The 288,358-nt window shown below is 44.4% G+C and overlaps 1 protein-coding gene and 2 pseudogenes across 4 annotated transcripts; 2 read left to right on the top strand and 1 right to left on the bottom strand.

Annotated features, from left to right (window-relative positions):
* Positions 1-85,843: 85,843 nt before the first annotated feature.
* On the top strand, positions 85,844-262,132 carry MAPK4 (mitogen-activated protein kinase 4). Of its 2 annotated transcripts, XM_033177713.1 has the most exons (6): positions 85,844-86,019; positions 192,209-193,617; positions 247,685-247,829; positions 252,271-252,432; positions 256,253-256,466; positions 259,459-262,132. In XM_033177713.1, exons 2-6 carry the CDS (start codon positions 193,072-193,074, stop codon positions 260,150-260,152), a joined length of 1,761 nt encoding a protein of 586 aa, XP_033033604.1. In that variant the 5' UTR covers positions 85,844-86,019; positions 192,209-193,071; the 3' UTR covers positions 260,153-262,132. The 2 variants fall into 2 exon arrangements, with proteins under 2 accessions (XP_033033604.1, XP_033033605.1); XM_033177714.1 differs by lacking the exon at positions 256,253-256,466 and having other exon boundaries at positions 259,459-259,600.
* Positions 128,163-144,028, top strand: LOC117063899 (annotated as a pseudogene). The gene is made up of 2 exons (XR_004429156.1): positions 128,163-128,354; positions 141,486-144,028. The product of XR_004429156.1 is annotated as a 26S proteasome regulatory subunit 6A-like (transcript).
* Positions 148,746-149,491, bottom strand: LOC117064235 (annotated as a pseudogene). Its single transcript, XR_004429336.1, has 2 exons — positions 149,485-149,491; positions 148,746-149,203 (listed from the first exon to the last, which is right to left on the bottom strand). The product of XR_004429336.1 is annotated as a 40S ribosomal protein S25-like (transcript).
* Positions 262,133-288,358: the final 26,226 nt, after the last annotated feature.

The following is a 288,358-nucleotide window of genomic DNA, read 5'->3' as shown; positions in this document are numbered from 1 at the left end:
TCCCCTGCTGGACAGTACTTTGCACGTGTTGTCCCCCATCATTGCTGGGAGAATTAAGCCTATCTCCATGGAACTCCACTGCAAGGGGAAACCTGAAAGTCTGCACCAGATTTTCCCTGGACATTGCCCACACACTTTTTCCCCTTCCTGATTGTAATCAGTATCCTTTCACTATAATAAACAAAGTAATGAGTGTAACAGCTTTTCTGAGTTCTATTAGTCTTTCCAACAAACCATCGTGCCTACAGGTGGTCTTGGTGACTCCTGACACAAGTGCCCTGACATTTCCCTTTAGACTGCACCTCTCTTAGCCCCATGATGTCAGCCTGTAATTCTATCAAGTCCACCGGCTATGGTTTGAATGTTTGTGTCCCCCCCAAAATTTGAATGTTGGAACTTCAACCCCAAGGTGATGGTACTAATTGGTGGGGCCTCTTGGGAGGTGATTAAGTTATCAGGGTCCCATCCTCGTGAATGGGTTAGCACTCTCTGATGGGAGAGGTAGAAAGGAGTGCCCTAGTGCCCCTTTGCCCTTCTGCCTTCCACCATGTAAGGACACAACATTCATTCCCTCTGGAGAACACATAAATGAGGCACCATCTTAGAAGCAGAGACCAGGCCCTCCCCAGACATGCAACCTGCTGGCGCCTGATCTTGGACTTCACAGTTTCTAGAACTGTGAGAAATAAAGTTCTGTTCTTTAAAATTACCTAGTCTCAAGAATTTTGTTATAGCAGCATGAATGGTTTAAGACAACAGGCTACCATTTGAAGAAGGCATTCATCAGGCCAGCTAATGTATGAACTAAAGTTTTATTTACTCTCCCAAGATCTCTCTGTGATGAGTGCGCTCCCATGGAAGAAGCGTGCTGCCTGGAACATCTGGCTGAACCTGATGCTTGCACCTTCCCTGAAGCCATAAATCTTAGGGGTGGACCCACTAGTCTGTCACATGAACACATCTGGAGGTTTCTTGAAGATTCTGAGATTTGGAGAGGGAGAACATGTGAGGCTAAAGTCTAAAGACATCAATTTTCAGGAAAATCAGATTCCAAAGTATTATCCATGTAAATATTCAATGTCATAATCAAATATCCCACCAGAGAATGTGGCCAGTCTGGGTTGAATACAGAATTTTGTAACATATGTGGTTTGGGGGATAATTTTTTTAAGTTAATGAAATTGTTCTTTGGACAGAAAGAAGATTTAAGGCAATGAAGGAGTAAAACAAAATTAAAATGGGACAGGAAGGGTTAAAAAAGAGGTAATTCCCCAAAACATTAAAAGATCCTGAAATAGACTCAAGTGTGAGTTTTAGTAAATGACAAAGTTGGCATTTCCAACTAGAGGAGAGGATTAATTACTCAGGCCATGGTATCAGGACATATGGTTTTATATTTAGGAAAACATAAAGGTTAGAGTTAGGAAAAAAAAGAGTTTTTTTTTTTTTTTTCTTATTTGACACATTGAATAAAAAATCTAAATGGATTAAAGAGTTAAATGATAAAAATGGAGTTGGGAAAAAATTGTTTCATTTGGAGTATGGAAGATCTTTCAAAGGATAAAATAAAAGAAGAGATGAAGAGATTTACTAGATAAAACTGAAAGCCTCTGTATACCAAGCCTTACAAACAAAATTAAAAGGTAAATGAAGCACTGGAAAAATTTTTGTACTATATAAGACATGCAAAAAAGGTTGAGTCCCAATACGGGAAGAGAACTTAATAAGAATAGATGAATGTCAATAAGAAATAGAAATATAGGCAAAGGACATAAACAAGCAATTCACAAACAAGACAAAAGGTAAATACACAGGAAAGAGATTCAACCTCAAGAATAGAAAACAGGCCGGGCGCAGTGGCTCAAGCCTGTAATCCCAGCCCTTTGGGAGGCCGAGACGGGCTGATCACGAGGTCAGGAGATCGAGATCATCCTGGCTAACACGGTGAAACCCCGTCTGTACTAAATAATACAAAAAACTAGCCAGGCGAGGTGGCGGGCGCCTGTAGTCCCAGCTACTCAGGAGGCTGAGGCAGGAGAATGGCGTAAACCCGGGAGGCCGAGCTTGCAGTGAGCTGAGATCCGGCCACTGCACTCCAGCCTGGGTGACAGAGCCAGACTCCGTCTCAAAAAAAAAAAAAAGAATGGAAAACAAAAAACAAACAATCAAAAGGATAACACGCTATTTTTCACTATGAAACTGGCCACATCAGTTGCAGTACAACCAGGAAACAGGAACAACTTCACATATTTACCAAGAGGGGATTTTAATTCAGAGGCTTGGTTACACAGGTGATGGAAAAGCCAAGAGTGTAAACAGAGGACCATGAAGTAACTTAGAGAAAATTAGCAGTGACAGGAGAAGATGATCACCTTTAGGCTGAAAGGACAGGATGAGGAAGTGATGTTGCCAGAGCCAGGGGCTGGGGACACTCCTCACTCAACCCTGCAGGGAACACAGCAACTACCAGAGATGTCTTCTCCAGTAGAGAGGGAGGGAGAGAAATACTTTGGCTTCCCCCTTCCTTTTATATTCCAGTCTCCCGTTTACACTGCCCGTTGGCCACACCTAGATGGATAAAGCTGGATAAATGCAGCCTGCTGTGGTCAGCCCTCCTCTGTAACACACAGCAGAGAAAGCAAAGGGTGAGAAAGAGGTCTGAGGACAAACTGGCCAGGACCACACACTGATAAAGGCTAAAGCCATGACAATGTTTTAAGGATGCAATGAAATGCTACTTTTATACAAGGCTGCTGCTGTACCAATTTACAATTTACAACTCTTCAGGTGAAGAAACCTGGTAATGTCTGCCAAAGCTTTAAGAAGATGCCCTTTGACCTAGCAATTGTAGTTCTAAGAATTTATCCTAAGAAATATTAGTGATAGAGGAAAAGCAGCATGCAGCTTAAGCCAGGGTCCCCTCGTCCTCAGCCCCTACTCCTGCAATTGATCTGCTCCCACCCCATGTCAACCTGGAGGTAACTCAGTAGCTCTTCAAGTTCCCCCAAAGATTCTACCGAAACACAAGTCAATGAACAATGTAGTCCAAGCTTGTCCAGCCCATGGCCTGTGAGCCGCTTGAAGCCCGGGACAACTTTGAATGCAGCCCAACACAAATTCATAAATTTTCTTAAGACATTATCAGATTTTTTGCTATTTTTAAATTTTTTTTAGTTCGTCAGCTGTTGTTAGTGTTAGTGTATTTTATGTGTGGCTCAAGACAATTCTTCTTCTTCCAATATGGCCCAGGGAAGCCAAAAGTGGACACCCCCAAGACTTTACTGAGGATTTTGTAGGGGAGATAAAAGAGGGAATTTACAGCACATCAATAGAAAATTATGAGTCTACATCCGATGTTTCTGTTACCCCAAATCCCTTTTGTGCCCCACCACTCCTATGCTTCTCTTTCAGAGCATGCAGCCCTGGTTCCTGCTCACTCTTCTCTGCCCTTTCATTCTTTTGTTTTGCTGCCTATTCTCACTCCTGCTCCAGTCATTACACCCAAACCCATCCTGGAATTCAGAAAAATACAGAACTCTCCTGCTATCAGATATCACTCTCCATAGAAGGAAACAGAAGCTTAAATTACAAATTCTTTCTTCTGTCACATGTATGAGGATATCCCTCACATCATTAATTATAATAAAAGGTTTAAAATCTACATGTTCAAGAGTAGGGGATTGGTGACTCTCTTTTGAGGAAATACAATGTAGTTATAAAACATCACCCTGCAGAAAATCAGCTGACATCAAAAACAAACAAACAAACAAACAAAAAAACCATTTCAACTATTGAAACCAGATTGGGTTTATTTTATTTAAACAAGTAAAAAACAAATAAAATGATACTTTCAGAACAAAAGCTTTGTTGGTGGCCGAATAGAGAAAGCAGGAAAGATCTCAGCTGGATTTTAGTTGTAATCAACGTATAAAGGCCAGAGAAGGTGGGAAGCAGTTCCATATTGGCCCCAGCTGGTAGTAGTTGATGGGCGTGATATTGGTAATTTTTTCTGTCAACAGCCACATAGTAAATATTGTCAGATTTGTGGTCCATTTGGTTTCTCTTGCAATGGCACAAATCTGTTACTTAGCACCAAAGCCTCCACATACAATAAACAGATGAATGAGCATCACTGTGTTCCCATAAAATCTTAAAGACTCTGTAAATTGGAATGTCATAATCTTTTCGTGGGTCATGAAATATTCTGTTTTTCCAACCACTTAAAAATGTGAAAACCAACTGAGCATGGTGGCATGTATCTGTAGTCCCAGCTACTCAGGAGGCTGAGTTGGGAGGATCACTTGAGCCCAGGAGTCTGAGGTTACAGGGCGCTATGATTGTACCACTGTACTTCAGCCTGGGCAACAGAGCAAGACTCTGTCACTTAAAAAGAAAAAGAAAAAAATTAAAATAATTAAAAAATGTGAAAACTATTCTTACTTTGGGAACCAGAAAAATAAACAACAACAACAACAACAAAAAAAAGAGGCCACAGGCCAAATCATGGGCCATATTTTGCTGATCCCTGAATTAGGAAATCATGATTTTGATCCCATTGAGTCAAAGCACTTAGCAAAATGTTGAAACTGTAGGGAGAAAAATACCTTTTCTCACTCAACACTTAGTTTAAGGCTGGGGCACCTATAACAAAAGAGAAATTAACAAGAAAAAAGCATACAAACTTATTTAATATTAAGTTTGACATGTTATGAAAGAATTCAGAAATAGAGACCCAAAGAAACAGGGAAAACTGTGTATTTTTATGCTAAGTTTAAATGAAGAAGTGGATAGGTATAGAGAAATAAGATTGGACAAAATGGGTACAATCTCATGGTAATAAATGGGAAAATTTAGCAAAGCCTGTTTATTCAGATTCTTCTCTGTGTTCCTGCGTCTTCAGGGATGAGGATATCACTTTCCTCCAGGTTTAGGGAAGGAACCTTTGGAATGACAGTTTTATGACCTCCCTCAGGGGAGAAGGCTGAGGAGAAAGTGAAAGTAACCTTCCTGCCTCTGCTATTTTCTCAAATGCCAAAGTGCCATATTTTGGGGTAGCATGTCCTGAATCCTATGAAAACAAAAACAGGCAAAACAAATCTCCAGTGAATGGGTCCTTTTGTGTTTTCTAAGTGCAGTAGAGAGAATGGCCTTAAAGATGTTTAAATATGTTACATTACATGTGTCAAATGGTCTCTTTTCAATTGAAATGACCAGAGCTAAAAGAAATGTGTAGCCATGAGGACACTGTAACCTATGAATGACATGCTGAGACCAGAAACCCAAAATCATGGTAACTGAGAGTGGTGCTAAGGCCCTAAGTTTTGGTCACACTGTCATCTAAGTAAGAACCTGACCAAAAAAGGGGAATTTTTAAAACACAATTATGGAAGGTCATTGTTTTGAACTGAGCTGATGCATTAGGCCCCAACAGATCAAACCAAACCAAGACAGAGTCATTCATGCTAAATGTGACATAATCAACTAAGACTAAGGAAACATATAGATCCTAGACCAGACCAGGTTTTGTTTTTCTCCTGTAAACAGGATGTTCCAGCATAAGGAGGTACCCTCTACAAATGTCCTCGTTCCTACCTTTGCAAAACTGACCGTTCTACTGTTTTCCTGTGGGTTTCAAGACCAAATAAGTACATTTATGATGGTGATAGTGACATCAATAACTAAAGTTTTGCTTGGTCAATCTCTCAAAATTGAGAAAATGACCAAAAGGGGGGAATTGTTAAAGCAAACTAAATAGAGCCTGAGAAGGACTCCATACTTCAGTATCTGAGTCCTTATGGATGAACTGCAACCTAACTTAATAGGTAGATAAGATTGAAAACCTAACTTGGGAGTATGCGCCTGTAACAATAGCTGAGTCTTAGCCAATCCAGCAGCCACACTTCAACCACTCATAGACTGCTGAGTGTTCAGACTCGGCAAACACCAAGCTGTGACCAATCCAGTTGTTTCTGTACCTCACTTTCGATTTCTGTATGTTACTTCCCTTTTTTTTCTATAAACTTTTTCTGCCCACGAGCCATCCTTCGAGTCTTTCCAAATCTGCTGTGATTCTGGGGGCTGCCCAATTCGTGAATCATTCATTGCTCAATTAAACTCCTTTAAATTTAATCCAGCTGAAGTTTTTCTTTTAATACATGGCAAAGGGACTTTGCAGACACAATTAAGTTATGGACGTTAAAATAAGGAGAGTATCTGGGTGAGCCCAATATAATCATATGAGCCTTCAAAAACAGACAACTTTCTTCACCTGGAGTTAGAAAGATGCAGCAGAAGGAAAGTCAGAAAGATTCTAAGAGTGAAAGGGATTCTGGTCACTGTAGCTGGAGGAGGCATATGGAAAACATAAGTAGGAAAGAGGGCAGCCTTTAGGAGCAAAGGCTGGTCCCTGCTGACAGCCAGCAAGCAACCAGGGACCTCAATCCTACAACCTCAAGGAACTGAATTCAGCCAAAAACCAGAATGAGCATGGAAATGGATCATTCTCCAGAGCCTCCAGTAAGGACTACAGCTCTACCTACACCTCCAGGCCCTGGAGACTCTAAGCAGAGAAGCCAGTTGAGCCCACTGGACTTCTGACCTGCAGAAACTGTGATATGATAAATTTATGCTGTTTCAAGCTGCTAAATTTAAGGTAATTTGTTCCAGCAGCAATAGGAAATGAATACACTGATAGTTCATTCTTGAAAATGGGAGTGTATACTTCTGCTTTTCTCTTGGAAAACACAAGATTCTTATACACAGATGTCTGAGTGGCTGAGGGCCAATCAAAACTCAGCAGACTTGTGGTGAGATTACAAAATTGACAAGTACACAGTATAGAATGGAGGTAGTCCTAGAGAAAGAATATGAGATTGGGAATGAAAAGACCTGGTTTCAAACATTGGTTCCATAGTTCCGTAACTGTATTTGTGGTCTAATTATTTAATCTTCCTGATCTCAATTTTCTCATCTGTAAAAGGAGATAAGAATTTTCACTAATCGTGATGGTTAATATTGAGTGTCAACTTGATCGGATTGAAACATGCAAAGTGTTGTTCCTGGGTGTGTCTGTGAGGGTGTTGCCAAAGAAGATTAACATTTGAGTCAGTGGACTGGGAGAGGCAGACCCACCCTCAATCTGGGTGGGCATCATCTAATCAGCTGCCAGCACAGCTAGAATAAAGCGGGCAGAAGAACGTGGAAGGGCTAGACTTGCTGAGTCTTCTGACCTTCATATCTTTCTCCCATGCTGGATGCTTCCTGCCCTCGAACATCAGACTCCAAGTTCTTCAGCTTGTGGACTATTGGACTTACACCAGTGATCTGCCAGGGAATCTCAGGCCTTCAGCAACAGACTGAAGGCTGCACTGTCTGCTTTCCTACTTTTGAGGTATTTAGGACTCAGACTGGCTTCCTCACTCTACAGCTTGCAGATGGCCCATTGTGGGACTTCACCTTATGGTCGTGAGTCAATACCCCTTAATAAACTCCCTTTGATACATACATCTGTCCTATTAGTTCTGTCCATCTAGAGAACCCTGACTAATACACCAACTGAGCTGCCTGGCTCTTTTATTATTGTTAACAGTTAATTTGGCTTGCACAAAGCCTAGGTTTCAGGCAGGTCTGGGAGGCCAGCTCATCACTGCTCCCACTTCAACTCAAACAGCAGTGCCTGAAAGTTTATTTGAAGATAAGTTTTCCTGCTGGGAAACAAACAGAATAGCCACCACCTCTGAAACTCAGACCTAGGTGCCTCCTTTTCACTGGCTCCCACATCCAATTGTTCTCCCCATCCTCAGCAACTCTGCCTCCTTTGCCATAAAGTCCCTGCCTTGTTCAAGCCTGAGTCATTTCTTTCCTGGACCACCATGGTGGTTTCTAACCATTCTCTTCCTTCAACCATGGAAACTGCCGGAGACTCAGTTTTCTTATCTGTAAATTTCAAATGCCACCCTCCTCAGGTTGCAGAATGAAATGATAATGATATTCTTTGTGAACCATAGAATACTGATAAAATATGGTATAACAAGATTCAGTCAACAGAGACCCACTTGCCCTAGTTTAAATGTGATATATGAAGGTTTTATGAAACTCAAAGTCTGCCAGGATCTCATCTTGGCTCCTATTTTCACTGCTTTCCCTTCCCATTCTCTTTCCCCCTCCTTTGCTCCCCAGTTCACAGGGCAGAACCTGGCCACATACAATGGATCCTGAGTTGTTTACATCTCTCCCATCCTAACAGATCAGACACTGTTATTAGATTATACATTTTTAAAAGTCTGCTTAAACCCATTGAGTGCCATTGTGCAATTTCAAAGCTTAGTCCATTTTCTGCTGCTGTAACAGAATACCACAGAGTGGGTAATTTATATTTTATAAAGTGTATTTGGTTCATGAATCTGGAGACTGGGAAATTCAAGGGCATGGCAGCATCTCCTGGTAAGGGCTTTCATACTGTGTAATAACATGGTGGGAAAGCTGAAGGGCAAGTTGGTGCATGTGGAAGAGACTGCAAGAAGGAAGCAAACTTAATTTTATAAGAATCCGATCTCATGAAAACAAATTTACTCTTGAGAGACCCAACTCCCTACTAAGATAATGACATTAATCTCTTCTTGGGGGTTTAGCCCTCATGACTCAATAACCCCTTTAAGATCCTACTTCTTAATATTGTTCCATTGGCAATTAAGTTTCCAATACATGAACTTTTGGGGATACATTCAAACTATAGTGGAAGCTAATCCCAAACACCTTTTCCTGCACCCAGGGTCCTTTATGACTTAGCTCCCATCTCTCATCTGCCTCAGCCTCCATTTTGCATCCTGCCTTCTGCCCACTGAAACCTCTTTTAGTCCCCAAACATCTCTAACTCTGTAGTGTCTCACCACTGTGGTAGCTTATGCTCCCTCCTTATGGAGTACCTAAACCTCACCTGTCTGCCCACTGCTGAAGACTAAGCTGAAATGTTACCTGCTCCATTCTTACTCCTTTGGGCTCCTAAAGCACTGCGTATGTATAATACATGTACACACATATATATCAGTGTGTACATTCTAAATGTTAGCATGTGTACACATTAGAACAATTTTTTAAAAGGTAAAATCATGACTCCTACAGATGAAAAATGAACATGTGTTAAGGATTTTATCAATTAATGAATCAATGAGAGAACCAGATGTCATAATCATTTCAAAAGAGAAATTTTTAAAATGCAAATTTATAGGAGTTAAGGAACGTTGAAATGAATGTGCAAATGGAGTCAAAGGTAGCATTTTCCACAGCAGAGGAGAAAAATCAGTTGAACTTCTACCAGTTAGGGCAGAATTTGCATGTCTAAAGGTGAGAAGTATTTTTCATTGCTATCAGTTATCTATAATTTATCAAGAAGTAAAATAGCTTCCATAGAATCAGAATCAGATAATCCCTGGGGTGTCCTTTAGAGTCTAAATAATACACAGTTTTCCACTTAAGCACATTTTGTTTCCTACAGTACCCACCAAATGCTTAACAAACCCTAGCAGCCTTTCTTAGAAGGTAGCTACTAGAACTGGGCCACAAGAAAGTCAGAGAATATCAAAGGGCAAGGTTGATTTCATATTCCCCTAGAGGAGAGCTGCCTTCAATTCTTCCTAAAAGCAGGGTTGGTATCAGAGGTGTGAGGATTAGGAGGGTGGTTGGGGGTGCTGGGGAGGGGAGGAGTTTTGCAAACACTCCTTTTGTACATGGCTGTAATAGATTTCCATTCGTACCTATTTGGATTTCATGAAGCAAATTTGATGTCCTGTCAGATTTGTTAAAATTAGGTTTTAACCAATGCTTTGATTTTAATATTTGTCCCCTCCAAAACTCATGTTGAAATTTGATTGCCAATGTAATGGTATGGGAGTTGGGGCCTTTAAGAGGTTATTAGGCCATGAGGCGTCTACCCTCACAGGTGGGTTTAATGCCTTAATAAAAGAACTTGCAGAAGCAGGCTCTCTGGGTGCTTCTGCACCTTTGCCATGTGAGGAACAGTGCTCCTCTCTGGAGGATGTAGCACTCAAGGCGTCATCTTGGGCATAGACACAAGGCCCTTATCAGCCACCAAAGCTGCCAACACCTTGATATTGGACTTCCCAACCTCCAGAACTGTGAGTCAATACATTTCTGTTCATTATAAATTACCCAGTCTGTGATATTCTGTTATAGCACCACAAAAGAACTAAGACAACCAATAAATGAAAACTTAAAATGGGCAGAACATAAAAGCAACACATATTTTTTGGGTAAGGGGACCAGGAATAGCTATATTCTCCCTTTTATTGTGTCTCACAGTTTTACTTCCAGACACACATCTTCTTTGTGAAAGTACCCACACCTTAGAGGTCTGAGACTTACTATGAATCTTTTTTTAGTGCCTTTTCATAGTAAAAAAAAAAAAAAAAGTTCACTCATTTCCCTCAGACTGGCCTAAAAGGAGCCTTCCCCTTGTGGCCAGTGGAGGCTCTTTCTCCTTCTCCAGAGCTGCATTTTAATGAGACCCCAAGGGAGACTTTGGGATGCAGGGAGCCAGCACTTTAGTTTAATTTAAGTGTCCAGCTCTTTTTATTTTATTTTTCTTCTTTCTGTGTCTTGGGCAGCTCCACTAGCTCCAGCTGAGGAGTTTTACTCATTTAACACTTCCAGGTGCTCCCTGTTCTGAAGCACCAATGCTTGTGGCTTGTTGAAAAGTCCTTAGGAGACTCAGGGACATGAGAATAATGTATCCAGTGACCATAAGGCTGTCTTTAAAAGAAGAACATCTTGTCGGTGAGGAAAATTCCACCTTTGTCACTTGCTTTGCATCATCTTCAAGGCCCAATTGAAGTATTTCCTCAGCATTCATTTGGCACCATTTATCAAGCACCTGTTTTAGGTTCTAGCACTTCGAAGATGAGGAAGCACAGAACCTACTTCTAATGAGGCTGCTGTCTAGTATATGATAAACACCAAAACAGACTACTATAAACAGCCTGAAGGTGGCCAGAGGCACATGATTAGAAGAAAAAAGCAAGGAGCAGAACAGCCTGAGTGATACAATCCCATCTGAGTAACGAGTTATTTATACATATATATGGAGAGAAGATACATATGCTTACATATGAGCAGAACATTTCTGAAAGCATACTGGATGACTGGTTATCTCTGAAGCCTTGGCTTTGGGGACTCTGGAATACAGGGCAATTTTTAATTTCACTTTATATCCCTCTATATGTTCAAAAACCATTCTTTTTACAGTGAGCATACATTACATATAGAATAAAACAACAGCAACCAGCATGGCAGTACTACCAGAGAGGTACGTACAGTGAGTTATGGAAGCAATGAAACAAATCATAAAATCCAAATTCAAGAATTTACCTAATTATCTTAGATGGAACAATTTCTAGATTGTCATAGCTTTTTGCTTACACATTTATGATATGTGACACTTATTCTCTACCACAGCCTGCCTTCCTGCCTTCCTTCTTTCCTTCCCTTCTTACTTCCATGGATGTTTACTGAGATTCTACTATGCACAAGCTAGATGAGTCAATATTGTATTAATTATCAAGCTTGACAGCATGTGACAGAAAGAAAAAACTAAAATGGCGGCTTAAAGAATCTAATTTTATTTTTCTCACACATGACGAGGTCTAGAGGTAGGCACTTATCCAAGGATGAGTGTCATGGGGTGGTCAAGGACCCGGGCTTTATCTAGCTTTCTATTCTCCCATCCTTGGCATGGCCTCTCAGGGTCTAAGTTGGCTGCTCCAGATTCAGCTCCAGTATTCAAATTCTAACAAGCAGAAAGAAATAAAGAGGGACTCCTGCCCTTCCTTTTAAAGGAGACTTCCTAGAACTACCACACTACAATCTGCTTAAATCTAATTGGCCAGAACCTAGCCATATGATCGCATCTCACTGCAAGGGAAGCTGGGATGTGTAGAACAGCTGGGACATGTAGTATTTTAGCTGGGTGCATCACTGCCCTCAATAAATCTGGAATTCTATTTTGTTTTGTTTTGTTTTTTTTTTTTTGGAGACAAGGTCTCACCCTGCTGTCCAGGCTGGAGTACAGTGGCATGATCATGGCTCACTGCAGCCTTGACCACCCAGACTCAGATGATTCACCTCAGCCTCCTGAGTAGCTGAAACTACAGGTGCATGCCACAATGCTCATCTGATTTTTTGCATTTTTTGTAAAGATGAGGTTTTGCCATGTTGCCTAGGCTGATATTGAACTCCTGGGCTCAAGTGATCTACTCGCCTCAGCCTCCCAAAGTCCTGGGATTACAGGCATAAGCCACCACACCCAGCCTGGGATTATGTTTCTAATGAAAAACTGGAAACTAGATATTGGGAGTTCATTAGCAATCAATGTCTGCTGCAAATGGGAGCCAAAACAGAAAGTTCCTGTCTTTATAGTGCTTATACTCTAGGAGAGAAATCTGACATTAATCAAACAATCACAAAAATAACTTTAAAATTGCACTCTATAGAAAGTGAGGTCAAGAAACACTTCACTGGGTCTTGGAAGTATATTATTAAGGACCTAATCTACTGTTGGGGGAAACTTTTTCTAAGGAAGTATGAAATGGGACTGAAAAAAAAAAAAAGTAGGCAGAGGTCAGCCATGCAGGGCTTTGTCTACCTTAAGGTTTTGATCTTTATTGTAAAACAAAGGCCAGTGATTAAAGGGTTTTGAACAGGTTATGAGGTAACTTTTTACCCTGCTATGATTATGCTTTGAAAATATTTTATTGACAGTTTAGTGCAGAATGCACTAAAGAAGAGGAAAACTGGATGTGATGGGGGAACCTACACACTGGTAGAAGGATAACAATTGACGTCCAGCCCATTTCGGAGTGGCCAGAGAAACAGTGCCAGCCCTTTTTGGAAATTGACAGTGGTCAGTGGTGGGGCTGCACAACAGTGTGCTATATGTCTTGTTCTTTCCTGCCCAACTGGGGGTTGGCAGTGGAGCTACCACCACAGGAGAGGAATGTCTGTGTTGAGTCATGTGGACCCATGTGTTACTCATCTTTTCTCCCCAAGGATAGCACAGCCTGCTGAACATGGCTGTCTACCCAACCAACCTTCTACCCACCTTCCTCCCGATAACAGAACCTTGGTTCACTCAATTGCATGATGAAAACCCTTTGATCTCAGGAAGGTAGAGATCCTCCAGCCTCACAGGATGGACTTATTATTGGTCTAAAGCAGATATAATAATATAATAATCCCATACCTCTTTCCAGATACTTTCCCAGCCTTTATCTAGCAAGAGATGAACTTGTGACTCATTGAGATTAAAGAGGGGTTTCTGGGAATGTTTTCTTCATAATAAGAGAAGGTGTTAGAGGATTGTTGTAAGTTACCATGCTTTCTCCCCTTTTCTTGCTTGGGGCATTGAAGTGAAAATATCATATTTGAAGCTGAGCGGCACCTTTCAGTTATGAGGCTGAAAGCTCAAGGACCAAAATCCAACATCCTCATGGCAGATCAGAAAGATAGGATCTATCTAGGCTTCTGATGACATTGTGGAACCACTGCACTCAGCTTGGAGATACCTCCCAACAGATTGCTTAGAATGCAAGGTGATTATATGTATCTATTGCTTAAGTAAACATTAATGTAGTATTCTTTTACTTGCAGCCATAGGCATCCTGACTAATACATTTGGTAAATATTGAATTGAATCAAATGAACCAACTTCATCTCAGCTGTGGTTAAACTTGAGTAACCTTAGGCAAATTATTTTACCTCTCAGATTTCAGTTTTTCCTCCTCCAAATTGACTGGTAATGATAACCATCTCTTAAGGTATGTTCTGAGAAATAAACAAGGTAATACATATAAACACATTTAGTGATCTCTAAACTATAGTCCAAATGCAAGTATAAAAGATTAAAATACTGTTGTCTGTTATACTTCTTAAATGCACACAGATATTACTATTTTAGTAGCTAGAAACAGAGCCAATTTTCTTATTGGCATTCTTCTATTCAGTAAAGTAGGTAATATAAATTGTATGAATACACATTTCACCCCTCACCATTGAGATTCAATAAAGCCATTTTTAGTTTGCTTGGTGAAAAAAATATAGTAACCATGTTAATCTTTCCTAAATTAGCTCTCAAACCAAGAAAAAAAAGGGTTGCTTAGCATTAATGTATGAGAACTAAAATGTTCTTTGAAATCAGAAAGACTTATATTTGAATGTTGATACTTCCACTTCTGAGCTTTGAGACACTGGTATATTTAATTTCTGTATATTACCTGAGGATGATAATGCCTACCTTATCATGTATAAAAATTCAAAGGAGATGATGAAGGGTGGTCCAATACTACTCACAACTCTGGCCCTCACCATATCCCACTCAACTATTTACTGCTTCTTAGCTAACCCCTCCACTGAAGGAAAAGTTGTTCATTCTTATTAGGGCCCTTGATTGATCAGGGCCCAGGATATCACTGGGCCATATTTTATTAGTGGATAAAGACACAACATACCAAAATATCAGTGGCTTGCATGATAACCCTTTTGCTCTTCTGCACCCATGAGAGGAAGATTCACTTCTACCTCTTCTTTTTCATGCATGTGGTAGGCAGAACTCTAAGATGGTCCCCAGTGATCTCCTCCTGATACTCATACCTACACATAATCTCATCCCCTTAAGTGTAGGCTGGACCTGGGGAGTTTCTTCTTTTTCTTTTTTTTTAAGTGGCTTTATTGAGATATCATTCACATATGATTCATTCATTTAAAGTGTATAATTCAGTGGTTTTATTCAAAAAATTCAGTATTAAATAAAGTATACTCAAAGATATATGAAACCATCACCAACAACAATATCTGAACATTTTCATCATCTGAAAAGGAAACTGTATACACTTTAGTTATCAACTCCCTATTCCCTTAAGCCTCAGCAAGGACTAATCTACTTTCTGTCTCTAAATATTTGCCTATTTGGACATTTTATATAAATGAAATCATATAATATGTGGTCCTTTTGTGACTGGTTTCTTTCACTTAGCATAATGGTTTCAAAGTTCATCCATCTTGTGGCATGTAACAGTATTTCATTCCTTTTTATGACTGAATAATATTCCATTGTATGGATATATCACATTTAGTTTATCCATTCATCAGTTATGAACATTCGAGGTGTTTCCACCTTTTGGCTATTATGAATAATGCTGCTACAAACCTTCATGTACAAGTTTTTGTGTAGACATGTTTTCATTTCTCTTGCATCCATACCTTGGAGTGGAATTGTTGGAAATGCTCAATCATTTGAGGAACTTTCAGACTGTTTTCCAAATGGTTTCAACATTTTACATTTCCTCCAGCAGTGTATGAGTGTCTTGAATTCTCCACATCCTCACCAACAAGTTATTTTCTTTTTTTAAAATTAAATTAGCAATGTTAGCATGAAGTGGTATCTCCTTGTGGTTTTTATGGATGTTGAGCATCATTTCATGTGCTTTTTAGCCATTTGTATATCTTCTTTGGAGACATTTCCATTTTTAAATTGGATTATTTGTACTTTTATTGTTGAGTTGTAAGAGTTCTGTGTATTCTGGATACAATCCCTTATCAGATATACAATCTGTAAATATTATCTTCCATTCCATAAGCTATATTTTTACTCTCTCGATAGTGTCTTTCGATGCACAAAATTTTCAATTTTGATAAAATCCAATCCGTTTTTTTTCATTGCTCACGTTTGGTGTCAGATCTAAGACTCCATTGCCAAATCCATGTTCATGAAGATTTATCTCTGTGTTTTATTCCAATAATTGCATAGTTTTAGTTTTGACATTTTGATCTTGATCCATTTAGAGTTAATTATTTGTATATGTTATGCAGTAAGTGTCCAAATTAATTATTTTCCCTGTGACTACACAGTTGTTCCAGTGCCTTCGTTGAAAAGACTATCTTTCCCCATTGAATGGTCTTGGCACCCTTCCTGAAAATCAGATTATCACAAACACATGTGTTTATTTCTGGACTCTCAATTCTCTTCCATTGAGCTATGTCTATCCTTATGCCAATATCACACTTCCTTGGTTACTGTTACTTCAGAGTAACTTTCAAAATCTGGAAGTGTGGGTCCTCCTACTTTGTTCTTCTTTTTCAAGATTTTTTTGGCTTTTCTGGATTTCTTGCAATTCCATTTGGATTTTAGAATCAGCTTATCAATTTCTACAAAGCAGTTAGCTAGGATTCTGATAGGGATTACATTGAATTTGTAGATCAATTTGGAAAGTATTGCCATCTTAGCAATATCAAGGCTTCCAATCTAAGAACATGAGATTTCAAAAATTTACTAAGATTTCTCTTTAATTTCTTGCAACAGTGTTTTGTAGTTTTCTGAGTACAAGTTTTATTCTTCTTTTAAGTTTATTCCTAAGTATTTTATTCTTTTTGATGCTATTGTAATAGGATTAATTTCATAATTTTATTTTAGATTTGTTCATTATAAGTGTATAGAAATACAATCTTTTTAATATATACTTTAAGTTCTAGGGTACATGTGCACAATGTGCAGGTTTGATACATAGGTATTTATGTGCCATGTTGGTTTGCTGCACCCATCAACTCATCATTTACATTAGGTATTTCTCCTAATGCTAGCCCTCCCCTAGCCCCCACCCCCAGACAGGCCCCAGTGTGTGATGTTCCTTGCTCTGTGTCCAGGTGATCTCATTGTTCACTTCCCACCTATGAGTGAGAACATGCGGTGTTTGGTTTTCTGTCCTTGTGATAGTTTGCTGAGAATGATGATTTCCAGCTTCATCCATGTCCCTGCAAAGGACATGAACTCATCCTGTTTGATGGCTGCATAGTATTCCATGGTGTATATGTGCCACATTTTCTTAATCCAGTCTATCATTGATGGACATTTGGGTTGGTTCCAAGTCTTTGCTATTGTGAATGGTGCCACAATAAACATACCTGTGCATGTATCTTTATAGTAGCATGATTTATAATCTTTTGGGTACATACCCAGTAATGGGATTGCTAGGTTAAATGGTAATTCTAGTTCTAGATCCTTGAGGAATCACCACATTGTCTTCCACAATGGTTGAACTAATTTACACTCACACCAACAGTGTAAAAGTGTTCCTATTTCTCCACATCCTCTCCAGCATCTGTTGTTTCCTGACTTTTTAATGATTGCCACTCTAACTGATGCGAGGTAGTATCTGATTGTGGTTTTGATTTGCATTTCTCTGATGACCAGTGATGATGAGCATTTTTTCATGGGTCTGTTGACTGATAGATGTCTTCTTTTGTGAAGTGTCTGTTCATACCCTTTGTCCACTTTTTGATGGGGTTGTTTGCTTTTTTCTTGTAAATTTGTTTGAGTTCTTTGTAGATTCTGGATATTAACCCTTTGTCAGATGGGTAGATTGCAAAAATTTTCTCCCATTCTGTAGGTTGCCTGTTCACTCTGATGGTAGTTTTTTTTTGCTGTGCAGAAGCTCTTTAGTTTAATTAGATCCCATCTGTCAATTTTGGCTTTTGTTGCCATTGCTTTTGGTGTTTTAGACATGAAGTCCTTGCCCATGCCTATGTCCTGAATGGTATTGCCTAGGTATTCTTCTAGGGTTTTTATGGATTTAGGTCTAACATTTAAGTCTCTAATCCATCTTGAATTAATTTTTGTATAAGGTGTAAGGAAGGGATCCAGTTTCAGCTTGCTACTTATGGCTAGCCAGTTTTCCCAGCACCATCTATGAAATAGGGAATCCTTTCCCCATTTCTTGTTTTTGTCATGTTTGTCAAAGATCAGATGGTTGTAGATGTGTGGTGTTATTTCTGAGGCTTCTGTTCTGTTTCACTGGTCTATATGTCTGTTTTGGTACCAGTACCATGCAGTTTTGCTTACTGTAGCCTTGTAGTATAGTTTGAAGTCAGGTAGCGTGATACCTTTAGCTTTGTTCTTTTTGCTTAGGATTGTGTTGGCAATGTGGGTTCTTTTTTGATTCCATATGAACTTTAAAGTAGTTTTTTCCAATTCTGTGAAGAAAGTCATTGGTAGCTTGATGGGGATGGCATTTAATCTATCAATTACCTTGGACAGTATGACCATTTTCATGGTATTGATTCTTCCTACCCATGAGCATGGAATATCCTTCCATTTGTTTGTGTCCTCTTTTATTTCACTGAGCAGTGGTTTGTAGTTCTCCTTGAAGAGGTCCTTCATATCCCTTGTAAGCTGTATTCCTAGGTATTTTATTCTCTTTGAAGCAATTGTGAATGGGAGTACACTCATGATTTGGCTCTCTGTCTGTTAATGGTGTATAGGAATGCTTGTGATTTTTGCACATTGATTTTGTATCCTGAGACTTTGCTGAAGCTGCTTATTAGCTTAAGAAGATTTTGGGCTGAGACGATGGGGTTCTCTAAATACACAATCATGTCATCTGCAAATAGATACAATTTGACTTCCTTATTTCCTAATTGAATACCCTTTATTTCTTTCTCTTGCCTGATTGCCCTGGCCAGAAATTCCAACACTATGTTGAATAGGAGTGGTGAGAGAGGGCATCATTATCTTGTGCCAGTTTTCAAACGGAATGCTTCCAGTTTTTGCCCATTCAGTATGATATTGGCTGTGGGTTTGTCATAAATAGCTCTTAGTATTTTGAGATACATTCTATCAATATCTGGTTTATTGAGAGTTTTAGCATGAAGGGCTGTTGAATTTTGTCAAAAGCCTTTTCTGCATCTATTGAGATGATCATGTATTTTTTGTCATTGGTTCTGTTTATGTGATAGATTGCATTTATTGATTTGCGTATGTTGAACCAGCCTTGCATCTCAGGAATGAAGCCCACTTGATCATGGTGGATAAGCTTTTTGATGTGCTGCTGGATTCGGTTTGCCAGTATTTTATTGAGGATTTTCACATTGATGTTCATCAGGGATATTGGTCTAAAATTCTCTTTTTTTGTTGTTGTGTCTCTGCCAGGCTTTGGTATCAGGATGATTTTGGCCTCATAAAATGAGTTAGGGAGGATTCCCTCTTTTTCTATTGATTAGAATAGTTTCAGAAGGAATACTACCAGCTCATCTTTGTACGTCTGGTAGAATTTGGCTGTGAATCTGTCTGGTCCTGGACTTTTTTTGGTCAGTAGGCTATTAATTATTGCCTCAATTTCAGAGCCTGCTATTGGTCTATTCAGAGGTTCAACTTCTTCCTCGTTTAGTCTTGGGAGGGTATATGTGTCCAGGAATTTATCCATTTCTTCTAGATTTTCTAGTTTATTTGCATAGAGGTGTTTATAGTATTCTCTGATGGTAGTTTGTATTTCTGTGGGATCGGTGGTGATATCCCCTTTATCATTTTTTATTGTATCCATTTGATTCTTCTCTCTTTTCTTCGTTATTAGTCTTGCTAGCAGTCTATCAATTTTGTTGATCTTTTTAGAAAACCAGCTCCTAGATTCACTGATTTTTTTTTGAAGGGTTTTTTGTGTCTCTATCTCTTGCAGTTCTGCCCTGATCTTATTTCTTGCCTTCTGCTAGCTTTTGAATGTGTTTGCTCTTGCTTCTCTAGTTCTTTTAATTGTGATGTTAGGGTGTCAATTTTAGATATTTCCTGCTTTCTCTTGTGGGTATTTAGTGCTATAAATTTCCCTCCACACACTGCTTTAAATGTGTCCCAGAGATTCTGGTATATTGTGTTTTTGTTCTCATTAGTTTCAAAGAACATCTTTATTTCTGCCTTCATTTCATTATTTAACCAGTAGTCATTCGGGAGCCATGTGTTCAGTTTCCATGTAGTTGTGCAGTTTTGAGTGAGTTTCTTAATCCTGAGTTCTAATTTGATTGCACTGTGGTCTGAGAGAGAGTTTGTTGTGATTTCTGTTCTTTTACATTTGCTGAGGAGTGCTTTACTTCCAATTATATGGTTAATTTTAGAATAAGAGCGATGTGGTACTGAGAAGAATGTATATTCTGTTGATTTGGGGTAGAGAGTTCTGTAGAAGTCTATTAGGTCTGCTTGTTGCAGAGCTGAGTTCAGGTCCTGGATATCCTTGTTAACCTTCTGTCTCATTGATCTAATATTGACAGTGGGGTATTAAAGTCTCCCATTATTATCGTGTGGGAGTCTAAGTCTCTTTGTAATTCTCTAAGGACTTGTTTTATGAATCTGGGTGCTCCTGTATTGGGTGCATATATATTTAGGATAGTTAGCTTTCCTTGTTGACTTGATCCCTTTACCATTAGGTAATGGCCTTCTTTGTCTCTTTTGAGCTTTGATGGTTTAAAGTCTGTTTCATCAGAGACTAGGATTGCAGCCCCTGCTTTATTTTGCTTTCCATTTGCTTGGTAGATCTTCCTCCATCCCTTTATTTTGAGCCTATATGTATCTTTGCACATGAGATTGGTCTCCTGAATACAGCACACTGATGGGTCTTGACTCTTTGTCCAGTTTGCCAGTCTGTGTCTTTTAATTGGGGCATTTAGCCCATTTTCATTTAAGGTTAATATTGTTATGTGTGAATTTGATCCTGTCATTATGATGTTCACTGATTATTTTGCCCATTAATTGATGCAATTTCTTCATAGCATCGATGGTCTTTACAATTTGGCCTGTTTTTGCAGTGGCTGGTACTGGTTGTTTCTTTCCATGTTTAGTGCTTCCTTCAGGGTCTCTTGTAAGGCAGGCCTGGTGGTGACAAAATCTCTAAGCATTTGCTTATCTGTAAAGGATTTTATTTCTCCTTCACTTATGAAGCTTAGTTTGGCTGGATATGAAATTCTGGGTTGAAAATTCTTTTCTTCAAGAATGTTGAATATTGGCCCCCACTCTCTTCTGGCTTGTAGGGTTTCTGCCATGAGATCCACTGTTAGTCTGATGGGCTTCCCTTTGTGGGTAACCTGACCTTTCTCTCTGGCTGTCCTTAACACTTTTTCCTTCACTTCAGCCTTGGTGCATCTGACAATTACGTGTCTTGGGTTTGTTCTTCCCAAGGAGTATCTTTGTGGCATTCTCTGTATTTCCTGAATTTGAATGTTGGCCTGCCTTGCTATGTTGGGGAAGTTCTGGATAATATCCTGAAGAGTGTTTTCCGACTTGGTTCCATTCTCCCCATCACTTTCAGTTTCACCAATCAAATGTAGATTTGGTCTTTTCACATAGTCCCATATTTCTTGGAGGCTTTGTTCATTTCTTTTTACTCTTCTTTCTCTAACCTTGTCTTCTTGCTTTATTTCATTAGTTTGATCTTCAGTCACGGATACTCTTTCTTCCACTTGATTGAATCAGTTATTGAAACTTGTGCATGCATCATGAAGTTCTTGTGCCATGGTTTTCAGCTCCATCAGGTCATTTAAGATCTTCTCTACATGTTTATTCTAGTTAGCCATGCGTCTAATCTTTTTTCAGGGTTTTTAACTTCATTGCAATGGGTTTGAACATCCTCCTTTAACTAGGAGAAGTTTGTTATTACCGACCTTCTGAAGCCTACTTCTGTCAACTCGTCAAAGTCATTCTCCATCCCACTTTGTTCCATTGCTGGCAAGGAGCAGCAATCCTTTGGAGGAGAAGAGGTGCTCTGATTTTTATAATTTTCAGCTTTTCTGCTCTGGTTTCTCCCTATCTTTGTGGTTTTATCTACCTTTGGTCTTTGATGTTGGTGACCTACAGATGGGGTTTTGGTGTAGATGACCTTTATGTTGATGTTGATGCTATTCCTTTCTGTTTGTTAGTTTTCCTTCTAACAGTCAGGTACCTCAGCTGCAGGTCTGTTGGAGTTTGCTGGACGTCCACTCCAGAACCTGTTTGCCTAAGTATCACCAGCAGAGCCTGCAGAACAGCAAATATTGCTGCCTGATGCTTCCTCTGGAAGCTTCGCTCCAGAGGGGCAGCCACCTATATGAGGTGTCTGTTGGCCCCTACTGGGAGGTGTCTCCCATTTAGGCTACACGGGGTTCAGGGACCCACTTGAGGAGGCAGTCTGTCCATTCTCAGAGCTCTAACGCTGTGCTGGGAAAACCACTGCTCTCTTCAGAGCTATCAGACTGGGACGTTTAAGTCTGCAGAAATTGTCTGCTGCCTTTTGTTCAGCTATGCCCTGCCCACAGAGGTGGAGTCTAGAGGCAGTAGGCCTTTTTGAGCTGCAGTGGGCTCCGCCCAGTTCGAGCTTCCAGGCTGCTTTGTTTACCTACCCAAACCTCAGCAATGGTGGATGCCCCTCCCCCAATCAGGCTGCCATCTCACAGATCGATCTCAGACTGCTGTGCTAGCAGTGAGCAAGGCTCCATGGGCGTGGGACCCACTGAGGCAGGCACAGGAGAGAATCATCTTGCCTGTCGGTTGCTAAGACCTTGGGAAAAGCACAGTATTTGGGCAGGAGTGTCCTGTTTTTCCAGGTAGTCTGTCATGGTTTCCTTGCCTAGGAAAGGGAAATTCCCCAACCCCTTGCGCTTCCTGGGTGAGGCGATGCCCCGCCCTGCTTCGGCTCACTCTCTGTGGGCTGCATCCACTGTCCAACCAGTCCCAATGAGATGAACCAGGTACCTCAACTGGAAATACAGAAATCACCCATCTTCTGCGTCAATCATGCTGGGAGCTGCAGACTGGAGCTGTTTCTATTCGACCTCTTGGAATGCCCTCCTAGGTCAGTCTAGAAATACAATGTTTTTATATTGATCTTGTATTCTGCAATCTGTTGAACTTGTTTATTAGTTTTGATAGATTTTTTTACTAGATTCTTTAGAATTTTCTATATATAAGATTATGTCATTTGTGAATAGAGATAGTTTTACTCCTTCCTGTCCAAAATGGATGGCTTTTATCTTATTTTTCTTGCCTAATTGTCCTGGATAGAACCTCCAGTACCATATTGAATAAATGTGCTGAGAATGGGCATCTTGTCTTGTTACAGATCTTAAGGGAAAAGCATTCAGTCTTTCACCATTAAGTATGATGTTAGCTGTGGGTTTCCATACATGCCCTTTATCAAGTTAAGGAAATTCCTTTCTATTCCCAGTTTGTTTGATGTTTTTATCATGAAATAATGTTAGATTTTGTCAGATGCTTTCTCTGCATTAATTGAGATGATCATGTGATTTTTTTCCCCTGCATTCTATTAATGCAGTGTATTATATTGATTGGTTTTCTTGTGTTGAACCACCTTTGCACTCCTGGGATAAATCATACTTTGTTATGTGTATAATTATTTTTGCATATTGCCAGATTTTGTTTGTTAGTATTTTGTTGACAATTTTTGCATACATATTCATAAGAGACAATGGATCTGCAGTCTTTCTGTGATGCATTTGTCTTCTTTTGGTATCAGGGTAATTTCCGGTCAGTTTCTGGGGAACAGACCATCTCATATTCTAATTTCATGGAATGAATTAGGAAGTGTTCCTTCTTCTATTTTTTGAATTTGAGTTTGCGAAATATTGGTATAAATTATACATTTGGTGGAATGTCTGCAGTGACGCCATCTGTTCCTGCTTTTCTCTTTGAGTAATCTGATTTTTTATTACTAATTCATGTTCCCTGTTGTTACAGTTTTGTTCAGAGTGTCTATTTCTTCTTGGATCAGTTTTATTAGTTTATGTCTTTCTAGGAATTTGTTCATTTCATCCAGGTTATCTAGGTTTTTGCATATAATTTCATATATTTTGCATGTATTCCCTTTATAATCTTTTTTTTGGTCAATCTAGCTAAAGGTTTGTTAATTTTATTGATCTTTTCAAAGAACCTGCTTTTGGTATTGATTTTAATATATTGTTTTTCTCTTCCTTGTTTTATTAATTTCCATTCTAATCTTTATTATTTTCTATCTTCTCCTTGCTTTAGATCTTTCTTCAGCGTCATCAGGTGGAGGTCGGGTTGATTTGAGATCTTTCTTCTTTTTAATATAGGCATTTATAGCTATACTTGTCCTAATAAGCAACTTCAGTTGCATCCCGTAAGTTTTGGTATGTTGTGTTTTTATTTCATTCATCTTAAAGTATTTTTGGATTTCGCTTTTTATTTCTTCTTTACACAACAGTTATTTAGGACTGTGTTATTGTTCCACATATTTTCAAATTTTCTAAATGACATTTATATTTTAATGAATAGAATATGACAAAGGTGAGGAGACATCACTTTTGAGATTAGGTTTCAAAAGACTGTGACTTCCATCTCGTTTGCACATCCTCTGTTTGACTTTTCCCGCTTGCTTATTCTGATAAAGCAAGTTGTCATGTTATGCACCACCATATAGAGAGGCTCATGTGTCAGGAACAGAGGGAAGCCTTTGGCCAAGAGGTCAATAAGGCACTGAAACTCTCAGTCCAACAGCTCACAAGGAGCTGAATCCTATCAACAACCACGTAAATGAGCTTGGAAGTGGGTCCTCCCATAGTGAGCCTTGGTTGACAGCCTGATTTTAGTGGTATAACAGTCTGAGCCCAAGGACCCAGTGAAGGCATGCCCAGATTTCTGACTCATAGAACCTATGAGATAATAAATGTTGTTTTAAAACCACCAAGTATTGAGGTAATTTGTTACATAGCAGTAGATAAATAATACTATGTAGTTGCTTCAGAAAGAGGGCCTGGGTCCTTTGGGTGGGCCAGATACTTCTCTCTTTTTATTTCCTGTCTCCATGATGTAAGAGGCCTAGAAAGGACCCTACCTCATATATTGTCTCTGAGCCCCAGCTTCTGTGCTGGAAACTGAGTGTGATAAATCAGGTTGGATGTTTTCTGGGGAACTGACCATCTTAGATTCAGGTGAGGTAGAACCAAAAGGCCTCTCCTTAAGTTCAGTTATTCAACTCAGAGTCTGTATTGGGTGGTGCAAAAGTAATTGTGGTTATTGCAGTTACTTTTAATTGCAAAAGCCGCTATTACTTTTGTACCAACCTAAATACTAGGGTAGAGTGGGGCTACTACGTCTAAAGTGTTCCTTTGTTTCCCAGTTGGTTCCCAATAGAGATAATGAAAGCAGAGCATTCAGTACACAGTAGGTGCTCAACAAACGTTAACTTTTTGACTGGGTGCGGTGGCTCCTGCCTGTAATCCAAGTACTTTGGGAGGCTGAAGCGAGCGGATAACCTGAGGTCAGGAGTTCAAGATCAGCCTGGGCAACATGGTGCAACCCCATCTCTACTAAAAATACAAAAATTAGCTGGGCATGGTGGCACACGCCTATAATCCCAGCCACTCGGGAGGCTGAGGCACAAGAATCGCTTGAACCCAGGAGGTAGAGGTTGCAGTGAGCCGAGATTGTGCCACTGCACTCCAGCCTGGGTGACAGAGCAAGACTCTGTATCAAAACAAGACAAAAAACAAATGTTAACTTTTTTTCCTATTGTGTTTCTCTCCCCCACCCAGTCCTCCAAACTCACTCAAGTTGTGACATAGAGGAAAGTCTCAAACTGTCTACATTATACCCTGGTGTCACTTGTATTTGGTGGTAGCAAAGGTCCTAATTTGTTTGCTATTGGTGTAGTTATTGATAGACCTTATTGAAAGAGGAATTGAACAAAATTCAACTCAACAAACACCTTGGTGATGGGCATTATGCCGAGATTGCACAAAGAGAGGGGAATAGAACACAGTTTCTGTCCTTAGACCTGAGTTCAGAACTAGTGCCTGGAGAAGGGAAGTTTATTTTTATAGATCATCTCATGATTTGAAGGCCTATCACTAAGAGTCCACTCATTTTTTCCCCATATTTCCCCCAACCCAAATCACTCAGGAACAATGTCAGAAAGTCTAACACTTCTTCCATTTTGACTTCAGTCCCAGTGATGGGTCTTCTCTGAGGCCATCCATGTGGATATCTCCTGGGATACCACCATATCTGGAACACAGACCTGCCCTAATGGAAGTCCCCCCATTACCCAATAAGAAAAATTGTGGAAAAACCCTGAACTTCAAGTCATTTCACAGCCACTTGTCACAAAATATTCACAATAAAGGTACAACTCTACAATGACTGCAGATGAATGGCTTCCTGCATCTATGTAATATACACTTGCACAATGGTCAGGACGTAGGACTGCTGTGAGGAAATGCTCTTGATCTGTGAAGCTGGAATCCAAGGATTCTGGAGGAAGATGGAGCACAGGTATAGGAGGAGGAAGAAGAGGATGACCTCTTCCCAGGCCTCCTGATTATGTGGGCACATCATGCTAGCATTAACATATGAATGTGTGGGCTCACAGTTGCCACCAATTTGACAGCATTGACAGCAGGATGTTCAGTGTACCCCACTTAATCCTGCTATGTCTCTGGTGAGTTCTGGACCACTGAGGTCCCCAGCCCACAACCCACTTGAGGGCAGTGTCTCCCCACTGCAGCTGCTGCTGGGCTGCTCTCCAAAAGCAATGATTCTCCTTGCCTAGGCTACTGTTTCCTGGACTCCTAAAGCTGCAAAGCCCTTCTGAGGCCAGCACTGCTGTCTGTTATTTCATCTTTTCTTGGTCCATGCACTGATAGAACCACACTGTGTTCTAGGTAGAAATTACCAGCCCAGACCTACCCTGTCTGGCTCTTAGGCCCTTCAGCAACAATACATGTGCCCCAAGCCTCTTGCTTTCCTTTGTGAAAACAACCCCCTAAGGTCCTTTCCTCTAGTCTCTCCCCCGGAACTTAAACTTACAACTTCTGTCCCACAGACTGGCCATTCCCTGCAAGCACATCAGCTGGTACCAAGAGGTTTGGGAGGAACGGCCCCACCAGTTTGTTAGATTCTGAATACATATCACTGGGTGTCAGAGATACTTGTAACATCCTATTACAGTAGTTCCGGGAAATGGACTTTTTCTTCAGGGCAAGAAGAAAATGAAAGTTTTTAAATGAGTTGGAATGGCACGTTTTTTCCTCTGTGGCCACATTATAGGTACAACAGGTAGATATGAGTGAAGAAGACTAAATTCCTTGAGCAGCTTGTGTTGTATGTGACTGTGGGTGTGTGATATTGACCCACATGTACCTTAGTGCAAGATTAGAAGATCAGAATGGAAGCCTCCCCCAGCTTCACTCTTGTCCTTCTGGAAATCCCATCCTGAGGGAAGGATGTGATGGGTCATGGCATGATGGCTAAGAACATTAACCAGTTTCCAGAGCAATGAAGGGAGCTTCGGAATCTGCCTTTAAGGAGTTTCTGTGCTAGAACCCAGAAGAAAACTTAGTGTTCAGTTTTCAGGTACAACGGCTATGTCTGGACAAATAACTGTGTCAGATGCTTGACTGAAAGTATATCCTGGGTTTTTTTCTTAGTCTTTGAAATACATCCAAACATTTCTGTTGTACTTTTCAAGGAGGCAGTTGTTTTGTTCTCACAATGAATCAATCCAATTAAAAATTGCATGTTCTGAAAGATTGGATAAGGAAAATGTGGTATATGTATTGCCATGGAATACTATGCAGACATAAAAAAGAATGAGATTGTGTCTTTGGGGGAACACGGATGGAGCTGGAGGCCAATATCCCTAGCAAACTAACACAGGAACAGAAAACCAAATACTGCTTGTTCTCACTTATAAGTGAGAGCTAAATGATATGAAGTTACGAACACAAAGAAAGGAACAGCAGACACCAGAGTCTACTTGAGGATGAAGGGTGAGAGGAGAGAGAGAAGCAGAAAAGATAACTATTGGGTAGTGAGCTTACTACCTGGGCGATGAAATAATCTGTACAACAAATTCTTGTGACACGAGTTTACCTATGTAACAAACCTTCACATGTACCTCTGGACCTAAAATAAAAGTTTTAAAAAACAATACAATTTTTAATTCCATATTAAACAAATTAATGTATGAGCCTGCCTGAGGGGTAAGGAGTAGAAGAAAAAAGAATGAACACAGGTAGGGAGATATGGCTACAGGCTTTGTTATTAACCGGCTGCTACTGTGCAAATTAGGCTTTCTGTGCCTCAATATCCAAACCATTAATGTAAGGGTTGTTAAGTTAAATTAGTTCTTTCAGGCAACTTTCAATGCAAGTATTCTCTGACTATAGATATTCTCTCCCTCCCCCCTTTTCCCTCCTCTCCTATTTCTCCTCTCTTGACCTCTTTCTCCTTTCTATTTCCCTGCACGCTCCTGTTTCCTTTTTCTTATGTGTGTTGTTTTTATTCCCAGACTTTTACACAGGCTCTTTTATTTTCATCACCAGGCAATTTGTGCCAGCGAGTGTGATGCAAATAAAGTTAGACAGGATTTTGGTTCTGACTGAATAAGAATTGTTCCACTTGAATTTATAAAAAAAAAAAAAAAAAACCCAAAACCAAAAAACAACCACCCAGTCCCTCTAAACTGATTCTATTGAAAGTTTCTTGGCTTCTGATTTTAAAGAACAAGTTGTTCTTGTAGGAGGTTCATTATAAAATGTTTGGTTCACCTCCTTCACCATTAGTGACTAACACACAAAATGAACACCCAGAGGAGTGTGCAAATCTGAACTGTGCTCCACAGTGAGGACTCTCCCTTCCGCCGCTAAATCAGTGAGCCCATGTTTACAGTCTAAAAATTATCCTGAAGCCAAGTCTATCTAAGGACGTGAATTAAGGACTCTCAGAAACTGAGTGTTTTCACATACACACACATACACATGCACATGGCTTAGACAGTTCATGTCAAAACAGACTGAAATTAGCAACTTGGACTTTTAAAATAGTTTCTCTTGCTTACGGAAACAAGTGGCAGTGATGGGCTGCTGAAACTGGGAATAAGAAAAGCCACAAAAATAAGAAGCATCTTAAACTTCCTTCTATCAGTCAGTGACAGAATAGCATTCAGTTGCTTGACGTGGCTAACATATTATGGCCAAGTGATGGGAATCAGATGTAGCTTCCCTTTTCTTGCCACTTTTATCAATGAGATAGAAAATAAAATTGGAGCAAGTGGAATAAACAATGCTTTAGTCGCTAAAGCCCAAGATAGGTGAGCAATTAAGAACTCCTACTTCCCAGCTGAGTTACTCCCCAGGCAGTTAATATTGTCAGGCCATAGCAGACACTGCAGAAGTCAGGGACGTATTATGCTAATACAGGGAGTAAGGGTGTTAGTAACAATAATTCAGTCTGCCATAGAGAGTCAATTCTGGAAAATATAGGTGGGTAAGCTTCATGCTGATCCCAGGATTATTTAATGGATGGTTCACGGGTACTTAGAAAACAAGGTCTATAGGAAGCCAGTACAAATTATTATTATTTTGAGACAGGGTCTCATGCTGTAGCCCAGACTGGAGTGCAATGGTGCAGTCACAGCTTGCTGCAGCCTCAACTTCCCAGGTCCAAGCGATTATCCTGCTTCAGCTTCCCTGAGTAGCTGGGATTACAGGCATGCTCCACCATGCCCAGCTAACTTTTAGATTTTTTTTTTTTTTTTTTTTTTTCATAGAGATGGGGTTTTGCCATCTTGCCAAGGCTGGTCTCAAACTCCTGGCCTCAAGTGATTCTCCCACCCTGGCCTCCCAAAGTGCTGGCCTTACAGATGTGAACCACTGTGCCTGGCCTAGGATTCTTTAAGAATAAGTTAAGTCAAGGTACTTCCAGATCTTTCTTACCCTGCTAGGTTTACTTAACAATGAAATAAAGGAAATGTACTTTATTTGGATTTTAGAAAGGGACTTTAAATTGTTTCCGTGAATACTACTCAGCCATAAAAAGGAATTAAATAATGGCATTCGCAGCAATCTGGATGGAAGTGGAGGCCATTATTCTAAGTGAAGTAACTGAGGAATGGAAAATCAAACATCATATGTTCTCACTTGTGTGTGTGTGTGTGTGTGTGTGTGTGTGCAGTGGCACGATCTCAGCTCACTGCAAGCTCTGCCTCCCAGTTTCACACCACTTTCCTGCCTCAGCCTCCCAAGTAGCTGGGACTACAGACATGTGCCACCATGTCCGGCTAATTTTTTGTATTTTTTTTTTTTTTTTTAGTAGAGACAGGGTTTCACCGTGTTAGCCAAGATGGTCTCGATCTCCTGACCTTGTGATCTGCCCACCTCGGCCTCCCAAAGTGCTGGGATTACAGGCATGAGCTGCTGTGCCCGGCCATGTATTCTCACTTATAAGCGGGAGCTAAGCTATAAGGACGCAAAAGCATGAGAATGATATAAGGACCCTGGGGACTTGGGGAAAAGGGTGGGAGGCTGGTGAGGGATAAAATACTACACATTGGATGCCATGTACAATGCTTGGGTGATGGGTGGGCCAAAATCTCAGAAATCAAATAACTTACCCATGTAAGCAAACACCACCTGTTCCCCAAAAACTATTGAAAAATATATTTTAAAATATAGATATATATATACTTATATATATACACACACAATTCAAAAATAGTTTCCATTAAATTCTTGACGACAAGATGAAGAAATAACAGATCCTGAATAGTGTGGTTAAGGTGTTTATAAAACTATTCTTAAATACTCCTGATGAATAGGTCGTGTGTTTGTCTAGAAGGGGATCTTTCCAGCGTGCTGCAGAGCTCTGCTTTTGGCTCTGTCTGAGCCATCATTTAATATCAGAGATTTGTTGTGTGCAGATAGAGATATGAGAGAAGCAGCACAGACAGGAGTCACAGATGAAAACCAAAAGCTTAACGTTCACCAGGAATAAATGGCAACTACTCTCCTTAGGCATGTGGAAAAACAACATACCAAACAAACAGAAATCAAGTGCAAGATGAAGAACCCATGGGAGTGACTTGGGAGAATGAAGAAAACTTTAGAATTCTCCTAGAAATCATAAGGACTTGATTAAAGGGAAAATACTGCTAGTTCTTACACGGGAAGACTCAGTGTTATAAAGACATCGAGTCTCCTTCAATTGGTATGTATTTTAATAAATGAGTTTAACTCATTCTTACTTGGGGAAATTACTGATGTATTTGGAAATCTTTCTTGAGGCTCTTTTGGTTAGGAACAAATACGTAGGGGCTTCCAGGTCACTGGCAATGTTCTACCTGTGGGTCTGGATTATGGTGTCGGGGCATTTGCTTTATAATAATGTGTTACATTTCACATGGGTTTTATACCTTCCCAATCACAACCTCTTTCCTCTCTGCAGAGGCAGCCGCCATCCACATTTTTCTAGTAAGCAATTTCTAGCACTTTGCAGCATGGTTTAAGATTCATTCAGGCTGCAGGCATGTTGCTGAAGTTTACCTTTACTACCATTTAGCATTTTTTTTGTTGTCGAAACGTAATGCAATATGTTTTCTGTTTTTCTGTTGGTGATTATTTTGGTTGTTTCTGGTTTTGTTGTTGTTGTTGTTGTTGTTCTGTTTTTGGCTTTTTTGTTTTTGCCACAGGGTATTGCTCTGTTACCCAGGCTGGAGTGCAGTGGCACGATCTCAGCTCTGCAACTTCCACTTCCCAGGGTCAAGCAACCCTCTGTCCTCAGCCTCTCAAGTAACTGGGACTATAGGCACATGCCAACATATTCAGCTAATTTTTTTTTTTTTAATTTTTTGTAGACATGGCATCTCACCATGTTGCCCAGGCTGGTCTTGAACTCCTGAGTTCAAGCAATCCTAAAAGTTCTGGGATTATATGAGTTAGCCACTGTGCCCAACTATTTCTAATTTTTGAATATGAAGAACATTGCTACTATGAACCTTCTTGTATATGTGTCTTGTTGCATGGGTACTCAGGTTTCCCTTGGAGATATATTAATATACACATACACACACACACACCTAGGAGTAAAAGTGCTCAGTTACAGGATATGAGAATCTTCAACTTTAACAGATAACATCCAAACTGTTTTTCAAGGTGGACATAATATATACTTCCCCCAACAAATGTCTGAGCATTCCTTTTTTTAAATTTATTTTTTAGTGACAGGGTCTTGCTCTGTCATCCAGGCTGGAGTGCCAGAGCATTCTTGTTCTTCCACATCATTGTCAACTCTTGGTATTGTCAGACTTCTAAATTTTAGCCACTGTAGTAAGCATAATTATCTTTAAAGTTGTCATGTGCATACTTAAGTTTATTCTCTCAGAAACCCTGAAACTAATCACCACATATTTTCCCTGAGACATGACAAGAACATTATATGATTTTATTTTCCACTGCTCCTGAAAACTTACACACACTTACCCATGTTATTATCCAGAGTTTTAGACCTAATTATTTTTTAAAATAATATTTTATAAGCAATGCTTATTATATGTTTTACTTTTTGTTTGTGTAGCATTACTTCTTTCATCCCTTTACTGTGTTCTGGGTTCATTTTCCTTCTTGATGGAGAATATTCTTTGGTAATTCTTTCAGAGAGGATCTGTGGGTGGTAAACTTTCTGAGTCTGGAAATGTCTTTATTTCATGAAAATAAGGTGTCATTTCATATCACAGGAGTGATATGATGAATTACTTAAACAACTATATTTTAAAATTAGATCCCCACTTCATACATATTTTTAGATGGGTCCAGGATTAAAGTGTATACAATGAAATTACAAAACTTGACAGAATAAAATATGGATGATTATTTATATATAATCTTGGAATAGGAATTCCTCCTCTATTATGACATAAAACCTCAAACTTCACCTTTTCAAAAAAAAACATGAAGTTAAAATACTATTGCAAATGCATATAGAAAAAACAATTGCAATGCATATAAAAAGCAAATACTTTATTTTCTTTCTTTTTTTTTTAAATGTTATTGGCTTCTTTATTATATTTTTCAAAAATAACTTTTAAAATGAGTTTTATTTTTTTTTTTTTAATTTTTTGTAGACATGGCATCTCACCATGTTGCCCAGGCTGGTCTTGAACTCCTGAGTTCAAGCAATCCTAAAAGTTCTGGGATTATATGAGTTAGCCACTGTGCCCAACTATTTCTAATTTTTGAATATGAAGAACATTGCTACTATGAACCTTCTTGTATATGTGTCTTGTTGCATGGGTACTCAGGTTTCCCTTGGAGATATATTAATATACACATACACACACACACACCTAGGAGTAAAAGTGCTCAGTTACAGGATATGAGAATCTTCAACTTTAACAGATAACATCCAAACTGTTTTTCAAGGTGGACATAATATATACTTCCCCCAACAAATGTCTGAGCATTCCTTTTTTTAATTTATTTTTTAGTGACAGGGTCTTGCTCTGTCATCCAGGCTGGAGTGCCAGAGCATTCTTGTTCTTCCACATCATTGTCAACTCTTGGTATTGTCAGACTTCTAAATTTTAGCCACTGTAGTAAGCATAATTATCTTTAAAGTTGTCATGTGCATATTTAAGTTTATTCTCTCAGAAACCCTGAAACTAATCACCACATATTTTCCCTGAGACATGACAAGAACATTATATGATTTTATTTTCCACTGCTCCTGAAAACTTACACACACTTACCCATGTTATTATCCAGAGTTTTAGACCTAATTATTTTTTAAAATAATATTTTATAAGCAATGCTTATTATATGTTTTACTTTTTGTTTGTGTAGCATTACTTCTTTCATCCCTTTACTGTGTTCTGGGTTCATTTTCCTTCTTGATGGAGAATATTCTTTGGTAATTCTTTCAGAGAGGATCTGTGGGTGGTAAACTTTCTGAGTCTGGAAATGTCTTTATTTCATGAAAATAAGGTGTCATTTCATATCACAGGAGTGATATGATGAATTACTTAAACAACTATATTTTAAAATTAGATCCCCACTTCATACATATTTTTAGATGGGTCCAGGATTAAAGTGTATACAATGAAATTACAAAACTTGACAGAATAAAATATGGATGATTATTTATATATAATCTTGGAATAGGAATTCCTCCTCTATTATGACATAAAACCTCAAACTTCACCTTTTCAAAAAAAAACATGAAGTTAAAATACTATTGCAAATGCATATAGAAAAAACAATTGCAATGCATATAAAAAGCAAATACTTTATTTTCTTTCTTTTTTTTTTAAATGTTATTGGCTTCTTTATTATATTTTTCAAAAATAACTTTTAAAATGAGTTTTATTTTTTTATTTTTATTTTTTTTCCTTTTTTTAATTATACTTTAAGTTCTAGGGTACATGTGCATAACGTGCAGGTTTGTTACATATGTATACTTGTGACATGTTGGTGTGCTGCACCCATCAACTCGTCAGCACCCATCAATTCATCATTTATATCATGTATAACTCCCAATGCAATCCCTCCCCCCTCCCTCCTCCCCATAATAGGCCCCGTGTGTGATGTTCCCCTTCCCGAGTCCAAGTGATCTCATTGTTCAGTTCCCACCTATAAGTGAGAACATGCGGTGTTTGGTTTTCTGTTCTTGTGATAGTTTGCTAAGAATGATGGTTTCCAGCTGCATCCATGTCCCTACAAAGGACGCAAACTCATCCTTTTTTATGGCTGCATAGTATTCCATGGTGTATATGTGCCACATTTTCTTAATCCAGTCTGTCACAGATGGACATTTGAGTTGATTCCAAGTCTTTGCTATTGTGAATAGTGCCACAATAAACATACGTGTGCATGTGTCTTTGTAGTAGAATAATTTATAATCCTTTGGGTATATACCCAGTAGTGGGATGGCTGGGTCATATGGTACATCTAGTTCTAGATCCTTGAGGAATTGCCATACTGTTTTCCATAATGGTTGAACTAGTTTACAATCCCACCAACAGTGTAAAAGTGTTCCTATTTCTCCACATTCTCTCCAACATCTGTTGTTTCCTGACTTTTTAATGATTGCGGTTCTAACTGGTGTGAGATGGTATCTCATTGTGGTTTTGATTTGCATTTCTCTGATGGTGAGTGATAATGAGCATTTTTTCATGTGTCTGTTGGCTGTATGAATGTCTTCTTTTGAGAAATGTCTGTTCATATCCTTTCCCCACTTTTTGATGGGGTTGTTTGTTTTTTTCTTGTATATTTGTTTGAGTTCTTTGTAGATTCTGGATATTAGCCCTTTGTCAGATGAGTAGATTGCAAAAATTTTCTCCCATTCTGTAGGTTGCCTGTTCACTCTGGTGGTAGTTTCTTTTGCTGTGCAGAAGCTCTTTAGTTTAATTAGATCCCATTTGTCAATTTTGGCTTTTGCTGCTGTTGCTTTTGGTGTTTTAGACATGAAGTCCTTGCCCATGCCTATGTCCTGAATGGTACTACCTAGATTTTCTTCTAGGGTTTTTATGGTATTAGGTCTAACATTTAAGTCTCTAATCCACCTTGAATTAATCTTCGTATAAGGAGTAAGGAAAGGATCCAGTTTCAGCTTTCTACTTATGGCTAGCCAATTTTCCCAGCACCATTTATTAAATAGGGAATCCTTTCCCCATTTCTTGTTTCTCTCAGGTTTGTCAAAGATCAGATGGCTGTAGATGTGTGGTATTATTTCTGAGGACTCTGTTCTGTTTCATTGGTCTATATCTCTGTTTTGGTACCAGTACCGTGCTGTTTTGGTTACTGTAGCCTTGTAGTATAGTTTGAAGTCAGGGACCATGGCACCTCCAGCTTTGTCCTTTTGACTTAGGATTGTCTTGGCAATGCGGGCTCTTTTTTGGTTCCATATGAACTTTCAAGCAGTTTTTTCCAATTCTGTGAAGAAACTCATTGGTAGCTTGATGGGGATGGCATTGAATCTATAAATAACCTTGGGCAGTATGGCCATTTTCACAATATTGATTCTTCCTATCCATGAGCATGGTATGTTCTTCCATTTGTTTGTGTCCTCTTTGATTTTACTGAGCAGTGGTTTGTAGTTCTCCTTGAAGAGGTCCTTTACAGCCCTTGTAAGTTGGATTCCTAGGTATTTTATTCTCTTTGAAGCAGTTGTGAATGGAAGTTCATTCCTGATTTGGCTCTCTGTTTGTCTGTTACTGGTGTATAAGAATGCTTATGATTTTTGCACATTGATTTTGTATCCTGAGACTTTGCTGAAGTTGCTTATCAGCTTAAGGAGATTTTGGGCTGAGACAATGGGGTTTTCTAAATATACAATCATGTCATCTGCAAACAGGGACAATTTGACTTCTTCTTTTCCTAACTGAATACCCTTGATTTCTTTCTCTTGCCTGATTGCCCTAGCCAGAACTTCCAACACTATGTTGAATAGGAGTGGTGAGAGAGGGCATCCCTGTCTTGTGCCAGTTTTCAAAGGGAATTTTTCCAGTTTTTGCCCATTCAGTATGATATTGGCTGTGGGTTTGTCATAAATAGCTCTTATTATTTTGAGGTACGTTCCATCAATACCGAATTTATTGAGCGTTTTTAGCATGAGGGGCTGTTGAATTTTGTCAAAAGCCTTTTCTGCATCTATTGAGATAATCATGTGGTTCTTGTCTTTGGTTGTGTTTATATGCTGGATTACGTTTATTGATTTGCGAATGTTGAACCAGCCTTGCATCCCAGGGATGAAGCCCACTTGATCATGGTGGATAAGCTTTTTGATGTGCTGCTGAATCTGGTTGCCAGTATTTTATTGAGGATTTTTGCATCGATGTTCATCAGGGATACTGGTCTAAAATTCTCTTTTTTTGTTGTGTCTCTGCCAGGCTTTGGTATCAGGATGATGTTGGCCTCATAAAATGAGTTAGGGAGGATTCCCTCTTTTTCTATTGATTGGAATAGTTTCAGAAGGACTGGTACCAGCTCCTCCTTGTACCTCTGGTAGAATTCAGCTGTGAATCCATCTGGTCCTGGACTTTTTTTGGTGGGTAGGCTATTAATTATGGCCTCAATTTCAGAGCCTGCTATTGGTCTATTCAGGGATTCAACTTCTTCCTGATTTAGTCTTGGGAGAGTGTAAGTGTCCAGGAAATTATCAATTTCTTCTAGATTTTCTAGTTGATTTGCGTAGAGGTGTTTATAGTATTCTCTGATGGTAGTTCGTATTTCTGTGGGGTCGGTGGTGATATCCCCTTTATCATTTTTTATTGTGTCTATTTGATTCTTCTCTCTTTTCTTCTTTATTAGTCTTGCTAGCGGTCTGTCAATTTTGTTGATCTTTTCAAAAAGCCAACTCCTGGATTCATTGATTTTTTTGGAGGGTTTTTTGTGTTTCTATCTCCTTCAGTTCTGCTCTGATCTTAGTTATTTCTTGCCTTCTGCTAGCTTTTGAATGTGTTTGCTCTTGCCTCTCTAGTTCTTTTAATTGTGATGTTAGAGTGTCAATTTTAGATCTTTCCTGCTTTCTCTTGTGGGCATTTAGTGCTGTAAATTTCCCTCTACACACTGCTTTAAATGTGTCCCAGAGATTCTGGTATGTTGTATCCTTGTTCTCATTGGTTTCAAAGAACATCTTTATTTCTGCTTTCATTTCGTTATGTACCCAGTAGTCATTCAGGAGCAGGTTGTTCAGTTTCCATGTAGTTGAGTGGTTTTGATTGAGTTTCTTAGTCCTGAGTTCTAGTTTGATTGCACTGTGGTCTGAGAGACAGTTTGTTATAATTTCTGTTCTTTTACATTTGCTGAGGAGTGCTTTACTACCATTATGTGATCAATTTTGGAATAAGTGCGATGTGGTGCTGAGAAGAATGTATATTCTGTTGATTTGGGGTGGAGAGTTCTATAGATGTCTATTAGGTCCGCTTGGTGCAGAGATGAGTTCAATTCCTGGATATCCTTGTTAACTTTCTGTCTTGTTGATCTGTCTAATGTTGACAGTGGGGTGTTGAAGTCTCCCATTATTATTGTATGGGAGTCTAAGTCTCTTTGTAAGTCTCTAAGGACTTGCTTTATGAATCTGGGTGCTCCTGTATTGGGTGCATATATATTTAGGATAGTTAGCTCTTCCTGTTGAACTGATCCCTTTACCATTATGTAATGGCCTTCTTTGCCTCTTTTGATCTTTGATGGTTTAAAGTCTGTTTTATCAGAGACTAGGATTGCAACCCCTGCTTTTTTTTGTTCTCCATTTGCTTGTAGATCTTCCTCCATCCCTTTATTTTGAGCCTATGTATGTCTCTGCATGTGAGATGGGTCTCCTGAATACAGCAGACTGATGGGTCTTGACTCTTGATCCAGTTTGCCAGTCTTTGTCTTTTAATTGGGGCATTTAGTCCATTTACATTTCAGGTTAATATTGTTATGTGTGAACTTGATCCTGCCATTATGATATTAACTGGTTATTTTGCTCGTTAGTTGATGCAGTTTCTTCCTAGCCTCGATGGTCTTTACATTTTGGCATGTTTTTGCAATGGCTGGTACTGGTTGTTCCTTTCCATGTTTAGGGCTTCCTTCAGGTCTCTTGTAAGGCAGGCCTGGTGGTGACAAAATCTCTAAGCATTTGCTTATCTGTAAAAGATTTTATTTCTCCTTCACTGATGAAACTTAGTTTGGGTGGATATGAAATTCTGGGTTGAAAATTCTTTTCTTTAAGAACGTTGAATATTGGCCCCCACTCTCTTCTGGCTTGTAGAGTTTCTGCCGAGAGATCTGCTGTTAGTCTGATGGGCTTCACTTTGTGGGTAACCCGACCTTTCTCTCTGGCTGCCCTTAAGATTTTTTCCTTCATTTCAACTTTGGTGAATCTGGCAATTATGTGTCTTGGAGTTGCTCTTCTGGAGGAGTATCTTTGTGGCGTTCTCTGTATTTCCTGAATTTGAATGTTGGCCTGCCCTACTAGGTTGGGGAAGTTCTCCTGGATGATATCCTGAAGAGTGTTTTCCAACTTGGTTCCATTTTCCCCCTCACTTTCAGGCACCCCAATCAGACATAGATTTGGTCTTTTTACATAATCCCATACTTCTTGCAGGCTTTGTTCATTTCTTTTTCTTCTTTTTTCTTTTGGTTTCTCGTCTCGCTTCATTTCATTCATTTGATCCTCAATCGCTGATACTCTTTCTTCCAGTTGATCGAGTCGGTTACTGAAGCTTGTGCATTTGTCATGTATTTCTCGTGTCATGGTTTTCATCTCTGTCATTTCGTTTATGACCTTCTCTGTATTAATTAGTCTAGCTGTCAATTCTTCCACTCTTTTTTCAAGATTTTTAGTTTCTTTGCGCTGGGTATGTAATTCCTCCTTTAGCTCTGAGAAGTTTGATGGACTGAAGCCTTCTTCTCTCATCTCGTCAAAGTCATTCTCTGACCAGCTTTGATCCGTTGCTGGCGATGGGCTGCGCTCCTTTGCAGGGGGAGATGCGCTCTTATTTTTTGAATTTCCAGCTTTTCTGCCCTGCTTTTTCCCCATCTTTGTGGTTTTATCTGCCTCTGGTCTTTGATGATGGTGACGTACTGATGGGGTTTTGGTATAGGTGTCCTTCCTGTTTGACAGTTTTCCTTCTGACAGTCAGGACCCTCAGCTGTAGGTCTGTTGGAGATTGCTTGAGGTCCACTCCAGACCCTGTTTGCCTGGGTATCAGCAGCAGGGGTTGCAGAAGATAGAATATTGCTGAACAGCGAGTGTACCTGTCTGATTCTTCCTTTGGAAGCTTCCTCTCAGGGGTGTACTCCACCCTGTGAGGTGTGGGGTGTCAGACTGCCCCTAGTGGGCGATGTCTCCCAGTTAGGCTACTCAGGGGTCAGGGACCCACTTGAGCAGGCAGTCTGTCCCTTCTCAGATCTCAACCTCCGTGTTGGGAGATCCACTGCTCTCTTCAAAGCTGTCAGACAGAGTCGTTTGCGTCTGCAGAGGTTCTGCTGCCTTTTTGTTGTTGTTGTTGTTGTTTTTACCTGTGCCCTGTCCCCAGAGGTGGAGTCTACAGAGACAGGCAGGTTTCCTTGAGCTGCTATGAGCTCCACCCAGTTCGAGCTTCCCAGCGGCTTTGTTTACCTACTTAAGCCTCAGCAATGGCGGGCACCCCTCCCCCAGCCTGGCTGCTGCCTTGCGGTTAGATCGCAGACTGCTGTGTTAGCAATGAGGGAGGCTCCGTGGGCGTGGGACCCTCCCGGCCAGGTGTGGGATATATTCTCCTGGTGTGCCCGTTTGCTTAAAGCGCAATATTGGGGTGGGAGTTACCCGATTTTCCAGGTGTTGTGTGTCTCAGTTCCCCTGGCTAGGAAAAGGGATTCCCTTCCCCCTTGCGCTTCCCAGGTGAGGCGATGCCTCGCCCTGCTTCAGCTCTCGCTGGTCAGGCTGCAGCAGCTGACCAGCACCGATTGTCCGGCACTCCCTAGTGAGATGACCCCAGTACCTCAGTTGAAAATGCAGAAATCACTGGTCTTCTGTGTCACTCGCGCTGGGAGTTGGAGACTGGAGCTGTTCCTATTCGGCCATCTTGCTCCCTATTTTCTTAAAGTACAAACAGGATTAAAAGTCGATAGCTAAAACAAACAAAAAACCTACTAGAAAAATTTGAATACAAAATTTACAGAAAAAGAAATATAGCTTTATTTCAAGATAAAAATGCAAAATAATATGAGATGTCATTTTCACCTACAGATTGGCAAACATTAAAAGGTTTTATAGTTTCCAGTGTTAACAGCAGAGGAAGCATGATGTAAAGACACATTTTGTAACCTTTCTGAGAGATAATTTGGTAATACCTACCAATCTAAAACATGAACTTTTACTAAGTAATCAGACTTCCAGGAATTTATCCTAAGGATGTACTAACAAAACTACACAAAGATGTATACAAGTAAATCAATAAGATTTTGGTTAAGTCAATTAAGAAACATCTTCACAGATAGAATACCTTTGCAGCCGTTGGGAACATTATGGTGGATCTATATATCCTAATATGAAAAGATATCCAAGTTACTAAGTTAAAAAGAAAAAGTGCAGTTAAAAAAATAGAGTGGATCCTGTTTGTTTTAAAAAATGCTATATATGCTTATGTATACAGAAACCTTCTGGAAAGATAAAAAATAACTAACAATGATAACTTCTGGAAAGTAGGCCTGGTGATGGAGGTGGAAACCTAACGTTCATTTTACATTCTACTCTACTGTTTGAACTATTTCACCATATACACTCATTTTGTAAAGAGGGTTTTAGTTAAATGGCAGCTTGGTTTGGTCCCACCATGTAACCTGATTTCCCCAAAACTTAATGTTGTTTCCACCTACATTATTAGATTACAGCATCCACAAAATAAAATAATTACATCCTTTCTGGTGGGAGTCGGAAGCAGACTGAATATCCTTCCTGACAACCGGAATATCCCATAGATGGCAGACCCTGCCTCGTAAGCTAGGGAGTTTCTGTTATTTTCACAGGCTCCACAACCTTAAGACAAGGATAACAGAGAAAGGACTTTTTATTTATGTAGGAGACTAAACAATCCTTAAGATTTTTTCAACTCTATGACGCTGTAATTCTAAAATTTGCAAAAATGTGTTTAACATTCAGGATTTTGGAAATATATCTACTCTATAAGACTTCTAGGGTCATTCAAAACGACATAGGAGTCCATTTCAAAGGGCTCTCACTAGTCAAAGGTGGAGTATATATTCATCAAAAAGAAAAATAAATGCAATGGTTTCAAACATATAAAACCTATGCAATTCCACAGGCTTATAATAATAAAAAGTAAAAGCATCACTGGTCATCTTTTGAGATTGCTCGGGTACCAACTCATTGTACTGAGAATGGATAAATATGAAGAGAATCAAGCATTTATTCTGTCTTTCAGGATTTATCCTGATTTTCAGGAAAAGCAAAGAGTTTACGAGGAAAATTCTCCTTTATAAATGAATCATAGCTAATCATTGCAGGAACAACAGAACTAGAAAAATCTAAATTTTCAACCTTAAGAAAATGGTAGATATAGGCACTGCTCATCAGTGGTTGCTAAAATCATTCAGGTGAAAGGCAGACAGGGAACTCCAGAATGGATGAGGACCTAGCTTCACCTGAACCCACTGATCAACCTCAGCATCACTAGGTAGGACATCCAGTCATTAAGTGCATTCCAGATATGATGTGATGGGGAATACAGACCACTTCCCAGGAAGTATTCTTGCCCCTCCCCCAGATTGAGCCTAAAAATTGGAATTGAGCCTAATTCCAATCAAGTTTTAGATCCACCCGAGAAATACAGGAGGTAGTAGCACACGGTCAGCAGTACCACAAAGATGCAGTCAGTCAAGGCTTTAACGTGGGAAATTCTAACCTGCACAATAAATTATCCAGTTTACTTAAAAAATAAGTGGCATACACAAAAAGAGGGAACTGCTGTGAGTTAAAAGAGACATGATAGCAAAAGGCAATGTACAGACCTTATTTGGATCCTGAGTTGAACATACCAACTATGAAAGACATTTTTTTCAACAATCAGGAATACTTGAACATGGACTTTTAGATGATGTTGAGGAATTATTATAAATGTTGTTGGTTGTGACATAGTTTCAGGGTTAAGTTTTTTTAAGTTCTTATCTCTTAGAGATACATATTGTATTTATAGATGAAAGTATAGATGAAATATGATGTTTGAGATCTACTTTAAAATAATTCATTAAACATGTTGAAAGGAATGCATAAAAAGAATAGGAGGCTGATGTTTTTGTACAGGGGATGGGGGGCTCTGCTGTCATGTGTTTTTGAAATTTTTCTTAATAAAAATTTTAAAGATAAAAAGATAGCCTATAAGCATCTAACATGCACCTAGAAGGCACTCAACATATTAGCTATAATCTTAGTAACAGCACAGAAAAATATTCTACTAATTTTTACTGACAAAGTTAATAAAAGACATTGAAATTGATCATTATGCTATGATTTTGTTAGTATAGACCTGAACTGGGGAGACAGACTGGATCAAGTAAAGGCTCTGACTCTCACCTTAATGTATTTACTCAATGTCTCAAATACTGCATATAAATAAGTTCCTGGACTATGAACAATAAACTTTGAAAAATAAAATTCTCAAGCTAGCAGCTTAAGTTTTTGGTTTAATAGTTCCAGATGACAGTGCATTTGGGGCATTTCCAGCTTAAATAACTTTTTTCTTATTAATATTCTCACACTTTCAGAACTCAGCTACAAAGAAAATTAAAAACTAGGATTTTCAAATTACCTTTATAAGATAAAAAGTGAAGTATCTCATGTGATAAATGGATATGATGTCTAATTTTTTTCACTCTTTTGGGCTTGTTTCACACATACTCTCTCACTGTATAATTACCCTAATTAACTTCTGATTAGTCCCTAACAGGTTAGGAGGGTTCGTTGCATGTCGAGAACCATTTTCCTGAAGAACATAAAATTCCCTATATTCTCCACCTCCGCCACACAGTTACCCCTTCATCCTCAGGTGTAGTTCCTGTAACAAGTTAAGAATAGAGAATCCCTGTGGAGACAACCCTGTGGTCCACTGAGCCCTGAAGCAGTGCGTGGAAATACCACTAACAGGCCATGCCTGGGGCCATATATGAGCCTGACCACCTTAGGGATGCTCAAGGTAATCACTAACTCCCAACTTCCTGAGTCTAAAACCTTCTGGGATTCCTTGATATTTTGAGAATATAATATTGTAAGAAAGGGAGAAAATGCTTTTTAAAATCATAACTGCCTTCAAGGAGTATGGACGCTATGACAGTTAGAGGGGCCAGGGTCTTCCATGCTGATATGGTAATGAACCCTATTTTTCATCTGAGCACAGTAATGGCTTTTGATTTGGGCCTGATGCTGGGTGAAGGAGCATGGGCAGAAGAGAGTTGCGGTGTAGGTCTCCATAAATAACAAGAAGAATTTGGAATTCCTGGGGGCAATCTCATGGGGACAGGGGAGGGGAAAGGAAAAGAGACTGAAGGACAGAGAGGGATCTAGTTACTTGACACAGGTTGGGACACCATATATGTAGGGAATCTGGCCAGTGAGACATCTACTGGCGCACTGGCCAAAATGACTTTTACGAAGAGGGAGGTGTACTTATGCAATTTAACATTGTGTTTCTGCAATTTAAATACTTTTGGTTTTCCTGAAAATTGCTATACAAACAAAGGCCTTGATATGGTTTGGCTGTCTGTCCCCACCCAAATCTTATCTCGAATTGATTCCCACGTGTGGAGGGATTACAGGAGGGAGAGACCTGTAATCCCCATGTATTGAGGGAGGGAGGTGATTGGATCATGGGGGTGGTTTCCTCCATGCTGTTCTCGTGATAGTGAGTGAGCTCTCACGAGATCTGATCGTTTTATAAGTGTTTAACGGTTCCTGTTTCACACACTCTCTTTCCCCCTGCCTTGTGAAGAAGGTGTCTGCTTCCCCTTCCACCACAATTGTAAGTTTTCTGAGGTCTCCCCAGCCATGAGGAACTGTGAGTCAGGTAAAGCTCTTTCCTTTATTAATTACCCAGTCTCAGAAAGTTCTTGATAGCAGTGTGAAAATGGACTAATACAGGCCTTTATGATCAAATTTTTGTTTATGTTTTGTTGCTATCTTGGTAGCAGTGGGGTGAAGGAAATCAAAGAAATTCACTACATTCTCTATCAGGGTGGGTGGATCCAGTGTGGAAGAGTATAAAGTTCATAAACTCAAGTAACTCACCGAAAGAAAGGAATGAGATCCAGAGGTGACCATGAGGACATGAACATCTGGGAATTTGCAAAAATCGGCAAAGAGCTTAGACTCTCTACCAGCTGTGGAGTGTTTGAGCAAAATCTTCTCCAGCTCTTAAGAGGCAGGGCTACCTCAGTTGATAATGAATCTCATGACCCTGTTTATGCTTGTGCTAAAACATCACCTAACCTTCAAAGAGGTCTCATCTAGTTTCTCTCTTTCTTCTTCTTTTTTTTTTAAGAGACAAGGTCTCACTCTGTTGCCCAAGCTGGAGTGCAGTGGCATGATGATGGCTCACTGTAGCCTTGAACTCCTAGGCTCAAGTAATCCTCCTGCTTCAGCCTGCCAAGTAGTTGGAACTACAGACATGTACCACCACAACCAGGCTAATTTTTTATTTGTAGAGATGGGGCCTCACTTCATTGCCTAGGCTCATCTTGAATTCCTGGCTTCAGTGGTCCTCCCACGTCGGCCTCCAAAGTGCTGGGATTACAGGTTTGAGCCACTGTGCCTAGCCCACATCTGGTTTCTAATGTTGAAATGAAAGCCAAGTTTCCTTCATTAATCCCTTTCAATCTGTTCCCATTGAGCCTAAATTGTTATAATCATTTCAGCCTATCTTCCTATGAAAGTGATTCAGTCTCCATTAGTGTTTTCACTGAACTTCTTGGACTCATCTTCATAATGACTTATTGCTTGTGTAAGGTTGTGTTTAAAACAAATGTTATCTAAGTTCAGTACTTTTTTTTTTTTTTTTTTTTTTTGAGATGGAGTCTCGCTGTGTCGCCCAGGCTGGAGTGCAGTGTCGCGATCTCGGCTCACTGCAAGCTCCACCTCCCGGGTTCCCGCCATTCTCCCGCCTCAGCCTCCTAGTAGCTGGGACTACAGGTGCCCGCCACCGCACCCGGCTAGTTTTTTTGTATTTTTAGTAGAGACGGGATTTCACCGTGTTAGCCAGGAGGGTCTCGATCTCCTGACCTCGTGATCCACCCGCCTCGGCCTCCCAAAGTGCTGGGATTACAGGCTTGAGCCACCACGCCCGGCTAAGTTCAGTACTTCTAACCATTACCACTGACATCAAGGAAGTTGAGTGTGTGTGTGTGATTTTGGTCATCCCCACTAATCCAGGAGGACCCTGTTCTGGGAGTCTGAGGTCCCAACTTTTGATCTCAGCTTTACCACTTAACTTGACTGTGAGCCCTCAATTTCCTTATCTGCAAAACTGCAAAAGCCCTCAATTTCCTTATCTGCAAAACTGCAAAAGCCCTCAATTTCCTTATCTGTACTGCTCACCTCATAGAACTGTTGAAAAGACTAAAAGAGATAACATATCAATGATCTTACCCAGAACACAAAATTATGCAAAGAAGGATTAATATTTGGGCTGAAAATAGTTCAACAATGTAAAAAATGTATTTTCTTTGTTAAGGACTATTTGATTCAGCAGTGTGCCTGAGAAAAGAATTACTCAACCCTGACTGTTCTTTATTTCTCAATGGGTTATCTGGCAACAGTCTAAACAAACACAAAATTTAGAACCCCTTTAAACCTTCCTAGTAGTTCATTTTCCTTCAAGCATTTAAGCAAGCCAACAACCCAACAAACTTCCAATTTCTCTCCTACGAACAAACTCTGCACAGAGAACTCAGCCAAACTTACTTTAGCGGTTACTACCCTGAGGCTTTTGACAGTTCAAAAAGTACTTCCTTTGTAAGCCAAAAATCAAATCATTAGAAAGGGCCAATCTCAGTGAAATAACCTCGGGACTGTAGCACTTGAGTTGAGTAGGAGAAACACTTTCCAGAATAGAGTCTCCCAGCATCCTACTGGTTCAAGCCTGCAATTGCCTTTGTCTGCTGTCATCCCTCTGCTGAATTCTCTTCCTGTTCCAGGGAACAAGGCTGAAGAGCCTCCAGGGCTCAATCATGCAAATGTTGATCAGATTTAGATAACTAGGGCAGAGAATTTTACAGAGGGGTGGAGAAATTCACTAGAGTGACACAATAAAAATGCACATTAATTTCAGAGCAAGTGCTTTATCCACCTTCCAGGGCACTTAATGATTTCGGATGAATGGCTCTGAGTCTGAGGGCCAACATGATGGCTCTTGGCTAGACTTTAGTTTCCCAGTCTCTTCTCCCTGAGCATCTAAAAGTTATTGCACGAAAGGGACATACACTCCCTGAGAAGAGAGCCCCACTCTCTGTTCCTTATTTTTTTTCTTAAATGCCTTCTCTCCTCAGGCTTTTCTCCTTTTCATTCCATTTCTAACAAGACCAAGTACAACCTGTTTACACATTTGAAAATCTTTATTGTCTAAATACCATCCATTATTAATCATATACCTGATCCAATACACAAAGCAAGTCAGTCAGGGAGCAACGGCTTGTATTCTGGTTCCTCTAAAAATGTAGAGTTGGGGGAAATTATCAGTTGGCAGTAATTATAGGGCTTTTTTTTAATGAATAACTTTTTTCTTTTTATAAAATAATAAATGCTCATTATAGAACCAGGCAAAAATTATAAGTAGCCTTAAATCTCTTTTGTTGGAGATTGAGCATTTGGCTATGAGATGTAGACAACTGGTGTTTTAGCCCAGAACACTTTCCTCTCCATGTATCACCCACAGGGAAGAAATGCACAAAGGAAGCAAAGTGAGGAAAAGCAATTCGTTGCTATTAGGAGAGGCTTTGGCTCCAAAGCTGAGATTCGAACTCCAGGACCTATGCTGGACCACATGGAGTGCTCCTTTCCAGGAGAATAATTAGGCCTATATAGCCTTGAACCCATGCAGGATATAAGCTGCTCCATGGGGGACCTCTAATCCGGAACCCAAGGAGAATGACAGCTGCCCCTATTGAAGAGAGGAGCCAGAATAGGGACCACTTAGGCTCTAGACCTATGATGGGCAGTAGCCCTGGGTCCAGTTGCAGGTGGAAAGAGCAGCTCCAGAGAAAGAAAGAGAGGGAGATGGGACTGCATAGCAATTCACCCCAGCCATGTGTGCTGACCGGGAAAACAAGGCCTGTTAGTGATCTAGGATATGACAGTGCAGATCCCCCTTGACCTCCTTGGGGTAGGCTAAAAGGAGTATGGAGGGAGGAGTGGAGAGATAAGGGGAGAGGTTTCCCCTAGAGATTTTCACCTTTGACCCTATACCCCATTTTCAGGAAATCTATCTTAGGAAATAATCAGGTATTTATGGAAAGCTCTGCTTATAAGAATGGTCAATACGGCATTATTCATTCCATCTAAAATTTGGATATTGATGTTAAATTATGATAATTAAAATGATGAGGCTTTCAAAGGCAGGCACTACATATCAAAGTTAGGAGCTATCGCTCTACCAAAACCATTTTCTGATATCAGCGCCATTTTCAAGGGGTTCAGCTCAAAGCTCCAAAATATTTATTTTTCTAACTTTCACATGACTAATCCATTTTTCTAACAAGTAAAACAATAGAAAAAAGACAGTGAAATGCCTTTCACAGACCCAAAGAGTGGTGAAAAAGCCAAACATAATACTCAAAGACATTTGCAGATGGGCAGGACTTTGAAGATAATTTAGTCCAGTACCCCTCATTGTACACTTAATAAAACTGAGTCCTAGTGAGAGGACATGACTTACCCAAGGTTAGGTCAGAAGCAGAACCCTGCATCTCTGACCGCCGCCATCTGGGGCTCCCTCTGTGGCCCCTCCCTGCAGCTGCAGGGTCCTTTGCATTCTGGGAGAGATTTGGATCAGGCCCTTGCTATTGACACAATCTCTGATTAAAATTGGCATTCAAATAGAGATGCCCCACTTAACAAATACATGTGCAAGACACCTGGTAACATTTGAATGTCAGTAAACAATGAATAACTTCTTCTTTTTTTTTTTAATCTTTTTGAGACAGGGTCTCACTCTGTTGCCCAGTCTAGAGTGCAGTGGCATGATCCTGCTCACTGCAGCCCGGACCACCTGGGCTCAAGCAATCCTCCCACTTTAACCTCCCAAATAGCAGAGACTGTGGGAACACACCACACTCAGCAAATTTTTAAATTTTTTGTAGAGACAGGATCTCCCTATTTTGCCCAGGCTGGTCTCGAACTCCTGGGCTGAAATGATCCTCTCACCTTGGCCTTCCAAAGTGCTGGGATTACAGACATGAGCCACACACCTGACCAATGATGAATTTTTTCTTTGTATTAGTATATCCCATGTCCATATATATTATTTGTGTATGTGTGTGTATATATATATAGATAGATAGATGCATAAACACACTAAAAATTGTTTATCTGACATTCAATTTGAAAGTTGAAATTTGGGCATACTTTTAAAAAATTTGGGCATTTTTTATTTGCTAAAACTGGCAACTCTATATTCAAAAAGAGACATGTCAAAGATTGTCAGAAAAAGAAAAGATCATCCATTCCAATTTTCTGATTTTTTACCGGTGAGAAAACTGATAAGCAGAGCGAAGCTACTACCTGGTAGGGTTCCCAGGTTGCTTGGTGACCAAGTTGAGACGACAACTCAGAGGAGATGGTTCCCAGGGCACCTTCTAACACACCACTCTGGATGTGCCTTCCTTCCTGACATTAAAAAAGTTCAACTTGTAAATCTTTTAGGAATGAAATCCTAAGAGATCTCGTGTGCAGTCAATTTCCCTTCCACACCTCTCTTAGGTTGCAGTCATACACTAAGGGCTTTCCCTGATGCCAAGACAATATAAAGCAATAGAAGATTCTTGGAAGATCTTTCAGAACGGTGGATCTCAGACTCCAGCGTGTGTCAGAATCACCTGGAGGTGATCACTTGTTAAAATGCGCATTGCTGAGTCCACCTCCGGAGTTTCTGATGCTGGAAGTCTGGGACAGAGACCTACAACTTCCATTTTTCACAAGCTCCCAAGTGATGCTGTTGTTGCTGGTCCAGGAACAACACTAGAGAACCACTGGGTTAGTGGATGCGACCTTGCCTATTCGACAAGAGTTCCGTGATTAAACCAGAAAAAAAGTGTGTTTGGGAATGTTGTGTCTCAGTTATAGAAAATCATATTCTGGGTCGGGCGCAGTGGCTCATGCCTGTAATTCCAGCACTTTGGGAGGCTGAGGCGGGTGGATCTCCTGAGGTCAGGAGTTTAAGACCAGCCTACCCAACATGGTGAAACCCCATCTCTACTAAAAACACAAAAAAATTAGCCGGGTGTGGTGGTGTGCACGTGTAATCCCAGCTACTCGGGAGGCTGAGGCATGAGAATTGCTTGAACCTGGGAGGTGGAGGTTACAGTGAGCCGAGATCACGCCACTGCACTCCAACCTGGGCGACAGAGAGAGACTGTCTCAAAAAAAAAAAAAAAAAAGGAAAAGAAAATCATATTCTGTGCTGTATGTTATTAGAGATACTGTTTTTTAAGGGCAAAACCAGCCTAAATAAGTTTGCTGAGCTGAGATCAATAAGATTGGACAAGAGCAATGAATTAAAGGATTATGAGGCAAATTTAGTTGCGAAAGCAAAGAAGGAATAGGGACAATGATTAGTTTCAGGAAAGAGGAACCACGTGAATGATCTGAGAAGCAATGTGGTCAGAATGTTCTGTGACTATTTCATACCTTTTATTTTTTTCCCCTAAACTTAGCTATCTAATTATGTGGCTAATTGCAGCTGAATGAAACATTTTGTTGAGATTATTAAGGCCAATATGAGAAATTCTGAGGCCTTTGTTCAATCACTTTTGTGAGAACTCAGCGCCCTATTTCTACTGTTAGAGCTGGAGGCCGCAATGCAGTTTCCCACCCCTCAGCCCCTCCTTCCTGCCCCATCCCTCCTCCTCCCAGTCACCGCCACCTCCCTTACTGCTCCCTAAACAATGACCAGATTGTTACACCTCTTCTTGGCTTCTGAAAGAAACCACCCAGCTGAAGTTTTCAAATCTACCCTTTTCGTCCTTGTCCTCCTTCAACTGGCCGCTCGGCAGTCCTGAGCTCCAAGGCCAGGGAGTCCTCTCACATGTCTGCATCTCGCCTCACATTTTGCCTGTAACAATGCATATATGTTGTAATTATTTGCTCTTCCACCAAATGGCATAGCTCATTTCTAAAAGCACTGGGGGAAAAATGCTCTAAAACGTCAAATTACATCTCCAACATGAGGGGACCGAGAGAGACATTCCCAGAGAAAGAGCAGTCTTTTCTGAGAGACTTGGGTGGCCATGGTGTAATTCCATGGACAGAGCTTAATTGGAAAATATCCATGGCAGTAAATAAAGAGCAAAGGAGAAAAACATTCCCCGCAGCCAGCAGCTGAGGCAGAGAGAGTCGGCCCTGCTTGGTACTTATGGATCCCCAGGAACTCATTTCCAGCTTGCCTGAAGGCAGTCACTGGCCCCATGAAGTCAGGAGCTAAAAGCAAAGGGTAATAGTTCCCTAAATGTAACTTCATAGTCCAGCAGCCCTCCCAGGGAACTCTGAGGGGCACCTCACCTCTGAGGCAAGTGCAATGAAAGCAGACTTCAAATCTCAGCTGGGAATTCAGGGGACAAAAATTAGAGTTAACTCCTTCAAGGATGCCAGTGTGGTATCCTTGCAGTTTAATACCGGGTTCTGGTTTCCTCGCTACCTCTCAAATAACATGCCTATGCTTCCCTGCAGAGAGGCTGGGAGCCCAGTGTGGGCCAGGAATAAAGAATTGTGATACATCCCAAATAACTGAGGCCATGATGAGAAGCAGCATGGCTTGCAGGATTAAAGCAGTGGAATGGAAGGGTGGCTAGTCGCCCAGACCCCCCTCACCGCCATATCTCAGAGTCTTCATGGAGGCAGGCAGACACATTCTTGGGGAGGGGTTGAACTGAGTCACACAGTTCAGGAGGTCACTGTTAATTGCTGGTCAAACCAGTCTGCAAAAATGAACTGGCATGGAACAGAGAGGATGAGTGACCCAGCAAATGTGGCTCAGACGGGGCACTTCAAGGGCTGGCTGCCTGGACCTCAGCGACAGCCACCAGAGGATTGAAAGGACCCAGCTGTGGCTTGTGAGGTCGAGATGGCTTTATCGGTGGGCCAGGAGCCAGCTAGGTACAAGGCATGATTTGGGGGCCCTATGAAGGTTTCTACTGCCAAGCCCTTTCATTCATTTGGAAACTCAACCATACAGCCTTTAAAACACACATCCCCTTGAAGAACAGTGGCTTACTCTCTCCAATGGGCATTTATCATATTTTGATCTTCCAGATAGCTCCCTCAACAGCTTTGGGAGGATCATACTCCTACTGCTTCTGTATGGTGTCTTGGAACCAACATCCCACACAGGGGCCCGATCTTCACTCTTCCCACCCCTGGTATAGTCAGGGGCTAAGCTCAGTGACCAAGGCACAGCCAGGGTGATGCCTTCTCCTGGAACTCTAGATCTTGCATGAGTAATTCTAGATGCAAGGACAAACTTTTCATCACAGCAGCAGGAAGCGCAGACCCTGCCTGCTTCATGGCCACTGCCTGTTCCTGATGCCCCTCTTCTAGGCCTGGTCCTCCAGCCTCTTGTGATGTGACTTCACCCTCAGGAGGTAGGGACTCCATCAGTCAGGGTGCTTGCTGCAAGGGACAGAAACCAATTTGGGTTAATTTGATCCTCACAACTACCTTGTAAGTTAGATAGAAGGATAATTATAACAATCTTTAGAGTGAGGAAAGAGGCTCAGGGTGGTAAATATCTTATGAAGACCCAGCAGCTCTACGTGGCAGAGCCCAGACCTGAACCAAGGTCTTCTGTCTCTTCCTCCCTCCCATCTATGGCCCAGGCCAGCCTCCTCTGATATAGCAGAGAGTATTTTGATGCCTCAAAAATAATCAAGAGAAGGGAGCTGAACCCTGAGTTCACAATTAATGAAGATGATCAAAATCAGGTCCTTCTAAGAGTAATTGGGCTGAAGGTGTAATGGACAGAGCAGGTGAATAAGAGAGCACCAGAAGGAGGAAATGGAATAGCCTAGAACAGAAGAGAGGGCACAAAGGGTATGAACGCAAGGAGGAGAAATTATTAATAAAAATAATAGCAAATATAAATAGACATATACCCATATATGTGTGAATGTGTTTGTTATGTATAGGCACTATTTTAAACTTTACCTATTTACATTTCATAGCCCGGCAAGGTAGGTAAGTATTATTTCAAAGAGAGGTAGGGGCCAGGCACGGTAACTCACTCCTGAAATCCCAGCACTTCAGGGGGCCAAGGTGGGAGGATCGCTTGAGCCCAGGAGTCTGAGACCAGCCTGGGCAACATAGTGAGACTCTGTCTCTACAAAGAAAAAAAAAAAGAAAGAAAAAAGAAAAAAGAAAAAATTAGCCGGGTATGGTGGCATGAGCCTGTAGTCCCAACTACTCAGGTGGCTGCGGTAGGAGGATTGCTTGAGACTAGGAGTTCGAGGCTGAGGCTACATGGAGCAGTGATCACACCACTGCACTCCAGCTTGGGCAACAGCAAGATCTTGTCTTAAAAAAAAAAAAAAAAAAAAAAGATAGGTATTACTATTGTCATCATTTTACAAATGCAGAAACCAAAACACAGAGAAGACAGGGTCACATTGCTTGGTCACATTGCTAGTAAATAGTACAGCCTGGATGTGAACCTATGTAGTTTGGTTCCATTCAAGTACACTTAGCCTTTATGCTACCCTGGCTCTCCCAATGAGTAAGTCAGCCCTGAGAATACCATGGAAGTAGAAAGAATGCTGAGGTTCATGAGGTCCAAGAAAAAGTTGTCCAAGTAGAAGGGGCATCAGTTTGGATCCTGTTCTGCCTCAGAAGAGCTGGGTCATCTTGAACAAATCATATAACATCTTCAGTCTTGGATTCTACATCTAAAGGATAGAGCCAAAAATACACCTTTGTGAGGAATTCAACACAACTCTTACAATATTAGGCAAATAGTAACTAAATAATATTGCCCTGTTGCTACACTGGAGGATATTTAATGGTGTTTCATAGGAAATATGAAGGAATTGAGTAATGGTGGATCAAACTTTGGATCCCTCTCCAGCCCAGGAAATTATTCTCTCCCCAAGAGAGATTTAAAGCATTCATCCCTTTGCCACCCACTGCAGAAAACTGCTGGCCCTGCAGAGAGGAAGCCACCCACAAAGAACACAGAGACACAAATCATCCATATTAGACAACCCAAGAGGCACACTTGGTTTATTGTCAGAGCAGGCAGCCAGCAGAAGGTATTGGTGGGAACAGACTTTGTAAAAACCACTAGATAAAGACTGAGCTTAGAGGAGAGCTTGCTCACATGTTTTGGTGGAAAACTTACTACTGAGGGCTCAGTCTAAAGCATGGAACAGGAGTCTCAATATTGCAATAGAGTGAGACGCACAAAGTGTGAGACATGGCAGAAGGCCTCCAGACTGCACCCAACATAACATTGTCTTCACCACACTTATCAAGGCTTATCAACAGCTCCCTGTGAGAAAGGGCTGGGGTGGTATTAGAACTCATGGTTCTCTTCGTAGTTGTTCTGTATGTAGCCATATCAAAATCTATCTGTCAACCTATCTTTCCATAAATACATGATCTTTGCAGAGTATGAGCTCAGTCTTTTTGATATCAAACCTCAAGTTAAAGAAACCAGCCAAGAAGGTTATGGGGCGCTATCTAGACTTGGGAAATCCTATGATAGTCAAACGTCTGTGCCTGGAGGAGATAAAACAGGCAAGTGGCACCTCATAGGATTCTACATTGGTAAAACTTATTAACTTAATGTTTTATGTAACATTAAAATATTATATGCAAAGCACTTACAATAGTGTTTTGCCCAGAATGGGTCATTTCTACAAGTAAATCTCTCCAGCAGCATCATTTTTTAAGTGCTCAAGGTCTAAAGATGACTGTATTTGATTTGATAGGGATTACCAAGGAAGACTGGACAGACTAACCATAGCTGGTCACATACACATAATTATCAACAGCTTGCTAGGGTGATTGGAGCAGGAGAGTCCAGGGAAATCCATCAAAGAGGACATTTTGTCAAAGAAGTACAGGCAGAAGGTTTTGAGCCGATGGAAATGGAGAGTTTCACGTTAGAGAACGGGATATGTGGATGCCTCAATTCTGGCAGAGGCTGGAGGTAGAATGGAACATGAACACAGAGTGAGCTAGGTAAGAACAGGATGTCATTGGAGAAGTGGCTGGAACGCAGAGTTGGGGAGTGTGGTCAGAGCACTCAGGCAGTACACTGAGAAGAGGTATCCAGCAGGCTCCTGTCAAGGCTGTGACAGGCAGGAGAATGACAAGCTTGTTTCTGGAGGGGGAAGGGAGGACAAGTCAGAGGAGAAGCAGAGCAAGGACTTCCAGTAAATTCTGCAGTAGGACAGCAGTGTAAGTTGGGGGCAGATGGTGTACCCCTGGTTATGGGGAAGCCCAGCATGCACAAATGACCAGATGACATTCCAGGAAAAGAGAGCTTGTGTGTGTGTGTGTGTGTGTGTGTGATGCGTGCTTCTACTGCATGTTCTGGGGCAGAGATGGACATCAGGTTTTCATACAAGTACCAGTGCCTGGCCAGGTAGCTTTGGTCATAAGAGCCAAGACAAACAAACCTCTAGATAAGGGAGAAAAGGTGACATAGAGCAGGATAGTGTCCAGTGAGTGGTGCAGGTAGATGAGGCCAGAGGAAGCAGGCAGGACAAGCCACAATGGGGAGGCAGCCTGTGGCCTGGCTTTTGAAGGAGGAGCAGGAAATTGGGCAAACGAAGAAACATTCTGCTCCACTTTCCAGTTCTTTTTTTTCTTTCTTTCTTTCTTTTTTTTTTTTTTGAGACAGAGTCTCGCTCTGTCGCCAAGGCTAGAGTGGTACAGTGGCGCGATCTTGGCTTACTACAACCTCTGACTCCTGGGTTCAAGTGATTCTCATGCCTCAGCCTCCCCAGTAGCTGGGATTATAGGCACCCACCACCACGCCTTGCCAATATTTGTATTTTTAGTAAGACGGGGTTTTACTATGTTGGCCAGGCTGGTCTCAAACTCCTGACCTCAAGTGATCCACCCACCTTGGCCTCCCAAAGTGCTGGGATTACAGGTGTGAGCCACCGCGCCTGGCCTCCATGTTCTAGTTCTCTGCATGTGGGTCTCACACTTGAGCATACATCAGGATCACTCGAAGACTTGTTAAGACAATTTCTGGGCTCTAACTCCAGAATTTCTGATTCAGTAGGTCGGGGATGGGGCCTGAGAATGTGCATTTCCTACATGTTCCCAGATGAAAATGGCGCTGCTGGCCTGGGGACTTTGAGAACCACTGATCTAAAACAGTGGCCTCAGAAGCAAGGTGTCTCTGACCTTCTCTGGCCCTCTTATTTCTCGCCTCTTTTTCTCCCCTGAAGTGAATCATAAAAACCAGAATTCCTCTTTCCCAAAATGGGATCATAGAAACTAGAATTCCTCTCCCCCAAAGCAAGCCATCAAACCTAGAAAGGTCATTCTATCCCTTTTTTCTTGAGTATCTTCATTCCAGAGGGGTCCTTGTGCCATATCCAGGAGGAAGGAATGCTGTACAAAGAGGCCAAGAAGAATCTGAACGGACAGGCCTTGCTGGGTTTCTGCCTTCTGCTGTCAGCATTCAGTCACTTGCCCTTTTTCCAATCATATTTCTACACCACTGTCCATTCTTCATCAAATCTAGGCAGAAAAATAGATCCTTGGGTCTTTATTTCTGAAGGCTCCTATGTCACGTAAAACCCTGATTAAATAAATATGTCATGCTTTTCTTCTGTGAACATGTCCCTTATGATGGGTGAGGACCTTTCCATGCCTACAAAACCATGGAAATTCTAATTTAGGAGCACAGAAATAACTACACCCCTTGCCTAGTCAAGAAAAAGAAAAACAAAACAAAACCAGTGAAAAGAAGAATGAGTTGAAAGTTCCATTTTGCAAACTTGGCACATTAATGCCCTTCAGAAAGATCAGAATTTGTGTTGGTCAGGGACAGGAAAAAAGGTCACAAACCAGGATGGTGTTGTGGGGAGGAAGAGTTCAATGGTTCCAAACCCCAAACTAAAAAGCAAAGTGAGAAGATCTGGAGGGACTGGCCTCAGGTCAGCAAGGAAGACCAGTCAGACATTGGGGCAGGGCAAGGAGGTGGGAGGGGCTACTTAGGCCTTTGGAGTTGAGGAACACTCAAGAAAGCGTTCCTGAAACCAAAGAGACATCTTCTATTGCATTCCTGAAACCAAAGAGACATCTTCTATTGTTTGTCACAGGTGTTTGAAATACCAGTATTAAGGTTCCATTGAAAACAACAACACAAAAACAAAACCTCTGGGCACCTCCCTCTGAACTTGTGAAGGATTCAACCAGAGCAGATAGTCAGAGCCTACTTTTCATCCAGCCCCAATCCTACCTTGCCCTGGCAGATTCTGTCCTCCTCCAGTTTACGCCCTTAGCTTATGACCCTGCACTGTCATTGTCTGAGCTCCTGACTTATGTGAAGGGCTTTGAGGAGGAGATTGCTTCTACTTCTACTTCTACTTCTACTTCTACTTCTACTTCTTGCCCCACTCCCTCTATGGGAGCAGTGATTTACACATAATATGCGCTTTTAAATAGTTAACAGTTGGCTAGGCAAGGTGGCTCAAGCCTGTAGTACCAGCACTTTGGGAGCCCAGGATCGGTGGATTGCATGAGCTCAGGAATTGAGACCATCCTAGGCAACATGGTGAGACCCCTGTCTCTACTAAAAACACAAAAAATTAGCCAGGCATGGTAGCACTTGCCTGTAGTCTCAGCTACTTGGGAGCCTGCAGCAGGACAATCACTTGAACCCGGGAGGCGGAGGTTGTAGTGAGTCAGGATTGCACCACAGCACTCCAGCCTGGACAACAGAGCAAGACTCTGCCTCCAAAAAAAAAAAAAAGTTAACAGTTGTTAACTATTAATAGCTAATAGTTTTTGAATTAAACAAATACACAGGGAATTCTTTTCCATAAGATTACCTGATTTTAAACTATATTTTATGCACACATACATGCAGGACAGTTTCATGTGTAGAGAGCTGAACTTGAAGTTGCAAGTTGGTTCTGGACCCTGCCCTGTCACTTAGAAGCTGGGGAACCTTTGCATCTCTCAGGTTATTTGATTTCCCATGCATTAAGTGGACACCTGTCTGGGTTATCTCAAAGGCTTGTGCAGAAGAGGATCAAATGAGATTAGTGAAAAGTGCTTTTAAACTCAGGAATGGTATGAACATCAGAATGCTTCTTTAGAAATGATTTCTCTCCATGGATCCCTTTCATGTATATTCTTGGCTGTTTAACTTTGACCTAGCCATTGGATGACAAATGGGTAAGATAGAGATACTCCTGCCCTGTCCTTGAGAAAGGAAATAAACTCTCTTTAAAGCTCTTTAGGGAAATAGTTTGTATGTAATGATGATCTAGTCACAGAGCTCTGGATGTCTGATAATAAAAACAGACTCATGTAAAAGTGGGAGCAGAGGTCCTGCAGCGCAGACATCATCCAACAGTAGCCCTTCCTATGTGGACCCTTTCAGAATGAGGCAAATAATTGTTAAGTCTTAAGAGGTTTAAAGTGCCACTCTTGCTAAACCACATCTTTCTTGCACTCTAGATGTGCAGCTGATTTTTCAGACTAAGGTACAGGACCTTACATTTATCACAGTTTAACTTTACTAAATCTCACCCTTTGGGATCTATGGAAAAGTATGGGCTAGATGCAATGACAGCTAAATTTAGTGATGAAAGTTTTGGGACAAGAGCAGGTTAAAACCAGAACCCACAGGAATGCCTCTAGAACTCCATCTCCAGGTGGTGATGTTTCCATTAATCAAGTTATTTTGCACAAATGCTCTTATGTGTTCATAGTGTCCACTACTTTGCAGAAACTCAGTTGTACCATCTACTGTGTAATCCTATTTCCCACCCCAAAAACTCTACTAAGGAAGGAAATAGGGGTAGGGTTTCCGTGCAGGGTCTATGACCACTTCTTCCTTTACACTCGATGTCTACAAACCATGATCTTAATAATCTGAATTGACATGAAGCTCAGACTGTTTCTATTCTTTGGACACTGTCCCCTTCTCCAAGACCCTCAGAAGTGATGGTTTGGGCTGACTCGTCTTGTTCCGCTCATTTTCCCAGGATATGGCCAGATTATCCAGGCTAAGAGATTTGAGGCACTGGGACCAGCTCATCACTTTCAGACACACTCTTCTCTCATCTTGACTGACTAGCCTCACACAAGTTTGCTCTGCCTTTGCAGTCTGAGGCTTGTTCTCCTTGATGGAGAAAATGGAAGCACACCAGGAAGGAGTCAGGGAGTCTGTTTACTTAGTGTCATTCCCAGCTTATTATTTTTAGCTTCAAACACCTTGTGGCAATAATTCTGCAGTATCCCTCACTGATACTTGTTTTCTGCAAGAAATACAAAATATGTACTCTCAGATAACCTGTGAGGGGGATAAAGACTGCCTTTAGCCTCCTTTCACCGCCTGTGTTAGGAGTGGTACCTTTCCTTCTGAGTGCATTGTCTCTGTAGGGTTTTCTATCCCAACTTTCAGGGTCCTGCCTAAAACACACTGATGCTTTTTTAGCAGTGGGACCTTGGTAATAAAGCTAAAGGTGGAGTAGGAGGAAACAGACATTCTCTTTAGCATTGTAATGTCCAGGAAATAAGTTAGCAGGGGATTCACACTGGCAGGATGAAATCTCTGTTTATCCATCTCTGTCCTTGAGGTTAGATCATGATGAAGGTCTGTTACCTGTCTCCTCTCCTCTTCACCCCTCCCCACTGCTGAAGAGTCCAGGACCTGACGTTTCTCTACCCCTGCAAGGGGGCAACCATTTGGAGCCCCTGAAAGTCCAGAAAAAACACCCTGAATTTATCAGTTTGGGAGGTCAAATTGAACAGAATGGATAATCCACTCCCTAAATTCCACTGTCCTGGGAATGCTGTGTGTGTTGTAATATGACATTCAAAGGAGGAGTGAAGGACTGCTCACATGTACTTTCTTCTGTGATTCCATTTCAACAATAAGGAGCCTAGAGCTAGCAACCCACCTGGGCTGCATTCTTTCTCTGGCAGCATGCAAACTCATTTTTACCAAGGTGCCAACTGATTGCTAAGGTGATACCTCTGAGACCCAAGTGCATTTTATAATATAAATATCCACAAATATGTATTAGCTTTCTGCCATATTCACAACATTTTCATTGACATTGGGGCGACAGCATTGAACAAGATTGTACCTGCCTTCATGGGTCTCAGATTTTAGTGGAAGTCAGATATTGAGCAATTAATCACATAAATTTAAAATAATAAGAGTAATATGTACTATAAAAGAGGAGCCCTAGGTGCTTAGGAAGCCCACATAGGGGAACTTAACTGAGCCTAGAAGGGTCACTTTAAGAAGTGACATTTCATCTGAGCTCTGAAAATGAGTGGATCTGGGTAAGTGCAGAGGAGGCAAAATGTTCCAGAAAGAGATGAGCATGTATATGACTGTCCTGAGGTAGGAAGAACAGAGAGACTCTTCCATGACTGGAGTGAAGTGAGTCAGATGGGGTGGCTGGAGAGGTGGGCAGGAGCCAGGCCACACACAGTCTCTATCTCCTGGACCAGTTCAACCATTGAGGATTTTATTCTAAGAGCAATGGGAAGTCAATTATAGGCTTTAAACAGGGGAGCAAAATAATTAGATGTTCATTTAAAAAATGCAAATAGATGGAATATGGAAAATCAACTGAAAAGGATTAAGATGAGAAAGCAGGTGGTCAGGCCAATTTATTATAGTAGTTCAGATAAAGATGATGGCATATTGAACTAAGGTGGTGACAGTGGTGATGAAGAGAAGTTAATGGACTTGAAGGCCATTTAGGAAGTCAAACATTCAGACATGGGGATTAATTGGATATGGTGTAAGGGAACTGTTCACAGTGGCATGCAGAAATGCCCTTTGCTGTTGTAAGGATGGTGGAGGGGGTAAAGTGGAAAAAAATCAGGGTTGTGTTTTGGAGATGTTGCATTTGAGGGATGTTGGAAACAACCATGTACTTCATGTGACAATCTAAACATGCCATCAGGACCCATGGCAAATTCCATCCAGAAATAGGCCTGCAATTATAGACCAAGTTATATAATCACCCTGGCAGAACTGGAATTGTTGAGGTGTGTGTCTAAAGGCAAAAAATGATTTACTGGGAAAAGTTGCAAAATGACTTCACTAAACTGTATTAAAGTAAAGCTCCATATTACTGCTTAAAAATCCATTTCGCCATGCTTTTTTTTATTTTTTATTTTTTGCTGGATATAGACTTTTTTGTTGACAGGTTTTGTTTTGTTTTTTCCTCTCAGCACTTTGAATATTATCCCACTGTCTTTTGGCCCATATAGATTCTGATGAGAAATCAGTTGTTGATCTTATTGAGGATTCCTTGTATGTGTCAAGTTGCTTTTCTCTTAGTACTTTCAGAATTCCCTTTTTTTCTTTGTCTTTCAACAGTTTGATAATATATCTCAGCGTGATTCTCTTTATTTATTTGGGGTTTACTTAGCTTCTTCAATGTATGGATCCATGTCTTTCATCAAATATAGGGCTTGCTAACCATTATTTCTCTCTCTCTCTCTCTTTTTTTTTTTTTTTTTTTTTTTGAGACAGTCTTACTCTGTCACCCAGGCTGGAGTGCAGTGGTGTGATCTCAGCTCACTGCAACCTCTGCCTCCTGGGTTCAAGCGATTCTCATGCCTCAGCTTCCCAAGTAGCTGGGACTACAGGTGTGCACTACCACACCCAGCCAATTTTTGTATTTTTACTAGTGACAGGATTTCACCATGTTAGCCAGGCAGGTCTCGAACTCCTGACCTCAAGTGATGCACTTGCTTTGACCTCCCAAAGTGCTGGGATTACAGGCCTGAGCCACCACTCCTGGCCAATTTCTTCAAATATTCTTTCTCTTTTCTATTCTCTTTTTCCGCATCTCCCATTATACATTCATTGGAACTCTTGATGGTTTCCCACAGGTCTCTTAGATTTTGTTCATTTTCCTTCCTTCTTTTTTTTTTTCTGTCTTGCTGCTCAGATTGGGCAATCTCACTTGATCGATCTTCAAATTCACTGATTCTTTCTTTTGTCAACTCACATCTGCTGTTGAACACATCTAGTAAATTTTTTCATTTCAATTATTGTGTTTTCAACTCTGGACCTTGTATTTGGTTTCTTCTTTGTTGATATTCTCTATTTAGTGAGACATCATTCTCATAATGCCCTTTAATTCTGTATACATGGCTACCTTTACCTCTTTGAGCATATTTAAAGTAGTTGACTTTTGTTTGATAGGTCCAATATCTGGGCTTTCTTGGGCACAGTTTCTATTAATTTCTTTTTTTACTATGTGTTCTATACTTCATTGTGGGTATTTTTTTACATGCTTCATAATTTTTTGTTGAAAACTGGACATTTCGAATATTACAATATGGCAACTTTGGAAATCAGATTCTCCTCCCTCTTCAGAGTTTGTTGTTGATGTTAATGCTGGTGGTTTCCGTTTGTTTGGTGACTTTTCTGAACTAATTTTGTAACATTTGTGTTCTTTGTCACATGTGGCCACTGAAGTCTCTCTGTTTATCTTAATCAGATAGTGGTTTGACAGAGAGTTCATGAAATGCCTGCAGCCAAAACCAGAAAAAATCTCCCAGCCTTTGCAGATGGGCTGTGTGTTTCTCTCTCTCTCTCCGTGTGTGTGTGTATGTGTGTGTATGTGTGTGGTGTGGTGTGTGTGTGTGTGTGTGTGCTGGGGCATATATTCAACACTCTGCTGGGCATTTTACAACTTTGTTTTAGTCTTTACTTCCTGCTTGTGCAGAACCTGAAGGTTGGCCAGAGGTGAAAGCTCAGAGCCTTTCAGGTTTCTCCTGAGCATACGCACTGCCCTGGACATATGTATGACCTCTAGATTCTCAGGAATAGGTGGTAGCTTTTCACAGCCCCATTATCACTCCCTACCCTTTTCTCCCAAGCTTTCTGGTATGTCTATTATTTGCCCCAACTGTTATCCCTTGTCCTGGCAGCAGTGGTGAACACATTTGCCTTTAACTGTTTCTGACAAATGCTCCCCCAGGTAGCTACCTCTCTGCTCTTTGAAACTTCTGAATTAAGAAAAAGAAGGAAAGTCCTTTCCACCAGTTCTTCAAGAACCCACCAGATAGGTCACACCAAGCACCCACGATTCTTTGAGAACAAAGTAGACTCTATTTTGTCTGGTACCAGGAACCCATACTGAGAATGCAGGCTGCCATCTTTAAGACTGCTGCTGCTTCAGGGAGGAGGGGATGGGGAAAGGTTAAGTTAAAATGCCGAAAGTTGCTTTACCAAGATTCAGCCTCCTTTTTCTTGATTAAGCATGAATCTGGTTGTTGTAAACCTTTGACTAGTTTCAGAGTTCCAATAAAATTGATTCTGACAGTTTTTAAAGGGTGGGTATGGTGGCTCCTGCCTGTAATCCCAGTACTTTGGGAGGCCAAGACAGGCAAATTGCTTGAGCTCAGGAGTTTGAGACAAGCCTAAGCATCACAGCAAAACTTTGTCTCTATAAAAAACTACAAAAAAAAAATTAGCTGGGAGTGGTGGCATGCACCTGTGGTCCCAGCTACTCAGGAGGCTGAGGTGGGAGGATTGCTTGAGCCCGGGAGGTTAAGGCTGCAGTGAGCTGTGATCATGCCACTGCACTTCAGCCTCAGTGACAGAGTGAGACCCTGTCTAAAAAAAATCGATTCTGACAGTTTTTGCCAGTTTATTCACTGTTTTGTGAAGAGTTCATCTCTTGTAGTTCTCTACTCCACCATTTTCACAGTCATCTTGCAGTGTGTGTGTGCCTAAAAGAATTACAGGCTTTGAGTGCTGGCAGAATTCGTGATGGTTGGTGACAGAGTCAGAGAAGCTAGATACTGTCATTAGCTTGCTTAAGGTCTGGCAATGCCCGTGTGGTGAGAGTAGGAGAGAGAGGTGGGTAGATCCACTGAATGCAGACACAATGAATGGTGTGAAGAAGGTGAAGACAGGAAGATCCAACTTTGATCAATATTTCCCCTCATTTCTTCCTCACGTTATCTACTTCACTAAATAACTGTTAAATGTTATGTGGCTAACTCCATGCCACATATTTAGGCACTACTTAGGCAACAAAAGAAAGAGCAAGCCACATATGTGCCCACAAGAGAGGTTTAATTTTGCTCATGAGATGGCATTTGCCTTAAACAGTCCCAGAATTAATGCAGGGGAGGTAGACACAGGTTGCTGTAATGTGGTTACAAATTAGGATTTGTAAGCACTTCTTTAGGATTTGTAAGGACTAGACCTGTGCTGTCCAATATGGGAACTACTAGTCACATGTGCCATTTTTTTTTTTTTTTTTTTTTGAGACGGAGTCTCGCTCTGTGGCCCAGGCTGGAGTGCAGTGGCGCGATCTCGGCTCACTGCAAGCTCCGCCTCCCGAGTTCACGCCATTCTCCTGCCTCAGCCTCCCGAGTAGCTGGGACTACAGGCGCCCGCCAACTCGCCCGGCTAGTTTTTTGTATTTTTTAGTAGAGACGGGGTTTCACCGTGTAGACCAGGATGGTCTCGATCTCCTGACCTCGTGATCCACCCGTCTCGGCCTCCCAAAGTGCTGGGATTACAGGCTTGAGCCACCGCGCCCGGCCAGATGTGCCATTTTAAATGGAAATTTAGATTAGTTAAAATGAAGTAAAATTTAAAATTCAGTTTCCAAGTCACATTAGCCACATTTCAAGTGTTCAAATGCTTCTTGTGTTAATGGCTGCTGAACTGAATAACACAGCTATCATTGCAGAAAGTTGTCTTGGACAGCGCCAGGCTAGAAAGTGGAAAACCAACTCAGAATGCAATTTACTCATTTTGAGAAATTCTCGAACTCCTTGAAAATAATCGCATATTGTAGCCATGAACAATGAGAGGCTAGTATTAAAGGTATGTTCCTTTGGGTCAGAGACTATGTCTTCATACCTTTCTGAAGTGGACTCCTTCAAGCTCTTTCTCAAAATGTGCATGAGAAATAGAAAGAGACATGTTAATCGGGAAAGAGCTCCTGAGGGTGAGTGATGGCCAGGCCCACATGCTAGCTCAGTAACAGTGCCTCAGCTATCAAAGGGGAAAGGTGATTCTGAGTTTTTCAGGATGTTCATCAGATTTTTCCTCTCAAAACCCATACATTCATAACTAAGTCTTAGAGAAGAAGGCTTACATGGGTAAAATGGAGAGAAATCTTCTCGCTTGCCATATCTCTGTGGTATGCTGGAATACATGACATAGTACTTTGGTTCCCACACATCAGCGTGAACTCCATTTGGGATTCAGTCTCTCCCTTTGGCTTGAATTCAGCAAGGCTTCCATTTAGCTCCAGAATCAGGGGTAGGTGAAGCACAACTGCTGGCTCTGGCGGTGCCCATTCAGTGATAGCTCCCGTACAGGCATCATCCCTGTGCATAAGCTTGGAGCTCTGTATGAATGGAGGCCATGGGGCTGGGCAGGTGGCAGCAGCAAGGGCAGCCCTCTAAGACAGGTGCAGGCACCCAGTGATGCCACCTCACTGAAGCTCTCTGAAGCCACAACCAATCACTGATGAATAGGCCCATTGTGTTCTTATTTTCAATGACTATATTTCATTTCTGAAAGTTTGATGGTCTCAAATCTGCCTATACATTTTCTAAATTGAGGTGTATGTTACTTTTAAAAATACACAGTTTTTAAAATGTGCAGTTTGATGAGTTGGTACACCTATGTAATCACCGCCTCAATTAAGATACACAACATTTCTATCACCCAAGTAGGTTTCCTCCTGTCTTCTCACAGTCAGTCCTTCACACTGTCAACCCAGACAAAAAGCCATTGGTCTTATTTCTATCCTAATAGTTTGGTTTTGCCTCTTCAAGGACTTCATATAAATGGAAACACAGTATGTACACTTTTGTGTCTGGATTGTTTTGCTCAGCATAAGTTTTTGAAATTTCTTAATGCTCTTTCATTGTAGTATTTCTGTTGAGTTGTTTTCCGTGGTTTGAATATACAACAATATGCTTATTCACTTGATGGTGAACAGTTGAGTTACTTCCAGTTTTTGTCTATTATGAATAACACCACTATGAACATTTTCCTACACCTCTTTTTGTGGACACATGTTTTTATTTCTCTTAGGCAAATATCTAGGAGTGAAATTGCTGAATCATAGGGTAGGAGAATGTTTAACTCTTTGAGAAACTACTAAATATTTTCCCAAAGTGCTTGCATCATATTCTACCCCCTGTACCATATGTGAGCATCCCAGCTGCTACATGTCCTCGCTAACACTTGATATTGTCCAGCTTTTTAGTTTTTGCAATTCTAGTGGGTATGTAATGCTATTTTTTTTTTTTTTTTGACACAGTCTCACTCTGTTGCCCAAGCTGGAGTGCAATAGTGCGATCTTGGCTCACTGTAACCTCTGCCTCCCGGGTTCAAGCGATTCTTATGCCTCAGCCTCCCAAGTAGCTGGGATTACAGGCACCGGCTATCACGCCCAGCTAATTTTTGTATTTTTAGGAGAGACAGAGTTTCACCATGTTAGTCAGGCTGGTCTTAAACTCCTGACCTTGTGATCCACCCGCCTCGGCCTCCCAAAGTGCTGGGAATACAGGCGTGGGCCACCAGTCCCGTCCTCATTTTGGTTTTAACTTGCGTTTTCCTAATGACAAATGATATTGAGCATCTTTTCATATGCTTATTCATATACTACTTTTATCAAGTTTCTCATCAAGTCTTCTGTCCATTTTTTATTAGATTGTCTTTTTATTAATGAGTTATGAGAGTTCTCTACTCTCTAGACAAGTCTTTTTCAGGCATAAATGACAAATATTTTCTCTCAGTTTGTGGTTTGAATACTTATTTCTTAATCATGCAATCAGTGAGCAGAAATATTTGATTTTGCTGAAGTCCAATTTACCTGCTTTTCTTTTATAGTTAGTGTGGGTTTTTTTTGTCTTAAAAACTTTTTGCCTAACCTAAGATGATGAAAGAGGCTCTTATTTTTTTTCTAGAAGCTTTAAAGTTTTAGCTTTTACAATCCTTCTCATATTAATGTTTGTATATGGTATAAGGTATGAATCAAGATTAATTTTTAAATACAAATATTAAGTGATTCTAGCACCAACTATTAAAAAACACTTTATTCCCCCCTATTGAATTACCCTGGGACCTTTGTCAAAAATCAGGCTGGGCGCGGTGGCTCACGCCTGTAATCCCAACATTTTGGGAGGCCAAGGCAGGTGGATCACATGAAATCAGGAGTTCAAGACCAGCCTGGCCAACATGGCAAAACCCTGCCTTTACAAGAAATACAAAAATTATCCAGGTGTGATGGTGCATGTCTGTAATCCCTGCTACTCGGGAGGCTGAGGTACGAGAATTGCTTGAACCTGGAAGGCAGAAATTGCAGTGAGCCAAGCTCATGTCACTGCACTCCAGCCTGGGTGACAGACAAGAAACCTTGTCCCCCCAAAAAAAGAGAGAGAGAAAAAAAAAAGACTGTTTATATATGGGTCTATATTTAGACTCTCTTTTCTGTTACATTGATCTATTTTATTTTCCTTATGCCAATATCACATTATCTGGATTACTAAGGCTTTATAATAAGTCTTGAAAGATGGTAGTATAAATCCTCCAACTTTGTTCTTTTTTTTTAGAATTGTTTTGGTTGTTGTAGGTCATTTGCATTTCCATATAAACTTTATGACCAACATTTCGATTCCTGGTTGGGATTATATGAATCTGCAGATCAATCTGGTGAGAATTGACATCTTAACGATATCAAGTCTTCCAGTCAACAGTCATGGTATATCTCTCTATTTATTTATCAGTACTTTAAAGTTTTTAATGTTAGGTATTTATTGGGCCAACATCTAGGAGTGAAATTGCTTTATCTTTAGTATAAAGGTCATGCACATTTTTTGTTAAGCTAATTCCTAAGTATTTTGTGCTTTTTGATGATATTGTAAATGCTACTTTTGAGACATTATATTCTCCAATTGCTTGTTATTACTACATAGAAATACAGCTGAGTTTTTATATTGATCTTGTATTCTATAAAAGTAACTTTTACTATGTCTTGAAGGTTTCGTAGATGGCTTTGGATTCTCTATCTACACTGTCATGAGGGTTGATTGAAAAATGCCTCTTCTTTTAGTTGTGTCTCTGCTTCTAAAATGGAGAGTTACCTTTCCAGACATATATTTCTTTTTTTTTTTTTTTTTTTTTTTTTTTTTGGAGACGGAGTCTTGCTCTGTCACCCAGGCTGGAGCACAGTGGCTGGATCTCAGCTCACTGCAAGCTCCACCTCCCGGGTTCACGCCATTCTCCTGCCTCAGCCTCCCAAGTAGCTGGGACTACAGGCACCCACCACCTCGCCCGGCTAGTTTTTTGTATTTTTTAGTAGAGACAGGGTTTCACCATGTTAGCCAGGATGGTCTCGATCTCCTGACCTCGTGATCCGCCCATCTCGGCCTCCCAAAGTGCTGGGATTACAGGCTTGAGCCACCGTGCCCGGCCCCAGACATATATTTCTATAAAGTTATTCTTGGAAATGGAGAAGCCTTACCCTGTTCTGCTCCTAGTTCTTTAATTTTACACATCTTGGAAATAGTTCCATGTTGGCACAGAAAATTGCTCCTCATTACTTTTTTTTTAAAGTTATGTTCTCCATTGGGCAGATGTATCCATTTATTTACCCGGTGCATTTTGAATGGACATGGATCATATCCAATCTTTTGCTATCACAAACTAGGCTGCAAGGAGCCCCTTTGATAAACATTATATCATATGTGTGCAGGATTAACTTTATATAATTTCTGAGAAGTGAAATAACTAGGGCAAAACATACAGGCATATGTAATTTTGGCATATATTGCCACACTTTCTTTCACAGACTTGTACTACTTTGCACTCCCTCAGTAATATGGGAGTACCTTTTCCCACAGCCTTCTTGATAAGGGCTTGTCAAACATTTGGCTATCTCTCACATCAACAGGTGAGAAATGGTGTCTTGGCATCAACTGCTGAGGAGTTACTTGGAAACTGGGCCCACAGCTGAAGAATAATGGATGTCCTTTTGAAAGGGTCCAGTACCGCCTGGGCCAGAAGTGTCTGTCTTCCCAGTTGCTTTCCAGAAAGGCCTCCCTTCCACAGCCAGTGCAGCCACTCTGACCATCCAGTGGGAATGCTGTCTGCCATCTGATCCCTGAGACTGCAGAGGCCTGATTTGACTTAGCTCACACCAGCACCAACCCCACACCCTTTTTTAACCAGGTGCCAAGATGGAGGTGTGGAGTCAAAGGGAAAAGCAGCTCCCTGCTGCACTGACACCTACGCTTGTGTGGGACTCATTAGAACCAGCTGGAAATCTCCTTTTAGCCCAGGAGAATAATAAACACCCCTAGTATTGCCTAGAAGTAGACAGATTAAGGGGTGAACAGAGGGTTGAAGACCTGCATCAAACGCAAGTGTATTAAACCCTCTCCAAAAAATTGAGAGTATGATACCCAGCCTGGGCAACATGGTGAAACCTCGTCACTGCAAAAATGAAAAAAATTAGCCAGGCATGGTGGTGTGTGCCTGTAGTCCCAGCTCCTTGGGAGGTTAAGGTGGGAGGATCACTTGGGCCTGGGAGGTAGAGGCTGCAGTGAGCCATGATCACACCACTGCACTTCAGCCTGAGGGACAAAGCAAGACCTTGTCTCAAACTTAAATCAACATCTGTCCACACTGAGTATTCCCATTTCCTAACTATTAGAAGCTGTGGAGGAGGATGTCCAGGGGAAAAAGAGGACAAAGATATTGCCATCACTTACTTTCGCCTTGCAGTTATTTTTCCAGTGTGCTGAACTTGCAAATGCAGGGGCTATGAAGGAATTTCCTCAACTTTCTTATTTCAAATGCCCCTCACCCAACTCCCTCCCAGAAAGCACTGTTAGGTGTTTTTAAGTCCCTTGCATTGTAAGTCCCCTTTTTCAGGTTCCTGCCTGCTGTTCCCACTGTTTATAGCTACACAACACACTCTCGAGATGCTCTGGGACTGCTTCAGGATGCTTTTTACCTGTGGTTTGTAGAGTTGATACAGTGGCCCAAAGACAACACACTGTCTGACCCTCCCCTGCATGAGCACACAGGCTTAGCCTTGGAGGCATTTCAAACCCCTTTCCAGGTTGCAGTCAAGAGCTAAGTTTTTCTCTAACCTTGATTTCCATCATCCCCCTACACAAAGCCTTTCCTAGAGTAAGGCTATCCCTTTGCTGCCAGCACACACCACATTCACCACATCCATTCCTGCCTCCTGGTCGTCGCTCATACTGCTCCCAACTCCCTCTCTGCTGACTGTTCAATGTATGTGCATCCTTCAAGATCGAGGTCAGCTTGCATCTCCTCCATGAAAGCTTCCCTGACCCTCTAGGCCCCAAATCATCTCTCCCTCTTCCAACTCCTAGCACTTTTGTTAGGGCCTTCACCTGTCACTTGTCTCCTGCTTGTGACATCATTTGGCTCTGTCAGACGATTTAACTTCTCTTCCCTACTGACTTGTAGGTAACTTCAGGGCAAAACCTACAGATGATAGTTCACTGGATTATTTTCACCGCTGTGTCTAGAATTTACTATGTGCATAGCAAGTGTCCGGTAAACATGTGTTCAATGAATGAGCAACTAACTCTTGCTCTTCTCCAGACTTGGTAACCATTGTAGTGAACACAGAAGTTCATTGCTTTGCACATTAGTTTTAACTCCAAGCAGGGCTTTTATCCCCATTTTCTCACCCATGAGGCCTCAGAATATGCTCACTTCATTCATGTTCAACCAGCATCTGGGCCCATTTGCTCCTTTTCATTAACCCACTAGCCTATCACCCTTTTGATAATCCGGACTCAAGGACTGCTGTTTCACCGGCCCCTCTGGAAAGCCCACCTGCTCTCAGCAGCAGTGTTCCAGGGTCCAGGCTCACTCTCCCTGGTTTCTCCTCTCAGAGGAGCTGAATATCAAGCTTCCAAGTGGGGCAGCCTTGGTCCCCAAGCATACCTGCCCTTCTCAGATGGGGCCTACTGCCTCTTCCCTAAAGGTTCACACAATTTAAGTTGCCATTTCAACAGATAACCATGTCAAGAAAGACTCCCTTTGAACATTCCCATTTTTCTTTTCTCTTTTCCTTTATACAGAAACCATCACTTACTCTTCCTTTAGGCCAAATTTTTCAGGAATCAAATTTTCAGGGTGGCTGGGCATGGTGGCTCATGGCTGTAATCCCAGAAGTTTGGGAAACTGAGGCAGGCAGATCACTTGAGGCCAGGAGTTCGAGACCAGCCTGGGCAACATGGTGAAACCCTGTCTCTACTAAAAATACAAAAATTAGCCAGGCATAGTGGTATGTGCCTATAATCTCAGCTGCTAGAGAGGCTGAGACACGAGAATCACTTGAACCTGGGAGGTGGAGTTTGCAGTGAGCCAAAATTGTGCCACTGTACTCCAGCCTAGGACACAGAGTCTATCTGAAAACACATTTTTTTTTGTCTCAAAAACAAATATTTTTCAGGGGTTTAGGAACTTTGGAGCCATCCATTTGCTGAAATAAATGGAAAGCAGTACCCTAAGTAAAGAAAATCACTTTCTGACAGGCCCAGGAGCCCCAGGTTATCTAGGGACCTCAAGAGGAGACACATTTACCCAACTCATAGGCATTTGAGGGTACAAACCCATGGCTGGGATCAGCTTTTTAAAAAGTCTTATCTGAGATTCCTTATGAAACAGAGTTCCATCAAAGTCAATTTTAAAAGCCTGTGTGAAAAATAATTATTCTTGTTGCACTTTACACAAATAATCAGGCCAACTATAATAAAGCAAATTGGTCTTGCCATGATTTGTCTTTAGTAAAAATGGAAGACTGGGGAGAGAAAACGTGTGTTTCAAAAACTATGGTTCACCTGTTATTAGATTCTAGTCTTATCAGCTGTTTTTGAGGGTTTTTTTCCTGCAATTTAGACTCACCTTGCTTATTCCTGTGAACCTCAGTGATCTCTGACTGCTGCTCAGAAAAAACAAGAGGGATGGGTAATGTAAAAATCTATATCAATATTCTAATTCTGGGCACGTAGTGGAATCAGGTAGCAACCCCGTATAAGCTTGGTTCCAACAGTTGCCCAGTTCATGGAAAGCCTTCTTATTTAGTTTACTTGGGATAGTTTTACTTATTTTACTTTACTGTTGTGAAATATATTTGCTATTCTACTCTTTGTGTAGGAGTGCAGGATAAGATTACTCAATGTTTTCTTAAATTGAATACTTATTGATCTTCCAGATATCACCTTTTGTTAGGACTCAAAGTTATAAATGGCCCTCACCATATAGATGCTTTCTGACTGAGCTCCTCTCTACCCTGAATACAAGAGACCCTAATAGTTAGGCAGGAATATCATTGCCCCTATTCAGCCTGAAGAAGTTACAGAATATGGATCTTTGTTCCTCTACAATCCTTGTTAAAGGGAGGGGGAAAATGTCAGAGGCATTTAAACCAGAGCGACTCCATCTTGAATAGAGGCTGGGTAAAATAAGGCTGAGACCTACTGGGCTGAATTCCCAGGAGGCTGGGCATTCTCAGTCATAGCATGACATAAGAGGCCGGCACATGATACAGGTCATAAAGACATTACTGATAAAATGTTGCAGCAAAGAAGTTGGCCAAAACCCACCAAAACCAAGACAGCAATGAGAGCGAGCTCTGGTCTTCCTCACTGTTCATTATATGCTAATTATAATGTATTAGCATGCTAAAAGGCACTCCTACCAGTGCCATGACAGTTTACAAATGCCATGGCAACATCAGGAAGTTGCCCTATATGGTCTAAAAAGGGAAGAAACCCTCAGTTCTGGGAATTGAGCACCCCTTTCCCAGAAAACTCATGAATAATCCACTCCTTGTTTAGCATGTAATCAAGAAGTAACAATAAGTGTAAGCATCAGAGTGGTCCATGCAGCTGCTCTGCCTATGGAGTAGCCATTCTTTAGTCCTTTACTTTCTTAATAAACTTGCTTTTACTTTGAAAAAATAAAAGAAAGCAATAACCAGTTTCTAGAATTAATTCTTTATTTGAATGTTGATACAATTTATTTATTTATTATTATTATTTTAAGATTTGTTTCCATTTTTATTGTGGCAGGATACACGTTGTAAATTTACCTTCTTAACATTTTAACTGTATAGTTTAGCATTATTAAGTACGTTCAGAACATTGTGCAACAATCACCATATGATTAATTCTTTGCATGAAGATTTCCTCAATGACTTGGAGGCTAGAAAAGTGAAACAGGCCGAGTATCCATCTTAGAGTTGGGCTTCTGCCTAGAGTAGTAGTCATAATGATAGCAACATGGGGAAGAGAAATTCTAGGCAGAAAAGTGCAGGTCCCTGGTGAAACACCACCGTCAAGCTCAAAGCCTGAAACCGCAGCCCAAAGTGAGAACTTATATTACTGTTTTCCCCCTTGAATGTTGCATTTTCCTAAACCACCCATGGCACCGTCCTGCCCCATCCTGTGCCTATAAAAACTCAGACTCAGCCGGTAGATGGGACTACGGCTGGACATCAGAGAGAATCGGCTTGACTTCAGAGGGACAGCATATCTTTGGAGAAGAATCCAGCTGGAGACGGCTGCACTTCACGGGTAGACTACCTACCCGCCCCAACCCCTTTTCAACTCCCTTTCCTGTTGAGAGTTACTTTCATTGGCAATAAAATTGCCTGTATTTACCTTACTTCAATTTGTTCGTGCGACCTCATTTTTCCTGGACGCCGGACAAGAGCTTGGGAGCCATGAGTGTGGATACAAAAGGCTGTCACGCTGGCCCTTTGCCCTCACTGGCTGAGGGCAGCCGCCTCATGCGAAAAGGCAAAGGGCCCACTGAGATGCTAACACTTAAGCCATCCACGGATGGTAAAGCTAAAAGAGCACTGTGGCATGCCCTCTGGGGCTCTGGGAGTTGCAGGCACCACCGCCTGGATGCTGCCGCGGGGCCTGCATGGAAATTCACTCCTGCCGGTGCCAAAGCGGCTGGGTGGTTCCACCGCTCGTTCCCTCCAGTTGTTGGACTAATTCACTCATGTGCTTCCTCCCGTGAGGAGTTTGGAGCAGCGGGCTGAGAAAACCAGGCACCCCTGTTGCTAATCCTGTGAAGGGGTCAGGGAAATACCTGCCTCGACAACAAGGACTTACATTCATACAGCTTTCCCCAGTTTGCCAGATATTTCCATACTCATTATCGCATTTGACCCTCCCTCATCATCACCCTGGGACATACAGAAGGTTCTGTCATGGGAGGAGGAGGAACCTCCAGGCTTGGCCACTGCCTCCCTCCCATGCCGAGTCCTCCCCCTGCGTGGGAGGCCGCGACACAGCCCATGTGTGTGCCTGTAGCAGAATGAACTTTCAACGTGGAATGACTGACAGCCTGACAACCATGTACCTTACTTCTTCTGAAGGAAAGGCAGAGAATTAAATCTGTCCAGAGGAAAAGGACTGTTTTATCACTGGTCATGAGCCTCGATGGCCTCATAAGACTCAAATAACCTAAGCTGAGGCCAAGAACCTGGGCCTGTGAGGGGAGTGCTGGAAGGTGGGCAGGGAATTTGGACTGCATGTGCGTGGGATAGGCAGCTTCTCCGTGGCTTCATCTGTAGCACTACCTCCTGCCCGTCTGCCCTGGAGAGACCAGCCTCCTCCATGGCCAAGTTGTTGTGATGCTGCCACAGATATAACAAGATCCTTTGCCTAGGTACCATGAATGAGAGTCTCTTTGCCTTTCCCAACCTGATATCATGCGATGTCCTCTGAGTAGAAAGGGATTAATTGTCCATCTGCTATCTATTGGTTTCAGTCCACATAAATGTCTCTGACCTGGATCTTGCCATAACGGTTATTTGCTGTCTTTTACCTCTGTCTCTTGGCAATAGGGGTTTGGGCTATAGGGATGGGCTCTGACACATCCTCCTGCACTAAATTATTCAACATTCCTCTTCTTATCTTTGCAGAGAAGGAAGCTGGGGCCCAAGAAAGGAAATAAACCAAATATACAAAGAAAAGGAAATGATATATACTTGTGACTAAACATCAAATTTGCTTCCAAGGTTCCCCGCTGCTCGATATCAGAGAGCAACATGATGCACTGTATAGACTTCATTTTGGAGAATTTAATACACCTGCTAGTTTTTCAGGTGTATGTCCTTCCAGTGCCAACTGCATAGCCTCTATTCCACTTCTTTTCCTTCATAGCAAATTTCATTATTTTTTAGAAACAAAATTTTCTGATTACAAAAATAATAAATGCTAATTTATTATTAACACAGGAAAATGCAAATTTTAAGAGGTTCTTCTGTAACTTTTGATATTTTTATGTATTTCTTTCCTGCTTTTCTCTTTGCATATAAATAATATACATTATACATAACAACTTTACAATCACATTTATAGCCTGCTGATTTTTATTGGATTCATTATAAATATTCCTGTCATTAAAAATTTCTTTCAAAATATCATGTACATTGGCTGGAACAATATTCCACCATGAAGACATACCATAATTTATTTAACAATTCCCCTGTTGCTTGATATTTACACTGTTGCCAGCATTTCTCTATTATAAATAAAACTGCAATTATCATACTTGTACCTAAATCTTTGTCAGTATCGCTAATTATTTCCTTTGGATAGATACCTAGAAGTGAAAAATCTGGGTCAAAGCTTAGCAACATTGTAACACATTTGATTGTGTGTGATACATGCTTGGTCAAAACTTCTCGAAATAAATGTCTGTATTTTATGTCACCATGCCTTTCCCCTTTTCTCCGGAGCCGTCTAGAGCCTGGCTTTTGCCCACTCTGTGTCTCTGAAATGGCTCTCCTGAAAAATCTCATTTGTGTTTTTCAGTCTCATAACACTTGACTCCCTCACAGCATTTGTGCTGTCAGCTACCCACACTTCCTCACAACTCTATTTCTTTGACTTCTAGAATTCCTTTCTTTCTTATTTGTCTTACCAGTTTTCTGATATACCTGCCTAGACTCAGGAAATATTTTGGCTGCCGGTAACAGAAAACCCTGCTAACAGTGGCTGAAGTGAACAAGGACTTATTTTTCTTGCACAACAGAAGACGACATACAGCTGCCAAAGTTGGCTTAGTTGCTCACAGATGCTAGGTCCAGCATCTCTGAGATTCTCTTGGTATTCCCTTCATGCTTGTTGCCTCAGAGATCACAATGTGGCTGCTGCAGCACTAGGCATCACGTCCACATTCAAGAAAGAAAAAATGAGGCAACCTCTCCCTTTTTGCAATCATTTTATTCAGGAAGCATGTTCTCTTTAGCAGGCCTCCTGCTGTGTTTCATCAGCCAGAACTGGGTCACATATCAGGCTGTAAGCCAATTTTGATTCATCCTCTGGAGGTCTGGGATGGTGTTATCCTCCTGAGATCAAGAGACTCAACCTGAACAAGTCAATGTTGTTTTGGTAGGAAAAGGGGATGGTAGAGTGTGGAGAATGGCTTTGCATGGACATTGAAGAGAGTTGGTGATTTTAGATTCCTTCCTTAACCCTCTTCCTATTTGACTTCTTCCTAGGAATATCAGCCATAAACACAGATTCCCCTCTTACCCACATCGTGATGATAGTTCAAAACCTGAATCTCCAGCTCAGGGTCCAGCACCCTCACAGTATTTCTCTTGAGATTCTTCAGGCATCAGAAACCCACTTTCTCTGTTATGAATTTTCCCAAACTGGTACCAATATTACCTACTCCAGGAGCTTTCAAATGTGTTTTCATATCAGAATTTTTTTTTGTTTTAAATGGACATTACATGGAAAGACATTACATAAAGCAGATACTTTTATTTCTATCTTGCAGTCCTCCTCCTCATGGGGTGGGTGGGAGAAGGGTTGTGCATCTCTCAGAATCTTTTTTTTTCTATTTAGAGTCCAGTTCTTGCTCTGTTGCCTAAGTTGGAATGGAGTGGCATGATTGTGGCTCACTGCAGCCTCAAACCCCTGGGCTCAAGTGATCCTCCCATTTCAGTCTCCTGAGTAGCTAGGACTACAGGCGTGCACCACCATGTCCAGCTGATTTTTTGAAAAATTTTTGGTAGAGATGGGGTCTCACTGTGTTGCCCAGGCTGGTCTAGAACCCCTAGCCTCAAGAAATCCCATCTCAGCCTCTCAAATTCCTGGGATTACAGGCATTAGTCACCATACCTGGTTTCAATCTCTTGCAATCTTTAGGACATTGACAAACAGAATTTATCCTGATGTCTGGGCTCGGAATGCCCCAAAGCAGATCCTAAGACAAATGCTTATCTGATACTACTCTATTAGGCAGTGTGGTCAGTGCTAGGGAAATAGGAGTGAGGAGAAAGGTGAGTCTTTCCAGTCTTCCAGGACAGGGAAGGAGGGAGAGAAAATATGCAAGCACACTAAGGAGCCAGTCAGCACTTGGCATCCAGCTCAACTGATTGCCTAATCTTGCCAGACCCTCTTCTGCGTGTCCATGTGAGCTGTTGCATCTGAGGACAATCCATCTCTGGGGAGAATATTAGAAGAGTATATCTGCTGGCTCCTGAACCCATTGGTCAAAACGTCACCTTCCCATTATACGCAGGGGTGCCGAAGGGTCTTGGTAGCATCTCACACTTCAGGGGCAGCAGGTGAGCCTCAGAGCAGGAGGTTAGAAGTGCACAGCATGAATAAGAGGTGAGCTAATGTTGGGGCTACCTGAGCAAGGACAGTCCCTGAGGTGGCCAGCCAAAATAATGTGAGGCCATAAAGATCTGAGGTGATACACAGAAGAAGTCTGATACAGTTGATGAACATCCCTATTACACAGGTGAGAAAAGTACAACCCAGAGAGGGGAAGTGCCTTCTCCAGTCTTACACAGTTAGTTAGTGGCAGAATGCTGTACACTAGACTCTCAGTCTAGTGTTCCTTTATCATGCTAAGCTGTCATTGAATGAATTTTTTTTTACCTTTTTTTCTCTTGAAGACTCAAGAAAACATCATCAAAACCCTGACCTTTCTCAACCGAATATTCTAAGTGACTTTGGTATCAACTTCATCCATCACAGACTGTGTGCACATTTTCATTGGCACAGTTTTTGTTTGTTTGTTAACCAGGTTCCTTTAGAGTTAGGCAAAGGAAGTCTCCACTTCCACAGTGAAGGGGAAGTCTATTATTATCAGCCACATCTGCCAATATTAGGTAGAGGCTTTCTTTGTCTTTGCCAGAATTGGGCAGCAGCCATCCTTATGTAATAAAATACTGAGGATAATTCTAAACTGAGAGTGATGTACCAAACTTAGATGAATACTTTATAGTTTCATATTCTTTTTAATATTGAAAATTGCCATTTACAGTTCCCCTTCTTTTACAAAATCCTTTTCTGTGAATGACATGGTATACATCAGGCATAACTATAATAAGTATAGACTTTCTTCCAGCAAACAAAACCAAACTGGGGAATAGGTATTAACAATGCATAAAGAAGTCGTATTTGTACTACAGAGAAAGGTGGGAATTAGTTACCTTGTTTTAGACCCTGGACCTTTCTAAGAATTGTTATTCTGTGAAATGATTTCCTGAGGCTGGCCACCTCCTAGGAGATGACACTGAAGTACAGAAGGCCCTTAAACAATATGGGTTTGAACTGTGTGCGTCTACTTGTATGTGGATTTTCTTCTACTTCTGCCACCCCAGAGACAGAAGAAATACCCCTCCTCTTCTTCCTCCTCCTGAGCCTACCCAACGTGAAGATGACAAGGATGGGGATCTTTATAATGATCCATTTCCACTTAATGAATAGTGAATATATTTTCTTCTCCTTATGATTTTTTTTTAATTTTTGTGGATGCATAGTATATGTATATTTTTATGGGGTACATGAGATATTTTGATAGAGGCATGCTATGTATAATAATCACTACTCTTTTAGTTTTTGTTTTTGTTTTGTTTTGTTTTGTTTTTGAGACAGAGTCTCTCTCTGTCACCCAGGCTGGAGTACAGTGGCACAATCTCAGCTCACTGCAACCTCAGCGTCCCAGGTTCAAGCAATTCTCCTGTCTCAGCCTCCCGAGTAGCTGGGACTACAGGTGTCCACCACCATGCCTGGCTAAATTTTGTATTTTAGTAGAGACAGGGTTTCTAGTATTCTAGTATAGAATACTAGAGTGTTCTATAAAAACAAATGACACTGACTGACATGCAAGTATACACTCCTAATAAATTCACCAATCCTTGCTTTCCCTCTGGGTACACACATTTCCTGGCCACCAGATAGCTTTTATGAGGACTCAGGTTTGTTCAAATTATTTTTCCAAAGAAATGGAACTTCCTAAAAGATTTTAGGTTGTTATATTCTTGAATTGGTTGAGCAAAATGTCTTTTCTGATCTTTTATAGTTGACTGAACGTGCTGGTGAAATAACTGAATTCATTGTGCTTTCACTAAAGACTTGTGTGTGTGTGTTATTTATATTAAAAGTATTAAAAAACACATTGGTATTTAATCTACCCAGTAATAATTTTTAATGTTTTCCCATGAAAATTACACAAGCAAGACTAACCATAAGAAATGCCGTTACTAGTAAAATTTCTGATGCATAGACAGAGGCTTCCTTGGATGTGTGCTAAGGCAGACGACACAGTAATTTTAAGATGATGGTCTTCATAGAGCCAGAAACAATTTCTTTTCAATTTTTGAAGCAAAAATTATTTCATCACTTAGAAACACGTTTTTAAATGTCCCTTGAGGTTTCTTAGTTCATGTAAACAACAACAACAACAAAAACCATGTGTTGTTCATTTGCAATTATAACAGTGTATTTCTCATCTGGCATTGGAAGAGTGAGGGATTGGAGATAGTGATCCAATTCCACATTTACTGAGTGCTGATGGAGATGGTATAAGACTGCTTTCCATTTCTGTACAACCCACATCCACACTGAGAAAAGCTGGGGCCATGAACATGCTGACTTAGGGGTAGGGAGGGGAGGCAGGATAGGAAGAGAACAAATAGACTAAGTTTAAAAGTTAGAACTGCGAGTCTTTGTCCAGCGGGTTATAACCATCAGGGTGTAAATATATAACACTGTTCTAATCATGTAGTAAGCACTCAATAATTAAGTGACTAGGACAAATATTAGATTAATTGTCTTCTAGGCTCCTGGATGTCAGGGACCATACTAGCTTGGCATGATGGTTGTTTGGGAATCTAAAACAATAATGTATACTCAAAGATTTGGGAATTGAAGGATGAAGTTCATAGACCACTCTGAGGCTGGTTAGCTCAATTAGGTACCAACAAGACACAGGCAGTAAGTTTTATGTCCATAAAAATATGGGCTATTCATCAAACCATGGGGTAATTTTATAAGCATGAGCCACTATTGGTGATGAAGAAAAACTCAAGCAACAGGATTGGGGGAAAACTCGGAATATATTCTAATAACAGGAGATCGTATGAGAGGAACAGGACATTTTAGCATGCCAGGTGATGAATTAAAACAACCTGGAGAAATGAACAAAAGAATCATTGGACTCTTTGGGCTCTCATGGAGAAATGACAAAAGAAACCAAAGTAAGTTCAAGTTTCCACACAGAGCAGATGAAGGGAGGAAGTAGGGTTCTGAATCTCACATTGTTTTTGATCATGGGTCATGATTTAAAAACCATTTAATGGTGTGACCTATGGTGTATATACACACAAACATGTATATCTGAAATTGTAATGTCACAAGTGATACGCTTATCATTTACAATGAATTCTGCTATTTTCTATTCTATTCTATTCCATCATTTTAAGAATACCAGCACAATCTACCTAATTGATTTCACAGCCCATAATGGGTTATGATCTATAGTTTGAAAAACACAGGACTGGGTAAGCACTAAGGGTAGGAAAATGTACTTAAAACTCTGGTGAGGACTTACCTATCATGGATTGAAAGAAGAGACTGCTGGGATGGGCTAAGCCAGTCAAGAAACTTGTGGGAAGTAAGCAGGCTAGAGAGGTCTGCACTGCCTGTGGGAATCAGGTGAGAGTCAAGATCTGCCCCAGGTGACCACTGGTCACCTGTGTTAACTTGCTTTGAAGACATGCCAGAATTTCTACCAAAACCTTTAAGGCATTGAGCATTTTGAGGGCTACAGAGGAAGACAGGCAGGGTTGGTGGCTGGTATCACTGAGTGATGCTAGTTACAAAGGATCCTGGACAATGCTACTTTGATGCATGGTTACAATCTTTGCAGATCTTACAGAGGAAGTAATTTACACAGTAGGGATTCAACTCTTCCCTGCTCAAAATGTTGAAAGAGCTTCTCAAGATACTTAGGATAAGGTCAAAATCTTTGTGATGGCCTACAAACCCCTCGCATGGCCTGTGCCCTGCCTCTCTCTCCATCTGCTCTCCCCACCATCTGTCCCACCCTATAGCCTATGAGATACTTTCCAACTTTCCAAACTTTTCCTTAGTGTCCCTCATACTGTTCCCTCTACTTCAGCCACTCTTCCTCTGTTCTTCATCCAATTTCATTTTTACTCCCACACGAAACGTTTCCTGATTCTCCAGATGAGATTAGGTCTCCTTGTTAGACCCTTCACACACACAGGAAAATCACTTATCTGTGTAAGCATGTATTTAATATCTCTCTCTCATTAGACTATGAGCTCTGTGAAAGCAGGGACTATGTCTGATACAAGATAAACACAACTACTTTAAATATCTTACCAGGAAACTGCATTTCATTTTCTTTGATAATATTTAGAATATCTTCTGAATCTATGCTGATATCACCTTTTTATTGATAATATTAATTTTTTCTTTCTCTTTTCCTTAACCAGGCTTCTGAGGGGTTTACCTATTTTATTATTCCTTTTAAACAACCAGATTTTGGGTTTATTTATTCTTTTTACTATATTTAGCAACACCACCACATTCTACTATTAGTTCTAATAGTTCTTCTTAAAGAACTAGAGTCTTAAGGTTTTTAGTTGTGCAATTATAGCATTTACAATGAAAGACTTTCTTTCTTCCTTTTCCATATTTGTATCTACTATTTCATTTTCATGTCTCACTGCTTTATTTTAGTCTCTAAAACAATGTTAATAATAGTGGTGATAGGAGGCATCTCTGTTGTATTCCTGAATTTGGTGGCTTTAGTACAGCTCCATTTTGTGTGCTGTTTGCTGTGTTGTTTTGAGTAGTCAGCATTTATTGTTCCTTGAAGGACCAGTAAGGTTGGATGAAATCCAGAAGCATCCTGAGAGTCACACAAAAAAATAATTATTTCAGGAGAAAGGAGTGATTGACTATGTCAAATGCTGTATAGGTCAAGTAAGATAAAGCCTAAGAACTGATCATTAGATTTAAAAACATGGAGGTCTGTGATGACCTTGACCAGAGTAGTTTGCATGGAGTGATGACTGGAATGGGTTAGAGAGAGGATGCAGGGAGAGGAAGTAGAGACCAGGAGAGAAGGCAAGTTCTGTTTTGCCAGGAGATGTTGTAAATGGGAGAAGAGAGTTGAGGCAGCAGCTGGGGGAGAATGGGGTCAAAAGAGTATTTTTGTTTTGTTTTGTTTTTTAAAGATGGGAGACATTAAACTATATTTGAAAGTTACTGCTTAGGACCTGGCATTAAGGCAAAACTGGTGATCAGACAGAGAGAGGCATGTTTACAGAGAGAAGTCCTTACAAAAGTGAGAGGAGTGAGATCGTGTACCCAAGCGGAGGGTGACTTTTTTTTTTTTTCTTGAGACAGAATTTTGCTCTGTTGCCCAGGCTAGAGTGCAGTGGTGGGATCTCAGCTCACTGCAACCTCCACCTCCCAGGCTCAAGCGATTCTCCTGCCTCAGCCTCCTGAGTAGCTGGAACTATAGGTGCACGCCACTGTGCCTGGCTAATTTTTTGTATTTTACTAGAGACATATTGCCCATGTTGCCCAGGCTGGTCTTGAACTGCTGAGCTCAGGCAATCTGCCCACCTCGGCCTCCCAAAGTGCTAGGATTACAGGTGTGAGCCACTGTGCCCAGCCAGAAAGAGGCCTCATGCAGTATTCAGCCCTCTTGCCCTTCTGCCTTATGCCATGTGGGGACATAGCATTCCTCCCCTCCAGAGGATGCAGCCATGAAGCGCCATCTTGGAAGCAGATACCTGACCCTCACCAGAGACCAAACCTGGCATTGCCTTGATCTTGGATTCCCAGCCTCCAGAACGGAGGGAAATACATTTCTGTTCATTATAAATTACCCAGTCTTGGGTATTTTGTTATAGCAGCACAAACAATATAAGACAAGGAGGGAAGGCAGAATATGAGAGACAGGGACAGATGCTGGTAAGTGGGCCACTGTAGTCACCTATTGTTTCTTTTTCTCCATGGACGTATAGCTTTCCTAGGTGATTCTCATAAGCATGCAAGTGTGGAATCACTAGTTTATAGCTAGAACCAAGCAACTCACACAGCTCATCACTTCCTTCAATCAAGTCGATCCCGCATCTTGGATCTCATCTCTCTTGTGGTAAGGAAAGGCATTTCCAGAAGGAAGAATGAAGAAAGTGTGATTTAAAATTCCTAGGCCCTAGATCCCACTCTATGAGAACAGCCCAGGCCCATCTCATCTTCATAGCTGGACAGGCTGGACCTATGAGAAAAGAGAGGGAGGAAAGGAAAGGGAGAGGGAGAGGGAGGGAGGAATGGAAGGAGAGAGAAAGGGGTAGATAAATAGAGACAAGGAGAAAAAACATCAGTCCTCTCCCAAGAAAGAAGCAACCCAAGAGGGAGAGGGGCACCTGGCTGCTGAGGGTACCCCCTCATCTAGAGGCCATGATACAGTGGGTTCCTCAAACATGGCCAGTGCTTACCCCCGGAAGAGAGGCCACATGCAAAGTCACTGGCCCCGATGCCAACTCCTCCTGGGAACAGAAAGGGTAGGGTCAGGAATCTGTTTAATCATCTAAGTTGCTCCCCTCCTCTACCTAGGTCTGAGTCAAAAACGGGTGCCATGGGAGACAAATTCAGCCAGCACAACATTTTTGAAAATTATACCGAAATACCCTAAGCAAGGCAGACAGGGCACTTTTTTGCTCTATGCAGCACCCCCTGCCCCCATATCCTCCAGGGCCACTGTAGATGTGGGCACCCCTGGCCTAGCCACCAAGTTACAGCTTCTGGTGTCTAGTCACAGGCAGTAAGGAAATGCTGGCTCATTTTTTTTTTTTTTTCTCGGAGAAAAAAAGTCTTAAAACAGAATGACCTGGTGAACTTCCCAACTCCAGAATTCTGTGCATCTATTTTCTAGTGATTGACACTGACTTCAGCCAGCTGTCTCTTTAGGAGTCTTCCCTATGGGGTAAAAATAAGAAATAACTTGTTTCCTGATAGCAGCAAGGAGAACAGGAGAACACCAGTACCTGACAGCGGAGAGCCCCAGACAGATACTCGCTTCTTGTTCATTCCCCTGCTATTGTACGGTAATGGGCACTGATATTAAACATGCATATTTCACAGTCTCTTGCCCCACGATTTGGAGGATGGCCATTCACTATGCATGAACCACTCACTCATGCTCATCACACAGAGAAAATTACATTTTCCCAGTTGCCAAATGGAAGAGATAAATTATCTCACGTGGACAAGCACATTGCTCTCAAGAGCAGCTTCCAGACTCAAGACAAAGAGATAAAAAAAAAAAAAAAAAAAAACAAAAAACACGCTGGAAGGGACTCTGAGCTTTCCAGATGTTCTTGGGGGCCAGTCTCTTCATTCGGACTCACCATATCTTCACTTTGCATTTAGTGGGCTTAAAGTGGTGGGACATTTGTCCTTCTGCTTCTTTTGGATTAAATGAGCAGCCTTGGGCCTCTTATTCTTCCTTCATAGAAGAGATGTTATAAAAATGAAAAAATCAACACAAAACATTTCATATTTATGCCTACTTGCTGAATTGGTAACACTTGTAATGAAAATCAAGGAGGCAAAATGTTAAAATGTTCTCTTTGGGGAAGACACATTGGAATCTTACCACAGTTGTACAGACACTTGCTTGCTACACACTACTTCCTTATCCCTAACTATTATCTGAGGTTAATGAAGGTCCTAATAACTGCGGTCTCTAACTTAGCATATATTCCTAAACCTACTACCTGCACACATAGAAGTCGCAGCACAACCAGGCAACTAACATTCATTACCCTTCATACCACCATCACTGTGCAAACCTTTAGCGCATTTTCCAATATGATCCCACAATCTTTCATTTTTATGTTTTTGCCCACGCTAAAATTCGACAGCGAATTCTTGCAACAATTATTAAGCGCCTGGAATTGCATTAGGCTCTGGGGGTAGAGGTGGGGGACGAAGAGAGAATAAGCGCAGTACACAGCAGACCTTATTAAAGTGCCAAAACGCCCGTCTCACTCGGAAGGCTTTGGGAGTTGGGAGAGGAGAGAGCTCATGGGCAGCTAAAGCCACCAGCGACCTCATTATACGATATTTAGGTTATCAGACTTTTCTATGCCTAGAAAAGCAGCGCCTTAACCATTCCAACGGGACTCACCGCGTTCAGTGACGCCCCTCATCGGTGCCCACAGCTTTGGGCTCGCTGAAGGGACCACAGAAGCACCAGTTATTACCAGTGTTAGGGTCCAGTGGCTTCTCCTGTCCCTTTCCTCCGGATCCCAAAGTGTTGGTTCCCTTTTGTTAGTTTTATTCCGGTCATACCAATGAGCACACTTTCACAGCCCAGGCGGCCCGCTCGGAATCTGAGGCCGGCTGGGGACCGGTGCACGTGGGCTCCGCGCCCCCTCGACCCTCGGCCGGGTGCCCCTTCCCGCGCGCGCGGGTCTCCCCGGTTCCAGAGCCCACCAGTCCCCGCCGGCTCCCTCTCCCCACCCACCCTCCCACCGGGCCCCCGGCGGCTGCAGCAGCGCTGGGCTGGCGGGGCGGCGACCGGGCTCAGGCGGATCCCCGCTTCCCGCCTTCCCGGCGCCCCCTCCCTCCCGGATGCAGCCTGAGGATCCCCCACCCCCGGCGGGCGTGAGGACCGGCGTCTGAGTGACTGGAGCTCCACCGCGTGTGCCCCGGGAAGGCCAGGCTACCCCGGGACGGGGCTCGGCTCCCCAGGTGAGCTCCGCGGGGCTGGGTCCGGGAAGGCCCCGGGGCCGCGCGGCGGAGCGGCCTGGAGGCTGCGGGAGGGCAGAGCAGGGCGCGCGGGGCGCGCGGGAGGCGGCCGCCCCCAGGCGCCCAGGGCCGGGCTCCCCAGCGCCACCGCCGCAGCAGGTGGGGTCCCAGCGGGCGGGGGCGGGGCCCGGCTCGGGGCGGAGCCGCGGCAGCGGCAGCGGCAGCGCAGGCTGGGGCCGGGGCAGGGGCCGGAGCCCGAGCCCGAGCAGGAGCAACGAGCCGGGCTGTCCGGGCGCCCGCGGGAGCTTGCCGCGCGCCAGGGCTGGGACCGGCCTGGCCGAGCGCGCCGGCGACGCGGCCGCAGACAAAGGGCGGCTCGTGCCCGGGCCGCCGCGCTCTCGGGCTCTGCCTCGGTAAGTGGCTCCCCCTCCACTGGCTTTCTCCTCCCGCCGCCTGCGCCTCTCGGAGTTCGGCGGGCTCCGGAGAAGCGGGGAAGAGATGAGACTTCCTCGCACTGTCTGCCTCCGCACCTCACCCTAACAGTAAGCCCCCCAGGCCAAGCCACTGCCAAACTAGCGAGTTTCCGAGCGGCGGGGGTCTCCCGCGGGACCCGCCTGTCTGCCCTGGGTGACCTCCTCGCCAGCGGACCGCGCGCCGGTGCTGTCCCCGACCCGTTTGGGATGGGAGGTTGCAGCTGGGCTCCCTGCGGTGTGTTTAGGGAAGGAGGATGCAGGGGCCGGGCCCCGCGAGGGGACCTCACCCCCCAGGGACAGTCCCCAGCGCTTGGGGTCGCCGAGGGGCGGTTCACACTGCGAGTTCAGATTTGGATCGCGGTTGCGGGGTCTGCCCCAGTCCCCGATTATCCTCCCCTCCAGCCTCTCCCTTCCTTGTTCAAGGGTTGATACAGAGCCCTCTCCCCTCGCCACCCGACCGAGGCGCCCACACTCCCGGTCGGTAGCCCCTGGGAGAAGGGGAGTGGGGGGACTCCGCCGCTTTCGCCGCTTGGCGATCCAGAGCTCCAGCCTGCCAGAGAGGGCAGCGGCTCGGGTTTGACATCCTGGGTCCTGGGCCGGCTCCCCCAGCCTCCTCCCGGGTTGCTCTCTATCAGAAAAGCAATCGCAAGTCCGACCGGCTTTTGCTTTTGTTCTGCCTGCTACTCGCTGGAATCGTAGGTAAAGCCGGGGTGGGCGGATGCCCCGGGAGGGGGCTGTGGCGGGAGTTCCAGGTGCGGCCCCGAGATGACCGTTGGAGGAGGCGGTTGTTTCCCGCCCCTGGGTGGGGAACGTATTCTGATCGCTAATCGATACCTTGGAGCCAGCAGTGGGTCAGCAGCGTCCCGAAAGAGCGCAGCGGCCGCGTACTGTCACGCGCCTTTCCAGCACTCTGGAAAGCACTACCTCGAGACGTGCATTTCCATTCATGGATCTGTGCCTGGTGGTTGATTAATGTCACCCCTGCCTGGGTTCTCTAAGGAGGAGTGTCCGCAACTGTTCAATAGCCATTTACTGGGAGGTTACTGTGTGCAAGGCAGCTATCTTACAATAACCTTAATGTAAAAGATACTTATTGAGCACCTACTGTGTGAAAAGCAGGTATACTACAAACTTTTCAATTGAATAGATACGTATTGAGCACCTACCCCGTGCAAAGGTGAAGTGTCATGACTGTTCTCAATGTAACAGATATTTATTGAGTACCTACTATGTTCAAGGTAGCTATGCTATGACCTTATTGTAACAGATATTTACTGAGCACCTACTAAGTGCACAAGGCTTTTTTGCTGAAGGGTTGCCCAGTGTACTTTTGGGGTACAGATAGAAACAAGGGAGAGAAAATATAGTATCTTCTGACCCTTGAGTCTTCAACTCCTTTAGTGACCTGCATTTTAACCTTTCCGAACCGCTTGTGTGGTACATGAAGGGCTGATTGTCTACACTTGAGGGTACACTTCTATGCTTGAGGGTTTGTCAGACAGGAGCAGGGCTGAATAGTAAAAAGTCTTGCCTGGAACCTCTTTCCAATTCAGTTTCCTTGCATTAGAAAAGTCAGTTTCTTTGCGTAAAGCTCCATGGAGTTATCACAGGGAATCAAAGGGCAAAGCCCTAATGCTCAAAGGGACAGAGAATCTGTGCTGGAGACAGACAGACGAAAAGACACCTCCTAAACAAGGAAGGAACCAATAGAGGAAGGGAGAGAGACGCGTGAAGACAGGGCCAGCTGAACCTTCTAGCCCCTTACTCCAAACTGATACCGGTGGTGTTGGTGTGAGAGAGTCTTTAAGTCCCATCATTGCCCATGGCTGGGGCCCTAGGACTGGAATTAAATAGTTTTCCTGCTAAGAGATTTGATGAATCTGTTACTCTGATAATCAGGATCTTGAGATGCACTGGAATATCCAGACTGGCAAGAAAATCATATCCATTAGCAAATATTTGAGTATTTACAATGCAATATAGGCATTTATCAGGGAAACGTAGTCTAAGATGTAGTCTTTGTCTTAAAGAACTCTGGTTCACGAGATAAACATGTAAAATGACAACTTGGGCAGCATATATGAAAAGCCAGGGGCAAATTCCTCCTGGAATTTAACATAAAAAATACTCTCACCACATGGAACTGTGGTTTTTCTCTTATCAGACATTGAGAACTCTCTACGTGCCTTGTATGTTTATCTTTTTGCCTTGGCCTCTGGAAATTCCTGGTAACAGCTTTATCCCAGCTTCTTGGTACAATGATTTTTTTTCTCCCTAAATTATTTCTGAGACCTCCCTTTTTAGTTGTCTATAAAAAAACTATATTACAGTATTTTTGTTGTGAACTTGAAAGCCTCTCTGAAATCTTTTCTGTACGTAAGCCCATTATGAAAGATACATAGAAAATATGGTAAGTACTAGATGAATGTGCTTATAAGAAAAGGGGGAAAAACTGTCAGGAATTTACAGAGAAAACAAATGGGCTTTTCAAGATGAAATAGGATTCAGATGGGCGAAGACAACTAACGAAGACTTTCCTCCCAAATTGAGGGAAATAGTGTTGGCAAAGGTGTCAAGGAAAACAAACTGTCTTTAGAGTAGTTTAGGCATTTGATAGATCTTCCTCTGGAATACTTTCCTTTCACTCAACACACAAGTGCTGCTGGAATATTTTACTGTGTCAAGGACTATGCTAGGTGTCAGGTGGGGGGCATCACCCAGAACCAGTTGAGGCTCAGCATGATCCCACAGCTGGCCAGGACCTTGGTCTCCTGTCCTGGCTGTGGGGTAGCACTGCCCTGCATCTCAGCCATTCTTTCAAGCATTCCTGGAGTTTTTTCACCTGAGCTGAACTTGACTGTAATCTTCTTCAAGGCCAAGAATGTGACTTTTTTTTTTTTTTTTCTCTACATCCTTCCCTCCTTGCAGGCTCAGGCAGAAAGAGTCGCTAGGGTAGGTGACACTTATTTTGGTGACCTCTATTGCCCATTTCTTCACCCCTTCCCGGCCTCATCAGGGCCTGCTGTCTGCTCTTCCTCTCCATCACTTTCAGCTGTTCAGAGCCTTTCACTGTATGAAAACTGGTCTCAGGGGAAAACCAATCTGTCATCAGTCACTTTCTCTTGAATACGAATGTAGGTCACTGTGTTCTCTCTTCCAGGGGTCTTTGCCCTTTAAGCCTCATTATGGAATGAAAGGCTGTGTTCACCATGAGACAATGTCAGGCACAGACAAGTGGGTGTCAGGGGTAATTGGGGAGGCAAAGTGCCTTTCCTGGTGCTCCTGAAACCACCGCCTCCTCACGTAGCCATTCTTGGCAAGGGTCCTTGCAGTCCCACGATTCATGAAAGTCTGGAGGCTTCATTGCTGTTTATCATGGTGCAGTGGTTGAAGTCAGACAGTGGCTCTCTGTGAGCCACCTGCCAGCTTGGCCCTCATACATTCCACTCCAAACTTTAAAGCTTTATTCTTTGCAGGGAGAATCCTTGTTTCCTTACCTACATGTGCCCATTATTTTAAGGCAGTGATTCTCAACCGGGGCACTGTTGATGTTATGGGCCAGATAAGTTTTTGTTGTGGGGAGCTGTCCTGTGCATTACAGGATGCTTAACAGTATCCCTGGCCTCTGCCCCCTAGATGCCAGGAGCACCATACACCAGCCTGCTCCCCAAGTTGTGACAATCCAAAATGTCTCCAGCCATTGCCAAGTATCGCCTTGGAAACAAAATCACTGCTACTTGAGAACCACTGTTCTAAGGGTTATTGGTTATTATGTATCATGCCATATAAGAGAGGCCTTATCTAATGTAATTCAATTCTTTTCAATAAAGAGAAACGAATACATGTGTAATTAACATGGCAGAACTTTTCATATAAGTAATTTCATAAATTAGAATAAATACCTCTTTTTTCAGACCTCATATCCTAATCTGGTTATTATATTAAGTTAATCTTTTGAAGCATGAAACCTCAAATTTTTCTAGTGTGGCTGATTTATATACCAGAACTGTGGGTAGCAGAACTGCATTACCCACAAGATCTTCCCAGCCTGCTACTTGAAGAGTGCCTGGTAACCACCAGCCAGGGAGGAAAATGGCAGAGGAGGATTCAGTTCTGGTGGACTTGGTGCTTATGTAATTTGATGGGCCCTCTTTAAGGAAAAGACAAAATGATAAGGGGAGCACATTGCTAGGGCACCTCCCAGGCCTTGGAAGGGTCTGGTGAGGACAAATGATGGGCTCTGAATTTAAGTTTCATTAGCTTCGTGGGAAAGCAGTCTTTGGGAAAGGTTTTGAGGAATGACTGGACAGCTGTGTCTGCAAGAATAGGAAACTAGTCCTACCTATGACTGATAGGAGCTAAGAGAAGCTTCTCAAAGTGTTGACTTAAATTGAAAGCAGAGATCAAAATGGAATTGTTAAATCCGGGGTGACCTGTACTTCTGTTAACACCTACCCTCAAAAGTAAGAACTTCCATATCGTCTGCAACCCCAGGTCCACATTAGCAGCATCATAGGTGAAATGAGGGGCAGGGTTCATTCCGGTTTAGCAGGAGGCTCTGCGTTCCACTAGTGGGTAGTAGTAACTTACTGCACCTTATAAACGAGGTTGGTCAGTGCTGAAGTTATTGCCTCGGGAAGTGAATGAAACTCTTTTTCAGGTCACTCTAATGGTATTTGAAGAGTTTATAATAGGAGTACATTGATTCAAACTTTTCTTTTGGAATACCTGAGCCTGGGATGAGACGTTCTTGCATTAAAACCAGCCAAGCAGGAAATACTTGCCCCCTTATTTTGGGGGGACAAGTAATTTAAGTACAGTCATGTGCTACATAATGACATTTCAGTCAATGAAGGGCTGCATGTGGGACTGTGAAACTGTAAGATTATAATACTATATTTTTCCTGTACCTTTTCTGTGTTTAGACGTATTTAGGTGTACAAATACCATTGTGATACAGTTGCCTACAGTGTTCAGTACAGTAGTGTGCTGTACAGAGTTGTAGCCTAGGGGCAATAGGCCATACCATATAGCCTGAGTGTGTAGGCGATTCCATCCAGGTTTGTCTAAGTATGCTCTATGATGTTCCAATAACCAGGAAATTGACTAACGATGTATTTCTCAGAGTGATGTATGACTGTATGAATTTAAGAACTTAAGATAATAAGGCTTTACAAATGAAACTATAATTCAGACTTCTCGTTAATTCATCTTTTTCCTTAGTTTAGAACACCTTAGCTTCAGTGAGGAAGACAGTGTCTAGATTTAACAAAAATTAAAAATAAGAAATAAGAAACATTCTACATGAAGATTTGCTGTGGTAGAGATTTCCTTTAAAGCATTGCTCGTCTTTCATTTGTATTTAAACAGGTTTGATTTGTATAAAATTTTTCGAGTTGAGACCTGTTTGGAGATTTTGGGTCAAATGTGCACACAGTCACAGAAATTAGACCTGAAAGAGATTGTAGGGGTTTCTGGACAGCCCTGCTTGCCCATTGAATAACTGGAGAAACTGAGGCTGAGAGTGGTTAGATGGCTTGCCAAGGTCACACAGAGATCAGCTGGGAGGCTGGGGCAAGGAGCCAGGAGCTTACCCCATCCCCTTGTCACTCATTGCTGCTGGGATACTGTTCTTCTGTCTTCCTGGTTGTAGAGTGTGTCGGTGTAGGGAGACTAGGCAGGAAAAGGGTTTGATAACTTGTCTATTTCCAGGGCACCTGATCCTCAGAGAACTACTCATTAATTCAAACTGATTACATCTATGCCAAAGGTGTGTGTAAACACAGGCAGTATTGAAACAATCACAGAAAAACTGAGACGGTTCGATTGATGGAATGAGATTATTTTATAAAAACTTCTTTTATTGCTTTTTGTATCATCTTTACAGTAAATAACTAGAATGAAAACATTTATTTGTCTATTTAAAAAAGTAATATGTATTCATTATGGAAGGTGGCAAGAATAATAAACACATCCTACCTGTGATCCTGTGATACTTTAATCTCAATCATATTTTGCTATGTTTATTTTTAGTGTTTTTTCGGCTCATTTTCAAACTCATTTGAACAATTCAGACCATATTGTATGTATAATTTTAATTGTTCTTGCCTTTTTTATTAGAATAAACAATGTATGTGTTATTGTGAACATAATTTTTGTGAACATAAACTCTTTGTGAACGTAATTTTTTTGTGTCTTTCCACAATGTCAGAGTTTTATTGATGCTATTTTTTTTTTACTTTAAATTCTGGGGTACATGTGCAGAACGTGCAGGTTTGTTACATAGGTATACATGTGCCATGGTGGTTTGCTGCACCCATCAACCTGTCATCCACACTAGGTATTTCTCCTAATGCTCTCCCTCCCCTAACCCCCACTCCCTGACAGGCCCCAGTGTGTGATGTTCCCCTCCCTGTGTCCTTGTGTTCTCATTGTTGTGAACTTAATTTTTAATGGCTGCATAATTCAATCTCGTTAATTTACCACAACGTTTTGCTATTAGTGAACATTAAGTTTGGTCCTAATTTCTCCCTGCTATCACTGCGTGAGCAACTTTGTGTCTGTGCTTTTTCTACAATTTGGATTGTTTTCTTAGTATACATTCCCAAAGAGTGAAATTACTGAGCCAAGGATGTGTGTGCATTGTGTTCAATGGCTTTACCAAAATAGTGTACCAGTTTACCTTATATTGATAGCATGCTATAAATGATGAAATTTCACCACACCATTGATAACATACTTGTTTTTGTAATTACTAATATGACAAAGTAAAAGTGTCTTTATTGCTTTCATTTACATTTTGCTTACCAATACAGCTAAACATTTTTCTATAGGATTTTTTATAGAACTTTCTGTGTGTGTGTGTGTGTGTGTGTGTGTGTGTGTGTGTGGTGTTTTTTTTGTTGTTGTTGTTTTGGTTAATTATCTATTTGAGTGTAGTGTTTTTTTAAAATAACCTTTCTATAGAAAGTCATTTGTCAAAAGGAAAAACAATAACCTCTGATCTCATAGGTATAGTGGCTATTTTATAAGGAATTCCATTCAACCCTCATGTTCGATGATTCCAACATCTCCAGTGCCATGTTTCAGGCTAAACATTTTGTTCTTAGTCGTAGAGCTGCGTGTTAGTTCCTGAAGCAAGCTTAGATGGAGAGATAGTTGACAGCATTTTTTCTTTTTCACTGGTACATAAAATAATAGTGCTTCATATAATTAGTGATATTTAACATTTCAGGACATTTGATAATTTGAGACTTTGGATAATCATAATAAAGATGACAGGAGTTCAAGAGAGAATTTTTAATTAACTTCTTAAGGTTTTCTGGGATATCAGCAATAGTGGGTCAATTTTGGGGCCTCAGATTTTCTGGATCACCCAGATGACATGAAGCCAGACTAGTTTACTTTTTGTTCTGTCTTACTTCTAGGGTCTATCGGGGGTGTCCAAGGGAGAGAATACAGTCATGGGTTCTTAGTTTCTGGTTCTGGTTGGGCCAGTAAAGCCCCTTCCTCATCCCTCTTTTCCACTTATAACTAGAGACAGAAAGTAAAAACCATGGCTTCAGGCTGCTAAAAGCCCAAAATGAAATGAAACAGAGCAACGACAACAACAACAAAATAAGGTGGGTTGGACAAGCTTGAAGCTCTTTGGGGTCCTACTCTAAGTGTAAAGTGGTTTACCAGGCCTTAGTGAGGCCCTGGCCTCTTGATTGCATGAGTCCATCAATGCGCTGCTCAGCTTCCTAGCTTCCCGTTTTGGATTGACAAGCCCCTCCAACTGGGTAAAAGTGGCCCCTAGTACTGAGGCCCACATGTCTAGATCTATTTCTTTTCTCACATCTTAAACCTGAAATTCCTCCCTATCTTGTTAGCTTTGTGGTGCTTTTAGGAAGATTTGTTGTTTGTTGTTAACCTCATCCAGCTTTCTTTGTTGTGTTCACCGGGAAAGTTGGCTCAAATTACCCAGTTCACCACTGCTGGCAGGAGTTGGGACCCAGTCAGATCCATCTTAGAGACTGACAGGAGAGAAACACAAGTGACCAGCTGCTCTTTGCCTTACTGTGACTAGAGAATTTTATCTGCTCCCAACACAACACCCTAGTTGCAGCTGGAAAGCAGAAGTTAGGATGGATACATTTCCACTAACTGGATATAGCCACATGTAGATATATTTCCCTGCATTGATGAGACTAATTCCTCAGGCTCTTCCTAATAAGGCAGGTGACCTGGCTGAGAAGGCAGTCACAGGAGTGCTACCTGGAGCCCCATCTCTAACCTGCTTCTTTCTTCTCACCTATACTGTCCTGCAAAAGATGAGAATTTAGTACCAAGGGAAGTGTTGAGGCAGGAAGATGCTTTCTCTTTCAGCAGCTGTTAAGAAGTAAAAAATGTAGGCTGTATTTTAGCTGGGCAAGTTCCTTCCACTCAAACTGGACCCCAAAATGTTCATGTTGAAGGCAGAACTTCTCTTCCATGGCCCAGACAATTCCTTGTAGAGGCTGAACCATCAGGTCCAGGCTAAGAAGTCAAGATAGCCTTTCCAGATGACTCTGCTTGATGCTAAGGTTTGGAGCTTTATGATAGTTTCTGGGTTTTAGAAGCTGCATGCTCAACCACGTGTTCTTGGGATCAGCAGCCACATCTATTTTCCCCTTACCTCCTCCAGCTCTTCCTCCAACTTTCAAGAAGCCAGAGAAGTCTACAAAAAGGAAAGTGTATTTCCTGAGTTTGAAAAGGTTGGGAGTTTGAAAAGGGAGCCTGAGTGGTGGGAACTCCTCATCCTCCACCTTACCACAGCCTCCATTGGCTTTTGGGGTGTGGGAGTGGGGTGGTGGCAGCTTTTATTTTTATTTTTGAGTACCTTTTTCCCTGGAAACCTTAGAGCTGAGCTATCCCCTCAGAAAATCACTGTCTGCCCAGGGAACCGCGTTCTCTCCCCTCACCCTTCAGGCATGTAGTCATTGGGTAAAGAGAAGGAAGGTGTGGGTGTGCCCCTCTGGAAAGGGCCCTGTCTTAGGGGGAGGTATCCCCACTGACTTTCTGGAGACCACCCTATACCATGGAGCCTTTTATGTATTCCACAATAATTTACCCTGCTGATTTTTAATTTCACAATATTTCACACATAGGAAGGACTATAGATAAATTAGTCTACCATATTGCTAGAAATAGAAATCCTCCAATTAGATTTCAGTAACTGTCCATAAAAGAACAAATCTGTAACCCCACTCCCAGGTAATTCTAGACTATGACCGATCCTTTGGAAGAAATGATAAATGACTTAATTAATTTTGAAGAGGCAAATTTTCTGTTCTCCTGGAAAATGTGCCCTTCCGTGATTATTTTTGGAGGGAGAATGGTCAGAAAGCCCTACCAGCCATAAGAATTTATGAACCATGACATTTGAAAACTTTCAGCCTGAGATGAAGTAAATTAATTCCTCCAACATCATTCACTTTAGGTACAAGCCCAAATTTCTTTTATCAGTAACTTGGGCTCTTAAGGTGATTTTTCTAAAGAGGTATAGTTATTTGAGAACCATCAGGGCCATTTACTGTGTTTCTTTTGTCAAATTTTCCATTTATGTGGATTTGAGTTTTTTCCAGTCATTTCAATACCATCTTGTCTGCTAATAAGAGATAATGTGCTGCCTTTTCAATCACATATGTGAAAGCCACAGAGAGTTCAGACAAAGTTAGCTGAGCAAATTCCTGTACTTATCAGACACCATGACATCACCTTCAGTATGTGGTGGGCTTTTTACCAAGTGTCCAGAACCTTTAAAGAACTCAGAATGGTGAAGTATTATAGCTCATTCACTAGAAAAAAAGGAACAGAGAAGTTCAGAAATCTGAAATGATTTTATTTGTAAGAGGAGAATAAGGAAGATGATTACTGTAAATCACATAGGAAGAGGAGGTGAGAAATATGTAACAGTGGTGTAACTATGGTGGACTGCTTGTGCTTTCCAGATCAGAGGTGAAAAAATGAAAAATGTCTTATGAATTATTATGAAGTTTCAATGCCTACAGTGTAGGACTCGAAGAGGGCTTTAACGACCCAGCCATCTGCTGTGTAATAAAGCCAGTGAAATATGTGCCATCAAAATGACACAGAGAAGAACGTTAGTGTACACAGAATAGGAGTGAGAGTTTTTTACAGTATGAATGAGAATATATCTAGTAAGTAGTTCTGGGTATGTTGTAGCCTGAATAACTGTCCATTTTTCTATACTTTACTATTTTCTTGAGTTGAATGGAGACTAAGGACAAAAGAAAAAAGACTCAGGTCGTTCTTAAGTTTGTTGGGTGATTCCAAAGTGATAACACTCTCAGTTGAAGTACTTTAGTTAAAAGCTCAAAGTCTTGTTTCCAAATGTCTATACGCTTTCGTTTCTCAAAAGTTATTCAGTGAATTTGTTAATTCTGAAACCCCTCCTTTCTTATGAGCAGTCTTTCTTCTGAGATTCTCATAAGATTCTCAATGTTCTGAAATGAGAATGAACTAGAGGCAGTAAAAAAAATCCATTGGCTTTTCTTTCAGGTTTATTCAGAAGCAGATTCCCAGAATCAAAAATCTATCCAACTTTTATGTGCTGAATTTTCTCCCTTCATTAACCAACAAACAACAGTGTTTTACTCTACAATTTGAGTTCAGGATTTGGCTTCCATAATATATTAAGTAACCTTCTAATTTTCTCTTCCACCTCTGCTATTGATAATAAATAATAATCGCATTATTATTTAATTATCACCACCAAAAGCATTGTCAGATTTCAGTAATCTAAAACTATATTGCCTTAAACTTAGATTATTTGAAATAAGATCTTTCCTCTCCAGTAATGGATACCTAGAAAAGCAGGTGTATAGCTGTCGATACAGGGGACACATGCAGGAGCATGTGCAGTTACGATTACAGGGCAGTCATAAGCTTTTTTCCTAGAAGGACACACAAGGCATTGTTAGTAGTGATAAAGTAAGAAGTGATTGAGGATTGATGTGAGGGAAGGGATTTGTTAGTTTATATTTTACTATTTGATATTTTAAATAATCATACTTAAGTAAATAAGGAGAGAATTAAGAAGGTGGAGAAAAAAGAAGCCACAGTTTATAAGATCCTCTTGTGAATTTAACCTTTAGACCAGGGGTCGCCAATCCCTGGGCCATAGGACCAGTACCGGTCTGTGACCTGTTAGGAACCAAGCCGCACAGCAGGAGGAGAGCAGTGGGCAAGCCAGCAAAGCTTCATCTCTCCTTACAGCCGCTCCCCATTGCTTGCATGACTGCCTGAGCCCGCCTCCTGTCAGATCAGTGGTGGCATTAGATTCTCATAGAAGCACAAACCCTATTGTGAACTGCACATGTGGGGGATCTAAGTTACACGCTCCTTGTGAGAATCTAATGTCTGATGATCTGTCACTGTCTTCCATCACCCCCAGATGGGACTGTCTAGTTACAGGAAAACAAGCTCAGAGCTCTCACTGATTCTACATCATGGTGAGTTGTATGCATCTCCCACACCCACCCCTGTACACGGAAAAATTGTCTTCCATGAAATTGGTACCTGGTGCCAAAAGGTTGGGGACCACTGTTCTAGACTGCTTTCTCATTAGAAATTCTGGTTTTTATTCATCATCAAACCAAAATCTATAGGAACGTGGTCAATATAGTTCACATATATCCTCCATGGTTTTGTGTAACTTATATTCTGCACCATTTTGTAAAGTCCTCTAATACCAATGTCTTCTTTGAGCCTCCTAGTGGCGCTGTCTGGTATTTTGAGCCAGTATTATATGATTTCCATTTTACAGAGGGGAAAACTGAAGCTAGGGGAAGATGTGTGGCTTGTCTTAGATGATATAGTTACTACCTGGTTCTCTAGTATTCCAGGACTAGAAGCCACTTTCGATTCCACATCGGTGTTGTTTTATCCCTGGTAAAAATAATTTTGCTCTTTATTCTGGACATTCTTTTTTTATTTTTATTTTTATTTATTTATTTATTTATTTATTTATTTATTTTGAGGCGGAGTCTCGCTCTGTCGCCCGGGCTGGAGTGCAGTGGCCGGATCTCAGCTCACTGCAAGCTCCGCCTCCCGGGTTTACGCCATTCTTCTGCCTCAGCCTCCCCAGTAGCTGGGACCACAGGCGCCCGCCATCTCGCCCAGCTAGTTTTTTTGTATTTTTAGTAGAGACGGGGTTTCACCGTGCCAGCCAGGATGGTCTCGATCTCCTGACCTCGTGATCCGCCCGTCTCGGCCTCCCAAAGTGCTGGGATTACAGGCTTGAGCCACCGCGCCCGGCCGACATTCTTTTTTTAAATACTCCAAGCTACCTCCTCTCTGGTTTTGTGTCATTGCATCTATTTCATTCTGTCTTGAATCATGGTTAGATGATTGTTTTCCTCATTAATTTCAGCAATATAGGCTGTCTCTCTTTTTGTAGCCTTACTGTGTCTAGTACATTATGGCACATATATTCATTCCTTAGTCTTTTCTTTTATGGAATTGAATTTAAGGTATTTTCTTCCAAATAATTATACATTTCTAGGAAAACAAAAGGAAAAAACAAAGCCCTTTCTATAAGACTAATGTCATTGTTCACAAGAGAATTAGAATCACATGGGGTTTGAGTTGGAAGAAAATCATCGAGAGTATTTATTCTCTTGTTTTACAAATGAGGAACCTGAAGATCAAATAACTTCTGAAGGTCCCACAGGGAATTAGAGGTGACATGGTATACAGAGTCCAATTCTCCTCACTTCTAGCCGAGCCCTCCTGTTGCTGCAACAGTTACTATAGAGATTGGCCGTCAAGTTTTAGGTGGTCAATGCTGGCAAAAATCAGGTCATGCTAAATTAAAACTACAAATATGAAGAGAGTTTTAAAACTCTCAAAAAGAAAAGACTGTACCAAGCTTATTTTTCCAAGTTTTAATGAGTGATTTTGCAGCTCTACCTCCTCTTAAAGCAAACCTGCTGTATAAACATCAGCATGTCCACAAAGGAATTCACAGCAGGAATCCTTGTGATGATAAGTATCCACACCAGGTGCGTTTGCAATAGAGAAAAATCACCCTCACTTGTTGGGTAAATCCAGGTGCACAGCATCAATGTGAAAGGAGGGATTAATGGTAATTTTTACCTCACCTGCAGCCTTCTTAAAATAGGAGCTGTTTCTGACCTGGTGAGTGAACTCCTCCTTCAGCAAGGAGCAGAGGCCATGGATGTGCCGTCTAATATTCATGGGTTGGAAACCTAATTCGTAATGCAACAGTGTTGGAAAGTGGGGCCTTCGGGGAGGTGTTTCGGTCATGAGGGCTCTGTCCTTATGAATAGATTAATGCTGGCATAAAGTGACTTAATGGAAGAAGCTTAGTCCCTTTCTTGCCTTTCTGCCTTCTGCCATGTGAGGACATGAAGTGTCCTCTCCTCTGGAGGATGCAGGGTTCAAGGTGTCACCTTGGAAGCAGAGACTGGACCCTCACAAGACACTGAACCTGCCAGTTCCTTGATCTTGGTTTTCCAGAACTGTGAGAAATAAATTTCTGTGCTTTATACATGACCCAATCTCAGGTATTCTGTCTTAGCAGCACAAACGGACTAAGACAACACCTCAGTTCCTACATTCACTCCTAGGCACCTGAGTCAAAAGCTATTCCCAGTTTTTAAACATGCTGAGAACAGAGAGCTGGAAAGGCTTATTTTTATTTTTATTTTTCTCTGAAGCCACCCCAAGGAGAAACAGCAAAAGAAATTCCGAAGAGGGAGACACTATCAAAAAGTGTAAGGCAGAGATTTCATGAGGAAGATGCCAAAAGCAATTACAACAAAAACAAAAATTGACAAATGGGACCTAATCAAACTAAAGAGCACTGCACAGCAAAAGAAACCATCAACAGTGAAGAGACAATCTACAAAATGGGAGAAAATATCTGTAAACTATGCATCTGACAAAGGTCTATCAATAACATCCAGAATCTATTAGGAACTTAAATGAATCAACAAGCAAAAAAGAAATCCATTAAAAAGTTTGCAGAGGAGATGAACAGATACTTTTCAAAAGAAGACATACACGTGGCAAACAAGCATACGAAAAAATGCTAACATCACTATTCATTAGGAAATGCAAATCCAAAGCACAGTGAGATACCATCTCATACCAGTCAGAATGGCTATTATTAAAAAGTCAAAAAACAACAGATGCTGGTGAGGTTGTGGAGAAAAGGGAATGCTTATGCATTGCTGGTGGGAATTTAAATCAGTTCAACCATTGTGGGAGACAGTTTGGTGATTTCTCAAAGAACTCAAAGCAGAATTACCATTTGACCCAGCAATCCTTTTTTTGGGTATATACCCAAAGGAATTTAAATCGTTCTTCTGTAAAGACACATGCATACATATGTTCATTGCAGTACTATTCACAGTAGCAAAAAATGGGATCAACCTAAATGCCCATTAACAATGGGCTAGATAAAGAAAACATGGTACATGTACACCGTGGAACACTAGCAGCCATAAGAAGAATGAGAAGATCATGTCCTTTGCAGCAATGTGGATGGAGCTAAGTAAATCCTAAGTAAATTAACAAAGGAACAGAAAACCAAATACTGCATGTTCATACATATAAGTGGGAGCTAAACATTGAGTACACATGAACACAACGAAACAACAGACGCTGGGGCCTGCTTGAGGATGGAGGGAAGAGGGTGAGGATCCAAAAATTACCTATCAGGTACTATGCTTATTATGTGGGTGGCAAAATAATCTGTACACCAAACTTCTGTGACATGCAATTTATTTATATAACAAACCTGCATATATGCCCCGAACCTAAAATAAAAGTTAAAAAAACAAAAAAATTCTACCAACATCTAATGTGAAAAAGGCATAATAGATTCCATTTTTTAATTAAATAACATAATGAAATAACAAAGTGTCCGGTCTGTGGAAGTCCCTAGGACAGGATTTACTAATGAAGTAGTATAATGCAGTTTGTGTGAAGCATATTCCTTTTATGCCAAGCTCTGCTCTGGATTCATAGGTTCCTAGGTGGCACCAATGCAAGTAGGCATAGTTGGAAAGGACCTCATGAGAATGGAGGCCTCTACAAATTCAATTCAGTTTAACAAATAAAAGAAGGTGCTGTAGGAGAGTTACAGTAAAAATTACGAGACAGACCCTGCTCTCCTGGAGCTTGGAGTCTGTGCTGTGCTTTCCAAATTTGTCTGCACCTTGGAATCACCTGGGGACCCTACAAAATATTGATGTCTGTGCCCAGCTCACTGCCCTAGAGCTTGTGATCTGATTGTTCTGGGGTCTAGCATGAGGTTTGGAATGTTAAAAAAGATGATTCTCAAGTGCAAACAAGTCTGGGAACTAATGGTATGTGTTGTCGTTCTCAACTTTGGCTGCATTAGAATACCTGGAGTGTATATGTACCTGTTTGCATACACTCCCTACACACCATATGCATGTGTGTATGAGGGCTTGGGTTACACATTTGTGCCCAGGCTGCAGCCCTAGAGATTCTGATTTATGTGGCGTGGGGTCCAGACATCAGTTTTATTTAAAGCTCCAAATTAAGTGCATGTTAGAATCATCTGGGGCGTTTTTAAAATATGGATGTCTGTGTCTCACTCCAGAGACTAGGGTTTAATTGGTTTGCCGTCCAGTCTGGGAATCAGATTTTTTGTGAAGCTGCTTAGGTGATTCAAATATACAGCCAAGATTGCAATTCCCTGCATTAAGCAGCAAAAACACCAGGGTTACCTTGTGCTCAATAAAAATAAGAACACATGAAACAATAGAAGAGTTTATAAAAACGTTAGTGCTAAAAAAGTTGGGCATTTCTGGTTCTTTGGACATTTCCGTAGGCCTGAATATGTTATGCTGTGATTTGGATGAAGGGTAGGCAGCCAAACTTAATAAATTCAGCTCACAACCACGGCCTTCATTGTGGCTACCAGTGGAACTTTGAGCTGAAACTGACAGCCAAGATCTTCCTAATTGCCCTGTTCCTTGTATCTGCAGTGATAGGAGTGGCACATCTGCCTGTCATACTCCTGATGTGTCTAACATTGTTATTTGGAGAAAAATAACCAGAAACTGGCTTCTGTAACATTAAGGAGCTCCAGCCATAGATTTAGCCTTAGGTGAACTCTGTGTAGTTCAGCAAGTGTCGACCTAGAGCCTACCCGCTGCCCAGGGTTCAACAGAGAGAGAGCTCCCTGGAGCACAGAGTGCACATGTTGCCTGGTTTCCTTTGTTCCCTAGGTGATTCTTGTTTAGGCCAAGGAGTAAGGGGAGGGGCCATATTTCTACATCTGGCCCCCAGGTGAATGCAGCTGTTTTAAACTGTGAGAGGCTCACCTCTCCTGGAAAAGGGGAAGTGGCCAGAGAGTTCATTGAAGCTGCTCATTGAATGAAATTTGAGCTGCTTCTAAGGGTCTTCGAAGGCTCCACGCGAGTGGTTTTCAAACGTGAGTGTGCATCTGAATCACCTGGAGTGCTTGTTAAACTACAGATTGCTGGGACAACCCTCAGAGTTTCTGATTCAGTAGGTATAGGATAGGGTCCGAGAATATGCATTTCTAACGCCTGTCCAGTGATGCTGGTGGTGCTAGTCTGGGGACTACCATTTGAGAACCACTGGTCTAGCGGGAAGGACATAGGGATGGCAGATGGTGCCTGTTTGTTCAAGGAAAAGGAAATTATATGATTGTTGCAAACCTACATAATGGTTACAGCAAACTATAAGATTGATAGATTGATTTTTTTAAATTGTGAAACACCTACTGCATGCTAGGTATTGTGCAAGCTTTGCTGCTGTAAGGAAGAGGAAGATGCCGTTACTACATGGAGTGGTTAGTCTTGGGGTGAGTAATGGACTACTAAAAGGACAGCACAGTACTACTCCCATAATGCTCTGTAGAGGGAGCTCCTGGGGCTTTCAGGGGCCAAACATGGGCAGGAGGGAGTGTGACTTAGAGGAGGCTTCCAGGAGCACGTGATGTGTCTGGGAGGAATCTCGGAAGATGACCTGGTGTTTGCCAGGGGAAAGTGGGGCAGTATCCCTGGAGCAGCATGGGCAGAGGTGAGAAAGAACATGAGCAAGCCTCGCATGGAGAACTATACGTGGCTTAGGATAACTGGGGTAAAGAATTTCATGGGGAGGGGCAGCTTAGTCTGGACAGGCAGGCAGAGACTGGAGCACAGTAGCTGGAGCTGATCTGAAGGCAAGGAAAGTCTTTGAGGGGTGTAAGTGGGAGAGGATGGTGATCAGATTTGCCTGCTAATTGCCTGCAAGTTGGAAAATGGACTAGAGAGAACATGCATGTGCAGGAGACACAGGAGACTATCACAGGAGACCCCATGGGAAGTGATAAGGCTGCAGGGTGCATGGCCTGTGAATCCTTTTGTCCTTGCATCACTCTTGGCCTCTGCTCAGGATTTTAAATACTGTGTGTGCTTTTGGAGTGGCACCAGGCAGCAACAATTACACTTCCCCAGCAGATGAGTTACAAAAATGCAACCACTTGAGAGGTATGTGTGGAAGTGGAGTGGGGCAGTCCCACCTCCTTAGCCTAGGTGAGTTTGGGGAGGAACTGTTCTCTGCCTGTTCTGTCTTCTTTTTTGGTACTAGCTGGGAGTCACGCTTCTACCTTGAGAGCAGATTAAAAGACCTGAGTCATAGCCCAGCCACCTGCTGGCAGCTACATTTCCCCACCTCCCAGGCCTATTCCTTTTCAATTTGGGGGCTTACCCAGGGAAGTCTCTCAGGTACCCTCAGGATGGTGCCAGTCCTGGGCATTATGGAGTGAACAGGGCTGCCCAAAATAGGTGAGACCCACTCCATGCCCATCACAGTTGCACACCAGGTGTGCATGAAGAAAATCAAGAAGAGGGTAACAGTGGGCTAATTGTTGGCTAGGGACAAGTGCAAAGTCTTAGGAGGGGAGTGAGTTCTCATCCATTCCTGGCCCATCTTAAAAGAAAGCAACAGTGATGGATTTTACTCGTGGTACTACTCTCTTCAATTTGGTGATAAAAATTTGATTTGTGGTTTCCTCTCACAGGGCTCTTCATCACACAGTAATTTCTACATCTCTAAGTAGCTCTTGAGGAAATCCATTCCAACAGGTCCCATCAGTACCCAGGGAACCTAGCAGAGATCTCAGCAGACTCCACCTCCCCTGTCATCCCCCTTCCTCCTTCAGTCTGTGGGGTTTCATCAGAAGCCTGAGTAGGCTGGAGGAAGAGGAGGCAGGGGTCACGCCAAAGGGATTGAAGACCAGTGTTGGCAAACAGAGTCTGTTCTCAGCAGTAGGGGCATCAAGCAATAGGTCACCTTTGTTGAGGTGGCTTTGCTTCTCAAAACCAACACAGCAGATGTGGGAATGGGCTGTAGGATTGAGAGCCAGCGGCTGCCTAGGGTGAGAAGGGCAGGTAAGAGCAGGAAGTAATGGGTGTGACTAAGGGCAAAGTTCATCCTGATCAGGGGAAGACGTATGGCCTGAATACCTCCCCCAAGGCTGCTCCAGACATTTTGCTAATGACATGCCCATGCTTTTACTAGGTGGTTGCTAAAAATGTTTGGACAAATGCCCAAGGGACTTCCATCAACCTTTGGCTGGCTAAGGCCAAGCTGCTTTTTTCCTGCTTCCATCTGCTGTTTGTCTCTGAGCGAAACTTGCCCTACAGTGGGAACCATCCTAGACGTCTGTTCCTTGAGTCACTTAGGGGTGTTCTGCCTTCTCTGTCTCTTTCATGGTGTTTACTGTTGGCCCTGCTCCATGGAACAGCACTAGAATATAAACTGCCATATTCTCTAATAATGTCCATTGTGTGAACCTTGCCTCCTCTGATACTAGTAAACCTTAGGGCAGAAACTTAAATCAATTACAGAACTTCTTTTATACCCCTCCCTTGCTCCCTGCTCTGCCTGGCATCAGGTAGTAGCTGGATGATTGACTGAGATGCCTGAAATTCCCTTGGAAACCCAAACACATCTGCCTTTCCATTGTCCATCAGTAGTGCTCTGGGGGCCTTCCACCTTCTGCTTACCCAGTAGGACTGCCGGATGCATGTATTTATCCTCCCTCTGTGAGAACTGGAGGAGGAGGAGTTTGCATGTTCATCTTGGGCACTCTCAACATCCTAAAATGTACGAGTGCTTTTGCTTAAAAAGCAAGGCAGCAAGATGTATTCACTATCTGTGCCTCTAACAAACCACCCCATGATTCGGAAGCTTAAAACGGCAAAGGTTTATTTGCTTACAGATTCTTTGTGTCAGGCATTTGAAAGCTGCTTAGCTGAGTGGTTCTAGTTCAGGGTCTCTCACGAGGCTGCAGTCAGGGTGTTGGTGAGGGCCACAGATGTCTGGAAGCTTGTCTTGGGCTAGAGGGTCAGTTTCCAAGGTCACTCATGTGGCTGGAGGCATCGGTTCCTCTCTGTAGGTCTTTCCGTAGGGGCTTATCACACGGCAGCTGCCTCCCTCCAGGGCACGTACTGGAGGGAGTATGTCATTGTCATGATCCAAGAGAGCAACCGAGCAGTTATGGTGCCTGTACAACCTGGACTCTGAAATGGCATGGTCATTGTCCTTTTCTTTCTCTTCATTAGAAGTGAGCCACTGAGTCCAGCCCACATTCAAAGGAAGGTGAATTATGCTCAACTTTGTGAAGAGAGTGTCAAATAATTTTTGAACATATTTTAAACCACCACATAAAGTAGGTGTGCAGAAGAGTTGAGTTCATCCTCTGCCAGTAACTTATGTTCCCATGTGGGTGGCTTGGGAGCTGCTCTGGGGAACTCCATGCACCTGAGGGTAGAATGTGGCGAAGGGTCGAGATCCAAGAGTTAGTCCGACAAGAGTTACTGACTGGGATACGTGACATGTCCTAGGAGTTTGGGGACCCAGGAAAGTTACATGTAAGTGTTTGCTGTCACAGAGCTCACAGGCAAATGAAACCTTAATATAAGCAATAATAAATGTCAATTCTCATTGTCATTTTGAAAATATTATCTATTGATGAAACTTCTGCTGTTTCTAGAATTGTGAAGAATAGGGCAGCTTAAAGAAGAGGTGGGCTGATCTGCTGGAGGGTTCAGAGCCCTTTCCTTCCGGGCCTCAGATTTATCATATTTAAAGTGAAGGAGAGAGACCCATTCAGTGGGTCTGTGCCCTGACTGCTTGTTGAAATAACCCAGGGAACTTTAAATAAATAGAGGTTCTGATTTACTCAGTCTGGGATGAGGTCTGGGTACAGGGGCTCCTCGGATGAGAACCACTGGGCTGGCTGATTATGAAGATCTTACAGACTCTGACACTCAGTGGCTCCTAGTGGCAAGCTCTCCTGTTCTGTAGTAGAGCAAGGATGCCCAGGTGCAGGTGCCCTTACTGAGAAAGCTGAATCCTGACTCTACCACCTACCCCCACCCTAGTCACCCAGAGTGGCCTAAGAAAGTGCTGGGCTACCTTGTGAGTTAAGCTCCCCGATGTTAGAATGGCTTAGCCTGGGACTATATCACAGAGATGTTACAGTTGTTGTGCCAAGAATTCCTGCACTGGGCAGGTGGGTAGACTAGGCCAGTGGTTCTCAAACTATGGTCTGCAGAGCAGCATCAGCAGCAGCACCTAGAAGTTTTTTTAGCAAGGCTCATTCTGTTACAGAATTCCTTCGGTGCTGCTTCATCAGCCAGAAATCTCTGCAGCCGCTGCTGCCTCTACCTGAGGCCTCACTCCAGTCCACTGGGCTCGCTCCACCTGCTTGGCCTGTCAGGCTGTGCTTGGCTTGTGCACTGGCCCAAATCCCATGCCCGCTACAGCTCTGTGCTCAGCTTGTAGCTGGATTGGACATGCCATGAGCAGCTTCCATGTTGGGCACCAGTGTCTAGATGAGGAGAACGCAGTGGCACCCCAAAACTCAGAGATGCTAGCAATCGTGGAGCCCCAGGGGGTGTTACAGCTCTTGCTCAGGAAGTCCCAAGGTCTGAGTCTGCAAGAAAAGTCACAGCTCTTTACTCTTGTAGCTCCGTGAGTGGAAGCATGTTACAGCTGTCTTTCTACCACAGTCTGGTGAGTGGGAGCATGTCACAGCTCTTTTCATTCCTGCTGCCCACAGCTCGGTGAGTTCTGGGTTTGTGTCCTGTGACCAAGAGGAATAATGTGCATGGACACCAGGGAGTGAGTAAGGGAGAGAAGAAATTTGTTGATCAACAGAAGGAAAGCTCTCAACTGAAAGAGGGGACCCTGAAAGTGGGTTCTGTCTGTGAGGCTGAGTTCGGGGGTTTTATGGGCTTAGAATGAGAGGATGTGTGCTTATTGGTCCATGGGTGGTCTTTGGAAACAGCACCATTCAATTAGTTAAAAGGCATCATTCAGAAGGAACCAATCAGCCAGGTGCGGTGCTCACGCCTGTAATCCTAGCACTTTGGGAGGCCAAGGTGGGTAGATTGCCTGAGCTCAGGAGTTTGAGATCAGCCTGGGCAACATAATGAAACCCCATCTCTACTAAAAATGCAAACAATTAGCTGGGCATGGTGGTATGCACCTGTAGTCCCAACTACTTGAGAAGCTGAGGCATAAAAGTTTGAACCCACAAGGTGGAGGTAGCAGTGAGCCGAGATTGCGCCACTGCACTCCAGCCTGGGCAACAGAGCAAGACTCTGTCTCCAAAAAACAAACAAACAAAAAAACAGTAAACAAGGAACCAATTGAGAGACAGGGAGGGTAAGATGGGGATAGAAGTTCTCACTCTAGTCATGGACTCTGTGGAACTGGCAGCTCAGTTTTCAGGCTTTAAACTATCTTTGGCTTGTAGTTCGGGTTTCACTGGGAACCCGTCCCTGTCTGCCTAGGAATTTGTCTCCTGTTGCTATCAATTCTCCCTTCTCTTGACACTGAATCAGAATTTCTGGATCTCTGGGGCTGGAGCCTAACAACCTGGGTTTTACAAACGTTGCAGGTGATCTTGATGCATTTAAAGCTAGAGACACACTGGACTAGAGGACTTCTCAAGGTCTTTCTGACCCCAAGCTTTCCTCTTCACAGCAGTGAATTAGGGGCGTAAATGTCTGTCTTGCCAACCTCAAGGCATATTGAGGATTGAGTAAGATCCTGTTCATCATAATTGCTGTGCTTTCACTGAAGAGTGCCTGAAGTCCTCTTGTTCCTTGAGGACCGGTGCTTGCTGGGAGTTCAACTGGGAGAGATTTCTGGATAAAAACCAAAGAGTTTATCATCCTTAAGCATCTAGTTACTGTTTGCTACTTTACAGCATGACTTTGCTGCTGCTTGCTACAGTCAGGGAGTGTGTCCAAGCTCTTTATGTCTCTTCTCTACTAAAGAATCACACAGACCTAAGGGATGTTCTGGGGCTATGGTGGAGGAATCAAATCAGAGAGTGCAAATCCTAATCTCCCATCCACTTCGTGTAATCCTGGCAGTGACCGGACATGAGGCTGGATGAACTGCGGAACTAAGCCTCTAGGGCATGTCTCATGTTCTCAAAAAAAAGCCAAAAACAAAAACAACAAATCCTCTTTTTATGACTTTAGCAATGCAGCCTCCTTAATTTGAAGATAGTAAAAAATATGAGAGAGTGAACTCAGAATGATGTATGAATTGTATATTGTTCCCTGGCTACAGACTGTGTCCCCAACTCTTGTCAGCCACCTTGCAGTTTTTGTCCTTGTGGCACGTGTTACAAACCCAGGTAGGAACAAGCCTTAGTTCAGCACTAGTTCTCTCGACTGCCTATGACCGAAGAATCTTGACTGTACTTGTCAGTTGGAGTCATCTATTCCTCGTATTTATCTTTAATAATCACTGAAGGAGTTCCGTTAATTCAGGAGCTTACAAGGATGACGAAAGAATTGGATGACAATGACTAGCATGAAACCAAGAGACTGACCTGCACACAAAATGCTAGTCAACATAAACTGTGAATATGGACGACAAGCTACAAACATCAGTAGCGTTAACTCCGGACTCTCCTCTTCAAGGAGCTGATGATACCCACAGTCTTGCATAACTGAAGGAAATGTCTCTGTTTTGTTCCTGTATAAATGTTTCTTGTCTGTCATTTTGTTCTGTGTTAGAAAGGTCACTTTCCTATGTAAAAAAGAAATTGTTTTATAATGCTAAATTACGCTAAGTTTTTGCCTGGTGTTTTTAGGTTCTCAATCTATAGGATCACTTAGGGTGCTTTAAAAATAATAAAGATGCTTGGGTGTCAGCCCCAGAGGTTCTGATTTAATTGGTCATGGATGTGGTCCACAAGCCAGTTGGATTGGCATTTTAAAAAGCTAGCCCTGTGGTTATAATGTGCAGTTTGGGCTGTGAACCACTGGCTTAGAGTTTTCATCAATTGCATTTCTACGATGCTTGATATGAATGTCGCTAATTTGCTACTATATAGGTTCATCCAAAGCTGACCCCTGAGGATGTTCCCTGTCTTCCAATGTGTGCTCTGCTAAGTGCCAGGTGGGGCCTCCACCTCTCTCTTTCCCTCTTTCCTGTCCTCTCCTTTAGCTGCGTGTTTGACAGTGGGGTAGGTAATATATCAACATGTCTGGTTTTTGCTACAGAGAATGTTAAAGTTGCAGGTACCTGCAAGTCCCCCATAATGTGCAAAAGTATGAGTATGACCTTGCCTATGTTCTAACTCAGATAGTGCCCTGGGGTACTATTCTAGCATCAATGTCTACTTACACTAAGGCTATACTTGATCAATAAGGGGCTTGGTGAGTAGCTATATTAGTCCACTCTCATGCTGCTATAAAAAACTGTCCAAGACTGGGTAATTTAAAAAGAAAAGAGGTTTAATTGACTTACAGTTCCACAGGGCTAGAGAGGCCTCAGGAGACTTATGGCAGAAGGTGAAGCAAACATGTCCTTCTTTACATGGTGGTAGAAAGGAGAAGTGGTGAGCGAAGGGGGAAAAGCCCCAATCAGATCTCGTGAGAACTCGCTCACTGTCACAAGAACAGCATGGGGGTTACTGCCCCCATGATTCAGTTATCTCCCACTGGGTCTGTCCTATGACACATGGGGATTATGGGAGCTATAATTCAAGATGAGATTTGGGTGGGGACACAGCCAAACCATATTACTGGGTGTGACCATCTCAGTAATGACCCATTATTATTAGTGGAAAAACAAGGTGAGGGTACCTGCTCTGTACAGGGACATCTTATATCCATTGATAAGGAACTTGAATTATTTACAATATTTGTGCAAAAGAGGCTTTTAAAATTTAATTTATGACTTTCTGTGTCAGAAAACAATTTCTGAGCAACTTTCCAATTGACATTGGTTTGTCAAAGCTATGTGATTTGGCTAGCTCAACTTAGCTAAGCGACCTTCAATATGACCAGTATCACTGATTTTGAACAAAGTATTCTGAGCTAGACATCCTATAAAAATGCAAATTATAAGGGGGTAGAGTTACCAAAAAATTAAAGTGGAAAATTACCTTCTTCTGCTGGAGGATAACAGATCTAAAAGTATTTGAGTTCTTGGTGCTGAAGTGCTGAACACTGTTAGATGTAGAGTCAGCCAGCCTGGGTGTGAATTCCAGCCATGCGTTTACTTTCTAGGTGCATAGAGTTGGGCAGAAAACAAAATTTATTTAGGCCTCAGAGTCCTCATCTGCAAATGTGGAGTAATAATGATATAACTTTTGTGAGGAGAAAATAAGATAATCCATAGAAAACACTTGGAGAACTGCCTAGCTCGTGGTAAACTCCAAGTGTACATTAGCCCTTTTTATGGATGTCTTTGTTTTCTTTCTACTGTTACCTGTGCAGAAAAGCAAAAAGGGTTTTTTTTTTTTTCCTACTGATCCAGGGCAAGACCTCAAAATGTTCTGAAAACAGTCACTCCAGGCAAATACTTTCATATATGCTTGGTAATATAAAGACATTCTTCAATTTTCATTTAATCTTACTTTTAGGATTTTGGGGACCCTAATTTATATGCCATTGCCATCTTGTGGTGACACCTTCAAATTGCAGGTTTTTTAGAGGGATGAATTTTTTTAAGGTTTCAACCTGAGAAAATAAAATTATGAAATGACAGCTGGTAAAAAACAATTTCATATTTTTCAAAGCTGATTAACATACTCTACCTTATTTGATTACTCCAAGAAGTCTGTAGAGTAGGTGTTATTATCTCTATCATATAAATGAGAATCAGGCAGAAGAGATTGCTGTGGTCTGAATGTGTCCCCTCCAAATTCGTATGTTGAAGTCTAATTCCCAGTGTGATAGAATTAAGACATGGGGCCTTTGGGAGATTTTAATAATTAGGTCTTCAATGGGATTAGTGTCCTTATAAAAAAGGCCCGAGGTAGCATGTTTGCTACTTCCACTGTGACAGGACACAGCTAGAACACGCCATCTGCAAAGAAGGGAACCCTCACCAGACACCGAATTTGCCAGTGCCTTGATTTCAGACCTCCCAGCCTCCACAATGGTGAGAAATAAATTTGTGTTGTTTATAAGCTTCCTAAAGTTTTTGTTGTGCAGCCTAAATGGAGTAAGACAGGGAGGGATTAAATGTCTTGTCCAAAGTTTGGGTTGAGTCAAAAGGGCAAGGGTCAGACCTGGAGCTTAGGCCTCCTAGGTCTCCACCACCGGTGCTTTTCTGACATCCCACTAGGGCAGCCCCTACAGAGAGGTGTGGTAGCTGCTTCAGTAGGAGCATATTCAAGACTAACTTCCCAAGACTGCTGCTGGATAGAGATTTTAGCTAATTACTTCACAGCAGGGTTTGGAATTCTCTGTCTAGATGGTTGATGATGTTGTTTCTTTCTTTCTTTCTTTCTTTCTTTCTTTCTTTCTTTCTTTCCTTTCTTTCTTTTTTTTTTTTTTTTTTTTTGAGATGGAGTCTCACTCCACTGCCCAGGCTGGAGTACAGTGGCGCCATCTTGGCTCATTGCAACCTCCACCTCCCAGGTTCAAGTGATTCTCCTGCCTCAGCCTCCCTAGTAGCTGGGATTACAGGTGTGCACCACCACGCCCAGCTAATTTTTGTATATTTTTAGTAGAGACAGGGTTTCACCATGTTGACCAGGCTGGTCTTGAACTCTTGACCTCAGGTAATCCAACCACCTCAGCCTCCCAAAGTGCTAGGATTACAGGCATGAGCTACTGTGCCTGGCCTCAATGATGATGTTTATGCCAGTATTTCTCAGTGTCTTTTTTTCATGGTAGAATGAAGAGGCATTGCTATGTAACAAACTACCCCAAAACTTGGTGCCTTAAAATAACAATGATTTATTATTTCTCATAATTTTGTAATTTGAGCAGTGCTGGGAAGGGCGATTCTTCCACTCCATGTGGCATCAAATGGGGTTGCTCATTTGGCTGCTGTCAGCTGCTGACTGGGTTGGGCTGGGCCAGAAGGACCAAGAAGGCTTTGCTCTCATGTCTCACAGCTCTGTGCTTCCCCTTGTAACCTCTCTCTGTGTCTAGCTTGGACTTCCTCACAGCATGGTGGTCTCTGGGTAGTTGGACATCTTTCACAGAGACTGACCTCACAGGGCAAAAGGAGATGTTGCTTGTTTTCTTAAGACCCTGGGCTCAAAAGCCCCAGAATGAGCATCATTTCTAGCACCTTCTATTGGTCAAAGTGATTAACAAGACCAGCCCAGATTCACAGGGAGGGGAAATAGAGTCCACTTTTGTTTGTATGTTTGTTTGAGAAAGGGTCTCAGTCTGGTTGTCCAGGCTGACCGGTGGTGCTATCTTAGCTCACTGCAGCCTCGACTTTCCAGGCTGAGGTGATTGTCTCACCTCAGCCTCCCAAGTAGCTGGGAATACAGGCACAAGCCACCATGCCCAGCTAATTTTTTTGTATTTTTAGTAGAGACGGGGTTTCACCATGTTGCCCAGGCTGGTCTTGAACTCCTGGCTCAGGAGATCCACCTGCTTCAGCCTCCCAAAGTGCTTGGATTATAGGTGTGAGCCACTGTACCTGGCCATTGGACTCCGCCTCTTGATGTGAGGGGAGATATGAACATACAGTGATGGGAAGAACTTTTGGCAGCCATGTTAGGAGTCTGTCTACCAAAATAACATTCGTGTGTCCACTTGCTAAGAGAAACTCAGACTTTTTAACTAGTATGTAGCATCCACAGATAAAAGAAGACCCTGTTAAATCCATCAAGTATGCATGATGGATTTTTTTTTTTAATTCAGGAAGAGCAAGTTCAATCCAAGGTGAAAATATGGTGGAGAAGCAGCTGTGGTACGTAGGTGCTTGGCTGTTGACAGTCTAGGTCCACATTTGGGCTCCTTTCTGGGACTGCCCATAGCTTCAATAATCATGGCCCTGGTCCTAAAGATTATTTGGTGTATCTAACCCAAACTCAATTCATACAGGCATTTATGGATACAGAAGAAACTTGGAGAAATGACCAAAAAATTAGCCCATTAGATGGTAGAAAAAAAGTACTAACTCTAAATGCATGACCGTGGTGTATCTAGAACCTTTTGAAGGCAAATTATGGTTTAAATCTAAATAATCTGATTAAAGAGTTACTTCACCAATTGGTTGTGACTAGAAATGGTTCTCTTTCGGTTTCAGTCCATCCATCCAACTACATTCTCACTTCCTGAGCATGCTTTTGTTAGCTCTTAATTGCATTGAGAGAATTGGGTACAAGAGTTCAAACTGTAATTACCAGAAAATTCACAGCTGGAGCTTCCATTGTCCTGTGCCTTTAGTTAGTCCTCTTACCTGCAAATTTGCATGGCCAATATATTTGTGTAGCTCTTTGTTGTTTCCAGAGAACTTTCAGATGCATTATTATATTTAATTTTCATGGCAGCTCCGCAAGATAACACTGTGGAAGATTGCTTCCCTGAAAAAAGAAGGAAACTGAAGGACAGGATGTTAAGAACTTGATTGAGAAATGGCAAATCCAGATCCAGGTCCTCTATTTCAGTGTTTCCCCCTGTCTTCCACACTTTCAGCCTATAATAGGCCTATCTTGATGCCCAGGGCATGCTGACTAGCTGTGATGAGGAAGGAGCAGTTCTTGGGAATAAAGCATCTGTTAGTAGCTTAATAATGGCCTTGGTCATGAAGGTAAGATGCAGAGATACACATTTTTTTACTTGAATTTCTGTTAATGGTGTAAAAACGTACTATTTATAGCCAGTTGAGGGACTACCTAGGAAATATGTTTTTACCCAACCCTGATAGTGACTTTCTCCTTGGAGGAGGATTTGAGCTCATTCACTCCTGGACCTGAGCATCATATAGGATACAGATAAATCCAGCAGGAGCTCAGCTGCTGAAGCACTTCCATGACTGGAAGCACTTGGATCAGAGCTGATCAGAAGGTGGACCTGTCAGTCCAGCTCACCACACCTTATATAAGTTAATGAGGAACCTTTCTCAATAGCAATTAATGAGCTTTACTGCTGTGCTAAAATTAGAGCTGAAAGATAAACACAGATGTATCACTGGAATGGAATAGTAATGTTATATATATGCAAAAATTTGAGTGTGCATTAGCAATTCTGTTGCCCTTGGAGTTCATCAAAGCCCTGATATGAGCTGTGCAGAGACAGAGGGACAATGCATTCTGCTTCGCCAGGGACAGTCTCAGTGCAGCTTGTCGTCCTTACATAATTACTATGTCCCTTTTCACTCTCATAAGTGTTCTGCTTGGCTAGTAAATCATACAATCTGCCAAAGCACAGAGCTCAGCATATCATAGGCATTTAGGAAAGGTGAGTTCTTTTCCTTGACAAGCCAATAATACCTGCTGGGAAATAGCCACACAAGCTGTGTGTTTTGTCCCTTTAAGGAACCGATTCTTGACACTAGAAGTTGAAATCAGAACATTTTCCTCAATGAAGGTCTTCTTTTTAAATATGATAATGCTTATTCAAATTCATACTGGCACAATAATTGGCCTGACTTCTGCAGGCTTTGGATTTGGTTGAGGAAATTGGGAAAGGGGTCTCTGGGTCTTCATGCATAAATCAGTCAAATCATTATCGCTAATATTGTCTCTAACTTAGTAAATTATTTCTTCTTGTATACGTTTCTTTTCTCTAACAGCAACCCTATTCAGTGGGACAGTCTCAGGAACCAGAGATGTAACAGAAGTTTAGGAATAGATTAAGATCCACAGCTAATTAGAGAATACCACTGAAACTCCCACCTTTTCATTCTACATTCTTCCCTCAATCCTCTCTCTTGTAGATGTTCCCAACAGCTCTATCTTGCAGTATCTATGTTGACTTAAGACTTTTTTTTAGCACCAGTAAAACTGATGGAGAATTAGCATGCTGACCAAGGTGATGGTGCAGAATTGGCTTACTCTAAAACATGCATTGTTGCCGGTTTATTCATCTAGTGTGGCCAAGGGACAGCCTCATGAAACAAGCCTTATATTTGTTTAGCGCATTTATGGTTTACAAGGTGTTTTCTTTGCAGTGTCTGTTTGTGGCATCTGCTTGATCCATTGGGAGTGTAAGGCACAGGTAAGCAGTAGAGGTCTTGCTATCACCAGTCTTTGCCTAACAGAGGAGGAAAGAGGCTCAGGAAGATTAAGTGAATTGCTCAAGGTCACATATTTAGTACATGGAAGGACATGGCTAAAGGCCAAGTACTTGTGATATCTGGCCTGCCAAGGGGTCCTCATTCCTGATTTCAAGGGGCTTCTCTCCCATGCTATGAATTTGATCTAGGGCCCGCAGGGTTCATCATAAGCACCTCATGAAGTACTGAGCTGACTCCTCTATGAAGGGGGACTGGTATGGCCTCTGACTGCTGCAGTGGTTAAAAATGAAGCAGCTTTGTACATGGCATGGACTATTTTAATGACCAGAAAGACCAAAAAGTTCTGGGAAGTTAATTAAGGAGCTCATTTTCAAATGGAGCCAAGCTGGCAGAAGGTAATTAGAGAAAGGGAAAGGACATAGGAATAAAAGTGTTTTGAAAGCTTGCAGACCTTGTCTGTCATGAGTAAGAAATGGAATTGGGAACTCTAGAGGCTCACAGAGGTTAAAAAAGATAAAGAAATGGAAGAAGAGGGTTCAAGGACATGCCAGACTTCCTTCTATTGGGAAACTGTGTTGGTTCCTTATTTGAAGCAAGGGGTACTTGAGGGGCAAGGAGTTTTTGACAAATAAAAATCTATAAAGAATGGGGCTTGAGGAGAAACAGTCACTGATGTGGAATTGAGGACACAAAAATACTCACTTTCTCTCTGTTAGAACAAAGCCATTCCCCCTCGCCAGGATCTTTGATAGATCTCAATAAGAGAATCAAAAACACTGGGCCCTCAGCCCAGCAGAAGCAGCCAACTCACGTGAACCAATTAATTACAACCCCCGCTTGGTGTCTGTCTTCTTTCTTTCTGGCTTATTTTCTATCCACCTTGTGTCACTGAAGGCACAGACTGATGTAGATTTCCTTACCCCAATTAGAGGCTTGTGTTGCCAAGCAATATGGGAATTTATTGATTGACCAAAGTAGGAATGTATTGACTGATGGAGGGGAGAAGGCTGTTGTATTTTGTTCATGACTTTCAAAGAAGTTGACTTAGAATCATTGGATCTTAGAATTGAAAATAGGAACCTTAGGGACTGTGTAGTCCAACTTTTCATCTAATGCAGGTAGGTACCCGAATAGAGGACAATTCAGACAATTTTGGAACACTGAGAGAGTTAAAACTTAGCACCTCACAGCATTGTCCATTTGATTTCTAAACTCTTCACCTGTTAACCATAATACAGTACCTATTGTGTAGTGGGCACTGGTGTGAGTCCTTTACAATCACCAAGTTATTTGTCCAACGCTAATTTTATCCCTATTTTACAGATGAAAAATTGAGACACGGAGAGGTTAACTGACTTGCCTGAGGCCACACAGCTAGTAAGTGACAGAAATAGGACTGGAACACAGGCAACCAGTCTCCAAACTGTGCACTTAATTACCAGCTTTGCTGTCTCTCTGATAACACATCTCTAGTAATTAAGGTTTTTTTCCTTTCTTATTTTGCATCATCAAAATTGGGCCCTTGCAATTTCTTCCCTAGAGTTTTTCATGTCATGATTCATCCATTATTGTCAGACACATCATTGTGTCTTCCCATCGTCTTTCCTTCTGCCAGCTGGCGATCCTTAGTTCTCCCAACAGTTTCTCACGTGGCATGATTTCTATCCTCCAGGTGCTTCCTCTGGCTGTGAAAAGCACCTGAGGTTTAGGGTCAGCCCTACCTGGGCTGGAGTCCCAGCTTCCCTACTCCTAGCTATATATGCTTGAGCAGATAACCTGCAGTCTTTCTGAGCGGAGAGTCCTCTATTTGTGAAATGGAACGAATCCTAAACTCCCTGGCTCATTGTGAAGAATAAGCAAACAACAGGACTCATAGCGTGAGCTCCATAAAGGGGAATTATTACTGTTGTTGTTATAAGCAATGACAAATCCACTCCCCCAAAAGGACCTGTAGATTCATGCAGTCCCAGTAAAAACCCTGGCAGGCTAATTTGAAGAAACTGAAAAGCTGATTCTAAAATTTGTATGAAAATGCACAAGATCCAAAATAGCAAAACAATATTGAAAAAGAAAAATGTTAGAGGACGCACACTACCTGAGTCAGGGTTCTCCAGAGGGACAGAATTAATAGGATATATTTATATATGAAAGGGAGTTTATTAGGGAGAATTGGCTCACGCAATCACAAGGTGAAGTCCCATGACAAACTGCCTGCAAGGTGGGCAAGAAAGAAGCCAGTAGTGGCTCAGTCTGAGCCCATTCAAAAGCAGGGAAGCTGATAGTGCAGCCTTCAGTCTGTGGCCGAAGGCCCAAGAGACGCTGGCAAACCACTGGTGTAACTCCAAAAGTCCGAAGGCTGAAGAGCCTGGAGTCTGATGTCCAAAGGCAGGAGGAATCGAAGGGGGCATCCAGCACGGGAGAAAGATGAAAGTCAGAAGACTCAGCAAGCCAGGTTATCCCACCGTCTTCCACCTGCTTTGTTCTAGCCGCACTGGCAGCCAATTGCATGGCGCCCACCCACACTGAGGGTGGGTCTTCCTCTCTCAGTCCGCTGACTCAAATGTCTGTTTGCTCTGGCAACATTCTCACAGATACACCCAGAAACAATACTTTACCAACTCTAGGCATCCTTCAATCCAATCAAGTCAAGTTGACGCCTAATATTAACCATCACAGCTGCAGTAATAAAGATAGTATGATACTGGCATATAGACAAATAGATCAATGAAACAGAAAAGAGGGTCTAGAAACAGACCCACACATCTACAGTCAATTGATTTTTGACAGACACAGTCGATTCGACAGGAAAGACCTTTATCAGTTGGTGCTAGAAAAAAATGGATATTAATCTGTAAATAAAACGATCCTTGATCCTACTTAGCTCTGTACACATCAAAACTAATTTGAGATAGTTCATAAGCTTAATGTAAAAGTGAAACAAAAAACTCGAAGAAAACAAAGCAGAATATTTTTAAGATTTTTGATTAGTCAGAGAATCGGGTACAAAAAGTACAAATCATAGAAGAAAATAAGATAAATTAGAAATTATCAAAACCAGATATGTCTCTTCATGAAGACATGTTATTAAGAAAATTAATAGGCAATCCATAGACTAGGAGGAAATATTTGTAATACATAAAAATCGGGCTTTAAAATGAAATATTTGAAGAACTCCTACTAATCAATAATAAAAGATGAATCACTCAGTGAAAAACATGGGCAAAAGACTTGGAAAGACATTTGATCTACAAATGGCCAGTCAAGGATTTAACATCATTTGTCATAAGGGAAACATAAATGAAAACCACAATGGGATACTATTCACAGCCACTAGAATAGCTAAAATCGGAAAGACTGACAATGCCGGATGTTGGCAAGGATATGGAATGACTGGAATACTTCTAGAGTACTAGTGGGAGTATAAAGTGACACAATTATCTTAGAGAACTGTTTGGCAGTTCTTATAAAGTTAAACATATATACCCTGTGACCCAACCAATTTACTCTTAGCTACACAAGAGAAATGAGAATGTGTGTCCATAAAATGACTCATATGAGAATGTTTATAGCAGCTTATTCATAATAATCCCAAGTTGGAATCAACCCAAAGGTCCGTCAAAGGGGATGGATAAACAAACTGTGGTATGGTTGTGGGAAATGGAATAATACTCAGCAATAAAAAGGATTAAAAACCCGAGATATGCAAAATAATCTCCAAAACATAATAGTGAAAGAAAAATCCAGGAAAAAAACATACCTCTTCTAAATGATTCTATTTACAAGAAGTTCAAGAACAAACAAAACTAATACAGAGTGATGGAAATCAGAACCGTCATTGCCTTTGGCAAGGGTGGGTGGGAATTGACTGGAAGAGGGCATGAGGAAGCTGTCTGGGGTAATAGACACATTCTATATCTTGATTGTGGTGATGGTCATATGGGTAGACACAGTCTTCAAAACTCATTAAATTGAACACTTAAGATCTGGGAGAATTCTACCTACATGTTAAGAGGTAAATGGTAGCATCTGAAATAGAAGATATTATGACTTACTATGAATAGTGACTGCAATGGTTTTTTATTCTCATGATTTGAACTTTCTGCTTCTATTAATGTCAAATGAGATTATGTTAGCTTTGTTTTTCTTTTTGGGCAGCTTCATCACACTCTTTCCATTTATTGAATTTGTGGCTAATGGTAACTGCCAAGTTTCTCTTCTTTTTAGACATGAATTGCTGCCAAGCAGGGCTCCTTTCTGAAATACCTGCTTCGTTTGTCTAAGTGGGTGTCTATATGCAGCCCTTGAAGGAATGAATAGAATTCAGATAAACAAAGGTGGGATTTCTGAAAGGAGTAATGCTGTAAATAATAAGAACAGATTCCCATTAAATAGGACTCAGTGCTGGGAGCTCTTCTAGGGCTTCACACGTTTACCCATTCAGTTCTCACAACTCCATGGAGAGGTGCTATTGTCATCCGCATTTTCTCCATGGGCTGACTTGAGGTACAGTGAGGTTAAAGGACTTGTCCAAGGTTATATGGCCAGTAAGGGGTGCGGGTGGAGCTGGAGTTTGAGTCCTGGCAGCTCTGATGCCAAAATCTGTGCTTCTACCGCCTATACTACATTATGCCTGGCCCCTGGTTTGCTTCTTCTGTTTGATATATTGACTGTAATTGACCTGGGATTTTGATCTGTCTCTGGTGAATCCTCTTACAATAGCATGAGCCTAAGTCACTCCCCTAAGGAACATCATACCCAGAGCACTTTATGAATCCTTTATGAGAATTCTCTTGTGGAAGGACCTGTTTATGAAGGAACAACTGGGTTCTTTAGAAAAGTGGCCCTCATGAGCTCCAGACCTCATTAGAGGTCCAGCACAGTCCTCTCTGCAGTCTCTCTTCATGCACCTAAGTGTAAAGAATTCCTTAAATAGCACCCATTGGCCATAAGGTGCATGATGCTATTCTATGTATGCACCAAAATCAACATCAGTGGTATAATGTCAGATAAGGGAAGCACTGCTTGGTAGCAATGCATGCCCAAAAGGAAGAGAAACTTGGCAATTATGGTTGGCCACCGATTCTATAAATGACAAGAGTGTGATGAAACTGTTAAACACAAAATCAAAACCAAACAAAATTTCACACCATCTCAGTCCACATTAATAGAAGTAGAAAGTTCAAATCATAGGATTAAACAGCCCTACTGCACTCATTACAGTTTAGAGTAAATCTTACCATGTTCAATTTCAGGTGTCATTATTATTATTTTTTAACCTGTAGCTAGAATTTGCACAGATCTTAAGTGTTCAATTTTAAAGCACAGATTTTGGCATCAGATCTTAAGTGTTACGACAATTGCATTTACCCATATAACCATTACCCCAGTTAAGATATTAGAATGTTTCTGTTATCCCTAAAAGTTTTGTCATGTCCCCTTTCAGTCAGTTCCTATTCACCCCAATGAAAAGCGTATGTTGATCCCGAGAGAAAAGAAGTCTGCCGGACCAGATTGGGATTTTTCTTTACTAACCTTTCTTTACTAAGCACTTTGTACATGTCACAAACTCACAGGAAAGGTATCTTGGAAGTGGGTGGCATAGGCTGAAGACAGCTTGTTGCAGAGACGGATCCAGAGATATTACCAACTGGAGACACTAAAAGCTCATCTCCACTCCCAGCAGCCAGTCCTGGATGACGCTCACCTGTCTCTACAATCATGACTCTGTCCTGCTCATCTTGTTTCTAGACTAGTGGCCCCAGGGAGTCTTGCTAGATCAAAACATAGGTTTCTGGTTTTATGTCCCAAAGAAAGCTGCCAAGAGCATGTAATTAACTAGAAAGTTCCAGGTGATGATTTATAAGTCTTATTTAGACCTTTACAATGATCTACTTTCTTAGTGGCCTGTGTTGAATTGGCTTTGGTGGCTACCCTTGGGTTGCTTTAAGTGGGACAGAAAGAAGATGTCCATCATGTTAGATCAGGAGGCACCCCCAGGACATAACATAGTTTTAGATATGGGGGAGATCCCTAATATATGTGCTTGTTTGAGAAGCCATACCTAGGTTATCTCTGGAGCTCTGTCATAGTTCAGCTGTGTATGGACACTTCTTTGGGCTGGAAAATCCTCGTTTGAAAATTGAGATTAATGCTGTCTCTCTATCACAAGATGATGGAGAAAGTTAAATGAGATATTAAGTAGTTAGAGCTCTGAAAACATATAAAAGTGGCATGACATTAGGAAGGATCACCTATGAAAGCATCTCTGTCTCCTTGAAGCTGAGCTGGAGGGAAAAACAAGCAGTGAGATTTGGGACAATGAAACCACTTTTTAGTCCCTCTGTATTTAAAAATTCACCCTTACATGTTCATCCTTTTGGGTTTTAAAAGCTTCCTGGCACCTCCAGCCACCACCACAACACTCCTTTCTTCCCAGCTAAAACTGCCAATAAATGTTAGACCTTAAAACTTGATCTTCTAAATGGAGTCACCTGGATCTAATATTAGATACCTACTGCATGCCAAGCACTGTGAAGGTAATAAAAATAAGCAAGAAATAGCGGCTGCCCTCCAGGAATTTCTAACTTGATCACATCACTTACAGCAGGAGAAGAATCCCAGACAAACAGTCCTCCCATTTCATCCACTAACCAACATTACTGGTCTTCTTACCAGTTTACCTTGATCTGTCTTGGCCTCTGACTTTTCACACATTAAATAATTAATTCTGGAGTTTTCTCTCTACAATGAGCAATGGCCTGGTCAGGAAAAAAATCGTCTCATAAACTTCTAAGGAAAAACAAAAAACAAAATGACTGTGTCTTTTGAAGTAGTCCTAAGTAAACTATGATTCTGTGTTCTCAGTTTATGGGTAGCTTTGGTTTAAAACATGTCCATATGCCTTTATCTTCATAACTCATGCCTTAGGCTATCCCTTCTTTATAACTAAACTTCACATTTTATTTGGATTTCACTAACTTTTTCATTAGTGACCCCTTTCTGTTCCAGGATTCAGTCCAGAGTTTAGCAATCCACTTAGTTGTCATGTCTCCTCCGCTCTGAGTTTCTTGGTCTTCCCTTGTTTTTTTCATGACTTTGGCAGTCTTGAGGAGTACTAGTCAGATGTCCCTGAATCTAAGTTTGTCTGATTATTTTTCTCCTAATTATATTGGGGTTAGCGGGTTTTTGGGGGAAGGAACACCACAGAGGTGAAATGACCCTCGTCATGTCATATCAGGGGATACATGATATCCCCATGATTGGTGATGTTAACCTTGATCACTTGGTTATGGTGTGGTGTTTGCTTGGTTTCTCCCCTCTGAAGTTATTATTTTTTCTCTTCCCATACTCTGTTCTTTGGAAGAGAGTCACTAAGTCTAGCACACCTTAAGTTTCACCTCCTGAAGCAGGGTGTATCTGTATGTGTTATTTGGATTAATATGATTTGAACAGAATTAATATTCAGCCTCTCTATACAGCACCACTGAACTTCACACTACAGGTCATTCTCACTGTATACCTTGAGAACATTAGCTAATTAATCGTAATTAGAAATTATAACAGACTCTCACTAACTCTTACTTTACTGATCTGTAAATAGAACAGATTTTTTAAAAACTTATCAGTCTTTTTACCTCACTTCTAAGCTGAGATTTATATAGCTAAAAGTGGCAGTATATGCTTAATCCATGAAATCTATGTCTATGAACCTATTTCATTTTTTACTTTCGTATTATTATTTTGAGACAGAATCCCACTGTCACCCAGGTTGGAGTACAGTGGTGCAATCTCAACTCACTGCAACCTTCACCTCTTGGGTTCAAGCAATTCTCGTGCCTCAGTCTCCCAATAGCTTGGAGTAAAGGCATGGGCCACCACGCCGGGCTAATTTTTTGTATTTTTAGCAGAGGCAGGGTTTCACCATGTTGCCCAGGCTGGTCTTGAACTCCCGGGCTCAAGCGGTCCACCTCCCTCAGCTTCCCAAAGTGCTGAGTTTACAGGTGTGAGCCACTATGCCTGGCCTGCTTTTATTATTATTATTATTATTTATTTATTTATTTTTTTTTTTTGAGATGGAGTCTTGCTCTGTCGCCCAGGCTGGAGTGCAGTGGCCGGGTCTCAGTTCACTGCAAGCTCCGCCTCCTGGGTTCACGCCATTCTCCTGCTTCAGCCTCCCGAGTAGCTGGGACTACAGGCGTCCGCCACCTCGCCCGGCTAGTTTTTTTTGTATTTTTTAGTAGAGACGGGGTTTCACCGTGTTAGCTAGGATGGTCTCGATCTCCTGACCTCGTGATCCGCCCGTCTCAGCCTCCCAAAGTGCTGGGATTACAGGCTTGAGCCACCGCGCCCAGCTATTTTTAATAGACACGTAATAATTAGATACTATAAATGTATTTAAAAGAGGTTATCTGTGGAGCCTCAGTCTGAGTAACTTTTCACAAATAGTTTACTTTGTGTTTTCTGCTTTCCTGAGGAGTATCTAAGTCATTTATAGAGAAGTGTATTTGTGAAAATAGCTTGGATTTTAATCTATATGTTATATTACAACCTCTAAATGGAACATCTTACTCTAAGGGGTGCAAAGCCAATTATTACATATAATTAGGTAATATCTGCATTCTCAAAAAACCCCAGTCTCTTTATGACTTGGTTTCTAGTAGAACAGGGTTTAGTTTCAGATGAATCTATCTTCAATTCTGCCCAGTAGAAGCCACAGTATTTGATATAGTTTGTGTATTCCAATCATTTCCCCATATGTATATGCATCTGTGGTTCGTCCCAACCACACTGAATGTTTGGAGAGAACAGTCTGTGACTTCCACCTTTGTCTCCCAGTGACTAGCCTGTGGCATCTGTAGAGTTGCTGGTTGTTTATCTAACATCAATGTGTGCCTTTCCTTCTATCCAACAGAATCCCAATTTATTCAGGAACCTCTCCCCTCTCCCTAGCCAGGCATCACAGGGGAAACTGACCCACACATAGCTCCAGGGGCAGGTCTGATTGTTGAAAGTATTCCACCTCCTCACTCATGATTAGCCTTGGAAGGGACACATGGCCCCAAACAGCCCATGTAGGGAGCTTGCTGGGGGCTTCTGAGAAATTTTTCTCTGTCTTAAGACAAAATGACAAGGAGTGGTGAGGTGGCTTCTCTACCTGTAGACACTGTCATGCATAGCCATGACCATCAGAGCCGCCAGAGCTGCCCACCTCCAGTCAGGGCACAAAACCAGGAGAATGTCAGGGAAACCATGGACCTGTGCTAAGCTGAGGCTTCCCATTTGTGAAACTATAATAAATGTACTTTCTGTTTTAAGTTCAGTTTCATATTACTTGCAGTCAAAGACTTCCTTGGTGATATATGTTTATCAATAAGTATCTTTATTTGATTGATTTTAGTGTCAAAGGACCTCTTAGAAAGAAGAGGATGATTTTAAAAAATGAAAAAATAAATCACTAATTCACTTTGGGAAAGGAATTTCATCCTAGCTAGAAATTTTTAAAGAATATGTGGTTTTTATTCCTGTTCATTCCTTGTTCATAAACTTGCACATTAAATGTTATTTTAAACTTTAGTATTATTCATGATTTGAAGATAAAATAAAAAAGTGGTGGGCACAATGGCTCACTCCTGTAATCCCAGCACTTTGGGAGGCCAAGGTGGGCAGATCACTTGAGCCCAGGGGATTGGAACCATTCAGGTTTTGAACATAGTGAGACCCCTATTTCTGTAAAAAAAAAAAAAAAAAAAAAAAAGACAGAGACGTAATGCGTAATGTGAGACCCTGTCTCTATTTTTAAAAATACAAAAATTAGCTCGGCATGGTGGCTCATGCCTGTGGTCTTAGTTACATGGGAGGCTGAGGTGGGAAGATTGCTGGAGCCTGGGAAGCGGAGGTTGCAGTAAGTCGAGATTGTGCCACTGCACTCCAGCCTGGGTGAGAGAGCGAGACTCTATCTCAAAAAAAAAAAAAAAAAAAAAAAAGTTAGGGTGCCATTGATTGATCTGTTTTGTTCTAGTGTGAAAATTGCCTGGCTTCTGGAAACCATGAAACAGTATAGATTGCAGCCTCCTCTGAAACACATGCAACTTTCTCTACCCAGAGTTATTTTGTCTCAATCCCTTCCACCCCTCCTTCCATAGCTACACCACTTCTCCTCCTCTTTCTCTTTTGGGTGTCCTCCTGCAGATGGTTGTCCACTGAGCTGTGTCTTCCCAGATGCAAAGTCAGCTTCACATGGGTCTTGTGAATAGAATGCACCCCTCCAGTACTGCAAGCTTCACCTGGCTCTTTCTCGGAGATCCTATTTACTGCAGTATGGTATCAATTTATGACTATTTTACTTCTTATTGAGACTCTGTGTGTGATGTCCATAGGTATTCAAGCCCTGGAATGTTGTGTCTCACCATTTCCCATCTTTTGCTTGCTGTGGGTCACTAGGCACATTCTGCACTCTTAGTCTTCTTCCTTTGTCATACCTCTTGCCTTCCATGGCAGCTCATTTCAAGGGCTTTATGAAAATAGCTTTCTTTTCTCATCTCTAGTGGACACTTGATGCTTGTGTTCCCTCCATCCTGCGGAAAGGACCCATTATTTTGATATTGCAATCCTTAGCCCAATAAGTAAATTTATTTTTTCTCTCCAGTCAACAGCCCAGTATTTCCTAGCTGGTAAGATCCAGCTTTATCTCACACATTTTTATAGTGTGTTTCTTAAATTATATTTCTCAGAATATAGTTCCTTAAGGTGTTCTGTAGAAATATGATTCCACAGACAACGTAATTTGAGAAATGCCGCAAATCTTCCCAGAAAGTCACCATGCATATTAGTAAGTACATCATAGGTCCCAACAAACCCTGTATAAAGACAACTGTTTAACTTATTTAACTCTAATGCCCTCCACCTCTGCTTCCCCCTTGCCTCCTCCCAACAAGGTCTATTCAATAGCCTATTAAACTCACCCAGTAGAATTTACAATTCCCTGAACCCATTTGGGCTTTGCTGCTTCTAAGCCTTTGCTTTTGGGGTTTCTTACTTGGAACATCCTCCCTGGCTATCTTTGTCTATCAGAATGACCAGCCCTTCCCCCCTGAGCCTAGCTCAGATGGTGACGGTGTGATACTTGGCTTTAAAATATTTCCATATTAAAAAGTGCAGCAGGGATGTGGGCATAACTGAACTCCAGTCCACAAGGGATAAGCGCTTAGCATTTGAAATATCCTAATCAGGAATTAACCTTCCAGAGGTAGTTATTCAGCATTCTAAGTATGCTCGAAATCTATACCAGAGGATTTGTAAATTAGCACAAAGTATGTGAGAAATGAATTTTCACTGGTGTGAGGAGTGATGTTCAAGATCAGTGATTGGTTACAAAGATTGTCTAGGCCACACCCCCTGCATGAAGGAGATATAAGAATCAGCAACCCCATTCCCTGGGTTCAGTACTGTGCTCTAGGCCAGCTGCCTGAGGGTCTCAAGGACCCTGCTTCAGGGAAGACCTCTGGTGCCTGAGTCCCCTATAATCCTGGAATATTGCAGCCTTCTCAGATGCTGGGTGTGGGCTGAGGTGTCAGAGGGCCAAGATGGGGACTTCCCTGAGCTACAAAAACTGCTCACATGACTATGCAGGCTTGCTAATAAATTTCATCCAAGACCTGCTTAAACTGTGTCTTACCTCCTGGTAAGGAGGTAGTGGAGAGGGGCTACATCACCCTCAGCTAATCTAGAGGTTACAGATAGTTACTACAAGAACCCGAGGAGCAGATGTGGCCGGTCAGCAGACAGGTCAGTCCCCCTTGGGCCATGACTGCTGGCCCAGTCCCCTCTCCGGTCATTTCTGTTCTCAAGGTGATGCTGACCAAGGTGAGAAGTCATCAGTCACCCCAGAGCTCAGCCAGCTCCACCAGCTTCTATCTCCCTGGCGTGTCTTCTGTCCCAGAATCAAAGTGGCTGCATTAGGGACCTGTAAGCCACTAAGGTACTTGGTTAAGGGACATCCACATCTCCTCTCACCCTGTGACCACAACAAAGAGGGACTCTTGCCATGCCGGTTTCCTGCCTGTGCCCTGCCCTCCTCATCCTCCTAAACTCTCCTACATCTACACACACACATTATTGGGGTTCCTGCAGGATCCATGCCTATACCAGCAAATGTGACTCTGTCATTCCCCCAGAACCTGATTTTCCACATTAGCCCAATGTGGTCAGTCCTGTCTCTGCCTCTGAGTCCACATCTGCAGAATGGGAATAAAGCAGTATCTCCTCATGGGCCTGCATATCCAAACTAATTTGTATATACAAAGTCTAGAACACTGCCTGGCATCTTGTAAGCACTTGGTAAGTATTCATTCTTCCTTTTGTCTTACTTTCTTCTTAAAAAATTTTTATTATAGCTTTGTCTCAACATGTAGGTTCATTGCATTGGTGTGAAATGAACAAATTCAGGAGGTTGTAATAGCCTTCTATTAACCAAGATATATGTCACAAAGGGATAGATATCACAAAGACCATGCACTAATGTTCACTTCTTTACTCATTGGGACCCTTACTTGGAACTTATTTCCTCCTGGTTTACAAGGAGTTCTAATGAGCTTGATTTGCTTCCTTACTTCACAGAAGATGAGAAAAAGCAAATTAGAAGGAATTTGAGGCAAGCATACCCAAACCATCAAGGAGTGACTGCTGATGGTGAAGAAAGAGTCATAGAAGTATAAAGACAAGACAAAAGAACCTCAAATTCTGGGATCATTTAGGTAGGAAAAAATAGTCCCATGCCTCAGTACTTCTCAAACCATGTCATTGTTCTAAAGCCTAGTGTAATGGTTGATGTTTGTAGTGATGGTCTTGAGTTATTGAGAGATGATTAACTGATTTACAGCATGCTTTGTTTAATGAGGCAGGAAAGTATGTGATATGCTTTAGAACTTCCAACAAAGTGGTGAATGTTAGAGTTTTGAAGCTAAGAGTGATCAATCATGCTCTTGTTGTTTGTTAAAGCAATTTATATAACATACCCAGTTCTCACTTCATACCGGATAAATGAAGCATCACTTTCCATGATTAGTTATAGCAGTTAGTAATTGCAAAATACCCCTAATCCATGAGGTATAAGCTTGCTTACTCTATTAGAAAAACAACTCCCAAATCTGACTCTTGCTAAATCCTAAAGAGTTTTGTAGACACATGTGAGAACACAGCATGTAGAAATAGTTGATCTGAGGGAGAGACCAGTACTTGTAAATAAAGCAGCCCCTTTTCTAAGTTCTATTTTTAACTTCTTCTTTTGGTCTTGGTCTAGAAGACCTTATCCACTGTTAGGTTTTGCTAAGTTTGGAGCAGATATATTTTAGTATGAGAGAAAGGGCATGGGTATTTCACTGTGTTGCTGTGCTCAAGTTTCCCTTGGCTGTTAAGAGCTGACAGTCTCAAGAGTGCAATGGCCCACAGCAGGTGGCTTTGCCCCACTGGTGACTAAGATGTGATCCAGTCTGTACTCTGACTTGTCTTGTGCAGAGATACATAAATTCATCAACAGGTAAGGGATTTGAGAGTCTGTAACAAATGATAGTGCAAGAGACAGAGCCTTAAATTATTGAACATGTTTCTCTGTTAAGGAGAAGAGGGTGCAGGAGGATAGTAATTACAGCCTGACATTACTGCCATAGCCTCTGCCACATACTGAGCTCTCACTATGTACCAGGCCCTGTGCACACATCAATGCTTTGATGCAGATGCCATCAACCCTACAAGGCAGATGCTTTATATAATGAGGAAACTGAGGCTCAGAGATGTTAAGTGACTTATGTAAAGTCACACAGCTAAGTACAGAGGAGATCAAGTTGAAATCCAGATCTGTCTGCCTCTCTGGACCATGGTTTGAACTACTGGATGGGTGCTGGGAAAACATCTTTTCCCTGGGACCAGCTCAGCCTTGGTCTTTGTGCAGAGGAAAGAGGCAGCAGAGGGCTCCCAGGAGTATTCCTGTACTGCTCTGCGGGAGAAATGCCAGGGACAAAGGTTTGGATCCATTTGGAAGGGACCTTGAGGAAACACTGGTTATATTACTTATCCTAGAGGTGAGTCCTCTGCTCTAGGGCCCAATAAAACCAGTCAGCAGTGGGAGCCGCTTCTACCTTGCAAGAGAAACTCTTTACACTCCTGCTCCTATGGCCAGTGTGTCTGTCCTCAAAAGGTTTTCCAGGGTCACTTCTAACTGGGCGGTTTGCTGATCTCCTTAGAAATTCAGTTCAGGACTGAGGTGGTTTTCATTTGGGATATCTCTCAGAGGGCAGCTGTGCTGTCATTTCTCCCAGGGGACCAAGAAGCAGGACGTAGAGGGGAGGAGGACCCATGGCCCAGCTTCCGTCCAGGGCAGGCCTTCCATAGCAGAGTGCCTGCGCTCGTTCCTCCGTACAGCTCACCTGGCTGCCATGTTGCCTGCTCCGGCGAACATGGCAGCCTCTGTCCCATGTCTCAGTCTGGTCTCAGTTCCTCCTGGATCTTCTTGTTCTTTAGGTTAGTGGCAGTCAGACGGAAAAATAAGAGGTCACGAGCTCAAAGGGGAAGAGTCATGAGAGCAGACTCTGGCTTGGTCCACATGCTTTGGCAAGGCATCCTGAAGCACAGGAAAGTCTGGGCTGCAGCAGAAAATGAGGGCTTACATTTCTCATGGAGTCAAAGAAAAAGGAGGTGATGGGGACAGGGGTGGCAGAAATAACAGGTATCATGGTAAAACAAGAGCACTGCAGAGAGCATGGGAACGTGCCCTGGAGTCAGACAGACACGGGGAGAACCCCGCCTGCCACTGGCTGTGTGACCATGGACATGGTCTTAGTTTTTGATGGAGATTTGACAGATATAAGCAAAGGAATCCTGGCAAAGAACAGTGGAGGTGTATTATAGACCAGGTGAAAGAGACCAGATTTTTGAGGGTCTTAAGTGTCAAGCAGAGGTGTTGGGATTTTGTCTTTAATACACTAGGGATCCATTGAAGGTTAGTGAGCAGGGATGTTGCCTGCTCAAAGTAGTGCTTGAGTGAGATTAGCCTAGCAATGTTACATTCCATTTACATTCATGCCTGCATCTGGAAAAATAATGCAAAAATGCTGCCCTATCTCTTGGTAGCCTGGGATGACTAACAGTGGTCTTCAGTGCTGTCTACCAAATATTTCTAATTTTCTGCCTTCTGGGAACATAGCATTGCATTTTCCTGTCTGCTTCAAAGTTAGGTGTGACTATGTGATCTACCTAAACCAAGGCAGGGATTGGCAAACTTTTTCTTAAAGGACTAGATAGAAAATATTTTCAGCTTATGGGCCATAGAGTGTCTCTTGCAACTACTCAACTTTGCTGTTGAAGTACGGAAGCAGTCACACTGTGCAATGGAGCACGCATAGCTGTGTGGCAGTAAAACTTCATGTAGAAAAACAGGCAGCTGTACAATGCGTGTGAGCAAAAGTGACACTTTTGGACAGAAGCTCTAAGAGCTGGTGCCCAGTTCAATGGCACTGCTATAATCCTGGAGGCACATGTGAAAGTTCAAAGCCTCTGTCAGGCTGGGACCCCAAGTGACTACATGAGCCAAGTCCCTGTCAATGCATGTTGCACATGTAGCACAGTTAAATAAACCTGGCAGTGTTAAGGCAGTATGATTTTGATGCTGTTTCTTACTGCAGCATAACCTCTCTCTGTGGAATGATACAGTATCATCTTTGTATGCAAAGCATCACATCACCATTCTTTCAGTCCTCGTCATTACAGCTGACATTTACTAAACACTTACTATGTGCCAAATACTAATGGGGGGGGACTTTGCCAACATCATTTCAATAATTCCTTCTCACAACCATATGACGTGAGTGCTGTGATTATACCCATTTTTGCAGAAAAAGAAAATGGAATTTTCGAGAGGTGAATTAACTTGCTTACGATCTCACAAATGGTTAGGTGGAGGAAGTGGGATATGAGCCCAGATTTTCTCATTCTAAATCCGAAGTTCTTCAGCTCTGTGCATCCTGCCTCAGGTCCAGGCCTTTGGAATTTTTCTTTTATCTCTTGGCCCCTTTGCTACTTTGATCACTGTTCTTGGCTGGGTGTGTTATTTTGACGTGATCCACAGTGGCCCTGTCACAGGGCAAGAATGAAGAATCATGCTTCCAGAACAGCGCTGCTCTGAGCAGTGGAGGTGAGAGGAAATAGCCTGGAGGAATGAATTGAGTTGGCAGTTCTGACCACACAGTAAGAGGACCACGTGGAGATTGGCAGATCCTTAAGAACTGCTCCCAGTCATGTACCCATGTATTTCCATCAGTCATCCAGAGCCAGTTGTCATCTTTCCATTCTCAGCCATGTTCATGTCTTTCTTTGAAAGGAAAAAATAATTTACATTCTGGAACTGTCTTAAGAAATTGTGCTACTCTCCTTCCTGGCCTAAATAAGCTGTGACTGTCATCTCTGATGGGTTTAAAGACAATTTACCACTCTTGTATTGCAACAGCCTTCCTCTATTGGACACTGTAATAAGAAGTCACATAATGAGTTCTTATAATTCTCAAAGGCTACCATGGAAGATACTATCCATTATGCTATTCAATATTTCTTACTTAAAGTCTCATTTAATTAAGTTTTCTATTTAGTATCATGGAATTTTTTCAATAAAATTATACCTTTCCCCAATCAAAAATGAGCATTACATAAGCAATTACATTTCCCTTTTTACCTTGCCCATTGGAAATAGGGATTTACTTGATACTTGAAAATATAACTGTTTTGACTGAGGATCATGGTGGAAAATCTTTACTCATTCTGCCCCTGCTTCTCCTTCACCCCTGTGGGTTCAGATATCTGTTTCTGACTTTTAAGTTTTAAATGTATAACATTTTATTGTAGGGCACTGAAAATCCTTCTTGTAAGTAGATAAGATGTCAATTATAATTTATAACTTCACTAGGCCATGTGATAGCAAGTCAGTGAGTAGTGTGGAGTTAACATTCCGAGCTTCTATTCCCTCTTCCTGGTTGAAAGTTCTTGTGGGCCTTTAGTGCTATAAATTTCCCTCTACACACTGCTTTAAATGTGCCCCAGAGATTCTGGTATGTTGTATCTTTGTTCTCATTGGTTTCAAAGAACATCTTTATTTCTGCCTTCATTTCATTATGTACCCAGTAGTCATTCAGGAGCAGGTTGTTCAGTTTCCATGTACTTGAGCGGTTTTGATTGAGTTTCTTAGTCCTGAGTTCTAGTTTGATTGCACTGTGGTCTGAGAGAGAGTTTGTTATAATTTCTGTTCTTGTACATTTGCTGAGGAGTGCTTTACTTCCAACTATGTGGTCAATTTTGGAATAAGTGCGATGTGGTGCTGAGAAGAATGTATATTCTGTTGATTTGGGGTGGAGAGTTCTGTAGATGTCTATTAGGTCTGCTTGGTGCAGAGTTGAGTTCAATTCCTGGATATCCTTGTTAACTTTCTGTCTCGTTGATCTGTCTAATGTTGACAGTGGAGTGTTGAAGTCTCCCATTATTATTGTATGGGAGTCTAAGTCTCTTTGTGAGTCTCTAAGGGCTTGCTTTATGAATCTGGGTGCTTCTGTGTTGGGTGCATATATATTTAGGATAGTTAGCTCTTCCTGTTGAATTGATCCCTTTACCATTATGTAATGGCCTTCTTTGCCTCTTTTGATCTTTGATGGTTTAAAGTCAGTTTTATCAGAGACTAGGATTGCAACCCCTGCTTTTCTTTGTTCTCCATTTGCTTGGTAGATCTTCCTCCATCCCTTTATTTTGAGCCTATGTATGTCTCTGCATGTGAGATGGGTCTCCTGAATACAGCAGACTGATGGGTCTTGACTCTTTATCCAGTTTGCCAGTCTGTGTCTTTTAATTGGACCATTTAGTCCATTGACATTTAAGGTTAATATTGTTATGTGTGAACTTGATCCTGCCATTATGATATTAACTGGTTATTTTGCTCGTTAGTTGATGCAGTTTCTTCCTAGCCTCGATGGTCTTTACATTTTGGCATGTTTTTGCAATGGCTGGTACTGGTTGTTCTTTCCATGTTTAGGGCTTCCTTCAGGGTCTCTTGTAAGGCAGGCCTGGTGGTGACAAAATCTCTAAGCATTTGCTTATCTGTAAAGGATTTTATTTCTCCTTCACTGATGAAACTTAGTTTGGCTGGATATGAAATTCTGGGTTGGAAATTCTTTTCTTTAAGAATGTTGAATGTTGGCCCCCACTCTCTTCTGGATTGTAGAGTTTCTGCTGAGAGATCTGCTGTTAGTCTGATGGGCTTCCCTTTGTAGGTAACCCGACCTTTCTCTCTGGCTGCCCTTAACAATTTTTCCTTCATTTCAACTTTGGTGAATCTGACAATTATGTGTCTTGGAGTTGCTCTTCTCGAGGAGTATCTTTGTGGCGTTCTCTATATTTCCTGAATTTGAATGTTGGCCTGCCTTACTAGGTTGGGGAAGTTCTCCTGGATGATATCCTGAAGAGTGTTTTCCAACTTGGTTCCATTTTCCCCCTCACTTTCAGGCACCCCAATCAGATGTAGATTTGGTCTTTTCACATAATCCCATTCTTCTTGAAGGCTTTGTTCATTTCTTTTTCCTCTTTTTTCTTTAGACTTCTCTTCTCGCTTCATTTCATTCATTTGATCCTCAATCGCTGATACTCTTTCTTCCAGTTGATCGAGTCGGTTACTGAAGCTTGTGCATTTGTCACGTATTTCTCGTGTCATGGTTTTTATCTCTGTCAGTTCGTTTATGGCCTTCTCTGCATTCATTATTCTAGTTATCCATACTTCCATTCTTTTTTCAAGATTTTTAGTTTCTTTGCGCTGGGTACGTAATTCCTCCTTTAGCTCTGAGAAGTTTGATGGACTGAAGCCTTCTTCTCTCAACTTGTCAAAGTCATTCTCCGTCCAGCTTTGATCTGTTGCTGGTGATGAGCTACGTTCCTTAGGGGGGGAGATGCGCTCTTATTTTTTGAATTTCCAGCTTTTCTGCCCTGCTTTTTCCCCATCTTTGTGGTTTTATCTGCCTTTGGTCTTTGATGATGGTGACGTACTAATGGGGTTTTGGTGTGGGTGTCCTTCCTGTTTGTTAGTTTTCCTTCTAACAATCAGGACCCTCAGCTGTAGGTCTGTTGGAGATTGCTTGAGGTCCACTCCAGACCCTGTTTGCCTGAGTATCAGCAGCAGAGGCTGCAGAAGATAGAATATTGCTGAACAGCGAGTGTACCTGTCTGATTCTTGCTTTGGAAGCTTCGTCTCAGGGGTGTACCCTGCCGTGTGAGGTGTGGGGTGTCGGTCTGCCCCTAGTGGGGGATGTCTCCCAGTTAAGCTACTCAGGGGTCAGGGACCCACTTGAGCAGTCAGTCTGTCCATTCTCAGACCTCAGCCTCCGTGTTGGGAGATCCACTGCTGTCTTCAAAGCTGTCAGACAGCGTCGTTTGTGTCTGCAGAGGATTCTGCTGCTTTTTTTTGTTTGTTTGTTTATTTTATTTATTTATGTTTTTATTTTTTATTATACTTTAAGTTCTAGGGTACATGTGCATAACGTGCAGGTTTGTTACATATGTATACTTGTGCCATGTTGGTGTGCTGCACCCATCAACTCGTCAGCACCCATCAATTCATCATTTATATCATGTATAACTCCCAATGCAATCCCTCCCCCCTCCCCCCTCCCCATAATAGGCCCCGGTGTGTGATGTTCCCCTTCCCGAGTCCAAGTGATCTCATTGTTCAGTTCCCACCTATGAGTGAGAACATGTGGTGTTTGGTTTTCTGTTCTTGTGATAGTTTGCTGAGAATGATGGTTTCCAGCTGCATCCATGTCCCTACAAAGGATGCAAACTCATCCTTTTTTATGGCTGCATAGTATTCCATGGTGTATATGTGCCACATTTTCTTAATCCAGTCTGTCACAGATGGACATTTGGGTTGATTCCAAGTCTTTGCTATTGTGAATAGTGCCGCAATAAACATACGTGTGCCTTTATAGCAGCATGATTTATAATCCTTTGGGTATATACCCAGTAGTGGGATGGCTGAGTCATATGGTACTTCTAGTTCTAGATCCTTGAGGAATCGCCATACTGTTTTCCATAATGGTTGAACTAGTTTACAATCCCACCAACAGTGTAAAAGTGTTCCTATTTCTCCACATCCTCTCCAACACCTGTTGTTTCCTGACTTTTTAATGATTGCCATTCTAACTGGTGTGAGATGGTATCTCATTGTGGTTTTGATTTGCATTTCTCTGATGGCGAGTGATGATGAGCATTTTTTCATGTGTCTGTTGGCTGTATGAATGTCTTCTTTTGAGAAATGTCTGTTCATATCTTTTGCCCACTTTTTGATGGGGTTGTTTGTTTTTTTCTTGTATATTTGTTTGAGTTCTTTGTAGATTCTGGATATTAGCCCTTTGTCAGATGAGTAGATGGCAAAAATTTTCTCCCATTCTGTAGGTTGCCTGTTCACTCTGATGGCAGTTTCTTTTGCTGTGCAGAAGCTCTTTAGTTTAATGAGATCCCATTTGTCAATTTTGGCTTTTGCTGCCGTTGCTTTTGGTGTTTTAGACATGAAGTCCTTGCCCATGCCTATGTCCTGAATTGTACTACCTAGGTTTTCTTCTAGAGTTTTTATGGTATTAGGTCTAACATTTAAGTCTCTAATCCATCTTGAATTAATCTTCGTATAAGGAGTAAGGAAAGGATCCAGTTTCAGCTTTCTACTTATGGCTAGCCAATTTTCCCAGCACCATTTATTAAATAGGGAATCCTTTCCCCATTTCTTGTTTCTCTCAGGTTTGTCAAAGATCAGATGGCTGTAGATGTGTGGTATTATTTCTGAGGACTCTGTTCTGTTCCATTGGTCTATGTCTCTGTTTTGGTACCAGTACCATGCTGTTTTGGTTACTGTAGCCTTGTAGTATAGTTTGAAGTCAGGTAGCATGATGCCTCCAGCTTTGTCCTTTTGACTTAGGATTGTCTTGGCAATGCGGGCTCTTTTTTGGTTCCATATGAACTTTAAAGCAGTTTTTTCCAATTCTGTGAAGAAACTCATTGGTAGCTTGATGGGGATGGCATTGAATCTTGTTTGTTTACAGCCATCTGATCTTTGACAAACCTGAGAAAAACAAGAAATGGGGAAAGGATTCCCTATTTAATAAATGGTGCTGGGAAAATTGGCTAGCCATAAGTAGAAAGCTGAAACTGGATCCTTTCCTTACTCCTTATACGAAAATTAATTCAAGATAGATTAGAGACTTAAATGTTAGATCTAATACCATAAAAACCCTAGAAGAAAACCTAGGTAATACCATTTAGGACATAGGCATGGGCAAGGACTTCATGTCTAAAACACCAAAAGCAAACGGCAACAAAAGCCAAAATTGACAAATGGGATCTCATTAAACTAAAGAGCTTCTGCACAGCAAAAGAAACTGCCATCAGAGTGAACAGGCAACGTACAGAATGGGAGAAAATTTTTGCCATCTACTCATCTGACAAAGGGCTAATATCCAGAATCTACAAAGAACTCAAACAAATATACAAGAAAAGAACAAACAACCCCATCAAAAAGTGGACAAAGGATATGAACAGACATTTCTGAAAAGAAGGCATACATACAGCCAAGAGACACATGAAAAAATGCTCGTCATCACTGGCCATCAGAGAAATGCAAATCAAAACCACAATGAGATACCATCTCACACCAGTTAGAATGGCAATCATTAAGAAGTCAGGAAACAACAGGTGTTGGAGAGGATGTGGAGAAATAGGAACACTTTTACACTGTTGGTGGGATTGTAAACTAGTTCAACCATTATGGAAAACAGTATGGCGATTCCTCAAGGATCTAGAACTAGAAGTACCATATGACTCAGCCATCCCATTACTGGGTATATACCCAAAGGATTATAAATCATGCTGCTATAAAGACACATGCACACGTATGTTCATTATGGCACTATTCACAATAGCAAAGACTTGGAATCAACCCAAATGTCCATCAGTGACAGACTGGATTAAGAAAATGTGGCACATATGCACCATGGAATACTATGCAGCCATAAAAAAGGATGAGTTTGTGTCCTTTGTGGGGACATGGATGCAGCTGGAAACCATCATTCTCAGCAAACTATCACAAGAACAGAAAACCAAACACCGCATGTTCTCACTCATAGGTGGAAACTGAACTATGAGATCACTTGGACTCGGGAAGGGGAACATCACACACTGGGGCTTATTATGGGGAGGGGGGAGGGGGGGGAGATTGCATTGGGAGTTATACCTGATGTAAATGATGAGTTGATGGGTGCTGACGAGTTGATGGGTGCAGCACACCAACATGGCACAAGTATACATACGTAACAAACCCGCACATTATGCACATGTACCCTAGAACTTAAAGTATAATAATAAATAAATAAATAAATAAATAAAGTTCTTGTTGTTTATCATCTAAGAGTGTCATCCTTCAGTGTGGGAAACCTTTAAGATAGAGATCCACTTCCCTTTTTTTACAATGACAACTCAAAGTATTATCCTTGTTCTAAACTTACTTCATGCGTGGACCAATGATCCAAAAAAGAGATTTTGGGGGCCATCAGATTTAATGAAATTAGTCACAGCAGCAGATGCTTTTTATCAAGCACTTGCATGCCAGACATTATACTGCCCATTTTGCATGCTGTATTATGTTTACCCCTCCAACCTGTGAGATATGTCTTCTTATTGGGCTGGGGAAGCTGAGGCTCATGTAGGTAAAGTGACTTGTCAGGACACTCAGTCAAGAAGAGGCTCATGCAGTCAAGGAGATTTAAACACAGGTGTTTGTGACGAGAACTGCACTCCTACTTTGCCACAATCGATTCTTGATGATGATGATGATGTCAGGTACTGTTCTTCTACATGCTAGGTGCTATTCTAAGTGCAATGCTATGTTCCCAGAAGGCAGAAAATTAGAAATATTTGTACTATTCTAAGTGGTTGATATTGTATTAATATCCCTATGACAGGTTCTGCTACCACCATTTTACCATGGGGAAACCAAGGCACAGAGAGGTTAAGTAACTTGCCATAGGTCACATAGGTAGTAAATGGTGGAGGGAGGATTTGAATCCAGACAGTTTGGCTCTAAGGCCCACTCGTTTGCTATGCTGCACTCCCTTTGGTCATATCGGTCTATAGATATGGTGGATATATCCGACAGAAAAATTAAGATCTTGGATCATGAAGCCTAGATCCTGGTTCCCATTCTGCCAAATACTATGTGTCAAGTAGGTCAAGTAGTACAGATAGGACTTTACCAACATCACTCCAATAATTCCTTCTCACAACCATATGACATGGGTACTGTTATTATACCCATTTTTGCAGAAAAAGAAAATGGAATTTTGCAAGAGGTGAATTAACTTGTCTACAATCTCATCACCTCCCTTCTGTACCAACCAGAGTCATGCTTAGAAAACCAGAACCACACCATTTATTTTAGCAGAGTTTAAGGAGGGAGTTGATTAAACAGGCTTGGGAGGCCTACCCTGAGGTAACATAGAGATATAACCACAGGAAGCAGCCACCACCCCCAAGGCCAAGGGAACAGAGGACAGAGGCTCAGACCTTGGAGAACAGGGTACTGCCCAGAGACTGCTGGTACCTCTGAGGGGTATGGTGAGGCTGGTTCTGGGAGTGTGGGAAAATGGGAAACCAGAACCAAGTTCAATGCCAAGGTGAAGAGCCACCACTGGATGAGCTACAGGAGCAACCCTCCTCCTGCCTTGCATCCTCCCTCCAGTGCCCCCTGTTGGCAGAAACTAACACAGAGCCAGTCATCAAGGAGCACTGTGATTTGCACATTTTCTAATTTCTAGCCCAATATAACTGAACAGAGAGACTAGAAGGGGTTGTTCAGGGCTGAGAGGCAAGAGCTTCATAAATGGTAATCATTCTTCTGCTGCCATGTCTTTATTGATAAAACAAAGACTGAACAGATGGTGTGCAGGGAGCGAATGATACTCCCGTTTACCTGCTCTCCTGGGCTTCTATCACAGTAAAAAGATGTAGCTTATCAAGTTCTCCTCTCCTTCTCCTCTCTCTCCACTTGACAGTGAGCATCTTGAGGACTAATATGTTATTTCTCCCAGTACTTGTCTAGTGCAAAGGACAGTTCTTGGTGAGGGCTGCTTTTCTATGCTTGAACTATAGAACTACCAGATTTGGACATGTACTTAAGTCACCAACTATTGAATGATCATAGAGGGAGGGTGTGCCCAGCCCTGGGCCAGGGACTGCGGAGAAGAAGGACATGCTTGAGGCATGGACTGGCTGTGAATGAACTGACAGTCTTCTTATATGAGTGACATGAACCCAACAAGCAAAGAGCAGGTTCTTGCTTACGTGACAAAATGTCTCAAATTTGGGTAGGTTCAGGTAGAGTTTGAGTTCAGGAAAGGGAGCACAATCACATGACTTGGAGTAATTGTTTCTTACCAACATCCAATATACTCACTTGGAGACACTGTTTCTCCAAAAGCATGTGTGTTTAGAAAAGCTATTTTATTCTGCCATCTCTAGAGGCTTCCATGCGCATCCAATAATGTGCAGCTTCTCACATTTTAAAAAATTAAGGTGGAGATATCAAGAGAACATTCAGAAGTTACTTGTTCATGGCTGCAGAAAATCTGCAACAGAGAAATTACCTTAGGAGCAGCCCTGGGTGCATCTTGACAGGCCTCCACCAAATGAGTGAGCACAGCTGACCTTTTGCTAGAAGGTGTCTCTGAGCTCCTTATCTAGGCCCAGACCAGAATGTAACCTTGCAGATATGATCCCATGGGAGAGCTGCCCATCTCTCTAACAGTGGGAACATTGTTCCCTGGCCTCAAGGAAGGCTTCAGGGAGTCATTTAATGACGCAGCAGTTGATCTTCAGGGTTTGCAGAGAAAGATAAAGTGGCCCAGAGGAAATGAAAACATTCCTCTGGAGTCACCTGCCTACGTCAGCAAGATGCAGGAACATTGGATTAAACAACTGAGAAATACTCTGATGCTTGCTGGATTCTTTGAGATGATCACACCATTGACATCACTTTTCCTGATCAGAATACTGACTCTTTATGCAGGAATGGGGCTGTGTTCTTTACACAGAGCCCTCAGGCACACTCCATAATCTTTAAAGATCAAAGTATGAGTTACATAAAGCAAACCTCAGGAACCTGAAATGCATAGCTTGACAGAGTTTTCACATGTTTACACTATGTGACCAGATAAGGTCATAGACTATTTCCAGTACCCTGGAAGACTTCTTTAGGCTCCCTCCTAGGAAGCTCTTTTCACTCTCCCATTCTGACCTTAGATTAGTTTTGTCTGATCTTGAATTTTATGTTATATGGATTGTAGAAGAGAATACTCATTTATATCTGGATCTTTTGCTGAATATTGTACAATTTCATTTTTACTAATGGAGAAACTGGATACAAGTTCAGAGAAGTGTTATGACTTGAACAAGGTTTTACACCTGGAGTCCTACAATATTTTCCATTTCACTGCTCTTTTGCTATAATCCATATATCCAGCCATCCATACATCCATTCATCTAAACCTATCATAAGCAATGGCTTTGTGTCAGGGATGATTCTAGGTCTTGGACATATAGATATGAGTATGTCACCCCTACCCTCAGGGAACTCCCAGTATAGTGGGAGAGAAAGATCTCAGGTGCATAATCAAACAGGACTTGTGAGGGCATAGCACAAGAGGCTGTATATTTATGTGCATGCTGAGAGGAGGAATTTGTGACTGGAGGGCTCAGCGTGGAAGGGATGACATTAGAGCAGAATTGCATTCTTGGACATTTTTCTTGTTTTTTCTTGCCAACAGGAATGCAAATTCTAAGAAGACAGGATTGGGGTCATCTTCTGTGTACATCCTATAGTACCTTGCAGTCATGGAGCCAGCAGGAAATTATTGCTGAATTCATAGCCTACAACCTTTAAACATTGTGAAATGTCTTCTCTAAGGGCATGAGTAGTACACCTAGAATCTTCTAACTAGACAGAAAGCAGAGAGTGACAGGTTACCATCTTGAGTTATTTGATTAGATACTTAGAAAGGTTATAAAGATCTTTGGCAAACAACAATGCCAGTTTCTGCAGAGTTCCTGGTGTGGAACCCTATAGCCAGAGAAACATAAAGCCCTGGATGAATCTCTGAAAATCGTGTCTGCCAACTTGCTTCTCTAGGTAGGTGAGAACTTTTTCAAGACTTTTTCATCCTTACAGGACATTAGAAAACACACTGTGGCAAACACATCCTAAGGTGACCTGCAATGAATATAACCTGTTTATAACCCCCCTGTATAATCCTATCCCTTGATAATGGAAATCCTGTGCATCTAACCAATAGAAGATGGCAAAAGTAATGGGATGTCACTCCTATGATCATGTTATGTTATAGAAGACTCTGTCTTAGCAGACAGGAGAGAGTGTCTCTTGTTGGCTTTGAAAAAGCACGCAGCCATGTGTGAGAGGGCCTGTGAAGAGAGCCACATGACAGGAAGCTGTGTGTGGCCTCTAAGACCTGAGTAGCCTCCAGCCAGCAGTCAGTAAGAAGCTGGGTCCCTAAATCCTACAACTACCGGGAAATAAATTCTGCCAACAACCTGAATGAGCTTCAATTCTTCCCCAGTCAAGCCTCCAGATGAGAATGCAGCCCATTTGACACTTTGATTGAAGCCTTGTGACCCCTGAGCAGAGGACCCAACTAAATTGTGTCTACACTCCTTACCCACAGAAACTGGGATATCATTAATATGTGTTGTTTTAAGCTGCTAAATTTATAGTGATTTGTTACAAAGCAATAGGTAACTAATACATGCACTTATATGCAAACATTGATTGTGTCAAAACAACCCTTGCGTGACACATAGTCCTACAGAGACTGTAAGTCTTATATATACCATACATAGGTTGTAGAATAATAACCAATGAATTATTTTTATGACTTCAATTAGCATTTTACTTTTATACTATTGTGGGCTCTGACTTATCTAAGAAGTAAAGCAAGTGACTCGGCAGGAGAAGATGGCGACCATGTGGGATGAGGCCGAGCAAGATGGAATTGGGGAGGAGGTGCTCAAGATGTCCACAGGGGAGATCATCTCACGCACACAGATACTGGACATTGAGATCAAGATCACGAAGAGTGAAGTGTTGAGAGTCACCCATGAGCTCCAAGCCATGAAGGACAAGATCAAAGAGAACAGTGAGAGAATCAGAGTGAACAAGACCCTGCCGTACCTTGTCTGCAACATCATCGAGCTCCTAGATGTTGATAGTAATGACCAAGAGGAGGATGGTGCCCATATTGACCTGGACCCCCAGAGGACGGGCAAGTGTGCTGTGATCAAAACCTCTAGACGACAGACATACTTCCTTCCTGTGATTGGGTTGGTGATGCTGAAAAGCTAAAGCCAGGAGACCTGGTGGGTGTGAACAAAGACTCCTATATGATCCTGGAGACGCTACCAACAGAGTATGACTCACAGGTGAAGGCCATGGAGGTGGACAAGAGGCCCACTGAGCAATACAATGACATTGGGGGTTTGGACAAGCAGATCCAAGAGCTGGTGGAGGCCATTGTCTTGCCAATGAACCACAAGGAGAAGTTTGAGAACTTGGGGATCCAACCTCCAAAAGGGGTGCTGATGTATGGGCCCCCAGGGACAGGGAAGACCCTCCTGGCCTGGGCCTGGGCCACACAGACTAAGGCCACCTTCCTAAAGCTGGCTGGCCCCCAGCTGTGCAGATGTTCATTGGAGATGGTGCCAAGCTAGTCTGGGACGCCTTTGCCCTGGCCAAGGAGAAAGCACCCTCTATCATCTTCACTGATGAGTTGGATGCCATCAGCACCAAGCGCTTTGACAGTGAGAAGGCTGGGGACCGAGAGGTGCAGAGGACAATGCTGAAGCTTCTGAACCAGCTGGATGGCTTCCAGCCCAACACCCAAGTTAAGGTAATTGCAGCCACAAACAGGGTGGACATTCTGGACCCCGCCCTACTCTGCTCGGGGCGCCTGGACAGCAGGATCGAGTTCCCAATGCCCAACGAGGAGGCCCGGGCCAGAATCATGCAGATCCACTCCCGAAACATGAACGTCAGTCCTGACGTAAACTACGAGGAGCTGGCCCGCTGCACAGATGATTTCAACGGGGCTCAGTGCAAGGCTGTGTGTGGAGGTGGGCATGATCTCACTGTGCAGGGGTGCCACGGAGCTCACCCACGAGGACTACATGGAAGGCATCCTGGAGGTGCAGGCCAAGAAGAAAGCCAACCTGCAATACTAGGTCGAGGGTGCGCCGGCTGGCCCCAGTCTCATGGCTGAAGTGCGCAATAAAAGATGGTTTAGGGTCAAAAAAAAAAAAAGAAGAAGTAAAGCAGGGCATTGCATTGTTTAGGACATAAGTTTAATTGCCCTAAGACAGACCCTAAATCAGCCCCTTTTCTAACATTTGTATAGCTCAGGGCAAGAAGCCAAATGAATGAAATACCATGTCTAAATAATTAAAAGTTATAAATTACTGTTTAATGTATTCTATTCAACTGTATTGACAATATACCTTTAAAATGACATGTGGAAAGCTATGGTCTTGATGTCATTGAAAGTTGGCAAAATGTTAAAGGTAATAGAATTTATTATTATGTCTGTTGGGTATTCTGCTAATGGACAATGTTTGGATGAAACAATCAGATATACATATAATTCATAAATTATATATTCTATAGCAAATTTTCCTGCCTTCATTTCAGAATAATCCTTAATTAATGTTGTTTAATATAACTAGTGTTCAATTGTCAGTAAGGACCTGAAAGACTAAAAAGTTAAATGTGTGTCACATTTGAATGAATTACCATCAAAATGTAGATTTAAACTAATAAATCAAAATTTAAACATTCTAAATTAATGTTTTTTAAAAGTTTTAAACAGTATTTAAAATATCTCAAATTTAAGATCAAAACACATGAATAATACCAAACTTTAAATTAAAATTTAAATAAGGTTGAAATTGTTACTTAATTTTTAAAACACTTATTTGAATCATTATTTTTATAAAAATAAAACTATTTTTAACTGTAACTTTTCAAGTATATGTAGTTGCCAATGTAAAGGATCAGTTTCACCTGTATCAAAATATCCTATATACCTCATAAATATAGACACCTACTACGTACCCACAAAAATTAAAAATTTTTAAAAATCAGTTTCACGTATCACACATATTATGTCTCTAGACCTATCTAGATGTGTATGTATTTAAAGTTTACAAATTGTTTAATACTGCAAACTATTCCATAACTTTCATATGTAACTCTTGTGGTTATCACATGGTACTGGTAGAATCAAGAATTGGAAGATGAATAGAATCAAGAAAATGAGGATTCTTCCCTTCTGAGAAGCAATACTTCTTGGTTATTCAGGAATCTGTTACATTGCTGGTCTCTGAGGGAGGAGTTGATGAGTCAATACTTAAGGGCTGGCACTGCTCAGATTCTCCCTGCACTCTGAGTCTGTCCCTGATGTTGGTGATGTCACAATCCCCAATCTTTCACAACACTTGGACACAGTAGCCTTTTGTTTTGTGGACTAGGGCAAGAGATGTGGAGAAATGTTTCCCTGGAGGCTGACCGTTAGTCACATAAGCAGATGTTCAGGTGCCCACTCGCTCGTGCTGTGTTGGTGCCCAGGACTGGGTCCTGAGCAACTGGGTGCTCGTGCGTTCGTCTTTCTTTCTTTCTTTCTTTCTTTCTTTCTTTCTTTCTTTCTTTCTTTTTCTTTCTTTCCTTCTTTCTTTCCTTCCTTCCTTCCTTCCTTCTTTCTTTCTTTCTTTCTTTCTTTTTTCTTCTTTCTTTCTTTCTTTCTTTCTTTCTCTCTCTCTCTCTCCTTCCTTCTTTCCTTCCTTCCTTCCTTCCTTCCTTCCTTCTCTCTCTCTCTCTCTTTCTTTCTTTCTTTCTTTCTTTCTTTTTTTTTTTTTTTTGACAGAGTCTTGCTCTGTCGCCAGGCTGGAGTGCAGTGGCACGATCTCGGCTCACTGCAACCTCCACCTCCTGGGTTCAAGCAATTCTCCTGCCTCAGCCTCCCAAGTAGCTGGGATTACAGGGTGTGCACCACCACGCTCAGCTAATTTTTGTATTTTTAGTAGAGATGGGGTTTCACCATATTGGCCAGGCTGGTCTCGAACTCCTGACCTCAAGTGATCCTCCCACCTCAGCCTCCCAAAGTGCTGGGATTACAGGTGTGAGCCACCGCTTCTGGCCGCGTTCTTTCATAATTGTTTGTATGGGAGATCCAGGGCTTCCTGATGAAGGGGTCCAGTGCACATGCCCTCTTCTGTCTAAGTTGTGGTGGAAGCTGCAGCCTGAATATTAGTTGTTTAAACAATCCAGAAATTTACTTCCTTCTCATATAACACTGCAGGACAAGCAGTCCACTGTGGCACAGCAGTTCCATAGCCTTGGGGACCCAGGCTCCTTCTATCTTGTTGTTCACTTTTCCTGAGATATTGTCCTCATTGGCATGACTCAGAATGGCTCCCATTGTGCCTGCAGTTTAGCCAGAAGGAAGGAAAAAAGGATGAAAGGCAGGACATGCCCCTCTTTTTCCAGACCTGATCCTGCAGTTGTACACATCAATTCTACACACATCCCGCTGGTCATAAACAGCTGAGAGATGGAGTTTTCCATGGGTGTTCTAGTGTCCAACTAAAAGTTGTATTTCTGTGGAGGAAGAGGAGAACACCATTTGGGTGACAACTGGTAATGTCTGCCACAGGTGTATTTTTTAAATATTAATTTGGGAGGGATAATGATAATTTAGATTCAAGGATACAAGGTTGCCCAAGTTCAGTTCTGCTTTTTCAGAACAACAGACAGGTAGGAAACAGCTTTGAATGGTTTTAAGCACATTGCAGGCCAGAGGCTACCTGAAAGTGAAGCTGAGGTTCCTAACTCTTTCAAGGCACCTTGGGGAAAAACTGGGTTCAAATCTACAACCAGCCACAAAGTAGTAACGTGGCTGAGCCACAGTACTGCTCTCAGCCTCGGTTCTTCTTTTTCCATAAAATGAGGGATTTGGGCTAGACTTCTGGTTTACAAACTGAGTTCCAGGGGATCTTAGGATTCCTCAGTGTCGCTTCAGGTGGTGGGGTCTGGCTTTGAACACTTCTTCCTTGTGTATTTATTTGCCAAAGAAACTCCATTTTGATTGGGTATTTGTCTTAAGGTTCTGTGTAAATCTTCCTTTGGGGGAAAAAAAGGTGGGGCTTCTAATGCTACAAAGAAAGTTGAAAGATGCCTGGACAGTGTGATAGCTAGTAGAGGCGGCTTGGCATCACGTCAGATTGCCTGGATTTAAATCCCAGCCCTGCTGCCTAGCTTCTGTGGCACCTCAGGCCAAAGTACTCAACTCTCCTCAGCCTCTAGAATAGGATTTCCTCATCCATAAAGTACGGTCATTGTTATTTACTTCTCAGGATTGTCCTGAGGCTTAAATAAGATAATATATTTAAGAGGGCTTGTATTAGTCAGGGTTCTCTAAAGAGACAAAACTAATAGGATAGATGAATATGTGAGTCACTATTCCTTAATAAACTCCCCCTCATATGTTCATCTATCCTATTAGTCCCTATTTATTCCTGCTGACTTTATTTTATCTCTGTTTACTTATCTTGGTATTTGTCTTTTCTCACTGCAGTGTAAACCACCTCCATCTCCAGGCTTAACCTTCTGAGCTCTCCCATCATCTCTGATCCCTCATGATGACCCTCATGTGCCTGCTCAATGACCTCTGGGCTTCCCCAGTATTGTTGAAAGCGTGCTTGTTAAAGTCAGTTCACCCAAACTAGTTACTAAGCCCTGTACCTACTTTCATTCCTGTTTCTCCATTTCTCCCCATTTTGCTTGTAAAGCTCTACTTGATACCCCCAAATAATAGTTTGATTAATGTTGGAGAAAAGAGGAAGAATATATACAAGCTAAGTTCTATGTCTCTTCATACATTTCTGTATCGACATAGCTTTTAAAAAACAGTTCCACCGTAAAAATTTATATATAAAATCTGGGGTTCACCAAGACCTTCAGGCCTTTTCCAGTGACCATTCCCATATTTCAGATAAAACTGGGGGTAAACGCTGCGTCTTTTATTTGTCCTTACTACATTTCCCTTGGCTTTGAGAATGTTTGTGTTTTTGCATTATATCTAAAATGTATGAAGGTAATGCTTATATTTATTTCTATCTTTAGAAATGTTAGAGACCACATGCAATTAGACACAATCTACAAGCCTAATGAGAAAGCATTGGCTTCATTGGTAAAAGTGTTATCATTATTATGGAGTGGGGCAGGTGTTTGAAAGGATGGATCAGGGCAAGTAAGAGCATCCCAAATCTAAAGAGAAAATGCAGACTGTGCCCCTGAGAACACTATCTGAAAGTCAGTATGGTAAACACTCAAGCCCTCCAAGATGCAGGTACTAGGCCTGAGTAACTGCCTTCTATAGAATATCTTTCTACAACCCAGATTGGTTAAGGTCATTACACGCTACTTATGCAAGAAGGTGAATGTAAACTGAGAACTGGTCAACTGCATCATTTTAATTAGGCTGTCTCCCTGCAAAAAGAAAACTATATGAAGGATCTTTTGTGAAGAATCAAATTTCTATAAACTCGGGTTAATGCGTGCCAACCAGAGATTCCTTGCTAAAGGTATAGGAAGTCCTGATATTATATACTGACTAGTCTGCAATTTTGAGATTTTTCATCAGGAAAAATTAAGTGATAAGCCATGATTTGTTTTTCTGTGAGTCATTATGATGTTTACCCAGTACATCAAAGCTCAGTTTAAATTAAACTGGACCCAAAATCATTTATTTTATTTATTTATTTATTTATTTATTTATTTTAGAGACAAGGTCTTTCTCTGTTGCCCAGGCTGGAGTATAGTGATGCCACATAGCTCACTGTAACCTTGAACTCCTGGACCCAAGTGATCCTCCCACCTCAGCCTCCCAAGTAGCTAGGACTATAGGTGTGTGCCACCACACCTGACATTTTTTTATTTTTATTTTTATTTTATTATTATTTTCTTTATTTAATAAAGTTTTATTTTTCCAAATGTACAGTTGGTTGGACCTATTCATGCATCTTCACCAGCAGCTGGAGCATCTCCGCCCTTGGTATTTCTGGTGTAAATTACTTGAGCTCTGTGCTTTGAAACCAGTTTGATAAGTCCTTTACTAAGGAGCTCCTGAAGGGCTGCCCTGGCCAGGGAGCCTCGAATCTTCAGTCTCTCAGAGACCACAGCTGGGGTTATAAGTTTATCGTTGGGAACTTCCTTACAGAGTTTGTCGTAGGTAGCTTTGTCAAACAAGACTGTTATTGAGCTTGTCCCGAACCTTGCCTTTGGACTACTTCTTCTTTTTGGCGTTGCCCCCAGATTTGTTCACTGGGTCTTTGTCTTTCTTGGCCGACTTTCCGGCATCCTTCTTCTTCTTGTCATCCTTGGGCAGCACTGCAAAGCTCGGAGAGCAGCAGCGGACACCACAGCCTTGCCAAGATGTCGGACAAAATAAAAGCTATTTTTATTTTTTTTTATAGGGACAGAGTCTCACTATGTTACCCAGGCTGGTCTCAAACTCCTGGCCTCAAGCAGTCCTTCCACCTCAGCCTCCCAAAGTGCTGGGATTACAGGCATAAGCCACCACGCTGGGCCTGGACCCAACTGGGCCTTCATCCAGTGAGACAAGCAAATTTCAATGTCATTGATGACTGCCTCTTTCTTCCTGTGTCTTTTCAGTAAGACTTTCTCACTTCAGTGAGCACACTCACACTCCATGGAAACCTACTCATAATGCTAAACCTCCTTTTAACCATTTTTAACCATTTCATTCTTTTAGCAAAGCTATGCCAAATCGACTGGTGTTTCTGTCCTTTCCACTCTGCAGTCCTTTCTCTCTGCAGTGCTAGTGAGAGAGGAGGCACAGCCTCATGTGGGTCCACAGGGAGGCTAGTGTAAGTAGAGACTCTGGACTGAGTTGCAGAGCTGCCAACCTTGAAACAGAAATAGGATACTGACTCCCCCAAGGAAATGCAGGCTGTGCAACTTCTTTATTTGGGTTGGCAACAATAGGCATGCACTTTACTTCTGCTGAGGCCTGATCACTTGCTGAATATTTATTTGTCCCAAAGATTATTTAGCTATCCTCAGGAATCCGGGCTCTCTGGCCAAGTTTTCTCCTTTGGCATGGGTTCCCTGTGGGGAATGTGACTGATCCTTTCTCCCTTCAAAAGGGGCCATAATGACCATCGAGCTGGAAGTGGAAGTGTTACAGGAGAAGAGCAAAACGGGACACAAGAGCACCCATGACTTGCGAAGACAGTGGCAGAGCTGAGTAGAACTTGGATCTCCAAATCCAATGTTCTTTCCAGAAGGCCAGAATCTCTCAAACTTTCAGGAGCATATCATTATACGAGGAACTTATCTAATAAAATGCAGATTTTTAGTTCTCCTCATTAGAAATTCTAACGCAGAATCTGCCTGTTTAATGTGTATCTTCCTGTGGCCATGAACTGAGATACCATCTCTATGCATGAGATCACTCCAGCCCACCAACATTTACTTTCTGCTTATACTCACCCAGGGAGAGGAGTGTTGCCAGACAGTTAAATATGAAAACCATCATATCTTCTTGCTCATTTTTTGAAAATTATAGCACAGGCCAGGTACAGTTACTTGTGCCTATAATCCTAACATTTTGGGAGGCTGAGGTGGGAAGATTGCTTGAGGCTAGGAGTTCAAAACCAGCTTGGGCAACATAGTGAGACTGTATCTCTATAAAAATTTAAAAAATATATATAGCACAAAGAACATTATAAAAACATTAAAATAAACTTGCAGAAAGAAAAAAAATCCACCCGTGGCCCAGAGCTCCATCAAACCATCTATCTACTTTCCCTTCCATGTTTGGAGAGGTTATCCTTGTATCGAGATAACTATCAACCTAATAATTATTTTATCTTATTTTTACTTCTTTCGGCCAAGTGTCCTTTTTATTATTTGACTTGCTAAGAAACAGGGCCCTTGAATGCTATTAAAGAAGAAAAACAGTGTTTAACTTTATCAATCATTTGCTACATTACTGGGTACTGTACTCAGGGTTTTATATACATTCACTCATTTAATCACGTCAGCCTTATGAAGAAGGTCCTAGTATCCCCACTTTCCAGATTAGGAAACTGAGGCTTCAAAAGTATTACTAGCTTATACCAAATTATAAATCTTCTGACTCCAAAACATATGCTCTTCTTTTCCAAACTGCCTTCTAGACAGCAGACAAAAGACAGAAGATGCCTGGCCTGCAGCTCTTCATCCCCACAAAGAAGGGAGACCTACACAGGAAACAGCTAAAGGCCAAAAATAACAACTGTACTTAAGCACGAAAATGTGCCCTGAAGATACATAGTGCTGCAGGGAGTGAGAGCGGGGCAATACCTATGTGAGCAGGAAACCTTAAATACAAGGGAGAAAAATGCGACACGATCCTAATGGCAGAGGCTGCTATTCTAGGTTTGGGGACAGCAGAATGACTCGGTGAAGTGAAAAGTCACAGAAAGCCCCAATCCGCCACGAAGCCATTCATTTTAGCTGACTGTCCAAACAGACCTTGGCCAGAGCCACTAAATATTTCAGATTTGACTCTTTCTCTCCAGAGCTGATAATCAGCACAGACAGGATCCCAGATGGTAGGAAAAAGGGGTGACAAGCTAGAGAATCAAGCTCTGAGTAACTAAGAACGCAGGTGCCACCAGGGGCAAAATGTTTTTCCAGAAATGAATCCTCCATTGTTGCTAGAGAGTTTGACTTCTAAAAGCTTTGCTTATGATTTCCCTGGAGTTTCTTGAGGGTCTCCAGTGTCCAAGTATCTGCGATACTTTCTGTCTTCACCATGCATTTGGCACTTAGCATTAGCTAATGCCATCGTTTCATGCGCTGCCCATCACCGTCGTTCCATGATGTTTACTGCCTGTGCACGGCACTGTGCCGGGCACAGAAGACATTTGTAAGTCTCTGCCACTGGGTGTGTACAGCCTTTCTGGGTAGACAGGGCACATCTTAATGCCTATTAACAGCCCTTACAGTTCACTGTGATCTCAGTAGACTTTATCATAAGGTGAAGCAGGATATAGGGCAACCACTGAGAAGACAAATCAAAACTGGGCCAGAAAGGCAGAGGATGGAGAGGCCCTGAGGCGGTGGTGGGGTTTTCAACCATGTCTTTCTCGGGGACCTGCCTGAGGCATCACATGTGCTGGTGGGTTCTCTAGGAAGCAGAGTCTGTGCCAAGATTAGCTTGAAGGGCATTTGTTACTCCAGGGGGTGCTTCTGGGGTTAAGACTTGAGAAAGGGGGAAGAAGGAAGCAGGGTTGAAGCGTGGCTGGGCTGCAGGCACAGCGTTAGCCTCCTCTGATGCGTGGAGACTTCTGCGGCTGAAATGGTCCTTCAGAGTTGCCCCACGTTGGAGGCCCTTTGTACTTTCCTGTCCTTGGCTGTGGGCTGCCCTGGGCAGGAGGTATGAACCCTGGCCAGGTGACTGTGTTCAGCCAAGCCAGTCCTTGGAGGGGGCTGCCACTGAGTCTGCTGGCAGCCTCCCAGCAGCTGGGGCAAGGAGGACTTCATTCCTCAAGGGGGATTTGGGCCTCATGTACTGCCCTCAGAGAGGCACTCAATAGACATCGCCACATTGGCTGAGAACACCTCTTTCCCTCAGGGCACATGGTCCCTGATTTGTGACTTGGACGCAGGCAGAATAGGTTTGGAACTGCAGCATTTGTTTAAAGAAGAATAATGGACCAGGCTGCAAAAGACCATTTTGTGAATGATTGTGTAACAGCCACCACAAACTGCTGAATGTATGGGTTTCAGACTTTAGCATAAGAGCGTCATCTGTAATGAGAGTGAAAGCCAGTGCTCCCAAGCCAATTAATGATGGTCGGGGAGAAATTAGTGAGCTGTACAGTCAGATAAATAGTCTCATTTCACATACTGTTCCCAAAAGATTTTTATTTTTCAGGAACAGAGCCCTTGAAGTAAGATAACTATCTCCTGTGTACACATATGGACACAACTGTTAGTTAAATCAGAAGACAGCTAAGGAAACAAATTAATTTATAGTGTGCCTCCCTTCCAGGAGCTGAAGTAGCTCTTTGGGTATCATTTATCAGGCTGTAAGAGAGCTGTAGGAGTTCAGAAGGGAGTGTTTAATCTATCTGTTTTGGCAGAGATGGGGGAAACTCCATGGAGTGAGGTGAATTTCCTGAAGTCTCAGGCAGGGAGTGGTTAATTCAGAACTAGAACCTGCTCCCTGTCAGGTCTCAGCGCTTGATGCATCAAGCTCCTGCAAGCCAACGGGGGCTGGTCTCAAAAGAATTATAAACATTGTGCAGCAGCACAGATTTTTCTACAAATTCATTTAGACTCATCCCGAATCGGCTTGTCCCCACTTTCCTGTCTGTGTAAATGGAACCTTCAATACCCAGTCAAGCAAAATAATTATCTTCTTTAGCCCTTCCTGTCCTCAGTCTTCACAGTGAATCTGTCAGCACATCCCATTAGTTCCACTTCCAGAATGCATCTCGCATCCCTCTGAACCCCCAGCCCTGACACTGAAGTCTAAGCCACCATCGTCACCTGCCTGGACCACCTCAGGTGGCCTCCTTACTGCCTCCCTGTTCCCATTATTGTGGGAAACTGCAGTACATTCTTTGCATTTCAGGAATCAACCAGAGGGAACTTGTAAACATGCAAATCAGACCATGTCATTTCCCTGCTTGGAACACTTCACTGTTTCCCAGTGCACTTGGGATAAAGTCAAAACCACTTACCGTTTTAACATACAAGGTCCTGCTCTGCCACCTCTTCAACCTCATCCCCAACCCCACCCTTCTGGCTTCAGCCCCACTAGTCTCTTTCCTGAATACGACAAGTGTGTTCTGGCCCAGGGCCTTTGCACTTGCTGTGTGCACTGCCTGGATTGCTCTTCCTCAAGCGGCTACATAGATGGCCCCTTCTTACCTTTCAGATCTCAGGCCACATGATTTCTTTTCAGAGACACCTGGCCAAAATAATCTTTTTCCCTGACATATGCAATCACATCACCTGTCCCTATTTATTCCTGCTGACTTTATTTTATCTCTGTTTACTTATCTTGGTATTTGTCTTTTCCCACTGCAGTGTAAATTCCACCAGAGCAAGGATCTGTTTACTAGTTTATGGCTAACACAATGCTGGGACAGAGTAGGATGTAATCAGCATTTGGCGAAAGTATGAATGCATATATGAGTGTATGGGCTTTGTATGGCCTGTTGCACAAATGGAAGCAGAATGCAAGAGTACCAGCCAAATTATGATTTCCCAATTACATTCCTAGATATTTGTACAATAAGTTATAATTTACAAATATTTTATTTTAGGTTCCAGAAGAGTAAAGGAAATCAACATGTGAGCAGTGTAGTACTGTATATGGCGATGCTGTGGACCTATTCCACGATGTCACAGTCTTCCCGTTCACCTAAGATTGTTAATAGTCTATAACTTACAAAATAGTATATACTGTAGGGTCCTATTTGACTTTTAAAAATGTTATTATAAGCAGATAATGCTAAAAGGATGTTACCAAAGTGTTAGCCAGACTTATCCTGGATGTTAGGGTTATTCTTTCTGTTTTGTTTTTCTTTTCTGTATTATCTGATGTTTATATGCTGAATTTACAGTTTTTTTAAAGTATAACTTTGTTTTTTAATAACACCAATGGTGAATCCTTTCGTGGTGGTGATGGTGTCATTGGTGAACATATTGTTTTAAGATAGATCTCTTCTTAGGTACACAGGTGCTCTTCCTGGAGAACCCTGCCTGGTATGCCTGCCTGGTGCAGCTGCCTGGGAAGCTTTGGCTGCTTGGGATCTAGAGAACTTGCTGTGTTCAGAAAGTGACACCTGAGAGCATCCAGCAGCAAGCTTAAAGAGTGTTGAGTCAGCTCTAAACTTTGTCAAAACACAGGGCCCAACCAAGAGAGCCTATCTTGTCCCTCAGCCTGTGACACTGAATTCCACTCTCATTCACTCTCTGGGGTACCTGGAAGATGAGGACTATCTGGAAATGAAAGATGTCCTTGCTGACTGGCACTTGCCCCAGGACACTGGTGTGGAGAGGCTGAGGCCCAGGACCTGAAAACTCAGCCAGCTTTGTGCTTTCCTGAGCTTTTTCAGGGCACAGCGGGAGGCATGGGAGAGGGAACAAGTCAAGGAAGAACCAAAGCTGGTCCTGGAAAATGCAGGGTCTGCATCAGGGATGGATGGCCTCCGTCACCCCAGGCGACCGAGCCTTGGTGACCAGAATCTTGGGATACTAAGAGACAGAGAAAGTGCTGGCCATGAAATATGGCAAAATTTTTTTCCTTCCTCACTTTATTCTTGCGTTTTATTTTTCTCCTTTCCTGGGTCCTCAGCATCATTCTCTGAGAGCCCTTTTCTAGCTTCCTCCCTCCAAAGACCACAGGAGTCACAAACCCCCATTCCATGAGCAAATGTGTATTGGGCTCTTAGCACATACAAGGGCTGTGACACCGCCGGCAGAGGAGGCCAAGGAGTAGAAGACAGCCCCTTCCCTCATGGAGCTTCCAGTTCAGTTAGAGAGGGAAGACATGCATAAAGTCTGAATACCAGAGTAGACTCGAGGTAGCACATGCCCATATCAAAGCCAGGCTGGACCCAGGATTGGTGAGGTCTGAAGCTTATACAGCATTGGGAGATCCTCATAGAAAGAAGAGATAGAAAATAGCTAGAGCCCCTCCCAGAACCTGGAATGAGACCAGACCCTTCAGGCTCCCAGGAAGTCACAAGGGGTCTCCAGCAGATGTGCTTTATCCAGATACTCAGCATGAACACAGCTCGCCCCACACCCAGATCAAAGGTGTTCAGGGGGCTCTGTAGTGTGTTCCCCAACCCTGTGCCTGAGTGACTCTTTGCATTTGCATGTGGTGTCATTTATTATGCAGGTGTCCTTTGTCAAGGGAAACCAGCCTCCTGGCTATCTCCCGTCCCTTGTTAATCTGCAAGACAGATGGGTGTTGTCATTAGGTCTTGTCACTGTGAAGGGAAGGGAGAGCATCACCATTCCAGCTTGGCATTTTTGTCCTCCCTACCACCCCACCCCCCGCACACTCATCTTGGCCACGTGGCCTCCATTCCAGCTCCTGCTGTGTTTCCTCAACTGGCTCCTGCCCAGACCTCCCGTGGACCACCTGGTCAAAGGAGGCTTCCTGGGAGAGGCGGACTTGGACCAGCACTAGGGGTTGGCTTGGGCGTCGTGGTATCTGCTGTCCTTGCACATCGAGCCTCGTGGTGGACCAGGGAGTCTGTCCTATGGCGTCATTGGAGATGGGAAGGATTCTGAAGGAAGGATTCCAAAGGAAAGATTCCCCTCAAAAGCAAGAAACTGACACAATCATCTGAAGAGGGTACAATGGATAGCAATGGTTCCTTGAGGCCACAGACACTCCCATCTGGAACTTTCCTTCCTGATCCCAACCACCAGCTTCAGGGGTGGCCTGAGCTCTGGAGGAAGGAGAGGCTGCATCTGGGTTTCCCACTCCAGGCCAAACCGAGCCTTGAGATCCTTCTGACTTGAAAGCAGAGCTGAACACCCTGCCACTGTGTTGTCTTCAAACCAAAGTTGTCACTTATAAGGACCCCTTGCCTGCATTTAGCTCTTATAACATTGAACACACTTCCTCACAGTAACCTAGCAAGGAGGGCAGAGCCTATGTTATGATCCCATTTGAGAGAGCAGACTCACGTCTCAAGGCCCAGCACTTGAGACAGATCCCTTGACCGGTACTACCTGCCCAGGACATGACACAGAATGCAGGGTCTCCCATGCCTGTGAGTTTGGATGGTGTTGATTAGGCCACATCCGAGACCTGGCCGCATAGGGGCCTCTCCGAATTTCCTCATGGGGTTTGTGAGGCAAGTCTGGCGGCAGCAGCATTCTCCCTAATGTCTTAGATTCTCATGTGAGTCCACAGGGCTCAGTCAAGCATTGGACAGACTGGGAGAGGTGACTCAAGGTGTTCTTTCAAAACAGAGGAAATATTTTGTCATCAGGGAATAAGCTCCCACCAGGCCACCTCACCCATTGGCCCCTATGGTGACTCCTGACGCTGGCTCTGAGGTAGGGTTCCCAGGCAGTGGGGGCTGGGGAGGAGGGAGGCTTGCTTCCCGTCGTAGCCCTCCCCAGATGCTGAGTTGCAGCTAGTTCAGCTAATTGGCAAGAAAAGGAGAAGCAAAAATAGTGAAAATCTGCGAATTAATAAAACAGCCTTGAAGCAACCGCCAAAATGTGTACAAATCATGAAGTAATTAGAAGTGTGAAGAATTCTATCGGGTTGGCTGTTTCCAAATCCAACATCTGATCGCTTTGGGAGGCCAAGGGCTGGCAGGCCACAGGGAGTAGAAATTCTTTCCATTGCCATCGTATCTCGCCTCCCTGGGGCCTGGGTTCCCTTGAAATCCTTGCAGGGTCCTGGAAGTTTCCATGGGACTTGCAAGAATCAAATATTGGCCTTTTGGGGACCCGTTAAGCACACGTGATGCCTTAACCAAGTAGCATGTAATATTTTAGAATAATGCTGTTAAGAGTTTGCAAAGTGATTTTTGGATCCATGTTCTTATTTAATCTCTTAACTATCACCAAATATTTTTATGTCAGTGTTTTTCAGAGGAGAGAAACACGGCCCAGAGAGCGAAGTGGTGTCAACTCAATTTTAAGAGCCCATCAGGAGAAGAACTAGGGCTAGAGCCAGGATCTTCTGATAGCCCCTCCGACCTCTCCTCTCCCACGCACTTTCCTCCTGTGGGCTCTGCTGCATCTCTCAATGGTGCCAGGCATTTGTATATCACAATTCTCTCAGCTAACAGCCAACTACTGTTCTCTCTGGCCATGGTTTATTACATTTAGGTTAACTTGTTCAACCCATTTGTTTGATTAATAAACTAAGACCCAGGCACATTTAGTGATATGTCAATTTTTCGTTTCATTTTATATCCAGATTAGACTGGGGAGAAAAGTATTTCTTTTCTTTATCCTTCTGGAAACACATTATAGAAAGAGATTTCAGGACTGAAGCCTTGTGGTATACCTAACACGGAAGGGCAGAGGCAGTATGTGATTCGAGTTTCACTGCTTGGCTTCGTTCTTTCTGCTTTGTGGGGGCTTTCTCAAGAGTAAGTGCTCACATTCGCTAAGATTTAGGGAGGGCATTGCTCAGGGCTGAAAGGCAGTGTATTCAGGCTTAGAAATTCTGAGAGCAGAAACCAGAGCAGAACCCTGAGAGAATCATGTAACAAGCTTGACGTGTGCTGTTAATTCCCCAAGCGGTAGCAGAAAGCTCCCAGGAGGCTGGCGTTTACATGGTTTATAGCCAGACTGAGCAAACAACAGTGTGATTAAGTTACATGCATTAGTTGGCTCCATAACCAGAATAGAAATGTATATTTTAATTTAGGATGGAAAGTTTTCAGCAAAGCACTTGCTACTTGCACAGACTTGTCTCTGGTCCTCACGTTTGGCCAACAGTGGAGCACTCTGTGGGAGAGGAAACTGGGGAGCTGGAGGCAGGTCCAGGAAATAATTTGCAGGGCACAAGTGCAAGATGAAAATTCAGGCTCCTTGTTCAAAAATAATGAAGAATTCAAGAGGGCAACAGCAGAGCATCAGCTAAATGCAGGTCCTTTTGAGCATCATGGGGTGCTGTGTTGACCCCATGGGCCATCCGTCTTTGAGGCTGGACAATGTTGGAAGCCACTGGAGAAGGCAAGGAGTGGGGGTGTTGAGCCTGGGGCTCAGAGGTTCTGTGTTAACCAAATGCCACTCAGCTGGAAGATCAGAGATAGAAATCAGTTAACTTACATTTAAGAAATCACCTGGAGGCCCAGGCTCTGTTCCAAGCCATTAGGGATTCAGCAGTGAGCAAGCAAGGGCTGCTGTGAGTAGGTAAAACTGAGGGCCTTGTCTATACCTGGGCTGCGTAATAATGATGTCCATCACTGTTGTAGGACCAAGCACGTTTTTAAGCATATGCCTGTGTCTGGGCATATTAAGGGCTTTAATGAACATTAGCTGTAAACAGACACGTAAACAACAGGTGAATGTGTGATGGGGAACCTAAAGGAACCTCCTGTGTTGGGAGGTGGGGCAGGGGAATGCCTAACCCTTAGGGACCCTCAGCCTGGTAGGATCCTGGCTCAGTTCCCTTTGGATAGATACTGAGACCTGAGGGTTTTATGGCCCAAAGCTGTTTCCTCCTGTCTTTTTTTTTGTTTTTTAGAGCCTCTCTCTGTCACCCAGGCTGGAGTGCAGTGGCACGATCTCTGTTCACTGCAACCTCCGCCTCCTGGGTTCAAGCGATTCTCCTGCCTCAGCTTCCTGAGTGGCTGGGATTGCAGGCGCACACCACCACGCCCAGCTAATTTTTGTATTTTTAACAGAGACGGGGTTTCACCATGTTGACCAAGGTAGTCTCCAACTCCTCACCTCAAGTGATCCGCCCAACTTTGCCTCCCAAAATGCTGAGATTACAGGTGTGAGCCACTGCACCTGGCCTGTTTCCTCCTCTCTTTCTCTCTAGACCAACCTTCCATAGCCATTCTGGGCATCCAGGAGTACCCAGGATAAGGCGCTGACCTGACCCAGCTCCTCTGTCCACAGTGTCGTCCTCTTCTGACACATCCTTCAAGGTTCTAACTAAAATTCTTCACTCCTCTGCACTCCTCTGATCCTGCACCTGGCAGGTGCTTAGTGGTCTGCTGGGTAAACAAATATTAGGATTAGCTCCCCATCCTGATATTCACAGCCCTCTGCAGTCTGACCACGTCTGCCTTTCTGTCTGGGCTGCTGCCATTCCTCCAGTACACAGAACCAACCTCTCTCCCCGAATCAGCCTCTGCATTTGTTTTTCCCAGCTGGGAGCCTCACCTGTCTTTGCAACTTTGGTTCAGTTCCACAGACAGGTACCGAATGCCTCTGTTTACAGCCTTTCTGGACCAAGGTACAGTAGATCTTCATTACCTATGGATTCTGTATTTGCCAATTTTACTACTCCCTAAAATTTATTTGTATCCCCAAACCAGCACTCATAGTCCTTTCACAGTAATTCGGTGATGTGCAAAGAGTGGTGAAAAATTCAACTCGCCCAATATGCACATTCCTGGCTGAGGTCAGACAGGGTGACACTCTGCCTTCTGGTTTCAGCTCTCATACTGCAAACTAGTGTCTTCGCAATCTCTTTAATGCCACATTTTTTTTTGTTTTGCATTTTTGTGCTTTTTGTTGGTGGTGATATTGCAGTTCTGAAATGGCTCCTAAAGCAGAGCGCTGAGGTGCTGTCTGGCGTTCCTAAGCCCAGGGAGGCTGTGATGTGCCTCACAGAGAAGACGTGTGTGTTAGATAAGCTTTGATCAGACATGCGGTTGGCCGTGAGTTCAATGTTAATGAATCAACAATATTCTGATACATCCAGAAAAAGAAAGAGGAAATTCACTAACAATGTCCGTGAGACCACTCCATTGTTGCCACCAGTGTCTGGCAGGAACATGACCCTATTAGAATGTAACTACCATGACTAAAGAGGGTCAACTTAGCATCTACTAAGTGTCAGGCATCATTCAAACCCTTCCTGAACTTTGTGGCTTTCTGCTCAGTCCAGGACCATGTGCTTGCTCTGTCCTGCAAACTCATTTTGTACTAGCATCTTTCCATTGTATTTAGTACTCAGACTCTGACTTCTGATGCCCCTTGAATTGTTAACTCTCCATATGTGGCCCCCAGATGATGGTCAGTCCTCTTAGGGCAAAAACCTACTGGCCTCACAGTGTCCTTCCTAGAGAGATGTGCTGAAGCCAAAAGTGGAAAAGTTGTCTGATTAGAATGTGTTTTCAGACAGATACTAAACACAGTAGGAAATAATACAACAAAATCTTTATCCGCAAGAAAGACTTCAGAGTGCCTTCCCCCTCAGGGTGGTTGTGAGACTCAGAGATGCTTGTAAAAGCATAAGGTGAACTTGGAAAGTGCCATGGAACTGTTAGGTGTCCGTTGCTGTTGGCACATGTGGGTGGCTGTGAGGAAGGCATGGTGGGGGAGCTGCTGGCTTGATCTCCTGGGTATGGGCCCTACTGTGGTTACAGGCTTCCAACGGGGGCCCCAGAGTGTCAAACCTACCAAGTATTTCATGCTGTTGAGGGGAAAAGGTGGCATTTCAGGTGGACTTGGGTTAGGTCCCCTGGGGCGGTAGCCTCCTCCTTGCTGGCAAAAGCTACGTATTTCTCTCCACCTTTCATGTGGCTGGGAGTTACCATGGGCATTCTCTGAGTTTCAGTGTCTGTGTTTCTTCTCTTCAGTGAGGGGAGGCCAATTTTCTTTTTGTTGCTGTTTGATTTCCATATAATTAGATTTGCAAAGTTCTTTTGTGTTTTGTCAGAATCTGTCATTCCAGTGCCCAACTCAAATGTCACCTCTATCAAGATGCTGTTCCTGATCTTTCCCTTCCAGATGAGTCATCCAGCATCCCCTCTGCCTGTTGTGTTTCCCTCAACCTTGTCTCTTGCATTCTTTCATGTTCTGTCATGTACTGTCTCTCGTTATGGAATTTTGTGAGTTATATTATACACCTCTGGACTTTAATCATTCCTTAAGGACAGAGACTGAGTCTGGTTTAAATTTTTTTTTTTTTTTGAGAGGGGAGTCTCGCTGTGTCACCCAGGCTAGAGTGCGGTGATGTGATCTCAGCTCACTGCAACCTCAGCCCCCCAGGTTCAGGCAATTCTCCTGCCTCAGCCTCCTGAGTATCTGAGATTACAGGCATGCGCCACCACACCCAGCTAATTTTCGTATTTTTAGTAGAAACAGGGTTTTACTATGTTGTCCAGGCTGGTCTCAAACTCCTGACCTCAGGTGATCTGCCCACCTTGGCCTCCCAAAGTGCTGGGATTACAGGCGTGAGCCACCACACCTGGCCTGATTTTTTTATATACACCGCTGTGCCTAGCATAATGCTATTTTCTTATTGTTTTAATTGTCTCTTGGACTGATGGAGTAATTTACTGAAAGCCTTAACAAAGGTTAAGGCTGTAGTCTGGATTCCTGGAGCAATAAGGAAATGGGTGTGCCCAGGTCACACTCCAGTTCCCATGTCTCTGTATGGCAGGGAAGAATCAGTGCAGCTCTTTCTCCTCTGCTGAGGGAAACGGCTGGTCTGTGGCATGAGAGAGACGGAAAGGACATAGGTCTTCTTGTGGAGTCTAGAGACTTTGTGAAGGCATTAGGGAATCCCTTTTGCTGGAAATTTTTAGGCAAAAGTGACATGTGTCTGTCTGGAATGGTTGCCTGGAAACAAGTCTGCCTGGGAGTGAGCCGCTGTGCCCATCCCACCCTCGCTAGACCCAGTCAGAGCATCTGGGCCCTGGCCTGTCATGGCAGAAGGGTTTGAAGAGGTTTCATGTCCTGTAGCTGTGCGCATTCATCCCGGTTGATGTATAAACAGCATAACAAGTCCTGGCTCAGAGACTGTTCTAGTGCCTGCATCCCTAGCATATTTGACAACACTGTGGGCTCTGAGGGCTTGATTCTTCTCAGGGGACCTCTCTTTGCTCAATAGCTTCCCACCGCAGCCACTTGGGCTGGCTGCTGCCAGATTAATCTCCCCAAAACACTTTGATCTGAGGCTCAGAAGCCTTAAGTGGCTTTGCACTGCCTAAGGGATAAAACCTTAACTCGTGAAATCTTACTGTAAAGTCCTGGTGGGCAGGGAGGGACTCCATCTGATACTCATTTGTAGCATTCTCCTGATGGTTGATAGGGTCGGTGATGAGCTGACGTGTGTCGGCTTGATTTTATCTGTGGTCGCTTCTGGAGAATTGTGAGACTATAGGATTTTCTGTCAGCTGGCCAAATCTGCATCTAAGGTAGGAAGCATCATCTGCTTTCACTGTGGTGTGTTGCTTTTGCTTGTAACTAGGTGGGGGCCTTAGGAAGAATTCCAGGAACATTGTGCAATAAATTTGGATTTGGGGAGGGGGGAGGGGGCACAGGAGAACAGTAGTTTTGTAGGAGGTTGAAATTCAGAATTTGTTTTTTTCCAACTCCCTGTGGTTCCCAGAAAGAAACATTTTTTATAACTCTCAGGTAAACCATTTCCCTCTTTTCCAAATATGCTCAATGAAAACCGGCACCTCCCTTCCTATCAGGACTGGAGCAGAGCTGAGTGGGGGTGTTCTGAGCAACTCTTGGCTCTGCTCCCGAAAGGGGCAGGATGTCAGCACCTGGTGTGTGTTAATTCAAGTGTTGTTTGCCTGGCATGTGCAACTTTTTCAGCAAGGCTGTCAGGTGTTTTTGTTTGTTTGTTTGTTTTTTTCCTTTTCTGAAAAATTGAGGAAAATGTGGTCTCAGACTGGGTTCAAGAACAAGGTGAGGTCAGTTCCAGGAGTGAAAAATCTGAGTGGTTTGTTGTTGGGACTGGGAAACAGCAGCCGAACACGGTAGTCTCTTGCTTCTCTGAAATCCCTTGGCGTTTATTTTGTTCCTTGATGATTGGCGTGGATCACATCCTACCTTCTGTCATATTTGACTTACATCTGTTATCAGAGCATTGCCTCTTTTAGAGTGGGGATCACCTGTCATCCAGTTTTAAATTTCCCCATAGGCATAAGAGGTGTTTTCTGTAGATCATGGAAGAAATTCTATGATCTGAAACAGCCAGGCTTGGTTTTTAATTAGGGAGCCAGGGAACAGCTAGGAACCAGGAATTACCAAGGATGAAAATATATTGGTTTAATATCCAAATAATATTATTCCCATTATACCAATGAGCTTCAGTGTTTCTGGGATTGTATTGAGGCTCAGTGGTGCTAATCAATGTGAACTGGAAGTACCGTATTAATAACTGCATAAATAACTGTTCAATGGGGACCTGGCGCCATGACTCACACCTGTAATCCCAGCGCTTCAGGGACTGAGGCAGGAGGATCACCTGAGCCCAGGTGTTCCAGACCAGCCTAGGGAACAGAGCGAGACCATGTCTCTATAAAAATAATGCGGGGCGCGGTGGCTAAAGCCTGTAATCCCAGCACTTTGGGAGGCCGAGACGGGCGGATCACAAGGTCAGGAGATCGAGACCATCCTGGCTAACACGGTGAAACCCCGTCTCTACTAAAAATACAAAAACTAGCCAGGCGAGGTGGCGGGCGCCTGTAGTCCCAGCTACCCGGGAGGCTGAGGCAGGAGAATGGCGTGAACCCGGAGATGGAGCTTGCAGTGAGCCAGGATCCGGCCACTGCACTCCAGCCCGGCGACAGAGCGAGACTCCGTCTCAAAATAAATAATAAATAATAAATAAATAAAATGAAATTTTAAAATGAGCCAGGCGTGGTTGTGCACGCCTGTAGTCCCAACTATACAGGAGGCTGAGGTGGGAGAATCGCTTGAACCCGGGAGGCGGAGGCTGCAGTGAGCCGAGATCGTGCCACTGTACGTCAGTCTGGAGCGCGACAGAGTGACGAGCTTCAGTGTTTCTGTTCTAAATTCCTAAGGCCTATAATCACGGCTCGTTTTGCTATCTCCTCCTTCTGTGTAATTAGACTCAAGCCACACCAGGTCTCACACACTCCATAGCAGCGGCGCTCAATCCTGACTGCACCTTAGAATCAGCAGGGGAGCTCTTAGACATCCCCGTGCCCAGCTGGCTCTCCAGACCAATCAACTGAGACTCTCCAGGAGAAGGATCTTGACATCCTTATTTGTCAGACTCCTCAGGTGATTCCAGAGTGCAGCCAAGGCTAAGCATGAGCTATATGAGGACAGGGTATCTGTCTTACTAATCATTGTATATCCAGGGCTTCCTATAGTTCTTGGCACAGAGTGGGTTTTCACTTAATGTCAGTGCCTCCTGTCAATATCTCCTCGTGGATGTCAAATGACTTCAACCAACAGGATTCTGAAACCAAACCCAGAGCCTGTCTCTCTTCCAAGTTTTCCTTCTTATCATTTGCATCCCCATATATCTAGTAGTGTGAGCCAGAAATTTAGGATTCAGCTTCAGGGCCCCCCATCACCCCCAACATTTTGGCCCTTTACTGTGCTTGATGATTTGACGTACTGAATCTCTCATATCTATGCATTCATTTCTATATCCACCAGCACCACCCAAATACTATCCCAGGATCCAAATTCAAGATACTATCATCAGTCCCCTCAACTACCTTAAATGCTCCCAAGCTGGGCTATCTCTGTAGCCTAGTTCAACCAATCCATTCTCCACACTGTAGTCAGCATCATCCCTAAAAATGCAAATATGATCTTGTGATCTACTGATTAAAACATCTCAGTGACCTTCTGTTGTTGTTAGGAGACCAAACTCCTTAATGTGATCTGCAAGACTCCACGGTCTGGTCCATAAGACCCCATGCCTGGTCCATGAGACCCTCAAGATTATTCAACAAGGTCCCCGCAGTCTGGTCCACAGGCTCCCATGGTCTGGTCCATGGGTACTCATGGTCTAGTTCATAAGGTCCCTATGGCTTGGTCCTCCAGGCCCCATGGTTCGGTCCACAAGCCTCCATGGTTCACAAAGGCCCCAGGATCTGGTCCCCAAAGCCCCATGGCCTGGTCCACTGTAGTCCATGGTGTGGTCTACTAGGCCTTGATGGCCTGGTCCACATGGTCACATGTTCTAATCTACTCTCTCAGACTCAATTCACTCCACTCCCTGCCTTATTCTTTGCACTCCAGCCACTCTTGCACTTACACTTCCTTGCATTCTATGCTGCCTTCAGCCTTGGGGCCTTTGTACACCCATTTCCTTCTGTCTGGAGCACTTTCTCCCTCTGCCTCCTTGCCTACTTAGTTTCTGCTTATCCTTCAGTTCTCAGCTTAAGAACCCCTAACTCAGTGACACCTTCTCAGGTCCTGGCCCCAAATCCCTTCAATACGTGCTCTTGAAACATCATGGTCACTTCCCTGTAAGTTCTTGCCTCCATCTGCAGCTCAACTTCCATTTCTGTGATTATTTGATCAATAACTCTCTGTCCCACCTGACTGAAGCCCCAAGAGGGCAGGGGCTATGTCTGACTGTTCATTTTATCCCCAGTTCCAAACAAAGGGCAGGGCAGCTAGGAAGTGCTTGGTAAGTATTTGTGGACTGAATACCTGCATGTCTTGCAGAACAGTTCCAAACCTCTTTGGTCTTGCTGCTCTGTAACCAGGTGACTCCTCCTGACACCTCTTCTCTTAGGCAGGGGCTGCCTCTCCTGCATGAGACCCATGGGGTGACACCTCACAGCCCCATTATATAAAACGCTCCACACGACATGTCTGCTTTGCCCTATTTTCAGCAACCTCCTAAAGATCTATTAATACCCATATCCATCATTTGCTTTTCTATGGGAACCTTTCAATGTTTCTTAATCTCCCCTAAACTTTCCTAAAGCTGAATTTTTACGGTCTTGATGTATATCCTTGATTCCTCTTGGCCCACAAGGATCTTCAGGAGTTGCTCTTTTTCATTTTGGACCCCGCATCATAGTGTCTTATGTCACTCAGATGCTTTTGCGTATCGGTGTTTGTGGCCTCACGGTAATCTCGGGGGTGGCTGGGTGGAGTATGTGAGATCATCTCTGTTCATAATGAGAACATAAGGCCCAGAATCAATTTCCCAACTTCTGTCACAGCCTCCTGCTTGCTAATGTTCCCTACTCTTAAAACCACTTAGAAACAAAACCCTGCATCCAAACCTTGGTTTCTTTGAGTCTTCCCAAAGCACTGGTGAGAACATTGGATGGGAGCTCAGTTACCTGGTTTCGTGCCCTTCTAAGACATCTCCCATCTCTGGGCCTCACTTCACTGACTTTGCAAAATGAGAAGTTTGGACCAGATTATTGAGGCTCCCTCAGTAATAACAGTGATAATAATAATGGCAATAATAGTAATAATATTAGCTAACATTTATTGAGCTCATAGCATGGGTCAGGCAGTAAGTATTTTACATGTATTAGTTCATTTTTTAATTCTTTAATTCCCTCTACAAGCAAAAAAAGTAGAGCTCTTTGTGGCCCCATTTGACACGTGTTGAAGGTCAGGTACAGTGAAGTTCAGCAACCTGCCCAAAGCCACTGAGCCAGGAAATGGCAGAGCCAGAATTTGAACCCAAGTACCCTGACTCAAAACCCCTCACTCTTAACCAGTAAAGGAAGGGGATGGATTTTGGAGTCAGACAGATGTTGTTTGAGGCCTGACTCTGCCACTTGTCAGCAGTGTGGCCCCAGCCAGGCTACTTCTATGTAGCTGTTTCCCCATATGTAAAATAGGAATATTGCCTGCATCAGCGGTGTATTTGTGTGCTGGGGCTGCTGTGACAGAATACCACAGTTCTGGAGGCTGGAAGTCCAAGATCACAGTGTTGGTGGGTTGGTTCCCCTGGAGGTCTCTCTCCCTGGCTTGCACATGGCCACCTTCTCACTGCATCCTCACGTGATTGCCCCTCAGTCTGTGTGTGACCTACGTCCTAACCTCCTCTTCTTATAAGGACATCTGTCATATTAGAGTGGGGCCTACTGCGATGACTTCATTTTACCTTAAGAACCTCTTTAAAGACCCTGTCTCCAAATACAATCACATTCTGAGTTACTAGGAGTTAGGGCTTCAGCATATGAATTTGGAGGATACGAGTCAGTCTAACCAGTGGATTTTGTGCACCTTAAGGGCATCATGCATGTAAACTGCCTGACTTGGTTAATGCTGAGTCCTTCCCCTCTCTCCACTGGTTCTAACTTCATATCCATTGCTCTATTCCTGGCTAATGATGAGATGCAATGCTAGGCTGGCAACATGCGAGTGAGCATTGGGTGGAATCTGTCTGTTTGGCAGCTATTTCTAGAGTGGAAAAAATCTCTGCCTCATTTTAGATTGCTTATGGCATGGTTTACCGTCCTAGAGTTAACATTGGAGGCCTTGAAGTCTTAGAAAAATATTATGATAAATCACAATCCTTCAAACAGGCATGACATATTTTATCCAAGGACGTGAGCTTGCCTTTCAAAAGAGAATTTATCCTGCTGCCTGAGTAAGGCGGCACCTCCGTCCCCTTGCAGCTGAATAGCTGAGGCATCAGCACTTTTAATACAAACAACAACAGGCATCCTGGAGTTGCCAAGAGCCGCTGCACCCTGAAGGTTCCTGTGTTTACTGCCGGGTGTCACTTTCCCTTCTGGGAAACCACCTATCCAAAGTCACAGCAGGTTAGAGGTGAACAGCCCAAGAGGAGCCGGGGGAGTTGAAACCCAAGTCAGCACTGTTGCATTAATGCAGTTGTTCTAGCATGGAGAAACGAACATGAAAAGAAATGTGGGAGTCTTTTCGGAGAGAGATGAAGTTCTGGAAGGAAGAACTGAGAGTCAGTAGCAGCAGCCGCAGCATCCTAATCCTAGTAGCAGCTGCTGTTGACGGAGTGGCCGCTCCCTGCCAGGCACTAAGAAATGTCCTTGTGTACGTTATCTCCAGCCTCTATATTGCCCTGAGAAGTGGATTTGATGATCCTGTTCTTCATATGGGGAACGGAGGCTCAGCAGTACTAAACCACCTGCCCAAGGTGCTATGCTAGGAAACAGCAGAGCCAGGGTTCCAAGCCAGGTCTGCTTATCTGCAGGCCTCCACAGAGGAGGAAGGCCTTATAGGGGCACAACCTGGGGACATTGACCAGGCAGGTGGGGAAGAACAGTTGCCTCCTAAGTCAGGAGGGAGCGCCCCGGCACCCTAGGCTCAAAATGACCTTGCTGTTTCAGAAACCTGGGGAATGGAGAAAATACAGCTAAACTTTGGCCTGTGGGTAGAAGTGAGCAGCCTTGAAGACATTAAAGTAATTCCCTAAGGGCTGGTGCCAAGCTGGGTGACTGGAAATGGGAGTGAACTAAGAAAACAGAAATCTTTAAACCTGAGCCAAATTAGTTAAGTTTTGAGACAAAAATCTCTCATCTGCCATTTCTCTATGTAGTTTGCATCTGAAAAAACCGTTTTCCATGGTTGTTCACTGAGTGGGCTCTGAGAGTTTGGTATTTTGTTAAGGGAGGTGGGGGTAAATGAGAAAAAGCTGTAATCTTAGTGTTGAACCACTTTTATGGTTCAGTATAAATGTTGCAAAATTATATATGGTCATTGTAGAAAATTTAGGAGAAAATGCAGAAAATTAAAAAGGAAAAAAATTCTGTCATCTACCACTCACAGATAATAAGCAAAATGTTAAAAGATGACCCTTCTAGTCTTTTTGCCATATAATTTTAAAACAAAAAGGGGATAATACTGTGCACTATTTAGTAACCTTTTATCACTTAGCGCCACATCATGCACGTTTTCCGATGTCTTTAAATGGCCTTTTCAAACATAACTTTTCTTCCCTATCAGGTGATGTATCATAATTTAATTAGTCCTTCCTTGTTGGACATTGGGATGATTAAGAGTTTGTTCCCTTGATTAGCTCACCTGGTAGAATATTCCATTAGGAACCTGGAACAGTGGGACAGGCGTCTATCTTGAGAAATCTATGCTATTTATATACTCTTCACTCTGTTAATAATTGTCTCTATTAACAACTAACCAGAGGTCTGAACTAGCATCTGATATTTATAGCCACCTCACTTTCTTTTGCTCTCCTAATGGAATCAGTTTAAATATGTGAAACCTTTTATTCTAGAAGGGAACATTAGAGCAAGATATTCATCTTGGGAACTGTGGGTATAGACCAGTGCTATTTATATACATCTACACACATATGTGATCTTTATATAGACACATAGACATGAGCAAAAGGGTACACAGCAAAAACAATCACACTAGCTGTAGAAAAGTCCCTTCCTGCCAACCATAAACCATTTGGAAGGAAATCAGAGGCATACAACAAAATAGGCTTTTTACCCCTTTGGGGGCCATATCAGCAGCATGGCTATTCAAGGGCCATGCTCTGTCACCTTGAGGTCACGCCAAAGAAACTTGGACTTATACAGAGGCCTTAATTGGCTCTTGTCCCCAGGACATTCTTCTTGTTTTAAAAAAAAAAAAAATTATATGGATGCCCTTACCAAAGGAGCAGGGATTGTGGCTGTTTTCTTTTTTTCTTTCTTTCTTTCTTCTTTCTTTCTTTCTTTTTTTTTTTTTTTTTTTTAAGACAGTCTCACTCTGTCACTGAGGCTGGAGTGCAGTGGTACAATCTCAGCTCACCGCAACCCCTGCATCCTGGGTTCAAGCAATTCTCCTGCCTCAACCTCCGAAGTAGCTGGGATTACAGGTGTGCACCACCATGCCTGGCTAATTTTTGTACTTTTAGTAGAGACGGGGTTTCACCGTGTTGCCCAGGCTGGTCTTGAACTCCTGACCTCGGGGGATCCACCCGCCTCAGCCTCCCAAAGTGCTGAGATTACAGGCGTGAGCCACCGTGCTCAGCCAATTGTGGCTATTTTCATCTTTCATCCCTTCTGTTGACTTTCACAGACACACAGACACACACACACACACACACACACACACACACCCGCGTATACTGATGCGTTAGTGCCTGAGCAGTCAGGGAAGGAGAAGAAGGGACAACTTAGAGACTGGAGCAGGCTTCCATGAAGGTACCTAGAAAAATAAGAAAAAGGCTGATGTCCTATAGCAAACAAAGATTATTCGCAAATTCACACATCGGTCTTGTTGTCTTTTAAATCTGCTGTTGCCAAAGATGATTATTTGTCAATGTCAGAAGATCCATATCAACGTCACCTGGAAAAAAAGGGGGGAGTTGAGTGAGAAGTCCTGTTGGTGACCCGTGAAGCCAGGCTCCATTCTTTGTCTTCTCACTGGCTTACTGAAGATCCAAAGGAGCCACGTTCCACATAGAAATCCCCATAAAGCGTTCTCTCTGGAACACAGAATATAAAAAGAGGGCTGGGCGATTATCAGAAGTTGGTTCTAATCTCAGCCTGTCACTGAATCCTGATGGGATTTGGACAAGTCTCCCTACCTTTCTTGGGTCTCAGTTTTCTTACCTGTGGGGAAGTTCATGTAGGTTTGTAGATTTTAAAGTGTGTTTAAAGGTGCTTTGGTGTTTTATAGATACTTGATTTGAACTTTTTAACTTAAAAATAACTCAAGATTATCAATATGAACTGTTTAAAAAAAGTTATTGTACCATTTGCCGTAACTTATCTCTGTTAGGATTTCTCAATAAAATGCTAGTAAACAACATTTAGAAATAAACTAGATAAATATTATGTAAGAATCAGGTTCAAAGTTCTCATTGTCTTTATAACTAAATAGTTAAAACTTGTACTAAAAGTAAAGTAAATTTATGCTAAATAGCATAGTTCTGTATCTGTCTTGTAAGTGTTCAATAACTATTAGCAGTTCTCCTCATATATACTTGGTTTTCTGTAAGGGTTTGTATTTTACAAAAGCCTTCTGTGGCAACATTACTTCCAAAAGCCCTTTAGACCTGACATTCTATATAAATTAAATTTTTACATGTAAAACAAAATATGTTTGTGGTCCTGCAAATATAACAGTATATATTAATGGCCATTAATGGTTTTAGTAAAAGTCAGGGGATTGTAATTAAAATAAGTCAATGATAACCACTTTAAAAGAAGTCTAAGCAATATCCCAATTAATGAAATTCCCCTAAATGAATTCTAATGAATAATTTTGGGCAAATTATTTTCCCCGCAGTTTGGCTGCTGTTTGCTTGTCGGTTGAAATGTATTATTGTATATTTGGGAAGAGGAAATTGACTGGAAGATTGGGAAGGCCAGCCCATGCTCCAGAGCTGAAGAATTCCACCCCAGGGGATTTTAGGAAATGGGTTTTGGGTGATGGTTCAATTGATCATTCTAAATTAAATTACTAAGTATGCTTTAAATTTGGTTTAGAAAAACTGCTGGTGTATGCATTTTGCCTTTCTTCCTTTATCTTATTTAATGAAACAACCACCCCAATATAGTTGGTGACGAAAAACTGTGAGAAATTGCCGGAACTCAAGTAATAAGGCCCATGAGGATTCTGTTTTTAGGAGCAACTTTGCCCTAAATTATAAACACAGGGAAGCATGAGTTGAACAACCCCTGCAGGGTGTTAACCACAGAGGAACCATCTGGCCTTTGAACACTGCATTGAAACCTGATAGAATGTTTCTTGTTCAGATGTGCCACAGGTCAGCTCTCATGGCCCAGCATCACCGAACCCCTGCAAAAAATAAAGGTGAACAAATGAGGAACCACCGTTCTATCTAGGGATGCCAGTGTCACCAAAGATGCAAGTGCTGGCCAGGCTGGTCTCCAACTCCTGACCTCAGGTGATCCACCCGCCTTGGCCTCCCAAAATGCTGGGATTACAGGCATGAGCCACCACACCTGGCCTGCAGCATGTTTGATTTTAATAGTAATTCAGACTTTTTAAAGCGCTAGTGTTGATTATCCTTTTGGTGCTTTATTTGTTAACTTTCATTTCTCCACCCGTCAACTTTTAGCAGCAGCTCTCAACTCAGTATGAGAATATACTTATTTTCCTTCCCTCGTTCTTTCCTCTACCTCCCCAATATTTTTTCTGCTGTATTTTTTCTTTACATTGTCAAAGTTGATGACATTTACATGTTGTTTGTGACATGTTTATCTACAGATTGATTCTCAAAGTTGAAAACCAGTAAGTAGCATTTATATTATGAATTTATTTCAAAACAATTCCCAGCCAGGCACAGTGGCTCACACCTGTAATCCCAGCACTTTGGGAGGCCTAGGCAGGCGGATCACTTGAGGTCAGGAGTTTGAGACCAGCCTGGCCAACATGGTGAAACCCTGTCTCTACTAAAAATGCAAACATCAGCCAGGCATGGTGGTGCACACTTGTAATCCCAGTTACTCTACTTGGGAGGCTGAGACGGGAGGATCACTTGAACCTGGGAAGCAGAGGTTGCAGTGAGTCAAGGTCGCGCCACTGCACTTTAGCCTGTGTAACAGAGTGAAGCTCCATCTCTAAATAAAATAAAATAAAATAAATTCCCTCTTCACTAATTCTCATCCCATATCTTCTTGTCCAGTGCAAGTCGGAACATTGTACCCTCAGAACTACCACTTGAGGCTTAAGAGGATGGATATGGGAGGGCAGAAGGAATCGCCTGCTTTTTGCACACAGAGGTCTGGGTGGTGGGGAAGGGAGCTTCAGTGGTTTCATGTAAGCCTCAAGTAATCCCATGGTTTGAGCCCCTCCCACCTGCCGGCCTTGGCTCTTGTTGATCTCTGTCTAGGTCCTCTCCAAAAATCCATGGGGCTGACGGCATCCTCCATGGCTGCCCCTACCCCTACCCTCACCTCACTGTGCAGTCTGAGCCAAGACAACTGAATTCTTTGCCTTTCAGAAATGTCTTAACATCCCTTGTCCTCTGACTGTTCCCGTCCTCTCTCTTCATCATTATGGGGTTATATTGATGAAAAGATCCCCTTCTTATTGACTTTAATGCCGTCTTGGTGGAAAGGGAGATGAATGCCTGCAGGTCCGCATCTTAGTACAAATCTGAGTTGCCTCCCCTTCTCTTTGCAGCTGCTTTCCATTAGGACTTGAGTCCAAGAGGATTTGAGATTTCTGCACTGAAAAGGAGACTTTGCTTAGATAACATTTCATTTGGTTGGGAGAGGGAAGGGGGAACAGAACATGATAGATAAAATAATGTTCACCTTTGGTTGCCTTGGTAACAGCCTCCCCCTGTAAATAACACGTGGGGAGGTTGAGGGAGACAGGAGAGCAGCTGACAGGAAGACTGAGGGTCAGGAGGTGGGAGGGTAATCACCAGATTGGAATCCCTGAGTGGCGAGGATCTGCTAGCTGGCTGGGGACAAAGTCACACTTGCCATTGGTATCTGAAAGGCCCCAAACCTGTTCAGTCATGTAGCAAAAGCCTCAGGAGTTCCTAGAGCAGGGAGAACAGACACAGGGCAGGAACTGCTTTCCTTACCTTATCCTTTACCCACTGCTCCAAAGGACTCCTTTCCCCTCCCTCTTCCTTTCTCTCTAAGCCCTGGAAATGGCCTCTATGATGTCATTTTTAATGTGCTGAAAGCCATTTCCTCCATCGCCAAAATATCCAAAGTGATGCCTAACATTTATAACTAGGACGTAGATTTTCATTCCATAGAGATAAAGCTTAACATAAAGATCCCCCTGGGAAAGGGAACCTGGTATCTTAGTAGAAATGCTGAGCTCAAATCCTCAGTGTGGGTGCTAACAGGTAAGAGTATGAGTGCTTGAAAAGGAGGAAGAGAGGGCACCACGGAGAAAGAAAAGGAACAGCAAGCGACCTTGGAACTAGGCCGATAGATGTTTTTTTTCCCATTTTCATAAGACGTGCTATTCCCCCATCATCCCACCCACTCCCACCTCCATCCTCTTCTAGAAGCTGCCACATGGTTATTCTAAGGGGACACCGCTCAAACTTGCAGTGGAGGATAATGGATGGGATGAGGATACACAGGGGAGAGCCACCTAGAGGGAAGGTGAGGGAGAGCGGGAGAAGGAGAGGCCTGCAGGCCAGGGAGTGGGTGGCTGGGAGAGAGTGGCAGGGAGAACTGGTGGAAGGCGGGATATGGCGAAAGACACACTCAGAGGCAAGGGAGCTTTCTGCTGAACATCTACAGCACTGGGATTAAAGGTGAGAAGTGCACGCCAGTGCGCCGTCAATAGGAGAGATGAATGCCAACGTGCGGTCCACAGGAGAGATGAATGCCAATGCACCATCCCTTAGAAATGGCAGCTGAGATTAAAGATGAGCGGTGAATGCCAATGCACTGTCCATAGTGGCCTTAGAAATGACAGCACCGTGAGCTCTCAAAATTAGCAGAGATGATTTTGCTGTGTTCGGGTTGGAGGAGAGATGGGCATATGAGAATCAGTGCATGAATGTGTGTGATTATTAAACACTCTATACAGTCACAGCCATTTCACACCAGCAGTGGCAGCCAGTTACCTTGTTTTAATTTTTTCTTTTTCTACAATGAGCCTACTTAGAGGAGTCCTGTTCTTACCTCAAAAGAAACAGAGCCGGAGAAGGGCAGTCCCTTGAAAAGGGGCGCATGGCAAGCTAATGGGAATTTAATTGTGTCACTCAGTACACCAGCCCCATGGTCAGGATGGCTCTTAGTAGGTGTCCTAGTGCATTTAATTCACTCAGACAGCGGAGCCTAATGGTTGAGGGCATGGTGTCTGAGGGTGGAAGGCTGGGGTTTTGGGCCCAGCTCTGCCACTTTCCAGATGGGTGTGCTTGGGCAAGTTTCTTAACCAGTACATACCTCAGTTTTCCCATGTGTAAGGTGGAGGTAATAATGGCATATTCCTAGGAGTATGATTTTGAAGTTAGATGAAGTACATTGTTTCCTGTTACTGCTGTCTAGTTTGGAAGGTAAATGGTATATAGGTGATTATTTCAGCAATCTTTTGTGTGGTATTTTTACTTTTCACACTGCCTTCATAGCTGTTGCTTTTAACTCTTACAAAAGCCCTGTGGGATAAAAATGGAAGGCATCAATTCCAGCTAACAGGCGAGGAAACTGAGGCTCAACATCACAGCATCTATAAGTGGCAGAGGTCAGACTTGAGCTGAGAGTTTGTTTTTTGTTTTTTTTTTTTTTAAGCTAGAGGTTCTCAGCTCCCTGCTAGAGTCACCTCCCCTCTGAGATTCCCCTTCCGCTTTCCAGCCAAGGCCGTCCCTGAAGCTCTTCCTCCATGGGCCTTTGCCTTCTCCCATCATTTTCCAGCAACTCACATAGGCATCTTTACTTCCTTAAATGGAGCATTGCAAGGGTCACTTAGCCTTGGCTGTTTTCTGGTGGTCAGAGTGACTTCCTTCTACTCTGTCCTTGGGTCGTCTGTACCCTGTAAACACACCTGGGGCTGGCCATCCCGAGTGAGGGGTCCCACTGGAAGCATGGAATGGAGTACAGTAGCACCGAGCCTGGACCCCCTGAGCATAGACAAAGTGGAACTGCAGAGGGACGGGAGCTGCAAAGACTTTCAGCAGGGCCTGCAATGATCTCTGGCCCTAAGGCTCCAGCAAACCCAACCGGGAAGCTTCTGTGTCCTCCCAGCACAGATCATGGTGATGCCCCTTCTCCAGCTTTCTCAGAGGGGAGCACAATAGGTCCTCCCCATCTGGCCCACTTCTTTCCTCAACCTCATTTTTCTACCTGTGGCCTCCCATGGCCCAGCAGGATCTATGTCTCTAGCCGTCTCTCTGTTCCTCCAGAAACAGACTTCTCAAGGTCATGGTATCGACCCTTGCCCACCTCCTGGATAGCCTCTACTCACTCTTCAATTTAAATGTCACTTCTTCAGGGAGCCTGCTGTTTCTCCCCAAAGTAATGGTCTCCTTGCTACCTCCATCATATACTTATCACCGTTGTGATCATCTGCATTTTTTGCCATTACTTGCATCACATGTGCCCCTCCACCCCCAGACTGTAAGCTCCATGGGGCCCGGGACTGGGTCTTCACTGCCTGGTACATAGTGATGCTCGATAGATATTATATGAAAGTATTAAATATTCAATAATGCTACATGCAAGTGCTTTGGACAGTGAAAGTTGCTTTGCAAATGTGTTTTCATCTTAATGTTATTGCTATCCATGGGGTTACCAAACAATAAAAGGACTGTCTCTGGCAGCTGAGGCTTCCAGAAGAATCAGGCAAAATGATTCGTAAGGAGAATTTATTGAAAATGGTCTGTAAGCTACACAATTTCTTGCGGTGTGGCTGCTCCTGAGGGAGGGAAGTTGAGAAATGAGCCTGAGGATGTAACTTGTAGTCAGTTTTGGTAAACAAGCCGGATTCAGCATCTTGAGTTTGTCAGTGCGATGATCTGAAAGCCTGGAGAAGAAAAAGAAATGAACTCCCGAGGGAGTGGTGTGCAGTTGCTGTCCAGGTTTTCTTCTAATCTGGTCTTCCTACTGTGTCATTTGAAGCCTTGCCTGTGTGTGATGCCTGAGAGCGTGCGTGCTGTTACCAGGATTCTACCGTTGGCTCAATCCCTTCTCTGCTCCCTGCTTCTTTCGGTGCCACTGAACTCTCACCCCTACTGAGTTTATTATTCCTCTTTCCACACCTCGTTCAGCTCCTTCCTGACTTCCCCATCCTCTGTCCTTTGCCACAGTTCCTGCCTGCTGTACCATTGTAGTCTGTGAGCCCAGCCTGGTCTTCAGTGCTCAACCATTCATTCCACATGTTCCTCTTAAGCCCCTGCTGTCATTCTAGAGAGCTGACCCATGGTTCCCCCAGCAAATCCCACCCTTCAGGAAAGGGCACCTTTATGATTCACTTCCCCCAAGCACCTCTTCCAAACACTTGCCACTCTCAAGTCCCTAGGCCCATTCCCACCCCTGCATTATCACTTATTCATCAACTTTTTATTGAGCATATACTACATGCCAGAAACCATACATGGTTGGAGGTATAAGGGTAAATCTAGACACCATGCTTTTGCTCTTGGGATTCCCAGTATGATGGGAAGAAAGACCCAGAGAGAGAGAGTGAGAGAGTCCCGTGAGATAAGCATTGTGGTTGTATGTGTTGTGCTCTGTGAAGTGGAAGGATGTTAACTCTGAAAGTGTCAGGGTAACATTTCAGCACAGCATGAGCAGGGTTGCTCCAGGCAAACAGAAAGGACAGTGTCATAAGCAGGTGGACCTGCATGTGTGGAGAATGTGGTGAATCAGGGAAGATCACCCCCATTCTGTGTGGCTGTGGTGTGGGGGGCAGCCTCTGGAGAGTGGGGAAGACAGGTGCAGGCATGACTGTGGGGGCTGGGTGAGGAGCTTGCATGTGAGGAACCTGTGGGACAGTAGAGAGCTATTCAAAAAAACTTTTTAATAGAATGAAATGAATAGATATGTTTTAGGAATAATCAAGGAAAGGAGGACGGATTGCAGGGGATGCAGGAAAGCGGCAGAGAGAGCATTGCAGGGTTTATTCTGAACATATTCATTGAGGGATGCCACAGATCCTAAGTGCTGTCTGCTGCAGGAAAGCAAAAGTGAATGGTTCTCACACTCAGCTGCTGCAGGGGACAAAAGCTAGAGGTGGCATGATTTAGAATCTAGGTATTTAGAGATGTCCAGGACCTACCCTAAAGCAGGGTGGATGAAAGGGGAAAGGCTGCAGTATCGCCATGACAAGGTTTTACCTCCCTGCTTTACTGTAGCCTCACCCCTGCCCTCACTACGCTTGCCCTAAGAGATGGCCTCATGGGGGGAGGTCAGCAAGACTGTCCCAGGCCTTACTCCCAGCCACCTTTGCTGACAGCTCAAAGGAAGGCAGAGGGAACCTTAGGTCCTTGGAGCCTGGGTGACGGTAGAGTTGAAGCTGGGACTCTACGCCTCTCTGCAATTATGTCAAAGAAAAGACAAAATGATCCACAGGGTGAAAAGAGATCACTCTCAGAGTCAGTGATTTGTTTTGCTTTTTGTTTTATGTCAGAGAAACACTTGCCTTATAAAACTAAACCTAGGAATGGTGGTAGGCCCTGGGTGCCAATCTTCCGTCCCAACCCCACTGATCTGACCCCCAGGGCCCTCGGTTCAGTCCCGTGTGAGACCCATTTGGGTTGCTCTTCAGGCTTTCTGAGGCTAGGCCCCTTGAGGTGTCCTCAGACTCTCTGTCTACCCACACCCACACTTGGGATCCTAATTTGCAATTCAGGCAGCTGAAACTGATTCAGAACAAAAAACAATTGACATCACTCCTTGAAAAAAGAAAATGATTTTTTTATTGGCAATATAATAAAGCCTAGTTCTAAAAGCAATCTGCCTCCCACCCAGAAGGTTTGCACTGGACAGGTGAGAGTTCTGTCCCCTCCTGCCATGCTAGGTGACAACAGCCTCAGCTGGTTTCCTCCAGGTGGGAAGTGACCAGCACAGGAGAGGCAGCTCCTCCCACCTATGCTGACCTGATCCAGCCCCACCTCTCCCTGTCCAGCCTTCACCTCTATATGTTTGTTCCCTAAGGAAGCTCTGTGCATGATGCGTATAAGTACCTTAAGTACTTTTCTGAGCCCCATTGCTCTGGCCCATGCATTGGGTTAAAGGCAATATCTATCAAGCACTCTTCCTCCCAAAGGGTAGCTTGGAAGTAGGACCCTACATAAGCCTGCAGGGTGGCTGAGACCTTCCCCAGGCAGCCCCGGCATAAACCCATTGACTTCCTCTTGTTCCCAGCACATAAGGACCCCAGGTCATAGCAACAAGACAGAGCCTGGTTTCTGCTGGTTCTTGAGAACTCATGAAACCCTGAGGTTCATTTATCTGGAGTGTGTAGAGGCAAAGGAATGCTTTAGTGCGTCACTACCCAGCCCGCTGCATGCCAAATATCCAAGTGTGTTGGCTGGGATGCCAGCCCCGATCTGGGTTCCCAGTGAAATAACTACACTGTGCAGGTTAAACCAGTTCCTGCCCTGGACTCCCAGTACCAGGGAGAACTGTAGGGTTCTTGGCTGCTGGCAGGATTGCATTGGTCAAGCTACGGTGCTGCTGTTGTTGTCAAGGTTGCAGCATATTCTGCATTGAGGACTAGATCAATGTGTATGTCCAAGGCTCCCAGGCAGTGAGAATAGTCCGTCTGTGTGTCCTGAGTGCTAGTGACAGCCAAGCAACTCAAAAAGAAGGCAGGCAGCTGCCTCTGGGGCTGGAGGTAAGGTCCTCACTCGACCTCCTTCTACCCATTGCCCCCCTTCCACTATCCCCCTTCTTTCTCTCTCCTCTTTTCCTCTCCCTAGCTCCTCCTCTTTGTCCCTGCTCCCCTCGCCTGGGCCTGCACCCTGGCTCGTATCATCAGGATCCTGAGTGTTTTGTTTCCCACTGATGCATGTGGGCAGGAGACTGTCCACATTCCTGTGATTCATTCACTGTCTTGGTTACACCTGAACAGAGGCATCTTTTGTACCTGGCCTTAAGGGGGCTTGGCTCTCCAATCTCACACTAGAATGAACTGATGACTTTCTCACCCAGCAAACACTGGCTGGGCCCCCATAGAGGCCAAATGCTGTACTAGGCACCAGCCCTGCACATCCTTACCAGGACAGGGCTAATTCTCAGTCCCCTTCTACCATCGCTCCCTGAGGGCAGCCTGGCTCCAGCTCTGTTCTAGTGAAGGGAGAGGATTCTGGTTTGGAATGCTGGTAGCTGCTGCCACATGGTCCATATGTGACTCTTTCTTTCCTGATAGAAAGTTATGACTTAGTTATTTGAGGAGGAGGATCTGGTTCTTTACAGTTGGCCAATCCTGGCCATGCATGGGCCTTTGCTGGCTGGGTCAGGTTCCCCTTCCTCACCTGACGGAGGATGCCCTGTAAGGTTAGCCTGATGCCCAAGAAATGCCAAAATGGGATGGGCCTGCCCCAAAAACAGGAGTGACCTTGGCAGAGTCCTTTCCCCTTTCTGGACTTCAGTTGCCTGGGTTCCTGCTGTAATTAGTATGAACTGACTAACGCCTGAAGGCTGGATGGTCACCTTTTCCAGCATGAAACCAAACCAGCAAGGAACACAGGTGCTGCTGGGGAAACCGGGGTCCCTGTCAAGGCTCCTGTTCTTTGCCTCATCTGAGAGCTTAGAGTGGGTTCCCCACTGCCCATCTCCCTGGATCCATGAGCTCCACTGCTTTCTTGTCCACTCCCCACCCAGGCGGTGGAGCCTCATGCCTTGCCATCTCCCTCCAGGGAGCTTTTTACCTGGGGGCTGACCAGTTCTCTCCCTCTCACCACGTGTACTGCGATCCGATGGCCTCCCACGGGCCCTGACCATCAAGACTAAGAGGGTTGTGGGTGTGTGGAATGTGCTATGGGCCTGCAGGGGATTCACTGTTCCTAGGAGACCAATGCACTCCCTGGTATCTCTCCTGCTAGAGCAAGGAGCAAAGTACAAAAGCAAGTGGACAACCACACGTTTCCTCTCCAGTGCTCACGTCCCTACGATGTGATCTCTGTGGCATGTGGGTCTGACTTTCCGGGTTTCAAAACCTTTCCATGAAGGAGGCGCTCACAGAGAGGGCAGCGGACACATGGCGGCAGTCAGGAAGTTAGAACCGAGTGAATGGTGTCACCATAATGGACTTGGTCAGCCAGTTGGCAATTCATTGTAGATTCATTCCTTAATACCCCACACCCCGGGCTGGATATCTCTGTGTGTCCTGGAAGAGAAAATAGAAATAATTCAGCCTGAGGCTCCCCTCCAGTCTCCATTCCCAACTCTCACAGAAAAGAAACTCAAAACACATGTGCAGTGGTTTCACCTCTTCTCATGTTGAAACCACCCTACTACTGGAGGCATGTTGAGACTTGCCCAAGGCAGGAGAAGGGGTCATACTTCCAGCCCCTACAGCCCACTTAATGTCATGATGGGTGCTGTTCACTTTGGTATCATTGGGTTGTGGTCATGACTGTACTTATTATTGGAAGCACATTTGTATTGCCAGCCCAATTGTTCTCTCTTGAGTAAGTGGGCAGTGTGGTTATTCCCACTTCACAGAGATGAGACTTCTTGCTGGAGTGCTCACAGGCAGCGGTAGGACCAGAACCCAGGCCTCCTGGCTCCCTGCCTTGCCTGGATTCTGACAGCCCCCGTATGGTCCAGGGATTATTGACCTGACCTGTCAAAATACGAGTTCTGTCACCAGAAAACAGGGAGATGCAATCGCTGGGAGAGGGATCACTTTTTTCTGCTTTAGGAATGATTTCTTGTTGCCTCTGAGCATAAGCCCTGCAAATGATTAGCGTCCTGGGAATAGTAGGAGGTAACCATGCACATGCGTCAGCTGGATAAGGAGCCGGTGCACTTGGGTAAGAGGCAGGCTGGGCTGGGTGGAAAGAAGTAAAGAACTCTGTGAAATTTAAAGGGACTGAATCCAGGATTTAAATCAGATAAGACTTGTGAAATTCTCATGTCTGGTTGGTATCTCTCAGCAGGTGGAAAGAAGTCAGTATTACAAATTTGGATTTGTAAACTATGGTCTGGAGTGTGGAGCTTCTGGGAATGCATTTGCACTGCTCAGATATTAATATTGATGCAGTAGGTTAGGAATTAATATTGATGCAGTAGGTTAGAGCGATGCACATGATGGAGTTCCTGCCCTCCCTGCACTTCCAGTCAAACATCGAACACAGCAGTTAAAACTGAAACAGAGAGAAAAGTGACATAAAAGGGCCAAGAGGGGGACACAGCCTGAACAGATAAGCTAGTCTGGGAAGGGAAAAGAGACATCAGGGAAGGCTTCCTGGAGGAAGGGACATTTAAACTTAGACCTAAAGGATGCATAAGAATTAGTGGCTGGGTATGGATTATACCTGTAATCCCAGTACCTTGGGATGTTGAGGCAGGAAGATTGCTTGAGCCCAGGAGTTCGAGACCAGCCTGGGTAACATGATGAAACCTATGTCTACAAAACTTAAAAAAGAAAAAAACCTAGCTGGACATGGTGGCATGCACCTGTAGTCCTGGCTACTCAGGAGGCTAAGGCAGGAGGATCTCTTAAGCCCAGGAGTTTGAGGCTGCACTGAGCTATGATCGAGCCACTGCACATTAGCCTGGGTGACAGAGCGAGACCCTAGTCTCAAAAAAAAAAAAAAAAATTGAACCAGGTGAAGAGAAGCGGGGCAGTTTCCCTAACAAAAGGAACAGGTTTTCCTGACAAAAGGAACAGCAAGTGTGAAGGCCCAGAGGCAAGGGAAATGTGACATTATTTATGGGCTGAAAGATACTTTTTATGGCTGGTGAGTAGAGTTCAGGGAGACTGGAGATCAGAGGCTAGAGACAGTGACAAAGGATGTCAGTTCCCAAGATGAGTTAAGGAAGCAAGGTAAATCCTTCTCCAAGAAACTGGGAAAATTAGAAAAACAAAAGCAAGCACTCAAGGATGCTCAAGGGTGCTCTGTAACAGGAAGCCCCATGGGAGACGGCAGAGTTCACTGGTGTTGGAACCATGCCTAGTTTAGACCCCAGGCTCTACCTTCTAGGGTGTGACCTTGAGGAAGTCATTTCAACTCTCTGCAAAATGGAAGGGAGTCATTTCAACTCTGCAAAATGGAAGGAAGCGGAGGAGAACGGGCACCTGCAGGGCACCTACTGTGCACCATGCGCTGTGCTGAGTTGATTAATCTACTGAGAATAGTTACACCTACCTCACAGTGTAACTAATGAAACTTCAACTTAAACGTTGTTGAATGTGTATGACTATGCCCAGCACCTAGGAGGCCCTCAATAAATGCTAGCTGAGTTGGACTGTGTGCCTGGGGAACAAGGCAGGGCTTGGTGCCAGAGACAAAGAAAGATCCCGTTAGCAATGGGAGCGTGAGGTCAGAGTCCAGGCCACCAATGCAGGTAGGCTCCACCTGAGTGCCAGCTCCAGGTGCTTGGCAGAGGCTCTCAGGAGTGCTGTTTTAGAAGGACTTTGATTCTCCTGGCTCATCAGGAGAGAGTCATGACTGAGTATCAATGTCTGCCATAGGCACAAAATGGAGTGATAGTAATATATATGGCACACATTTGCCATTTTGGTCGAAAGCAAGATAATACGGACTCCTGTAGCTACAAGCCAAGAATCTTTGAGCATCCCTGCCATGGGCTAACCCTGCAGGTAGAAAGTAAGTGGTCCCGTTTATGGGTCCCAAAATTTGGCAGGAAAACTCAAGTCTGAACACTGAGCTGCCAGAGGACTTTCTGCATTCCCAAGATGGCTTATTAGATGTGGGCTCCCAGAGTTATCTCCCAATTCAGGGAAGGCACAGTGGCCTGCAGGCACCATTCAATAAGTACTCAAGCAAGTGTGGGAGAATAAAGGTGCAGGCTCTGCCTCTGAGAAGCTCAGTGCTGGCTGGGATCACTTCCCTTCAGAACACAGCCCAAACAAAGCAAGCCCCAAATAGGGCCTCACCTTATTTAGCCACTGAAGTCATAATTGCACTGATTTAGATTTTGAAAGAGGCCACCATCTTCTGCTATCTCAGATCTCCTTCCTTTAAAACGAAAAGAAGTTTCTCCTTGAATCTACAAGGGTCAAATGTTGCAGGAGTCGGTTAAAATCAAAAGGATTTACACACCTGCTGCACATGCCCCCTTGGACACTTGCCGACCAGAAGCTGGACTCAGCCTCCAGCCTGGGCAGGGGCCTCTGTGCAGCTGGTGCTGTGCCCGTGGCCACCGGCTCCCAGACTTCCCACGCAGGGACCCAGATGCTCCCCTTCCTCAGCTTTGCTGATGTGGAGCTGGAGTTCCGATGAGGCAGCCGGAATTTCTCTCCGTGCTATTTTAGTATAGCTGAGAGGCATGGGAAGGCTTTGTTCTCCCTGGCTGGTTACGTAATTTTCAAAAGGAAAAACAGCAAAGCCCAAACGCTCCTGGAGTTTTTGCTCTTTGGGGAGGAGGGAACTCCCCACCCAGCATCTGATGTTCCTTCTGCAAACTTCTCTTCCCTCCCTCAATTCTTTCCTCTAACCACCCCACCTCAGGGAGGTGAAGACAACAGGGTCCCCTCCTGTTTCTTTCTCAGCAGTGTCCCCACAGGCGTGTTCTTTAGAAAACCGTATAAGGGAAACACAACCCAGGGTGGGTGGCCTCACTGCCTCCCAGGGACCTTAAGATATTTGCAGTCACCACAGGCTCACACGTCCCAGCGGGAGAAGGCTCACCTGAGGCCCATCATGGGCAGCAGAGCCGTCAGTGGTTCCTCTGCTTGAGACCTATTTATTTTAGACTAAGCTGGGCTTTGGCTCAGGTCAGTTGGCGTCCTGCTGGCTGGTGTGTGTGAAGGGTCGTCCCAGGTCCTGGGCTGGGAATGGTGCTGGGCATGAGACAAGTACAGGCATAGGGAATGTAGCCCATGGTTGGCATCATGGGCGGCACCATTAGGAGCAGCCATCTGCCCATATATCAGAGTTTCTGCAAAGGAAAATGAGTTTCTGAGCGTGCACGGGTCACTCCACATGACCACGGCAACCTGCACTCCTCCAGGGTGGAGGCAGCAGCGCTTAATTTCAAAACCCAGAAGGCCAGGGAGAGTTGTTTCTCCTCATTCCTGGGGGTCCTGCTGCCGCCGCTGAGAGTAAGACCCAGCTGAGTCTCAATGGTAAAGATCAGCGATTACACAGCAGTTCTTTCCTTGGTGAGGAAACGCCTCTGGTCATTATGCTTTTGGGAGCCTGTGTGGCCTCCTCCCTTGAACCCCTGCTTTTAGCCTCTACTCAGGCTGCAGGGATTTAAAAAGCTTTCTTTTCTGGGCCTCGGGGATGCTTTTTAAATTTATCTTTCCATGTGGGTTGTACTTTGTCATAACCAGAATCTTACTGCAAACATGGAGCCATTCCTGTGTCCACTGATATTTATTTATTGAATCCCTCTCTGTATGTCAGACACTGCCCTGGACCCTGGATTACATCAGTGAAAACAGAGAGGTAAGGTTCCCTTCCTCCCCACAGTTCTGACTCTGGAATCTAATGAGATCCATGCCAGGTGAGACCCAAGACCCCAGACTCACAAGGACTTTTCAAGGCCTCTTCTCTATTTTAGAAAGTCAAGAACTGCAGATCTCCAAGTCCTTCCTCTCCATTAGTTAGCTATCGCTGTATAACAAATGTCCCAACATTTATTGGCTTAAAGACAACATTTATTACCATGCAGCTCCTGAGAGTAAAGAATCTGGGCACAGTTTAGTTGGTGCCTCTGACTCGAAGTGTCCTGAGATGTCCATCAAGCTGTTGGCGGGGCTGTCGTCCACTCAGGGCTCAACTCAGGGAAGGGTTGTCTCCAGGCTCACTCACGCGGTGGCTGGCAGGTCCGTTTCTGAGAACTCACAGGGATTCCCCCACAGGGCCGCCTCAAGAAGAGCAGCAGCTTCCCCAAGAGCGAACAGGAGAGAGGGATTACCTGAGCTGGAAGCTACAGGCTCTTTATACCCTGATCTCAGAAGTCGCATCCCATTCCTTTTGCCAAATTCTGTTCCTTAGAAATGAGTCAGTGAGTCCAGCACCCGCTTGAGGGGAGGGAATGACACAGGGCCTGAAAACCAGGATCACTGGGGCATCTGGGTAGCTGCCTTCCACATCCTCCAGGCGCCTCTCTGACTGATGGGACTCAGCCCGCTTCCTGCTACACTTACAGTAGGGATCACACAGTTGACTCCTGAATGTTCCTGTGCTGTTTCCATAATTATTGTTGTGGTTCCACTCCCCCGATATGAATATAAGCTTCTTGAGGTCAGAAGCCATGTGTTCTACCTCTCCTCACTTTCCATTTAGACCAACCATGTGCTGAGCAAGTTACTCTCAGTTAGATCATCTCAGCCTCAAGTGAAAAAAAAAATGTGAAAGTCCAAAGCAAAAATGTCTTAAACAGCAGTAGGGCTTGACAGTCTCTCTTGGCAAGAAAGCTGGAGGTGGGTAGTTGCAGGCATGGCTCAGCAGCGATGCCAGCAAGGTCCCACGCTCCTCTGCCACCTCCCCATGTGGCCTCAAGACAGCTGCTGCAGCACCAACACCACTTCCTCTACACCCGCATCCACAAACAGGAAGTAGGGTTTCTTCTTGCTTGGGAAGGAAACCTTTTCCCTTAGGACTCCCCAGCAGACTTTCCCTTAGACTTGTTGACCAGAACAGGATCATATGACCACCCCTAAAGCAATCACTGCCCAGAGGGAATTGTATTACCACAGTTGGTTTAGATTCATGGTCCTCAACAGGGATGGGTTTAGGAGATGACATTGCCTCCTGGGACTCTGGGAAATGTGAGTCTGACCCAGGGACTAGGGAGTGCTATTGGCATTTAGTGGGTTGGGATCAGAGTTGTTAAACTTCCAGCAATAGTGTATGGTACAGTCCCATAAAGCAGAGAGAACTGCAGAAGCTGAGGCCAGAGTCATTGTGTAATCACCTGAGTGAGCTTGGAAACAGATCTACCTCCCTGTTTGAGCCTTGAGATGACTGCAGCCCTGGCCAACAGCTTGACCTTGAGTCCGAGGCACCCAGCTCGGATGCCAACACCAACCCTGTTGAAAACTGCTGATAGAGACAAGTGATTTTTCAACCAGAGGCGATTTTGTGCCTCCCCCACAGGTGACAGTTGTCAGTGTTTGGAGACACTTTCAGTTGTCACAACTTGGGGGTGAGACTGGCATCCAGGAGGCTGAGGCCAGGGATGCTGCTGAGCACGCAGCCATGCACAGGACAGTCCCACTGCTAAGGATCACCTGGCTCAAAATGTTGACAGTGCTGAGGCTGAGAAATGCTGGTTTAGACCCACTGGGAGTCATTCCTGAGTGGGCTCAGCTGCCTGATGGCTGAACCAGACCTGGTTTGTTCGTGAGGAGGAAGCAGGAATGTTTCCTGGGTAGGTGGCCACAGTCAGTGTCAGCTACAGGCTGTGCTAGTCAGGATGTCTGCAAGTCAGCCAGCTCGTCCCAAGGATGCTCAGTCCCTGTGCCACAGGCTCCAGCGTGGCTGAGGTTCACAGTTAAAGGTCAAGAACATGATGGAAGGTGGGGGTGTGGTTGTTTAAAATCAAGGGTTTTTTACTCCACTTTTAATATTATTTCAACATTCTATTTCTGGGTTTCTCTTTCCATAGAATGGGGTTACTGTGGCCTCCATACTGGGTTGAACACAGGCTGAAAAGGTGGCTTGCCTCTTGCTTTGAGACATACCACAAGGTGTGCCTACCTCACATTTTTCCCTCACTGGGCCTGAAAACTCACACTGAGCCTAGATGGTTTGTGGTAAGTCACTCGCTGGGGCTGAGATCATATTATGGCGATTAGAGCGTGAGCGCTGGACTCGGACCAACCTGAGTTGGCATCCCAGATTCTTCACCTGCCAGAGGGTGACTGGGAAAATCACTTCCCTCTTGGAGCTCCCTGGAAAATGATATCAACCTCACAGGGATGTTGTGAGACCCAACTGAAATAATCAAGTGAAGCCACTGGCCTCTGGTAAACCCTCAGGACATGCAGTTCCACCATCTTCATCATGTCCTCTTTGCCATCTCTCCGGAAGGCTTCTGTTAAAATGCAAGTGGGGTTGCGGAGTGAGGCACATCAGCCATACCACAGAATTGCAGAACTAGAAGGGACCTTTAGGGCAGATTAGGTAGCTTTTGGAAAGAATTTGCAAATGAGCTGAACCAAGCCTCACCTCCTAGGGTAGCTCCCCAGGAGGCCAGCCAGGCCTGGGATCGTGTCACCATGAGGGGCAACAGGAAGACTGAGTCCAAGAGGAAGGAGACAGTGCAGTGCAGGAGGAGCCGGAAAGGGGTTGGGTCCCAGCACACTTCAGGGCCTGCTTGTGAATGAGCTAGAGGATGTTCCCGTGGAGTCTAGAGCAGAGGTCCACGAACTGCAGCCCACAAGCCTAATCTGGCCCAGCACCTAGTTTTGTAAATAAAGTTTTATTGAAATGCAGCCATGCTCCTTTGTTCAGGTATTGTCTGTGGCTGCTTTTTTGCTATAAAGGCAGAATTAAGTTGTGTTGAGTGGTTTCAACGGAGGCTGTATGTCCTACAGACATGAAAATATTTCTTCTCTGGCTCCTTATAGAAAAAGTTTGCCCATCCCTGGTCTAGAGGACTCCATTCACATAGACCACAGTGACTCATTAGGATCACGAGCCTTGGAGTCAGACAGACTGCCATGTGAAGGTGCCACCTAGAAGCACGCAGTGCGTAGCCTGCTCAGCTGTAAACAGCGGCTCCACAGGTGAAGGGCTTCCTGTAAGTTTCAGAGTGTTCGGGAGAGGGGAAGAAAGCAGCGTCTGTGAAATGTCAGCACTTTGCTGGGGAGATAGTTCCTGTGGAAAGTCGACAGCATGAGGTTTGGGAGGATCTGAGCAGACAGGGAGGTGAGTCTAAATTTAGACTTTCCAAAGCCGATGTGTACACCAGAGCCCCAGGAATCCCAGAAAGGGACAGTTGGCACACGCCATCTTGTCTCTGGTTTGCCTCCACACGTTAAAAGGCTGGATGAGTGAGAGAATAATTAATTGGCCTCAAATAAGCTGTTGCCTGAGAGTCAGTGAGAAAGCAGTGAGAGCTGAAACTCCATTGTTCAGAGTCCTGAGGGTAGAAATTTCTATTCCTGTGTTTTATTACAATGTCCAGCCATGGAATCATGGGGACCTTCACTGCCCTTGCGAGAGTTCCGTGCATTCCTCTTGCTGGGTGTCATTCAAGCACGACTGAATGAGTGGCCTTTCCATCGCAGATGGTGAATGCCACCTCCCTGGTTTTGAAATCACACCTGTGGTTCGGAGCAGTTCTGAACCACCACCTTTGAACTGAGGATGGTTGGGCTTTGCCCTGAGAAGCTGCACCACACCAAGAGCTGCCACGACCACTCCCCTGCCCAGGTGGACACATCCAGATGCTAGTCTGCTCCTCCCCATGGCTGATGGGCCCCCACCTCTCAGCATATCATGCAAGCAATGGACCACTAACCTGAGACTTCTTAGGTGGTGGATGCCTTGTAATCAGCCCACCTAGTGAGAAAGGCAAAGTGTTTACAATGCAAATTACAGAGGAACTGGGGAAAGAAACAGAAAATGAAGAGGCTTGAGAAGAGAGGCATAATAATAAACTCAAATGGGAACAGAGAAATGGTCAGACAAGAGGCTGCCTGATTAGAGGACTGAAACTCTGGAGAGGCAGCATCTAAGCAGAAGATGTTACTAAGAGGATTGAAGTTCAGAAATATTAGTTGGTCTGAGTGCTTAGGGCTTGTTGTGAGATGCGCCCTTTGAACAATTTCCGTGGCAAGTATCACAAGGGACAGTGACCCCTAGGAAGTGTAGGCATCACCACTTTGTAGACATAATGAATGGCACTCAGCTCCTTCTAGTCCACGGATATTTTCTATGCCCTACTATGTGCCCTGTAAGCTACTTGTGAAGCTTACAGTCTAGTTGGGAGATGGACATGTACAAAAAGGTAAATAACAGCCCAGGCTAATATATGGTAAATGCCAAACACAGCATACACACGAGTGCCACAGGAGTTTAGAAAAGGGAGATATGTCATTGAGAACCGGGATGGATGCTTTAGGAAAAAAGTGAGACTTTGGATTCTGAATGATAGGATTTCAACAAATGGGGGTGGTGGGGAAGCAGGAGAATATTTCAGGAACTGGGAAGGTATAAGCAAAGAAGCCAGGCAGGAAAGAGTCTATTTAGTGGCCCACAAGAAAGGTGGAGTGGCTGGAACCGAGGCTTTCCACCTTGACATGGTACTTGCCCCCTAAAGCTGACAGCATGTTGGGAAGACCACTGAAAAAGAGACACACACGGGGGAGGGAAAGAGTTTTAAAAAATAAACAAAGCACCTCTTAATTATTCGCAGATTATCTGCACTGCAGCTGATCTCAAGCAAATCTTGCATTCAGCTTGCTTGTGATGTCATCCCCTCTCTGCTTAGGTGCTCATTCCTCTCTCTGTTTACAACCCAGCAGGAGCTGGAAAGGGAAGAAGGCTTAAGCATGTCTCTTCCTAAAAAAGATAATAATATGCGATTGCCTCTTTTTGCTGTGCCCTTGGGAGCCAGAACAGGCTTGTGGGGAGAAAGAGAAGCTTCAATGTAATTGCCATTACGTGACTTGGGCAGCAGGAGTCGAGGAGTGAGACAATGGGGAGCTGCAGAGGCTCTTTGATTCCCCTGAGTTAGGTGTCCAGGTGGACTTCACTAGCACAGGCCATAGAATCTGGTTCACTGGGTGCTCCCAGCACTGTCTCTTAGTGGCTGGGCATCCTCAAACAGAGTGAATGGTATTCATTTATCCATTCATCAGATGGATATTGACCCTATCTATACTGAAAGCACTAAGCTGGTGCTCTCCAAGCCTTGGTGTCCTCACCTGTAAAGTGAGAACTGGAATCAGAATTGATGTTTCTCCGTGGAAGTGCTGTTGGCATTTGGGGGTGGAGGGGTGGATGTCAGTGGACATGCTCTGGGCATTTGGGCATGGAGGTGGGGATGCTCAGTAGAATGGTTAGCAAATCCGGCCCTGCCCATTAAATACCAGTAGTGACTCCCAGTCAAATAAGGTGAGGAGGGCAGTACCATCTCCAGATAACGACCACGGGCCTTGTTTGCTTAGATTGCTTCCCAATCTGAAATTCTGTAAGTCTATGGTTGTTTTGTTCCTAGACCCAGTAAAAACATGCAGAATAGAATTACCGAAGATCTGACAAATTATCAGAATCTTGAATACATCGTATTCAAATATAAGGGAATGTTTAACTAAACAGCAACAATAGGTAACATCTGTTGAGCAATTACTATGTTCTAGACCCTTGGCAAATTTCTTTCATTAGAAGTCTTTACAGGGGATCTGATTGTTTACTATTTCAGATCATCTGTGTCCCCTAATTTGCCCCCTTAATTTCAGAGCATTGAGTTGACTACTGTTTTTGCTTCATTTATCTTTGCAGAGTTGTGCAGACTTCAGATAGGAAAGTGTCTCTACAGAAGGCCCTGCGATATGATGAGAATAAAGCAGCAGTCTGCCAGTTTCATGCCTTTGTGTTGGATACAGTGTTCTTTCTTTGTGTGTCTGTGGTCTTTATGAACTTAGAAAACCTGCCAGTCTCTTAGACGCTATGATATTACCTTACTTCAGAGATCTGAATTTACATTTCTAGTTTTGCAGGGTTTTTTCTCCCCACTTAGCTCCTATACCTGTAATTTGAGTCAACAGCCACCAGAGGGCAGGGACAGTGACGTTTAGATTTGACCCATTGCTTTGAGGAGCAAGGTCACCATTGTCAAAAAGAATACAGCTCACCATGCCAGTCTTGATGTAGCACTGGGAACTCTGCACCCTGGTTTCTGGGCAAAGAGAGTCCTTTTATTACGGGTGGCAACATTATTTCCCTGTAATTTGGTACATGGGCTTCTTCAACTTACGTGGAAAGCAAGAGATACAAATGTCATTAAATCTCAGTCCCTGTGAAAGCCTCTTAAAATGTTCAAAGACATTTGTAAAAGAAGGAAGAAAAGGAACCCAAGTGCAAAACAAGGGTATCGATCCTTTGTTTTCTGTCTGCAACTCGTTACTTTCTACTCTCACCCTTCCTAACTAGGGCTGATGTGTGTGTTTGGAAAGCATAAAACAAATTAACTTTGCAAAGGTCAGAAGGGATACTTCTCCCCCGTAATTTGCACATGTTAACCTTGGGGGAGCCGGCACTGACATAAGAGGCACAACATCTGATGGTCTTATCAAATCAATCCATCTTCTCTCTCTTCCAGGGGAGTGCTATGCACAGCAGGAGGGTGTCTGGGCAGTGCAAAGCCCGGAATCCCCTGAGCAAGCAGTGTTTCAGCTGGCTGGACAGATCAAATAACACTTGGGCTGGTTAACAAAAGACGCAAGTGGGAAGGTGTTGGAAGCTGGAGTATGGAAATTTACCCAATGTTATCTCTTTGACAGGGAAGCAGACTTGGTCTGAAAGATGCCACATTCCTGCAGCCTCTCTGGGTGCAGTGGAATACAGTCTTAGGCAAGGTGGCGTGGATGAGCTGGCGAAAGAGGATGCTGCCCATATCCAAAGGCTCCAGAGGATACCGGCCTGGCAGCTGAGCTCCCCTGCATTTGGAACCTTGGGCGTAACTTGGTGTAGAGCTCATGAAAGGTGCTTGGGTTTCTCCAGCTTTTTTCACCAGTGCTTACCAGACCGGCTCAGGTTTTGGAATCTAAGGTGAGCTGGTAGAAACGGGAGAGGTAGAAAGAAGCCCCTGGATGCCTCCAGAATTCATTGATGGGATCCCTGCATACTGCTTGGAACACAGAGAGAGGCTGTGACATAGCTGAGCTTTGGAGCATCTTGAGTAAAGGAGTTCAGCTCAGCAAACAACTCTTGCATTTCAGCTTGTAACAAAGTATTCAAAGGGGAGAGTTTCTGCATCTTTTACTTTGCAGTCCACTATGGTAGAAAACTTGACATTCCATAGATAATGATACTCGGTTTTCTTTACAAGATGCCAGATTTAAAAAGAAATATGAGCCATTCTAAGCTTTAAGGCGTGTTCAGGAAACACAGGAATTAGTGGACAGACCTCCCAATGCAGGTTAAGGCAACAGCCTGAGCCCCCAACTAGTGCAGCTCAGCGAGCGTGGCCATATGCCATTCTCGTCTCCAGAGAGCTGGTGGCAGTGACCTCACCGGGAGAAAACGCATCCCTCAGCCGTGGGACTTGACAGAATGAAGTGTGCGAGGGAGGCCACTAGCCGAGACTTGGCCTTTCCTGACTGCCCCTGTGTTACCTGGGCAGCTCCAGATCACTGAGCCCACAATGGCTGAGAAGGGTGACTGCATCGCCAGTGTCTACGGGTATGACCTCGGTGGGCGCTTTGTTGATTTCCAACCCCTGGGCTTCGGTGTCAATGGTTTGGTGCTGTCGGCCATGGACAGCCGGGCCTGCCGGAAGGTCGCGGTGAAGAAGATTGCCCTGAGCGATGCCCGCAGCATGAAGCATGCACTCCGAGAGATCAAGATCATTCGGCGTCTGGACCACGACAACATCGTCAAAGTGTACGAGGTGCTCGGGCCCAAGGGCACTGACCTGCAGGGTGAGCTGCTGAAGTTCAGCGTGGCCTACATCGTCCAGGAGTACATGGAGACTGATCTGGCACGCCTGCTGGAGCAGGGCACGCTGGCGGAAGAGCATGCCAAGCTGTTCATGTACCAGCTGCTCCGCGGGCTCAAGTACATCCACTCCGCCAACGTGCTGCACAGGGACCTGAAGCCCGCCAACATCTTCATCAGCACAGAGGACCTCGTGCTCAAGATTGGGGATTTCGGGTTGGCAAGGATTGTTGATCAGCATTACTCCCACAAGGTATGTCTGGCTGGAATGGCGGATATGGGTGGTCCACAGAATCCCCAAGAATACTTACAGCACTCCCAAGCTATTCCTAGCTCCACGATAGTCAGAGGACTACAGTTAGCAATTAGGGGAGGTTGGAGGGTGCTAGGAAGATCATTAGCCTGAAAAGTTGTTGGAGGCATGGAGAGAGATCTGGTTCTTGGTCTTGGCTCTGCCGTGTGGCTTTGATCACTCTAAGCTGTGCCAGCAGAAGCTGGACTAGATGATCTCTAAAATTTCTTCCAGATCTAAATTCTATGGCTTGAAAACTATGTGGTTGGTGAATTTGCCTCTAGCATCCTCTTATCCCTACTGTCCACTTAGCCATCCCATGTCCTTCCTGTGTGCTGAGGACACCCCCTGAGGCTTCCCACCCTGTGAGCCTCATGCTCTGGTTGGTCTCATCTCCCTCATCCCATCCAAGCTGACCCACTCAGTGTCCATTTCTCTCAGTCAGTGGACAGCAGGCACAAATGATTGATCTGATGAGCTAATTCTCCACTGTACCTTATCTAGCTAATGACTCAGTTCTCCCGGGTCCCATGATACTCTTGCCTCTCAGTGTGATGCGAAAGCCATGGCTGGCAGACTGTACTATTGAGATCCCCCGTGGGGGGTGCTAAATACTCTACCAACTGCAGGGATCAGAGCTGACCTGGCCACTCTGCTGGAGACAAATGTCACACTGAGTTGTTCTCAAAGGCCCAGACCTCCTCTTACCTGATCCACTCCTCTCTTCAGAAGCTGGGAGTCCTCTGACATTCCCTTCCTTCCCCTGCCCCAGGTTCCTGCCACTTTAGGGGTGCCTCGGAGCCCCTCAGCATGAGCATGTTGCCATGTACTCTGCAACAGAGCTGGGGGCTGAGTGTGGCTTCCAGCCTCCTGCCCAAATCTTGATGCTACAAAAAATGTTATTAGAATGAAACATCTCCTTGGGAGTAGGTGTACAGTAGTCTATTATCATCCAAGGGGCTGGGGTGGGTCATGAAAGGGGAGGGTGGCTTTGACCTTGAAGGTGCTTTGACTGTCTCCCTGAGCCCCATTCCTCTGCCCTCCCTTAGCACCCCACATAGAAGGGCACTGATCTGCCTGCTACAGCTGCAGTGGAGGGCGTCACAAGGCGCAGGGAGCAGGGCCCCCCATCTTACCCTCCCTGGCTGGAACTTGGACTCCAGCCCAGATTTCAGACCCCAAATCAGCCTAGCTGGCTCTGGCTCCTTGGTGCCACAAATTACTTAGCGACCTTAACCATGAGCCTGTCCTCTGCCCCGCTCCTGCAGCCAAGCCATCTGTCAAAACTGACAGCCAACTCTGTAGGAAGGAATGTCCATGAGGTGGGGCCGGGGGAGGCAGGGAAAAACAGTGCCCTTGTATCTCTTTCTGATACCCTGAACTGCTTCTTCCTTCTCTTTCTTCTAAGGAGCAATGACTCCAAACCACCAAACCAAAGGTTTTAATCCAAATCTGTTCTTACTTGGTAAAAGATCTAGAAAATCCACAAGACTCTTATATGTGGGATGCACAGAAACTACCTTGTGAATTGGAATAAACCAGTACATTTGAGCATCATGTGATGAAAGGACCTGATTAAGTGAGTTGCGACAAGGAAAGAGCTTAAGACAGCACATAGTAGGCCTTTAGGAAGGTCCAGGAAGATGGTTTATAGTGGCATAAACTGGCTATCATAATAATTCTTTGGGGGTGACATGGTGTGAGCAAAAGACCCTTTAGGAGGAGTCACAGGTCCAGGTTCCTTCTAACAGTGTTAACTTGGACACTTACCCCTGGGACCCTCAGTTTCCCCTCTTTGACAGCGATAATAATTGTGTCCTATCTGCTCCTCTGGCTTATGGTTAAGAATCAAAATGGTCCATGAATGTAAAATTCCTTGGAAAACAGTCAGGACTGCATCCATTCATTTAATGGGTGTTTGCTGAGCCAACATCAAACCCAAGCTCAGTGCTGGGAGCTGGAGAGACCGAGGCTCACACGGTCCCCCAGCGAACCTGAGGGCTGGGCTCAGTGTTATCCTGTCACTTGGGACTGGAAGCCACTTCCCTGGTTGAGACTTCCATTTTCTCAGTGCAGAGGAATTTCGATGTTCTGGCTTGCTCTTATCGGGTTCTCTTTAATTTTAAATTCGCTGTGGGAGGTTAAAGAAATCACTGGAGGCAGTTACGAGCCCAGTAGGCACTCACATCATCCCTGCGCCCCCGTGTTTGGCAGACACCACCCACCCCCACCCCACCTCCTCCCTCATACACTTTCTGCTTTTAGCTTTCTGCCTTCTCTTCCCCCAGTGATGATGAAAGGCTTATATTTGGTGCTTTTATTTATCCAATGTGCATTTAAATCAGTTCTCATTTAATCCCCATAATGCTGTGAAACACTTAGAGCAAATGGTTCATTTTAAAACAGAGAAAAACGGCTTTCTCAAGCTTACACAGCTGATGTGGCCAAAGGACACAGGGACTGAGGCTTCCTCCTCTCCTGGTGGAGGGTCTCTGTGAGCGCCGTCTCCTTCATGAAATCTTTCCAGATTCTGGGTTGGAATTAATCATTCCTTCCTCTGAATTCCCATGGCACTTTCCCCATGCCATCACGGGTATCTTCTAACATTGATCACTCTGCTCTGTCCTAGGAGTATTTGAGTCTGTCTCTTTGTACTCTCCCAAGCCAAGAGTCCCCTGGCCTCTTGAAAGCTGTCTCTCCTTCTTCGTGGTCCCCCTCCACGGATTCTGATCACTGTGCCTAAGACATGGCCCTCAATCGATTTTGTTGACTGTATCGAACAGATGGAAGAATAGTCATCTACTAGCACATTGCAGAAAGGGAGCTATTGGGTTCCTTGATTCTGTGTGGTTGGAAGGGTTGACTCTCAGAAAAAGAGCACATACTTCTTCCAGACAGTAGGTTGGTTGTGGTCAGACGTGTACATCTTCTGCATGCATCTGCTGTTTCCAGTGTGTTTGGCGGATGCTGTCTACACACAAACTTCTCAAACCTTAATCGCTTCTAAAGTTTTATGAATCTCCACTCCCTTTGAAGAAGACCATGCTCACCTGGGCTACAGCAAGTGCCTTTGTGTGGGTCACAAAAAAATGCCCCTTTTCCCTGGCTGAGAGAGCCCAGGGCCAGTGATAGGGTTAGTGATCCAACTGGAGCCTTGTTTGGAAAAACTCTCAGAACATTTTTCCTCTGCTCTCACACCACAACAATATACCCAGAAGACTTCCGTGACCTCAAAACATGTGGGGATTTCTCCCCACCAGCAAGCTAGCAATCAGTTCTTCAGTGGACAGCAGCTGGATGTCCCCCAATTCAATTCCGACACTATTTACCTGGAGATAGTGTCAGATCCCACAGGTTGAGGGACACAAGACTGCCCCCTCCTTCCCACCAGTCATATTAATAAGTCTGCTCCTCCAGAATGTCTGATGGACTGGCTTCAAGTTGCAGTTCCCATGGTCCCCTCTTTGAGTTTAATTAATTCGCTAGAGGAGCTCACAGAACTCAGGGAAACACCTATTTACATTTACTGTAAGGGTTAGGGTTAGGTCCATGTAACACTTACTTACATTTATTATGAAGGACATTTTCAAGGATACAAGTAAACAGCCAGGTGAAAAGATACATAGGGCATAGTCCAGAAGGGTCCTGAGCGCAGAAGCATGTGTCCCAGGGAAGTGGGGGCGCACCACCCTCCTGGCACATGGATGAATTCTTATTCATCCACCCAGCAGTACACAGCAGCCTGGTCCACATGCCTCCCATCTTTCTCATGGGTGGACAGTATGTCTCATTTGCTTCCACATCGCCTCCTCTAGTGCAGGGCCTGACACCGAGCACGTGTCCATTAGGTTCATTTAGTGAAGGAGATACCAAAGAAAACAGCCTTCTCTTCTCTAATGAGCAACTGGCCACGTCGGGGTTTCAAGTTGCAGTCAGGACAGATGCTGCGTGTGCCCCGCTACTGCACCACCCCTGGGGACCTTGGTCTTTGCAAGGTCTAGGGGGCATGTAGAGGCCCCTGCAGCCCACACTTGGGGAGATGGCGTGGGTGGCAATGGAGGGTGTTCCCTTTCAACAGGGGCAGTCTGGAAAACACTGTCCTCTGTGTTATTCTCGCTCACCTTGCCAACTGCATGACCTTGGGCAAGTCCTTTTGCTCATGTAGTTTATCACTAGAATAGATGTGTAAAAAGACCTCACACCCATGTTGTCCATCCCTAGCCTTTCACAGATGACAAAACTGGAAGGGAAGGAGCCTCACTCAAGGTCACACAATGAGTGGCTGAGCCTGGGTTTTGACTCCATGTCTGCTGTTTTCTCAGAGCTTAACTTCCCTATTGTCTTTTCTGCCAAATTGGGAGAGTCAGGCCATTCTGCTTATTTCATGGGATTCCTGTTAGAGTCAAATGAAAAAGCGTGGCTGTCAAAGTGCGTTCAGATGTACGCAGGGCTAAATCACTGACCAAACTTTGCCCAAAGAGATGCCACGGCAATGCCAGGCAGACATCAGACATCAGTTTCCCCTTCACTGGGATACGGACCCCACTCCTGACCCACTGGCCTTGGGGCGAGTCGTCCGATCCCACCTGAGGGTGGCTTCTCAGCCCGTGGTCCTGTGACAAGCCCTTTCTACTGCCTCTTCTGCAAGCCCGTTAATGAGTTCTTCGTTGTTTGTGTTGAGAAGAGGCAGTTGAAGGATTGGAGCGTGCTTTCCTCTGAATTTATCCTATTAGGAAGTAGACGATCTCAAAAGAGAAAAAAAAATATCATTAAGACTTCACTGAGCACTTTGTCAGGCCTAAGAAAGGTCAGGAACCACCTCAGGAGTGTGCGGAGGTCCTGAGGAGCGCGATGACAGCCTGAATCACAATGAGTGCGTCGCTCCAGGAAGGGCCACCTCTCCTCCTATCATAGAGTCCTTGCTGGGGCTGCCGGGGGCACCACCCACTACCCTTGCTTGTAGCATTTATTTTACCCTGAGCTCACTAAACCTGCTCATCTCCACTACAACATTCAAGAACGGTCAAACTCCTGATCCAGTAACCTTCTATGACTAGCGTGCGTCACGGCATTTACAGTAAAACTAGCCCTCTATGGCTCACACCTCTGACTGTCAAAGGCACACATAGAGGCCCCATTACTGGGTCTATCGTTCTTGCAGCAGCACTTCTAAAATTAGGTGGGTATGGTATAATACAAGTTACTTTAATTCTAACCCCAGCAGAATTTATAGCATATCAGTTCCTCATTCTCTCTCTCTAAGGGATAATCATAACAAGTTCTATTTGCCTCTGACAGACTGACCTAAAATCACTCATTGCCTATTCTTTCATAAGCCACATGGCGCTTGTCTTTTATATATCTGCCTTTCAAATGGGCAGTAAGCAGGAAACACCCAAGAAAGAAAGGAAGAGGAAGGGGCCCATAAGAATTTGGGGAAAGGCTCTCATGTTTTGATGGATCATTCAAGCAAGTCTGTTTCCTGCAGGGCTGGCCTGCCTCTGAGTCTTTCTACTTCATAGCCCTCTGTCTCTTTCTTCATTCATGATCAGAATGCTTCTGTGCTTTGCCTCCATATTTCATTAGGATGACTTAAAAATTAACTAGCGGGCCGGTGTGGTGGCTCACGCCTGTCATCCCAGCACTCTGGGAAGCCGAGGCAGGTGGATCACTTGAGATTAGGAGTTTGAGACCAGCCTGGCCAACATGGTGAAACCCTGTCTCTACTAAAAATATAAAAATTAGCCAGGCATGGTGGCGTGTGCCTGTAGTTCCAGCTACTCAGGAGGCTGAGGCAAGAGAATCACTTGAACCTGGGAGGTGGAGGTTGCAGTGAGCCAAGATTGCACCACTGCACTCCAGTCTGGGCAACACAGTGAGAATCCATCTCAAAAAAAAAAAAAATTCAACTAGCATAGTGATTCTCAAAGTGAGGTCCCAGACTAGCAGCCTCAGCTTCACCTAGGAACTCATTAGAAATACAGATTCCCAGGTTCCATCTCAGACCTACTCAAACAACAGCCCTGAGGGTGAGGCCCAGCAATCTGTGTTTTCACAAGCCTCCAAGGGATTCTGATGCTCCTGAACTTTTAAGAACCATTGACCCAAAGAAATGGTATCGCTTATCTCAGGACAGAAAACTGATGCTCCTGATGTGTTTGCTGATGCTTGGAGCTGTGGCTCTCAAACTTCAGCACAATGAAGGAGACTAAGAATGCCTCCCAGAGAACACAGGTGTGTCTGAAGCAGGTGCCTTCACTAGAAGGGCCGCTAACGGTGGGAATCTCAGGCACTGTGACAGGGAGTCATGTGGATTGTTTTAAGCAGGATGATTTTGGAGGGCCTCACTCATATCACCTTGGAAACTGCCTGCTCCCCCATGGCACAAGTTTACTGAAAAGCTACACACACCAGGGACCTAAACCTATCGGAGGACTGTTTCTGTTTAGGTTTGATTTTTAACAATTAGGTGATACAAACAATAATTTTGGAAAACATAAGCTTTTCATTCTGGTGTGAACTACTTCACCAGATGTTATTTAAAAGCGAAAACACTTTTTCACAGTTCAGCAAGATTGAATGTCTGATTGAGGGCTCAGCAAATTACTGCAGTTTGTTAAGTTTGTGGTTCAATTTGAGGTCCCAAAGGAGGAAAGGAGGAAAAGAGGTACATGATGTCGAACACTGCAGCCAGCTTCCAGTGGCTTTGCATGGGAGCTCTGGTTGGTGGGGTTTACATGGGTTTAATCATGCTGAGGCCAGATGCGGTGGCTCATGCCTGTAGTCCCAGAGCTTTGGGAGGCCAAGGCAGGAGGACTGCTTAAGGCAAGGAGTTTGAGACCAGCCTGGGCAACAGCGAGACCCCATGTCTACAACAAATAAGAAAAAATTAGCCAGGTGTAGTGGTGCACACCCATAGTCCCAGCCACTCAGGAGGCTGAGACAGGAGGATCACTTGAGCCCAAGAGTTCAAGGCTGCAGTGAGCTATGATTGTACCACTGCACTTCAGCCTGGGCCACAGAGTGAGACCCTGACTCAAAAAAAAAAAAAAAAAAAAAAAAATCATGTTGATCAACTTCATTTCCTCCCTCTCCTGGGCACTCTGTCTTCCTTTGATGGCTTCTTAGGCCGAGATAAACTCCCCGTCTGCCTGAGAAAACACACAGAAAGCTCTCCTAAAGCACAAATTCTCTCCAAGCCGAAACGAGGAGAAATGTTCAATCTGTGACTGAAATGGGGTCTCTGCCGGTGATCAAGAGAGTGCCCTTTTGGTATCTGTGCGCTTATATTCTGGTCTCCACAGTGCAGATGGTGACCCGCAGGGTACAGGGAGTGGGGAAGGACTTTCCCAGTACCCCAGAGTAGGAATGGGGTCCACAGGGCTGGTGCTGGGAGCAGAACCCAGCCATCCGCGGAGGCCGGATTTCATGGGAAAATGAGCTTGTGGATGGGCACTTTCTGAGGGCTCAGCTAGCAGGAAAGGTCGCTTTCTTCTGAAGCCACTAAGCATGTTATTCCAAATCAGTGGAGCTGAAAAGATTTATTTAAAAGGCTACGAAATATCCCTTTTTTAAAGGGAAAAATGTGATCAAGGGGATTAGAACGGAGGCTGTACTTGAGAGTCAGGTGTCACTGAACACCCAGGCAGACTTGGAAAGCTCATTGTGTTGGCGTTCAGTGCCTCCTTGTCCCCTTCCCATGACAGAAGAGGACCCCGGGAAGAGGCTCTTCCTTCTGTCCCTGGGCCTCCAGGGTCCTCTTCTACCCACTCTCAGAAGAGCACCACACCCAGGCCATCCTTCTGAGAAGCAACACCACTGAGCTTGGGGTGATATTATAAATCTTAAGCACAAGCCTGGCCCGGGAGATGACCAGTCAGAAAGGAAGCCAGCCAGGGTCCTGAAGCAGGGTCCTAGAGGCACCCTGCTTGCCACCAGTTCACCCTTTATTGCTGGATCAAGGGGAGGACCAAGGGACTCAGGGGCTTGGAGCAGTGGCTGTTGACCAGTCGGCTTGCAGTATTTCATTATTCACCAACTGGCCCAGCTATCTCAGTGCACATAAGCCACACTATGCTGCTTCCCTTGTATCAAAGTTCCCCCTTTCCAATGTGTCTGTGGGTCTGGCTGTCCACTACGGGTGAGCAGTTGATTAAATGGCACAAAGGGCCAGGTGCAGTGGCTCACGCCTATAATCCCAACACTTTGGGAGGCTGAGGCAGGTGGATCACTTGAGGTCAGGAGTTCAAGACCAGCCTGGCTAACATGGCGAGACCCCCCATCTTTCCTAAAAATACAAAAATTAGCTGGGTGTGGTGGTGGACACCTGTAATCCCAGCTACTTGGGAGGCTGAGCCAGGAGAATCTCTTGAACCTGGGAGGCGGAGGTTGCCGTGAGCCAAGATTGCACCACTTCACTCCAGCCTAGGCAAAAGAGTGAAACTCCACCTCAAAAAAATAAATAAAATAAATAAATGCCTCAAAGGGATCAATTGCCCCCTCTTCGGAAGCCCAGCCTGCTCACTCACCTGGTACTCCCCTCACCATGACAGCTGCCACCTCCTTTGGCAAGTACCAAAGCTCCTGAAGAATTCAACAGGCAGGAAGTCTACAGCCCACTAGGGATGCTGGAGTAGAACTAGCGTTTCATGTAGTGCAGGCTTGCTGGTGACAAATCCTTTGTTTACTTAGAAAGTATATTTTTTATTCTCATGTTTACAGTTTATTTTCCCTGGGAATAAAATGCTGAATTGGCCGGACGCGGTGGCTCACACCTGTAATCCCAGCACTTTGGGAGGCCAAGGTGGGCAGATTACGAGGTCAAGAGTTCCAGACCATCCTGGCTAACACAGTGAAACCCCGCCTCTATTAAAAATACAAAAAATTAGCCAGGTGTGGTGGCAGGCGCCTGCAGCCCCAGCTACTCGGGAGGCTGAGGCAGGAGAATGGCGTGAACCCAGGAGGCAGGGCTTGCAGTGAGCCGAGATTATGACAGTGCACTCCAGCCTGGGCGACAGAGCGAGACTCCATCTCAAAAAAAAAAAAAAAAAGCTGAATTTAGCATTCTTTTTCAATACTTCAAAAATGTCCTTGCCTTATTTCCTGTCCCTATTGTTTCTAAAGACTAGTTGGTCTTCATTCATAGGATTGTTCCCCTGTATGAAACGTGTCTTTTTTGCTCCAGCTGATTAATGAATATTATTAAATGGAATGAAGTGGGAGGGCCTTGGGTGATAAGTGTTGACTAATGAGTTCCTCCTTCCTTTTATACCCAAGATTTCTTGGTGAGAGAACTCACTCCCTCTCAGAGGGTGTTTTCAGTCCTGGTGTAAAGGACCCGACCTTCAGTCATTGCTCCAGTCTCTCCATCTGGGTACACCCAAGTTGTAAACGTCTCAGGAATAAGACACTGTCTTATTCTACAGGCAGATATTCTTTGGTTTATATCAAAGAAGGATAATTAGAAAATTGAATCAAATCCTTTTCCATTTTCTCCTGAAATGTGGTTGGTTTCTTTATTTAGCTTTGCTGCGGGAGCCTGTTGAGAAGACAGTAGTATAGAAATAGAAGTCTTGGGGGGTGGGTATCGCATTGCTGTGATGATCCTGCCTTTTGTGGTTACCTTCTATTTCAGTCTCACACATCTGTGAGCTGGGAGAGACCAGCCCTTATCCTCGCTTCATCCGCTGCCACTCCATTCCCTCATGTTGTAACTGATTTGTCACCATTCTCTGGAAAACACCATACCCAGTGACAACTCTGGTCCCACACACTGTTCCCTCTGCTCCCACATAAACTCCTACGTACCCCTGCAGACCCTGCTCAAATGTCTCACCTCTGTGAAGCTTCGCCCAGCTCCCCAGGGGAGAGTTAATCCACCTTCCTCTGGCTGTGCAAAGCCGCTATCTGTTTACATGCCTCTTCCCAGACAGACCCGGGAGGGGCCCTAGAAAAACATATGTATCTCTTTCATTTCTATATTCCTGGCACCTAGCATAGTATCTGACCCATTGTATGAGTTCATTCAATGCTAATTGGCTAATGAACAAGCCAAGTCTCTTCCTTTCTATTGAATCAAGCATGGTCCTCAAGCAGAATTTCTCTTCCTCAGGGCAGCGGTCAAGGATTTGAAGTCATCTACCATGTCCCTCTAAATCTCGGCAGGCTAGAAACCCCCCTAGACAAAAATATTCAGGCACTCTTCTAAGTGCTTAATGGGTGTTAACTTACTAACTCCTCATAACAACCTAATAGCTGCTGTTGCTGCCCCCATTTTCTAGATGAAGACACTGAGGCACAGACAGTAACTTGTCCAGGGTCACCCGCCTGTTCAATGGCAGAGTTGGACTGCAAAGCCCAGTGGCAGCTCAGAGACTGTGCTCTCAGCCACTGAGCTTAGCTGCTCTGATAGCCATTCAGGTGACTGCATTTCCAGAGCTCACGCTATCCTGACTGCCCTTCCATTGACTTCCTTCTTGGCAAACCTTTTTTTTTTTTTTTTTTTTTTAATGAGACGGAGTTTGCTCTTGTAGCCCAGACTGGAGTGCAATAGTGCAGTTTCAGCTCACTGCAACCTCCGCCTCCCGGGTTCATGCGATTCTCCTGCCTCAGCCTTCCAAGTAGCTGGGACTACAGGCGCCCACCACCACGCCCAGCTAATTTTTTTGTTTGTTTGTTTATTTTTTGAGACAGTCTCACTCTGTCGCCAGGCTGGAGTGCAGTGGCACAATCTTGGCTCACTGCAACCTCCACCTCCTGGGTTCAAGTGATTCTCCTGCCTCAGCCTCCCAAGTAGCTGGGACTATAGGTGTGCACCACCTTGACCAGCTAATCTTTATATTTTTAGTAGAGGCACGGTTTTACCATGTTGGCCAGGATGGTCTTGATCTCTTGAACTCGTGATCCGCCCGCCTCGGCCTCCCAAAGTGCTGGGATTACAGGTGTGAGCCACCACGCCTGGCCCATTTTTTTGTATTTTTAGTAGAGACGGGGTTTCACCATATTGGCCAGGCTAGTCTTGAACCCCAGACGTCAGGTGATCCACCCTCCTCAGCCTCCTAAAGTGCTGGGATTAGAGGTGTGTCAGACCCTTTCTTAAAATGTATCTTCCACAACAGGTGCTATGTGATTTAGCCAGCACAGCATCAGGGGGATGTGACATTGCTGCTCTGTACACGTCACACTGTTCATGCTGCCCACGGTCTTTCGGTAGCCAGGTTGTACTGTTGGCTCATTGAGCTTGTAGCCAACTAACTTCTGTTAGCTCTGTATACTCTATTTTACATGAATATGGTTGATTTTTTTTTAGACCAAGTATAGGACTTTCTTTACCCTCATCCCTTGTAGATTTCATCTTCTTGGCTTCCTGCAAATATTGTAACCTGATGAGATCTTTTTGGATGTTTATTCTATCACATAATCTAATCCCTTATAGCTTCATAATTTATAAGGCTATCTTCTAGGACTTCACTCATATCACTGGTTAAAATACGTGTAAAGAGATTAGACCAAAGGCCTAGCCACTAGACACGCCCCTCCAGGGTGACACTGACGTTCTTTGGGTTTAGCTGTCAAACCAGTTATCAATTTACATAGTTACATACTTTTCTGACCCAAATTTTTCATTGTCCACAAAGATGCCCTCAGGGGTTTTGTAAATGCCTTTTTGACTTAGGGACACTGTAGCATCCTTTCATTCCATCTCAATACAATTTGAAACTCATCCTAAAGTTAAAAAGTGACATTCAAGCTGCATGACCAGCTATAACAGTTTTGATTCCTAGATACACAGAGCACAGATGTTGGGAAACATCACCGCTTTAGAGAAAACCCAATGCATGAAAATCTAAACTTACAAAATTATATTGGAGGCTAGGGTGTGCTTAGGTAAACTACGGTTCATCCACTAAATAGAATTGTTATACAAATATGTTCTATGATGTTTTTGAAGAGTTTGCAATAACATAGAAAAATTTTGTGTAATAATGGTAAGTTTGAAAAGCAAGATACAGAATTATGAAGATGGTATGATCATAAGTTTAAAACAAGGAGAAAACAACTACACATTTTTAAAAAATAGACTTGAATAGTCCTGAACACAGGACTATCTGTGGCCTGTTAGGAACCAGGCTGTACAGCAGGAGGTGAGCGGCTGGTGAGGGAGCATCCGCACCTGAGCTCTGCCTCCTGCCAGGTCAGCAGTGGCTTTAGTGTCTCATAGGAGCATGAACCCTATTGTGAACTGCGCATGCAAGGAATCTAGGTTACATGCGCCTTATGAGAATCCGATGCCTGATGATCTGAGTGTAACAGTTTCATCCCAAAACCATCTCCCTGCTCCTATTCCCAGTCCGTGGAAAAACTGTTTTCCACGAAACTGGTCCCTGGTGCCAAAAAGGTTGAAGACTGCTGGGCTAGAAGTAAAAACTCCAAAATGTTAACAATGGTTCGACAGTGCATAGCTTTTTTTTCTCCTTCTTTCAATAATTCCCAAAAATATATAAAATGAACACTCATGGTTTTATCACAGTAACCTTTTCAGGTGGGAAGTTGGGAAAGTTTGCTGCAACAGTTTACCAATTGCAAAAAGAGTGGCAAACCTGGATTATTCGGTTACTGAAGAAAAGGGTCAAGCACCCCAGCATGTGGCCCAGGAGTCCGCAGACAGAGACTCTCAACTGCCTTCTGCTCTGAGGTGCCCACTGTGTCACATGTGCAAGGGTTTTTTTTGTTTTGTTTTGTTTTGTTTTGTTTTGTTTTGAGACAGGGTCCCACTCTGTTGCTCAGGCTAGAGTGCAGATCATAGCTCACTGCAGACTCCATCTCCCAAGCAATCCTCCTGCCTCAGCCTCCCAAGTGGCTGGGGCTATAGGCACATGCCACCACACCTGGCTATTTTTGTTTTTATTTTTAGTAGAGACAAGGTCTTGCTATGTTGCTCAGGCTGGTCTCAAACTCCTGAGCTCAAGCAATCCTCCTGCCTCTGCCTCCCAAAATGCTGGGATGATAGGCGTGAGCCCCTGCACCTCCCAGGTCTATAAGTCTTACCTCCCCACCCAGAGTGGCTGCTCTGCCTCAGGCTGCAGCCACTGGGAAGAGACTTCCGGACAGGCTGGTGGGATGAGGGCGCATTCCATGCCCCTGGGAAATAGGACAACCTCCTCATAGGTAGAGTGGGCAGGTACTAACTAGTGCCATGTGAGCCTAAGCAAGTTACTTAAACTCCCTCAGGCTGGCTCCATCCCCTCATAATAACTCAGATTTCTGTGTTCTCAGATACCTAAAATTGTACCACTAATAGTAAATTGTATTAGAGTGGCTGACTGTGTATTAGTTTCTCTTCTAAGATACCGATAAACGGAGTGAAGATGAGTGGGAACAAGTCAGAAAACTCTTACTGTAATGAACTTGTCAAAATGGATGAATTAGGAAGCACTGGGCTCGGGGAAGGGAGATGAACTCAAAAGGCGACCAGAATACGGAGCCCCCTTAAATGCTGACACATTTGCAATCTGGCCAAAGCCTGCCTCTAGTACTGAGGTTATACACTATGGGTGACGTTCAAGATATTTAACAACTGGTAAGCTTTGGGGCCAACCAATCTGAACAGACATCAGCAGTGACCAATCATAGTGGATACTGTCTGGGAGCCACCATCACCCCTCCACCCTGCACAGACTGGAGAGCAGGCCCCGTCTTCCCAGAGGTGCTCACTTAAGGGTCCACCAGCGACTTCCCTGTCCAGGCACTCAGAACAGCAACTGAGAGGCCTGTCCTGGCACAGTCACTTTGGGAAGAATTCATAGCTTTTTTTCCCCTTTCTTTTTCAATAATTCCCAAAAATATATAAAATGAACAGGTCTTGGTCCCACAGCTGCCCCCACACTCTTATTCTTGCTTCCTTCTCTTCCAGGATATCATGTTTGCCCTCTGCTGTCCATCATGCACCTGGCAGGATCCCCTTGTTTTTTGGGTGAAGGCAGCAGGAAAGGGGGGCCATTCCTTGCTTTCCCTTTTGTGGCATGGCAGCCCCAACTTTGGCTTTCAGATGACATGGCCAGCAGGTTTTCTGGGGTATGGGAGACTTCACGGTATGGTCATGAAGATTTTTTTTTTTTTTTTTAATTATACTTTAAGTTCTAGGGTACATGTGCATAACGTGCAGGTTTGTTACATATGTATATTTGTGCCATGTAGGTGTGCTGCACCCATCAACTCGTCAGCACCCATCAATTCATCATTTATATCATGTATAACTCCCCAGTGCAATCCCTCCCTCCTCCCCCCTCCCCATGATAGGCCCCAGTGTGGTCATGAAGATTTTTTTGCAGCATCTTCTGCATACAAATACTACCATCTGTAGGAACTATGCAAACTCCAGCAGTAAGCTTAGTAAAGCCATTGTGATCCGCAGGACTCACCTGAGGTCTTCTCGGGGTGGAATTTTCCCCATTGTCAATCCCTGTGCCTTTTATTATGGAATTGGAGTCTGAGTTCCCCATGAAGGACAGCAAGCCCGGGAGCACAGCATGGCCTGCCTGGGCTGGTTTCACAGGCCTAAGGCATCACTGTGTGTGAAGGTGGTTTTCAGTAGCCCAGGCGCTGAGCTCACTGAGCTCGGTGGAGCCCAAGGCCAGGAGGACTGAGTCATGGGTGTGCTTCTATGTCCATCTTTTGTCTTAGCCACATTTTCTTGTCTCCAGGTGCTGCCCTTCCAAGCCTGACTCCAACCAATTTGCAAATGCTATGGGTCAGAAGCTAGGGAAGGAGTGATCAGCCAATGTCTTCTGTAGCTGGAAGATCAATACCCTCATATCTATCCAGAAATATTTCCTACAATTCATGATAATGCACCCTGGGGAGTTATTTCCCACCCGTAACTCTGGATCCTCATACCACCCTCTGAGAGAAGTGAGTCAGGTTAATTATTATCCTTCTTTGATTGATGAGGACAAGGGAGTCCCTAGGGTTGAAAAGCTCATCTAAGGCCCCATTGCTAATGAGAGACATAGCTGGGACCTGATCTGCCTCCAGGAACCTTGAATAGCAGCTGATGCAATCAGGCTCCATTCCAGAATTTGAGAACTTTCCTGGTACCCTCTATGATGAGAAGAGGGAGGAATCATGGCATGGAGGCGCTGGCTTCTGCTTTGCCCAGGTGGAAGCTTAGAGAACAAAGCAGTTCTGTGACCTCCCTGGGCCCCACCGTGAGCAGAGATGGGGCCAGGACAGAAAAGCCTCCTCCCTGCCCTCCTTCCTTTGTCCCTCCTGCCGGCCTCTCCCAGGGCTCTTACACTGTCCTCCTCTCCCATCTCTCCTCACTGGAGACTCACTGAGGCCCAAGGCCTGCTAACTAGCAACATAGATTCCCACCGAGAGACCCAGCGCTCGCCGCCCCACACACAGCGAGTTAGGAGAAGGCCACTACCCAGAGTATTCCTTTCAGTAGAACAGTGCTTTTATATTTGCTTTTAAACTCTTTTTTTTTTTTTTTTTTTTGAGACAGAGTTTCACTCTTGTCACCCAGGCTGGGGTACAGTGGCGCGATCTCGGCTCACTGCAACCTCTGCCTCCCGGGTTCAAGCGATTCTCCTGCCCCAGCTTCCCAAGTAGCTGGGATTAAAGGCGCCCACCACCATGCCCAGCTGATTTTTGTATTTTTGGTAGAGCCAAGGTTTCAACATGTTGGCCAGGCTGGTCTCGAACTCCTGACCTCAGGTGATCTGCCCACCTCAGCCTCCCAGAGTGCTGGGATTACAGGTGGGAGCCACTGCGCCCAGCCTAAATTCTTTTTAAAAACAACGTTATCGAGATATAATTAACATACCATACAGTTCACCCATTTAAAGTCTACAATTCAATTACTTTAAATGTATTCAGAAATGTATGTTCATCACCAGAATCAGTTTTAGAACATTTTCCTTACCCCCAAAAGAAACATCATCCCATCCCCCTTCAGCATCACCTATCCCCCCAAGGTCCCTCATCCCCCAACCTTAGACAACCCCTAGTCAGCTTTTTCTATCTATGAATTTGCCTAGTCCATATATTTCACATGAGTCACACAACGTGTGGTCCTCTGTGACTTCTTTCACTCAGCATAATGTTTTCAAGGTTTATCCATGTGATTGAAGCAGGTATGAGTACTTCGTTTCTTTTTATTGCCAAGCACTATTTCATTGTGTGGCTATGTCACATTTTGTTTGTCCATTCATTAGCTGATGGACATTTGGATTGTTACTACTTTTTGGCTCTCATGGTAAAGCTGCCATGAACATTCATGTACAAGTTTTTATGTGGATATGTTTTCACTTCTCTCGGGTATATACCTAGGAGCAGAATTACTGGGTCATGTGCTACTGCTTGAGGAGCTACCAGACTGTTTTCCAAAGGTTCCACATTATTTTACATTCCCAACAGCAATGTGTAAGGATTCAATTTATCCACGGCCTCACCAACACTTGGTATTTTCTGGGTTTTGTTTTTGTTTTTGGTTTTAATTTTAGCTATCCTAGTGGATATGAAGTGGTGTTTCAGTGTGGTTTTGATTTGCATTTCCCTGATGGCTGATGATGTTGAACATCTTTTCATGTGCTAATTGGCCATTGGTATATCTTCTTTGGAGAACTGTCTGTTTAGATCCTTTGTTCATTTTCAATTGGGTTTTTTAAATTATTGAATTATAAAAGTTTTTTAAATATTCCAAATGTAAGTCCCTTATTAGATGGATAATTTGCAAAAAAATTTTCAACTCAAATTTTCAACTCAAGTTCTTTGGGGTTGTCTTTTTCACTTCCTTGATGTTGTCCTTTGAAGCACAAAAGTTTTTCATTTTGATGATATCTAGTTTATGTCCGTTTTCTTTTGTTGCTTTTGTTTGTGGTGTCATATCTAAAAAACCACTGCCTAATCCAAGGTCACGAAGATTTATGCCTATGATTTCTTAAAGTTTTGTAGTTTTAGCTCTTCAGTTTAGGTCTTTGATTCATTTTTAGTTGATTTTTATACATTGTATGAGATAGGGGGTCCAACTTCATTCTTCTGCATGTAGGTAATGATCCCAGCACCATCTCTTGAAAACACTATTTTTTCCCCATGAATTGCCTTGGAACCTTTGCAAATATCACTTAACTATAAATGTAAGGGTTATTTCTAGGCTCCGTTTTTTCGTTGCTCTTATATATCTCTTATTTTAGTACTACGCTATCTTGACTACTGCAGTTTGTAGTCAGTTTTGAAGTCAGGAAGTGTGAATACTCCAACTTTGTTCTTTTTCAAGATTGTGTTGACTATTCAGGCCTTAGAAAGGAATAAAATACTGATACAGGCTATAATGGGTGAACATTGAAACCATTATTCTAAGTGAAAGAAGCCAGTCACACAAAGGCCACATATGATAGCATTCCATTTATATGAAATGTACAGAATAGGCAAACCCGCAGAGACAGAAAATAGGTTAGTGGTGCCGAGGGCAGAGGAATGGGAGAAAATGGGGCATGACTGCTAATGGGTATGGGGTTTTTTGTTAGGGCGATGAAAATGTTCTGGAATTAGATAGTAGTGATGATAGTATTACCTTGTGAATTACCAAGGTGTTACCAAGATGATTGTATTACCAAAACCCACTAAATGGTACACTTTAAAATGGTGAATTTTATGTTGTGTGAATTATACCTCAAAAAAACTTTTAAAAGATCATTTGAACATCCTTATATCTAGAAAAACATTGTATATGTAGTTTAGAATCTTCCCACAAAGAAAAAAGTACCCTCTAGGCCCAAATAGCTTCATAGGTGAATTCTACCAACTATTTAGGAAATAAATAATACCAATTCTACAAACTTTCCCCAAAATTGAAGAGAATACTTCCCAACTTATTCTAAGCCTTACTATGACAGCAAAACATGACAGAAACCTGTATAAGAAAAGCAAGTGACAGATTAATATCTTCTATTAACATAGATGCAAAAATTCTAAACAAAATTTTAGCAAATTGAAGCCAAAAATATGTAAAAAGAATAATACATATTGACCAAGAGTGTTAAAACACTCCCAGGAATGCAATTTCATTTAATATTTGAAAATCAATCTTATAACCATTTTGGAAAATGATTTGGCAGTTTCTTTAAAAGTAAAACTTAATCTGTCATATGATCCAGACATTTCACTTCTATGTATTTACCCAAGCGAAATGAAAGCATATGTCCATAGAAAGACTTGTATACAGGCCGGGCGCGGTGGCTCAAGCCTGTAATCCCAGCACTTTGGGAGGCCGAGATGGGCGGATCACGAGGTCAGGAGATCGAGACCATCCTGGCTAATACGGTGAAACCCTGTCTCTACTTAAAAATACAAAAAACTAGCCGGGCGACGAGGCGGGCGCCTGTAGTCCCAGCTACTTGGGAGGCTGAGGCAGGAGAATGGCATAAACCCGGGAGGCGGAGCTTACAGTGAGCTGAGATCCGGCCACTGCACTCCAGCCTGGGTGGCAGAGCAAGACTCCGTCTCAAAAAAAAAAAAAAAAAAGAAAGACTTGTATACAAATGTTCATCACAGCTTTTCCATAACCAAAATCTAGAAGCTACCCAAATGTCCATCAACATTCAAATGAAAACACTGGTCTTTCCATACAATGGAGTCATCACTGGGCAATAAAAGGGAATAAACCATTCACAACACTACAGATGCATCTCAAGATAGTTGTGCTGAGTAAAAGATGACAGAAATAAATGAAGTAAATTCTGTGTGGTTCCATTTCTGTAAAATTCTAGAAAATGCAAACTAATCTACAGTGATGGAAAACAAATTAGTGGTTGCCTAGAGATGGAAAGGGATTACAAAGAGGAATGAGGAATGTTTTGAGGATGATGAATATGTTCTTTTTTTTTTCTTTTGAGATGGAATCTCGCTCCATTGCCCAGGCTGGAGTGCAGTGGCGTGATCTCAGCTCACTGCAACCTCCACCTCCTGGGTTCAAGCAATTCTCCTGCCTCAGCCTCCCAAGTCGCTGGGATTACAGGCAAGCACCACCATGCCCAGCTAATTTTTATATTTTTTAGTGGAGACGGGGGTCTCACCATGTTGGCCAGGCCAGTGTCGAACTCCTGACCTCAAGTGATCCGCCTGCCTCGCCCTCCCAAAGTACTGGGATTACAAGCCTAAGCTACTGCTCCTGACCTAATATGTTCATTATTTTTATTGGTGATGGTGTGTGTGTGTGTGTGTGTGTGTGTGTGTGTGTGTGTGAAAACTTACCAAAATAGCATGCTAAATATGTGCAGTTATTGTATTTCAGTTATACCTCAATGAAGCTGTTTTAAAATAAAGATGTTTATTCAATTAACAAATATTTGAGTGCCAACTATGGTCTAGGTGTTGGAGATACAAGGCTGAAACACAAGACTCTAGACAAGGTTCCTGCTTCATGGAGTTTAATATTTAAGTGGAAAACTTATATAGACCAGATTATTTTTAAGAGTACTGGAATTTACCCACACAGCTCTTTCAGCCCCATAAGGAGAAGTTTCCTCCCTCCCAGAGCTGCAGGAGAACTGGCAACGCAGTTGGGTGTAGGGTGGCATGGAAATGGGTATAGGGTGGCATGGAGCTGGAGTCCAGCCATAGACTAACAGTGGTTAGATTTTCTCGCTTCTCTCTAGATGTCCCCCTTAAGGCATCTGATCACGATCCATGCTCCCACTCCTGACCAGTAGGAAGTGGGTCAGGTCTCAGAACAGACCCTTGTGGTCCCTTGTAGTCCCTTCTCTCTGAGAACAGACCAGATGGCACCACAGAGACCTGCTGAGCCAGAGAGAGCCAGGTTGTGTGGTGCAGATGGAGGGTGCTAAGGAAAGAAGGGAAGTCAGACTAGAGAGAGGGGGGTGCCCTGTTGCTAAAGCACTTTCTGGCTAAGGTTTTCACTCTTTTGGGGGCTTGATTCCATTAAATAACCTGATGGAGCCCCCTTTTCCCTTAAACTTATTTGAGTGGCTTCTGTTATTGCAACTGAGAAGAGCTTTGACCAGGCGTGATGACTCACATCTATAATCCTAGTGCTTTGGGAGGCTGAGGTGTGAGGATCGCTTGAGGCCAGGAGTTCAAGACCAGCCTCAGAAACATAGCAAGACCCCTTCTCTAAAAATAAAAAATACATTAGCTGAGCATGGTGGCGTGCACCTGTAGTTCCAACTACTCAGGAGGCTGAGGCAGGAGGATCACATGAGCCCATGAGTTTGAGGCTACAGTGAGCCATGATCAAGCCACTATACTCAAGCCTGGGTGAGACAGCGAGCCCCTGACTCAAAAAAAAAAAAAAAAAAAAAAAGCTTTCATTCCCCTTCACTCCCTTGGGTGAGCTCTGCCTTCGGGAGATGGGGAGAAGACACTTCCTGGCCTCCTCATCACACTGGGTTGTGGTTTGGATCCATTCATTAATTACAGCAGCTGCCACTGTCAGAGAGCAGGCTGTGTGGGAAGGGAGGGAGGTCAGATTACTCCAACCACCGAGGAAGACAGGTGAAGGCAGGCCTGGGTGAACAGCCGTGGGAACTCTAAGAAGGCATCGGTGGGAAGGCACTGGGATGAACCTAAATAGGATGAAAAAGTAGGCTCCAGGCAGACCGATAGGGATTGAGACCAGAGGGCCAGGAGCAGCATGTTAGGTGCCCTGCAGACGTTCCCATGTTTCAGTGGCACCGGGCCCCAGCTTTGTTCACCTGCCTGTCCTCCATCTCCTTCTCTTCTCACCCCTTCTTGTTTTCCTGTTTCCTCTCTGAGCCTCCTAGCTCACAGCACTCACTGTGGATGTTCCATGCCCACCAGAAATACACAGTCCTGAAACTCCTTTGGGAACAAAACCTTGGCCTGAGATTCAGGTGATCTGATTTCTAGTCTCCATTCTGCTCCCAACTCACCAAGTGACCAGGAGCAAACACTACTGCCTGTGCCTTGGATTCCCCACCTGGAAATTGTCTTCTAAAGGCACAGAAGCAATGTGGAAGAAACACTGGTTCCAGCCCTGCCTCCTGAGTGTTAGCTGTGCCACCTCCAGCAAGTTGCCCAGCCCAGTGGGTCTTGGCTTCCTCACTCCCTGTCCAGTGAGAGAGAATAAGGCCTGCATCTCACATGTGGCTGTGGGGAAGATCCTGCAGTGCCCTTCAAGCTTATGCACTTTAAGCCGAGGGAAGCTTCCCTTCATCCAGCGGGGGCGCAATGGACACAGCTGCCACACCAGGTGAGACTTTCCTGACATCTGCAAGAATGCGTCGAGAAATGAACGTGCAGTGCATGTGTGGGAGGCACTGGGATGGCATAAAGCCAGCCGTGGGATTGCTTATCCAGCCAGGCAGGACTCCTGTCCCGGCATCTTCCCTTGCCACCCATCTGGAGACCAAGATGCCAAATTCCAGATGTGAAGCCTGTGAGATCAAGCCAGCCCTCACCCCGGAATGACCTGCATCCTCCCCCTTCTCAAGGGAGGCCAGTGCTGTTTACTTCACACCTTCCGATGGTTTGGGAAGAGAATCCAATGTTGTAAAGCCTGCCATCTTCTCAAATGACACCAGATACTGACACCCGGTACACCCAGCTCTCTGGAGCATGCTGTTTTCTCAGTGCCACTGATCTGCTGCCTTCACAGAGTTCTGATAGGATCGTGGCATGCGCCAAAGAGCAAAATATCAAGGGGCCAGAGCACCACGGTTCACAGACACACAATGGGAGAGCCAGGTAAGGACACAGAAATCAGCCAGCCCCTGAGACAGGCCCCCCAAAAGTAACTCACCTAAGGTGATGGTAGAGACAGGATTCGGCTTTCAGGAATAAACAAAAGAACAGCAAAACAAAAATAAGCCTCATTAGGAGTTTTGTTGCTCTTTGGTTTTTAACTTCAAATTAGTTTCTTTTCTGAACCTTCTGCAGACCAAGCTGCCAAATGTAACTCCAGTTTTCCACACTTCTGCCTATAGCCTCACACCATAGTGAACTAAAATTCAGAAAGACTGGAAGCTAAGGAAGTCACTCAGTCATCAAACATTAAATTCTGTTCCCTGGCAGCTACGTACCCAGGCAGGAGATTGAATGGGAACTCTTTGGAGAGATTTCCAGCAACAGAAGTTGAAATAAAAAGTCTTTTATGCTTAATCCTCATTTAGCCAGAGCACCAAACTGCTTCCTAAAAAGCACCAAAACTTTGTCCACATGATATTCTTTACTACGGTGATTCCTTTCTGAACAGTGGATTTTCTTCTCAGTTTGGCTCCTGATTTAAGCAAACCAAACCGACACAACTTCATACTTGTTGGATGGCTAAGGGATGCTTGCTCACATTATAACACTCATCTTGCTGACTGGCTTCCTGTAGCTTCCTTTAAACAGATTGAGATTTTCCTCCATCCAACATGAGCCCAGTGGACACGTCTGCTATGTGAAGTGAGACTTTCCTGAAATCCATGTCAGTTATTTACCCACATGGTACAGCCATCCAGGAGAAAGGTATTGCCTCCTTCTGCTCAACTTTGGCTGATCAGAGAAGAAGAAAGCAGCGATTAGACAGAGGTCACAGATTCTGAGCAGTTAGACCAAGGAGGCAAGAGCAGATGGATCTGAGGTCCCTGGCAAATTCTCTGCCTTATACTCTGCCACTAGTGTTTTCCACAAAGCCCCGATGGAGACGGCCAAGGATTGTGCGTGTGTGTTATATATGTATGCATCTGTACATATATAACAGCTTTAATGATATATAATTCACATACATAAACATAGATAAAAATAACTTTATTGAGATATAATTCACACACATTTTGCCCATTTAAATTGTACAATTCAGTGTCTTTTAGTATATTCACAGGGTTGTTCATTCTTGCCATACCGATTTTAGAACATTTTCATCATCCCAAAAGGAAACATCACGTGTCACCATGCCTGGCTAATTTTTTTTCTATTTTTTATAGAGACAGGGTCTCACTGCGTTGCCTAGGCTGGCCCTGAACTCCTGGGCTCAAGTGATCCTGTTGCCTCGGCCTCCCAAAGTGTTGGGATTACAGGCATGAGCCACCACGCCCGGCCAATGGTAGGATATGTAGAAGCATCCTTGGCCTCTACTTACTAGAAGCCAGTAGCTCCACCCCTCAAGTTATGACAACTAAAAATACCTCTAGACATTGCCAAATATCCTTGGGGGGCCCAAATTGCCCCCAGTTGAAAACAATTATGTTATACAAAAGTAGCTCACTCAGTTTGTGAGTTTTTGTGGAAAATTGTAAAGCCCAGATTGACCTCTTTGTACCACCCAGCAAGTTCCCAGGGGCCTGCCCCGCTCTTTCCCTGGTACACGCCAGCGGGAGATACCTGCTTAGGAAATGGATGCTTCCATTCCAGCTGAATCAGCACCAGGTCTGAAGTGCCCACTCCCAGCGAGACTCTGCGGTGGCTTCTGTGACCTCGCCTGGCTCCTCGAGAAGAGCAGTCTGCTGGGTAAACACTTGGACAGGACAAGCAAAGCCCACAGAAATCCTTCTGGGCCATGTGTCTGCTTGCCTATGGTCTCAGGGGCCTTGTGTTGCCACTAGAATGCCGTCAGCTGCTCCATTTTGGAGGGATGTAATGGAGAGACTGCAGGCAGGGACTAATTCCAGGTGTCTTCTGGGTCCTAGGAAAAAAAGAGAAAGCCCTGGTTTAACTTTTAGCAAGGTCAGTACTGACCAGGCACAAGGCTGGGTACTGGGAACGGATGATTAAACCCATTCCCTGCCCTCTTCTGCTGAAAGGTGATCATGGGCAGCTGCCTCGCCCTCATCCCCAGCTTGGTGCTGGCACTTCTCTGGGGTATAGACATCTAATGACTGAGTCCTTGCCCTCGAGAGGCTACAGTCTGGTGGGGGAGGCGGCAGGTTGGCAAGGCTTACAGAAATGAAATGCAGATTGCAAAAGCTCTCTGAAGAGACAAGGCTGGGCTGGGGTGATCAGGGAGGCAGGAGCCAGTGCAACTGAAGAAAGATGGAGTTTGAAGGTGCTGAATTCTGCTGACGAGTGTTCCAGGTACAGACAGCTCCAAAAGCTGCTTTAGACTGGAAATGTCTGGGCTCCAGACCCCTCCCCAGGGCCCCAAACAGCAGTAAGCCTTCTCTAAAGAGCTAAGGTCAGAAAAGGCATGTGGAGGCCCCACTGGGGAACATGACACGAGTTAACCTCTCATGAAAGTACCTGCCTGGCTTCTGACTCTTCAAGGAACGCAAATAGAATAAAGAGACTTCCCACAGAATTTCAAGATGACAGAGAATCATCTGTGGATGAATTCTGCTAGTGAAAGACAGTGCATATCCCAACCTGGATGGAACTGGAGACTATTATTCTAAATGAGGTAACTCAGGAATGGAAAACTAAACACTGTATGTTCTCACTTATAAGTTGGAGCTAAGCTATAAGGATGCAAAGGCATAAGAATGATACAATGGACGTTGTGGACTCTGGGGAAAGGGTGGGAGGGGGGTGAGGGATAAAAGACTACAAATCAGGTTCAGTGTATACCGCTCAGGTGATGGGTGCACCACAATCTCACAGATCACCACTAAAGAACTTACTCATGTAACCAAATACACCTGTTCCCCAAAAACCTATGGAAATAAAAAAAAATAAAGACAGTACATATCCCTGCTAGGACTCACAGAGCAAAAGAGGCTTGCATAAAGCTATCCTGCTGGCTGGGTGCAGTGGCTTACGCCTATAATCCCAGCACTTTGAGAGGCTGAGGTGGGTGGATCACCTGTCAGGAGTTTGAGACCAGTCTGGCCAACATGGTGAAACCCCATCTCTACTAAAAATATAAAAAATTAGCCAAGTGTGGTGGTGCACGCCTGTAATCCCAGCTACTCAAGAAGCTGAGGCAGGAGAATCACTTGAACCCAGGCGGTAGAGACTGCAATGAGCTGAGATCGTGCCACTGCACCCCAGCTTGGGCAACAAGAGTTTGGAAACTCCATCTCAAAAAAAAAAAAGCTATCCTGCTGCCTGGAATGCTGACTTCTTATGCGCTGGTGTTCCACCTTTGAGGAGACGGGTAGGGGGAATAGATGTTTTAGAGACCAGCACTGAGGACTAAGTCATAGAATGTTCAAGTTAACAAAACTGCACATATTTGCTGACTTTTCCCTCAAGGGCCTCTAGATTAAAAACGAGGTTGTCCAGCCAGGCGCGGTAGCTCACGCCTGTAATCCCAGCACTTTGAGAGAATTGCTTGAGCCCAGGAGTTCAAGACCAACCTTGGTTGGGCAACATAGCGAGACCCCACCTTGACAAAATTTTTAAAAAGGGGGGCTGTTCTTCTTGAAGACTCAGGTACATAAGCTAATAAAGGCTCTGATAAGTCCTGCAATTAAAAAACCAGTTTAACTGTATCTCAGATTTCTCCAAATTTGACATGAAGCCTATTCACCAGGTAACATCTAATAACAACAACAACACTTTAGGAAGATTGAGCTAGTGCAACCTCTTATTGTAAATGGTGTCTTAGGAATTAATACTGTGGGCCCTAGAATCTGGTCATACTTATTAGAAAGGGGTCCTAGAGGTCTCATATCAGGATTCCGGGTTCCCTTCTGGACAGTACAGGCAGGAAGAGTTTGGGGAAGGGGCTGGCTTTTCTCTCTCACCTGAGCTAGAGCCCCAGAAGGCTCACTGTCCTGCCAAGTGGCAGGACTCCCTTCACCTGCCTCAACAAGTCATTGAAGTGACCTTCCTGGCCAGAAGCTCTGGCCTTGCTTCTTTCCAGGGCTTTTTCCTTACAAATAGTAGAAAAGGGAAATGGTAGCTGCACTCCATATTTTAATGTGATACATTCAGGTTGAGCTTTTATATTTCTTTTTTTTTTTTTTTTTTGAGACGGAGTCTCGCGCTGTCACCCAGGCTGGAGTGCTGTGGCCGGATCTCAGCTCACTGCAAGCTCCGCCTCCCGGGTTCACGCCATTCTCCTGCCTCAGCTCCCGAGTAGCTGGGACTACAGGCGCCGCCACCTCGCCCGGCTAGTTTTTTGTAGTTTTTAGTAGGGACGGGGTTTCACCGTGTTAGTCAGGATGGTCTCGATCTCCTGACATCGTGATCCGCCCGTCTCGGCCTCCCAAAGTGCTAGGATTACAGGCTTGAGCCACCGCGCCCGGCCGAGCTTTTATATTTCTAACCTACTCCCACACCTACTCTTTCAGATTCAGGTGTGAGTTTAAATGTAAACCATATCAATTTCTTTCTCAGAAGAGCATCTTACTATTAACAGCTCAATACCACGAGTTAGCACTGGCTGAAATGTTTTAGAGAACCCAAACTCATATGGAGAGCAAGACATTCAGAACAAAAACATAAAGAGCTGTGAACAGATTTTAAAAGACAAAGGAATTCTGTCCTGTGCAACCATTTAAAAAGCTAAAAAGCTTTTTTTTTTTTTTTTTTTTTTTTTTTTTTTTTTTTGAGACAGAGTCTCGCTCTGTCGCCCAGGTTGGAGGTTGGAGTGCAGTGGCCGGATCTCAGCTCACTGCAAGCTCTGCCTCCCAGGTTTACTCCATTCTCCAGCCTCAGCCTCCCGAGTAGCTGGGACTACAGATGCCCGCCATCTCGCCCGGCTAGTTTTTTGTATTTTTTAGTAAAGACGGGGTTTCGCCGTGTTAGCCAGGATGGTCTCGAACTCCTGACCTCATGATCCGCCCGTCTCGGCCTCCCAAAGTGCTGGGATTACAGGCTTGAGCTACCGTGCCCGGCCTAGAAAGCTCTTTTAACACTAATATGAGAAGTCATCTGTAATAGATGAAGGAGAAAAAGCAGGTTCCAGTAAAGTACAATAGAATCATTTCAATTTTGGAAAAAGAAAGTCTATGTGTTTGTATTTGTAGAGAGGGAAGGAAAGACGGGAATTATACCTACTTGTCATTCCTCTTAGGGAATGGAGGTGGGGAGTAGCTTGAGAACTGAGGAATGACATTCACTCTGAAGTGTACTTCTTTAATTATTGAAATTTTTTAATGAACCTGTACTATTTTTGCAATCAAAACATACAAATCTGCCTTGATAGATGGCAAAATGAAACCTCCAAATATGGACTGTTCAGGAAGGCATAGTGTGTCCTGGGAAGGGCAGGTACCAAAGAGTTGGGAAGGAACAAAAGTCTAACTTAACCGGGGGCACAAAGGAATTCATGCTCAGTTGAAATGTGACTCTTTTTTTTTTCAGACAGGGTCTTGCTCTGTCACCCAGGTTGGAGTGCAGTGGCTCAATCATGGCTCACTGTAACCCCCGCCTCCTGGGCTCAAGTGATCCTCCCACCTCAGCCTCCGGAGTAGCTTGGACTACAGGCATGTGCCACCAAGCCTGGCTAAATTTTGTATTTTTTGGTAGAGACAGGATTTCACCATGTTGTCCAGGCTGGTCTCAAACTCTTGATGGCAAGCAATCCGCTCACCTTGGCCTCCCAGAGTGTGGGGATTACAAGCATGAGCCACCGTGCCCGGCCAAAAAATACAAATCTAAATATAAATCTGCCCTGCTAGATGGCAAAATGAAAGCTCCAGAAATGAACTGGCCAGGAAGGCAAAGCATGTCCTAGGAAAGGCAGGTACCAAAGAGGTGGGAACAAGAGTCTGACTTAACTGGAGGCACAAAGGAAGGATTCGTGCTCAGTTGAAATTTGACATGTTTTGCTTTTTGATAAGAAAACATAAAGATCATGAAGACCCATGCCATTCAACTTAACAAATCCTGGGGTATAGTGTGTGTACCTAGTCTGTGTCGACACAGTTCCTACACACATACATGTGGTCATTTAAATGCCCATATGACATCCAAGTTGAGGCAGTTTTCCAGAACCAATCATTCTCAAGTCAGAGCATATGGAAAAGAGACATTTAGCCTGGAGAGAATTCCTTTGCAAAATAGCTCATCATTTTCAGGTTTTGCCTAAGATTTTCCGCAGGCTCTGGCCCAGTGCACCTTTGTCAAGGGAGCAGCTCCAGTCGTTTGTCAAGAGGATGAGTGTATCTGCAGCCAGGACTGGTTTTAGCCAAAACTGCAGAGACAGCGGCCTCTTTTCTTGTCATCTCCCAGTCTCCCACCTTTCCGCCCTTCCCCACCTTAGCACTCACATCTACACTTTGGTTACCCCCATCTCCTTTCCCATCCCCCTCACACCCACCTTCTTTCAAAACTCTTTGATAGATCTTAAAAAGGGAGCTGGTGCCAGCCTTGACACTTTAGTATGAATGTAATTCAGGGTCACATAGCTCAAAATGTCTACATTTTAAGTTTTATTTTGGATTCTGAAAGGGGAGGTTGAATCCCTTTCCAGGTAAAAGAATCTTCAGGCATCAGGTAGCAGGTGGAGCAGTGTTTTTTGAACAACCCTTCTGCTGTTGCTCCAGAAGCCACTCCTTGCCTCACCGTTGTCGGCCTGTAGCCCAGGTCCTAGGCATTCTCACCCAGAGGCTCCATGCGGGGCCTCTCCCTGCCCTCTGGAGGAAACTGGCCTTCATGCTCCATGGACCAAATGATGCATATGAGATCTCTAGTGCAGGCCACTACACTCTTTGTAGGACAGAATTTCAACATTCAGGATCGAGCAGGGCCTCAGATTCACTGTTGAGAGCCCAGGGGAAATAATGCTGGAGAGTAGCAGGGACAAGCCCTGGTTCTGTTCCTTAAGAATTATGTGACCTTAGGCAAGCTATATATCCCTCTCTAAGCTCAGTTTTCTAACCTATAAAAAGGAAACAACAGTGTTGATTTTATAGGGTTGTTCTAAGGACTAAATGAGATAAAGAATGTGAAGTGCTTAGCATAGTGCCGGGCAGGGAGAGGGCCCTCGATAAATATGAGCTGTTTGCAGCTCTTATTACATGGTGGGACAGAGCTAGGGGCCTGTGGGAGGAAAGAAAACAAAAGGGCCAAAGCAGGCTAGAAGCTGGGGTTGGAGAACTTAGAATAATGACACCTGTTTCCATCAGCTCCAGCTTTGATCGTGTCCTCTTAAAGGGTCCCCAGGCAGGAGAGCACCAAGTTAGGGATGGTGGCTGGTTTCCCATTAGAGTCCGGGTTTGAACTCGTGAGTAAGGACAGCAGCTCCTCCATTTTGCAGGGTTATCCATCTGAACCACAGGCAAGGCAGAAGTGAAAAAGATCCTAAGGGGTTAAATAATCCCAGCACTTTGGGAGACTGAGATGGGTGGATCACTTGAGGCCACGAGTTCGAAACCAGCCTGGCCAACATGGTGAAACCCTGTCTCTACTAAAAAATACAAAAAGTAGCCTTGCATGGTGGCGCACGATGGTAATCCCAGCTACTCAGGAGGCTGAGGCAGGAGAATCACTTGAACTTGGGAGGCAGAGGTTGCAGTGAGCCATGATAGTGCCACTGCACTCCAGCCTGGGCAACACAGCGAGACTCTATCTCAAAAATAAAAGATAATGCATAGTCAACACGCAAAGTGAATACATTTTACCTGTGCCTGTGTGCCTTCACTTTATACACAATTGTAATGAACTTCATCATGTGTTTGTCAAATCCACAGCATACTACAAGCAGCAAACTAGGGACTCAACAGGCACACCAAGCAGAGAGCAGTGACATCTGACAGTCTGACAAGTAAGGAGACAGAAAAAAATATAAAGGCAGACTAAGAATTCACCAAGAGTCACAGCTCTCTGGCTCTTTAGAGGGGTTTCTTCCACCCTTCCACTTCTGAGTGCTGCACTATGTGAGGACCCAAATCATAACTGGTGCTCGAATCTTGACCCTGTAGAAGGATATTAAATTACGGTCAATTTTAAGCAGCCGGTTGTGTGAATGACAGTAGCCTCTGGGTGGAGCCGTGCTTTCAAGCGTGCATGTGCTTTCGGTGGGCTTGTTTCCACGTGTTTGCTTACCATTGGATTCCCATGGTAATCCTGTGGTATAGGAAGGGTGCATATTATTTTATAGAGAGAAAAACTAAGGCCTAGAGTGGCTAAGAGACTTGCCTGGGCTTATGAAATGAGGGAGTGGTAGATCTGGGCTTGACTCCAGGACTTCTGACTTGAGGCTCAATGCATTTTCCACCACACACATTTTCAAATCCTGTTCCTTGGATCCCCAGGGTTCTGCCCCAGGGCCACAGGAGGGCTGCAGGAGCTGCTGTGGGATGCAGAGAAGGCTCATGCACAGGGCTGTGGCTTCCTGCCTCTGATTCAGTGAGAAGTGTTCAGTACTTATCTGAAAGAGACTTGGGATGGGGAAAATCAAAAAGGTACTATTCTGAGAACATTTCTATCCAAAATGACTAAAATCCGAAGACAGTCATGGACTGTGTGCATACTGGGGTAAATCTGCTGTTCTCTGAAAAACCTGGCCATCAGAATGACCTCCCCCAAGGATGCCACAGTCTTGCTGGACACAGATTCTCTGAGGACAGCCCCAGATGATTCTCAGCCTCCCTCCTCCCTCCTCCATGCACGTGGGCTCCTCAGGCCACCCAGGGCCATTACTGCCCTTTACAATTCCTGTCCCATGGGCCGAACACATCCTCCCTCACCTCAAAAGTCCACTGGCTGGTGTCCTGTTCTCTCAAAGTCCTGCTGAGAGACGAATGGCAAACTCCCAAATGAACTCCAATAAGAAAGCATGTTTATCTTCTCTCGTATCTTCTCCATCCACCAGAGCCCTATGTTAAGCTATTTATGGTGGGCTTATGGCTGTATCTCCCCAGCTGTGAGTAATTAATACTTACTGAGTGAATGACAGATGTCATTCTGGTGCACCCAGAATATTAACCCAAGTAATGTATTCTTAATGTGGGAATATCAGGCCCATGACAGGCCCCCAGGAGGTTGTTTGAGTAGAGAGGTCTTTGGTGACCCCATAGAGGTGGCCACTTGTTCATCCAGGAAGTTTGGGACTTGCTCGTCTCTTTGCCAACCCCCAGCTCTCCCTGCTCCCTTACTCTGCATCCACACCACCCTTGGTGAGAGAGGAGAGAACAAAGAGGCATCCAGATGTTAGTTATTACTCCATCACCACTGTCACCATTAACAGATGCTTACTGACTGTGAAAAGTCTGTGCTGGGTATTGTAGGAGGAAAATTATATTATTACTTCTTCACCTGGCCACTCTAAGCATTAAATAACCCTAAATGGTAAGTGCCTGATAACTGGCAGTGTTTATTATCACTGTTGCTCCCTGCCTGTCAGAAGCTGATGATTGAACCAGAAAGATAAGAACATAGATTCAGGCTGGGCACGGTGGCTCATGCCTATAATCCCAGCACTTTGGGAGGCCAAAGTGGACAGATCACTTGAGGTCAGGAGTTCGAGACCAGCCTGGTCAACATGGTGAAACCCCGTCTCTACTGAAAATACGAAAGTTAGCCGGGTATGGTGGCACACAACTGTAATTCCAGCTACTCAGGAGGCTGGGGCAGGAGAATCATTTGAACCCAGGAGGCAGAGGTTGCTGTGAGCCAAGATCATGCCACTGCACCCTGGCCTAGGTCAAGGCTCCATCTTAAAAAAAAAGAACATAGACTCAAATCTTAGCACATCAGGGAAAGTGGCATGTATAGTCAGTGTGAAGCGGGTGATACCGACTAGGTCTTGGGTGGAACCCTTTCCTTTCTCTTCCCACATTTCTAGCCCTGTTTTCCCCTATATAAGAGGTCATTTGGAGCTGGAGGGTATTCCAAGGATGGGGCGCTTTACGTGAGACTTGTGGGTTGTCAAGATTTAAAGAGGGAGGGAGGAGGAGGCACTCCAGGTGAGGGTGATGGCAAGAGAGAAGGTGGTGGATGCCACACGTGCAGTAGAGAGAGCGCCTGGGGAGCCGAGAGTGAGAAGGCTGCATAGGATGAGGAGGGAGGCAGAGAGAGCACCGGAGAAATAAGGCTGTGGGGTCTGGACAAAATAGAACAAGCAAGAGGAAACCATCAAAGTCTCCATCAAAATGGAGATTGCAAAAGGGAGGGCACAGTCACATCTATTCAGAGCTGGGAGCTTCTCCTACATTTTCTGTTTCATCCTGACAACAACCCTATGAAGTAGACATTGGCTCCATTATGCAGATGAGGAAACTGAGGCTCAGAGAGGTTAAGAAAGTTGCTTTAAGTCACCAGCAAATAAGTTGCTGGCTCAGGATTTGAACCCAGTCCCCAGAGCTTGTGTTTTCAGCACAGCATTCAAGGGATCCCCATCTGGCAGGGCACTGCAGGATGCAGTGGGCGAGATGAGAGCCAGGCTCCCCTGATAAAAAAACAAAAAGCAAACGAAACTGTTGACCCTGCACTGTGTACACCCTTACCCTGTGCTGGAGCACCCAAGAATCAGGGCACCATCAGAGCCAGGACATCCTATAAGGATTCGTAAAGAATTTGATATTTGCTATTAAAAAAAAATCAAATAGTCATTGTGGGAAGAAAATTTGACCTTTGTTGGACTCCCTTACACTTATTTTATAGTTTGTATTGCTTTTACTTGAATTGCGTACAGGACAGGGACACCGTAACAGCATCAGTCCTGAGTGCCTCAAAACAGCTGCTTCTGCCCTAGGGACCCACTGAGCGGAGCACTGTTAGGGATACAGCCAGTGAGGTCCCGATTTTGAGGTGGGCCGCAGCTCCTATACTTGAGACACAATTGGCTGAGGAGCAAGTAGCACGGGCTTCCTTGGAAAGAGGCAATGAAAAAGGCAGCAGAACCTGCAGGGCTGAGAGGATCCGCACAGCACTCATCCTGAACGCGAGCCCAGAGAACTCCCTCGTCTTCCGGCTGAAAGCCAGAGCCTCAGCTGGTATGACTGATGTGTGTTGCTCATAATACAGCCTGAGAAATCAGGTGCAGGAGCTACCCTTTTTAGCAGCGTAACTTGTTTACACGGATTCTATGTGAGAACCTATTTAATTAAGGTAATTATGCACACAGACAGATGGTGACGGCAGCACACACCAACACCAGCTGATGGCAGTGGGGTTGAGGTCCCGGGACATACAGGGAGTCTTCCTGATATGGGGTCCCTTGCACACATTTGGAGGAGAGACACAGCACTCGAGCACCTAGAGAGAGAAAATAGTGGGGCCTGAAAGAGGCAGGAGGGAAGGCACAGAGACTTGGTTCCGTGGTGCAGGACAGCAGTTCTCAATGTGTGGTGCCCAGACCAGCAGCATCAGCATCCCCTGGGAACTCATTACACATGCAGATTGTCTGGCCACACCTGAGACTTGCTGAATCAGAAACTCTGGGGGTGAGGCCAGCAATGAGTTTTAGCGGGCTCCCCAGGAGGTCCTGATGCATGCCTAAGGTTGAGAATTGCTGATGCAGAGCATAACATAGCTGTTCAAAACAAAACCTGGGTTTATTCACAGCTTTCACACCTAACTAGCCACTCTCACCTTCTCATTCCCAAGCCTGACTTTACTCATCTGTAAAATAGGAATAAGAACACCAAACCTACCAGGGTAGCATATGGGTGCCACGGAATGGGAGCTTCTCGGCTTGGTTCACTGCTCTGTCCCAGCACCCAGAAAGGTACCTGGAGCAGAGTGGAAGCTCAAGCTCAATAGATATTTGCTACGTTAATAATTCAATAGATGTATTCATTGAGATTTTTGATGTAAAGTAGTAACAAAGTGTTTGGCAGGCATAGTGTAAGTGCTTTTAGTGATACTGTTTTTGGGGATGGTGATGATTAGTTCCTGTTCAGCAAAATGAGAGACTTGACTGAAATGACTATAACGTCTTTTTTAGAGAAGGAGGCAGATGATCAGATCCACAGCCTCTGAGGTTTTTAACCACATACTAAAATATCTAAATGGGCAGGGGACAGGGGGAGCTGTCACTTGGGCCACAGAGGGGAAGGTAGGAAGCCGAATAACATGAGTCACCCCTGAGCCTGGGCCTACCAGTACAGAGCCGTGCTCAGCATCTGGAGATAGAGATGCCCAAGGGTCCCCAGGTAGCTTGGATGTGTCACCGGCCCAAGTGCTCCTATCAGCTGCTCCTTAGGGCCTTGGTTTTCCAGACTGACTTGTGGAATGGGCTTGTCAAGGCCTTCTTTACTCACTTCAATTAGAGAAGATCGCCCTTATTCCCTGTCACTCTAGGAAATACTGAGCTGTTGTAAGCCTACAAAATCATCTCCTTAGGCAACAATGATACCCTTTTCCCTCAAAGTGGCAGCTGATCATGGCTTTCATTCTACTGAAGGAATAATGAAGAAACCTAGCCCAGGACTAGATTACATTTCTCAGCCCTACCCCAAATACTCCTGTTATGACCATCGTTGATCAACATCAAATAAAATCAAATTGGGCTGCAATTCGACAAAGCTTCAGCGTATTAGGGCTTCTACTGAGTGACCAGGGGGCCTCTAGAACCAGAGGCATTCAAACAGCCCTAAATTATCAAGGAACATAACTAGAGACACAACAAAGACTCAAAACTATGGGAATACCATGAACTCCATGCTCATAAATATTCATTTATTAAATAAATACATATTTATCAAACATATCTAAGTATATCAAATAAATGTCCTTGTATTTTTTGTTAATTACATGAAACAAATTCTTAGAGAAATATATCATCAAATTGACTAAACAAGAAATAAAACACCTAAATAATGCAGTCACTACTAAAATTGAATCAGTAGCTAAAACTTCTCAGAAAGAAAACCTCATGTCCAATAGTGTTATCAACTTCAACCAGACTTTTAATTAACAAATAATAGAAAATAGAATAAAAGCTTCTACCTCCCTGCATTATAGCCTTGGTACCAAAACCAGACAAGTGTAATATGAAAAAGGAAAACTGCAGGCCAGTCTCACTTATGAGAATATATTTGCAAAGCCCTGAAAACAATATTGACAAACAAAATTCAGTAATATAGCCAAGCACAGTGGCTCACACCTGTAATCCCAGCACTTTGGGAGGACGAAGCAGGCAGATCAGCTGAGGCCAGGAGTTTGAGCCTGGCAAACATGGTAAAATCTTGTCTCTACTAAAAATACAAAAATTAGCTAGGTGTGGTGGTGCGCACCTGTAATCCCAGCTACCTGGGAGGCTGAGGCAGAAGAATCACTTGAACCCAAGAGGCAGAGGCTACAGTGAGCCAAGATCACGCCACTGCACTCCAGCCTGGGCAACAGAGCGAGACTCTGTCTCAAAAAAAAATAAAAATAAAAATTGAGTAATATATAAAATATATCCAAATTGAACTCATATAAGAAATGCAAAGTTGGTTTAACATTAGAAAAATATATTATTTTGACTTACCAGAACCAAATTAAAGGAGGAATAAAAGACCCCATGATCATCTCAGCAGAGGCAGAAAAAGCATTCTAGCAAATTCAGTCTCTGTGAATGATATAACTAGGAATAAAAGAACTACCCTCATCCAAAAAAAAATGGTTTCTACCAAAAACCTTCTACAGTATTATGTTTAACAATGAAATGTTAAAAGCTTTTTCTTTAAAACCAGGAACACATAAAGGTGTTCACTATTTCTCAGTGTGTCATTGCACTAGTGGTCCTAGCAAGCAAAATAAAATAAGGCTGTTGTTATTCACATATGATTTGATTGTTTAAATAAAACCCAACCAAATTAATGACTTAATAAAAAGACTTTAGCAATATTGCTAAATATAAGATCAATATACAAAAATCAATTTAATTTCTGTACACTGGGGGCTAAAAGCAAAAATCATAAATAGTATACCATTTATAATAGCAAGCAAATAATATTTGGCAATTTGTCAATTAAGTTCTGACTCAAAGTTAGGGCAAACTTAACTCTGGTTAACAGCAGTCCCACACAAGGGCGCTCTCACCTCAGTCAGATGCGACAAGCCCAGGGGTCCCTAGGTCACCTGCACATCTGACCCAAGAGCTACCAATTTGGAGATTCTCATCTTCCCTCAGATTTAATCGTTCACTTGACTGGTTCCCAGAACTCAGAAAAGCCCTGTATTTATTATTATAGTTTTATTACAAAGGATTCAAGTCAGGACCAGTCAAAAGAAGAGACCTAGAGGATGAGGTCCGGGAAGGTCCCAAATGTGAAGTTTCTGTGCTCTCAGGACATGTCACCTTCTTGGCACATGGGTATGTATCATCAACCAGGGAAGCTCACTTGAGCTTCAGTGCCCAGAGTTTTTGGGGGAGGGTAGGAGTTGGGTTTATTATCTAGGCGTGATTGATTGAATCATTGGCCACCTAACTGAACTCAACCTCCAGCCCCTCTCCACCCCTGGAAACTGGGCTGATATCATGTGGCTCAAAGCCCCAGCCCACTAATCACAGTCATCCCCATGCTGAAGCCATCTAGGGACCAACCATGAGTTGCCTCATTAGCATCTATGGTTCCAAGAGCCCACCATTAATAACAGACACTCCTACCACTCAGGCAATTCCAAGGGTTTAGAAGCTTCCTCCAGGAACTGGGAATAAAGACCAGCCAAATTCTTTATGTTATATCATATATATATCAGGCAGTTAGAAGTAAATCTAACAACAACAACAACAACAACAACAACAAAATACCTAGTCCCTCTTGACAAACTCTCCATATAAATACACTGGAATACTCTACAGCTGTGAAAGTGAACTAGCTACAGTGCACACATCAACTGTTGCATGTATTTCAGTTTTGCAAACCAAATTCACTGGCAGCGCTGTGTGATTAACAGTGACACAAACATTAGCACTCTTCTGTGAACCCATCTGCTGAGGGTGGGCAGGACCCACCAAGCAGGGTTGTGGAAAGCTGTGAAGCAGTTTTATCTTTATCTAAAGCAGGCAGACTTTATCTTCAGAGCCCATACCCACTTTCTGTGCCGCGTCTCCTCCTAGAGCCACACCTCCCTCCAAGTGTCTGGGATATTTGCATTCTCCTTCCTTCCTCAGCTCTTCAAAACCCTCTAGGATGCATTGCTAAGTGTGAAGGAGAAAATCCCTGCAGATTCTCTAGGCAGGAGTTGGGGGCTGGGGACAGGGAATTTGCTTCTCTAGCTATTCCACTCGAAGTTGCAACCGTGGGTTTTGGCCCTTGGTAAAGGAATTTAAGAGAGTAAGGTGACAAAGGAGGAAATCAAACCTTTTGTGGTGGCTGAAATTCTCACCAGCTTGTTTAGGTGAAGGACAGAAACACCTTTCAAAACCACGCCAGCTCCCCCTGCAGCCATGCCCCGCACGCGATCCCTCCTCTAAGGAATAGCCGGGGCCTCTTTGCAAACTCTCTGGGATGACCAGCCTCGAGATGATTTTCCTCCGCCTATTAGAACATGGCCCCTACCATGGATTACTTCAAAGAAGGTTCCTAGAATATGTTTCTGCTTTCCAAGCTTAAATTCTAACAAGACACCCCAACCCCCATCCTTACCCTCATCCTCCTTGGCCCTTATCCTCTTCTTTTGCCCAGTTTACTCTGGTCAGGGCCAGATTTACCGTGGAGTCCATGAAACTTAACCCCAAGGTCTCTCCTTTGCACATCCCTGACCAAGGCCCTGGGAGGGACCCTAACCTTGTGTTCACATGGTCATGTGTTTTTGTAATATTCACAAAGTAAGTTATTTTGAGAGCAATCTGTTAGCAAATGGGCTATTGCCATTCAGACTTTCCCTCCTGCTGGATGCCGCTTGCTTGGCTGGGCATTTGGGAGAGCTGACTTAGGGGAGGTTGCAGTGGGGATGCATTTAGTTTAGTGGGCTATGTTTACCTAGTTTGCACTTACTTCCGTATGTGCAGTTAGGTTATTGCCAGCATTGTGGTGTAGGAATAACTTCTAGAAATCCTGCTAAGGATTTCTAGAATCACTCACGTGGTCCTCATGCAAACAGGGCCCACCCTACAACTCATAACATGTGACTGCAACTAGGACATCATCAACAACTTGGTTAATGAGTGTCATTAATTCAAAGAGAATAGAAGTTGAGTCACAACATAAGAAAATTGGAAATGCCTCCCAAATCTTATAGGTCATGTACAAAAGAACACTAAATAGAATTATTTCCCAAATTTGAAAATCCAGAAAAGTTATAAGGTAAAAGAATTTATAAATATCAGCCAGCCATACTAGGCTGGGCATGGTGGCTCATGCCTGTAATCCCAACACTTTGGGAGGCCGTGGCAGGTGGATCGAATTGCTTGAGCTCAGGAGTTTGAGACCAGCCTGGGCAACATACTGAAACCCCGTCTCTACTAAAAATAGAAAAAAATAGCTGGGCATGGTGGTACATGCCTGTGTTCCCAGCTACTGGAAAGGCTGAGGTGGGAAGATTGCTTGAGCCCAGGAGGCAGAGGTTGCAGTGAGCCGAGATCACACCACTACACTCCAGCCTGGGTAATGGAGTGAAACTCTGTCTCAAAAAGATAAAAATAAATAAAAATCAACCATCCTAAAGTATCAACCACACTAGAAGAAAGACTTAGTTATCTCTTTAACTATCTAACTTTCAAAGACTGAGTTATCTTTCAAGCTGGGCATGATGGTGCATGCCTGTAGTCCCAGCTACTCAGGAGCCTGAGGTCAGAGGATCACTTGAGCCCAGAAGTTTGAATCTAGCCTGGGCAACATAGCAAGACCCTATCTCTTAAAAAAATAAAGAATAATATTACAAAACTGTCACAGAAGAGAAAATCAGAGATTATGCAGCATGTTTACATTTGCTACCTGCAGTTTGCCAAGCAGCTAATTAGTAAAAATGTTATTTTTATGAATTGTATGGTTTTTGTAGTATTTGCCAGCTTTTTGTAATTTTTAATTTGCTGCACTTCCTTTCCTGATTAAACATAAATATTCACTTTGATATGTAATTTTGTGTTCATGATTTTGTATTTTTAAGAGGCTCCCCAAACCAGGATCTACCCTGGCCCCTTTTCTGTTTCCTTCTTCATACAGTGACTGCCCCATCTTCCTGCCCTCATCTAGTGTTGACTGTGCCCTGGTTTCATGCTAGTCTTTGCAGTTGAACCAGCATACTTACTGCCCAGAGATGGAGCGTAAGCCCCTGAAGACAGTCCCCTGATTCAGAGTACCACAAACAGGGCTGGACCTACTGGAAACACTTTATAAAGGCCTGTTAAAAGAGCATCTGAAATGAGACTGTAATTATCTGGAACAGGTGACCCAGAGCTGCCTCCCAGCTTGTGGACACTTAAAAAGTGGTGTACCTGCCTGCAACTTGCAGGTTTTCCCAGAATAGAAGAGTTTCTGCAGAAAGGATGTGGTTCCCTATGAATAGTGTGATCCAAAAAGACCCTTCCCAAAGTCAGGGTCAGACAGGGTTATAGAGCCAAGAGTTGGATTTGGACCCTAACAGAAGCAACTCTGGAGACCCCTCTTGAGTTGATCTCAATGCCTTTCTGCTGTCCCCCTCCCCATGCTCACTCCCCTCCTCCATCCCTGCTGCCTGTACTTCTTCCCTGCCTGGCCAGCCTGGGCAGTGGTCTCAGTGCTACTTATCCAGCAGGCACCTCCTTCCTCCAGTAACCTGCACTCCCCACCTTGTCCAGCCTCCCTTTCCTAAACAAAACATCCCTGCTTTTCCTAGGGGCCAGAGCCTCTGTGGAGTGAAAGTAGCTGGCATTTCTAATGGCTTTTATAACATGCAGCCACCTGCCTTCAGTATCTTCCATCTGCAGGCATCGGGCACACCAAGAGGTCCCAGCACTCAGGGGCTCTCGGGATAAGTGGGGGAGGCAGTGCACCTCCACTCACACAGAGCATTCAGCAGGCGCCATGACATTAGTCTTGCTAACAGAAGACAGTGGGCTTAACAGGTCAGTATGTTTCCTCTCCCAGGTATGGAATTGATGTGTTGACAGGGACCTTACCCAGCATTCCTCACAGCCTGTCCTGAGAAAGACTGGTCGCCATGATGCACCTAGAAAAAAACGGATAAGTGGTAACAGAGGTTTGACAAGCGCTACATACTAAGTTCCCATATAGAAGATTCTGAGACTTTATAAATAAGCTTCATTGGTTGTTGCCAGCCTGTCCCAAGGGTGTTTGGGCACACATCCTATCTCCCCTTCTAGCTATTAACATCTTCGGATATGAATTCATTTCAGGAACTATTACCTTACTACCTTAACTAAAAACAGCGACTCTGTAGGTGAGACTTCCACACCAGACAGGCAGGTGGTCAAGTTCAGGAGGAGCAGGGCATCCCCAGTGTTCCGCAGGGAGCTACTTCCTGCCTACATTTAGGCTGGACCACCAGGAGCCTCCTCCTTCCCCACACCTGCCCTTTCCAGGTAGACCCTGTGACAGAGAGACTTAAAACTTCAGGTAAGCTCTCTAGGGCCCATTCCATTCTCTCCCACACCATCTGTATATTGAGTCTACCCGAAGACTCCAAAATCTGTCACGCCCTCCAGACCCATCTAAGTTCTACCTCATCCCACATCAGTAGAAAAAAGAAAGGCCAGGCACGGTGTCTCATGCCTGTAACCCTAACACTTTGGGAGGCAGAAAATACAAAAATTAGCCAGGCATGGTGGTGTGTGCCTGTAGTCCCAGCTACTTGGGAGGCCGGAGGATTGCTTGAACCCAGAACATCAAGCCACTGCACTTTAGCCTGGGTGACAAAGTGAGAGACCCTGTCTCCAAAAAAGAAGCAAGACAATGACATGTGTCTTTCTCTTATTTCTTTTAGTCTACTGATTGCGTCACAAGGGTTGTGTAGGATATTGTGAGGAATATTGGAGGATATTCCAGCCCCCAATATTTCAATGTAGGTTCTTTCTATTTTCCCTAAGTGTCAGCTAGTCTGAGAAATAAAGAGAAAGAGTACAAAGAGAGAAATTTTACAGTTGGGCCTCCAGGAGTGTCATCACATATTGGTAGGACCATGATGGTGACTCCGAGCTGCAAAACCAGCAAGTTTTTATTAGGGATTTCAAAAGGGGAGGGGTGGCTGGGCACAGTGGCTCACGCCTGTAATCCCAGCACTTTGGAAGGCCAAGGCAGGTGGATCACAAGGTCAGGAGATCGAGACCATCTTGGCTAAGATGGTGAAACCCCGTCTCTACTAAAAATACAAAAAATTAGCCAGGCATAGCGGCAGGTGCCTGTAGTCCCAGCTACTCGGGAGGCTGAGGCAGGAGAATGACATGATCCCGGGAGGTGGAGCTTGCAGTGAACCAAGATCACGCCACTGCACTCCAGCCTGGGTGACAGAGCGAGACGCCATCTCAGAAACAAAAGAAAAAAAAAGGGAGGGGTGTACAAATAGGGAGTGGATCACAGAGATCACATGCTTCAAAGGGCAATAAAAGATCGCAAGGCAGAGGGCAGAGCAAGATCACAAGGCAAGGGTGAAATTAGAATTACTGATGAGGGTCCATGTCCCGCCAGGCACTCATTGTCTTGATAAACATCTTAACAGGAAACAGGGTTCGAGAGTAGACAACTGGTCTGACTAGACTTTGGTAGGCTGGAATTTCCCAATCTTAGTAAGTCTGAGGGCACTACAGGAGACCAGGGCATATTTCATCCCTTATCTCAACCGCATACGACAAACATTCTCAGAGCAGATGTTTATAGACCTACCCCTGGGAATGCATTCCTTCCCCAGGGTTATCAATTATTAATATTCCTTGCTGGGAAAAGAATTCAGTGATATTTCTCCTACTCACAAGTCAGTCTATAGGCTCCCTGCAAGAAAAAAACGTGGCTCTATTCTGCCCGACCCCACAGGCAGTCAGACCTTATGGTTATCTCCCTTGTTCCCTGAAAATCGCTGTTATTCTGTTCTTTTTCAGGGTGCACTGATTTCATATTGTTCAAACACATGTTTTACAATTTGTACAGTTAACACAATCATCACAGGGTCCTGAGGTGACATGCATCCTCAGCTTACGAAGATGACGGGATTAAGAGATTAAAGACAGGCATAAGAAATTATAAGAGTATTGACTGGGGAAGTGATAAATGTCTATGAAATCTTCACAATTTATATTCAGAGATTACAGTAAAGACAGGCATAAGAAATTATAAAAGTATTAATTTTGGGAACTAATAAATGTCCATGAAATGTTCACAATTTATGTTCTTCTGCTGTGGCTTCAGCCTGTCCCTCCGTTCAGGGTCCCTGACTTCCCGCAACAGTTGTGGGTCACATTCCAGAGCCTTCTGAGAAGGGAGAAGTCAGGGAAGTTCCTTTTGTTCTTCTGAGTGTTCTCTGCAAGTCAAACTGGGGAAAGTTCCAGTTCTGTGGGGTGGGAGCAGCTGTGAAGAGGCTGGCATCGGAGGGGAACTTTGGGGCCTGGAGGCCTAATGGAGGACTGTGATGTTGGACTATGCTGTGTCATTATCCTCCCTGCCTCTGCATCCTCTTCTGTGGAGCAGGGACAATGACAGCAGCCACCCTGGGAGAGCATCATGATGACCAAATGGAAGGAGACAGAGGGTGAGGAGCACCCCTAGCGCATGGTCAGCACCTGGCAGGTGGCCATTATTATTACCCATTTCTCAAAAGTGCTTTTGGACTCACATTTTCTTTCTTTCTTTTTGAGGGTAGAGGTGCGGAGGGGTGCAATAAAGCTCTGAGTCTGACCTCCAGGTTGGTCCCAGGCAAGATTAACAGCGTGAGGGGTCTGGTTTCCACACAGTAGCACAAAGAGCATGTTCAATAGAAAGCGGGACCCATTCCCCACATGGCAGAGGGCTAGACTTAGGCACAGACATTACCTTTGCCCTGAGATTTTTACATGGCAATTAAACTTCAAACTAATTTTCTCCTGACTGGTGCTCAGTTCCTGAATTTCATGGGCATATCAATCATTCCTTTAGCTCAACGTTTTTACTCCATTCATTCACCTGATTGTAAGTGAGCACCTATCCTGTACAGGGGTGCATGGCAGACAGAGGGGAAACAACTGGCTCTTGCCTTCAGGAGCCCTCACTGCTGCCCCTGCTATAGAGTGATGAAGGGGTCCAGGATGCCGTGTGAACACAAAGCTTTGCCAGTTAAGCTAGAGGGAGAGTCCTGCAGTAATATCCCCAAATGTAAAATGAAAAATAAACACTTACCGGCCAGGCGCAGTGGCTCAAGCCTGTAATCCCAGCACTTCGGGAGGCCGAGACGGGCGAATCACGAGGTCAGGAGATCGAGACCATCCTGGCTAACACGGTGAAACCCCGTCTCTACTAAAAAATACAAAAAACTAGCCGGGCGAGGTGGAGGGCGCCTGTAGTCCCAGCTACTCAGGAGGCTGAGGCAGGAGAATGGCATAAACCCGGGAGGCGGAGCTTGCAGTGAGCTGAGATCCGGCACTGCACTCCAGCCTGGGCGACAGAGCCAGACTCCGTCTCAAAAAAAAAAAAAAAAAAAAAACACTTACCTTCAACAGGGTTCTCAGGAGGTGAGCTGAGCTACTGCTGGCAAAATCCCTTGTACAGAGTGGATGTCAACAAATATGCCCTCTGCTCTCTAATATGCTCTCAGTTGTATACCTGGATATTAATAAGGGAGCTGAGAGGAAAGTTTGCTAGGAAGGAGAAGAAAGGTTCCACCCTCCTCAGGGGAAGAGGTAGGGGACAGAAAGGGGAGGCCTGGGACTCGCAGACAAACGTCTCATTTCTTCTACCACATGGTCACATGGCTCACCCCTTGACTCCGGTCTCTGCTCAAACGTCCCCTCATACGAGAGGCCTTTCCGGACCACCCACCCCATCACTCTCTATCTCCTTACCCTGCTTTATTTCCATTCCTTGCATTTATCTCTACTAGACATATCATACATTTGTTTGTTAAGCTTTCTTTCCATCCAAAGTGTGCCCTCCATGATTACAGGGACTTTGTTTTGCTCACTGCTGGGATCAGATCTCAGCTCTGCCAATTATTAGTTAATTTGATCTTGCTCAGGTTAGCCCCATCTCTCTACTGGTTTCACAGGATCAGTTTGATAATTAAATGCACTATTAATAAAGCAGTACTTGGCACGGTGCCTGGCACTTCATAATTTCTCAATAAACGATAGCTGTTACTATGATCAGTGATTTTTCAGTAAATTTTTACTTCCTATGGTTCAGCCATCTGGGGAAAACCTCTGTGGCTACTCAAGGATTTATCTCATCCTGAGGGGAGGTAGAAATAGAAACCTGTACTCATTCAGGAACCATGAAAATACTACTTACCTTTCCAAAGCAGGTGAGCTCAAGACCTCTAGGGATGCTGCCCCCGCTCCCCACCCCCTCCCCCGCCATTCTGATGTGATTGGCATAGCAGGGGACCTGAACGTCAGGATTTTTTTTTAAGTTCCCCAGGTGCTTCCAGCCTGTAGCAGGTCTGAGAGTCACTGCTCTAGGGTACCACCAGATTTCCCCTTGAAAGCCAGCATGACAGATGTCTATTTGTGGTTTGACAGTTAATGCATCTTACTAAAAGAAGCCATTTGCACACATGCTGGCCTATTAAAAATTAATCACTTTGGCCTAGCAGGGCTCCTCACTTAAAGATTACTGTTGATTGTCATGCAGCACCCCAGGATGCTAATATCCCACACAGGAGAACTTGTAGCCCCTCCAGCAGCAGAAAAAGATAAGGAAACTGAGGCAGAAGCAGCTCAACCAAATCATCCCTTCACCCACCTCTCTACCCAGCCCAGCCACTGGTCCTGGTGAGGATGGTAGTAATGGATCTGCCAGTCCTGGTACATCACTGAACAAACAGAACATGTTATCCTGTCTTTGAACTGTAATAGGATTCAGAGTTCATGATTTGGACCCCATGAGGATAATGTTGAAAGCTTTTATCAGATGGTGAGCTCTAGTTGAATTAGAAGACAACCACATTTCACCAAAGTGCTTTTTAAAAAGAAGCCCAACTCCATTGCTCCCACTTTCCTGCTGTTTAAAAGTATGGAGAAGTACGTTATGCTAAGTGAAATAAGCCAGATGCGAAAGGACAAAGCCTGTATGATTCTGCTTCTGTGAGGTCCCTAGAGCCATCAAACCCATACAGATAGAAAGTAGCATGGTGGTTGCTAGAGGCAGGGGGCAAGAACAATGGGGAGTCATTGTTTAAGGGAGACAGACTTTCAGTTTTGCAAGATGAAAAGAGTTCTTGGCTGGGTACAGTGGCTCATGCCTGTAATCCCAGCACTTTGGGAGGCTGAGGAGGCAGACAGATCACTTGAGCTCAGGAGTTCAAGAGCAGCCTCAGCAAAATGGCAAAACCCCATCTCTACAAAAAATACAAAAATTAGCAAGGCGTGGTGGCGTGCACCTGTGGTCCCAATCACTCTTGGGGGTTAAAGCCCGAGGATCACTTGCACTTGTGAGTCTCACTGGGAGACTGCAGTGAGTCATGATCACGCCACTGCACTCCAGGCTGGGCAACAGAGTGAACCTCTGTCGCAAAAAAAAAAAAAAAGTTCTGGAGATGGATGGTGGCGATGGTTGTACAGCATCGTGAATGTGCTTAATGCCACTGAACTGTATGCTTAACGGTTGAAATGGTGAACTTTATGGTATGTGTATTTTATCACAATTAAATTTTTTATGGCAATTTTATTATAACTTTTTTAAAGTAAAAGGAAGTGACCACACAGGGCCTGGAGTGTCCAACAAGGGCCTGCAGGCCTATAGGAATTTATATGAGCTTTTGGTTGATTTCCATGGAAACCTGGGAAGAGATGGTGAATTTCAGGATCTGTCCAGGATCCCCCAGAGGGTGGAGTGGGGAAGGGGCAGCCCTGAAAGGGGATCAGCAGATTTCGCATTTAGGGCATCTTAGAAGTTTATGAAAATCCAGTGCAGCTGATGTAGCCATTCTATTTCTTCACCCACGTTTACTTTAGCTGCATAATAGAACGTGCCAGATGAGTTATCAGTGATTGCGATGTGAGCCAGGCTTTGTGATGTGTTCCCTCGCTCCATTTGAGAGAGTCCCTGCTGCATGCTTTCCTGGAAATGAGTTTAATGGAATGAATTTGCTGTTTGGCTGTGGTATTATTCCTCTTTAAAAAGGTTTCTCACGTGCCTCATATGTACATTGGCACAAATAAGAATTATGCCTTCAGAGGGAGATGACTACAGAAGAGAGGCTGTATATGTCTGCTTCAGTGGGACCTCTGGGAGGATATTGTTCTTCTAAATGATCTCTTGATGAGTGTCTGTAACTCAAAGAATTAACCCCTATTTTGTAGGTCAGTCTGCTGCTCGGTTTGAGAAATCTGCCTGGCCTGTAAGTAAAGCAAATCATAATTTCTTAGGGCAGGCCAGTATCATAAAGACCATCTAGGGACTTCCTAGTCCAAGTGTGGTCATCTGAACTGCAACGTCAGCATCACCTTGTTTAGACTGAGAAATGGAATCTGCGCTTTACCAGTCAAGGTCCTCAAGGGATCTGAGAGCACCCCAAAGTTTAAGAAGCCAAGCGTTAGGGCCTCCACCAGGAAGATGGTTTTGGCACATCTCTCCACGAGACTGTTCTGTGCTTGGACCCTCTGCTTGTCTAGATAGCCCAGGCCCCCACGGACAACCCTGGCAGCCTTGGAGGTCTCTCTTATGTGCGAGGCAGTGGAGCCCTCTATTCAGATCAAAGGAGTTACATCTGCACAGCCTGGGGTTGAATTCCAGCTGTGCCGCTTATAGCCTGTGTGAGTACGGACAGGCTGCTTACCCTCTCTGTGCCTCAGTTTCCTCCCTGTAAAAATAACTATGACAGTCCCTACCTCATGGGATTGCTGTGAGGATGAAATGAGTGAATCCATATAAAGCAGATAAAACAGTCTGAGGAGCTCAATAAATGTTAGCTGGTATTATCATGTCACATAGATTTCTGTCTCACACATTGGCTCTCAGCTGTCCCCAGAGCCTCAGAGAACAAGCTTAGCTCCTCTTCTACATGACAGCCTTGCAAATGTCTACAGGCAGCTCTCACGCCCACCCCTTCCATGTCCTCCAGACTAAAATTGCCCAGTTCTTGTAAGACAGGCCTTTGATTTCCACTGCTCCTCCACCAGGAGGGCTCCTGGGAACCCAGTCCCCTGAAAGAATCACAGTCTCCCTGCCACAGCCTCACTTTTCCCCCAAGCTAAGTTTTTCCTCTTCCAAGGAAGTGCAGTGCCAGGGGCCTTCCTGAGGCCTTCCTGAGTCCACTAATCCCCTGCTCTCCAGACTGCCCCGGGAACTGGGGAAAGCATGATAGGGGTAGAGAGGGAGCACAGAGCCTGCAGCCTCCTTGCTCCACCAGTACCCCCCTGCTAGTAAGACTTGCAAAGACCCCACTACAGGCACAGGCCCGCCCAGGCTAATTAGAAAAGCAAAGACACACGTGGCCCTTCTGCAACCTATGCTGAAACGCCTTCCGCACTGGGAGGGGGCATTCGCCTCCCCTGGGGAGCTCATTCAACATGGAGATTGGAGGACTCCAAGTCGGCAGCTCCGAGTGGTCTGCACATTCACAGGCACTTCTCTTGAAGTACTTGTGAATTCACAAGCATGTCACTGACGATGGGGGAAGGCCTGGCAGTATGCAAGTGATGAGTGCAGGAGCCAGACACCCCTGACCACTTCCCAGTTACAGTACCTTGAACCAATCATTTTACTACTCTGTGAAGGGCCTGCATCACATTCATGTAAAATACTAACACAGTGCTGGGCACAGGGTAAGTCCCACAGAAATGTTGACCATGATTACTTCCTGGTCCTTGCATTTTTTTCATATTAACATTTCATCTCGCTAACCATGTGAAATGCTCTTTAAAGACAAGGGATGAGTGGCCGGGCGCGGTGGCTCAAGCCTGTAATCCCAGCACTTTGGGAGGCCGAGACGGGCGGATCACAAGGTCAGGAGATCGAGACCATCCTGGCTAACACAGTGAAACCCCGTCTCTACTAAAAAAATACAAAAAACTAGCCGGGCGAGGTGGCGGGCGCCTGTAGTCCCAGCTACTTGGGAGGCTGAGGCAGGAGAATGGCGTAAACCCGGGAGGCGGAGCTTACAGTGAGCTGAGATCCAGCCACTGCACTCCAGCCTGAGCGACAGAGTGAGACTCCGTCTCAACAACAACAACAAAAAAAGACAAGGGATGATCTTAATCGTTTTCCCATCCTTCACACAGGGACACACACGTTAGGCTCCCAGGACACGTTGCAGAAACTTCTGGTTGGGGAGGCAAGGCTGTCAGAAACTCTCATCATCCTAGCCTGGAAACAGGGGCAGCCCTAAACATTGCTTCAGCATGAAAGGAAAAGCGACCCTTCCCACCCTGTCCTCACCTCCCAGAGCTAAAGTTGACTGGGGTTTTATTCTTGGAGAATGTTGTCTCATTTAAATTCACCATACCATACCAGGCCAGGTGCGGTGGCTCACGACTGTAATCCCAGCACTTTGGAAGACAGGTGGGAGGATCCCTTGAGCTCAGGAGTTCGATACCAGCCTTGTCAACATGGCAAAACACTGTCTCTACAAAAAATACAAAAATTAGCCAAGTATGGTGGCATGTGCCTGTAGTCTCAGCTACTTGGGAGGCTGAGGTGGGAGGATCGCTTGAACCCGGGAGGCAGAGGTTGCAGAGAGCCGAGATGGCACCACTGCACTCCAGCCTGGGCAAAAGAGGGAGACCCTATCTCAAATAAGTAAATAAATAGGCTGGGCACGGTGGCTCACACCTGTAATCCCAGCACTTTGGGAGGCCGAGGCAGGCGGATCACGAGGTCAGGAGATTGGGACCAGGCCTGGCTAACACAGTGAAACCCCACATCTACTAAAAACACAAAAAAAGTTAGCTAGGTGTGGTGGTGGGCACCTGTAGTCCCAGCTACTCGGGAGGCTGAGGCAGTAGAATGGCATGAACCCGGGAGGTGGAGCTTGCAGGAGCCGAGATCATACCACTACACTCCAGCCTGGGTGACAGAGCGAGACTCTGTCTCTAAATAAATAAATTAATTAATTCATCATACCCGTGAGGGATTAGTAGGCACATTACCATTAAAGGGTGTAGTAGAAAGTTTATTGGATTGTGCCTTCTCCCCCAACCTTCCAACTCCCACATGCAAGAGATCAGGCAGTGGGGGCACAGCAAGGACAGGCACAGGAGACTTGGCTCCAGATCAGAACTAGTGCCCACCCAGGATGGGCTCGCTGGAGCAGCTCAGAGTGCCTCCCCTTCTGGAGTGACTTTGATCCAGGCTGTTCTAAATTCCCCAGCCGGCAGCTGGGATGGAGGGCTGCTTCCCTGTCCCCTCTGCAAAGAGAATGCTTAGAGCTTTAATTATACCTTCTCTCTAGATCCTTCAGGGGCCCCTAATTATGCTCTTCACAGGGCAGCTGCTGCTAGATTATTTCCCAAACACCTTTGAAGCTTTCAAAGTCAAAGCCTCCCATGGGCTGTATGTGACTCTAAAGGGACAGCAAAATGGGTAGATGGGAGCAATAGCTGATGAAGGCCCCAAGGCCCCTTAAAAGGGTCTAGAAAGGAAACCATGTTCATCTGCCTCCCAGTGGGAACAAGGTGGTAGGAGGAAAGAGATGACTAGGAAGGGGCCACTCCTGTCTTGTTCTTGTGCTCTGAGTGGTGGTCACAGAGAACTGTGGGAGTGTGCACTTCATGTCTTCTCAGAGCAGTGATGTCGCAAAGCCTCACACCAGAGGCTGGCCCCAGCTGGCCTGCAACAACCGCATGCAGATGCACCCGCTTGTGCACCGAGTGTGCCTGCTGCCCTGCCCACTGCCTCCTTGGCCACCCTGTGCATGGGCATGCCCTGCCTGGGGAGACCAGGTCTGATCACAGAGACGTGTTCCTCTCTACATCCAAATGGAGCTGAAATTATCCTCGCCCCGCAGGCTTGGGCAGAAGGCTATTTGAAGATTTTTTTTGATCCAATATACTTATTGATTTATGAGCTCTTTTAATAAAATTGGGTCTCCACTTCTGGGTACTCTTTAAAGATTTTTTTTTTTTTTAGAAAATTATCCCTAATTTCACCCCATTCACTTGACTGAAACTCCTCTCTTGAATTCTGATCACCAGTACCATGTTGTGGGGCCCAGAGCCTCTCCCATTCAGATACCCAGGGCTCAGCTCAGCGGACAGCAGGACCCTGGTCCACTGTTTCTTCCCCCAGACCTGAGAATGGAACTTCCCATATATTCCAATCTCCCCTTCCTGGGACTTCTCTTGCACCAGCTTGGCAGAAGACACTGCACCTTCCCAAATTCTTCTCAGCCCTGTGGCTTCTGAAACATATCAACAAATCCCCTTTAAGGGTCGGGTGCAGTGGCTCATGCCTATAATCCCAGCACTTCGAAAGGCCGAGGCGGGCAGACTGTGTGAGCTCAGGAGTTTGAGACTAGCTTGGGCAACATGACGAAACCCCATCTCTACAAAACATACAGCAATTAACTGGGTGTGTTGGTGTGCACCTGTGGTCCCAGCTCCTTGGGAGGCTGAGGTGGGAGGATCCCTTGAGCCTGGGAGGCAGAGGTTGTAGTGAGTCACCGTTGCGCCACTGCATGCTAGCCTGGGCGACAACACGAGAACCTGTCTCAAAGAAAACAAAAACAAACAAAAAATCCTTTTTATGTTTTTTTAAAGAGTGTGAAGAACAAGTAAGCATAGGAAGATAGCTAGTAAAAAATTCAGTAGGTTCTCACAAAGAGATACCATCTCATACCAGTTAGAATGGCAATCATTAAAAAGTCAGGAAACAACAGGTGCTGGAGAGGATGTGGAGAAATAAGAACACTTTTACACTGTTGGTGGGACTGTAAACTAGTTCAACCATTGTGGAAGACAGTGTGGTGATTCCTCAAGGATCTAGAACTAGAAATACCATTTGACCCAGCCATCCCATTACTGGGTATATACCCAAAGGATTATAAATCATGCTACTATAAAGACACATGCACACGTATATTTATTGCGGCACTATTCACAATAGCAAAGACATGGAACCAACCCATATGTCCACCAATGATAGACTGGATTAAGAAAATGTGGCCCATATACACCATGGAATACTATGCAGCCATAAAAAAGGATGAGTCTGTGTCCTTCGTAGGGACATGGATGAAGCTGGAAAGCATCATTCTCAGCAAACTATCACAAGGACAGAAAACCAAACACCTCATGTTCTCACTCATAGGTGGGAATTGAACAATGAGAACACTTGGACACAGAAAGGGGAATATCACACACTGGGGCCTGTTGTGGGGTGGGGAGAGGGGGGAGAGATAGCATTAGGAGATATACCTAATGTAAATGACGAGTTAATGGGCGCAGCACACCAACATGGCACATGTATACATATGTAACAAACCTGCATGTTGTACACACATACCCTAGAACTTAAAGTATAATAATAATAAAAAATTCAGCAGGTTCTTGTTTTTTCATTAAAGAAAAAAAAAGAAAGAAAGAAAAAAAGGAATAGCTGGAGAGCAACTTTCTTAGCTCCTGTCATGACCTGGTGCATAATTCTTACCCAAGGGCAGCCTTACTCATGTCAACATCTTTCTTTTACTTTCAGGGCAAGTGTTTGAGAAGAAAGCTCCCTGTCCCTATTTTTCTTTAGCCCTAGACTCTGAGGAGAGGCAGATGTCAATTCCAGACCATTCTGTTTCATAAAAGACTGTGCATTTACATATCAGAGAAAACTCCCCTGAAGCTACCTCCCCACTGGGTACTCTTGCTTTAGTCTTTCCCTGACAGTCTCACCCTCTGACTGAAAATAAAACCAGACTATTGTTTTAGAACCCACCCACCCAGAAATGAACATCTATAGATAGTATTTGGCTTGTTCCTGTAACTTTTAGAATTGAACTTAAATTCCTAACAGTCTACTGTACACACACCATGGATGAGTCTCAGATGCAATGTGCTAAGTGAAGGAATTCAGACTCAAAAGGCTACATACTGTCATTCCATTTATACAGAAGGTAAAACTAAAGAGACAGAAAAGAGCAGTTGCTAGGGGCTGGGACTAGGGGTGACCAGAAGAAGGCATTAGGGAATTGTTTGAGATGATGGAATTGTTACGTATCTTGATTGTGATGGTGGTCACATGACTCTATGCTTTTGTCAAAACTCATAGAACTGGTGAACTTTACCCTATGTAAATTGTACCTCAATAAACTTGACTTTTAAAGCAATGAAACTCTTTTTTTTTTTTTTTTTTTTTGAGACGGAGTCTCGCTCTGTCGCCCAGGCTGGAGTGCAGTGGCCGGATCTCAGCTCACTGCAAGCTCCGCCTCCCGGGTTTACGCCATTCTCCTGCCTCAGCCTCCCGAGTAGCTGGGACTACAGCAATTAAACTCTTATAAAAATTACATGGGCCAATCCTTTTTTGGAACAAGATAAGGCATAAGTGGCTATCAACTTACGTAAACTCCATACCCACCTTGGAAAGTGGAACCTGGACCACCTTGTAGTCAAGTGTATAAAAGAAGAGGATCAGTGGACCCTGCAGAAGGTGCCTAAATTTGGGAGGAGGTTCAGACCATATGAGATGTTCCTTTTTCATTCAGTCGTTCAACAGTTCAGCAGTGTTTATTTATTGAACACTTCTTAGGAAGCCCGGGGCTGGGCAATGCCCAGTAGCTGTGGTCCTTGGAGGGGTGGGGATGCAAAGAAGTAAAAAAACACCAACAAAACAAGGAAGCTTCTGAGAGGAAGCCGGCCTGAGCATTCAGCCGGTAGCGCAATGAGTATGAGGATATCCCTCATGGAAGGTACACAGGCAAATGCGCAAAGGACAGAAGAAAAGGGCATATCCTACAAATTCTAAGGAGTTCATGTTGGTGAGAGTATTGAGGCCAGGGCATGGGATGCTCTAGTCATTTCCAGCTGAAAGGTATCTTCTGCTTTTCCTCTTTCCTTCTACCAATTTGAGGCTCTACTCGGAGGAAATATGTGCCACAGAGGGGAGGAAACTGCTGTCCTCATTCAGGGCTTTCCACAGGTTTTAGACATTTAATAAATCTTTGCTGAACAAATGAAAGGATTTCAGATTAATGGGTCAAAAGCTCCTGGGTCCTAGGCTTCTTAGCTTTTCGTCTGCTTTAACCTGAGCCTGTGATGCGATACTTCCGCATCTGTAGAAAGGAAAGTGCAGATGCTAAACTGTGAACTAAAAGACCATCCTTGGAATCTCCCATTGGATCTCCTTGGTCCTAACTGTCACGCCTTAACCCCCAATGGATCTATACATTTTTTTTTCTTACTTTAGAAAGACTGTACTAGGGAATTCAAATGGGCATTGCCTAGATGTCACTCTTGGCCCAGTTTTCTGAATTATGTAGAAAACAATTTCTAAATTCCCTGGGTATATTTTCCTAAATCATATATGGGTATATGTCCTCACTATATACCATAAGAAGGGAGTCCATCTCAGACTATGAATCACTGAGCCGTGGGCAAAATCAGCTAGAACATTTATCCCCCCAAAAGACACTAGGTCAAACTCCCAGAATCTCATGGACCAATGAAAGCTGTGTCCACTTTGTTGTTCAGGGCTGATTCCACATAGCATTTTCCTGCATCCATTATGAAGGTGGCCTTATCTGTTCTCAGCCAGGAGCCTCATGCCTGGCTTTGTGGCAGCATTAATTCTAATCTTCAGTGTCAAAGCAACCAGCTTGAGTTCAAGCATATGGCTACTTCTGAGATTCATCCACTAGATAAAGAAAATGCCAGTGTCTCATGGTTACTCTGTTGCTGGCAGTGATAAACTTGAGCAGGGCTCCTGTTCACCCATCTTCTTACTAAACGAGGGCAGAGTTACACCAAGTTGGGGTGGGAAATCATTTCTTCTAAAATATTGATAACCTGAATTCCTTTCTACAAAGGAGAACCCTCAGATCTCATAAGATTCTCTCACCAAAACATTTGAACCCCACAAACCAGGCCCAATCCCTCTAACTAGACCTCTATTCACTCATGCTCCTTCAAGATCAATGGGAAAGGAGCAAGAATGAAAGGGACCCTGAAAGAGGTCTGTTTCATGGGAGGAGAAACTGGAAGAGGTGTGGGAGGAAGGGTATCCAAAAATGACTGATCAGTGGGACCAGAAATTTTGCCTTTCAGGGTTATCTGTCAGAAGGGTTGGTAACAAAGTGGTACCGCTCCCCACGACTGCTCCTCTCCCCCAATAACTACACCAAAGCCATCGACATGTGGGCCGCCGGCTGCATCCTGGCTGAGATGCTTACGGGGAGAATGCTCTTTGCTGGTGAGTTGCTAACTATGCCACCTTCCTTCTCATCTGGTGTCGTTCCATAGAAAGGGAAACTGAGGGCAAAACACTTGCAATCACAAAACATGCTCATCTTTTGCTGAAATTACTTCTGTGGCTTTTATGACACTATTTGGAGGCACCCTATTATATTGTCAGGCAAAAATACCAGAGAGGCTAATAATCGCCTTTTGAGCACAGAAGTTTTTGCAATCAAATAACTACTTTGCTATGACCTAAATGCTTGTGTTCCCCTAACATTCACGTGTTGAAATCCTAACCCCCAAGGTGATACTATTAGGAGGTGGAGCCTTTGGAAGGTGATTAGGTCATGAAGATGGAGCCCTCATGAATGGGATTAGTGCCCTTGTAAAAGAGGCCCGAGGGAGCTTGTTTGCCCCTTCCACTGTGTAAGGACACACTGAGACGGCATCATCTGTGAGGAATGGGCCTCTCACCAGAAACCGAATCTGCCAGCTCCTTAATCTTGAATTTTCCAGCCTCTATAACTGTGAGAAATAAATGTTGTTTATATGCCACCTAGTCTATGGTACTTTGTTATGGCAGCCTGAATGGACTTAGACACATTTCTATTTAAACATCTTGAGACTGATGGCTGCAAACACATCCACCCTACATTTTTAGCCCCTTCCTCCTCCCTCCCTGCCACTGTTTCCTGTCCTTTGGCCACACCAAGTGACCTACTGTTTTCCTAATCTATCATTTTTTGTTCACCTTGGCACAAAGACCCCCTTCTCTGCTTAGAAAACTCCTATTGAACCTTCAAAACCCAGCTTATGTCTTGTCCTCCATGATGTCTCTCCTAACTCCCCAGGGCATGAGTCATCCTTCTTGGTGCTCCCATTGCACTTCATACTCATTCTCACTCTCTCCCTCTTTGCATGGAGGAACACTTGCTCTCTTCACTCCGTCTCTTCCATTCTCTCCTCACTGCAGTGTGGCTTACTCCCCCTCCATCTGTCTGAAGCTGTTCCCACCCAAACTGCCATGTTCTTAATCCAGGGAATGCATTTCAGCCTCATCCTGTAGCAGTAGTCAGCGACGATCATCACCTCCTTCTTGAAACCCTCTGCTCCCTGGGTCTCCTCCTCCCTTTCTGGCAAGTCCCCCTCAGTTGCTTCTCACCTGCCATGAGCTCTACTTCCTCTGCACTGTGTCCCTCAACCCTTCCCAAGTTTCCACCCTCAGCCCTAAATGCTGCTGTCACTTACTCAAAGAATTTTCATCCACCCCCCGTTTCAGGATGGGAAAATGAGCTCAGAGAAGAAGTGGCAAATGGTGGCCTTTCTAAGGGAACACTGGCAGGACTTTAAGCCATGTCTGAATAGCTAAGAAAGTCTTTATTTTGTTTTGTTTTTGTTTTGAGACAGAGCCTCGCGCTGTCTCCCAGGCTGGAGTGCAAAGGCATGATCTTGCACCTGTAATCCCAGCTACTTGGGAGGCTGAGGCAGGGGAACTGCTTGAACCAGGAAGGTGGAGGTTCCATTGAGCCGAGGTCGTGCCACTGCTCTCCAGCCTGGGCGGCAGAGCGAGACTCCATCTCAGAACAAAACAAACAAACAAAGAAAATGAAAAAGGTAAAATAAAAACAATGGCAGGAAAGTCAGATGAAGCTGAAGTCAGGGTTTATGTCCAAGCATTTAGGCCCTGAGTATAAATGTCTTCATTTGCCCCCTGGACTCTCAGGAGCCCCTACAGTTTTCCCTCTGGTGGATTTTGTGCTTTGGGTGGATCCTTGACCATGTGCTGGAGATACAGACTAAGTAAGACATAGTCTCTGTCCTCAAAAATCTGATGGTTCAGTGGGGGACACAAAAGAGCAAAAACAAAAAAACAATACACAGTGAACCCATCTGTGCCCAGGGTGAACCATCCTGCTATCTTTTTGTTCCAACTGAAATTGCACAGACCTCCCAGTTCCATATTTTCCAGCCAATTCAAGGCAGGGGAGAAAGGGGGAACAGGTGGGAGGGAGGTCTCACCCTGGACTCTGACTCAAAGATTCTTCCCACTCCAGCCATAGCCCCTAAACCCTGGATGGCTCAATATCCCTGGCCCTGTAACCACGATCTGGGTCACAGGTGCCTGGCTGCCTCCGTTCTCCTGGCCTTGAGCCCTCAGCTCACAGGGCTCTGCTCCAGCTGCCCTTCCATCAGGCTGACAACCTTCAGGCCAGACGGAGAAGAGCTAGGCTTCTCCGTGCCACAGCAGGCAGGTGACTCACTGAGAGCCCAGACGAGGCTGTATAATCCACAGTCTACTGGCTTCTCATCTTCAGGCTCACTGTCTGTGGTCACGAGATGTTTGCAGTCGCTTTCAGGTTCTCACGCAGAAGTGTCCAATGAAGAAAGGTAGGGAGGGGTCAGCCAAGGCAGCAAGACAGCTCTCCTCACATTTCTCTCTTACCAGGGAGGAACATCTTCCCCGGAAGTCCTTCCAGGAGATTCCTGTCCCTGTTTGATTGAATCAACATGGCCTCCCCTTGTAAGAGAGGCAGGGAAGGCAACAGCTGGTGTGACATGGAAAGGACCTTTTCAGTAGGAAAGGGACATCAACCATAGTATCCTCCTCCATGCTTCACACCTTCTCCCATTTTCAGTGGTGGCTTAGTAGACTCAGTGTTAAGATGCCTCTCCCAAGTGACATCTGTCACAAAGAATCACTCAGGGATGATTAGGACATAAATCTCCAAGGTGGAATTATTTCATCAGCCTCTCTCAAAGTCGCTTTTCCCCACTCCTAGAAGCAAAGGAAGTCAAGAGCTATTAAACATCTGCTACAAGCCAGGTATTTCCCCCAGGAGCCTTCATCTACCAATGCACTTGACTCCTTATAATACTCATTCCAAGTATAAATAATCATCCTCATTCCACAAGGGGTGGATAGGGAGAATGTGAGGGAGCTAGGTCTGCCTCCAGGGCTGTCTGCCACCAAAGCTCCTGCTTTCTGTCCCAGGCCATGGATTGCCAGGGAGGCCCCACTGACTGCCTCTCATATGACACCATTGATCTCAGGCAGGAGCAGACAAGTGAAAGAGGCTCATTCTCTGCCCTCCCCAACCCCCATGGTTGAAGAAGCTACTCCAAGCAGAAGGTTGTGTATTACTGGTTTGTGTGTCACACAGGAGAGGGGTCAGGGGCTTGGGAGCAAGGTCCCACCACCTCTGTCTGCAGCTTGATCACCACTGACCTCATGGTCCGCTGGTGAGTGGTGTGGAGTACACATTTGGAGACAGGACCCGACAGGGGCTTCCAGAGCCCTGAACTGACCCAATGAGTCCACTGCAGGGAGAGGCCAAAAGGACCTCTTCAGGAGAGAGCTTGAGGCTGCAGGCACTTCCTCAGTCAGGATTCACATGTGCTTAGTGCCACACAGGGAACTGTGGGGGGACCTGGGACAGCCCTCATCCTAGGCCACCAACGTCTGGAAGACTGGAATCCCATGGGAATTCATGGCAAGGGGCGGGCCCTCTGTGCAGCTGGATGGGCAGGGGCAACTTCTTGAGGAAGGAGAGGTATGGCTGAGGTTTTAACCTAGCAGAGTTAAGTGGAAAGGCAACTCAATCAAAAAAGAGAAAATGGAAGTAACAGAAGAACAGCCTGGAAGTCAGAGGACAGCAAGGAGACCCATCTGTCCAATGCCAGAAATGCCATACCGTGGCCAGTGGTTGCCTGGGTGTGGGAGATGAGTTGAGTTTCTGAGACAAAGACTGAAGCTTCTCATGAATGAGAACTATGCCTCACCTATTCCCAGCATCCAGCATGATACCTGGCATGGAGAAGGTGCTCAATAAATAACTATTTATGGAATGAGTGAATAAATGAATGCCTGAGTCCATCCTGTCCCACTAAAGTTCCCTTGAAAACCTGGCATAGCCTGTCTTCCTTCTCCCAAGGAGCACAGAGGCTATGTGCTCCAGACACATCCCAAACCCAATTTGTTATTCCTGATTTGTTTTTCTCTTGAGAGTTTCCTAGATGGAATCCTCTTAATTGGAAACCAAAAGTTATGGCTCATTCCTAGCCTTAAAATTGTTTCCTTCCCCATCCTAGTAAAGATTGTGCAGACAGGCTTATGGGAAGTTGCTTGGAAGGCCTTGAGCCAGGCTATTCGCATTCTTTAGTGCTGACTTACATCCAGCTGGTCTGTGTGAGAATAGAATGCTAGGGGCATAGATGGGGACTTGCAGACTACCAGAGTCAACCCCTTCTTTCTACTTTTAACAAAGCCAAGCCCCAGAGATGTCAGCCACCTGCCCACAGTTGTGCAGCAAATGAAGACCAGAACCCCGGTCCCAACCCAGTGCTGCCCCACTGCCCTGTGTTGTTCCTCCCAGAACACCTGGCACTGTTTTCGGGCTACTGCACACCACAGCCCCTTGGGCAGCACACTTAACCATCTGGCATTCCCTCCCCAGGGGCCCATGAGCTGGAGCAGATGCAGCTCATCCTGGAGACCATCCCTGTAATCCGGGAGGAAGACAAGGACGAGCTGCTCAGGGTGATGCCTTCCTTCGTCAGCAGCACCTGGGAGGTGAAGAGGCCTCTGCGCAAGCTGCTCCCTGAAGTGAACAGCGAAGGTACCTGAGCCTGGCAACCAGGCCAAGTGTCCAGGGAGGATGAGCTCGGCTCCACCTTGTGGGGTAGGGGGCAGGCAGGTCTCCTTCCAATAGGGCAAAGCATGGTCCTTGGATATAAAAGTCAAGGCTCCCCTGCCAGTGGGCCTTTGCCCTAACTACTTCCAAGCTGTGGATGTTGGGCCTCAGGAGTCCATTGGGTAGTCATTAGTGTTCTACCCTTGTTTCTGCTTCCTTTTGCTTCTCGTCTTCCTTGCTTGCTTTCCTCCCTCTCTTTCCTTCATCCTCCCTTATGTTTTTGTCCTGGAAGGCACGGTGTGGTGCAAAGAACAGGTGCTTCCTCAGCCTGAGGGCAAGACCCAGGTCCCATTCCACCAGTGATGAGCTGTGTGGCCTCAGACAAGGCCCTTCGCTCCTCAGGCTCACTCCCTCTGCTGTATATTCAAGGCCCAGCAGGCCTGGGAAGAGGCCAAAGGCTCTAGCTGGCTCTAGCTCTCAGAGGCTCAGGAGACTCAGTCTAGGTGACAGCATCCCTCAGCAACCGAAATGTCCATCTTGTGACAGGTGCAGAACAAGGGAGGCAGGCCTCAAGACCACACTGGGGGCATTCAGTTCTGTGCTCCATTTATTACAGGACAGAAATAGACCAAAGGTGATAAATCTGGTGACAAAAACTCAGGTGCAGCACAGGTGAAAGGCGGGCTCTGGATGAAGTAGGGTTGAGGGGCCCAGTGTCCCACCCACCTGCCTCAGTCTCCAGACATGCTACTGAGAACCCTTCCAGAACCCCTGCAACTCTGAGCAGCTGTTTGGAATCCACTGGGCCAGAGGAAAGTGACAAGATTGTACAGAAGCTTCATTATCTAAGAAATGCCTTAAAAACATCTGGAGTGGGTGAGCCTAGGGAGGAGTTTCCGAGGGGCAGCGGCTTAGGAGTTAAGGTGAAGCTTGTACGGTAGCAGGTAACACTGAAATCTCTGTGGTTTAACCCACTTACAGTTTATTCATTGTTTACCTCACATCCAGGCAGAGTTGGGAACGTGGATGGGCAGGGGAGGATGAGTGGCTGTGCCCGGGACCCAGGCCATCAGGTCTGCCATCTTCAGCAGGTGGCTTTCAAGGTCACCTTGGGCATTCCCTTCCAGCCAAAGCCAGGGGAAGAAAGAGCAGAGACTCTTGCAGGAGGTTTTTCTGGGTCAGGCCTGGAAGTGGGGTACACACAGCACTTCCACCCCCATTCCATCGGCCCCAAGCACACAGCCATCTCTCACTGCAGGAGGGGCCGGGACAGGCAGGCCAGCAGGGTGCCAGGATGAGGGTGTCACATGGGACATGACTGCTGCCCTGAAACATGAGAAGGGAAATCATGGGACAGAGAGGACATGCTGCTTTGGGGGAACCATTGAAGGCAGAGGTAGGCCCCAGGGTAGAAGTTAAAGGAGGGAGATTTAAGTTTGATAAAAGGAAGAATTTTCTGGGCCAGGTGTGGTGGCTTACGCCTGTAATCCCAGCACTTTGGGAGGCCGAGGCAGGTGGATCTCTTGAGCCCAGGAGTTTCAGGCCAGCCTGGGCAACATAGGGAGACCCTGTCTCTACCAAAAATATAACAGATTAGCTGGGCATGGTGGTGCACGCCTATAGTCTCAGCTACTTGGAAATCTGAGGCAGGAGGATCACCTGAACCTGGTAAGTTGAGGCTGCAGTGAGTCATATTTGCGTTATTGCACTCCAACCTGGGTGGCAGGAGTGAGACCCTGTCTCAAAAAAAAAAAAAAAAAAAAAAAAAGAAATGAAGAATTTCCTAGTGTTTGGGCTTCCCAGAAGTATCTGGGCACCTGCAGGAGGACCTCCAGCAGATTTTCATCCATGCTGGAGTCTGTGGAACAGCTCTGGGGTTGGTACTTGACTTTTTTTCTTTTGTGACAGGGTCTCGCTTGTCACCCAGGATGGACTGCAGTGGTATAATCACAGCTCACTACAACCTCAGCCTCGAGGGCTCAAGTGATCCTCTCACCTCAGCCTCCTGAGTAGCTGGGACCACAGGCGTGCACCACTTTGGCTGGCTAAAAAATAATTTTTCCTTTTTAGACACAACCCACTACTGGCCCACCTTGCCAACTACTACTTGTCTTGCTAGAAACAAGCCCAGGGTGATCTCAAACTCCTAGGCTCAAGCAGTCCTCCTTCCTTGGCCTCCCAAAGTCCTGGGATTACAGATGTGAGCCACTGCCCCAGTGGTGGTACTCATCTCTTTTAAAGATGATACTGCCTGCACCTCAATCTTTAGAGCTTTAATTCTCTCATTTCCTTATCAAAAGGTCAAGTCATGGCTGGGGCCAAAAAAAAGGGCCAGAGGCCCAAAGAGAGAAAGACCTGCCCAGACTTGAAGCTGGGCCCTGCACTACACTGCCCGATTCTTCTAGTCCTAGGAAATTGTGAGGCATATCCTCTTTTAAGTTTGCAACTCCAGACCCAGAAACACGCTGAGCATCAGACTGTTGAGGGTGATCAGAGTTACTGCTGCTTAACTAATTTGGGGATCTAGAGTTACACTGCAGCACTGCATCCTCCTGGGAGGCCAGTGACCTTCTGAATCCATCGATTTCCTGAATCGCTGATGAATTTTCTTGCAAAGAGATCCAGGGCTGGTGTGAGGGGCAGGTTAGTGGTGCAGGCTGAGGCCCACCAGGGAGCCCCTCGGAGGGATGGGCAGCCTGGGCCTCGAGCTCAGCTCCATTTCTCCCTCTCCATGTGGGCTGCAACATGAGGAGCCAAATCATGATTTAAGCAGACCTCCAGAGATGCCAGTGCTGAGAAGGAATCCAAACTTCTAGGCTAGACCTTGCCCTGAGATAACCTGGGGCAGAGCTCCAAGAGCAGAGCTCCCAGGGTACCCAGCCCTGCTCAAGGGAAGGGCCCCAGTACCTGTGTGCAGAGCTGCTATCTGCTGAATCTTGGTATACATTCATGCTGGTTAGCAGCCTCTCATACAAGGCTTCTGAATGTCCCTTCCCTTCCCCAGGTTCCCACTGCCCAGAAGTCCCCCTTGATCCAGCCATGAAAGGACTACTGCTTGGCAGAGCAGGGGAATTCAGCCTGGTTGTTCAGTATCTGTAATATCTTTGTTGAACTTCCAGGGGCAGCATATGGTAGGAAGAGCTCTGGATTCGGACCCAGGAGCTCTGGGCTGTGGAGACCCTGTCCCACCCCTTGACTGCCACATTCACTTTTCTCAGTGAGGCTTTTTGCTGCTGCACCTGGCACTCCTGCCTCAGGGCTTCCTCAGGAGCAGGCTCCTCCGTCCCATTCCAGCAGCCCCTTAAAAGCCATGACAAAGGGAAGTTGGTGTATAAATATCCCAGCTTCCCTGCCCCGCAAGGGGAACCACCTCTGAGTGTGGCCCATACCATCTCTGGAGGATCCCAGGTGCCCACAGGAGTAACCTGTCATGAGTGTGCCTTGTTCTGGTTCCCCCTCACTCCCCCACCTGTGCTTGCTGGGATCCCCCACCACGTAAACTACCTACAACCCCAAGCCTTGTCTCTGGTTCTGTCTCTGGAGAAACCCAGGCTGAGGCTGGACCTTGAGCAAGTCACTTGATCCTCTGAGTCTGTTTAATTCATTTGCAAAATCTAGAAGGCAGCATCTGCTTTATCTTTGTCACTGGATTGTGACAAGAGTCTTGAGAAAGAAAATGGCTAAAAACGTTTTAACAAATGCAGAAGCACAGACACCAGCACAGAATGTCACCATGCTGAGGAATCTCCTTCTGAGCTCGACAAGGGCAACAAATGACTTTCATGTCCGGCTTTGCTCCCTGCAGCCATCGACTTTCTGGAGAAGATCCTGACCTTTAACCCCATGGATCGCCTAACAGCTGAGATGGGGCTGCAACACCCGTACATGAGCCCATACTCGTGCCCTGAGGATGAGCCCACCTCGCAACACCCCTTCCGCATTGAGGATGAGATCGATGACATCGTGCTGATGGCCGCTAACCAGAGCCAGCTGTCCAACTGGGACACGTGCAGTTCCAGGTGCTCGCAGCCCTGGGTTCCAGAGCCTACATTTCCCTGTCCTCCCATTTCTATTTTGCCTCATCCTCCATGACCTTTCCCTCTGTCTCCCAAATTGCGTAGCTCATTGGACGACTTCTCCAGCTTAGCTTCCTGCCTTTCTCTTGTCCCCAGACACTGCTGGTAAATGATCAGTGTGAGCTGCATATGTTGGTCGGGGCTTTCCTTTGTGCAACATCCCCAGCTTCCCTCACCACCCTGAGTCTACTGAACAGGGGGTTCAAAACAGTGCTCCCCAAGGATTTAGTGAGCACCATGGTAGGAGCTCACTTCTAGCAGCCTGGGAACTTGCCCTTGAAAACTAAACTGCAACAATGCAAGGCAAAAAAACAAAGCAGAGATTACCATTACAAAACGCTTTCTCATGTTTCATGTCGGTAACTCTTGAAAGTGCCATTAAACACCAGGTGCGGTGGCTCACACCTGTAATCCCAGCACTTTAGGAGGCCAAGGCGGGAGGATCGCTTAAGGCCAGGAGTTCTAGACCAGTCTGGGAAACAAAGTCAGACCCCATCTCTACAATTTTTTAAATTAGCCAGGCATGGTGGCACACGGCTGTAGTTCCAGACACTGGGAAGGCTGAGGCTGGGGAATCCCTTGAGCCCAGAAGTTTGAGGTTGCAGAGTGAGACCCTGTCAAAAAAAATGCCACTGACGGGGGCTGCATTATTATTGCTCATTGACACACAAGGAAACTACAGCTCCTAGGTTAAGAGACTGGCATCGTGTCATGCCCCTGATGGGTCTCTCTGCAATCTGCAGCTATGTCAGATGCTGCTAAGCAGTTATAGGACCATTTCCTGCTAAACTGGGCTTGGCTACAGAATCCTCAACAAGTGTCCCTGGAAGCCACTACCAATGAATCAGCGCTGGGTAGAAGATGTATTTTTAAACAATTTCTGCCTAGGCACGTAATGATCTCTTAGATCTTTTCCCGTTCTGACGTTCTTAGATCAGGCAACTAAACATTTGGGCGTCACCATCTGCTAATTCTGGGAGGGAGTGCTGGTAGCTGCTCAGTTTAGAAACAGCAGTCGAGGGCTCAAGCAGCTAGGACTTTGAGGGGGCCTAACTGGGAGTCCCACTGCCGTGGGAATGTGACAGCTAGTTACATAAGTGACAGATGAGCAATTTCTCCTTTTTAGTCATTTGACAGATGACGGGTTTCAGATTAAGGAGGCACCGAGGGAGGGCCAGGGCAATGCTGCTATTTTTGGACAGGTTTGCTGGCTTGTTGTTATCAATTGTTGTTTTCAAGCACTGCCAACAAAGAGAGATTAATGAAGACTCTTCTGCCACCCCCGGGGCAGGCCTGCCCTTGACTGTGGTTCCTGGGGCCCCTTCCCCTTCCTCCGGAGAGCCTTGGGACAAAGAGCATTGGCTCAGTGAGAGTCATCCTATACCTTCTGCAACTGTGGCATAGGGTTTTGCCAGAAAAAACTGTCACAGGATTTGTTGTTGCCTGTTCACCCTGACCACCCCTAAACCTGGTGCACTTGTGCTCCCGACCTTTCCCATCACACCTGCCTGAGGGAAGAGGATGACAAAGGATCTTGCTACTGTGGGCAAGCTACTTACCCTCTTGGAATGCTAGTTTCCCAGCTGTAAAGTAGGGGTGATAACACAAAGTCCACAGAGTTGCTTTGAAGACTACAGATAATGTATGTTTGGCACTTGGAATAGAGCAGCCAAGGGTCAGGGTCTTCACACTCTTACTCCTAGAAATCTCTGCCCAAGGCCACTCAATCGAGGAGGCAGGGTTCAGCTCGAGGAGCGATTCCTGCCCTAGCAGCGTCACTGGGAGGTGGGCAGTGCTGAGGCCTTCCTATGCCTCTCCATTCACACTCTGTGGGCTGCAGATGCCAGGTCTGCCCCACACAGCCGAACCTCCCTCTCCTTGGTCTATCTGTTGGGCCTGCTCAGGAAGTAGCTGGCTGCAGGCTGATGTTCTCTGTGCTCCTTGTCTGCCCCACAACCCCAGAGTTCTAGGTAGAGCACCTGCACAAGGAAGGGAGGGCTCCGCGGTAGCTGGTGGCCCACCTGTCTGCCCATCTGCCCTTTATTTGCTCTTGGCTAGCTGACTTCACTCTCCATGGCTGCAGGGCAGTCGAACAGGGCAGAATGCCAAAGATCTTCAGCTTCTCCGGAGGGTGTCTGTAACCTTTCTGTAGGTCCCACCTACCCTGCATCAATGCAAGGTGCTATGGAGCCCCCAACCAGATCCACCAGGGCAGTGGTTCCCAGCCCTGGCTGTACCTTAGAATCACCCGGGGGGGTCTTCAAAACATGCTGATGCAGGGTCCTACCCTAGACCTGCTCAATCAGAATTGGCATGGGAAGCAGTGAGGCAGGCATGCTATTTTATTTTTAATTCCCCTATGTGACTCTAATCTGATCCAGGGTTGAGACGCACTCACTGGAGCCTTGCTCCTCAAAATGTGGGTCCAAGGCCCAGCAGCATCAGAGCAGCTGGGAGCTTGTTAGAATCTCAGGCCCCATCTCAGATTTACAGAATCAAAATCTGCATTTTAGCAAGACCCGCAGGTGATTCGTGCATCCATCAGCATTTGAGAAGCATTACACAGGTGGATCCACTGGAAACTTCCATGAGAACAGGGACGTTTGTTTTGTTCATTGCTGTATTCAGTAATGTCTAGAACAGTGAGTGCTTGGTGCACAGTAGGTGCGCAGGAAATATCTGCAGCGTTTTGAATGCGTACAAAAGAACACAAGAGTTAAGCCGAACAACCTATGCCCCCAGCTGAGCCCTCAAGGCTCGCCATTACCTGTCCCATCACCCTCCCACCTTGAGGGATGGGGATCGGAGGCAGGGGGGATCCGGAAGGAATGGAAGGCAGGTGTGTGAGTGGCAAACAGGGATTAGAGGGCTTGGCTCCCTCCTGGAAGTCACCCGGCTCGGGCGTCCAATCACCGCTCCGTTTGTACCCTTGCAGGTACCCTGTGAGCCTGTCGTCGGACCTGGAGTGGCGGCCAGACCGGTGCCAGGACGCCAGCGAGGTGCAGCGCGACCCGCGCGCGGGTTCGGCGCCGCTGGCAGAGGACGTGCAGGTGGACCCGCGCAAGGAATCGCACAGCAGCTCCGAGCGTTTCCTAGAGCAGTCACACTCGTCCATGGAGCGCGCCTTCGAGACCGACTACGGACGCTCCTGCGACTACAAGGTGGGGTCGCCGTCCTACCTGGACAAGCTGCTGTGGCGCGACAACAAGCCGCACCACTACTCGGAGCCCAAGCTCATCCTGGACCTATCGCACTGGAAACAGGCGGCCGGCGCGCCCCCAACGGCCACGGGGTCGACGGACACAGCGGCGCGCGAGGACGAGCCGGCCAGCCTCTTCCTGGAGATCGCGCAGTGGGTCAAGAGCACACAGGGCGGCCCCGAGCACGCCAGCCCGCCCGCCGACCCCGAGCGCCGCCTGTCTGCCTCGCCCCAAGGCCGCCCGGCCCCCGTGGACGGCGGCGCCAGCCCCCAGTTCGACCTGGACGTGTTCATCTCCCGCGCCCTGAAGCTCTGCACCAAGCCCGAGGACCTACCGGACAATAAATTGGGCGACCTCAATGGTGCGTGTATCCCCGAGCACCCTGGTGACCTCGTACAGACCGAGGCCTTCTCCAAAGAAAGGTGGTGAGGGCGGAGGGGCCGCTCCAGGCCCTGCAGAGCAGGAGGCCCCCAGAGAAAGCTGGAGCTGGCAGGAGGAGGCCTCCCTTCCCGCCCCTCTCTGTTGCCTTGGGGTTAGCAGGACACCTGAAGGATCCGAGGAGCGAGAGGAATGTCCATTTCTTAAACTGCCTTAATAACTAGCCTTTAACCTCTAGGAGCGGGTTTGAACAGGACCCTGGCTTGGGGGTTGATCACTTTCCCAGCAAAGGGGAGACCACATGTGGTGCACAGGGAAGAAACAGCCTTAGACAGCGGTCTGCAGGCCCCACCTGGGTGACAGAATGCAGAGAAATCTTGCAGAGGTAGCTCCGAAACCACCTGACCCAACTAGCCTCAACTGACAGCTGAGGAAAGGCAATTAGGCCCAGAGACGAAGAGATACTTCTTAAGATCACAGGCTTAGTGTGAGGATGAGCTTTAAATCCCAGTCTCCTGGCCCCCAGGCCAGGGTCTGTCCACTATAGAATGTCTTCCTCTATTGGGGTCGTTCTGGCTTTTGGCTTAGAAACTTGGTCTGAGATGTTTCTTCCCTGTCCATTACCATTCAACGTTATTTTATTCAGAGCAATGTTTCTTGTATTCTGAAACTGGAAACTGAACCAGTTTGTTTCTCCTAGTCACCAAGCATACTTTCCTGGCTCCCCAAGTACTTAAATGTTTTCATCTGTCGCACCCCTGTATTTGCCTCACCCCTGCACGGTCTGAAATCTTCGTTTCAGGTCAGAACAGTCTGGGGTCTGTGGGTAAAATCAGCCCTTCTCCCAGGCCTGTGCACACCCCCTCGGCACTCCCTATGCACTTTCCTGACACACGCAAAGACAGCCCTCGTTCCCCTGTGGGCGTCCTACCCCAGTGAGGTTGAAGGCAGCAATTCCAAGAATCCCTCCAACCTCCCTGCCAGCACTCCCCCTGCACTCCACACCCTGCACCCCCCACCCGGCGCCCCCACCTGCCCCCCAACAGCTCCTCTCCAGACCTACCTCGGGACCTAATGTTCTCTACACAGACTGCTCCTTTGGAGGACAGCAGTGAGGTCCTGCCATAGAGAAAATGTGTTAGGAGAGAAGGTTTCACATGGAACCCTTCATCAATACTTTCCTGAATTTGATCATCCATGTAGCCTTGACAAAGAGCAGACCCTACAGAAATGTGTTGGAGAGCACATGACCTTGGGGGCAAGGAATCCAGGAAGGTATGAAAGGAGGGGTATCAACAGCATGGGTTCTTAGGGGTCAGGCACCAGCATGGAGACCTCACGACAAAGGAAGGGACTCAAAGTAGCAATGCCCCTCATAGTGTAGGCTAAAGTGAGTTTGGTGAATGCAAACCCATGTGCTCACACACACAGCATGGGGTAATGGTGTGTAGACACAGGCCCTCTGCAGAAGCGTAGGGTGGGGACACTGACAGCCCCTATCTGGTCCCCAGAAACACTGCCATTTCTGCCACTGGTGTTCAGCTCCTTCTCTTCCCCCAAAACTCCCAAAGATACCCACAGGAAGTCCAGCCAGTCTGTAGGAAGAAGATTCCCCCAGTCTTGGTCTTGGGCTGCGTTCATCCTCACATCACAGCACCTTAAAGCTAATCAGCAAACTATAATTTGTACATGGAAACCTGCAACACATTAGAAACTTATATTTAAAAACAATTACTCACACTGACCAATTTTTAAATGGAGAATATGTAAATAGGAAGTGTTTGGGTTTTGTTATTTTGTTTTTGTTTTTTCTTTAAGAAAAAGAAATGTACACTACTCCTCATGTGCCATTTTGTCCTCAGAGGGCGGCTTTACTTTTTTGGTAAAGGAACAAGCTACTGGCCTTGACCAGGAGTTCATATATAACTGTTATTACAGAGATATTGTTATAACTACTCATGTTTTTAAAAAATCTATTAAACATTATTAAACTTGATCAGGTCAGGCCAAATAAAGTTTTATTGGAACACAGATTTCTTTATTTATTACTCATTTATGTACTATCTGATCCTGTCTTTGAGAGTGCTAAGAGCTAGCTGGCTTCTGCCTGCGCCCATGAAGGCCACTGTATTTGGGGGTGAGGGAAGGACTGGGGAGGGGAGAATCTACAGAGACTGGTAATCAGGAGGTGATTCTAGAATCATCTGGTGAGGCCTGGTGTCCATATTGTGAATTTCAAACTATCTTGGAGCTAACTCCAAACCTTCTGACTGGGGCTGGTTCTCTCCCGTAGTCATGAAAGGTGCAAACATCATGAGATTGGGGGGAACCCAACCACCTAAAAATTCCCACCCGCGCTACCCCTCACAGATGCCTGAGATCCCATCCATCTGAAGTCGACTCCTTTGTAATATTAAACTGTTAGTCTTCATTTGTAATTCAACAAATACAGTCGACCCTTAAACAATACAGGTCTTTTGGCTAAAATAACTTTCTACTGTTGAAATGCACCTGAGCTAAGAGGAGCAGCCTGTTAAGCCAATTATCAGATTATTTCCAAAGTATCTGCTGAGAGTGGCCATGCTGAGTGGATGCAGGTGAAGGGAGGCCAGAGCCAGGCCAGAGACCTGGTTGAAATTTTATATTGGAGAAGACTTGAAGCCCAATGTGAGGCCCAGGCTGCCAGAATGTAGGAAATGGAGTGTGGAGAGAGGGAATTGAGAAGCACCAACAGCAAACAGCACCAAAGAGGAAGGAGGACCGAAAAAGGAGGAAAGAGGGCACCCTAAAGGAAATAGTTCATAACCTCATCCAGCCACCTGATTCTAAGATGAAAACTTCTGTTGGGAGGGTCCCAGGTCTACCCTATGTGATAACATAGGGATCAGCAAACTATGGCCACTAGGCCAAGTGGTTGTATTGGAACATAGCTACGCTCATTCATTTACATATTGTCTGATCCTGTCTTTATTTATTTTTATTTATTTATTTATGTATTTATTGTGATGGAGTCTTGCTCTGTCACCTAAGCTGGAGTGCAGTGGCATAATCTCAGCTCACTGCAACCTGCCTCCCAGGTTCAAGCGATTCTCCTGGCTCAGCCTCCCAAGTAGCTGGGATGACAGGCGCCCCACCCACCAACGCCCAGCTAACTTTTGTATTTTTAATAGAGATGGGGTTTTACCATGTTGGCCAGGCTGGTCTTGAACTCCTGACCTCAAGTGATCTGTCTACCTCGGCCTCCCAAAGTGCTGGGATTACAGGCATGAGCCACCACACCAGACATCTGTCTTTACTTCTAATTGTGATATTTTATATCATGGATTTTTTGCAATAATATTTTCTAAATATTGCATTCAAATATTTATCTTGGTTACCGAGGTTTTTGGCACTCTTAAAGTTTGTGCCCAAGACAAGTGTGCCTCACTGGCCCTCAACCTAGTCTTGAGCCTCATCTATATGACTGCCTCCATCCTACAGAGTTGAGCAGTTGCAACAGAAACCCCATGGCCCACAAAGCCTAAGACATTTATTACCTGGCCCTCTCCAGAAAAAGTTTGCTCACCCCTTGTGTAAGATGCTATGTGGCCTCCACGTCTTTGTGAATAAGTACACAACTTGCCTTCTCTTTTCTAGCCACTGACATTCCAATTCAGAAATGCCACATTTCCATGACGTTTTCTAATTACACATCCTATTTTCATGACATGATTCTCTCATTACACATCCTCGTTTACTTTCCATTCTTTAGGGAAATGTCTTCGTTTGCTAGTGAGAAGTTTCTAAAAGTGTGGGAATCATCCTACTTGAGCTGAGGCTGAGGGGACATTATGTCAGAGGTTACTACCATGATTAGAAACCAGGCTTTTTGCTGGGATGGTTAGAACAGGCAAAAGCTCAACTTGAAAGCTGTGGTTCTCGATTGAACTAGTAAGCTCCACATGGAGAGGGAAAATGTCTGATGTCCCCAACTGCTTGGTCATGAGTCAAACTGTAGCAAGGGTATGTCGAGCAGCATCTTCTCCTCATTGAGACTGAATCACTGAGAAAGCCCAGGAATACCTGCCTGGGTAATAGTCCTGTCTTCATCCATTATTCAATGAATATAACAATTGTAGATGGGCATTTACAGACCATCTAATCCAACCCCCTTATTTTGCTGATGGGTAGACTGAAACCCAGGGCAGCAAAGTAATTTGCCCAAAGCCACACAGTTAGTGTCAGAGCTAGAACTAGAGCCCAAATAGTCTTTCCAGGATAAACTCGTCTCATTCAACCTAACTGGGATACAGACGCTGGGACTGAAACTTGGAGGAATAAAATCAGCCCTGAGGATGAGGACAGACAGACCACAAAGGCAGGAACCAGGCCATCATAGGCCCTATGCTGTGCTCACCTCTTTGCCTGGGTGCTGGAGCCCTGAGCCTCTGGATGCCTGGAGCCCCAGGGCTGCCCTTAGTAATGGCTTTCTGCCCCTCCAGACAGTTCTGCCTAGCTTGGGGCCTGACCTGTGGAGTAAGGAAACAAAAGACAACAGAGCACTGGCTTAGTTTGTTTCCTTCAGCACAAACCCTGAGACATGGATTCAAGTGCAAGGCCGTGGGTGAGGAACACTGAGGGGGCAGTGGGGAGGTGACAAGGAAGAGAAGGAAGCAAGAAACAGTGCAAGCTCCTGCTGTGGGGAACTGTAGCTGTGTCCTGGCGGGGAGCTCCAGGAGGCAGAGTGCAACATACACCTGCGAGACATCCCACTGCAGCCAGGCCTGGGTTGAGGACTGCTCTCCTGGGATGCTACCTCCCCAGCACCTCTAGCCTGCCCTGCACTGCAGCAGAATGGGCTCCAGTGGCTAGAAAAAGGCCACAGGACCAGGCGCGGTGGCTCACACCTGTAATCCCAACACTTTGGGAAGCCGAGGCAGGTGGATCACCTGAGGTCAGGAGTTGGAGACCAGCCTAGCCAAAATGGCGAAACCCAGTCTCTACCAAAAATACAAAAAAATTAGCTGGGCGTGGTGGCACATGCCTGTAATCCCAGCTACTCCAGAGGTTGAGGCAAGAGAATCACTTGAACCTGGGAGGTGGAGATTGCAGTGAGCTGAGATCACACCACTGCACTCCAGCCTGGACGACAGAGTGGGACTCTGTCTTGAAATAAAAAAAAAAAAAAGAAGGCCATAGGCAAAAGGCCACAGGTGCTGACAGATGGGAGTTGGGCTGGCACACAGAGAAAGGTGAGGGCCAAATGGATATTGGTAGAGTACCAACAGGTGTCAACAGTGGGATTTAACAGAAAGCAGGTCCAGGACCCAAGCAGAGAACAGCTGCTTAGTGCTGGCAACACACTCCCTGCCCTGGCTTGGGTTTTCTCACCTCTTCCTGGCCCTCTTTTCTTCCCTATAAGAATAAAAACTGGCTTTCAGTGTGGCTTTTCTTTTCAATCTCCCACACACCCCAAGTGTACCATCACTTTCCTACCAACAGTCTCACTAATCAACTTTGGGATTAGCAATCCCAGCCATGGTTGAGAAGTGTTGGTGTCAAACCAGTGGGGTCTTTGTGTCAGAGCCTGCTAGTAGGCCTGGGGCTTAAGTGAAAGAGTTGTGTGCTCTTGCCTGACTTGAGGGCCCTTTTGGTCCTTGAGGTGTGAATTTCACCTCATTCAATTACTTTAAGAACTTCACTAAGACCAGTGAGAACCCTTCTAGATGTTGACACCTGAGATCTCAGAATTGAAATTACTTCGTCTGCACTGATGTTCTCCCTGGCTCTGCACATTCTTGACTCACCAGTATCTGAACACTCCTATGCCTTGATGCCTGTTAGTGCCTAGTGGCACACATAAGAGTGATAATGTGGCAGGGCTGAGTCCAATCCATAATCAGGAAACCAAGCACAACCCACCAGGGGGCTGAACCCATGGCTCAAGGCTCCATGACACAGTACTCCCGCCAGGCAGCTCTGCTAAACTCTGGGCCACACTCCATTTCATTAGTAGTGAATGGCTCCGTTTTCATCAGAAACCAAAAAGAGCCAAATCGAGGTTGGAGTGAGAACCAATTGGGCTTATGTTGGCCCTTCAGTGCACCTACCCAACATACAGGCTCTGTAGTGGGAAACAGGGAGCATAGGAATAATGCAAGTGTGTGGCTGACAGCAAGACCGTGTCTTCAACAATTGCTTCATCCTGTCTCCCAGACCTGCTCACAGGTACACGAAAATGGTTTACATCTTCTCTCCTATAATTCAAGGGCTCAATACTAAGGTAGAGCTTTAAACAATGAGAAATTCAGAAACAAGGACACTGTGAGCCACGCTGTGAGTTTTCCACTCCACTGACTGTGTCAAAGTGTGACTGTGGGGTTGCAATGGCCATCAGAGTTTGGCCATTGTTGTCTTGAGTTGGTTCCCTAAAACCAGTGTCTGAGATGGGCATTTGGGGGCCAGTGATTCACTGCAGGAACGCTCTAGGAAGTGGGGGATACAAGAGACCAACAGAGTATCAGCTTCCTGTATTTCCCCTTCCTAGACCAGGGGGATCTCAGCAGGCATGTGGTCCAGGCTACAGACCAGCTTCAGCCTGGTCCCACCAAGAGCTCTGGAGCCTGAATTGCACTGTAGAGTGGGGCCACCTTGAGAAAAGAGGCTGGCCTTTGGTGCCACCATGTCATCCAGTCATGGCTGCCAGCTGGGGAGGGTGGGGTGAGGGAACAGAACTTATTCAGCCAAGAACAACTCTAGAGGCAGCTGGGAGCCATTTAGCAACCACAACCCAGAGCAGCTGGGTGATGGGTACACTCTCTGCTGCAGGGGATCTGGGCAGGTACCACCCGCATTGCAGGGCACTGCACTAGGCACTACAGGGGATAAAGAGGTAGGAGAAGGACCCGCCCCCAGAGGATTTTATCATTCACATGGGAAAATGGGACAAATATATAAGATCTCTGAGGTGCAACTAGGAGACCTTCAGCGTTCCCCACCTGGGGAGCCCTCCATGGCCCATCATTATTGATTTCCTGCTGCTGACATTCCCAAAAGTTGCTTCTCCACCACTGCTCCCCACTTCAGAACCCTCAGCCCAGTGACTGTCTTGAGGATCCCCAAGACCACCTTAAGCTTCATGATTCACTAGAAGGACTCACAAGACAGAAAAGCTGGTATACTCACGGTTATGATAATTACCATGAAAACAGATCAGAATCAGCAAAGGGAAAAGGCACACGAGCAACCTCCAGGAGAAGCCACATCTAAGCCTCCAGGTGTCCTCTCCCAATAGAATTGCATGAAGATGTGCTTAATTCTCCCAGCAACGATGTGGGTAGTATTGCCAAACCAGAAATGTCACCTGAGCCTTGGAGTCCAGGGTTTCTATGGGGATGGTCAAAGATAGCCATGCAGTGCCTATGTGACCTACTCAGTCTCCAGCCCCCAGAGGTCACACTGATACAGCATGGCCCAGGGACTCAGGTACACACAAGAAAAATACTCTTATCAGGCCGTCTATTCCAAGGGCTCAGAGGTTATCTCCCAGAGGCCAATCAAGAACCTGTCCTCCTAAACACAGGCCTTTCTTTGAAATGTGCAGGGTTTGAGCAAGCAGGGCCCCACCGACTTAACCCTTTACCGCACAGTGACATTGAATATATTTGTGTCTTTTGCAATTCTGAAGTCATGTGAGTTTATCTTATGTGAGCATTACAGCAAAATTGAGGCAACACAGCTATTTATAATAGAGATCTTATTTGGTACACGTGCCTACATACTTTTAAGCATGTGTAGCATTATTAAAACATAATAATAGAAGCATACATGCTGAGACAGAGTAGAACTAACACCTGAGATTCCATTTCTTATTGAATCATGGTCTGCTTATGAAAGCTGAACCTGTCAACAAATGTGCAAGCTAGCTCACTGCTCATTCTGTCAGCGTAGTTATTACCACGGGGGCAATAGTGCTACATGCATGATGGATTGCTGTGAAAAGCAATCATCTCCAAGCACCCCAGAGCTGCACTGTAACGTGAAACTGAGGGCTTTGGAGTTCGGAGGCCAAGGGAGCCCTGTGGCTGTGCAGCTGCCTGAGAAATGGCTCCACAAAGAAGCACGGTTAAGAGATGAAGATGTTTGCCGGGCACAGCGGCTCACGCCTGTAATCCCAGCACTTTGGGAGGCCAAGGCGGGCAGATTACTTGAGGTCAGGAGTTTGAGACCAGCCTGGCCAACAGAGTGAAATCCCATCTCTACTAAAAGTACAAACATCAGTCAGGCGTGGTAGCCCATGCCTATAATCCCAGCTACTCAGGAGGCTGAGGCAGGAGAATCGCTTGAACCAGGGAGGCGGAGGTTGTAGTGAGCCGTGATCGCACCACTGCACTGCAGCCTGGGTGACAGAGTAAGACTTTGTCTCAGAAAAAAAAAAGAGATGAGGATGTCAACAGCTGGGCTGAGCCACGTGACAGCTCCAGACCTTGGAGGATTCCAAGAGACACGTGGAGCCGGGTTCCTGGGGGCCCTGGTGGTGGGAAGAAAGGAAAAAGTCAGACTCCTCCCATGTAGGTTCCCCATGAGTATGATTAGAGGGTGTGATTTTATGTGTCAATTTGGCTGGGCTACCATGCCCAGCCAAACATTATTCTGAATATTTTTGTGAGGATGTTTTTGGATGAAACTAACATTTAAATGAGTGAGACTTTATATAGATGATAGCCCTACATAACATAAGTGGGCCCCTCCTAATCGATGGAAGGCCTAAATAGAACAAAAAATGACCTCTCCCAAGCAAAAAGGAACTCTGTCTGCAGACAGCCTTCTGACTTAAACGTCTAAGGACTATTGGCTCTTCTCTGGATCTCCAGCTGCTGGCCTACCTGGAAGACTTCAGACTTGCCAGCCTCTATAATTCCTTAAAATATGTTTCTCTCTTACTTAATTTTAAGGAATTAAGTATAATTATTAGGAATATATATACACACAGAGAGAAGTATATTTAAGGAAGTATATTTAAGGAAACAATAAGATCTATGTGTACACCATATATTATCACTTATAAGTGGGAACTGAACAATGAGAACACATGGACACAAGAGAGGAACAACACACACTGGGGCCTGCCGGGGGGTGGATCAGGGAGGGAGGGTATTAGGATAAACAGCTAACGCGTGTTCGGCTTAATACCTAGGTGATGGGTTGACAGGTGCAGCAAACCACCATGGCACACGTTTATCTATGTAACAAACCTGCACATCCTGACACATACCGTAGGACTTAAAATTTAAATTTAAATTAAGAGAAATGTGTGTATATGTTTGTGTGCATATATCTATATCTATTATCTATATCTATATCTATATACACACATATATCTTATTGATTCTGTTTCTCTGGAGAACCCTGACCAGGGGTTCCAGTTCCAGAGCTTTACATGTCCTGTTCCACTTTAATTCCCACAACTGGAGAGATAGGTTATTATACTCATTTTACAAATGAGGAACCTGAGGCACAGAGAAGTAATTTGTCCAAGGTCAGGAAACACAGGAGTTTGGAGCAAGGATGATAGAGTCAGACAGGCCGGACTAGAATACCAGCTCAACCAGTTACTAGCTGTGAGACCTGGGGCAAGTTACTGAACCTTTCTATGCCTTAGTTCCCTCATTGGTAAAATGGGGATAATAATGTTATCTATCTTATCGCATTACTATGACGGTTAAAGACGTTTAAATATGTAAAGCACTTGGACCAATACAGTGTTAGGTATGTAGAAAATGCGTAGCAGTTGGCCCTTCTCATCCACAACCAACAATGGATCAAAAATATTTGGGATAAAAAAAATAATAAAACAATTTAAAAATTCAAATAAAAAATGCTGGCCAGGCACAGTGGCTCATCTGTAATTCCAGCACTTCGAAGGCTGAGGCAGGTGGATCACTTGAGCCCAGGAGTTTGAGACCAGCCTGGCCAACATGGCAAAAACCCGTCTCTACAAAAAACACAATAATTAACCAGGTGTGGTGGTACACGGCTGTAGTCCCAACTACTTGGGAGGCTGAGGTAAGAGGATGGCTTGAGCCCGAGAGGCAGAGGTTAGCTACACTGAGCCAAGATGGTGCCACTGCACTCCAGCCTGCATGACAGAATGGGACCCTGTCTCATAAAAAAAAAAAAAAAACTAAAACAAACAAACAAAAAACAGAGTATAACAACTATTGTCATAGCATTTCCACTGTATTAAATTATTATAAGTAGTCTAGAGATTATTTAAAGTATATGGAGGATATGCTAGGTTATAGGAGAAAACTAAGCCATTTTACATCAGTGACTTCAGCATCCTACATTTTGGTATTCTTGTAGGTTTTGGAGAAAAGCCCCTAAGGATACCAGAAATGACTGTGTAAGTGTTTGATAAATAATTAAAATAAACAAGGACCAGGTGCAGTGGCTCACACCTGTAACCCCAACACTTTGGGAGGCCAAGGTGGGCGGATTGCTTGAGGCCAGGAGTTCAAGACCATCCTGGGCAACCCATCGCTACAAAAAATACAAAAATTAGCCGAGTTTGGTGGTGCACACCTGTGGGCTCAGCTACTTGGAAGGCTGAGGTGAGAGGATTGCTTGAGCCCAGGAGGCAGAGGTTGCAGTGAACTAAGATTGCGCCACTGCACTCCAGCCTGGGCAACAGAGCGAGACACTTCTCAAAAAATAATAATAAAATAAAATGAACAAGATTATACCAATTGTAATTGGTGGATCCAGAATTCAAACTTAATAATGCTGGCAATGTTATGTGATCTCTGGGGTTTTCACACTACATCAAGCAATGTGGAAAATCCACTTATTACACTCCCTTTTTTTAAAGACAGGTTCTTGCTCTGTCACCAAGTAGGGCCAGGTGTAGTGACTCCCTGCAGCCCCAAACTCCTGGGCTCAAGCAATTCTCTTATTTCAGCCTCCCGAGTGGCTGTGACTACAGGCACCCGCCACCACGCCCAGCTAATGTTTGTATTTTTTGTAGAGACACGGTCTTGCTATGTTGCCCAAGCTGGGCTTGAACTCCTGGCCTCAAGCAGCCCTCAGGCCTCAGCCTCTCCAAAGTGCTGGGATTACAGGCCTGAGCCACCACACCTGGTCTCACTTCCCCATTAAAAACAAAAATCAACTGAAAAATACACTACACCCCACCTCTGACCCCATAGGGAAGGCCCCTGAATCCAGATTTTGTGCTGTGGTGACCTTCCTCAATCACCCCTCCCACTCCCACCACAATAATTGGACCAGGGTGCACACCTGATCCAAGCTGAGCAAATCATAATCCCTCTCCTGGGAATTTAGATTTAAGGTACGGAGATGCTTGTCCATCTTTGCTGTTGCTTAAACTGAGGACAAGAGCTCTAGGAAGTATATAGACAAAACCTACAACCAGACCAGAGCTGAGAGAATCCAACTATAGGAGACTTAAGAATGTCAGGTGGGAGAAGGAGATGTGGAGGGGCCTCAGAGGGCCAATTTCCTCCTCCACAGTTCTGCCTATGGCTGATATTCTTGCATTACTATAAAGAAACACCTCAGCCGGGCATGGTGGCTCAAGCTTGTAATCCCAGCACTTTGGGAGGCCGAGGTGGGTGGATCACCTGAGGTCAGGAGTTTGAGACTAGCCTGGCCAACATAGTGAAATCCTGTCTCTACTAAAAAAATAGAAAAATTAGCTGGATGTGGTGGTGGGTGCCTGTAATCCCAGCTACTCAGGAGGCTGAGGCAGGAGAATTGCTTGAACCTGGGAGGCAGAGGTTGCAGTGAGCCGAGATCATGCCATTGTACTCCAATCTGGGTGACCAGAGCAAAATTCCATCTCAAAAACAAACAAACAAACAAAATCTGACACTGGGTAATTTATAAAGAAAAGAGGTTTAATTGGCTCACAGTTCTGCAGGCTGCATAAAAAGCATGATGCCAGCATCTGCTTCTGAGGAGGGCCTCAGGAAGCTTGTAATCACGGAAGGAAGCAAAAGGGAAGAGATGTCTCACATGGCAAGAGCAGGAGCATGAGAGGGAGGTGCCACACATTTTCAAGCAACCAGATCTCGCATGAACTCACTTGTCACCAAGGGGTTGGTGCTAATCCATTCATGAGGGATCCACCCCCATGATCCAAATGCTCCCACCAAGCCCTACCTTCAATACTGAGGATTACATTTCAACATGAGATTTGGAGGGGACAAACATCCAAACCATATCAGGCTGACCCTGCCTTGGCAGGGCAGAGATCGATCAATGACAAGAGATGTCTCTTTGGTTTAGCACATACGTAGGGTCTTTTTGACACCTTCTTGATGTTGTCACTGAGAAAAGACATCTAAGGACCAAAGACACAAGGTTGTAGGTGTAATTAAACTTCCATAAGGATCTGTGAATAGGAAAGTTGATTCAGCCAACAAATGTCTCCTGAGCATGGGAAGGAGACAAGCCACAGCTGTTTTTACCAACTGGCGCTCATTAAATTAATTACCTTACCACCAGACAGCTCATTTGACACCCTCAAGGAGTTTTAATAAAATCAGGGATGTCTGAGCAGAAAGAGGCCATCTAGTGAATCCAACCAGTCACCCTAGAGAGAAGGTCGCAGGCTCAGAGAAGCTAGGTGACAGTTGCAAGTTCACACAGCGAGCTGGTGGTTCCTGGCTCATAATCTAGTGCTCTTCCTTCTACAGCATGATACTTTATCTTGGGATTTGTGCATTCACTAGGGTTGGCTATTCCAAAATTCCAACATTCTTTTCTCTTGTTTCTCCTCCTCCCTAGAGGTTGAAAAAGTTGCTTTCCTTGCCTTCCTGAGAGCAACTCATAGCCAGTGACCCAGTTCAACAAGATATAAAAGGGTGTTTCCTGAGAAGCTTCTCAATATTCAAGTTCAAAGGGCCACATGAGAAGCAAACCTTTACCCTCCGCTTTTTGCTTTTAAATGTGGATGCAATGCTGGAACCTTAGCAGCCCCCTTGAGATCATGAGGCAATAGGACAAGGGACAAAAAGCCAAACAGACTGAGGGAGTGTAAAAGAGGAACAGAAAGAGCCCACAATGATGAAGTTCAGCTGCTGAATCAGCCCTAGAGCTGCCTACATTCAGTTAAGAAAGCAATAAATATCCTTGTGATTAGGTCAATTCATCTTTTGGTCAACAAGTTTTCCTTTGCTTACAGCTGAAGGCAACCCAGTGATTACAGGGTGAATGTGAAGGCACCTGGTTTCTCCACTATCTTGTTCTTGCTGCCCCTTTGCAATCTGGGATCCCTGCAGCTTGGTAGACTCTATATAGACTTTCCTATTCTCTAACACCTACAGTTGGTGAAATTTGTTACATGCCTGGGACCACCTGGCTGCTCTTAGGGGCATATTTTGCCCAGTGTTATGTCTCTTATTGCAAAAAATCCTGGCTTTTTAAAGAGCCAAATGAGCAAAGCTTTCAAATCACAGTGAGTGTTTGGGCTCTTACAGACACTATATACAGCCATAAGTTGCCTCTCACCTCCTCCTGCCACCCAGAGAAACTTTCTTGATTTATTGCATTTTTAACCCATATCTGTCTAGCCATCCATCTCTCCAGCCTATATTTTGAGCCGTTTACTGGATACTTAGCCCCTCTCAGGAACAACCCATTTCCCATTTTTCAAGTCCTCCTCCTGACTTTAACATCTTCCTGAGTCTCCTACCTTTGCATTTGCTGGGGGAAGATAGATATTTATACAGAGAAACTCCCATCTGCAAGCCCCATTTCCTCATGATTTTTAATCCTATTTCTCCTTCGGCATGAGGGGTGAGGAGTGGCTCTGGCAAAAGAGAACGTGAGGACATGTTGTAGGCTCAGCCCAGAGGCCCACAAAGCTACACACTCTGTCTCCTTCTCCTTCTCTGAGCCATCCTCTCTCAGGGCAGTCATGGCTTAGAACTAACTGCACAAGATGAAGAATCTGAGACCTTTCTCTACCTGCTTCTCCTCTCACTGAAATTGATTTGCCCTACCCTTTTGAAATCCTGGTTGCTAGAAGTTTCTGGTCCTCACTGTCCAATCCAGTAACCTGTGGCCACAGGTGGCCACTGAGCACTTGAAATGTGATTAATCCAAACTGAGATGTGCTATTTAGGGAGAAAAAACACTTTTCCTCTACCGTGTTCTTGATTCTCCAGCTGGGGCCCTAGAAATTAAATTGACAAAGGAGAGATTAACAAGAGAAAAAATGAACAGTTATTAATATGTCCAGCATGCATACACTCAGGAAATACTAAGTGATGACTAACTCAAAAGGGTAGTTAGAACTTAAGGCTTATATAGCATTTTAAAAAAGAACAATAAAATTGTAGAAAAGAAACAAGACAAAGGAAAAAGGGTTTAGGCTTTAGGGGTGGCAAGCTGTGAGAAGGTAAATATGTGACAGGGAGAACTAATGGAAAAGTTATTTTAAGGCTGGGTGCAGTGTCTCATGCCTTTAGTCCCAGCACTTTGAGAGGCCAAGGCGGGTGGATCACTTGAGTCCAGGAGTTCAAGATCAGCCTGGGCAACATAGCAAAACCCTGTCTCTACTAAAAACACAAACATTAGCCAGATGTGGTGGCATACACCTGTAGTCCCAGCTACTTGGGTGGCTGAGACATGAGGATCACTTGAGCCCAGGAGGCAGAGGTTGCAGTGACCCAAGATTGCGGCACTCCAGCCTGGGCAACAGAGCAACACCCTGTCTCAAAAAAAAAAAAAAAAAAAAAAAAGTTAGTTTAGTAAGGTTGGTATGCAGAGTCCTCTTGTTGCTATTTCCAAGTTGATAAGAGTCCTTGTCTGTTTTTAAGCAAATGGGGGAGAGGGCAGGGAGTTGATTTTAATCCTAGCATCTGCTGTTTCTCAACTGTCTTCAGCTCAAAATAATCCTTATGCCAAAGTGGCATATTTTAGGGTGGTGTATTCTGATCCCCTTCAGCTGCAAGTATAAAATAGACATCAAATTTCAAAGACTTAGCACACCCCCAAAAAATAAAATATCTCATTCATTTTTATATTGATTACATGTTAAATGATAATATTTTTTATATATTAAATAAATATATTAAATCTAACTTCCCCTGTCTCTTTTTAATGGGGCAGGCTAATACACAAATTTTAAATCGCCCATGTGGCACTCTTACACTGCTATTGGACAGCACAGTTCTAGAATGCTATGAGCTGACTACAGCCGTTATCCTTTTTCAATACTATTCCACTTCAGTGGGGTCTTTATCTTCTGAAACTAAAGGAGGGGCTCTCCTAGCTGAGCTCCAGGCCCCATGTATCCTTTGTGAGGCAGGCCTCCTTCAAATCAATCATAAAAGTGTTGGTCTCCTGTCATAAAGATTGTTTACAAACTCACTTAAATAGCCCTAAACAACAACAAAAAAAGTGGTGGTTTTTTGTTTTTTGTTTTGGGACAGAGTCTCTCTTTGTTGCCCAAGCTGGAGTGCAATGGTGCGATCTCTGCTTACTACAACCTCTGCCTCCCAAGCTCCAGCAATTCTCCTGCTTCAGTCTCCCAAGTAGCTGAGATTACTAGCGCCCACCACCATACCCAGCTAATTTTTCTATTTTTAGTAGAGATGGGGTTTCACCATGTTGGCCAAGCTGGTTTTGAACTCCTGATCTCAAATGATCCACCCATCTCGGCCTCCCAAACTGCTGAGATTACAGTCATGAGTCACAGTGCTTGGCCAAAAGTGAAGTTTATTAGACAGAATAGTATCTCTTGAAATCGGAGGGTAAGAGGCCAAACTGGGTCTCATAAGGAACTACCCTTAAGCCCCTGGGAAGCCAAGGTCAAGGTTCTTTTCTCCACCTCCCTGTGCAAAGTGTTTTATTTTCTCATCTCTTGGCCCAAATGCTTTCATTGCACTTCAAACCTTGAACCTATATGTCCTGCTTCATCTGAGTTTAGCAGAATCAATCTCTGAAGTCACCAGGACGGAGTGGAGACTCAAGATGACCTGCTTACCAGATTACAGGTAATTTATTTTATCTCCAGTGGTGCCAGACATTGTATTTTACATTTGAGTCCCATGACGCTTGGCTGTGATTTATTTATTAGACTTGACAATGACATCAGTCTGCCTTGTGCATGCAGAGGAAATTTTAGTCTGATTCTGAAAGTGGAAGGATTTAATGTTGGGGGAGGGAGTAAGCCTTTTCACTCTCATGAAACTTGCCTTTTGGCTTCTAAAATTAGGTGAAAAGAGAACCCTCTTCCAATAACTCATCATTATGAAGATTTGCATATAGGGAGGATGGTAGAAATCAGACTTCATTCCTTAAATACCAGTGAGACTTGGTCAGACAGTCAGGGCTAAACCTCTTTTTTCTGCGGGGTGGGGGACGGAATGGAGTCTCTCTCTGTCCCTGAGGCTGAAGTGCAACGGCACGATCTTGGCTCACTGCAACCTCTGCCTCCCAAGCTCAAGCAATTCTCCTGCCTCAGCCTCCAGAGTAGCTGGGATTACAGGCACGTGCCACCGTGCCCAGCTAACTTTTGCGTTTTTAGTAGAGACAGGGCTTCACCCATGTTGGCCAGGCTGGTCTCAAACTCCTGACCTCAAGTGATCCACCTGCCTCGGCCTCCCGAAGTGCTGAGATTACAGGCATGGGCCACCGCGGCCGGCCCAGGGCTAAACCTCTTATGAGAGTGGCAGATGTCTCCCCAAATGGAGTGATCAAAACTCTGCAGAGAAGACCCCCAGACCCTCTTTCCCACTCTAATCTGTTCCCAGATGCCAACCGCTAGCCTTTCACAGCCACACCATTGAGATCACATGCAACCACACTACCCGGAAAAAACAATGCATTTCCCTAGCCTGAGTTCCTTCATCAGCTCAGCTAGATTGGGAATAGGTTGCAGAGAAAGGGCTACAGATCAGGCTGGTTTTGATGAAATGAGCGGGAAAAACATGAGCCTGCAACAGAATCTCTTTTCAAGAAACAGAAACTGAAAATCAAGTGGAAGAATCACTGACTATTTGGTAAAGGAGCTAGAAGTTAAACTGGACTGAGAATAAAGAAGTGAATTTCCACAGGGAGAGTAGGGGAAAGGCTCTCTAGGAGAAGTTGGGGTTTTTTATTGATTTTGTTTTCCTAGATAGAGAATCTGAAATCCCTCTCAGGAGAAGGAAAGCCAGATCAGGCCAGGAGCAAGCCCCACTCTGGGGCAGAAATTTGCAGGAGGCTGAGAATAAGGCCTGGTGAAGATGGAGGAGGAGTCTGTACCTGTCCACGGTTTTATAACTTGTGCAAATACTGTAAGCATTTAGTCTTTCAGGTGTGACCTCCCTGGGTTGGCCTACTTACTAACCAGAAGCCCTTTAGTGGATCTTTCCTCGAAGGTGAAATCCATGTTGATAATTTCTCCTTTTAAAAACTATATTGCTTAACATTTTGGGTTGGATGATTAAACAAACAAAGCCTACATTGCCATGTTTCCCAGACCGAATTACCTGAGAGGCAAGCTAGCCTTGTGGTATTGAGACCAATGTGAACAGCATGTCTTTGCCTCTTCTCTAGACTGTTTAAAAAAAAAATTAACTGGGAGGTCATTAGGCTTACATGGTTCTGGCACCTTGGGGTCCTACATAAATGAACAAAGGCCAGTGTCAGCAATAAAATGAAACTTAAGCCTGATCAGTCAGAAACTGACAACTAACCTCTAACTGGGGGACTTGCCACCAGATCATACCCAAACAAGGCAAATACCTGCCTGCAGCCAATCAAATAATTATTTGCCTCTGCTTTGAGCCTATAAAAGCCCTCTGCTCATGCTGCTAAAGCAGAGCCCTCTGAACCTCTCTTGGTTCTGAATGCTGCCCAATTCATGAATCATCCTTTGCTCAAATAAATTCTGCTAAATTTAATTTGTCTGAAGTTTTTCTTTGACAACTCGTGGTGTTACAAGACTTTCAGGCCTAGCCAGTTTCTTCTCCAATAATTTCTAAAGTCACCAAGGGGCACCTTACCTGTGTACCAAAGAAGCCATCTTGGCCACCCCATGTCTCCCTTTCAGCTCAGGCTCAGAGAGGTCATGCTTGCAGTGGAGGCCACGGGGACCTGATGTTCACCTGGCAGCTGCTGTGACTGCAGTCACTGCAGGGGAGTAACTGAGAAGCCCTACTCAGAGCCCCTTCCTGTGGCTGCCTGAGGCTCTAAGTTCTATAAATACAGCCATTTTCCCTTTTCCTGCCTCCTCCTACTGCTTGAAGGCTCTCTTCCCTTAAACAAAAGGAGAGGGAGGGGCTTGGTCTCCTCAGGCAAATGGGCTCTTAGCAGGTTCCTCCCCACCAGGCCCCAAGCAAGCCTAGACCTGCCTCCCTCTCCTGGGGCTCAGGCCAGGGTCCCTGCTGTTAAATGAGAAACAGGTCACTTCTTGGCTTTTCTCTTCTAGAAAGAAACTCAACTTAAAAGAGGAAGGGTGGGCGAGCCTGCTAAGGTTATAGGATTAGGCTCTGTGAAGCTGCTGTTAAAGTTTCATGAGCCCCAGCCTAGCTGTGAGGGTGATTATCCTGCACCTCCCCGGCTGTTCTCCAGCCCCAATACGCAGCTCTGCTTCAGAAGGCAATGCAAGAATAAGGCAACGCAGGAATCTGGCCTCAATGGCCAGAGCAGATCTGAGCAGATTGCTGTTAACACTCTGGCTGCTTGCCGGGAAAACCTCCCAGTTGCTTTGTACAATTTTTTCCCTCTTCTCTTTTCACACCTCTCTGTAGTGGCCCCTGGCCAAAATCAATCACCTCAGGGTCTTTCCAAGGCTTGTTCTCTCACCAGGGTCAGCCCAGCCTGGAGGAGGCATTTCATTTGCGTAGACCAGCAGGATGACAGATCTGCCATTAGTATTCATGATCTGGAATCCCAGGAATGGACTCTCTGGGCATGTGGGAGTAGGTTGGGCTGGCAGATCTAAATGCAGCTCTGAATTCTCTACTCTCGGTGCCAGCTCAGGCCCATCTTCTGTCAAATGGGTCACAGCCCCACCACAAATACTGGCCAGTGATCAGATGCTGCTGACTTGCCCAAGAGGGCCAGGCTTTCACCATCGGAATCAGCGGCAGGTTACTAACAAGAGGAAGGACCAAGGAGGGTTACCATGGGGATGGTTGCATGTGCCGAGATAGAGATCAGAAACCAGGACCCCGCAGTGATTTCCATGTGAGGGAATTTGCCTATTAGGTAACTATTAAATGGCTGTTCCCCTGAGTTCCCTAAAGCCATCCCGAGGAAGTGCCATGTTGCCAGGGTCCAGTCTGGAAACCTCCTGAGCTCCACCCCTTGGACCAAAGGTTAGAGAGAGGGCAAGAAAGAGTTGGGAGACAGAAATAGTCTACTGTCGCCTCATCTCACCCTCCCTATGGCTACCACCTGCCCACCAATGCAGGGCAGCCTTTGACCTTCCCTGGGAGGTCTGACGTCATTTTTAATCGTCTATTTACATGACTTGCAGCACTAGAGGTTTGGGAACCAAACAAATGACAGGTTAATAACAATCAGACTGGGATTTGGCAATGAACCCTCACTTGTCAGAGGCCTCAGTGTTAACAGCTGTACTTCCAGTTCAGGGATGCTCTGCTGATAATGTGAAGAGTGTGGATTGTTGTGTGTGAAGATTACAAAGCAGAAAGGTTTCTCACATGATCTATAAATTCACCCATATAAACTGCCTAAGACAAAGGCTAAATGCGTTCACCTTGGGGGCTGAGATAATGCACAAAGGAAAATGGTGTTCTTCTAAGCTAAAACTAACTGCAGAAGTCCAGAGGTGAGTGAGGTGTCCCACCAGGAAGGTGGGGGGCAGGGAAAGGATTCTCACTGCAGCCCTGAGGGCTGACAACGGTGCCAAAATCCAGGCTGCCACTGTCACTCCTCTCATCATGACATCCCGCTGAGAAACACCGCAGGACAAAGCAGCCCAGAGAGAAGTCACTCTAGATTTCCACCAGGAGCACACTGCCTGACTGTGTGTCACCTGTCCAGAGCTTCCTTGATCTTGCAACCCCTCCCTCTGGCTCCCTTCTTCTGGGGTGTGGGAACAGGGGGGAAGCAGAAGAAACAATGACAGCTGTTAAAGGAACCACTAGCCACATACCTTGATGTTGCTGTTGTTCCTAACCAGCCTTGGGGAGGAGAGGAGTGAGGGTAAACTATGAAGAGAAGTCGGGCAATTTTAATTAGGGCTTTGAAATGCAAACCCCAACACACTGAGCAGAGAGGGTAATGGTTGGAAATCATAGGAGGAGGTGTATTATTTTTGGACACATCATAAAGCTAAGAAGACGTTGAAAAATACCCACTGAACTAGTGTCAAGGGGAGGGTTGGGGAGAGGACCAAGTCTCAGGACAGGACAGAAAATGGCCTCTACTCTGCTGAGAGGTAGGTGAGAGCAGAACTGCAGACTCTGGGACTGTCTACCTGCAAGCCAGATATCCAGAGAGTCCCTGGCCAGCACTCGTGAAGTCCACAGTGGACTGAAGGGAAGCAGGGGCTTGGTCTTCAGGTTGGGGGACACAGAATGTGAAGCCCAGGGTGACACCTGGCTGGGGCCAAGGAGAGTGGACTCACTGTCCTGGAGAGTGGCATTTGGGGAAGCAGACACATGGCACATGGTCTGAATGTTGATGTCCTATATATGGTGAAATTCTAACCCCCAAGGTGATGGTGTTAGAAGTGAGATCTACGGACTAGGTCATGGAGGCAGAGCCCTCATAAATGAGATTAGTGCCCTTATCAGAGAGGCCTGAGAGAGACCCCTGGCTCCTTCCACCATGTGAGGACACACTGAGAAGGCACTGTCTATCAGCCAGAAAGCAGGCCCTCACCAGACACCAAATCTGCCTTGAACTTGGACTTCCCAGCAAGCCGCCCAGTCTGTGGAATTTTGTTATAGCAGCCCAGATGGACTAAGACAAAGGTTTGGAGTACGTGTGTGTGGTAGCAAGAAGATCACCAGTCCAGGAGACAGGAGATCCAGGTCTCAGTATCTGACTATGAGCCTGTCCTTCATCTCTCCGAACCTTTGCCTGCCCACACATGTCAGTGAAGAGTGGGAACCCTGCCTTATCTGCATCTCATGACTGAGCTGATCCACTGGGATGGCAGGTCTAGAAGTATAACATATTACAAAGTCTTACATGCATGTGCAATGTGCAGGATTACTTAAAAAGGAGGAGTTAAGGTTGACACACACCTGGATGGCTGGCTGAGACTTACCCACCATGACTACTAGTATGCTTTGAGCATCACCAGTCTGACACGAGCAAAGTTCCAAGCCAATTCTTCACTCGGGGGGGACTCTGATACCTTCCATCTGCCACTTCTTGGAAGCCATGAACCCCCAAATTGGATCAAATGCTGGGAGATGGAATTACCAGGAAGTGCAAGGACTAATAGGTTGGGGGAGGCAGGGAGAGGGACAGGAGCTGAGGAGAACGCAGCCAGCAGCTGCTGCGAAGGCTGGAGGAAAGGATAATGAGATCAGGCTCCAGAGAAGCCAGCGGGAGGAGCATCCTGTCTTGTGTCTGCTGACCACGTGGTCCAGGATGGAAGGGGCAGCGGTTGGTCCTCTCAGGCCTGCAACACAGACCATACTTGCTTCTGAACCAAATTAATCTCATCTCATCATTTCCCACCTCCCCAGATGGTCTACCCAGCTGAATACTGAACTGCCTAATAGGTAGGTTCTACAGGATATGACTTGAGGACTGCAAAATGACCCCAAACATAAAAAACATCCCACTCACCCACAAGGTGAGGAAGGAGCTTCCTTCCACTGCTAGAGACTCTTTCCCCTGTGAGATGCTTGTCACCTGTCAAAAGGTGCCCTTGGAAACCAGAGAAGATGCCTCCAAGAGTGATGGAGAGAGAGCAAGGAATGCAGCTTACTCTGAGAGTAAAGGGGCAGAGGGGGAGGCAATGGGGAGGGAGGCAATGAGGAGGATAAAAAAGGAAAAGCAGAGAAGGGGAGAGGGACTGGGGACGCCAGAGAGGTGGAGACGTATGTCTGGAACAGTGACATCATGCTCTCCACTTACCTCAACTGACACAAGCTACTCAGGGACTTGTTTTCCTATGAATTAGAATGTTACTCAATTTGATTTCTGTATACTTACCCCCAAGGGCTATTTGCCCTAATGAGTGTCTCTAACAGCACACTCCGCACCAGCTTCCTAACTGACAATCCCATTCCAGAAGCCAAGAGTATATATGTATCTGGACACATGCAGAATGCAACCACCAAGTGGGACAACTGGAGATTCTGGGACAGGGAAAGATACCGAACCCTTGGGGTTATGCACCTGCAGGGAGAAGTCTGCGCTAGCCACCTCTCACTTCAGCACTCTCCAGAAGCATGGACTTACCTCTTCCCTGCAATTAGTTCAGAAACATCCACTCTTGCCTCCAACACCCTGACTTGTAGACTTAGCCCATGGAGCCAAACTTCCATCAGAATCAGGGAAGAAACTATATGAGCGGGAACAGGCTGAGTTTAGGAGAAGAGGAGGCTGGATTTATAAAGATTGCTTTCCGTGGCAGCTAAGGTTTGAACCTGATCCATGAGCCTCATTGTTCCAGCTGACATGGACAATAAGAAATGAAGACATCTAGGCTGGGCACGGTGGCTCATGCCTGTAATCCCAGCACTTTGAGAGGCAGATGTGGGTGGATCATTTGAGGTCAGGAGTTCGAGACCAGCCTGGCCAACATGGTGAAGCCCTGTCTCTACTAAAAATACAAAAATTAGCCAGGTGTGGTGGTGTGCACCTGTAATCCCAGCTACTTGGGAGGCTGAACCAGGAGAACTGCTTGAACCCAGGAGCTGGAAGTTGCAATGAGCCAAGATCACACCACTGCACTCCAGCCTGGGAGACAGAGTGAGTCTCTGTCACAAAAAAAAGAAATGAGGATATCTGGAGGCCAGGAGACAGCTGGCAATTCAGTAACTGTCAGTCTGAAACTGTTCCTGTCACTCTAAACTCAACTTAGAGTTTAGAGTGACAGGCCACTCTAATAGAGTCACGCCACTCTATTCCTGTGCCTTCGTTTTCTGGCCTACAAAACCAGGACAATTAAAAATCACTTCAGTTATTTCCTTAATGAACAAATATGAAGTGAGGGTCTACTGTCCCCCAGAGCCTGGCTGGGGAAACAGAGATAAATATCACAGCCATAGAGCAACTAAAGACAACTGCACCTTCTTTCCTGTTGAGGACTTCAGAGCCTGCAGAGTAGGCAGCACTGTGACCTCAACACAGCCCCATGAGGGAGGCAGGTTCCATAAAAGAACGAGGGCGGGAGGTTTGGTGCTCTCTCTCTACAACTACATAGCTGGTCCATGGCTGGACTTTAGAGCCCCACCTCAGGGCTGGAGGCCTTGGCTGAGGCTTGGGCAAAGCCTATGGCAGGGCAGGGGGAAGGCAGGGAGAGCCTCTTCTGCTGCAGTGCTTCTGCTTTGTCTCTCTTCCCCTCCAAACTCCCTTTTCTCTGCTTTCTCAGCTGATCAGAGCCTAAGGAGGCACCAACTGGCTAGTGGGACTCCAAGCAATGGTGAAAACCCTAAACCCTTGGATTAAAGGACAAAGGAAACTTGCTCCCTGGAACCAAGGACTTGGGGTGGGGAGACTGACCCACTATTTCAGGACACACCTGGTAACTCCTGTAGATGGTCCTTCCCTAACAGACAAAGACAGGCAAAGCCACAATGGCTGCTTCCACCTCATGAGTGTTAGAACAAATTCATTCATTCATTCATTCATTCATTCATTCATCTGTTTGTTGAGCCCTGCTATGTGTCAGGCACCCTGGGGATATAGTGATGGAGAAAGCAAATAAGGTTCCTACCTGCAAGAAGCTTACGGTCTAGCACAATGCTCCCCAACTTTTTTCACCTTGAGGTACACCTAGAAAATGATTAAATGTGTATCACCTATCAGAGCGACTGATGACCTCACTCTGGCTGGAGGGTACCAGCCCAGATCCTCCAGCTGACCCAGGACCCCACAATCCCTCCAGTTCCAAGGGCTGAGAGGATCAATATCATAGTAAGCCATGCACCCTGGCTAAGGACCTCCAGCTACACAGTTATAGGTGGGTTTCTGATTTGTAGCTACTGGGGCAGTCAAGATTAATGGAGAACAAGGGTACTATAACCTAGGAGTGTTAGACCTCAGAAGAATGAAACCGTGGTAGTTTTAAACCATGGCTGCAAATTCTTAACATCCCTCCCATGAAGAGATGGTGTCCATATCCCCACCCCTCCCATGAAGAGATAGTGTCCAAGTCCCCACCGCTAAGTGGGCTTGTGACTGCTTTGACCAATAGAGTACAGCAGAAGTGTGATGCTGTGTGACTTCCAAAGCTGGGTCATAAAAAAAAACCAGGCAGTTTCACTTTGCTGACTGGAACCTGTGCACTTGGAGAACTGAGCCTCCATGTAAGAGGTTCCACTACCCTAAGACACCATCACGGAGAGACTATACAACAGGCTCTGGTTGACAGTTCCAGCTAAGCCCATCCTTCAGACCCACACCAGATATGTAGGCAAAGAAGCTGCCTATGACTCCAGCCCTGTTTGTTCAAGTTTTCCCAGACACCATGGAGCAGACAAAGCCATTTCCATGAAACCCTATCTGAACTCCTGACCCACAGAATCCATGGCATAATAACATGGCTATTGTTTTATACCACCGGGCATTGGGACAGTTGTGCAGCAGTAGAAGCACCCAGGACAAAATCAAAGCCCTGGCTAAGGATGCTGGGCTGACCCCAGTTCACAAGGATGACTCTCCACTGCATGTTACCACAAGAGGTTAGGGTAGTGGGAGAGAAAAGACAGCTCATAGGAAAGCAGCTTCCTCAACCTCAGTCTTCCTGGCAGCGGCAAAGTTAGCATATCCTCAGCAGGTCAATCTTCTAGTGGTCTACAGCCTGCTCCTGCAGCCTTTGCATGGACTTTGTAAGCACCCAACTCCCTGTATTAAATCCTTCTCTGCTGACAAGAGCCAGAGTAGCTTCTCATACCTGCAACTGAACCTACCTAATACAGAGCCCAAATACCCTGCTCACACCCCCAGAGCCAACTTGATTTCTCTCCATTTCAGAGATTGGCTCTTAGCCTTTTCACTGATTATCTGTGAAATTTACCAGAATCCTCCCAGTAAATTTCCTTTGCTTTGCCAAAATTGATTTCTGTTGTTTGGAACCAAAGAACTCCAACTGATACAAAATTTAAGCTGCTAATTAAGTGAATATCTTATCTAGTAGTCTCCCCTTATTCACAGTTTCACTTTTTGTGGTTTCGGTTATCCAGGATCAACCATGGTCTGAAAACATTAAATGGGAAACTTCAGAAATAAACAATTCATAAGTTTTAAAAAACTTTCATTATAGTATAATTGTTCTATTTTATTATTAGTTACGGTTGTTAATCTCTTACAGTGCCTAATTAATATATAAACTTTATCATCCATATATATGTGTGTAGAAAAAACATAGAATATATAGGGTTCAGTATTATCCAAGGTTTCAGGCTCCCATTAAACGTCTTGGAACATATCTGCCTCGGATAAGAGGGGGACTACTGCATTTAATATCCTTTTTAAGAACCCACTTTTCAGATGAACAGTGTAGAAAAGAATAATTTTCATATGATTTGAAGATAAATTTTTTTAGTCTTTAGGGATAGCTTTTGTGCATGAAAAATAATCTTCAGAATCTACTTTAGTATTTAAAGCTAATTATTACAGAAACATATTCAAAGGCCTAGTTTTCCCTATGTTTTTAAGTTCAATTTAGAAATAATATTCAATTTATAAATCTTTCAAATGTCACAATAATTTTAAGAAGATTAGTATAACTTAATTCCTTGGAATATTTTATCTGTATTTATAAACCCAACATAATAAATTCCCTTTTTAAAATAATCCAGTTGTCTAGTTAGCCAACTTTCCCAAGTACTAACGTGATTCTTACAAATCTACTAAATCAAGTTTATAAATACGATGATGAAGTTCTTTTAAATGTGCCAATGCTATTTATAGACTAAGATTCTCTTGCAGCTTGCAGCTTAAACTTTAAATTGATTGCTCGGGACTGTAATTAGCCACATTCTCCAAATACTTTTGGACACCTGATACGGTTTGGCTGTGTCCCCACCCAAATCTCATCTTGAATTCCCACATGTTGTGGGAGGGACCCAGTGGGAGGGACCCAGTGGGAGGTAACTGAATCATGGGGGCAAGTCTCTCTCGTGCTGTTCTCATCATAGTGAATAAGATTCATGAGATCTGATGGTTTTAAAAAGAGGAGTTTCCCTGCACAAGCTCATCCTTTCTTTGCCTGCCACCATCTACATAAGATGTGACTTGCTCCTTGCCTTCTGCCATGATTGTGAGGCCTCCCCAGCCCTGTGGAACTGTAAGTCCATTAAATCTCTTTCTGTAAATTACCCAGTCTCAGGTATGTCTTTAACAACAGCGTGAAAATGGACTAATACAACACCACTTGGGTCCTACCTCACACCCTCACAGCCTACCTTTTGCTTTAATCATTCCTACAGTAACCACAGGTGAGGCCTGACAGCACCTCTCAGCTTCAGTCTCTTGCTTTGTACCTGTGTAATTCTCAGACATTCAGATGCCATGGCAAAGGGTTCCTTGGGAACTGCTCTATGTTCATAGACACACACACACACACACACACACAGAGAGAGAGAGAGAGCGAGAGAGAGAGAGAGAGGGAGAGACAGGAGGGAGGAGGAGGAGAGGAGAGAGAGAGAGAGAGAGAGAGAGAGAGAGAGAGAGAGAGAGAGAGACTGACCCCAGAAGTGTACGGGATATGACACCTTGTAGGGGAAATCCAGCGAGAGAAATGAAGCCAGTGGATAAAGGTTCTCCTCTACCATTTTTCTGGCAGACAAACCTGAGGCTTATTCCACATGGTGCCTCAGCCGTGTCCAGAAGGATGGAGCATCAGTTGCCTGTAGCAATGACCAAGTCAATTATGCACCCAGTTTTATTGTTTTACTCCTGTTCCCTATATACCTTATCAGATAAACTACCTGCCCCTGAGCTTCCTCTCAGCTCTGCTTTCCAAGGGGGATGCTAAGACAAATGCTAATGCGCACAAATCATTCCCAGATTTTACACAATAGTCATACTAGGGGTTTGATTTGCTTCATAATCTCTGTTCTCAATTCTAAATCTCCCCAGGGTTAAAAGATTCGCCAGAGCTGCCATAACAAAGTACCACACCTGGGTGGCTTCAAACAACTGAAACATATTCTCTCAGCATTCTAGAGGCTGAAAGTCTTAATTAAGGTGTCAGCACAGCCATGCTCCCTCGAGACTCTGGGTAGAATGCTTCCTTGCCCCGCCCTGGCTCTGGTGGTGGCCCACAATCCTTAGCGTCCCTTGGCTTGCAGCTGTGTCACTCCAGTCTCTGCCTCCATCTTCACATGGCTTTCTCCCTATGTGCGTCTTCACATCAACTTCCTTCTGTGTATGTCGGCTTCCAAAGTTCCCGTTTTTATAAGGATACCACACGTACTGGATTGAGACCCACTCTAATGACTTCATCTTAACTTGCTCTCTGCAAAGACTTTATTTCCAAATAAGGTCACATTCTGCAGTACTGGGGATGAGGACTTCAGTGTATCTCTCTTTGGGGGGACACATAATGCCACTGTGCCCACTAAGGAAGCAATTAAGTAATTCTAATCAATTAGAGGGATTTCAAGCAAATTTTCCGGTTTTCTGTCAGCTGGGCCATTTTGCAAATTGGCTAGAGATTTTTACAGGATTTGATATCAGAAACTGTGAAACGCCAGACACCATGGCTCACACCTACAATCCCAGCATCTTGGGAGGCTGAAGAGGGAGGATAGGATTACTTGAGCCCAAGAGTTGGAGACCAGCCTGGGTAAGATGGTGAGAGCCTATCCACAAAAAAAAAAAAAAAAAAAAAAATTAAAACTAGCTGGGCATAGTAGCATGCGCCTGTAGTCCCAGCTACTCAGGAGGCTGAGGTGGAAGGATCCCTTGAGCACAGGAAATCAAGGCTGCAGTAAGCTGTGATTGTGCCACTGCACTTCAGCCTCAGAAACAAAGCAAGACTCCATCTCTTAAAAAAAATAAAAATAAAAGTTGAAAGAAGGAAAAGAAAAGAAAAACGGTGACAGAGCCATCTTCCACAGTTACCACACCAGTGGGAATCTAAGTTCGTGCCTTCCA

This window comes from Trachypithecus francoisi, unplaced genomic scaffold, assembly GCF_009764315.1.
Source record: "Trachypithecus francoisi isolate TF-2019V2 unplaced genomic scaffold, Tfra_2.0 Lachesis_group19, whole genome shotgun sequence".
NCBI classification, from domain to species: domain Eukaryota; kingdom Metazoa; phylum Chordata; class Mammalia; order Primates; family Cercopithecidae; genus Trachypithecus; species Trachypithecus francoisi.
Note: the sequence above shows the minus strand (reverse complement) of the source record. Positions and strands in the feature narration are given on the sequence as shown.

Coding starts and splice junctions, on each gene's coding strand:
- MAPK4 (XM_033177713.1), top strand. CDS start 193,072: ATGGCTGAGAAGGGTGACTGCATCGCCAGTGTCTACGGGTATGACCTC. Junction 252,433..256,252: donor CCCTGAAGTGAACAGCGAAG/GTACCTGAGCCT, acceptor TGCTCCCTGCAG/CCATCGACTTTCTGGAGAAG. Junction 256,467..259,458: donor TGGGACACGTGCAGTTCCAG/GTGCTCGCAGCC, acceptor GTACCCTTGCAG/GTACCCTGTGAGCCTGTCGT.